This window comes from Thalassophryne amazonica, chromosome 12 (assembly GCF_902500255.1).
Source record: "Thalassophryne amazonica chromosome 12, fThaAma1.1, whole genome shotgun sequence".
NCBI lineage: Eukaryota > Metazoa > Chordata > Actinopteri > Batrachoidiformes > Batrachoididae > Thalassophryne > Thalassophryne amazonica.
In genome coordinates this window covers 92,520,686-92,809,043 of record NC_047114.1, presented here as the reverse complement: position 1 = coordinate 92,809,043, position 288,358 = coordinate 92,520,686, and the positions used below count along the sequence as shown (strand labels likewise).

The following is a 288,358-nucleotide window of genomic DNA, read 5'->3' as shown; positions in this document are numbered from 1 at the left end:
AAGTTTTTCCAATTCACTTTGTCAGTTCTTATAGAAACGTGCTGACAGCCAAAGCCTACGGTATTCTTCAAATTAACCAAAATTCATAACAAGTGGCATGCTTCTATCCCATGCTTATGTGAAGCCTTAGTAATACATAAAAGTATGAAAGCATATACATGTAATTAAAATGTCTCAATTTAAGCAGGTGTGACTTACTAGTTTTGACCGACCTAGTTTTATGCTGGCTTGGTGGTTAGCACTGGTGCCTCACATATGGTACCCATAATGAACATTTAAATGTTGAAGTTCTTTGAACTCTCACAGGATGGTGGAGCAGAAATCTGAACAGTAAAGGGCCTAAAGTGCAGAGTTGATATTTGTGTGCATTTTCTAAATCCTGTCACGGTTATCAGCTGTTCCTCCACCAGAGGGCAGTGGTGCTCCAGCATCCACTTTACTGTATACAGTCAAATACATTTCATCAATAAGATGATGAAATTATACCGACTACTAGAAAATAAAGACATACTTTATGGAATCGGTGATAGGATATAATGTATATTGGTTGTATTAACATAGTTTCCTGTGATGGTTATCCTTTCATCTTTTTGATTACTAATTTAATCTTAAAATTTTCACGTTTTATCATTGTTGCCAGATGCATTGATTATAAGTGAGTCCTTAAAAAAAATAATAATTGTGCATGTTGTGATTCAAATACATCTCCAGAATGCAAATGCTTACTGTACACCCTGGAGAAATACATATTTTATTTAACCAGGTTAGTCCCATTGAGATCAAGACCTCTTTTGCAAGGGAGACCTGGACAATTATAAAGTTTTCTATTTGCCTAACCTGCATGTCTTTAAATGTGGGAGGAAACCCAAACACGGGGAGAACATGCAAACTCCACACAGAAAGGTCACAGGTGGGAATTGAACCCATGATCTTCTTGCTCCGAGGCAACAGTGCTAACCACTAAGCTAACTCCTAGTTGGCCAATTTTAATGAAACTTCAAGCAGTGGTAACAAACTGTATGAAGATGTGAAAGAAGGAAGATAACTGTGTGTGTGTGTGTGTGTGTGTGTGTGTGTGTGTGTGTGTGTGTGTGTTAGTTAACTGATGCTTCAGATGATAATGACCTCAAAAGTGCAAATTCTAAACCGCTTCCTGGATGTCAGTGAAATGTAACGTAATGCCTAAAGGAAAAATAATTCTGGCCCGATGCCTTCAAGGGGAAGCAATTGGACTATTTTAATTTTTAAATTTTGGTTTTGTTTGTCTATTATTTTAAACAGATTGTTTTTGTAATTGGGCCACTTTGTCTTGATTTGTGTACATCCTTGTCCCACCCCCACCCTTCTCTCTGCACACAGCTAACAGAGGAATTAATTGTGATTAATGATGCAATAATGTGAAAAAGAAAACTTAAAGTGACATCCATCCATCTTCTCCAGAAGCAAGCTACAGATGAGAAGTGGTGTGAAAGTGGCACTAACTGGTCAGTTTTCATTCAGTCAAACCTATGCTGGGGGAACAAAACACATATTCTGTACAGGACATATTGCTGCATTGTCTTTATTTGATTGTTGGTTCTTTGTTGTTTTGATGATCCGGCACAATACAGATTGTAATCCACAGTGCTCAAGAATCACCAATTAAACCCCTGGAGGATAAACACAGGAATCACCCTGTCTGTACGCGCAACTCCAAAACTGGTTGATGGACTTCAAAGAAATTTCGCACATGAAGATATACAGGAAGGAAGTGAATTCCAGTCTGACATCTTTAAGGGGAGATATCGGACTTTTGTTAAAATATATATACAATATCTGTCAATTACATGCATAAAGAGACTTGTTGGCCTCTTCAGTACAGCTGTTGACTAGTTTGTTGAACCAGATATTTCATAATGATTTAGAATACAATAACCAACTAGTTGTGCCAAGCAAGAGGAGCTTACTCACAGATCTCTACCTTCTATTGGTTTCAGGGTTGGCATAGTGGATCCACTATGGATTTGCAAATTCATTTGGCACAGCCATTTCTGGCTGTAGATGGGTGGAAAATGGGCAGGATGTGTTTTAAGCCCTGTACCTTCTTTTGGGAACAATCAAGAGTGCTAACTGCTACATACACAGCTGAGCAGCCCTTTGACTGACAGGATAATTGTGGGTTATTTTTAAAAGGTAAATACTTTTTTTTTTTATGCCACAGAGGCAAACTACATGCTTTACATTTAAATATCTTTTTTTTCATGGAATATGAAACAAATGTAACGATCAAAAGCCCCACTTGATGGCTGCCATCTACTTCAGATTACAGGACATGTCGCATGTTACTTAATGTGCCATTCAACAACACAACAAAATGTGATTGTGTACGTCTGTTTGTGCACGTGGTCACAATCAGTGGTCGCTGATGTATTTTAATGATAATTAAACCTTAGCAGGTGCATTTCCCAAAAACAAAGTATCTTGCCTTCACAAATCTGGTCATCGGTGTATTTCAGGCTCTGATGGAATGAGCAGACAAACGGAGTCCTGGTGTGCACGCGCCTCACGTCACGTCCTGCAGTCTGCCACTGCAGACAGCATTCTGCTGTGACAGTTTTTCGTTTGCCAGTGTTGCCGACCAAATGGCCCCCCCTCTAAAAATCGGTCTGCCCCACCTTCACTGCGCATGCGTCGTTTCTTAGCGTCAGCAGCAATTCACCGATTATCACCTCATTTCTGCTTCAAACTGCACTCCATCTATCTGCTGTATGAGCATGTAATCCATGAAAGAGTACAAAAAGAACGTGACTTTTTGACCCCTTAGAATAGGTCAAGGTTACCCATCTTTGAACTTGTCCAAGGTCTGTGTCCCAAGATAGATAACTTTATTAATCCCTGAAGGGAAATTTCAGTCTCTCATGGCAGCCAGGTACCTCAGAAAGATAAAAAATACAATCAATCAGAATAAAAATACAAACAACTAATACGAAAAACAGGTAGAAACACATATGTGCAACAGGTAAATAGTATAGGCATGCTCCCTGTGAATTTGAAGACCCTGGCAGTAACAGGACTGGACTTGGCTGAGCACAGACGGACGGACGTAAAGTCTTCGCGGTACCCGGTGGCCGTATTTTGGCCTCTGGGTAATAACTAAATCATAAGCTCTGATGACCAGGTTGTGATAAATATTGGAGCGCTGTGATGCACTGAACAGTCTGAACATCCATCACGTTATAGCTACTTCTGTTGTGTTGTGGAGCTTCGCTAATCATTTTTGTGTTTGTGTGGATTTGAAGCAGATGCTGCATAGGGGATTGAATTTGGGATTTTAAGTTTCATATGGAAAAAACAAAAAGAAAGTGAAAGTCCAAGTGCATGATGTGACATAGGTTATATTTGTTGGTGTTCTGTGTGTGTCAGTGCCCCCCACCATATGCAAGACAACAAATTGTTGTTGATTTGATGTAGAAGTTTTTCTGCTTTTGCTCGTGGTGTCTTAATTTGGAAGCACTGTGGGCCCCTGTCAGCTTTTACAGAGACAGAAATGAATCTCACTCTTAGCAATTCCAGAACTAAAGTGCTCTTAAGCAAGGTACTTAATGCCCAAATTGCTCCTAACATGTAGCTGAATGCTCCCAACACTGGTTTCTGAATGTGAAGCACAATAAAACACTTTGGATGATTAAAACCTTGTGGATGCACACGCAGTTTAGTCACTTCTGCTTAGTTAACCTATTCCACATTCCTCGATAGCCAGAGACGGTCAACAGAGTAAAGCATACAGTTGCAATGACAGTCCACTGGGGAGGCTCAGAGACCGTGAATCTGCTACAAATCATGAATTATTCGCAAACCATTAATGATAATTATGCAAACCATGAATATCCGCAAACCGTTAATAATTTTGCTGCAAATCGTGAATAAAATATCCCACAAAACGTGAACACAGGTCTTGCAAAGCGTAAGTCACAAAACGTGAATATCATTCATGATATTTTCTTTCTGTTTAAGTAGTTGATGGATTTCAGTTTACGGATCAGTTACTTCAGGAAATCTTGATTGCAAAACCTATCTCGGCAAATAAACAAAATAAATGTTTTTTTTTGGGGGGGGGGGGGGGTCACTACACCTGGTGAGGTGGGCAGGCAAGCCCCAAGCGAGCTCTCACTTCTGGTGTCAAGTGCCTGGCCCCATTGGGCATAACCCTCCGGGGACAGGGGCGGTCCCCCTGTCAAACAGTAACACAAGTATCCTAAGGCAAACTCAGGGAGGACAGAAATCTCCCGTGCAGCAGAAGAGCAAACGTTCGCTTGAGCTTGATTTTCAGTATGAATAGAGACCAAGAATGCGCAGCCTCATGATCCTTCTGACTTTTTGGGTTTTAAGCAGAAGGTGTCAGAAAAGTTACCACAGGGAGAACTGGCTTGTGGCGGTCAAGTGTTCATAGCGATGTCACTTTTTGATCCTTTGAAGCAGAATTCAGCAAGCGTTAGATTGTTCACCCACTCACCACATGCGCGAGACGAGGGGTTGCATGAAGCCCCATGGTGGAATGAAAGTGAGAGGTGAGTAGTCCTAATCCCACAGATGGTAGCTTCGCATATATACCAAATCGTGAAGAAATTCACATTTTGTGAGTTCTGTGTTGATGTTTCTGGAGATATTTTTTCAGTATTCATGTTTTGCATTCATGTTTAGGAGTTTAACACAGCAGTACACTTAAGATTACAAACAGAATATTTGCACTTTTGACAGTGATTGTCATTTTTGGAAGGCCGTTGCATGCTTCCAGTTTCAGAATGAGGCTCTAAAGCAGTGTTTCTCAAACACGTTAAGACCAAGGATCAATTCTGTGTATATGTCCCTCTCATGTCCAAATGGCACCTCGGAATTGAGCCAAATATGGCATGCATACTCTGACATATGGGGAGTGACATGGGCTACCAAAGTCCCAATGCGACTCGTTGTATTGTCCAACAGCTGGACCAGAATGTCACTGAAGCAGCCATTTCCTGCAGCCCATACAAAGGTGAAGTCCTCCTCCTCCTGTGAACACTGATGATTCCATCAGATCTAGGCTAAGGGACAGACTCTCAAAGCCATTGACCTTATTCCAAAATGGATGAAATGATTTTTTTCCCCCAAAAATTCTCAGAACTCAGAAGAAGTTTATTGCCATTGCCAATGAACAGGATTCAAAGACTAGGAATTTGCTTTGGTATAATGGTGCAACATTCTACATTCAACATTCTACTCACAATACCCCATAATGATGACATGAAAAAGGTTTGCTTGTTTTTTAATTTTTGCAAATTTATTAAAAATAATTTAAAAAGCTAAGAAATCACATCTATGTAAGTATTCACAGCCTTTGGTCAATAGATATATACTTTATTGATCTCACAGTGGAGAAATTACGTTTACACTCCAGTTACCTCAGACAGCAATTAGTCCACAATTATTACTTGTTTACCGTAATAATGGCACACATCAGAATTAAAGGCAGCACATACACATTTGACATTGTTTATGTGCACTAAGTTTGAAGAAGTCCGTTATCCGAATTGAGGCAAGTGGGTGAACGCCACGCAGCAACCCTGAGATGTGCCGCCATCAGCTTGGGGGGGGGAGAACGTGGGCTACAGCTAAAACTGCACCGCCCCCACCCAAGGGGGAAGGAGTGACGATAAGCAGGCGCCGGAAAGGGGAGTGTTGCATGCTTCAGTCCTGTGAAAAGCAGTTTATTGTCTTTGTGAGTCGAGATAAGAAACAGCCAATGTTCCCCAGGCCGAAAACAATTCCTCTGGAGGAAAACAGTCGGGCAGTTTGACCTTCAGGCTTGATAAGTCTGTAATGTTATGGTTTGAGCAGTGAAAAATACTTTTTAACAGTTCCACTTGCACAACCAAATCCCAATTATGAATTAAGAATATTCCCAATAATGAATTAAGAATATTCACCGGCCTCTGAAATCATCAACTTCAACTGTAAGGCACGCATCTGCTCCAAGATGTCATCCCATTTGTGTCTGAGTTCAAGAGTCATCGCAGTCTGAGAATGCACTGCCTTGCCAACTTCGTTAATCATGACGGACAAGCGAGGGGCCGTGGTTCTTGATGCCGCCGTCTTGCCAATTTTCCGGTAGATCAGGGCAGCACATAAGCCAAAAAGTACCAGCCCTGCTACCATAAGACCAAAAATGAATAAATCCTCGACGTCCTCAACAGAGAAAGGCACCAAGCATGGCACATGCCAGGAACTCCAGGAGTCGAGAACATAGCCCGCAGGATATGTTCCATCTGGGCAGGTAGGATCCCCCGGTCCTGACCTTCTTGTAGAAAAAATGGTGTCAATAGCATTCAGAGACCAGCTGATCAATTCCATGGTTAATCCAATAGTAGTCCAATAGATCCAGAATCCAATATAATCTGAGGAATTCACAGTCTGGTGAAGTAGGGACTTGAAGGTTAAAAGCAGAGAACAGAGATAAGGGAGAGTGGAGGAGATGCAACCGCCCTCGTCGGAGCTCTGGCTGGGCCATTCAAGGACATTGCCAGAGTTGCCCTGAAGCCACTCCTTTGATATCTTGGCTGTGTGCTTAGGGTCATTGTCCTGCTGAAAGATGAACCGTCGCCCCAGTGGATCTGAACTTCTTCCATTTATGGATGATGGAGGCCACTGTGCTCATTGGGACCTTCAAACCAGCAGAAATGTTTCTGTGTCCTTCCCCAGATTTGTGCCACGAGACAATTCCTTTGACTTCATGCTTGGTTTGTGCTCTGATGTGCACTGTCAACTGTGGGACCTTATATGTAACAGGTGTGTGCCTTTCTAAATCATTTCCAATCAACTGAATTTACCCCAGGTGGACTCCAGTTAAGCTGTAGAAACATCTCAAGGATGATCAGTGGAAACAGGATGCACCTGAGTTCAATTTTGAGCTTCATGGCAAAGGCTGTGAATTCTTACGCATGTGATTTCTTCGGTTTGCTTTTATTTATAATCAATTTGGAAAAATCTCAAAAATTTTTTTCACATTATCATTATGGGCTATTGTGTGTAGAATTTGAGGAAGAAAATGACTATCAACCATTCTGGAATAAAGCTGCAACATAAAATGTGGAAAAAGTGCTGCGCTGTGAATACTTTCTGGATGCACCATAGTAGATGTGTGCTCAGGCATGGTGATGTGTGCTCAGGCATAAGCAGATCGTGCAGCAGGATAAAGTTTGATGTCAGTATCGGCATTCTGTTTAGCTCAGATTGTTTGTGTTGTTGCCTTGAAGGAAGAATGACAGTTTAATACAGTAGCAGATAGGCTACATCTGCACCCCCGCCCCCATGACCCATCATTGGGAAAAAACAAAAAATAGTTACAAAATCAATAATATAGTAGCATGAAAGAGGAATTTGTGTAATTTATGATCATTCATGAAGAAACCTGTTCTTTGTTTTTTTTCTTTACTATTCTTCAGTAAATATTTCCAAAAGTGTTTGGCCCCAAATATACCTCAGCCCTGCAGGCTCTAATAAAAAAATAAATAAAATGAATAACAGAGGTTTCTACCAGTTCCAACCCTTGAACCAATCACTTTTAAAGCCATTTTTATTTAAGTTCTGATTCTCTTAGATTCCCTTGTCAGATATTAATTTAAAAAAACCCCATGTGCGTGAGGATGACTGTATCCTTTCCAGCTTTGCCTGTCGCCTACCAAAGGTGGATGACGGCTAAGACGTCTACAGTGAATCTGACGGTAATTCACCAAGTGAGTCCAGCAAAGACAAAGAAGGAAACCTGAAGGAAAAACATTCAGAATTGACAGCGGATGTGGAAGTAAAGGGACAGCACCATGTTACTGGTGTGACCGATGGTGAACTCTGTTGAAGTTGTACTTCCTCCTGATGAAAGTGGCTCTAATAACACAGACCCTTCAGAAGATGTCCTCCGAATGCTTCAAGTGTCTTGCTTGCAGCCAACATTTTGATTCCTCTTTCAAGCTAAAGTGGCACCAGCTGTCTGAAAAGAGCTGCTTTGTAAACGGGCTGAAGCAGCCAAATTCTATCAACCAAATGGACTTAAATGAGAAGACGAATCTGCTGCCTAAACTTAAAATGAAAGAAGAGATGAACTGAGAGACAGGTACGGCACCATGTAGTCCTTCAAATTCAAATCCTCATCAAAGCTCGGACCAGAATAATCATGAACACCAAAAGAATTTTGACAAACACAAGATTTGTGTGGTTATCCAGAAAATAATAAGGTGGAAAAATGCCCAGTGTTCCAGTAACAACTTAAACTCACTCCACTTCATGATGTCATCACGAAAAGTAAATTACTCTATGGTTCGTGCTCCCGTCACAAAAACTACCGCATTTTCTTGACAGGAGAACAGAATGCAGGGCGACACAAGGGGGTCTGTGAGGGTTATGGTTAGAGGAAGGGGTAGGGTTATAAATAATAATAATAATAATAATAATAAAAAATGCATTACGAAAATGTGACTCATTTTGTGACAGGAGCATGAGAAAAAGTGTGACACCCCAACAATCCGATTCATGACCTCTTGAAGAGCCTAAGCTTTTGCAATGGAAATGAAAACTGATCTGAATGTTGCACCCCAAGAACCAACCAACCAGCCAACACTTTGTGACTCAAAAGAAAAGTGTAGAAAAAGCAACCATTTGAAAACCTGCCACAACTTTACTTGTTCTAACAACGTGACAGAATACTTGAGCAAATGTATTGGACAAAATCGCTATGTCTGTTGTCACTGCAGGAACAAGTTTGAGCTTTATGAAGACTGCAAGAAACACCAGGAAAGAGAAAGCAAGGCTACAGAGCAGCATCTCGCAAAGTAGGAGTTGGCAGAGAATACGCCAAACAATGTAAACAAAGAGAATCAAGAGAACACAACCCCTTCACATGCTCCAGAACACACCCAAACACAGCCAGATACACTTTTAAACCCTCAACATGTGCAGGATTGTGAGTTCCTTCTGATGTATCAACAATGTGGGCAGGAATCTTTTACGGAGAGTGATGTTCAATTTCAAGACGCTCTGACCCTAACTCTAACCCTTATCCAGAGAACATGAATCGGTGCATTTTCATAAATGGGTGATTCTTTAACTACGGGCACTATTGGCCTTGTAAATGTAATTTCCACCACACCATTGCCTTACAATATAAAGCACCTTGAGGCAACTGTTTGTTGTGGTTTGGCGCTATATACATGTGCTCTGATGTCACTGTTTATCTCCATAGAAACTACCTAAACAATCTTTCATACAAACTGTTTAAAGGGACATTACAGTGTTGTGGTGGAAATTACGGCAATAGTGTGGGACAACTACATTTTGTTTAAAAAAATCACAACAGTTGTATGACAGTGAATACCCCAATTATGTTTTGATTATTTTACTGATATTTTATTCAGAGATATTTTAAAACATTAGAAAAAATGTTTCTTTACCATTCATTTTTATCATTGAAGATCAAAAGTCTGGGTGTGGGATAAGCACAAAACGGCAATATTTGCATATAATGATGGTGAAAAAAGGTGAAAAAGTCATCATAGACTACTAGAACAAATTTCTTAACACACTTTCATTGTAAAGATAGCTATAAAAGTGTGAAATTTCCCCTTTTTTCTGTTTTTCATACAATATGATCAAAGGACATAAGTGCCCGTAGTCTAAGAATCACCCAAATTTAGAATGACCCCCCTGTGTCTACATGGGAGCGGGTCCCCTCATGGAGGCTGCCATGTTGCACCGCCATGTTGGTAGGGACATATTTGCATATTTTGTAGCGCAGCTGGAAGACTGAACAAAAAAAAAGGAACGAGTGATTGCTAACCTATACATAATCTACTAGTTGCTCGTACAGGCTAGCAAGTTGGAGAACCCTCTATTTTTGTGAAATGGAGGATCATACATAGTGCTTATCATAAGAGAAGGCGAGAGAGCATGAATCGCTGTTGCCAGTGAAGTGCAAAAGTGAAAGGAAACAAAGACCGTTGACATCATAATGTAATCTGCAATCTCACTACTAGGTGATACTAGATCCTGCAGACTGTAGCTTTAAGGGATGCAAAACAAAGAATGGACTCCATCCAAGCCCATAAGCTCAGTCAATATAATGCTTACAGTCTATTAACGGACTCCCTTTCTAAAATCAAAATATCATATTGTGGTATCTTTTTATATTTTTACACACTCCAACATTACATTTTAAGTTTTGCTCAGCATACATACGCGTCAATACTGAATAATGCTCTTTTTGCAAAATAGAGCATTTCTGATTAGTAAGAATTTGCTGCCGATTCTACAATAAATCATTTGGGAATCACATTTGACCGTCAACATTAAATGTGTCAGATGGATTATCCTAACCAAATATTGCACCCACCACCACCACCACCTGACTTGTAGAAGATGAAAGCCGACCACCTGGTTTTCTTTTATCCTTGGAGATGGGTAGATTTGTATCCTTGGAGATGGGATAACAATAGTGAAGGACTGCTGAGTGGTGCAGTGCAGCTTTGATTGAATTCAGACCGTTTGCAGCATTGTTGAATGCACTCTGCAAAGTCTCTTACTCAGCAGGAATATCCTCCTGCACTATGGGAGATGCATCAGCGAAGCAAGCAACAAATGCCGTTCTATATAATCTCCCTCCACTAAATTCTACACTGTCAACGACCTTCTGATGAGTAATAGTCACAGTAATAATAAGAAAAACCCAACAAGCATCTTCAAAAACAAGTGTAACTATGTGAGACTTCCTGTACCCATTGATTTTTTGTTGTTGTTCTGCAATAGACTATAATAGCATTAATAAATACAACAAATATGACTCAACATTGACTTGTTGCACAAAAACCTTCAAACTGTTATTCTCAGCTAGCAGTACACTCAGAGTGTATTTACTGTGTCTGTGACATTTTCATTTAGTCTCTTTCTGTGAGAGGGTTATTCCATGGGTGATTCTTAGACTACGGGCACTTATTATGTCCTTTGATCATATTGTATGAAAAACAGAAAAAAGGGGAAATTTCACACTTTTATAGTTATCTTTACAATAAAAGTGTGTTAAGAAATTTGTTCTAGTAGTCTATGATGACTTTTTCACCTTTTTTCAGCATCATTATATGCAAATATTGCCGTTTTGTGCTTGTTCCACACCCAGACTTTTGATCTTCAATGATAAAAATGAATGGTAAAGAAACGTTTTTTTCTAATGTTTTAAAATATCTCTAAATAAAATATCAGTAAAATAATCAAAACATAATTGGGGTATTCAATGTCATACAACTGTTGTGATTTTTTAAACAAAATGTAGTTGTCCCACACTATTGCCGTAATTTCCACCACAACACTGTAATCCCTTTAAACAGTTTGTATGAAAGATTGTTTGGGTAGTTTCTATGGAGATAAACAGTGACATCAGAGCACATGTATATAGCGCCAAATCACAACAAACAGTTGCCCCAAGGCACTTTATATTGTAAGGCAATGGTGTGGTGGAAATTACATTTACAAGGACAATAGTGCCCGTAGTTAAAGAATCACCCTGATATCATCTCTAACATTCTTAGACACTGATTGTGTAAATTTGATCATTGATCTTTGATCCAATGGCCAGCACATCGGGTTAGTGGTTAGCATTGTGGAGTTTGCATGTTCTCCCCGTGTTTGCATGGGTTCTCTCTGGGTGCTCCGGCTTCCTTCCATTTCCTAAGACATGCAGGTTAGGTGAACTGGTGGCCGTAAGTGAGAGTGTGATTGTGTTTCTTTGTGGTCTATATGTATCGGCCCTATGAAAGAGTGGCAACCTGTCCAGGTTGCATCCTGCCTCTCATCCAATAATGGCTCGGATAGGCTTCAGCCCCACTAGGTCCCCCCCCCTGAGTAAGATCCAAGGTCCTTATTGCTAACCTTGGATCTTGATCTTTATTCCTTAACTGCGAGACTGAGCTTTGATTCTAACTGCTGAACTCTGATTCTGATCACTCAGTTTTGTACCTAATCATAGATTGTGGAACCTTGATCTTGATTAATCAACTTTGATGGTGACCTCAGATCTTGATTCTTTAACTTTGAGTATGAACTTTGATCCTCATTACTAAAACTTGTTCCTGACCTTAGATCCAGATTGAGGAATGTTGATCCTTACCTTATATCCCAACTGCGGACCTTTGTTCAAAGTTGATCCAGACCTTACATCCTGATCAATCAGCTTTGACCCTGACTGCTTTAACGTTGTCTTGGCTTTGACACCAGTTGCTGACCTTTGATCCGGATCACTCAAACTTGATTATATCCTGAGTACAAAACTTTGATCCTGATCACTCAAGTCTGACCCAGACCTTAGATCACACTTGCTTAACTGTCATTTTGATGAGTGATTATTTTCCAAAGAGATAATTTTTTTATTGCCATTTGTCTTCATCTCTGTGTTGTATTGATCTGGTAATCGAGATGAAAAGAATCAGAATAAAGGGTTGGATCCTGATTCCTGAAGTATTTGGCAATAGTGATTACACCATGAAGGCATTCAGGATCAAAGATCAAAGGTGGGATGAGGATAAGAGGAATCAGGTTTAAAGATCAAAGTTTAAAGATCACAATTAAGAGCCACGCTTTGATCCAGACTTGAACCAAATTTTAATCAACTCTTCCTTTATCTAAAGCCTCCTCTCCACCAAAATGTGTTAAACTCACAACCTCCTTAGTGAAGCTAACCTGCACAAAACCAGTGGTGGGCACAGTTCCGATAATCCGATAACAGATAATTATCGAAAATAACGTTTTCATTATCGGATTATCTTTTAAGATAACTTTAAAGATCATCGGACTAATTATCTTCCGATGAATTTTGTCCGATAACTTTTAAACCGATAAACAAATAAACAAAGCTGAACAGCGATAAGCATTTTTAAAATTAGTTCAGCACCCACCTGTTAAAAATTTTTTACCAGACACACAATTATAACCTTTGCAAACAGAAGAGAACTGCTTGTATAAAAAGCATCTCAATCCTCTGCAGATAAAGGAAAAACAGCCTCTAAAAGGAAAAAAAAAAAAAAAACCAAACATTTCCTTTAATACCATATGGATATGCTGGCAATATGACCCAAGTCATCCAGAGGCATACATCTTTAACATGGTTCAAATTTTAACCAAACTAATTTTGGACAATTTATTTAAAATTACTGTCATGTCTGAAGTTGTATAAAGTAAAAATATCAGATATATGTTTTAGTTTTAAAGTAATGTGTTAATTTTTTAAGGTTTTGTGAGCACATGCTCTGCCCCGCAGTGCATTATGGGTAGGATGATGTAATCTCAGTACGTCACGACAGGACAAATGCATTTCAGACACTCTGTTCAGGTTCCACGGACAACAGCATTAAACTCTAGTGCCTAAAACTCTCTTGTATATATTCTCTGCGTTTATAGACGTTGATTTTTTAATTGCGTTTGTTAAATTCCATGCATTTTAAATGTGAACAGACAGGGATTATCTAGAATTTGTTTTGAAAGCCTCTACTGCCATCTAGCATCTACTGGCCAGTAGATGAGGTGGGCTTCATAGATAATTGGCAAAGCTTCTGGGGAAAACCTGGTCTTGTTAGGAGAGACGGCATCCATCCCACTTTGGATGGAGCAGCTCTCATTTCTAGAAATCTGGCCAATTTTCTTAAATCCTCCAAACCGTGACTATCCAGGGTTGGGACCAGGAAGCAGAGTTGTAGTCTTACACACCTCTCTGCAGCTTCTCTCCCCCTGCCATCCCCTCATTACCCCATCCCCGTAGAGACGGTGCCTGCTCCCAGACCACCAACAACCAGCAAAAATCTATTTAAGCATAAAAATTCAAAAAGAAAAAATAATATAGCACCTTCAACTGCACCACAGACTAAAACAGTTAAATGTGGTCTATTAAACATTAGGTCTCTCTCTTCTAAGTCCCTGTTGGTAAATGATATAATAATTGATCAACATATTGATTTATTCTGCCTAACAGAAACCTGGTTACAGCAGGATGAATATGTTAGTTTAAATGAGTCAACACCCCCGAGTCACACTAACTGTCAGAATGCTCGTAGCACGGGCCGAGGAGGAGGATTAGCAGCAATCTTCCATTCCAGCTTATTAATTAATCAAAAACCCAGACAGAGCTTTAATTCATTTATGGCGTCTCACTAATTTAGAAGATCTTCACTTAGCCTGGAAAAAGAGTCTGTTGCTCTATAAAAAAGCCCTCCGTAAAGCTAGGACATCTTTCTACTCATCACTAATTGAAGAAAATAAGAACAACCCCAGGTTTCTTTTCAGCACTGTAGCCAGGCTGACAAAGAGTCAGAGCTCTATTGAGCTGAGTATTCCATTAACTTTAACTAGTAATGACTTCATGACTTTCTTTGCTAACAAAATTTTAACTATTAGAGAAAAAATTACTCATAACCATCCCAAAGACGTATCGTTATCTTTGGCTGCTTTCAGTGATGCCGGTATTTGGTTAGACTCTTTCTCTCCGATTGTTCTGAGTTATTTTCATTAGTTACTTCATCCAAACCATCAACATGTTTATTAGACCCCATTGCTACCAGGCTGCTCAAGGAAGCCCTACCATTATTTAATGCTTCGATCTTAAATATGATCAATCTATCTTTGTTAGTTGGCTATGTACCACAGGCTTTTAAGGTGGCAGTAATTAAACCATTACTTAAAAAGCCATCACTTGACCCAGCTATCTTAGCTAATTATAGGCCAATCTCCAACCTTCCTTTTCTCTCAAAAATTCTTGAAAGGGTAGTTGTAAAACAGCTAACTGATCATCTGCAGAGGAATGGTCTATTTGAAGAGTTTCAGTCAGGTTTTAGAATTCATCATAGTACAGAAACAGCATTAGTGAAGGTTACAAATGATCTTCTTATGGCCTCGGACAGTGGACTCGTCTCTGTGCTTGTTCTGTTGGACCTCAGTGCTGCTTTTGATACTGTTGACCATAAAATTTTATTACAGAGATTAGAGCATGCCATAGGTATTAAAGGCACTGCGCTGCGATGGTTTGAATCATATTTGTCTAATAGATTACAATTTGTTCATGTAAATGGGGAATCTTCTTCACAGACTAAAGTTAATTATGGAGTTCCACAAGGTTCTGTGCTAGGACCAATTTTATTCACTTTATACATGCTTCCCTTAGGCAGTATTATTAGACGGTATTGCTTAAATTTTCATTGTTACGCAGATGATACCCAGCTTTATCTATCCATGAAGCCAGAGGACACACACCAATTAGCTAAACTGCAGGATTGTCTTACAGACATAAAGACATGGATGACCTCTAACTTCCTGCTTTTAAACTCAGATAAAACTGAAGTTATTGTACTTGGCCCCACAAATCTTAGAAACATGGTGTCTAACCAGATCCTTACTCTGGATGGCATTACCCTGACCTCTAGTAATACTGTGAGAAATCTTGGAGTCATTTTTGATCAGGATATGTCATATATTAAACAAATATGTAGGACTGCTTTTTTGCATTTACGCAATATCTCTAAAATCAGAAAGGTCTTGTCTCAGAGTGATGCTGAAAAACTAATTCATGCATTTATTTCCTCTAGGCTGGACTATTGTAATTCATTATTATCAGGTTGTCCTAAAAGTTCCCTAAAAAGCCTTCAGTTAATTCAAAATGCTGCAGCTAGAGTACTGACGGGGACTAGAAGGAGAGAGCATATCTCACCCATATTGGCCTCTCTTCATTGGCTTCCTGTTAATTCTAGAATAGAATTTAAAATTCTTCTTCTTACTTATAAGGTTTTGAATAATCAGGTCCCATCTTATCTTAGGGACCTCGTAGTACCATATCATCCCAATAGAGCGCTTCGCTCTCAGACTGCAGGCTTACTTGTAGTTCCTAGGGTTTGTAAGAGTAGAATGGGAGGCAGAGCCTTCAGCTTTCAGGCTCCTCTCCTGTGGAACCAGCTCCCAATTCAGATCAGGGAGACAGACACCCTCTCTACTTTTAAGATTAGGCTTAAAACTTTCCTTTTTGCTAAAGCTTATAGTTAGGGCTGGATCAGGTGACCCTGAACCATCCCTTAGTTATGCTGCTATAGACGTAAACTGCTGGGGGGTTCCCATGATGCACTGTTTCTTTCTCTTTTTGCTCTGTATGCACCACTCTGCATTTAATCATTAGTGATCGATCTCTGCTCCCCTCCACAGCATGTCTTTTTCCTGGTTCTCTCCCTCAGCCCCAACCAGTCCCAGCAGAAGACTGCCCCTCCCTGAGCCTGGTTCTGCTGGAGGTTTCTTCCTGTTAAAAGGGAGTTTTTCCTTCCCACTGTAGCCAAGTGCTTGCTCACAGGGGGTCGTTTTGACCATTGGGGTTTTACATAATTATTGTATGGCCTTGCCTTACAATATAAAGAGCCTTGGGGCAACTGTTTGTTGTGATTTGGCGCTATATAAAAAAATTGATTGATTGATTGATAGTGTTCATGGCAGTGTCTGGGGACCAGCAGATGACAGTGTTCTATTTATTTTGACCCCAGTTATGTCAGCTATAAGACTTGTTCTTCTCTCTGCTCCTTTTCATTCTGGTGAATGTGATGCTTTATTTCTGTTTTTTCTGTTTTTTTCTTTTAAATGAATGAAATAAATATTAAAGAAAGATGATCATCAAATCAAATTTTTGCTTTGCAAATGGCTTTTTTTTCACAAATTAAGTTTAAAAACAAAACAACTGCATAATAATAATAATATTATTACAAGACAGTTCTGCAGTATTTGCACAGGTACAGTGCGAACGGTTGGATGCTGCTTGTAGCTTTCAGCAGCAGGATAACCTCACGACGGCCGACCACAATAATATATCAAACAGGTTTGATTCTCATTCGACCATACGATCAGCGATCAGGAGGTGGTCGTCAGATGTTGACCGCAGCTTGATACTCCATGAACACTACACGATGCAGGACGCACGATTAACCTGAAACTTGGTCCAAAAATTCCTGTATGAAAAATCATCTCGCACAGTGTAAAGTATGTTTTACAACATCAAATGAATGTTGTAAAGAGAGAATGCAAAAAAAATGGAAAAAATGCAAAAAAAAAAAAAAACATGCAAAAAAATTTGCGATGACACTTCCAGAGCTCCGTAAAAATGCCTGTTTTTACAAATAAAAAAATGGAATATTTTACAAAAGCACATTTAAACACCAACACGCAACAGACGTCACATTAACGTGTTGGTTTACATAATGAATGACTGAACCAATCAGTGTTTAGCAGGCACCTTTACCCAGAATCCTTTGCGATCTGTCTCTTTGTTACAAAACCCCAGAATTAGTGCATTATTCAACATTAAAAGATATATGCTATATTTTAACTTTGTACAAATGACAGAATTGACATTAATGGAGTTATTCTATCAGTATTAATGTTATTTATAAATCAAAACCATAAGTCAATATGACTTTATTTTTCAAGACCTCCGCATGACCGGACCTTTATAATTGCTACAGGACTGGCTTTATGTCTGCTCTTAGAGTGCCTCTGTGCTGAGAGGGCTGTAATAAACAAGAGCTTCTAGCAGTGACCGAATGTTGAAAGAAAAAAGTGTGGTCTCATTGTTTGGGTCTCGGGGTGCTTCTGTCTGTACTTGGAGCGCTGTAGAGCTTCCAGCAGGGGCAGACTGTTGAAAGAAAAAAGTATGGTCTTATTGTTTGGGTCTGTTGTTATTTTTAATATTATTAGAAGCTATTAAATTTGTTTTACTAGTAGCTGTAAATGTGCCAGAGATAGAATTTATCCGTTACCGGTTATCTGTAACTTCTGATAACTTTTTGGGTGGTTTATTGTTTTATCTTTATCAAAGATAACTTTTCAGTTATCTGATTATCTGTTATCAAAGTTCATTTTTTGGTTATCTGTGCCCACCACTGCACAAAACCATGTCAAGACATGGGACACGCCCTTTCCAGACTGCCATGATGAAAATCCAAGAAATAGAGATATTTCAGGAATATGCAGCTTCCTGCCAGCTGTCAGATGACACCTGACTTTTTCTGTGAACTTTCATAACGCAGATGTTGTCAGGTTTTCTGGGCAGGTGACAATGAGGGTTGAAACTCAGCCATGAGTGCTGGATACAAGCAGCTATTTTTGCTCTGATTATTCCCACTCATGTTTTATTCAGACCAGGGATGCTTCAACAGAAGGACTTTGTGCACTCATGCAAGATAGAGGGATGATTTTATAGTCCCCCCCAGACCTTTTCTATATACTAAGGCTGAAAATGTCTGTAATATGAAAATTAGAAACTGAAGTCATATTAATCTCATTAATGTGATTAATCTCATATAGTAAAAGTAAAAAAAATTCCTTAATCCTCTTATTTCTGCATCTTCTTTGTAGTCTTGGATTAACCATTTATTTGTATATGGAAGCAAATTACTGCCAAAATAGGGGAAGCCGGGGCACAGTGGATCATAAATGTTGTTTTGTGGCAGCATAAACACATTATGCATAGGTTTAGGTCACTCTATTGTGGGTTTAATACAGCAAGTTATTGTTTATAAGCCCCCCTCAGTGTAATTTGCAGGTGTTTAAAACTGATTTTAAAATTTTTGATTCACTGTGCCCCGGACACTAATTCACAGGGCACAGTGAATCAACTTAGAATATAATGAAAAAATATGATTTCTTCAAAATGATTAAATATATGCTGAGGCATATACATACTATAATCCAGCAAACCAGCTATGTGTGAGTGTCTTATATAGTGATATAAGTCCTTTAGAAACTATTATAAATACAACTGTCATAATTTCTGTTCAAACGTGAAAACAGTTATTTATATACATAAATTATAGAAATAATTCATGGACAAATAAATGTTTAAGCTTCAACAAGTAATATTTGTCATCCACTTGATACTGGGGCTTAGTAAATCACTTTCTAGACTGATTCACAGTGCCCCGGGTGCATGTGACACACATGAGTCTTGTTATCAAATAGCTGATAGTCTGGAGAAGACATAACACATGCTCATCAGTTGGATGGGGTAGTCTTCTAACTAATAACCATTTTTTTGGGCCACCTTTCCTCTGTTGTGAGAAATAAATACAAATACAATGACATCCACAAAAATTTACTTTTGATAAACCTGACTTCACTTGCCATAGTTTTACCCTTAATAGATCCAAAAACAAAACACAAATTTATAAGGGGATGTCTTCATGCATAAAAATATGGCATAACTGCTGCAAATATATATGTAGTACTGAGTCACTGTGCCCTGTGATTCACCGTGCCCCGGTTTCCTCTATATGGAAATGCATCAGCAACTGAATATCAAATTTTTATGTTCAATCACTGCTGAATGCTTGATTTTGAAATTTCAAATATATTTCACTGAAATGTTTCACTATAAAACCACCTTTCTTAATTTATGTCGTCTGAATTTCAGTTTGTGTAATTCCTAAAACTTTGTTTCAAGTTTATATTTAATTTAGGATTCTCAAATTTAGGGGGACAATTTCCATCCCAGCCATCCGTTCAGAATTTTACCATCTGTATTTGATCAACCTAATCTTAATTTTCAGTCTGAAATGAACTTCTCAGGTTCATTTTCTTCTTATCTACTGACATAAGCAGCAGGCAGGTCAACACTGGTGGTGTCCCACAGCAGCATATACTGAAGGTTTTTCAAATAGAGCAATACTTCCACCTGTTGGACATTTACCATTAATGCAGGTTCCAAAGAGAGCTCTAGGACAGCAAATTGAAAATACGCCCAATGGACATGAATTTTGAAAAAAAAGACAGAAAAAAAAAAACCCTCGAACATTGCAACAAGACTTTTACACTCATATGAAGTTGTTTTTCAGCTGATTCGAAAACGCCTTATTTCACCAAACTGCAATGGAAACACTTTTTCCTCAATTGTAGGCCATATGACATACAGAAAGAGTCCCATTGCATTCTAATATACACACTGTGGTGCGTGTTGATGGAGGAAGAGACATACGAGATCGTAGATCTTCTTAAACCGCAAAGTTACTGAATTCCAATGTTGTTTTCTATTTGGCTGCTCCTGTTTTTGTTCGGGGACGCCACAGGGGATACAGCCAGATCCGAATTAGTATTTGGCACAGGTTTTACGCCGGATGCCCTTCCTGATGCAACTCCAATTTTACCTGTTGAAACACACACATCCGCTGGTGTTCAAAGAGGTCTCCCATCCAAGTACTAACTAGATCCCACAATGCTTAACTTCTGAGATCTGACGGCTGACACAGAACAGACCGGCTGGGAAACGTTACTAAATTCCAATACTGGAATAAAAAAAACAAAAGCCAATCACCATGAATACTGGAATGACAGGTACCATGAAAGCCTTCTGGAATGGCAGTTATCATGAGAGAACAAAACCCAGTAGTCCCACAGCATCACTCAATAGAATCACTGTCATTTTGCAATTGTGTTTTGATGACATTCTCAAAATATCGCTTCAATTTTGTGCAATTCCATAATGGAAATCCGTCTATGAACACATGGGTCCAGAAACAATCCCCCCGTGTACTGTGTGCTGAAAAGATATCTGATCACTTTGACAGGAGGTTGAAGTGGCCTCGGAGCAATTCTTGTGTGTGAGTTTGCATTCAGCAAACAAATGGAGCTGTAGTTCGGCTGATGAATGACAGGCAAATGAAAGCAAGCTGACAACCTCTTCCTGTTAGATGGATGCTGTGTCAGCAGGCAACATGACACAGTGCGTGCTAATAAAGGACTGATTTCCATGCTCACAAACATACACAAGGGCACGGGCCTGCATTTCTCCTTTCCGTAAGAATTTACACATAAGAACATTAAATGGAGGAATAAAACATTTACACGACGACAAAGCCGACTTGGTATCTTCTTGTGTGACTCTCAGCTCATTTTTAAATTATTCCTCTGATCACAGTGTGGTTTATAGAATGACAATCTGGGATACTTACCTATTTGGGGTTCTTACCAAATATTAGTTAGCTAATGTTAGGTAAAATGAGTCAGCAAATGTTACAAAACATTAGTTAGCCAATGTTAGGTAAAATGAGTCAGCAAATGTTACAAAACATTAGTTAGCCAATGTTAGGTAAAATGAGTCAGCAAATGTTACAAAACATTAGTTAGCCAATGTTAGATAAAATGAGTCAGCAAATGTTACAAAACAATAGTTAGCCAATGTTAGATAAAATGAGTCTGCAAATATTACAAAACATTAGTTAGCTAATATTAGATAAAATGAGTCAGCAAATATTACAAAACATTAGTTAGCTAATGTTAGATAATATGAGTCAGCAAAAGTTACAAACATTAGATGTTACAAAACATTAGTTAGCCAATGTTAGGTAAAATGAGTCAGCAAATATTCCAAAACATTAGTTAGCTAATGTTAGGTAAAATGAGTCAGCAAATGTTACAAAACATTAGTTAGCCGTTAGGTAAAATGAGTCAACAAATGTTACAAAACATTAGTTAGTCAATGTTAGATAGAGTCAGCAAATGTTACAAAACATTAGTTAGTCAATGTTAGATAAAATGAATCAGCAAATATTACAAAACATTAGTCAATGTTAGATAAAATGAGTCAGCAAAAGTTACATAACATCAAAAGTGATATCAGTGTATCCCTACTTAATATATTCAAATGTTAAATTGGTATTGCCAAAATTGATGATTAATGATTGTACCCTAGAGGATTTGAAAATCGTTGCATTCTTTATTTACATTTTACACAACGTCCCAACTTCATTGGAATTGGGGTTGTAACATTGACTAACTAATGTTTTGTAAATTTGCTAACTCATTTTACTTAGCATTGGCTAAATAATGTGTGTAACATTTGCTGACTCATTTTACCTAACATTGGCTAACTAATGTTTTGTAACATCTAATGTTATGTAACTTTTGCTGACTCATTTTATCTAACATTGACTAACTAATGTTTTATAATATTTGCTGACTCATTTTACCTAACATTGGCTAACTAATGTTTTATAATATTTGCTGACTCATTTTACCGAACATTGGCTAACTAATGTTTTGTAACATTACCACACTTTAGTTGGCTAATGCCACTTAAATTCAGTAACATTAGCTAACTAATATTAAGTCATATTAGTTGGCTGATGTTAAACTTAAGGCAAACATTAAAAGCTAGCTAATAGCATTCAATTGTTGACTACTGACACAGTAATTCACAACATTAATTAGCTAATGTTACATAACATTAGTCTTGATATTAGCTACCTAACAGTTAAATGATAGGTAGCATCATTTAATGTTCAGTAACATGTTAGCTAATGTTATCTAACATTAGTTAAATGATGTTACCTTAGTTAGGTAATGTTTCCTAATTAGTTAGATGATGTTACATCAAATGATAGTGAAGATCATCTAATTAATGTTAGTTCAGGTTATGTAGCATTAGTTTAAAGATGCTACCCAACATGAGGCAGCTAATGTTACCGAACATTAGGTAGATAATGTTAGATCAGGCAAATTTTAAGTTTAACTAGCCAACAGTAGCTAGTTAAAGTGAAACTTAAGGCAAAAGTTACAAACTAGCCAATGTTACCATTCATCTGTGGACAGTAAATGTAATTCACAACTTGGTAGGGTAAGAAGGTAAGATGTATTACACAAGCTAAATAGCTACTTACTTCGATAAGCCTTCTATAGTATCCTTCGGCTTGCACCAAGCGTTGGACCAGAGTTAACTGAAGTATTCTCGAGGTCGGCGTCACTTCACTTCGTTGAAGTGACCAATCCAAAGGTGAGAATTCATACTTCCGTGACTGGCTGCTCAGTGAAAACACGCTCGGGTTGTATGCTGTTCTGTTGAAATCAGCTGGTTTGCTTTTGTCTCTAACTTTTTTCTAACAGCCACCTGACCGGTATCATTCCCTGGAACAATGAGATTTATACACCAAGCCGACCTGAAATGAACCATTGTACATTAAATTAACTTTATTGATGAGTCTGACCCCTTTGATAAGTGACCAAACTATATGTATTTTGCTTTGAGTTCACCAATGTTTTCACAGACAAAACCCGCCACTACAGGTTAAATGCCCGGATGACCAACCTCGAGAATTAGTGAGCTTAAGCAGTGACATTTTGACTTCTACTATGGTGACCAGAAGCTCTCTGTTCTTTGTGCATATTTGTTAGCTTGGCTACTTGCTGTTGTGTATAGCTCTACAATAGTCTTTCAGGGTCCCATCATCCCCTGTGTGCTTGGAGTGGTTACAATTCGAGTTGCTAGTTGTAAACTACGAAAATGGCATCGCCACTTGTCACAGACAAAGAAAAAACATGCAAACCAGCATGAAATACAGTCACCAAAGGGATTTAAATGCAAGTTAAAGTTTATATAGATTTTTCTTTAAACCAAATCCCGTGCCATTGATATTCCCATTCCAGAAGGTCCGTATTTTCCGATAACTGCGAGGAAACAACGAACCTCCCTGCAACGCCATCTTAGCACCGTGCATAAAGGATCATGGGACCCTGAAGGTGAAAATGGCAGAGACCCTGCCAGTACCCCCTATAATTCAAACCATGTCTGTGATATGTTGTAAACCAAACAGCCAATAAAAACCAAAGCCCCTAAGAAAGATGGACCAGACTCTCATTGCCTTGTTCTAAGCAGCAGCGGGATAATTGCTTGATTCTTCTTTCCTGGTCATATACTGTTATTTAGCACCTGGGCACTCAGCCACAAGACTTTTGGTTTCCTTGGTAATAAGCAAGCTAAAATCTGCTGCACTCAGGTGGAAGTGAGTCAACAGCACTGTTGTACAAATCGCCCCCATACCGTCCTCATGCTTTGTGCGATCTTGTGGTAGAGAAGTGAAGGAGGATCATAGAAATGGTATCATGACATTTACAACAAGCTCTTGTCCACAGACGATACAGTCAGGCGCATAAATATGTGGATGTGGTTGTTGTTATGTTGGCTGTTCACCGTAGCATGGCAGAGAAAAACGCAAATCTTAACAGCACTGCTCTCACAGTCATGTTTCTTGGAACTTATTTCATAAGTAACAAAAGAAGAGAAAACATTTTTCTCATTACAGACAGAGCGACATTGAGGTACCATCCTTCAATGCAAAGAATTCAGATAAGGTGTTACAGTAGTGTTCAGAATAATAGTAGTGCTATGTGACTAAAAAGATTAATCCAGGTTTTGAGTATACGAATTTATACGTATTTCTTATTGTTACATGGGAAACAAGGTACCAGTAGATTCTCACAAATCCAACAAGACCAAGCACTCATGATATGCACACTCTTAAGGCTATGAAATTGGGCTATTAGTAAAAAAAAAAGTAGAAAAGGGGGTGTTCACAATAATAGTAGTGTGGCATTCAGTCAGAGAGTTCGTCAATTTTTTGGAACAAGCAGGTGTGAATCAGGTGTCCCCTATTTAAGGATGAAGCCAGCACCTGTTGATCATGCTTTTCTCTTTGAAAGCCTGAGGAAAATGGGACATTCAAGACATTGTTCAGAAGAACAGCGTACTTTGATTAAAAAGTTGATCGGAGAGGGGAAAACATACGCAGCTGCAAAAAATTATAGTCTGTTCATCTACAATGATCTCCAATGCTTTAAAAACCAGAGACGCATGGAAGAAAACGGAAAACAACCATCAAAATGGATAGAAGAATAACCAGAACGGCAAAGCCTCACCCATTGATCAGCTCCAGGATGATCAAATCAAATCAAATCAATTTCATTTATATAGCGCCAAATCACAACAAACAGTTGCCCCAAGGCACTTCATATTGCAAGGCAAAGCCATAAAATAATTACAGAAAAACCCCAACTGTCAAAACGACCCCCTGTGAGCAAGCACTTGGCGACAGTGGGAAGGAAAAACTCCCTTTTAACAGGAAGAAACCTCCAGCAGAACCAGGCTCAGGGAGGGGCAGTCTTCTGCTGGGACTGGTTGGGGCTGAGGGAGAGAACCAGGAGAAAGACATGCTGTGGAGGGGAGCAGAGATCAATCACTAATGATTAAATGCAGAGTGGTGCATACAGAGCAAGACGAGAAAGAAACAGTGCATCATGGGAACCCCCCAGCAGTCTAAGTCTATAGCAGCATAACTAAGGGATGGTTCAGGGTCACCTGATCCAGCCCTAACTATAAGCTTTAGCAAAAAGGAAAGTTTTAAGCCTAATCTTAAAAGTAGAGAGGGTGTCTGTCTCCCTGATCCGAATTGGGAGCTGGTTCCAGAGGAGAGGCGCCTGAAAGCTGAAGGCTCTGCCTCCCATTCTACTCTTACAAACAGCGCTCTATTGGGGTGATATGGTACTATGAGGTCCCTAAGATAAGATGGGACCTGATTATTCAGAACCTTATAAGTAAGAAGAAGAATTTTAAATTCTATTCTAGAATTAACAGGAAGCCAATGAAGAGAGGCCAATATGGGTGAGATATGCTCTCTCCTTCTAGTCCCCGTTAGTACTCTAGCTGCAGCATTTTGAATTAACTGAAGGCTTTTCAGGGAACTTTTAGGACAACCTGATAATAATGAATTACAATAGTCCAGCCTAGAGGAAATAAATGCATGAATTAGTTTTTCAGCATCACTCTGAGACAAGACCTTTCTAATTTTAGAGATATTGCGCAAATGCAAAAAAGCAGTCCTACATATTTGTTTAATATGCGCACTGAATGACATATCCTGATCAAAAATGACTCCAAGATTTCTCACAGTATTACTAGAGGTCAGGGTAATGCCATCCAGAGTAAGGATCTGGTTAGACACCATGTTTCTAAGATTTGTGGGGCCAAGTACAATAACTTCAGTTTTATCTGAGTTTAAAAGCAGGAAATTAGAGGTCATCCATGTCTTTATGTCTGTAAGACAATCCTGCAGTTTAGCTAATTGGTGTGTGTCCTCTGGCTTCATGGATAGATAAAGCTGGGTATCATCTGCGTAACAATGAAAATTTAAGCAATGCTGTCTAATAATACTGCCTAAGGGAAGCATGTATAAAGTGAATAAAATTGGTCCTAGCACAGAACCTTGTGGAACTCCATAATTAACTTTAGTCTGTGAAGAAGATTCCCCATTTACATGAACAAATTGTAATCTATTAGATAAATATGATTCAAACCACCGCAGCGCAGTGCCTTTAATACCTATGGCATGCTCTAATCTCTGTAATAAAATTTTATGGTCAACAGTATCAAAAGCAGCACTGAGGTCTAACAGAACAAGCACAGAGATGAGTCCACTGTCCGAGGCCATAAGAAGATCATTTGTAACCTTCACTAATGCTGTTTCTGTACTATGATGAATTCTAAACCCTGACTGAAACTCTTCAAATAGACCATTCCTCTGCAGATGATCAGTTAGCTGTTTCAAAGACAGTCTGGAGTTACCTGTAAGTGCTGTGACAGTTAGAAGATGCCTGTGTGAAGCTAATTTATTTGCAAGAATCCCCTGCAAAGTCCCTCTGTTAAATAAAAGACGTGCAGAAGAGGTTACAATTTGCCAAAGAACACTCAACTGGCCTAAAGAGAAATGGAGGAATATTTTGTGGACTGATGAGAGTAAAATTGTTCTTTTTGGGTCCAAGGGCTGCAGACAGTTTGTGAGATGACCCCCAAACTCTGAATTCAGGCCACAGTTCACAGTGAAGACAGTGAAGCATGGTGGGACAACCATCATGATATGGGCATGTTTATCCTACTATGGTGTTGGGCCTATATATTGCATACCAGGTAGCATGGATCAGTTTGGATATGTCAAAATCGAAATTGGATTTGTGAGACTCTACTGAATCTACTGGTACCTTGTTTCCCATGTAACAATAAGAAATATACTCAAAACCTGGATTAATCTTTTTAGTCACATAGCACTACTATTATTCTGAACACTACTGTATATTAAAGACATAGCAATCGCCATTCCAACAATCCAGTGTACCCTAACAGAGATGTAAAAACACTTTTCAGTTTCCTCCAAAACATGGCAATCACCTGTGCCAAAAGTTGCACTTAAATCCAGTAACAGAACCACAAACATGAAATTTTAAAGTCAGCAACAAATCGCTCACCACTTGACTGAGTGAAGTGCCCAAAATACTGATCATTCAGCAACAAATAGTTAAGGTGGTGATTTGGAGAGCATATCCACAACTTTAACAAAAAGGCAACTCACAAACAGGCCAGTATTTTTTCAGTTCTAGCAGGAACAATTCCAGTGGTGAGCAGAATTTAAGAATATTCAACATAAAGGGCCCTGGTATTAACCAGTGTTTTTTTTTTAAACACACCTAGTTTTAACAGAACAAGAAAACAAAGTCATATTTACCAACCATCACAAATGTAGGCAGATTCTTAGAAGTCATTCAAAGGCCAGTTAGAGATCCTATTTAATACTGACGTATTTCCTATCATGGCTGAGGAAGGCTGAAGTATTTTATTTCCAATGCACTCTATTTCTAATTAAAAAAAATTACAAAATCATCAGCTGAAAACATTTGAACTGGTGGCTCCAGGTATGTCAAATACAAATCTAGGATTGTGCTAATTTTTATAAATTAAAACTACAGCATGTTGGATTTAGGGGTGTTTATCAGAACAAATGGAATATAGAACTCATAACCATCCGTTTATTATAGTATAGTTACATGCAATGCATGAATTGATGTTTTTCAAAGTTTAGAATGAGCCTTTCCTATCTACATGGGATATTATTGATTCTGATCAATCATCATTGATCACATTCCTGAACTTTGATCCTAACTGCTGATCTTTGACCTGCTGACTTTTAAACCTGATTACTGATCCTTGTTCCTGATCACTCTTATTTGATCCTGACCTGTGTGTGATTGTTGAATTTGGATTTGATCACTTTTCTCTGATCCAAACCTGTGTTTATGATTGCTAAACCTGGATCCAGATCACACTTCTTTGATCCTGACCTTTGATGCCAGTTGATCCTGATCACTCTTCTTCAATCATGATCTGTGTTCTTGATTGCTGCACTTATCACTCACCTTTGGGCACATTCTTGAACACTGATCCTGATCGCTTACATTTTACTCATCACTTTTTTGTTCACATTCCTGAACTTTGATCTGCATTGCTGATCTTTGACCCAATTGCTGACCTTTAAACCTGACTGCTGACCATTTATGCTGATCACACTTCTTTCATGATCTTGTATGCAGGATCAAAGGGATCAGTTTCAAACATAATCAAACCCAGGATGTGCCTTTTGATCCAGATCCACACCAGAAAAGTAATGAACTTTGTCCTTTGTCTTTGCCCTGTCTGTGCAGCAGGTTTCATTTAAATTGTTTGCACAGTCTTACTAGAATTAGTCACTAGTAGTCACAAAATGCCTTTGGTGGAGGTAAAAAAAAAAAAAAAATTGCACAAGGAATTTATGAATTTTGTTGTTATAAAATAACTTTATGTAAAAGCCAAGGTGGATTATCTCAGAGCAGTGCTCATTATTTGTTCCAGACTGTATTTCATAACATTTAGAATCAAGGGAGGCAACAGTGTCGGACTAATGATGTCATTATGTGGTCATCATGTACTCAAATAAATAAAACCACATTACAAACACATGGGAGCCGCTGGCTGAAATGTTTTGCTGCAGGCTGCAGCTTGTGTCTAATGCCATCATAACGCCAAAGATCTTGACTCAGTCAGCATAAAATGCCAGGTCACCATGGTAACAAGGGATGCAACACGCTTTGCCAAAACTGACGACGGAGAGAGAACAGCGTTTAAAATGGGATTAAACACATGCAGCTTCGGTACACGCCACGTTCGAGCCCGGACTCCCACTCCCACTCCAGGTCACGGTGAAGCGCGTCTTCACATTATGTAACTGAATCATGTGGTTAGCAGTTAGCAAGCGTCGACCAAACACAATCTAAAGCGGTTTTTACTCCCCCAACAAACTCAACGCGCTGAAGAACCGGTCACATCTCACAGCCACACGGTCCACACGCGTGGGATCTGACGGTTATTCCTCGCGGTATGCGGGTGGAGGGGACAAAAATAAACACGTAAAATGTGTTTTCAGTCCACCCACAAAGGTGGAAAAGGAGCTTGGATCCGGGCGGCGTGGACGCGCCTACCTGTGCGCAGGTTGAAGGAGAGCCGAGCTTCAAGCAGATACGGGGTCTCGCTCTTGGACCGGTGTCTCCGTACGGGTCCGCGGTCTGTGCTCGGATCCGGAGTGGTCGCCATCAATTTATTAACCAGAGTCCAGTGATGACTGCTGGACGAGTGGGACGGAACCGAGACTACTGCTGAGAGAGAGAGAGAGAGAATGGGGAGGGAGGGAGAGAAAGAGAGAGAGAGAGCAGGGGGAGAGAGAAAGCGAGAGAGAGAGAGGATGGGGAGGGAGGGAGAGAAAGAGGAGGGGGAGAGAGGATGGGGAGGGAGAGAAAGAGAGAGCAGGGGAGAGAAAGGATGGGAGAGAGCGAGAGAAAGAGAGGGAGAGCGAGGAGGGGGGAGAGAGAGAGCAGGGGGAGGGAGGGAGAGAAAGAGAGAGGAGGGGGGAGAGAGCGAGAGAGGGGGAGGGAGGGAGAGAAAGAGAGGGAGAGAGAGCGCAGGGGGAGGGAGGGAGAGAAAGAGGGAGAGAGAGCACAGGGGGAGGGAGAGAGGATGGGGAGGGAGAGAGGATGGGAAGAGAACGAGAGAGGGGGGAGAGAAAGAGAGAGAGAGGGGAGGGAGAGAGCGAAAGAGGGGGAGGGAGAGAGATGGAGAGGGAGCAGGGGGAGTGAGTGAGAGAGGGGGGAGGAAGAAAGAGCAGGGGGAGAGAGAGAGGAAAACAGCGTGATAAGGGAGAGAGAGAGATGCAGAAGGAGAAATAGAGAGGTAAGGGAGAGGGAAAGAGAGAGGGAGGGACAGAGAGAGATGGGGGAAGTGGAAGGCCATGAGAGAAGGCACGAAGGAGAGAGAAAAAGAGAGGGAGACAAAGAATGAGGAGAAGAGAGGAAGGGTAGAGAGACACTGGAGAGAGGAGAAAGTGGGAGAGAGGGAAAGGTGTGTGTGTGGAAGGTAGGGGGGAGTGTGATAGGGAGTGAGGAGACGGGAAGAGAGCGAGATGGGAGCAGGGGAGGAGTGTAGTGTAGACTTTCACAAAGAATGACTGGGATGGAGGGTTAGAGAAAGAGAGAATGATAAGAGAGGGGAGATAGAGACAGATGAAAGCGGGAGGGAGGAGGAGTGTAGACTTTCAGCTTTAATTCCGTTTTACAAGAAACTGCATGAACAATTTAGGAATTAAAGACTGTTATACACAGTCCCCTCATTATCAGAGGGCGCAAGTAATTGTAAAAATTAAATATAGGGATTATCATTTGTACAAATCATCACTTTTGCAGCAATTAAAAAAAGACAAATGAGACCAAACCGCCAACAGCTTCCAACTCCACAAATTTTTACCTTTGGAAAAAAATAAGTCCTGTTTGAAGTGTCTTTTCATAAGCTAAATTAGATGTGATCAAATGTCAGGAGGATGTATTGAGCTCATGCACTTGAATTCAAGTTTCTTTTGTGGTGTCAGCTCCCCCCCCCCCCCTTTTTTTTTTCAGTTTCTGAAATATTTTTCAGATAATGTTCACAGAACATTGGTTATCTCTGCTATGTACAGTTTGTCATTGCTTTTTGGCACTTGGTTTCCGAATGATAACTGGAAGCTCAACAGACATAAACTTAGATGGAAACTCCATCCAATTTTGGTGGTGTAGTTAAATCCATAACAGAAAATTGAGAGTGATTGAGGCTCTTTTGATTGAGATATAATGCAAAATGTACACCAAATGGGCTTTTCAATATTAAAATCAAATGTCCACAAAATTCACACTCGGGATCAGATCCGGATCAAATTTTGCCAGGTGATAGTGAGTGCCACTCTGCACCTCCCTTTCAAATGTGGTTGTGATTGGAGCACGTTTGATTAAGATACAACGTAAAATATACAATAAATGGGGTTTTCAATGTTATACTTAAATGGCTGCAAAATCAGTAATCTGGATCAGATCCAGATCACACTTTGGCAGTTGATAAAGGATACCATCCTACATAACACTCTCAAATATGAAATATTTTTTCTTTTTTGACAGTTAGGAATTTTTGAAAATTCATTCAATGGATAGGGATTTTTTCCTGGAGGAGCCAGCTGAGGTGGCTCCGGCATTTTTTCCGGATGCCCCTGGACGCCTCGCTGGACAGGTGTTCCGAGCATGTCCCATCGGGAGGAGGCCCCGGGGAAGACCCAGGACACCCTGGAGGGACTACAGTAATGTTCAGAATAATAGTAGTGCTATGTGACTAAAAAGATTAATCCAGGTTTTGAGTATATTTCTTATAGTTACATGGGAAACAAGGTACCAGTAGATTCAGTAGATTATCATAAATCCAACAAGACCAAGCATTCATGATATGCACACTATTAAGGCTATGAAATTGGGCTATTAGTAAAAAAAAAAAAAAAAAAAAGTAGAAAGCTCCAGGATGATCAAAGACAGTCTGGAGTTACCTGTAAGTGCTGTGACAGAAGATGCCTGTGTGAAGCTAATTTATTTGCAAGAATCCCCTGCAAAGTCCCTCTGTTAAATAAAAGACGTGTAGAAGAGGTTACAATTTGCCAAAGAACACATCAACTGGCCGAAAGAGAAATGGAGGAATATTTTGTGGACTGATGAGAGTAAAATTGTTCTTTTTGGGTCCAAGGGCAGCAGACAGTTTGTGAGACGACCCCCAAACTCTGAATTCAAGCCAGAGTTCACAGTGAAGACAGTGAAGCATGGTGGTGCAAGCATCATGATATGGGCATGTTTCTCCTACTATGGTGTTGGGCCTATATATCACATACCAGGTATTATGGATCAGTTTGGATATGTCAAAATACTTGAAGCGGTCATGTTGCCTTATGCTGAAGAGGACATGCCCTTGAAATGGGTGTTTCAACAAGACAATGAGCCCAAGCACACTAGTAAACAAGCAAAATCTTGGTTCCAAACCAACAAAATTAATGTTTTGGAGTGGCCTGCCCAATGCCCGGACCTAAATCCAATTGAGAACTTGTGGGGTGACATCAAAAAAGCTGTTTCTGAAGCAAAACCAAGAAATGTGAATGAATTGTGGAATGTTGTTAAAGAATCTTGGAGTGGAATAACAGCTGAAAGGTGCCACAAGTTGGTTGACTCCATGCCTTGCAGATGTGAAGAAATCATGAAAAACTGTGGTTATACAACTAAATACTAGTTTAGTGATTCACAGGATTGCTAAAAAAAGCAGTTTGAACATAATAGTTTTGAGTTTGTAGCGTCAACAGCAGATGCTATTATTATTGTGAACACCCCCTTTCTTTTTCTTTTACTAATAGCCCAATTTCATAGCCTTAAGAGTGTGCATATCATGAATGCTTGGTCTTGTTGGATTTGTGAGAATCTACTGAATCTACTGGTACCTTGTTTCCCATGTAACAATAAGAAATATACTCAAAACCTGGATTAATCTTTTTAGTCACATAGCACTACTATTATTCTGAATACTACTATACATCTTGCAGCTGGCTTGGGAACACCTCTGTGTTCCCCCGGAGGAGCTGGGGAGGTGTGTGTGGATCTGGAGGTCTGGACGGCTTTGCTTGAGCTGCTGCCCCCGCGACCCGACCTCGGATGAACCTCGAATGAGCAAATTACTGAATACGTCTTAGGAGTCAGTTAAGAAATACAGTGTGGTAAATCTGGAGTAAGCAGTTCTCAATAATAGTTCAGTGTGTAAGACTAAGACAAGTGAGGGAAGCCACCAAAACACCCAAGGGAGTTCGACACTTGTGACTGTAGGTGTGCATACTACAGCATTTATCCATTACATCACCAGTTATTTGCTTCATGGTCCAGAAAGCAATGCATGGAATACGGAAGACGTGCAAAGGTTCAGAGTTAAATAAATAAAATTTTAAAAGTGGCTAAGCTATACTGCTGATCAAGAAATCATAATTATGTACAATTATAACAAAATTTACAATTTTAGCCATCTTTATTTTAAAAGGTCAGAACATTAAACATCTTCTAAAATGATCAAATAATACACGAATGCAACTTATTTTTGTACCAATTTTTCATGCAATGAAGCAAATCATCTAAAATTTCTTCTACGTACACCAAAGATTTATTTCTCTCAAATTCTGTTTAAAAAATTGTCAAAAAATCCGTTAGTGAGCAGGTTTTATGTACATAATATGCACTTTGAGTGAAGAATTGGAACATATTTTCTGACGCACATTTATGATCGTTGCCAGACATCTGAAAATTTTGCCAAATGTTACACTAACTTATTTTAAATAATAAAATACGTAACAGTTTACTGTGTAACTTTAACACATTTACAAAGTGTAGGTATGGTTGCAGGATGCTCTCAGATGGGGTGCTGTAGGTGTCACTCTGAAGGTTGCATTTTATTAATTAAAAAGGCACAACTGACTCACATATATTACAAAGCCCGCAGGCTACTCGAACGATTTTATCAAGCGTCGTTAATCCTGACTGATCAGTTTGCAAAAAATCAATAGGCACAGTACTCTGTAAAATTGGGTAGTTTTGTCTCACGTTACCAATCATTCTTTCAATGTGTTTTCTCACAGAAGCTTTGTGTCTCGTCTCCAGAATTTCTCTGTACGAGAGTCCTTTGGTTTCTGTAAAATCTGGGATTTGTAATTCCGCACCATGTATCGCAACAACATCCTCTATGGATAAGTCTCGATGTGCGAGCACGGTATCTCCAGGCTCAAGGTTCCTCAGGTATCCACAATGCTCTGTCAGAAGTCTATCGCTTGTATAACCGGCCCATCCCTGAGACACGAAGTTCACGAAGCCTTGAGGCGTCACAGAAATTAAATAGTTTATCGTATTGTAATGTGACTGATGAAGAGTTCCTGCATCAATATTTGAAGATCTATCGATGAACACTTCAAAGCAATCAATTATTGAAACACATTTTGGAAATGTAGCTTTAAACACATACGGCATTGTGCTTCTAATCTGCCCCCTTTCTGGCCAAAATAAAGTTAAAGATACATACTTAGCATTTAAAATATTAATTACATCAGAAAACGTTCTTTGGACTGTGGTGTACTGAACTCTGAAAACGCACGACAGGTAGTGCAGAGGAACACTGAGTCTCAGCTTCATAAGTGTCAGTAGAAGCTGCTGAAAAGGTGTCAAAGCTTCATTTGACTTTTCTTCTAGAGTGGGACGAATCAAGTCAAACACCGCCATTAATAAAGTGAAAGTAGTTAAGCCTGTGTACACTTTAGTTTTCTCATTGTTGTCTCTGAATGAGTCTTCGGAAAGATCCACCGCTGCTATCATGTCTTTCAGCTGTTGGTTCTCGGACAGCAGCATCTGGACTGTGGTGGACGCGGAGTTTCCATCGTGCTCACATGTCCTCTCTTTTATGTCAGTCCATTCTTTTTCCTTTTTGTTCATCTTTCTGCTCTTCTCTGAGGACATTCTTCTTTTAAAAACAGATGGCACATAGTCTGGGGACGATGGATTGTCGACTTTTTTGCCTGTAAGTGAAGATACAACATGTTATTTACAGGTTCTGGCAAAGTGTGCAATAAAGGGGTGATTCTTAGACTACGGGCACTTATTATGTCCTTTGATCATATTGTATGAAAAACAGAAAAAAGGGGAAATTTCACACTTTTATAGTTATCTTTACAATGAAAGTGTGTTAAGAAATTTGTTCTAGTAGTCTATGATGACTTTTTCACCTTTTTTCAGCATCATTATATGCAAATATTGCCATTTTGTGCTTGTCCCACACCCAGACTTTTGATCTTCAATGATAAAAATGAATGGTAAAGAAATGTTTTTTTTTTCTAATGTTTTAAAATATCTCTGAATAAAATATCAGTAAAATAATCAAAACATAATTGGGGTATTCAATGTCATACAACTGTTGTGATGTCCCTTTAAACAGTTTGTATGAAAGATTGTTTGGGTAGTTTCTATGGAGATAAACAGTGACATCAGAGCACATGTATATAGCGCCAAATCACAACAAACAGTTGCCCCAAGGCGCTTTATATTGTAAGGCAATGGTGTGGTGGAAATTACGTTTACAAGGTCAATAGTGCCCGTAGTTAAAGAATCACCCAAAGAGGTACAGCAGACATGAATGTTCTGCTCAAGTCTTTACACCCCAGACGCAAGTCATTTAATACTGCCAATACTTTTACTTTTCTTAATACTACACCTGCACAGAGCCCACTGCAACCATATTATGGTCAATCCAATGTATATGGTTGACAACTGAATGGTTCTTCAATACATGAAGGGAAAAATGACCTTCAATCCAAGCTGCTCCATGTTTTTATTTATTTTTGTATAAATTAATAATGCAAGCAAATAAATGTTTTGCAACTGCAAGTTCCGTCTGCAGGAGAAATTCCATCCTTCTGGAAAACTTCTGGATGTTAAAACGCAAGCGTAGCAAGGTCGGCTCTTCTTAGTCGGCCTGTTGCAGAGTCTGATGGGTCTGGTCCTTGTCTTGTGTGAGACTTGAAACAAATCCCTACTGGTCTTTTAACCAGGCCAACACTAATGACTTTCCCTACTAAACACCTGATCTTTGATCAGATCCAATGAGGGTGGGAGGCTCATCTGTGCTATACATAAATTCCTGCATAAGACCATTTTAAACACATTGACATTCGGAGCTTCCACTACTGGTGCTTGCAGTTTCTTCCACCTGTCCACTACACATTATGAACCATGAAACTCAAGAACCATAAAACTCTCAAAATCCTTATCCTGAGAGGTCAAAGCTCTCTGAATGCCCCCCCCCCACAAAAAACAAACAAAAAATAATCAAAAATCATGCATTTCTGACATTTCTAAAAGCTTTTTTTGAATTTTTGGTCTCAAGGAGGAATGTACGAGAAACCCTTAAATTCTCAAGTCGCCTGCTATATCATATCAACTATTTATTCATTTGAGAAGTTAACTTTTGGCACACACACAAAAAAAGAGACCATGTGCACTGATGTCACACACGGTTTTATGTATGCAGCCATACTGGACGGCAAGCTCTGCGTACACTACAGCATGGCCGATGCTGGATATTCGGTGTATGGCAAAGCTAATTTCTGCCAAATGTATTTGATCCATGATCGAATGTAATCAGCATGCGCATTGCAAAAACTTTTAAAATATGATGGGAAAAGAAGTAGTGAAAACGTAAAAGTGACAAATCACAGCTTTTTGCAGTGTCCGATTTAGCAGGTACACAACAGACTGCAGGTCTGAGCATGGTTTGAAATAAAAGAAACGGATGGCCTTTTTAATCACAGAAATACGGTATCCACTTTCCTCGAATTGGCGACTGTCAGTGCTGAACTTTAATTTTGTACCTCTGTTACTAGCCACATCCAGACCGCTGTGTCGAGTACACTTGAGGGTTTTTTTTTTTTTTTTTAAATCAATCAATTTTTTTATATAGCGCCAAATCACAACAAACAGTTGCCCCAAGGCACTTTATATTGTAGGGCTAAATGGAAATGGAAACAATGCGTCGGGCAGGACGTTTTTTCCAATGTGAGCAAAAATCCGTTACACAAAATCCGTTATATATGGTATTTATTACATGGAAAACCATACAAAAGCATTGGGACTTTTGTTATTGTCTGGTGAGTGCGAGTATCCAGTTTATACAATGACAGTTTAGGTGAATTTGACTGTACAACTTTACGGTAATATTCAAATCATGCCAATGGCCCTTTGTAATCCAAATACACCCTGCAGACTCCAAGGCTGAAATTCTATCTACTCACCCGATATGAAGTGTTTGCTGGATAGTCTGACATTCTGGGTCGTGTGCCAAGCCTCTCTTCTCATGGCAGCCACCCGCTTTTCACATCGAGCTTTATCAGCAGGAAAACAATAAAAATGTACCCCAGAGCCCTTCTTTTGACGACTCTTGCAATCATATGCAACCACCACTTTGATATAATTTGCTTAGACAGTCGCAAATGAAGCGAAAGAGCACACCTGCTAAACATAGGGTTCAATCAGTTGCTGTTTGTGCAATGCGGAAGTTACCGTCCAATATGGCTGCGAAAGCACATATCACGTGATCGGTGGCGTTGGCTGCACAAAAAAAAAGGGGGGGGGGGGGCCCTTGCATTTGAGTCCCTTGCCCTTACGTATCAACTTGTGCCCACAATAATTATATGACTTTCCGATGATGTCACACATTTACCACAATTCCACAGTCTGCCATATTGTGTGGCAACTTTCTTTGTGTGCATCGCCACGATAATGCTGCCGTCGAAGCTGGATAAAAATAGCGTGAAGGAAAAACAGAGATATCGTGACACATTGGATCCAATTTGCAAAGCGAGGTATTTGCAGAAAATCGCTGAAACTGACAACAAGGACCCGTACACGATCGCAAAAGAAGAATGGTCCTCGGACGAGTAAGCGCTCCCAGCTATCACCTTCCCAGATGTCGTCAACTATTTGGCGTACACGTTGGAGGAAATGAAAGCTTCACTTGATGTACATACATATTTTGCTTGCGGCTGGGTACAGGATACTTGTGTAACAACCGTCAACAACAAGTCCGTTCTAATCGCCGTGTCCACTACATCAATGACCATTTAGTAAAAACCTGTCAAAACATTAGGGCCTTACTGTTTATACTTCATTTAAAACTTCAAGATCAGTGAAGTATTGTGTTTCTAACAACCAGGTCCTGTACAGACGGTTGCCCAGTTGCGGATCACCTTTTTTAAAGTCCCGCTATATGAAGCCATAATGCAACTAAATGTCCTTTAATTGTGTATTGTTGTATTGGGTATTTGGATGTTATTTAGCTGAAAAAGTCTGGGTGGAGTAGCGCTTCTACTTAACGTGTGAAGCCGCATTATGTGTGACGCAAACATTTGCCAGAAACGGATCACTTTTGCCAGTTCTGGATCGCGACACACTGCATCACTTTGGAGGCATTCCTGGCATCTGGCTAGAGCCCTTCTAATGCACATGCCCGAGAATGTGTTTTGAACATGATATAAATTATACTTATTAAATGAAAGGCGCCGTTGTACGTTTTCACGAGCAAAAAAATTAAGTGTGGAGGTGAGATTTCTCCCGAATTAAAAAATAAAAGCCCCCACATTCATGCCCATTCGTGATTTTGAGATGATCCCCAAAGTCCACATGGGTCACAACTAGACACGAGGCTGCTGCTGCTTCAGTGATCCGCAACAGGCAAATTTTCGCGTCGGAGATAAATGCGCGCAGCAATTAAACAGCAAGATATAACACACTGACATTTTATACCCAAGTAAGTATTTTCCCACTCTAGAACCAAAAACACCGAATGGCTAACTCACCTTTGCTACGTTTTAGAGATCGTTACTTTCAAACTTGCAGGAATGAGTGAGTGAGAAAAAGCGCGCACACCGCAGACACCGGGATGTTTTGATTCCTCTGCTGATCACAAGGATGGCTGGATCCGGTCGAGCTTGTGGTCGTTTGTAGACAAAACAATCTTTCCATTGGTACCAAGTATTAGCTTATTCGTGCTGATTACGAGAAACAGCGGCGCCAAAATTACAGCAGTGATCCGGAACTGGGCAAGTGATTGAACCTAGTGTTAGCTTGCAAATAACCCACCTTTACTCGCGCTCCGCCGTTTAAAACGTTATTAAACACACTTCATGTTACTTGCCTGTGATGAAATGGTCGCTACAGACTTTATAATGACGCTTTTGGGGATCGGGATTGAAGCCTTCTCGGTTGATCCTGGCCAGCCATTGATTCCGCCGTTCGGTCGACAAGCGTTCAGTTTCAGCTCCTTGGTTCTTAATTACCTTTGGAATGTCAAAAAAAAAACTGTCGCTTATCTCCAGGAACAGCACGATTCGTACAGCCCCACACAACGCATGTGTGCACCATTGCTCGCGGCGGAAAAAAAAAAAACCGGCAAACAAACAAAAAACAAAACAAAAAACGTCTGTCGTTGAGGAACTACTTCATCAGTGTCCGGTAACATTCGATCGTCACACAACATGGCGCTAGCGCAAAGGATCATGGGAAATACGCCGGAGCGGAAAGTCTTTTTTTTTTTAACTTTATTTTTATAAAATGTTTCAGTTTTGCATAGAAGGAAACGGCAAATAAACCAACTAAACATCTGGCAAACCAACAAATTATAGAAAGAGCCATCTAGTAAAAGTAGTAATAAGTCAGTGAAAAATTTAAAGTCATTGTTCCCACAAGGTTAAAAGGGGGCTCCATACAACTAAACAATTTTAGTTGTGTGCAAATACGCATTAAACATAATTAGCTCCTTTTCTTAAATATTTTGTAAATTGTGTTGTTAAGTAACGTGATACACGTGACACGCTGTGCGATTAATGCCTTGCCGACAATTTTTCTTTTTTTTTCATTTGTTTTTTTTTACCTGATACAAAATGTTGACTGCAGATCCTCGAGTGGTCAGAAGGAGCCCAATTTTTACGACTGACGGCTAAAATCCATTTGTTCCGCTTCTCGGGATCCCGTGGAAAGCGATAAAACGAAATGTCCTTTCTGTTTGCACGATTTGAGCAACCGACAGCAACGCAACACGCCATGCCAAATAAATAAACAAAAACATTGCAACCTGTCACACTACGACATGGTTTAATTGATTATACAGAGGTTAAAAAAAAAAAAAAAAAAAAAACATAAAAGCGACACGAGACATCTTCTTCTTGGTTGTATTTTTTGGTGCATTGAAGCACCAACTTAATGCGCATACCGCCACCTACCGTACAATACCCAACAAAAACAAAATTTAGCATACCTGACCATATTGGAGTTTGCTTCATATTACTAACTTATAGGTAAAAATTTCTTTGGTGTTACATTTTTAAGGCAGCTGCAGCCAGGTAGTGGTCAATGAAGGGTTACACTGAGGTCAAGTCATATTGGAAACTATACATTATCTGATCATAATTCCAAAAAGGTGTAGTTTGGATTACCTATTACTGAATGTTATGGGGTAAAAACAGCAAAAATTGTGATAGGTTAGTTTCAGTTTGTACAGGTGTCAAAAGTTAAAGTTGCTCCAATTTTGGTAAGAAGTGATGCAAGTTACTGTTTGGGTTAATATGGTTCTAAAAAGAAATAGTTTGCACCATCTGTCATGCTTAGTTGTGACATTACAGGGTAACGTGTCATAGAATCCTATGGACGTCGACCTTGTTTGACCTTTACTTTGGAGACCAATCATTCAACACAGTCAAAACTATTTCATTTATTAATCCTTTTATTTCAACCAATAATTTGCACCTTTTTTTTTTATTTCGGTTGATTGGCCATGACTTGGAAAGACACAAACCTGCCCACATACCATGGCTTGCAAAAGTATTCAGCCCCTTGGTATTTCACGCATTTTAATTTATGGCATTTCACATACAAAAAGTAAATCAGGCTTCTCAATATAAAAATTTCTAAAATTATCTTCCTTAGACTCAAACTGAAATCAAACCTCTACAACTTGATATAAATTAATTAAAAATATAAAATCCAAGATGATGGGTTGCATAAGTATTCAGGCCCTTTGGTATAATACCTGTAAATAATCAGTTTAATTCTTCGGACAAGTCAGGGGATGGATACATGAACATTTCCAAGTCACTGAATATGACTTGAACTTCATTTACATCAGTTATGAAGAAACACAAACAGTATGGCACTCTATGGTAAATCTGTGTGGAGTAGGCAGTTCTCAAAAACTGAGTGACCAAGACACCAAGACAACCCAGAAGAAGTTACGGGCTTCTGTGGCTGTGACTGGAGAAATTGTTCATAGTGCAAGTTTTGCATTTTGTATCACCAGTTATACAGCTTCATGATGGTGGTATAGAGGAGGATTTTATTAAAAAGAAGACCTGAAAGTTCAGCTACAATTTCCCAAAAGGTACAGCTGAGATGCAAGCCTACATATAATGTTTTGGTGAAAGAAAACTAATAATGTTAATAAATAAATTGTGCTCTACATAGGACATTTTCAGTTTTGCAAATGCTTTTGTTTGTTTTTTACAAATGGAAAATTTACGAAATACACATCCATTTGTAAAAACCAACGCACAAGTTACAAGCTGGAAATTTGTGTTTGTGGATCACAAAACACGTGTGCAAATCAAGGACTATTTGTAGATCACCCTCTGTGCATTGGCAAGTATTAATGAGACAAATTTAACTGCATAAATAAGTGTCTTTTCATTAAAAAATAAAAAAGTAAAAGTTTGCATGTACACGCTGCCTTTTAAAGCAGACACTGTCGATCATAATGCATTGCAGCAATGCATTATGGGAGTTCTGGGTTTGTTTGTTTTTTATTATTATTGTAGTACATGTTAGTTTAGGAGTGTTGTTAGTGTTATAAATTTTGTTATTTCACCCTGGTTCTTTCTGTAAGACTGCCCCTCACAAAGTACAAACTCGAACTACTCAGCACTTTTAAATTTATTCAAAGTCACGATGAAAAATCTCAGGCCTGGATTCTGCAGGAACTTCTCTCACAAATGAGATCTGCCCCTACAGAACCCTGAAAAATGGACACAAACAGTTTTTATACAGAATTAAATATGTGTGACATAGATGGGCCTTATTTCGCAAAATCCTTCTCTTATTGGCCACCGTGAGCATTCGAGGTCCAACCCCCTGCCCAAGACCTGCGCAATAACGGGAGACATATGATTTATAATTGTAACCTAACTCTCTTTGTCCTAAATGGTAGAAACCGGTTAACTCCGGTTCTACCTGCACATACCAACAGAGAACAAAGAAAAGTAAGAATAAGAGTGAAAACTAAGAGTACAATCCTAGGTAAAATAACTACTTTAATACCAGTACAGGTACAGAAAACAACAAAAGAAAAACAATTGTACACACAAATGTTTTTTTTTTCCCCAGCCGCACCGGTGTCGTACCAAAGTACTTATCCCCATCAGAATTTGTATCCCCTGGCGCAGGAGCGCGCATTCACTCAGTGCAGCGCTTCCAGACGTTCTGCAGCTCTTTTAACGATCTCCTGCTGCTCCCAGGCAAAAATAACAGCATGATGGTTGTTCAATAGATGACATTAAAAAAATAAGTTTCATAATCTTTTGACAACGTTCAATGCATGCGTGTCTTCATGTCGATTACACGCACAGACACAGAAACAGTGTCCAACATAAAAAATGCTGAAGACGTTTATTTAAAAAAGGAAAACGCTGTAACCCATTTATATATGTAAAAAACACACTGTAAGACGCTTATATATGTAAAAAAAAAAAAAAAAAAAACCACACGCTGTAAGACGTTTATGATCGCACCATCGTCAAGATAATTCAATGATTTTCACTCTTTGCATCCCCTATCTTTATAGCTGGAATTGCAACCTACCATCAGGTGTTTTATCTTCATTCATACTTTAGCTCATCCACAAAAATTTCAGGAAGTTTTGTCTTTACTTAGTGGAGTTGCATAGGGGATCCCTTTTCTGGCAGCCACCATCTGTTGACCTGCCAGAATTTGTATCCCCTATCTTTATCGCTGATATTGCACCCTACGATCAGGTGTTTTATCTTCATTTATACTTTAGCTCATACCCAATCCCTACAGTAAATTTCAGGAAGTTTTGTCTTTATTTAGTGGAGTTGCATAGGGGATACATTTTCTGGCAGCCACCATCTGTCAGCCTGCCAGAATTTGTATCCCCTATCTTTATAGCTGGAAATGCACCCTACCATCAGGTGTTTGATAGTGATATATACTTTAGCTCATCCACAATTACTACAGTAAATTTGAGGAAGTTTTGTCTTTATTTAGTAGAGTTGCATAGGGGATACATTTTCTAGCAGCCACCATCTGTCGGCCTGCCAGAATTTGTATCCCCTGTCTTTATAGCTGGAATTGCACCCTACCATCAGGTGTTTCATAGTGATATATACTTTAGCTCATCCACAATTACTACAGTAAATATGAGGAAGTTTTGTCGTTATTTAGTAGAGCTGCATAGGGGATACATTTTCTAGCAGCCACCATCTATCAGCCTGCCAGAATTTGTATCCCCTATCTTTATAGCTGGTATCAGATATTCCAGTAAATGTTATTCCTTCGGAAAAAAAAACAACAAAACAACAACAACAAAAAAAACAGCCTGTTTTCATGCTGCTGTCATGAACCCATAGATTACTGTACTTTTCAAAATGTCACCACAAGCTGGCATGAGACTGTGATAAATAAAGTTAAGGGAGGGGCTCACATTGCCCACCTCCATTCTATCCTGTACTCTGAAAATACTTTTATGCTCTGTGTTTTTGTCAATAAGAATGGCACCCTCTCTTAAAGCAATATGTTATGTTGCTGCAATTCCTGCTATAAAGATAGGGGATACAAATTCTGGCAAGCTGACAGATGGTGGCTGCCAGAAAATGTATCCCCTATGCAACTCTACCAAATGAAGACAAAACTTCCTCAAATTTACTGTAGGAATTGGGTATGAGCTAAAGTATAAATGAAGATAAAACACATCAGCAACTCGGTGGATTTCTGGTAGCGGCGGATCTCTCTCAGTGCCACAGGGAGGCGCCTGTAACAGTGAGGCTTCTTCACACCGACGGTAGCTGGAGCGCTCTCCCGGGTGGCTTTGGATTTACGGGCGGTCTGCTTGGTTCTGGCCATATTAAAGCTTCCTTCAGATCTGCTCTGCCTCTTCTGCTGAGCCAGGTCTCTGTGTGTCGCTTAGAAAACTCGTTACACTCCAGTGCCTGCTGCACAATAACTGCTGGGAGCCTGTAAAATGAGCAACCTGCCTCATTTTCATCACCTCTGAACAACCGACGACAGCAAAAAAGTTGACCATTGTTGAAGCTTCTACAATTGTTCGCCAAATGCACGTAGCGTATCACAGCGGCCACCTCGTTGTAATCCACAATAGACGCGGGGCGCAAAATCACATGACCGATACATCACATGAAAACACTAACGTAATGTGTGTGAAATACCAAGTGTTCTAATACTTTTAGAGGGCACTATATACTAAGCTTATGATGAGTGCAATTTGGCCATATTGTAGGCCAAAAAAATGCTTAAAAAGGGCAGTGGATCTCCCCCAGAAGCTGAAAGGCAAAAAAAGTTTTAAAAGGTGGGAGGTCTGAGGGAGCTCTGCCCCCCCAGACGCTGAAAGGTTTTAGCCATACTCATGCTTCACCGAAGCATTTACTCAAAAAAGTCTAAAGGACCTAAATGACATGGTGAGATGCTGAAGAGCTTCGTGATATATACATATTACAATCTCATATCATACATTAAAATTATTCATTTGGTATATATAAGCAATTACATATGTTTCCAGAGGGGGAAATATTTTCACGCGGGGAGATACAGATACATTTGCATGCACAAAATGTGTGTCGAGGAAAAAAAAATATGGGTAAAAGAAAGGCAAAGGCTATTCACCCAACCATTGGGCAGATGAATATAATGTCTTACCTTATACACCCAACCGTGATCGTGTATTTGACACATTTTGTGCATCTAAACGTAGATGCATGCTTTAGATCACAGCTCCTCCGCAGGCTCCGAACCCTCCTGCAGCCGAGGAGAAAATATCCGCCTTTTTTACCCCGCGTTTAAAACCAGAAGGGAAATTACAAGCGCGCTTATTGGTTGGTTATAACGTATATGCTCGCATATTTACTTTATTGATCCAAAGGTTGGGTGTATTCTCGCAGTTGGCGTGACATCACACGTGACGTGATTTCTAGATGCCATCTTTGTTTGGGGGAAATGTGAGCACATCTGGCCTTGCCTTACAATATGGAGCGCCTTGGGGCAACTGTTTGTTGTGATTTGGCGCTATATAAGAAAAAAGTTGATTGATTGATTGATTGATCTTCAAGTTTGTTGTCTCTGTACTTCCAAGTTTGTTTTTTTGATAATGTCGTATCAGTACAAAGAGAATTTGCCACCTGGGCACTCAATCAATACAGAAAGTAGCTGGATTTGGCAGCGCGGCTCTGTTTACCAATACTGCAGACACGGACAGCGAAGGCATAGTTCGCGATTATAGTGAAGATTTAAGTGACATATCGATTGTTTTTGAAGAAGATGAGGAATTTTCAGATGCTTGCAAGCTGCTTGCCTGTTGTCCTGTAGTCCATCCCAGCCTTGTGCAGGTCTACAGTTTTGTCCCTGGTGTCCTTAGACAGCTCTTTGGTCTTGGCTATGGTGGACAGGTTGGACAGGTGTGATTGATTGAGTGTGTGAACAGGTGTCTTTTATACAGGTAACAAGTTCAAACAGGTGCAATTAATACAGGTAAAGAGTGCAGAATAAGAGGGCTTCCATCTATCCATTTTCTTCCGCTTTATCCGGAGTCAGGTCGCGGGGGCAGCAGCTCAAGCAAAGCCGCCCAGACCTCCCGATCCACACACACCTCCCCCAACTCCTCCGGGGGAACCCCAAGGCGTTCCCAAGCCAGCCGAGAGATGTAGTCCCTCCAGCGTGTCCTGGGTCTTCCCCGGGGCCTCCTCCCAATGGGACGTGCGCGGAACACCTCTCCAGCGAGGTGTCCAGGGGGCATCCGGAAAAGATGCCGGAGCCACCTCAACTGACTCCTTTCGACGTGGAGGAGCAGCGGCTCGACTCCGAGCTCCTCCCGAGTGACCTCTTCTTAAAGTAATCTTTATGCAAACTGACCAAATTTTTTTTGGTCAGTTTGCATAACTCTCTACATTTCATGAAACTACAGTTCACAGTGTCTGAAAAGAATGGCACTTTTTTTGCTTGTTTGTTTTTTATTTTCAAAATTCATAAAATAGGCAGTGTTTTCATTAACTTCACACACCATAAGAGATCATTTAAAATAGATGAAAAATATGAACTCTTGTCAAATGTTACGATTTTCCAAAAGGACGTCCTGAAAAAATTGGAGAGATTCAAAAAGTCGCTCGTGCACTTCGGTTTGCATATGTTATGTCTTTCATTATGCTCACAACTGATTTCTCTCTGATTTCCCTTGTGTTTGCAGTGCTGTACTCACAAGAAGCAATGGAAAATTACAGAGCACTGCAAGCGCATACATTCTTTGTTGCAGGTTGGGTACAGACGGTGTATCATGTTGTCTTATGGAACAGCAATGTTTTGTTCAAGGCCAGTGTCCCACAGTGACACATCTGTGAAGCATCTTCAATCATAAATTCGAAATATATCCATAGAATTAACAATAAAAATACCTTCAGCAGTTGCTCTAGTGGCAGCTCTCTTATAGCGGTCCAACTTTCCACTTGAATCCCTTAATTTTCTCTCTGAGGTTTTGGGAAATACAAAGGGTACATAGTCTGGATGAAAAGGCTCACTAACTTTAGCACCTATATAAAGAAAATTAATAGTGAACATGAAAACATGTTTACATCTATAACATGCCTTGCAACAATTTGTAAAAAAAAAAAAAAAAAAAAAAAAAAAAGATAGTAAACTGCACAATCTTATTTTTAGAAATATATTTATTGTACATTTATGTCCCCTTTTGTCTCTCGGATTGAGACTTGTGGGGAAAATATTCGATTCTATAGATGATATGAGTCCTCTATTTCAACAGTTCTTTTAGTCAGACAGGAAAGATTGTTTTACCTGCTTTACATGTTTCGGCTACTTCCTGTAGCCTTCCTCAGAAGCGTCACAAGATGGGGAAGTGACGTGTCTTATAGGCTGCTACTTCTTGATTTGGCCAGACAGCAGGGGGAACTTACGCCCCCTACTGTCTGACATCTTCTCCAGGACATCATCCCATGTATGTGATAGGGTGTAGGCCCCCTCATCCCGATTCATGCTTCTTGGACCTCGCTTGCGGATCTCGATGGCCTCTCTGATCCAGCGGTGGTATTTGTTGTTTTCAGCACGTATGATCCTGGCACTGGTCCAGTCCATGATGTGATTTTTCCTCTTGCAATGGTCGGATATGGCTGATTTGAGATTTTCCTGCTCAGCTTGTTCTTTTATTGCTCTTTTATGCTCTTTAACAAGCTGAGCATTCACCCTTGTGTTGTGTTGCAAGTGAGGCAGTGTGCGAGAGTTTTTCTGTTTGTTTATATATGTTATCAATAAAATGACAAACTAACAATCGATTAAATGTTTTCAAAACATGCCATGCTACTTCTGAACACAAGAGATATCACTTGCACCCAGAGCATAGGTACTCCTGATCCAAAGGAGGCTTCTGTACACAGGTATGGTGGTACCACCTCTGACACATGTCACAGCCAATCTGTGTAAACAAGGACATGGATTGTTACTTTATTCATGACCCCTGTGGACAGCCTGGCAGCCCAGAACCAACACAGAATAAGGATCATATTGATTTGTGTACGTTTTTGTCTGCGCAAACTGTGTATCTGTGCTGTTAAATGTGAGTTTAAAGGCGACGAGGTTCAAATGACTTAGGTAAAGTTAGAAAGAAATTCACAGATTCGAAGTTCACGGCTCAACAGATCTGAAGAGAAACGCTGTAGAAAGACAAACACCACTAGTTTCTAACCTCAGGAAGGTAGACAACGAGCTACAACCTTATTTTTATCCATATGAGCCGTCCTCTGAGCTGTTTCAGTTAGGTTTCAGAATTCATCATAGTACAGAAACAGCATTAGTGAAGGTTACAAATGATCGTCTGTCTCCCTGATCCCAATTCGGATCAGGGAGACAGACATCCTCTCTACTTTTAAGATTAGGCTTAAAACTTTCCTTTTTGCTAAAGCTTATAGTTAGGGCTGGATCAGGTGACCCTGAACCATCCCTTAGTTATGCTGCTATAGACTTAGACTGCTGGGGGGTTTCCATGATGCACTGTTTCTTTCTCTTTTTGCTCTGTATGCACCACTCTGCATTTAATCATTAGTGATTGATCTCTGCTCCCCTCCACAGCATGTCTTTTTCTTGGTTCTCTCCCTCAGCCCCAACCAGTCCCAGCAGACTGCCCCTCCCTGAGCCTGGTTCTGCTGGAGGTTTCTTCCTGTTAAAAGGGAGTTTTTCCTTCCCACTGTCGCCAAGTGCTTGCTCACAGGGGGTCGTTTTGACCGTTGGGGTTTTTACGTAATTATTGTATGGCCTTGCCTTACAATATAAAGCGCCTTGGGGCAACTGTTTGTTGTGATTTGGCGCTATATAAATAAAATTGATGATGATGATGATGATGTCCTAAAAGTTCCCTGAAAAGCCTTCAGTTAATTCAAAATGCTGCAGCTAGAGTGCTAACTGGGACTAGAAGGAGAGAGCATATTTCACCCATATTGGCTTCTCTTCATTGGCTCCCTGTTAATTCCAGAATAGAATTTAAAATTCTTCTTCTTACTTGTAAGGTTTTGAATAATCAGGTCCCATCTTATCTTAGGGACCTCATAGTACCATATCACCCCAATAGAGCGCTTCGCTCTCAGACTGCTGGCTTACTTGTAGTTCCTAGGGTTTGTAAGAGTAGAATGGGAGGCAGAGCCTTCAGCTTTCAGGCTCCTCTCCTGTGGAACCAGCTCCCAATTCAGATCAGGGAGACAGACACCCTCTCTACTTTTAAGATTAAGCTTAAAACTTTCCTTTTTGCTAAAGCTTATAGTTAGGTTTGGATCGGGTGACCCTGAACCATCCCTTAGTTATGCTGCTATAGACTTAGACTGCTGGGGGGTTTCCCATGATGCACTGAGTGTTTCTTTCTCTTTTTGCTCTGTATGCACCACTCTGCATTTAATCATTAGTGATTGATCTCTGCTCCCCTCCACAGCATGTCTTTTTCCTGGTTCTCTCCCTCAGCCCCAACCAGTCCCAGCAGAAGACTGCCCCTCCCTGAGCCTGGTTCTGCTGGAGGTTTCTTCCTGTTAAAAGGGAGTTTTTCCTTCCCACTGTCGCCAAGTGCTTGCTCATAGGGGGTTGTTTTGACCGTTGGGGTTTTTCATAATTATTGTATGGCCTTGCCTTACAATATAAAGCGCCTTGGGGCAACTGTTTGTTGTGATTTGGAGCTATATAAATAAAATTGATTTGATCTACTTTTTATGTAGCATTATGATATGATGAAGAAGGCAACACACCATTCTACCACGAATATTACGCGAGGAGGAATTTCTTACCTGCGCGCGGCGTTGGCGGTGTCGTATAATTGTTTTCCAGTTTCACAGCTTTTTCTGCTGTTTCATTTATTTTGATAGACATTAACATCTGCCGTTTTTTACACCGCTCATAAACAGAGTCCCTTTTTCTTATAAGGGTGAAGGTATTCCAAGGAAAAAGGCTCGGGACAGTCCCTGTTTTCAGGCGGCGAACAGTGGTCCCGAACACATAATCATCCGATTTGAAGTGTCTACTGCAGACGAAAGTGCTCCCCGTCCTGATTGAAAAGTTTGGTCCTTCATCCCGCCGGATAGCTTGAATCCATTTCCGACAGACTTCACAGTCAACAGGGAAGGAATGAAATGACAGGTATGGCTGCTTTTGAGCACTACAAGAACAGCCCGGTATTTGTTTAAATGCTAATGTTGCTAACCTCTTACTGTTGCTACGTAACTATTTGTTTACTCATTGGCGGAAAAAGACTTCCACAATGATTGCGGATTTCCGGTCAAATATGCGTTACGCAAGTGTTGTGTGTGTGAGTGTTGTGTGCTGAAGGTGTTAGCATTTTAGATTACTGAAGAAATACACGGCTCATAACTTTCATTGTCCACACCAAAGTAAACCGTCAGGGTTACCGCCGTACAGTCCCCAAACATATCCGGACCGAGGTTAGCCTGTTAGCTGGGGGTGAGAGTAACGCACGGGTTAAGTGTGCAGTGTCGGCACAAACCATTCGGAGGGGGGGTCAGCGGCAGGTGGCGAGTATGCTGTGGCCAGTAATAATAATAATGAAAAATTACCACACATTGGGAAATTGTCCTTGTAATATGAATTAAGTTTATGGCACTTAGTTCATGTCATTCTCGAGGATTCACACCCCTTGTTATTCTTTCCTGAAACTTGTCATCAGCAAGACAAGCTTTTTTTTAATTGAACACAATAAAACAGACTATAGAAAAACCATACGTCTTCTCGTCGAGATAAAGTAAGAATTACAAAGCAAAAAGAAGAAAGCGGCACGTCTGACGTGCTGGTTGGAAATGGCTTCCGCTGACACCCCCGTCCTCCGAATGGTTTGTGCTGACACTACACACTCAACCCGTGTGTTAGTCTCGCCCAACTTTTTAGCGTCTGTCTTCGGCGATTAAGATATAAATCCAAAATCCAACATTTCTAAAGCGGTAAAATGTTCTCATCTTATTTTTTCCGCACGAATCGCATCAGACAATTTGGATTTATGTGGAGTTTTTGTTTGTTTTTTCCTGCTGTACGCGTCTTGGCCACTGAACTCTACACTACGTGGAATGGGCCCGATCGATCGCTGCACGTTGATTGGCCGTTGAGGCGTGAAGCCCGCGGAGGTACAGAAAACGCCATCTTGCTTCCCCCAAAACATCGAACGCCGATTGCAAAAGACGCTTGCAGCACACGCAGAATTTCGTTGCTGATAATATTTACGTTAATATTCACCGATTTAGCTTTGTTTTACATCTACGTGTGGGAAATGAGCTGATAGAAGTTCAAGATGCCGTCTTGCACTGCAGTTAATTGCACGAATCGTGATACTCGTAAAAATCGTCGGAGTGGACTTACATTTCACAGGTAGGTAAAGTTGGTCCCAGCCATACGCTTTCATGTTTGTTAATCAAACTGGGCCATGACGCTGACGACTATGTCATGACTTGTCCCATCACTAATTCATCCCATTTCGTTGAGACATTGGATCGAGACAGTAGATACAATGTAGATCTATATGTCAATATTGTTATCTAACGTTAATATTTAAATGTAAGAAGCAGGTGGTGGCATAAATAGTCTAGATCTAGTTTAATTTGTTCACTGACTCTCTCTGAGTGACTTGTAAAGTCAAAGATAAACTAGTCTAACGGTACAGACCTGTATGTTTGTTCTTGTATTAAAAAAGGCTGTGGCTACAGGTACGGACCTGTATCTACAGAGAGCATTCTAAAGATACAGAGGGTGTCTTACCGACCAATCAGAATGTGCAAATATGTCCGTACCCGTACCATATGCTGCAAAAGGTCCGGCAAGGCTTCAAAACTCATCCGTACATTGACCGTATCTTCAGTGAACACTGTTCTAAAGATATGGAGGGTGTCTTACCGACCAATCAGAATGAGCAAATATGTCCGTACCCGTACCATATGCGGCTAAAGGTCCGGCAAGGCTTCAAAACTCATCCGTACATTGTATCTTCAGTGAACCTCGGTCCGTACCTTTAGCAGTCCCAGAGAAGATACAGATGTACGTAGCTGTAGCCACTTCGATTTAAAAAATAAATAAATAAATAAAATGTTGAATGTAAATATGAAACATCCCAATAATTTAAAGGCAACCATGTTCTCTGATTGCTCAATGTGTCGGATTGGACTACATGTAATCTAATGCATGATGGAGTGAGTTGGAATGGAGAGGATAATATTGTGATTGTGAACTGCGTAGATCCAAGTATCTTTTAAACTTCCAGATAGCAAATTGTTGCGAGACAGCAAAGTACTAGTTGAGCTTCAATACATGACACACATTGCAATTTGTATCTCATCGTACCCCGGTAACTTGATCAAAACTAACTCCAGGATTACATTATTTGTAGGCATGTGCAAGAACGAGGCTGGTGCGGTACTTTACAATTATGAGCCTATGGTAGCTGTTTCCAGAATTTGAATGAGTTTCTTCAGTTTTGAGATGGCAAACTCAGACTTCAGAATATCATTTTCTCTAAATGATTATGCACCATATGTAGCCACTTCAATCACAAATACAGTCCGCATGTTTACCATGAAAATTCAGTAAGGTATACGAGGTCTATTAGAAAAGTATCCGACCTTATTATTTTTTTCAAAAACCATATGGATTTGAATCACGTGTGATTACATCAGACATGCTTGAACCCTCGTGGGCATGTGAAAGTTTTTTCACGCCTGTCGGTTACGTCATTCGCCTGTGGGCAGTCTTTGAGTGAGGAGTGGCCCACCCTCTCGTCGATTTTTTTTTTTTTTTTTTTTTTTTTTTTTTTTTTTTTCTTCATTGTTTAGGAATGGCTGAGAGACTGCTGCTTTGTTTGATCAAAATTTTTTCAAAACTAAGGCACAACTGAGTGGACACCATTCGATAAATTCAGCTGGTTTTCGGTAAAAATTTTAACGGCTGATGAGAGATTTTGGTCTGGTAGTGTCGCCGTAAGGACGGCCCACGTTGCCTGACGGCGATCTGCGCTTCGAGGCGGCAGCGTCTCACCGTTTCAAGTTGAAAACTTCCACATTTCAGGCTCTGTTGACCCAGTAAGTCGTCAGAGAACAGAGAACTTTCAGAAGAAGTCGGCATGAGGAGCTTATTCGGACATTCCATTGTTAACGGACATTTTGTAATAAAAGAACGTGCGGGCAGAGTCGCATGTCGGGCCGGACCCGACTGTGGGGGGTCACGACAGGAAAAACACCTCCGTTGGAAACCTTAACGGGCAAGTTGGAACATGCCCAAGCTGTTAAACAATTTCTCAGTTACTCACTTGTTGAAAGCCATCAAAGGCCGCCTGAATTTTACAAATGGTTTTCAACACGGAGGTGTTTTTCCTGTCGCGGCGCACACAGATTCGCCGAGTCGTCACGGAAACGACTCGGCGAATTTGCGCGCACGTCTTTCATTAAAAAATGTCCTTAAACAGTGGAATGTCCGCATAAAGTCCTCATGCCGGCCTCTTCTGAATCTTCTCTGTTCTCTCACGATGTCCTGGGTGAATTAAGCCTTAAATTAGGATGTTTTCAGGTCGACAACGGCGCCTGGAAGCCCTGCGCGACGTCCCGCTCCGTGGGAAGTCCTTACACCGACAGAAACACCCCATAATCTCTCATCAGCCGTTAAACTTTTCACCGTAAACCAGCTTAATTTCTCGAATAGTGTCCACTCGGATATTCCTCACAGGTCCAGAAAAAATTTTGATAAAGCAACACGCGCCGTCTCGAGCAGCGTGTGAAACAAAGGAATTCAGCCGAGAGGGCTGGACCACATCTCACTCAAGGCCTGCCCAGAGGGAAATGACGTCACCGACACGCATGAAAAAACTCGCGCATGAGGGTTCAAGCATGATTGGTGTAATCGCACGTCATTCAAATCCATATAGTTAAAAAAAATAAATAAATAAAAGTGTCAGTTTCTTATCTAATAGACCTCGTATCTTATATATTATATTCCAACATGACACACTTTGAATCTGAAAGTAAATTTTCATCTAATGTAAATAGTTGGGATTTGTCCCTTATTCTCCTTCAGATTTCCACACTGCAATGCACATCTTCTCAAGCAATGGGTCCTCAACATGCGGCGAGATAGGTGGATTCCCACAGCTAGATCCCATCTCTGTTCAAATCATTTCACCAACGAGAGCTTTGACAGGACTGGCCAGACTGTTAGATTACGACAGAATGCAGTTCCAACAATATTCAACTTTCCTGGTCATCTTCAGAAGGTATGTTGATTTGCATGTAACTTTGATTCTATAACAAATACCTTGCGACCACTGAAGGTAATTTGTTACACTATGATATTGAGGCAGGCAAAACAATAAACTGGAGGGAATGTTAAAATTTGGGACAAATTAAATTTTTTTTAAATGGGAATTTGTTAAATGGGTGCTATTAAATCAAAATAAATGTATGAAGTGGATGAAGATAATTCAACATGTGCTGAGCCTTGATGTTTATTTAAAGGGTATTTTCTCTTCTTGTAATGACTGCAATGATAACCTGTAGCTTTTAACACATGGGAGAGTACTACTGTAAGTTCATCCAGATAAGATAGAATCAAGACCATGTTACAGGTTTGTGGCACATACATTGAAATGTATATTTTCAACCATGATATGTGATGTTGATGATGGAAAAAAATAATTTAGGACAGAAAATATTCCTTGACTAATACAATTACTTTGTTTTAATCATTAATGGGATTTTGTTAAATCGGTGTTATTTTTTTTTTTACTTAACTAAAACAAAGGCATGAAATTCAACATGAACTAAGCTTTGATGTTTATTATGCCCCCACAGGCAAAGTCAGGAGGAGACATTAGCATTGCGCCTGTCCATCTGTCTTTCTGTCCCCCATCCCCCAAATTGGTTTCCATGTAATAAGTTAAAAATTTTGGACAGATTAAAAAAAAAATGTTGTGTTGTAGATGACACTGAAATCAGGGTTGGCTATTCCCAAGGAAATTCAAGTATTTCCCGCCCAGGTGGGAAATGCTTGGAAGTACTCGGGATGTATACAGAGGTACAGAGAAATACCTGAAAATATTGTGTATATAAGTGTATTTCCATGTATTTACAACTATTTCCCCTTCTTCTTCTTTGTCTTTCGGCTGTTCCCGTTAGGGGTCGCCACAGCAGGTCAATCGTTTCCATCTCACCCTGTCCTCTGTATCTTCCTCTGTCTCACCAGCCACCTGTATTTCCTCCCTCAGCACATCCATAAACTTCCTCTTTGGCCTCCGTCTTCTCCTGCCTGGTGGCTCCATCCTCAGCATCCTTCTCCCTATATACCCTGGGTCCCTCCTCTGCACATGTCCAAACCATCTCAATCTCGCCTCTGTGACTTTGTCTCCAAACCGTCCCACCTGAGCTGTCCCTCTGATATGTTCATTCCTAATCTTGTCTATTCTTGTCACTCCGAAAGAGAATCTCAACATCTTCAGCTCTGCCACCTCCAGCTCTGCCTCCTGTCTTTTTGTTAGTGCCACCGTCTCTAAGCCATACAACATAGCTGGTCTCACTACTGTTTTGTAAACTTTCCCCTTCACTCTTGCTGATATTCTTCGGTCACAAATCACCCCTGCCACCTTTCTCCACCCACTCCACCCTGCCTGCACTCTCTTCTTCACCTTTCTACCACACTCTCCATTACTTTGAACAGTTGACCCCAAATATTTAAACTCATCTACTTTCACCACTTCTACTCCTTGTAACTGCACTATTCCACTGGGCTCCCTCGCACATGTACTCAGTCTTGCTTCTACTGACTGTCATTCCCCTTTTCTCCAAAGCATATCTCCACCTCTCCAGACTTGACTCAACTTGCTCTCTACTCTCACTACAGATCACAGTGTCATCTGCAAACATCATAGTCCATGGGGACTCCTGTCTGATCTCATCCGTCAACCTGTCCATCACCACTGCGAACAACAAATGACTCAGAGCTGATCCTTGGTGTAATCCCACCTCCACCTTGAATGAGTCTGTCATTCCAACTGTGCATCTCACCGCTGTCACACTATTCTTGTACATGTCCTGCACTACCCTAACATACTTCTCTGCCACTCCAGACTTCCTCATACAATACCACAACTCTTCTCTTGGCACCCTATCATAAGCTTTTTCTAAGTCCACAAACACACAATGTAACTCTTTCTGTCTTTCTCTGTACTTCTCCAACAGTATTCTCAGAGCAAACATTGCATCTGTAGTGCTCTTTCTCAGCATGAAACCATATTGCTGCTCACAGATCTTCACCTGTTTTCTAAGCCTAGCTTCTACTACTCTTTCCCATAACTTCATGCTGTGGCTGATCAACTTTATGCCTCTGTAGTTACTGCAGCTCTGCACATCACCCTTGTTCTTGAAAGTAGGAACCAGCACACATCGTCTCCACTCCTCAGGCATCCTCTCACTTTCCAAGATTTTATTAAACAGTCTGGTTAGAAACTCCACTGCCATCTCTCCTAGACACTTCCATGCCTCCACTGGAATGTCATCTGGACCAACTGCCTTTCCACTCTTCATCCTCTTCATAGCAGCTCTCACTTCTTCCTTACTAATCTCTGGTACTTCCTGACTTACTCTCACCACATCATCCAGCCTTTTCTCTCACTCATTTTCTTCATTCCTCAGCTCTTCAAAATATTCCGTCCACCTTCTCAGCACACACTCCTCACTTGTCAGCACATTACCATGTGCATCTTTTGCCACCCTAACCTGCTGCACATCCTTTCCAGCTCTGTCCCTTTGTCTGGCCAGTCGGTCGGTACAAGTCCTTTTCTCCTTCCTTACTATTCAACTTCTTGTACAGCTCGCAATATGCCTTTTCCTTCGCTTTTGCCACTTCTCTTTTCGCCTTACACCGCATCTCCTTCTTCTCCTGTCTACTTTCTTCATCTCTCCAACTATCCCAAAACTTTTTCGCCAACTTCTTTCTCCTTATGCTTTCCTGGACCGCTTCATTCCACCACCAAGTCTCCTTGTCTTCCTTCCACATCTGCAGTACTTCTCCAGTTATCCAAAATTGCTTCCCCTCCAACCAGTGCTTCTCTCACCTGCTTGCTAAATTTCACACAACAGTCTTCCTCCTTCATCTTCCACCATCTGATCCTTTGTTGAGCTCTCACTCTTCTTTTTCTTTACCTCTAAAGTCATCCTACAAACAACCATCCTATGCTGTCTAACGACACTCTCTCCTGCCACCACCTTACAGTCTCTGATTTCTTTAGCTTGCATCTCCTATAAAGAATGTAGTCCACCTGTGTGCACCTTCCTCCACTCTTATGTTACCCTGTGCGCCTCCCTTTTCTTAAAGTAGGTATTCACCACAGCCATTTCCATCCTTTTTGCAAAATCAACTACCGTCTGTCCTTCCCCATTCCTATCCTTGATACCATATCTATCCATTACTTCCTCATCACCTCTGTTCCCTTCACCAACATGCCCATTGAAGTCTGCTCCTATCACCACTCTTTCATGCTTGGGTTCACTCTCCACCATCTCATCTAACACACTCCAGAAATCTTCTTTCTCCATCTCACAACCCACCTGTGGGGCATATGCACTGATGATATTCATCATCACTCCTTCAATTTCCAACTTCACACTCATCACCGTCAGACACTCACTTAACCTCCAACACACTTTTAACGTACTCTTCCTTTAAAATGACCCCAACACCATTTCTCCTCCTGTCCTCACCATGGTACAACAACTTATACTCACTGCCGATGCTCCTGCTCTTACTTCCCTTCCACTTGGTCTCTTGCACACACAATATGTCTACCTTTCTCCTCTCCTTTTACCAGTCATACTACCAACATTCAAAGTCCCCACTCTCATTTCCACCCTTGTAGTTTTCTTCTCCCGCTGTTTGTGGAAACATTCTCCTCCTCCTCTTCGTCGTCTTCGCCCAGCAGTAGCCCATTTTCCACCGACACCCTGTTGGGCAACAGCACTGGTGGCGGACGTTGTTAACCCGGGCCTCGACTGATCTGGTATGGAAATTCGATTCTTAGTCTGCATAGTTGGGTTGGCTTGTTTTACGCCGGATGCCCTTCCTGACGCAACCCTCCTCATTTATCCGGGCTTGGGACCGGCACTCAGAATGTACTGGCTGCACACCCCATGTGGTGCATGGGGTGTGCATTTCCCATTTTCCTAAAAAAAAAAATTATTGAGGCAGTATTTCCCACTCCGGCCAACCCTGACTAAAATACAGGTCAAATTTGAATTTGGACTCTGCATGTCTAAGGTAACATGCAAATTGGTTCTGCATGATAACATATGGACAGATTTTAAAATTATTTGGCATGTGGGTAGATGACACTAAAATATAGTTCAAGTTTGAATTGAGAACCCACAGGTCAAAGATTACGTGTTGCTTTAAGTTGTTGTGCTACATTTTCATTATGAAACCAAAATGCGCAGGATAATTATTGTACATGTATGTAGCTACGTAAAAACAAAATAATTTGACAAGAATGTTTGAGGTGATTTCATTCAATTTACTAATAACCTTCCTGCAAAAATATTCTGTTTGAAATCTAATGTACATGTAGATAATTATATCAAAAATACATTTAACTAGACTATGGGCCCTTTTACACACGTACAGTGTATGTGTGTTATGTGAAAGCATTTTTAGTGCGTCTGGGCTCAATTCTATTATGAGGCTCAAGACTTTTTTCTCTTAAACATAATTTTATTTCTATCTAATTTTATATTTCAGACCTCCAAGTGCCGGAAACCCCCAAAAGTCAGGACACCAGTCAGCCAAGAGCCAGATGTTTCACCCTCAAGCTCCACGGACCCTAACCCACTGACGCCTGACCACCCTGATACCTTCATAGATCACAGCTATGCCATCACAGACCCTCCACGAAAGTTGAAGCGGAGACTGGATGAAGCAGTAGGCAAGTTGGCAGGATGTAAGAAAAAACTGAAAGTACAGCAGCAAAAAGCACAGCGTTTGAAGCGCAAAGTTGAGAGTCTGCAAGGAATAGTTGAAACCTTACGAGATGAACACAGAATATCCACAAATTGTGCTGACATACTGGAGGGTACATTCAGTGGAGTTTCTAAGGAAGTGCTGAAAAGAATTCTCACAAAGAAAGAAGGAAAGGGCGCAACTGCATTCCCAGAAGAACTAAAAGCATTTGCCATGACTCTGCAATTTTATTCAGGGAAGGCATACAACTATGCGCACAAAACATTTGATCTTGCTTTGCCTCATCCTCACCAATTGAGAAGGTGGTACAGCAAGATAGATGGAGATCCTGGCTTTACCAGGCAAGCATTCATTGCACTTAAGGCATGGGCAGACAACAATCGTGCACAAGGGAAAGCTACAATAGTCGCTGTGATGCTGGATGAGATGGCCATACGTCGGCACATTGAATATGTGAACGGAAAGTTTCAGGGCTATGTTGATGTCGGCAGTGGAACGTGCACTCATTCTACTCCTGTAGCAAAAGATGCCTTGGTATTGATGGCGGTGTCTGTCAATGAAGGCTGGAAAATTCCGCTGGGTTACTTCCTGATCGATGGCATGATGGGAGTTGAGAGCACTGAACTCTAGGTGTCGCTTTTATTTTGAAACTTCATGAAAGTGAATAAACACAAAGCATTCTGGGAGCTTAGCTTGCAGAGGTGATGTCATAGTTGGCTATAGGTTTTTTTTTTTTCAAGATTTTTGTCCCAGGAAGAAGCTGCTGCTCCAAGAAATGCTGCAGCAAATCAAACAACTATTTCAACAGCACTGTGAAGTTAGTCTCAGGCCAACTTCACAATACATTTAGCAAGAAATTTAAACTTTTTTTTTTTTTTCCATTTCCAGGGTCATTTGTCATGTGACCTGCATAAGGTGGAAGCGCGGTGAAGTTCTCTCTCTGTGTTGGAGCAGTTTGAGTGAAATCATCTCAGTCCTGATGAGACGATTTCACTCAAACTGCCAAAAGGGTGTTGTGTAGTTGGCTGTACAGCCAGTTCAATCACAAATGTGGACCTGATACCGTTTTTCGGGATAAAGAGAGAGCAATGGCTGAGGGCTATAAAGCGGTGTGAAGTGAGAGCTGATGGATCCGTGAACCACGGAAAGTTATGGGAACCAAATTCCAAATATACATATGTATGTGGTTGTCATTTCATCACTGGTAAGTATAGCATTTCATAGAATTTTAGACATAAACATCTTGAAAGAGCACTAACAGGCAGCTGCTCTTTGTATCATGTTCGATTACCATGTCTGCATGCAGGCTAAAATGAACATATTTTATACATCTTGTGCATATGCAGACTATATTTGTGGGTCAGCAGTCGTTAATATACAAGCAATGAATGTTTGAGTTCTATTGAATGAATGAAAAAACATTATTTGTTTTATATAACAACTAAAATAGATCCTTGCCATTTCATATAAACAACAGAAAAGGGACTTTTATTTTGGTGTGCGTCACTGGTGCTTTGATGTCAACAGTCCAATATGAACTTTAAATAGGAGTCCAAAATTGTTCTCAGTCAACTTGCAAAAACAGTCAAATAGTTCAAAAACAATTCTGACGATGTAGTCCGTGAGACCGTGGACTGATTTTGTGTACAGACTGCCATCTGCTTTCCTCATTCCAGTGGAAAAATCACGTCAGAAATTTGTCCAGCTTTTCATCCTAACAGCTCTTCATGCCTCCAGATGGCTTACTGTTTTTTTTTTTTTGTCTTGTTTTTCTTTTTGAGGTTGGGCAGACTTCTGGGATTTTGATAAGTGTTGCTGTACCAGAAAGAAACCGCTGCATCAAGAAATGCTACAGCAGGTCAAATGACCATTTTGGTTGGAAATGAAATAGAACATGATTTTTATGCCTTTCCAAAGTGGAGAAGCTATGAAGTACCACAGATTGACAAGATGATGACAAGACCCCCAATAGACCATTGTCACATTGTTTGGCACATGTGCGCTGAGTACTCCACAAGTTCCTCATATGGAATGCCATGGGGTGCAAAGCATTAATGTGGACATTCATGTACCGTGTAACTACACTGAACAAAAATATAATTGGAACACTTAGAGGAAACTGTCTATACTATACTCTGTGTTCTGTGCTTGAAATTCAAATGTTTTTTTGTGTGTGTGGTGTTGTGTTTTTGTTGTTAATATTGTATGGCGCTTTGGAAGAAACACAAATTCAAGACTACAACCCCTGGCAAAAATTATGGAATCACCGGCCTCGGAGGATGTTCATTCAGTTGTTTAATTTTGTAGAAAAAAAGCAGATCACAGACATGACACAAAACTAAAGTCACTTCAAATGGCAACTTTCTGGCTTTAAGAAACACTATAAGAAATCAGGAAAAAAAATTGTGCCAGTCAGTAACGGTTACTTTTTTAGACCAAGCAGAGGGAAAGAAAATATGGAATCACTCAATTCTGAGGAAAAAATTATGGAATCATGAAAAACAAAAGAACGCTCCAACACATCACTAGTATTTTGTTGCACCACCTCTGGCTTTTATAACAGCTTGCAGTCTCTGAGGCATGGACTTAATGAGTGACAAACATTACTCTTCATCAATCTGGCTCCAACTTTCTCTGATTGCTGTTGCCAGATCAGCTTTGCAGGTTGGAGCCTTGTCATGGACCATTTTCTTCAACTTCCACCAAAGATTTTCAATTGGATTAAGATCCGGACTGTTTGCAGGCCATGACATTGACCCTATGTGTCTTTTTGCAAGTAATGTTTTCACAGTTTTTGCTCTATGGCAAGATGCATTATCATCTTGAAAAATGATTTCATCATCCCCATACATCCTTTCAATTGATGGGATAAGAAAAGTGTCCAAAATATCAACGTAAACTTGTGCATTTATTGATGATGTAATGACAGCCATCTCCCCAGTGCCTTTACCTGACATGCAGCCCCATATCATCAATGACTGGAAATTTACATGTTCTCTTCAGGCAGTCACCTTTATAAATCTCATTGGAACGGCACCAAACAAAAGTTCCAGCATCATCACCTTGCCCAATGCAGATTCGAGATTCATCACTGAATATGACTTTCATCCAGTCATCCACAGTCCACGATTGCTTTTCCTTAGCCCATTGTAACCTTGTTTTTTTCTGTTTAGGTGTTAATGATGGCTTTCATTTAGCTTTTCTGTATGTAAATCCCATTTCCTTTAGGCGGTTTCTTACAGTTCGGTCACAGACATTGACTCCAGTTTCCTCCCATTCGTTCCTCATTTGTTTTGTTGTGCATTTTAGATTTTTGAGACATATTGCTTTAAGTTTTCTGTCTTGACGCTTTGATGTCTTCCTTGGTCTACCAGTATGTTTGCCTTTAACAACCTTCCCATGTTGTTTGTATTTGGTCCAGAGTTTACACAGCTGACTGTGAACAACCAACATCTTTTGCAACATTGCGTGATGATTTACCCTCTTTTGAGAATTTGATAATCCTCTCCTTTGTTTCAATTGACATCTCTCGTGTTGGAGCCATGATTCATGTCAGTCCACTTGGTGCAACAGCTCTCCAAGGTGTGATCACTCCTTTTTAGATGCAGACTAACGAGCAGATCTGATTTGATGCAGGTGTTAGTTTTGGGGATGAAAATTTACAGGGTGATTCCATAATTTATTCCTCAGAATTGAGTGAGTCCATATTTTTTTCCTTCTGCTTGGTCTAAAAAAGTAACCCTTACTGACTGCCTCAATTTTTTTTCCTGATTTCTTAGTGTTTCTTAAAGCCAGAAAGTTGCCATTTGAAATGACTTTAGTTTTGTGTCATGTCTGTGATCTGCTTTTTTTTTCTACAAAATTAAACAACTGAATGAACATCCTCCGAGGCCGGTGATTCCATCATTTTTGCCAGGGGTTGTATAAATAATTATGAAGAACTGTTGTGTGGCTCTGTTTTTGTGATCATGCTAAGAGGGGCAGGGGTTCTACATTTAGCAACAGTGAAATTTGCTGTTCAAATGGGTCACAGCTGTTAAATATATAGAGTCATGGTGCAATGCAGACAGATTACGTGTGGAATAGAGTTCCTTTGTTAATGCATGAACTACAGTGAGCAGTCCTGTGTTTGTGTCTCTGTGCATTCTTTGGTTTCCTTCTGCCTTTCTGTTTATGTGCTCATAGAACAGCAACACATGGATTGGATGCATGAAACTGTGTAATGTTTAATTTTGTTACTTGCAGGTACAAAGTGCAATGACCCATCACCCTCAGACTACCTTCCCCCTGATTCCAAAGGCAAAAGACGTACAGGGAGGCTAAAGGGGACAAATGAAGGTGTCACTGCTACATTGACGTCAGAAGTCAAGCTCGGTGGAAACTCGTCTGCTACTCCGTCTGTACTGTATGTCTCTGTGCTACATGCACAGAGAACTGAAGGCAACCAAGGTAAGTCTTCAGCTCACCCTGACATTGTTGACAGTAGTTCTTTATGAAGATGATTGTGGTGCTAAAGCACAAACGTAAGATGTGCACAGATAAGGACTCCATGTCCGCCACAGTCCAGATGCTGCTGTCCGAGAACCGACAGCTGAAAGACATAATGTCAGCGGTGGATCTTTCTGAAGACTTAGTCAGAGACAACGATGAGAAAACTAAAGTGTACACAGGCTTAACTAGGGATGGGTATCGAGAACCGGTTCCTTTTGGGTATCGTTAAGAAATGATTCGATCCACCGACATCGATAACCTTTTTACTTAACGATTCTGTTATCGGTCCTTCAGAGTGGCCGTTGTTTTTGGGGGTGTTTGTCAGGAAAATTATAATTTCTCTACATTGATTACAGGTCCTGCAGCAGGTCTGTAATCAACTTTTCTGCAGTGCGGCTTTGCTTTGAACCTTGAACCAATCGAAGCAGTGCTTCGATCATTGCTTGGTTGATTGATTTTTTTTTTCTTTTGCTTTCCCCCACTAAAACCCTAAAGAGCATATGGCTGTGAGTATTATTTACCTTTTTTATGTTAAACCGACCTGTTATGGTCTCCTGAAACAGTTAATAGATGTATTTTATAACTTAAAAATGGGGCAGATGCTAACACGTTAGCATGTCTATGGCATTTTCAATGTTAAAGTTAGCATTAAGCAGTTGCAGCTGTCAAGCGTTGGCTGTCATAGAAGAGTCAAATGTATTACAAATTGTAACATTTTTTTAAATGTTATTTTTGTTTATATATTAATAATAATAGTAAGCACAACAATAATAGTAATAATAACTAATCTAATGATTATATACAATTTTAGAGAAAGAGACAAAAAGAACCTGAATAAAAACACAACAGAAAATATAAAACCAACTAACAATGAACATACATAAATAAATACATACATACAGAAATAAATAAGTGTTAAGTGTTTCCTGTGAACACCGAGTGACTCTTACACCTCCATTTCATCCCTGTCTTATTTAAGTTTAATGACAATTTGTTTCAGTCAAACCATATTTTCAATTTGTTAATTTCTTCAGTGATTTCCTCCAGAACTATCTGCCAGCCAGAAAACTGCTGCATCCTAGTAAGAGCAGAATACTACTGGAATGAATTTGAATAAGGAAAGTTTTTTTGTTTTTGTTTCCCCCCCCTCACCAAAATGGATGCTGCACTCATTCCAGTTTATTGTCTGGAATAGTCCCAGATTGCATTTCAGAGCTTCTATAATTCAAACATTTTTGTGCGGGTTGTGTTTGGGGGTAATTTTGGGTTTCAGCTTTTTTTGTTTTTCACCACTTTCATCCCTGAATATGTGAAATCGTGAGTCACTTTAGTGCGGATTAAAGTTACTAATTGGGACTCCTGTCATGTTGCAAGAAAAAAACGAGAATCGTCCTCCGTTCTGTTCATACAGCTCCAAACGCTGCGCGGCTCTCTGCCGAGTCAAGTTAGAATGATAGAATCCAGTCGGAATTAATAACTTCAAAGTGAAACACCATTTTGTTTATTTTTATTTATGTCCAGAGATCAAGGATACAGTGACCAATTTCATATTTATTTACTTTAAAACTCAATGAAATACATAGAAAACCTGTAAAGGCTACTTTTAGTATAAAATTTACAAGAGGTATCGCTAAGGGAATCGATAAGGAATCGGATCGATAAGCAGAATCGATAATGGCATCAATACCCATCCCTAGGTTTAACTACGAGTACATTAATTTTATTAATGGCAGTGTTTGACTTAATCCATCTCAATCTAGAAGAAAAGCCAAATGAAGCTTTGTCACCGTTTCAGCAGCTTCTACTGACACTTATGAAGCTGAGACTCTGCAGTACCTGTTATGTGTTTTCATAGTTCAGTACGCCACAGTCCAAAGAACAATTTCTGATGTCATTCATATTTTAAATGCCAAATATGTGCCTTTAATCTTATTAAGGACATAAAGGGAGCAGATTAGAAGCACAATTCCGTATGTGTTCAAAGCTGTGTTTCCAAAATGTGCTTCAGTAATCGATTTCTTTGAAGTTCTCATTGGAAAAACTAGAGTACACTGCAAGTGCTGCCATCCTGTGCACCATCCAAGACTTAACCCAGAAGGTTGACGAACAGGCTGTGCTGCTAAAAGACATTGAGAAGCGCATTGAAGACAACAAACGGGATAGACAACAAGAAGGAAATGGATACCCTGCTACCTGAAAAAGATGAACAACCAATGGAAGAAGTCATCGGGATTCTCACAAGAGTGCTGCTGATGTCGGTGGAGCGTCTGCGAGACAAAGTGGACACCGGCCATCGTCTGGGGAAAAAAGCGACCCTGCTTCCTCAGACAAGACTTCCCAGGGTTACAATCATTCAATTCGGGGCAAGAACCCTTCGAGATGAGGTTTGGAGTAGGTTGAAGGAGGCGAGAGTCTGCAGTGAGATACATATCGGATTCAAGGAAGACTGTTTACAGTAGAGACAGCGGTTTCTTAAGATGGGTGATGTTTGTTCTGAATGTTTGAACATTGTGGTGTACTTCAGGGGTCGGTGTTAGGGACCAAACTATTTATATTTTATATTCGTGATATTTGTAAGGTGTCACAGACACAGGAACTGGTGTTGTTTGCTAATGACACAAATATTTTCTGTTCTGGGGAGAATTTAAAAGAAATGGTGAAGGAAATCACTGAAGAAATGAAGAAATTGAAAATATGGTTTGACTAAAACAAATTGTCATTAAACTTAAAAAACAAAACTGTTATTTGGAAACTGTAGAACCAACGAGCAAGTACAAATACAGATAGATGGGGTGCAGATTGAAAGGGTTCATGAATATAAATTCCTGGAGTAATAATAGATGAGAAAATTAGTTGGAAACGACACATAAAATATATACAAACCAAATTATCAAGAAGCATTTTGTTAAAGCAAAACGTAATGGATCATAAAATTATTCCATCCTATACTGTTCCATTGTCTTGCCGTATTTCGATTACTGTATAGCGATTTTGGGCAATAACTATACGAGTTCAATAAAATCACTGTTTTTCAAAAAAGGGCAATATGGGTCATTCATACTGTCAGCTATCGGGCCCGTACTCACTCTCTTCTTAAAGTAGTAAAATTCCAAACAGTACAGATCTTGTACAAAGCAATAAAATGACCTTTTACCAAAAAACATACTGAAATTGTTCAGGGATTGAGAGGCAGTATATCAATTAAGTGGGAAAACAACTTTAAAATAAACAAAATTCATGCAAACAAGAAAAGATTTTGCATTTCATTATTTGGGGTGAGACTGTGGAACAGTGTGGGTGAAAGTGTACCTGTAGTGAACTTTAAAAAAATAACTACTTAAATAATCACTAGTAATACTAGTGATCCGATCCCATTAGCTAACACTGGTAATGAGTCCTCGTCAAGTAAGCTCGAGTTCTAAGTCGTTGCATTGTCAGTGACATGTTGCCTCCTGCGTGGGCTGTTCGAGCCCTGGTAGTCGGGTGATTCTTTAACTACGGGCACTATTGGCCTTGTAAATGTAATTTCCACCACACCATTGCCTTACAATATAAAGCGCCTTGGGGCAACTGTTTGTTGTGATTTGGCGCTATATACATGTGCTCTGATGTCACTGTTTATCTCCATAGAAACTACCCAAACAATCTTTCATACAAACTGTTTTTAAAGGGACATTACAGTGTTGTGGTGGAAATTACGGCAATAGTGTGGGACAACTACATTTTGTTTAAAAAAAATCACAACAGTTGTATGACATTGAATACCCCAATTATGTTTTGATTATTTTACTGATATTTTATTCAGAGATATTTTAAAACATTAGAAAAAAAGTTTCTTTACCATTCATTTTTATAATTGAAGATCAAAAGTCTGGGTGTGGGACAAGCACAAAATGGCAATATTTGCATATAATGATGCTGAAAAAAGGTGAAAAAGTCATCATAGACAACTAGAACAAATTTCTTAACACACTTTCATTGTAAAGATAACTATAAAAGTGTGAAATTTCCCCTTTTTTCTGTTTTTCATACAGTATGATCAAAGGACATAATAAGTGCCCGTAGTCTAAGAATCACCCAGTCGATTCTTTTTTTTTGGGGGGGGGGGGAGATTGGCTGGGCTGCAGTGGACTTGTTGACAGTTGATCTATTTCTTTTTGTCTCTTTCTCTAAAATTGTATATAATAATCATTAGATTATTAATATATAAACAAAAATAAATTTAAGAAATATTACAATTTGAAAACAAATGCACCCGAATGTGATGACAGCTGCAACTGCTTAATACTAACTTTTAACATTGAAAATGCCATAGACATGCTAACGTGTTAGCATCGGGATCCGGATCGTGATCCGACTCACCACTAAAATTTAATCACTTGTTCCTCTTGTCATTTCCAACCACTCCACAAAATTTCAACAAAAATAAATTTAAGAAATATTACAATTTGAAAACAAATGCACCCGAACGTGAAGACAGCTGCAACTGCTTAATGCTAACTTTTAACATTGAAAATGCCATAGACATGCTGACACGTTAGCATCGGGATCCGGATCACCACTAAAATTTAATCACTTGTTCCTCTTGTCATTTCCAACCACTCCACAAAATTTCATCAAAATCCATTCAAAACTTTTTGAGTTATCCTGCTTACAGACAGACAAACAAGCAAACGCGACCGAAAACATAACCTCCTTGGCGGAGGTAATAATGGAGACATGCTGCATAACAGAAAAAGTTTCTTTCTACAAAATTGGTTTGACAAAAATATCTTCAGTTTCACAACTAATCACCAGGGGCGTCGGACTGGGGGGGTAAAGGGTACTATGTACCCAGGGCCCAGAGCATGGGGGGGCACAAAAAACTGTCATTAAATACATTTTTGTGTTGCATGTTATTAATGTCCATACAATTCATGTTGTAAAAGAATATAATTAGAATAAATGTATAAATGCTGCAAAACATAATTCTGCTCTAACAATAATATTGAAAGATCTCTGAGGGCCCTTCCACCCCTGCACAGTTGTACAATGGTTTAGTCCAGGCGCACAGGCGACCCCCCCCACACACACACACACACACACACACCCCAAACGGGATCTCACAGAAAGAGGTGTTTAGTAGTGCTGAAACAATGAATCGATTTAATCGATTATTAAAATAGTTGTCAACTAATTTAGTCATCAATTAGTTGTTAAATAACTTTATTTATTATTTATTTGTAATAAAATGTTTCGTTTCTTCCATATAAATCAACCGTTTCTGCAGCATGGCTTTGCTTTGAACCTTGAACCAATCGAAGCAGTGATTCGCAGATTGAAGCAGTACTTCGATCTGCGAATCACTGCTTCGATCTGGTGTTTTGTTGATTCAGTGTTTAATTTCACTTAATCTTAATTTTTCCCCACTAAAACCCCAGTGAGTAACATTTACCTTTTTATGTTAATCTGACCTGTTATGGTCTTCTGAAACAGTTGATAGATGTATTTTATAACTTAAAAACGGGACCGATGCAAACGCGTTAGCATGTTTATGGCGTTTTCAATGTTGAAGTTAGCATTAAGCTGTTGCAGCTGTCAGCACATTTGTTTTCTGTATAATAATTCATGGCTCAGTGTTTGTTGTCGTAAAAGAGTCAAATGTATTACAAATTGTAATTTTATTAATTTATTTGTATTTATATATCAATAATAATAATAATAATAATAATAGAAACAACTACAATAATAGTAATAAGTAATAATGCCACAATATAGTTTTATAGAAACGGACAAAAAGAATCTGATAAACCAAAACAGAAAATTTAAACCAACTAACAATGAACATAAATAAATACAGAAATAAGTGTTTCCTGTGAACACCTAGTGACTCTTAAACCTCCACTTCATCCCTGTTTTATTAAGTTTAATGACAATTTATTTCGGTCAAACCACATCTAAGCTGTGTTTTTACACAAGAAAAAAATTAAATGCAGTAAACTGCACATTTGTGTCTTTTTTTCATGAAAATATCTTATTAAATATAACACATTACACTTTCGTCAGGCCTTTAAAATACTTTCGTGGACTCTTGCTGTAATATGTTGTCAGTGGTTGAGATAGTTGCTGTAGGCATCTAAACCTGATGGAAGTCTGTTTGTGGTGTGTTGGTGATGTATGTATGTGCAAAATAAAACAAAACACTACTCCAGGTATGTTTTTGACGAGAATATAACATCATAACTTTGTTACAAGGTCAAATGTTGATGTTGTGTGACAAATGCCTTTTAATAATAACTCAAAGAAATAATGGCAAAACTCACATGTAGGTAAAAAACCAAAACAATTAATTGAAAAAATAATCGACCTATGAACTGATTAGTAAAATAATCGTTAGTTGCAACCCTAATGTTTAGGCTGAAATAAATTTTTTATTGCTGCATCTTGGCCAGGGCTCCCTTGAAAAAGAGGTTTTTAATCTCAATGGGACTTCCCTGGTAAAATAAAGGTTAAATGAAAAAAAAAAATGTCTTGCCTAAAAAATCAAAGTCCGGATTTCAAAAAAGAAGAGCAAAAATGACAGGGAAAGAATACTAAATGAGGGAAAGCAGCTGCTAACTAAATTCTTTGAAAAGAGAGGTGAGCTTGAAAGCTAGCTATATTGAGTTGGGGGGTCTGGGGGACCAAATTGCACCATTTTTCTAGAAAATGGTGCAATTTGGTCCCCCAGACCCCCAACTCAATATTGCTCCCCCAACTTTAAAAAGGGTTCTGACTCCCAGGTGTGATCTAAGGTATACATGATTTAGGCCTGGTTTGACTACGCATTAGAAATTTGGTGTTTGCGTTAATAAAAAAAGAACATAACAGTGGGGTGGGGGGGGTCTTCAATATGGCTAGTACCCAGGGTCGGACTGGGAACAAATTTCGGCCCTGGCATTTTTCCTCTGGACCAGCCCACTATTGGCCCAACGAATCCACCCCCAAACACGCACACCCACCCGTCCATACCGAACCCCCAATGAACAAATACTATACACCTAAACACCATGAACACACACCTAAACACACACTTTCACTGTCATTTCACCTTGATCATAGTACAAAACACGGACCCGGCGCCACGAGGGGACGTCCTGATAACATTAAAGGCAATTACATATTTTGACGAAATTACAAGTTTAAATGACTATATATATATAAAACATCATGAGGTTTATGTCACAGAAATCCTACTTTACAATCACACTGCAGTCATTGTTAAATTATTTCCTTTTGCATTTATAATAAACATTTGTATTTATTTAGTGTTTGTTTTTCTGGTTGAAATAAGATATAAATAATCTACCAGACTTAAAAAAATATACAAGTTTCCATGTTATTTTGTCTAAAAATAAATGTCTGAGGTTAGAAATTATCTAATCTGAAATAACAGGTGGTTTTAATACAGATGAAAGGTTTCTAAAGAACCATTTATTGATTTATTTAGCTATTTTAATTACAAGTGTTCTAAACTTTTTTTTTAACAGTAATCAGAAATTTTGACACAATTTTAACAACAAAAAAACATTTCCAATGATTTTTCTTCAGAAAACTGCTCTATAAATGAGCAGTCCTGTCACACGTTAATGTTTTGTACAGATCAGTGGTTTCTGCACCAATCGGATTGGTCCAATCCATTTTGTACAGATCAGTGGTTTCTGCCACGAGTATTCCGTGTTTTGGCCCGACACGTCGTTCCTATTGGACAATGTCAAGATACATCACAGCTCAGAGTGTCGAAAGTTGGCGCACCTCATCTCGACAGAACACCGGCTCTGTGTGGTATGCAAGAGATCACTTGACCGACCGTCTATACGTTCAAATAATAATTTAAAAAAATACTGTCATCACTCTTCATTCTTAGTCAGTCTCTTACAACGGTGCAGCATAAATACACGAGCTTTCCAGGAGCGCACGTCTCCTCCGGTGCGCACTATTTTTTTGGGGGGGGGGGGGCGCCCCCTGTGATAAACTCATCGCCCCCTTAATATATATATATATATATATATTTTTTTTTTTTCTGGCGCCAGGTCTGACAAAACGGAAGCAAATGCACACAAGCAGAAAAAAGTTTTTGTGTGTGTGTGTGTGAGAGAGAGGGGTAATGTGTAACCACTGCTAGGATTCACACAGCAGCAAATTAAGGAGCTGAAGTCCGTAGCTGTTGCATTTAAAGATTAACAAAACTAAAGCACAGTTAATTAAGATAAAAGAAACGATTCCAACCTTGTATCAGTAGAAGAGCAGAGAGAAGTCCAGGCGCCGAGGACTCAATCCATTCACAGGGGCAGGAGCGACCGCCTGCTCTTCCTGCAATCTGATTGGCCACCCTGTATGCTTCTCCATTGTCATTGGCTGTTGGTCATGTCAATCATTGTGCTCGATGTAAGTCTCCGTTGTGTGATCAAACGGAAACAAAACTGAAACGTAGAATAAGACTGTGCCGTGTATGAAACACTACAGAACTTTTATTTTGACACAAATTCAGGAAGTGGCTCTGTAGCTGCGCCGATTAAATGCTGTAGCTTCACTGATCACGGACTTTCCTCGCGTTGACAGCAGCGCGCGGTTCGAGAACACTGTATATTTCCATAATCTCTATAAATATGGGAGGGCCGGCCCACACACGTCTAAACGTGCAGCGGCCCACCGGACAAATGGCCAAAATCACAGATTATCAGTCCGAGCCTGCTAGTACCTAGGGCCCAGCATTTGGTGCTATGCCCTTGCTAATCACTACCAATGGACACTTATTGAGTCATCAAGAATTCAGCTGGAGTGATGATGTTATGCAGAAATGTCTCTCCTGCAGCCAATGTTCTGTTGTCAATCCATGCGAAACTTACTGTGGGGAAATATGCTTTGCATCTCGCAGCAGTGGCAACAGAGCAATACGTGCATTATTTCAGATAGATACGGCAACAAAGCCTTATGTAATTTCATACTGGAATACATTTGTTGTTGAAGTTCCATGGGAAAAGATCTGGTTACTCCCCCAAAAATATTTGGTTACAAATGAAATCAAAGAGATCTCCTTTTAAAATTCTCCATAAAATTTATCCCGAGAAACATTTTATGCTTAAATTCAAAATGGATATTTAACTGTTCTTTTGTTCTGATCAGCCTGAAACGGTTCCCCACTTATTTTGGTCCTGCACCTACACAAAAAAGTTTTGGCAAGATTGTACTAGATTTTTTTTTTGTGCAATAAAATATATGGGGATTTCTGTTTGAAATACAAACATATTATATTTGGTGTGTTTAAATGTAATGTTGTTGTCCCTTCGGCTGCTCCCGTTTATTGTCGTGGTTGCCACAGGGGATCATGAAAAAGCATTTGTCATTAACTTAATTTTTATTCTTGGAAAATTCAGTAAATGTAAATTCTCCAATCAAAAGCAAATCTTCCAGTTATTCAACAAAGTATTTGAATTATATCTGCTTTCAGTTGTCTCTTCCAAAAATCAAAAGGCCTTAAAACTATTAATACCTGCAATGCTTTTTCACTGATTGACAGTGAGTGACAGGCTGATATGGAATATCTGTGCATGAAAGACTCAACTTAAGATGATGTACTGGTGTTGCAGTTTTTTTTTTTTTTTTTTTTTTTTTTTTTTTTTTAATAGCCCAGTTGCTTTTGAGTTGATGTGCCTTTACTTAAGTGTGTGACAACATTTGAAGGGCGTCATGGCCAATCATTCATCCTGTTCTCTGGCCCTGTGACTTGCAGGTCTTTTATGGTGCCCAGCATTTACTTTGTGTAAGTTTGATAGTTTTCCCCTGTTGTATATTGGATATAGAAACGTTGTACACTTGGAATTCAAGCAATTTCTGTTGCTGTGAGAAATGTGTAGAGGTACCCTTGAATTGTATTGATAAAGTGTAAAATTGTTCAATTAAAAAGAAAAAAGAAAAACTAAACAATTGGGCCGGATACTGGCCTCCATTTTGGAGTGAGATTTCCCACTCAATGACCAATAGGAGAGCAGCGCTCACGCCCCATCAAAGTGGGGCTGACGTCAGTGTCTCGACCGTCAACCAATCACAGACTAGGAGAGATCAGTATCTGGCCCAATTCAGTCCGCCTTTTATATTTGCGCATGCGTCATTTCGGACCACAGCAGCTCGTCTGAGACGGAGTCTCTTCACCCAAAGCAAACAAATGGATTAAAGGGATTATTAACCATCAGCTGATAAAGGTAAACCCTCTTAAATCATTCTAAAATCAGTTTTAAGCAGAAACGAGGCGAAATTCCGTGATGCTTTGAAATGTCCGACGCGCGGTGAACGCATCAGCTAGCAGCTCGTCCAGCGCTCTGATCGCTTCGGCCGCTCTCTGATGAAATAATGCTAAATTTATGTGGAAATAATTGTTGTACTAAAGCTTCAGATATCTGTTGCTGAGATAGATGATGAGTGGTGAGCAGTTTGAAGCAGAAACGAGGTGTTAATCCGTGAACCGCGTCATCGGGGGGGGACCGATTTTTAGGGGGACCGTTCGGTCGGCGACCCCCCCCCCCCCCCCCCCCGTTTAATTATTTTATTTTATTTTTTTCGGGCTGTTGCCGGGCTATGGGAACCATAGACACTATAAAGGGTAGACGCCGCATTGTTGTAATTCTATCACAGGGTTACAGTGAAGATTTGTTTCTATATTGTTTATTTTTAATTTTTATCCTATAATAAAGTTGCTTTTTTATTTTCTCTGTTGTGTAAAGTGCTATATAAATAGAATGTATTATAATAAGGTGTAGATAGCTCTGTATACAGTTAGTTCTATTTTAGGGCTTTTAGCTGGAAAACTTTTACAAGCAAATTTGTACATGTGTAAATATGGTTTGGGGTACGTCGTGTTCTTTTGTTAATTTGACAATTTACATTTTATTCTCTCTGCTTTGTACGGCCTTTCTCTCTCTGTCCTGATAGGAAGTATGTTGATGCGATATGTGATTTATGTTATCATTTTCTGATAAACTTTAATATTTATGTATGAATGATAATGATACTCTGTATATGATTCGTGTATATATTATGCTTTTCTCTGATGTATAATGTTTATTATATACATATGTGTGTGTGTGTTCTGATTTATATATATTTTCATTTTCTCTGATGTATAACATAACTATTATGTTTTATATGGAATTATAATGTAGTCAGTATTTGGTTTATAGATAAATATTTATACATAGCCTAATCATATATTGTCTCTTCAAATTCCTACAATAGTTGATTTTACTGCCACTATCTGCTTCTCTATCATATATTAGTGTGTATTTATGTATAATGTATGTGTTTACAGTGTTTGCAAAATACCTGTCTGCAGTCTAGGCTATATCATAGTATTGGTACTGTTCATCCCGCAGTGAATATTAAAATACAACAAACCATTTGTCCTGTATCTTAGCTACATGTGTGACATTTACAGAAAAAAACTGCTTGAAAATTAGTTTAGTATTCAGAGAGTTTGAATGGATTGAATGCGCTGTGCCTGTCAAACAGCACTGAGTGGAGCGGGTTGGACGACCGGTCTAAGATGGCAACCCCACGGCTCGTCAGCGCCAATAGGCAGCAGCGGCTGATGCGGCGTCTACCCATTATAATGTCTATGATGGTGACTGGTCAGGTGTCGTCCGCCAGTGAATCAAAACCTTCCTATCTCCTAGACTATTATTTTTGTTCTTTGGATAATGTAAGATTGATCCCTCCTAATCTATGCCATGATTAGCCATTTTATTTATTTTCTTTCTTTTATTACTTTGATACTTTATTTCCTTCTATTCTCACTTACTCATATCTCACTGGAACAAATACTCAATTCTAAAAATTGTCATTCTTTAATCAAAGTTTATACAAGTTTTGTGGAATCATCAGCAAGCTATATATATATATATATATATATATATATTTTAATAGTTGCACTAAAAGAATAAAACACCACTTAACTAGCTATAGGAGAGTTAGTTTTCCCTGCATTGACATTTATTACACACAGCTTTATGAGCTTCAGCATAATATAAGTAATAAAGGTTGTAGCAACAACACCTAAAGCTCCAAAACTATGCACAAGTAGACCTAATAAATGTCTTAAAATAGTTCGTCCAACACAAAACACGTTGCTACACATGTTGAGTTAATAAGCTGCTTCTTCTCCTCATCTTTGCCTATATGCTGGACTAGAGAGAACTCATCAAATTCTTAATTACTTCCAGTTTCAGTCGCACTCACAGGTGGAATGTTCGTTCGTAGCTGCATATGACGGTGTTTTTTTAACAAAATTACAAAGAATAAAGTTGCGTGCGCCTCATTAAAGATCAATAGAAAAGAGCGTTCAGGAGCAGTTTGTGCGGAGGTAATTTTATAACATTTTTTTTGGGGGGGGGGGGGGTTGTTCTGTGGTTGGCAATAAGCCTCCCGCTACAAGAGTTTTTACAGGTGGTGCATGGTTGCCTTATGCTTTCTATAATAATGCCAGTCATTTGCTGCGTTTTTAACCGTACCAGTCGTTTCCTGAAGGGTTCAGGGATACATTTCCTTAGGATTCCTAATTGGGAACTGAAAAGATCTTCATGGATTAATGCAATTCGACTTAAGAAATGGGTGCCTTCGGCTCACTCACGTGTTTGTGGTATCCACTTCCTGTTGGGTAAGACGCGAGTAAATTTAAATAATTTCTTTTGTTCTATAGTTCCTTATTTTACTGCTCAGAAAAGTCAGGAATAATTTTCTTTTTTTTTTTTTTGGCATGGTGCTACGTTGCATCTGATTAGGAACATGACCGCAACCAAGGGAATTTGTTTTCAGCGGCTCTCCCATTGCTAGCCAATGAGGGGGACACTTCGGGCTGCATGCGCAGTAAATGCCCAGTTGTCCGTGGGAGTCCACAAAGTTCCTTACTTTCTGATACAGGCACTGAAACTAAATATCTGCGTACAGTTCAGACTTATCGTCTATCAACTCAGTAAACAAATCCAATTTTTTTTTTCTCAATCCATGTAGGGGTATCGAGTGATAATCCAACCAACCCAGCCTATGTTCCTCACCTGAGGATGGGTTACGACGAGGAACAGGCTCTGGAAAATTCATTGAAGAAGAAAGCAAGAAGCGTACTTCAAAAAGTTAGAAGCAGAAGGCGAGAAGTGGTGGAAAAACCTGAGGGGAGCAGCACTGCATTATTGGAGGAGGAAGATTGTTCTCAGGTGGAAACTTTTGGATTTGGACCACTGGAAACTGAAAAACTGGAGACCGAAAGCCCTGAAACTGCTGAAAGTAGCGGTATGCTAAATAATGCTGTTTACCAGGTTTTTTGGTGTTGCGTTTTTACACTCTTTGGCCATGTCAGGCACTGACAGTAGGGATGTCCCGATCTTTTTTTTTTTTGGGCCCCGATCCAATTCCGAGTCATCTGATTTTGAGTATCTGCCGATACCGAGTCCCGATCTGATACTTTAAAAAACTGAATGAACAATGAACAAATGCTAAATATATAATATTTTCATTTTAATCACCTTATTTTATTATTTATCACTTAAACAGTGCACTTCTCCTTGAGGTAGCTTGAACAGTCAAGTAATAATCTACCAGACTTAAAAAAATGTACAAATTTCCATGTTATTTTATTTGTCTAAAAATAAATGTCCAAGGTTCCTTATGTTAAACAAGAAATTATCTAATCTGAAATAACAGGTGGTTTTAATTTACAGATAAAGGGTTTCTAAAGAACCATTTATTGATTTAGCTACAGTGAGGAAAATAAGTATTTGAACACCCTGCGATTTTGCAAGTTCTCCCACTTAGGAATCATGGAGGGGTCTGAAATTTTCATCTTAGGTGCATGTCCATTGTGAGAGACATAATCCCCCCCCCCCCCCCCCCCCCCCAAAAAAAAAATCCGGAAATCACAATGTATGATTTTTTTTTTATAATTTATTTGTATGTTACTGCTGCAAATAAGTATTTGAACACCTGCCAATCAGCAGAAATTCTGGCCCTCAAAGACCTGTTAGTCCGCCTCTAAAAGTCCACCTCCACTCCACTTATTATTTCAAATTAGAAGCACCTATTTGAGGCCTTTCGCTGCATAAAGACACCTGTCCACCCCACACAATCAGTAAGACTCCAACTACTAACATGGCTAAGACAAAAGAGCTGTCCAAAGACACCAGAGACAAAATTGTAGACCTTCACAAGGCTGGAAAGGGCTACAGGGCAACTGCCAAGCAGCTTGGTGAAAAAAGATCAACTGCTGGAGCAATTATTAGAAAATGGAAGAAGCTAAACATGACTGTCAATCTCCCTCGGACTGGGGCTCCATGCAAGATCCCACCTCGTGGCGTATCAGTGATCCTAAGAAAGGTGAGGAATCAGCCCAGAACTGCACGGGAGGAGCTGGTCAATGACCTGAAGAGAGCTGGCACCAACCACTGTTTCCAAGGTTACTGTGGGTAATACACTAAGACGTCATGGGTTAAAATCATGCATGGCACGGAAGGTTCCCCTGCTTAAATCAGCACACATCCAGAGGAGTCATGGGAGAAAGTTATATGGTCAGATGAGACCAAAATACAACTTTTTTTTTTTCTTAATTCCACTCACCGTGTTTGGAGGAAGAAGAATGCTGAGTACCATCTCAAAAACACTGTCCCTACTGTGAAGCATGGGGGTGGAAGGATCATGCTTTGGGACAGGACGACTGCAGTGTATTAAGGAGAGGATGACCGGGGCCCATGTATTGTGAGATTTTGGGGAACAACCTCCTTCCCTCAGTTACAGCATTGAAGATGGGTCGTGGATGGGTCTTCCAACATGACAATGACTCGAAGCACACAGCCCGGATAACCAAGGAGTGGCTCCGTAAGAAGCATATTAAGGTTCTGGAGTGGCCTAGCCAGTCTCCAGCTCAGTAACCTGGCTGATCTAGAGAAGATCTGTATGGAGGAGTGGACCAAAATCCCTGCTGCAGTGTGTGCAAACCTGGTGAAAAAACTACAGGAAACATTTGACATCTGTAATTGCAAACAAAGGCTACTGTACAAAATATTAACATTGATTTTTCACAGGTGTTCAAATACTTATTTGCAGCAGTAACATACAAATAAATTATTAAAAAAAATCATATATTGTGATTTCTGGATTTTTTTTTTTTTTTTTTTTTTTTAGATTATGTCTTTCACAGTGGACATGCACCTAAGATGAAAATTTCAGACCCCTCCATGATTTCTAAGTGGGAGAACTTGCAAAATTGCAGGGTGTTCAAATACTTATTTTCCTCACTGTATTTTAATTACAAGTGTTCTAAACTTTTTTTAAACAGTAATCAGAAATTTTGAGGTAACAAACAACAGAAAACACTTCCAAGGATTTTTCTTCAGAAAACTGCTCTATAAATGAGCAGTCCTGTGACACGTTTCTGTTTTGTACAGATCAGTGGTTTCTGCACTGATCTGTTTTGTAGATCTGCAATAATGAGCTTGAAATAGCGCTGATCAAAATAATGAGGATAAAATCGATATCGGATTCCTGATCAGGATGCAACATCTGATTTCGATCAAGTCTGAAACCATGTGATCGGGCCCGATTTCCGATCACGTGATCGGATCGGGACATCCCTAACTGACAGTACAACAAGTCTACAAAGACCTTCATTGTAGGTTAGCTTAGAGAAATACCTTGCTTTTGTGGTACTATCTAGGTTTCACACATATTCAGAGACTGCCGAATCGCTTCCTGAACTGGAAGACGCCATACTTTCTCTCTTTCGTGGTATCAAATTACACTGGTTCTTGCCAACCACGTCAATGTGCATTCTTGGATGTCATCTTGCATGACATCAATGTTTCTAAACAGGAAGTATCGCTATGCAGTCTATGGGTCTGACTGGGCGGTTCTCTAAAAATGGAGATCATCTTATTCTGGTTTGCACAACTGCCCAGAATCCCTAAATGGTTAACACAATATTATTTTCTTAAAGTCTATTATTAAAACTAACAGTCTGCATTCCAGGCACTTTTTACCCCTATTTTATATACATACCGAGTCATAAATGATTACTATCCAAATCCTCTCTAACTGATCCCGGATAAGCAGTTGAAGACGTATGTATTACTATCCAAATACTTGTGATTGTAACTGCAGACTCATACAGCTGAACACCATCTATCACAAGGCAACATGCTTTAAATTTCTGAAACACACACTGGGCGAAGCAGAAATGATAATTTCTTGTTCAGCGTTTGGCTTCACCATTCGCCACAGATTTCCTTCAAACCAGGAAAGATGAGCTAAATGTGTAGCCGCTGTGAACTGGGAAAACTCGCAGTTGTACTGTAACCACTGCTGACCTACAAATATAGTTGCAGTATTTTGTTTTCTTAAGTTTATTTTTGTAACATTTTCTCTTTGCAGGAGAGGAAATTAATCCTGATTATGTTCCATCTATGTTACCTACAACGTCCAAGTCTACAGCCACGTTAGAAACCAAGATCAGCAGATTCAACAGCCAAAGCAGATGGGTGAACAGAAAAGGTAAATTGATGTACTTGTAAATAAATTATTACTAGCGTGTTGCCTGTGGGGATGCACGGCTCTAGATTGGGTAGTGTTTATAAAATAGGTAGCTGATATTTTTCAAGGGTGTTAATAAATTGTGTAAATTTTCTATAATGAGTTAGAATGGTGTGTGAGTCCAGAATGTTTTTAGAATCTTAGACCTTAACAGTTTTTAGATGAAGAACTCAACCCTTTCATTTCCTGTTAATTACATCCATCCATCCATTTTCTTCTGCTTTATCTGGAGTCGGGTCGCAGGGGCAGCAGTTCAAGCAAAGCCGCCCAGACCTCCCGATCCACACACACCTCCCCCACCTCCTCCGGGGGAACCCCAAGGCGTTCCCAAGCCAGCCGAGAGATATAGTCCCTCCAGTGTGTCCTGGGTCTTCCCCGGGGCCTCCTCCCGATGGGACGTGCCCGCAACACCTCTCCAGCGAGGCATCCAGGGGGCATCTGGAAAAGATGCCCGAGCCACCTCAACTGACTCCTTTCGACGTGGAGGAGCAGCGGCTCGACTCCGAGCTCCTCACCCTATCTCTAAGGGAGCGCCCAGCCACCCTGCGGAGGAAACTCATCTCGGCCGCTTGTACTCGCGATCTCGTTCTTTCGGTCATGAGCCAAATCTCATGACCATAGGTGAGGATCGGAACGTAGATCGATCGGTAAATCGAGAGCTTTGCCCCCTACTCAGATCTCTCTTCACCACGACGGTCCTACTCAGATCTCTCTTCACCGCGACGGTCCGATACAGCGACTGCATCACTGCAGATGCTGCACCGATCCATCTATCGAGCTCACGCTCCATCTGTCCCAAGGACACTCCACCGACCTGAAGAGGGCAAAGCACCTTTTTCCAGTCGAAAACCATGGCCTCGGATTTGGAGGTGTTAATTTTCATCCTGGACGCCTCACACTTGGCTGCAAATCGCCCCAGTGCACGCTGAAGGTCCTGATTTGACGAAGCCAACAGAACCACATAGTCCGCAAACAGCAGAGACGAGATTCTGTGGTTCCCAAACCAGACCCCCTCTACACCCTGGCTGCACCTAAAAATTCTGTCCATAAAAATAATGAACAGAACCGGTGACAAAGGGCAGCCCTGGCAGAGGCCAGTGTGCACTGGAAACAGGTTTGAGTTATGTAATTAACCTGTTTCCTGTTAATTACATTTTTTTTTTTTTTTATGTCAATTTGCTGCCTGGCACCTTGCTGTCAGAACAGGTGCACAGAGGGCTGAGCAAGAATGACAGCGGCATCAGAGGGATTTTTTTCCTTACCAGTGTCACCTGTGTACTTGCGCTAGGGGTTGGTAAGGTTAGACCATACTTGTGGCAGCGTTGTTGTGATTTGGTGAAATACAGTAGTGTTCAGAATTATAGTAGTGCTATGTGATTAAAAAGATTAATCCAGGTTTTTATATTTCTTATTGTTACATGGGAAACAAGGTACCAGTAGATTCTGACAAATCCAACAAGACCAAGCATTCATGATATGCACACTCATAAGGCTATGAAATTGGGCTATTAGTAAAAAAAAAAAAAAAAAGTAGAAAAGGGGGTGTTCACAATAATAGTAGTGTGGCATTCAGTCAGTGAGTTCGTCAATTTTGTGGAACAAACACTTTTCTCTTTGAAAGCCTGAGGAAAATAAGACGTTCAAGTAGTTTGATTAAAAAGTTGATTGGAGAGGGGAAAACCTATACGCAGGTGCAAAAAATTATAGGCTGTTCATCTACAATGATCTCCAATGCTTTAAAATGGACAAAAAAAAAACAGAGATGCGTGGAAGAAAACAGAAAACAACCATCAAAATGGATAGAAGAATAACCAGAATGGCAAAGGCTCACCCATTGATCAGCTCCAGGATGATCAAAGACAGTCTGGAGTTACCTGTAAGTGCTGTGACAGTTAGAAGACGCTTGTGTGAAGCTAATTTATTTGCAAGAATCCCCTGCAAAGTCCCCCTGTTAAATAAAAGACGTGCAGAAGAGGTTACAATTTACCAAAGAACACATCAACTGGCCTAAAGAGAAATGGAGGAATATTTTGTGGACTGATGAGCGCTCTCCCCCCTTCTCTCTCTCTCTCTCTGTGTGTGTCTAATCAGAGCTGTGACTCTTTAAAATAAATGCACATGCACCAACATGCACTCTCTGCATGTTGGTGCGCCCATCAAACGCCCTGATCGATCAGTCTGATCAAAGCTGAAAAGAGCTGTGACTAAAATAAACGCGCACTCTCTGCATTAAAAAAAAATAATAATAATAATAATGTTAAATGACTCTGTTTTTGAGCCGCACCACACCCTGCAGTAGAGAACAGAACGCACTTCCACAGAGGCAGAAAGTAGCACTGAAACTGGTGCAGCATGGCACACGCGACTGTTTGCACACATTAAAACGCGAACACACGCAGCTGCAAGTATGAACGAACACTGTTAAAGGCTGAGTACGCGCGTATTTTGGGCATATTTAAATGAAACACAACGCCGCAGAGAGCAGCTCTACGAATACGCCACTGTGACAGGCCCTTAATAGCCCAATTTCATAGCCTTAAGAGTGTGCATATCATGAATGCTTGGTCTTGTTGGATTTGTGAGAATCTACTGAATCTACTGGTACCTTGTTTCCCATGTAACAATAAGAAATATACTCAAAACCTGGATTAATCTTGTTAGACACATAGCACTACTATTATTCTGAACACTACTGTATAAATTAAAATTGAACTGAAAAAGTGTAAAAAACAAACTGAACGCTACACCATCATCTCCCACAAACGGACGGATGCCAGGAGGATTTCCTCAGTAATCGTACATTAAGTGGACCTACTGACAGCTACTAAAAGTGCTAACACTGTTAGCATCCATACAACTTTAAATAAGACAAGAGTGTCACTTAGCACAGCTCAATATTACAGCACAGATGTCTTACATGATCTGTTAGGACGTTTCACAGCGCAACAAGCCATATTATTCCAAGTGTTTGTAATAAAATACTCCAATCAGACACATCAGCAGCGAGTGGCTCAGGTACAGTCAAAGGAGTGGCCGTCACTGGACCCAGCTGCTGTCACTCAGAGCAACCAGTAAGATGATTGGAAAAAATTCACCCCGGTGCAGTTGTCATGGAGGAGGAAACTTATCTATAGAGACTAAACAGATTTTTGTACCAGGCTGAAAAAATGTATTTGTACACAAAGGCTGTACATTTTAAAATTGGTTTCTGTGGGAGTGTGCTCTGTTTTGGAGCAAAGCCTGAAATGGCCAGTCAAGGAACTGCACTTCCTGGTTGCAGTGATGCAGCTGAACTTGACCTCTCAGGCTTTTGGAAATTTGCAATGAGGTCACAGCTGTTAATTATATAGCGTTGTGGTGCAATGCAAACAGATTACATTTGGAATAGAGTTCCTTTGTCAATGCATGAAGTACAGTGAGAAGTCCTGTGTTTGTTTCTCTGTGCATTCTTTGGTTTCCTTCAGCCTTTCTGTTTATGTGCCCATAGAACAGTGACACATGGATTGGATGCATGAAACTGTAACATGTTTAATTTTGTTACTTGCAGGTAAAAAGAACAACAATCCATCATCTCCAGACTACTTTTCCTCTGTTTCCAAAGGCAAAAGACATATGAAGAGGTTAAAGGGGACAAATGAAGGTGTCACTGCCACAAAGAAGTCAAAAGTCGAGCTCTGTGGAAACTTGTCTGCTACTCCGTCTGTGCTGTACGTCTCTGTGCCACGTACACAGGGAAGTGAAGGCAACCAAGTTACGTCTTCAGTTCACGCGGACATTGTTGAAGTAGTTATTTATGAAGACGATTGTGGTGCTGAAGCACAGACGTGCACAGATAAGAACTCCGTGTCCACCACAGTCCAGATGCTGCTGTCCGAGAACCAACAGCTGAGAGACATGATGTCAGCGGTGGATCTTTCTGAAGTCTCGTTCAGAGACAACGATGAGAAAACTAAAGTGTACACAGGCTTAACTACGTTCACTTTATTAATGGCGGTGTTTGACTTGATCCGTCCCAATCTAGAAGAAAAACCAAATGAAGCTTTGACACCGTTTCAGCAGCTTCTACTGACACTTATGAAGCTGAGACTTGGCATTCCTCTGCAGTACCTGTCGTATGCTTTCAAAGTTCAGGACGCCACAGTCCAAAGAACGTTCTCTGATGTCATTCATATTTTAAATGTCAAATTTGTGCCTTTAATCTTATTCTGGCCAGAAAGGGAGCAGATTAGAAGGACAATGCCGTATGTGTTCAAAGCTGCGTTTCCAAAATGTGCTTCAATAATCGATTGCTTTGAAGTTCTCATTGAAAAACCTGCAGCTTCACATGCAAAGTCCCTTCAGCATCCACATGACAAAAGTCACAACAGCATGAAGTATTTAATTTCTGTGACGCCTCAAGGCTTCGTGAGCTTTGTGTCTCAGGGCTGGGCCGGTTGTACAAGCAATAGACTTCTGACAGAGCGTTGTGGATACCTGAGGAACCTTGAGGCTGGAGATACTGTGCTCGCACATCGAGACTTCTCCATAGAGGATGTTGTTGCGATACATGGTGCGGAATTACAAATCCCAGATTTTACAGAAACCAAAGGACTCTCGTACAGAGAAATTCTGGAGACGAGACACAAAGCTTCTGTGAGAAAACACATTGAAAGAATGATTGGTAACGTGAGACAAAACTACCCAATTTTACAAAGTACTGTTCCTATTGATTTTTTGCAAACCAATCAGTCAGGACTAACGATGGTTGATAAAATCGTTCGAGTAGCCTGCGGGCTTTGTAATATATGTGAGTCAGTTGTGCCTTTTGATTAAGTGTAATACAAAAAAAACAGACTGAGAATCCCCCTGCTGGTGACTTGTACTGTGGAATTGATTGGTTTTGTGTTGGCTTCATCACTTTGGCAGATAAATTAGAAGATATTCATTGAAGCATGCCTGATCCCCCCCCCCCTTCTGGTACTGTATTTGGAAGTTTAAAACCCAAGTATGTTCCCGAGCTAACCGTGGGATTTTAGTAAATGAAGAGAATGCAGTTAATGTATAAAACTCATATCTTAAGTGGTCATGTGTACAGTATGACACATTTCTGCACACACCCAGTGGTCGTACCGTGTATGTGGCCCTTCAGCACTGACAGAACCCAGTAGTATCAGCAGTAGTGTTGGGAATCTGTCCTGTCATCCTCGCTCAGCACTCGCACGTTTTATCGAGCTGGCTCGAGCTTTTCTTGAGATAACATGAATTGTTAGGTGTTGTCATATTGTGGCGGATGCAATGTCTAAAACTATTAAATATAAGTTAGGGGAGGTGATGGTCTAGTGGTTAAGGTGTTGAGCTTGAGACCAGAAGATCCTCAGTTTAAATCCCCCCGACTGAAAAATCACTAAGGGTCCTTGGGCAAGGTCTTTAATCCCCTATTGCTCCCGGTGTGTAGTGAGGGCCTTGTATGGCAGCACCCTGACATCGGGGTAAATGTGAGGCATTATTGTAAAGCGCTTTGAGTGTCTGATGCAGATGGAAAAGCGCTATATAAATGCAGTCCATTTACCATAATCCTATAATAAACCACATTTCTTACCTCCAGACAAAGAGTAGGACAATAGTACCACCTGGAGGATACCCCAACCCATGCAGGTGACCTGTGCATCAGACAGCAGCTATGACTGTCATTTTATGTCACACTTATTTTTCTCCTTTGACAAAAATTTGATCAGATTTATTCATTTATTACAGCGCACATTTAATTTGGGCTTCTTCGTGTCTGTGTGCACGCGATGAGCACCTTTTTTATTTGACTCACTCGCACCTGTTGAATGTTTTATAATACAACCCCAATTCCAATGAAGTTTGGACATTGTGTAAAATGTAAATTATATATATTATATTATAATGATTTTCAAATCCTCTTCAACCTATATTCAATTGAATACACCGCAAAGACAAGATATGTAATGATCAAACTGATAAACTTTGTTTTTGTGCAAATATTTGCTCATTTTGAAATGGATTGGAATTGGGGTTGTATATGCACTTAAGACGTTATCCTCAAATATTCCTTTAGTATAATCCAGATCACAGAGCTCCATTTGGTCGAGGAGCGCTTGGTTAAAAGCAGAAAGGAGCCTAAGAGCAGTTGTGACTTCAATTGTTGAAATGGTTTATAAAAAATGTTTCTGGCTTTTATTTTTTTTATGTCTGTGACATTGTTCTCAGTCACAAAGTCCAGTAAAAGTTCATGTTAATTATATAATGTTATCAGTATGATGTCAAAATGTCAACAGATCATTTCTCTGTATGGCCGTGTTGTGCGGGCAGGTCACGCGAATAAACCAGAATTGCACATTTGGCTCCTGAGATATTTTGATGTCGGCAAACTAACCTAAAATTAAAATGAAATGCAAAGTTTTACCTCGGCCAACACAGTTTGTTTGTGAACAGCCTGGAGCCCACATTTTCAGATATTATGAAGTTTTTACTGAAGATTCATATCCTGATAGGCAAGAACTGATTGAGTTTTCAAGGTCATAGGTCAAAGTCAGGAAAAATCTTGGAAAAAACCCTATCTTTAACATTGAACGAATATTCAAAAATATATAACTGTCAAAAAATTTCAAATTTCTTTCATATGTGACAGTGTTATGTAGGATGGTCTCCATTATCGACTGACAAAGTTTGATATAGATCTGATCCAGATTACAGATTTTGGGGCCGTTCAATTTAACATTGAAAACCCCATTTAATGTACATTTTACTTTAGAGCTTTGCGGAATTAAACATGCCCCAATCACACTCATTTGAAAGTGAGGTGCAGACTGGCACTATCACCTCACAAAGTTTGATATGGATCTGATCTGGATTGTGGATTTTGTGGACATTTGAATTTCATATTGAAAAGCCGATTTGATGTACATTTTGCATTATATCTCAATCAAAAGTGCCTCAATCACTCTAATTTTTTCTGTTATGGATTTAACTACACCACCAAAACTGGATGGAGGTTCCAATTTTATGCCTGTTTGTGTTCCAGTTATCAGTCGGAAACCAAGTGCTAAAAAGCAATGACTAATTGTGCACAGCAGAGATAACCAATGTTCTGTGAAAATTATCTGAAAAAGAATTCAGAAACCAAAAGTTGAAAAAACAAAACCTGACACCACCACAAAAAAAAAGTGCATGAACTAAATGCATCCTCTGACATTTGATCGCATCTAATTTAACTTATGAAAAGCTGCTTCTAACAGGACTTTGCCCTTGAATTTTTTTTACAAGGTAAATATTTCTGAAATTGGAAACTAGTGTTGGCAGAGGTTTGCACTCTGAGCACGGTGCTTTAGTTTTTTTTTTTTTATTATTGACTAGAGCACTGGATATTATAATCAGCACAGCCCTCTGCTGTGAATGTGGGTGGGGCACCAGAATTTCTCCACTTAATTTAATAATTGCACCACTCGAGTGTATCTACACATGGCTGAGATCGATAAACTGCTCCAGCTTCAGTGAGATTGACCCACCCTTAATATATCACATTATCTTCATTCCCAGAGATGCAGCAGAGCTGTAAACAAGGTTTGGAATGATAGAATATTATTCCAAACCTTCTCCCCCCTCGCCCAATTAATGGGAGGGGATAAATCATGCCGAAGTATCCTACTGGGATACAGAACTTTGTAGATTTAATGTTAAATTTCCACAATAAACTGACAGTCCTTTATCCTGTTAAAGGTTTATTTGAAAGAAATCAGTATCATTTGTCAAAACTCTCAGATATCCAACATGTTTGTTTAAAACAATGTTACAATTCTGTAATTGCAAAGTTTGCATTTTAACCCAAGTCTGACCTTAAAATAAAATGCATACAAACGCCATCTATTTCTGTCCAACCACATGTATGTAAGACCTCAGGGATGGCAGTGCTTGTTACGCTGAACTTTCTGACACTCCAGACACTGCCAGTTTGGTCTCGGTTTTTTCATTCCGAGACAGTTGAGGTGAAACATCTTTATTTGACAGCTATCGTTATGACATTTGAGGAGACCACCTACAGCTAATTTACGACAGTAGCAAATTGTGTCTGCATCTTGTCTGGCGCGAGAAAACCACTTGGAGAGCAGCTCGGGAAGAACACAGTGGATGTAGAACTTTGAGCTCTCTTCCACGCAGTTGGTCCAAAAGTCATTGTTGGGTGTGATTCTCTCCATGTACACAGATCCTTGACGCCACACAACGAGGTCGCAGAAGTTCTTTTCAGTGATGTGCAGCTGAGCCTGTATTTGGTAATAATACGCGTGGTCCGTCTTCAGTATGAGTGCACCGGTGTGATCTTGAGTGTAGCAGGAAACGTTGGTGTCACTCGGATCTTCCATTGATATTGTTGCACAGACCTCACATTTGATCTCAACCAGTCCGTCACCGCAGCACGCACAGGATACGCACCCATCCGGAGCCGCCCCCATGTAGGGATACCGAGGATTGATGATTAGGCCCATATCATTACGTATGACCGCCTGCCGATGGTTGCACATGTGTAATTGCTCGTACACCACTTTGGCTGTCGACTGGTGTGCGCAGCCCCATTCTGTTGCTTTGGTGTAAACCGGGAGCATTTCTGGATAACACACAGCCATGATCAAAGTCTGCGTGGGGTTCGTGTAGTCTGATCGGCAGACGCATTTAAATGCGGATGCTAGAATTCTCCCTGCACATAGTCTAACCCAGTGTTTCCGCTCCATTTTTCCTTTCGTCTTAGCTTTCACGAGCCTCACCTGATCAGGTGTTAGAATCATATCCTGGAAAGCATATGTGCAGCTTTCCAACAGTTCAGGGAAGGACAGTTTGGAGTTATCATCTGAGTATAGATCGGTCAGGGGCGCCGGCAGTCCCAGAGAGGCTGATCGTTTGAACTGCTCGCAGTATTCCGGTATCACAGACAGAATGACATTTTTGGCACCCGATTGTGCCAGACTTCGGTAGAACGAGTTCGATTCCTCTGCGGAAGCAGCTGTTAGCGGTGTTGATCCTTCATCTTTGACCAAAACAGTCTGACAGTTTAACGGCAACGCGCAGGTTTCCTGCCGTACTCGTACCCAGGCATCAACTGCAAAAAGAGTGGCTCCAACATGTGAACAGGCTTGAACCCGGTCCGTCATACAGGTGCAGTGACCTGAAAGAACGACTCCATTGGACTGACAGATCACCCAAACGTCCAGCGGCCTCTCTTCATGGGTCATCGTGCTGGTAACGACAAACTTGTCATCCTTTGTGTACACCATGACAGATCTGACCCATCCAGCAGAAAAGTACTTGTAAGCCTTGAGGCTCTGGTACGGCTTCAGGACTTTCCCGCTGTAACCTAAAATAAACGGACAGTTGGAACAAGTCGAATCTACAATATAGTCAAAGGATTTAAGAAGATGAATGCTAAAATGTGTTAATCACATCAAGGTAACTTAACTTTTTTGCCCCCTACAGGTGTTTATGCACTCTTAAGGTGGAATGGATGATCTCAGTTAGATGTGACAGTGTCACGTGTTACGATTACCCCGTACCAGATTTCTATATTCACCATCTGTGCAAGCGAGAAAAACGAAGTTTGTTCTGTACTGAGTTTACTCTTTCTGTGCGCAGGCCAAAATCTGGTTTACAGGCAAGTTATTTTTCTCCATAAATTGAAGCCAGCTCTGTCCTTTCCACACACAGAAAATGTAAACTCAGTACAGAACAAACTTCCGTTTTTTATTTCTTTTTTGGGGGCATGCACAGATAGAGAGTATACAAATCTGGTACAGGGGTAATCTCAGTATTCAGGGTTTTCATGTATCCCATAATCCCTTGCGCGCCAGAGAGTCGCTGCAGTCAAACAACATATAGAGAATCCACACGATGACAACTTTAAATGAATATTATACGACAAAAATGTTAATTTTTTTTTTTTGCTTTTTGTCACGTTAACAAGAGACTGCTGCATGATACCCTGAAAACTTGCTAAAACAATTATAACAAATAATCCGTGTCTGCTACGTTTAATCTGCATGCAATTTAATAAACGCAAACCGAATTTCAGACATATTATATATATTAGTCTGGAACAAAGAGGACAAACAGTGTTGTAAAGAACAATAATCAAGACGTTAAAGAGCAAACTTCACTTTCCTCCAGAACGACATGATCAGGAAGCGATTGTAGCTCACAGCAGCTCCCATTGAAAATTACGAAGAGACAGACTGTGATTCTCCCATGTTTACATAAAACAAACGCAATAACATCTATGAACGCAGAGAATATATTCACAAGAGTTTTAGGCACAATATAAAAATAGTTTTATGTTGTGATGTTAATGCTGTTGTCCGTGTGCAGCGGTTAAAGTGCAGCGTGATCAGAGCATCTCAATGCAGTTCTCAGTGTTACTGAGATCTCGCAGCGCGACGAACTCTCCAAGGTTTTGCGGGATTTGAAACCTGAAAAGCCTCAATGGGACAACGGAAATCAGCATTAGTCTCTGTAACAATTTAAAAACTTTTCATTGCATCATACTGTTAGTCATGTAACACTTGAAGAGCGTGTAGTTTACCAGGTACGTTGAGGAGATAGTGGTAAATATCGGGATAGCTGAGATCAGGTAATTCTTGCATTTGGCAGTCCTTTATCGGTTTGAGCTCAGACAGACAAAGACAATAAGGATCTTGCCCCAAAACAGCAATCTTTGCATCGTAGCAAGCCTTAGCTTCATCTTCTAAACTTTGATGGTATTCTGACAGCGCAGACATTATTACATTAAAAGCATGAAGCACAAAAAAATCAACACCACACAAACTCCTGCACTGATCACCAAAAATGGCGCCGCCGTAAAAAAAAAAAAAGCCACTGAAATCCTAAAACCATAGAGACCATCTAAACACTAGAGAGGACACGGTAGAGACCGGTCAGGCCGCCATCTTGTGTAGGTATTGTGTAGCGTTCCAGTTTATCTCAAACAGGCCGTTTTGGTTTCTGCTTTTTACATACAAAGAAAATCAGTAATGGAGTACAGCTTGAAGTTCTTATTCACTTCCACATAGTGTAGAAAGGAGCAAAATGTTGTTTCTCACAGCCCAAGGAGCTAGCACAGAATATATATAAATGTTTTTTTTAAAAAAGAAAACACATCTGACACATAAACAAACACACAATTTAGCAGGTATGAAAACCTCCAAGACATTTTAAACATTTTAAGCCAGAAAAACAGCAATAACTTTGATAATTTTCTGACATAGACATCTGCAAGCAAATTTTTGACTATAATTTTCTAGATTAGATACTATAAACATGCTTTCTTAGTGCACAAAATGTGAGCCCATAACATATTTATATAGTTATGATGCCAGTCGTGCCGTGACATCAGCCTGTCACATCAGAGGCTTATTTGATTTGATATAATTCATTATTATTTGTCTTTGTATAAAAAAGATACAGTAGCATAATAAAAGGATAAATGCACAAAAGTGAAAGTACTTATTTCCATTGTAGTCCTTGAGAACGGGGATACAAGATCAAAACATAGAACACAAAATAGATTAGACAGTGACATACTAATACAAACTATAATAAGAGTAGACGTTTTATGCACTTATTTAAAATAGTTTAGGGGTTTCATTTATTGTTGTGTATGTTGTTTTGTGGAATAATTATTAAGGAATATGAAAAAACAACAGATGTTGCACTATTATTTAATTATATGCAAAATCATAGCAGTGTGATCAGTCTAAAAGCAATCCTAAAACAGACGGAAATGAAGATGTTTATTATTATTATTATTATTATCACAGCCTGTCAGCCTGAAATACCGCAGGTTTAAACGATAGTGTCGTTCTATTTTATATGTCTATGATGGAACGCCACTGACACCTCCCTCTTAACACGCATGCGCGGTAATCTGAAAGCCGCCATATATTATGATGCAAATTTAGTTTCTTCATCATCGAAATAGGGTTGACGAGGAGAGTTACAGCAAAAGTTCGTTCGAGTTTCCCTGAGACGAAAGTTGGGTGGAGTGAACTTTCTTGCCTTCGCATGCGTGCTCTTTTGTTTTGTTGTCTTTGCTGCAGAGATTTACGACAGTGTTGCGGTTTACGGTCTTTCCGCAGGACGACAGATAGATAAACAAAAAAATTGCGAGTCTTTCTGCGAGAAAGTGGAAACCAAAAAAAAAGGTAAATGAGAACTCTTCACCGAGGGAAAAGTTTAAAAATCGACCTGTCGCTTTTTTTTTTTTTTTTTTTAGCCGTCGCTGTTAATTCGTATTTATGTAGTCAAAATTAGCCACTTAGTGGCTAAAATTAGTCACTGTTCTTTGTTTTGTCGGTTGTTAATCTTTCATTTAAAGTGTTATTTTATTATATTCAGGATATTTTCTGTGTATGCCTCTTTAAGAAAACGCACGAGATGCTAGTCGCACGAGTGAGCGAACTTTAGCAGTAAATTTTAGCATTGTATACTTTGAGCAATAGTCGGCCTAGTAAAACTTGTTAGGACACATTTTGGATTTCACTTTGTCCTGACGTCAGCTTAATCCTGCCGCACATGATAAATGTGAGATTTCAGAGGAGTGAAACCTTAGAAAGACCAGTTTTTACTCTGTCTGGTGTCGTCCACAATGGATATTCTTCCATGACCGGAAGAGGACTTATTGTGGTTGTTTTTCCGGAACACGCTGTGATTGGTCGAGCGCGATGACGTCATCACGTGATCCACACTTTAGGGGGTCACTGGGATTTTAATGTTATTTTTATTTTTATTTTTGCTACTCCCTACCTTTCCCCTAACCCCCCCAGACGACCCCTGCGTCACTCTCCCATTCCCTAACCGTAACTCACCCAGATCCCCCACAGCACCCCAGACCCCTTCATATGCCTCCCGTGCTCCTGTCACAGTGTGTTTCAGTGATTCTCGCACAAATGGTTCAAAACAAGTCCAAAACCAACCCTCGCCTCTTTATACAAAGTTTGAAGTGCATTGGCAGAAGTGTTGCTGAGTTAATGTCCAGAAACCATTTTCTGATAGTGTCATCAGGCGCTACAAGGTGGTCTACACCTGTCCTGCCCAAAACTAAGTTATGTACCAAGTTTGAAGTCAATCAATTGAGGCATTATAGACTTCTCATGAGGGAACCATTTTCAGATGGTGTCCATTATTAAACCACATGTTGCATGTTCAACATGCTGGTCAACAACACAGCATCAAAGTATTTGTGATTATAAGTCTATTCGTGCACATGTGGTGACAGTTAGTGGTCGCTGACATAGTTTATTGCTAATTAACCCTCTGGTTTGGCGAGGCAGCAGGTGCATTTCCAGAAAACCTTTTACTCTGCATTTCTTGCTGAGTGACATCACTCCAAGCAAAGAGAGTCTGTCAGATTTAGGATCCAGATGTGTGCTGCATCTGCTGTCTGTGGAGCAGGACACTGTTTTAATCTGATTGTAACTGCTGCCATGAACGCGTACATGTTTTAACCTGGCTGGTGTATACGTGTATCTGAAACTCTGCCACAACGCTGTTTTTTACAAGCTGCCTGAAAATGCAGCTTACATTGGAAAAGTAAAGAATACATTATTTTCCGGAGATGGGGAATTGGACTAGGTTGCAGATGTGCATGAGCGTTGCACGTGCCTCCTGGTTCAGTGCTCTGTACACACTTCACCCCCAACTCTTTTAAATGTTTTTTTTTTTATACCTCAACTGCATCAAAAATAACACAGTTATCACTTTAAAAAACGAGTCATCATGACACAACATCACACTTATTTAAACTTTGCACTTAATCCGCGGTTGCCTTCTTAACGTTAGCGGCAGTTTGTCCGCATGCTATTCAACAGCGCACTGGGACGTTTGCTCAGAGTGACATAAACACTGTTGGAATCATTTGGAAAAAATGAGCAGTTTGTTTTCGTCAGTCTCCACAGCTGATTGTTTTGATTGGCACATGCTTACAGACTGTTTAAAGAACTGCACAAGTTAATGTCTGTATATCATCACATGACCTCTAATCACCAAAATTGGTGTTATTAGGAGTTCTGTGTAACATGTCCTTTAATACCATCCTTCCCCTCCCCCATATCAATATACATACCAAGTTTGAAGTTGATTGGTTAAAGCATTGTTGAGTTATCATGCACAAACCATTTTTGGTTGCCACGCTTGTCCCAAATCCAGGCTGTTTTTATTTTGGTTGTTGTCAATCTTTTGGATCTCTCTTAGAATTTTAAGATAAACGTTTGTGGTTGCGTGATTTTGGTCCATGGTTAGATGTGCATTCAGTTTAAATAACAGACATGTCTTTGTAGACTTGACAGATTAAAGACTGATTTGTTTGGATTTGGTGCCACCATCGTGGGATGTAATCACAGAAAACACCACATAATCTGACTGGGACTAGATATTTTTGTTATTCTCTTCTGTTTTTTTCTTCTTCTTCATGTGTTCTTGCCACCTGAAGCAGAAGTCAACATGCTTCTCCAAAATCGAGCTGTCATTGCATTTGGATTTCGCATGTTTTCGACTCATGTGATGAGACGAAATTTGACGGATGCAGCGAAGCCCAGCTTAGGTAAAAATAACACAAACTTTCATCTGTATCTTATGTAATTTTCAACAATCTGTAATTTAAGTTTTTGTATCTCTTCACAATGATAGTTCAGGAGTTTGTCTACACTGCACTACACGATGAGCAGTTTTGATCGAGTTGCTGTTGTGATATCAGCACTAAGATCCAGGCATTCGGTGCCTTGCTCGACACAGACATCAGAAGTGTATCTATGTGCAGTGAAAATATAAAACTTGTAGAGAGAGATTCACTTTTCACAGCAGTCACATTCATGTTTCTGGGACCTTGATCTTTGAGATTACTAGGAAGAGCTTTAGAAGTTGCAGTGTCCCAGGACAAAGGCGTTTGGTGACGCTGATGTCTTTATACATATGCTGCCTTGTGCGAGTAAGTTAGAACTCGTACATTCAATCCGCTTAATACATAAAACATATAAAACATACCTACTGTTTTACAAATAAAAAATCACATTGTTATATGTGACAGTGAGTTATAATTATTCCAGAGGGACTATGTTGTTGTTAAATAGATAAGCCAACTTAGATTTAACATAAAATCATACATTTCATATTCCAGTCTTCTATCTATTTCTTAGGGCCTCCATAGCTCAAAAACCAATAAAGGTAGAAGCCTAAAATTTTCCACGTGTGTTATTGGGCCCAGTAGCAATATTTCCAGAAAGTATGAAGCAAGTCTGAGATGGTCAGACAGTAGCACATTATCAAACCACAACTGCCACTGCAACAAAATCAGCCACACCTGCTTTGGTTGACGGTGTTAATATCAGCTTGTTAGTCATTTGCAGTCATTAAAGCTCCTACAAATGTGTATTTTCTGTGTTTTTTTTTTTTTTTTGTAGATATGTCTGAATTTCGAAAAGCCTTTGCAAAAGCCAAACACATAGCGATCATCACAGGGGCGGGTGTGAGCGCTGAAAGTGGAGTACCAACCTTCAGGGGGGACAATGAGAAGTGGAGGACGTGGACGTCTCAGGTAATTCATCAGACACACACATCGCCGCAATAGTTACTTAGTCCTAGCGTCTTATTCAGGGAGAAGTTTTGTCTTTGTTTTCCAGCTGAGGGGTGTAATCCATCTTCACAGCTCAGTAGATTTATCTTGGCAGCAACATCCAGTTGGAGAAATGGTGTTTCTTGTCTAATTTTGATTTGTATGTATTGTGGGCTGAGGTACAGATTAGAGATTATTCTTCATTGTGTATTTCGTTGCGGGTGGTAATTTGTCTAATTCTTGATAACTGCATCTTCCAATTGTTCCCATTTCTGAATATGTCCCTCCTGCTGATGCTTCCCCAGGACTTGGCTACCTCAGAGGCCTTCTCTCGCTACCCATCTCGTGTGTGGGAGTTTTACCATTACAGGCGGGAGCTGGCTCTGGGTAAAATACCCAACGCCGCCCATGTGGCTATAGCTGAGTGCGAGGCCCGGCTGAGGAAGCAGGGACGCTCCGTAGCTGTCATCACTCTATGCCTGGATGACCTGCACCGAAAGGCTGGGTCCAAACATGTGCTCAGGGTTCACGGTGAGTTGCAGAGTTAGGCCATGCCTACAAATGACCATGACTTGGACTTACTAATATTGCAACAGTGTGTTGGATTTAGGGGAGTTCATTAGCATAAACCTGTTCATTAGTGTATAATTACCTGCAACAACAAATCGATCTGTTAGCCTTTCATATATACGTGGGAGCAGCCCTGCTCACAGAGGCAGCCATGTTGGTACAGTAGCCCAAAAGGCACATACTTTCTCTCTTTCACATTTTGCAGTGCAGCTGGAAGACTAAAAGAAAAGAAGTGGTTATTCTCCTCCTTGTTCCTTTCTACTGTCTACTGGTTGGTAGCACAGGCTGACAAGTTTGAGAAGCATAATTTTTGTGAAATAGAGGCCCAACGTTTTGCTTATCACAGGGGAAGGCAAGGGAGCATGAAACCCCCCATCGCCCCATCAAAAATGTGAAAGGAAACAATAGTGTAAGTGGGGAAGACATAATGCAGTCTGCAACCTCACCACTAGATGACATTAAATCCTGCATACTGTGGCTTTAAAGGCAGATGTCAGAACTTCTCAGTAATTTTGGCACCTGGTTTCAAAATAGAGCTTTATTAGTCTTTTGATGAAAATATTTTAGTTTAGCCATATGTTAGTCTTTTCATTATCATTAGTTTTAGTCTTGTTTAAGCGGTTGAATATTAATTAATTCATTCTAGTTTTCCACCTTGAAGCTTGGTTAGTTTTTTTTTTTTTTACACGTCTCCTTGATTTGTGTTTATTTAATCTTCACTGTGTATGATACTCAAGCGGTGAGCTTCAATGGAAGAAGAAAAAGTTGCAGTTAGTTAACTGACCACTTGAGTCTAGCTCCAAAAGTGATCAGATTCCCATTCAATTCCATGTTAAAATGTCCACCTTTAGAGCAGAAATAAACATGTTTACGGCCAGGTATAAAATCATTTTTTGGTCTTTATAGAGTTTCCTCCCCCGTGACAAGTGTACAGATGGTGAATTTTTTTTTGTTTCGATCTTAAATGCTTCGATCTTAAATATGATCAGTCTATCTTTATTAGTTGGCTATGTACCACAGGCTTTTAAGGTGGCAGTAATTAAACCATTACTTAAAAGCCGTCACTTGACCCAGCTATCTTAGCTAATTATAGGCCAATCTCCAACCTTCCTTTTCTCTCAGAAATTCTTGAAAGGGTAGTTGTAAAACAGCTAACTGATCATCTGTAGAGGAATGGTCTATTTGAAGAGTTTCAGTCAGGTTTCAGAATTCATCATAGTACAGAAACAGCATTAGTGAAGGTTACAAATGATCTTCTTATGGCCTCAGACAGTGGACTCATCTCTGTGCTCGTCCTGTTAGACCTCAGTGCAGCTTTTGATACTGCTGACCATAAAATTTTATTACAGAGATTAGAGCATGCCATAGGTATTAAAGGCACTGCGCTGCAGTGGTTTGAATCATATTTATCTAATAGATTACAATTTGTTCATGTAAATGGGGAATCTTCTTCACAGACTAAGGTTAATTATGGAGTTCCACAAGGTTCTGTGCCAGGACCGATTTTATTCATTTTATACATGCTTCCCTTAGGCAGTATTATTAGACAGCATTGCTTAAATTTTCATTGTTACGCAGATGATACCCAGCTTTATCTATCCATGAAGCCAGAGGACACACACCAATTAGCTAAACTGCAGGAATGTCTTTCAGACATAAAGACATGGATGACCTCTAATTTCCTGCTTTTAAATTCAGGTAAAACTGAACTTGTACTTGGCCCCACAAATCTTAGAAACATGGTGTCTAACCAGATCCTTACTCTGGATGGCATTACCCTGACCTCCAGTAATACTGTGAGAAATCTTGGAGTCATTTTTGATCAGGATATGTCCTTCAATGCGCATATTAAGCAAATATGTAGGACTGCTTTTTTGCATTTGCGCAATATCTCTAAAATTAGAAAGCTCTTGTCTCAGAGTGATGCTGAAAAGCTAATTCATGCATTTATTTCCTCTAGGCTGGACTATTGTAATTCATTATTATCAGGTTGTCCTAAAAGTTCCCTGAAAAGCCTTCAGTTAATTCAAAATCCTGATTCTCTCCCCTCAGCCCCAACCAGTCCCAGCAGAAGACTGCCCCTCCCTGAGCCTGGTTCTGCTGGAGGTTTCTTCCTGTTAAAAGGGAGTTTTTCCTTCCTACTGTCGCCAAGTGCTTGCTCACAGGGGGTCATTTTGACCATTGGGGTTTTTCTGTAATTATTGTATGGCTTTTACCTTACAATATAAAGCACCTTGGGGCAACTGTTTGATTTGGCGCTATATAAATAAAATTGATTTGATTTGATTTTGTTTAACTTCTCAGTTCAAGACGTTTTAAGCCATAATGTTATGTATAATTGTGGGCGTGGTCGCTTTGAGTGACAACGGCTGAACCAAGTTCCGCTGAGTTGTGGAGTTGCTGTGTCTTGTCATTTAGAGTTTTTTATTACAAACACCTGGGATAATATGAGTTGTGTGATGACGCGTCCTAGCATCATCATCTAAGATGTCTCTGCTCTCAGTTGTATGCTAATGGAGTTAGCACTTTTAGCAGCTATAGGTAGCCTGATCCATTAGGTGCCTTTAATGCACGATTGGCAAAGCTTCTGGGGAAAACCTGGTCTTGTTAGGAGAGACGGCATCCATCCCACTTTGGATGGAGCAGCTCTCATTTCTAGAAATCTGGCCAATTTTCTTAAATCCTCCAAACCGTGACTATCCAGGGTTGGGACCAGGAAGCAGAGCTGTAGTCTTACACACCTCTCTGCAGCTTCTCTCCCCCTGCCATCCCCTCATTACCCCATCCCCGTAGAGACGGTGCCTGCTCCCAGACCACCAATAACCAGCAAAAATCTATTTAAGCATAAAAATTCAAAAAGAAAAAATAATATAGCACCTTCAACTGCACCACAGACTAAAACAGTTAAATGTGGTCTATTAAACATTAGGTCTCTCTCTTCTAAGTCCCTGTTGGTAAATGATATAATAATTGATCAACATATTGATTTATTCTGCCTTACAGAAACCTGGTTACAGCAAGATGAATATGTTAGTTTAAATGAGTCAACACCCCCGAGTCACACTAACTGCCAGAATGCTCGTAGCACGGGCCGGGGCGGAGGATTAGCAGCAATCTTCCATTCCAGCTTATTAATTAATCAAAAACGCAGACAGAGCTTTAATTCATTTGAAAGCTTGACTCTTAGTCTTGTCCATCCAAATTGGAAGTCCCAAAAACCAGTTTTATTTGTTATTATCTATCGTCCACCTGGTCGTTACTGTGAGTTTCTCTGTGAATTTTCAGACCTTCTGTCTGACTTAGTGCTTAGCTCAGATAAGATAATTATAGTGGGCGATTTTAACATCCACACAGATGCTGAGAATGACAGCCTCAACACTGCATTTAATCTATTATTAGACTCTATTGGCTTTGCTCAAAAAGTAAATGAGTCCACCCACCACTTTAATCATATCTTAGATCTTGTTCTGACTTATGGTATGGAAATAGAAGACTTAACAGTATTCCCTGAAAACTCCCTTCTGTCTGATCATTTCTTAATAACATTTACATTTACTCTGATGGACTACCCAGCAGTGGGGAATAAGTTTCATTACACTAGAAGTCTTTCAGAAAGCGCTGTAACTAGGTTTAAGGATATGATTCCTTCTTTATGTTCTCTAATGCCATATACCAACACAGTGCAGAGTAGCTACCTAAACTCTGTAAGTGAGATAGAGTATCTCGTCAATAGTTTTACATCCTCATTGAAGATAACTTTGGATGCTGTAGCTCCTCTGAAAAAGAGAGCTTTAAATCAGAAGTGCCTGACTCCGTGGTATAACTCACAAACTCGTAGCTTAAAGCAGATAACCCGTAAGTTGGAGAGGAAATGGCGTCTCACTAATTTAGAAGATCTTCACTTAGCCTGGAAAAAGAGTCTGTTGCTCTATAAAAAAGCCCTCCGTAAAGCTAGGACATCTTTCTACTGATCACTAATTGAAGAAAATAAGAACAACCCCAGGTTTCTTTTCAGCACTGTAGCCAGGCTGACAAAGAGTCAGAGCTCTATTGAGCTGAGTATTCCATTAACTTTAACTAGTAATGACTTCATGACTTTCTTTGCTAACAAAATTTTAACTATTAGAGAAAAAATTACTCATAACCATCCCAAAGACGTATCGTTATCTTTGGCTGCTTTCAGTGATGCCGGTATTTGGTTAGACTCTTTCTCTCCGATTGTTCTGTCTGAGTTATTTTCATTAGTTACTTCATCCAAACCATCAACATGTTTATTAGACCCCATTCCTACCAGGCTGCTCAAGGAAGCCCTACCATTATTTAATGCTTTGATCTTAAATATGATCAATCTATCTTTGTTAGTTGGCTATGTACCACAGGCTTTTAAGGTGGCAGTAATTAAACCATTACTTAAAAAGCCATCACTTGACCCAGCTATCTTAGCTAATTATAGGCCAATCTCCAGCCTTCCTTTTCTCTCAAAAATTCTTGAAAGGGTAGTTGTAAAACAGCTAACTGATCATCTGCAGAGGAATGGTCTATTTGAAGAGTTTCAGTCAGGTTTTAGAATTCATCATAGTACAGAAACAGCATTAGTGAAGGTTACAAATGATCTTCTTATGGCCTCGGACAGTGGACTCATCTCTGTGCTTGTTCTGTTAGACCTCAGTGCTGCTTTTGATACTGTTGACCATAAAATTTTATTACAGAGATTAGAGCATGCCATAGGCATTAAAGGCACTGCGCTGCGGTGGTTTGAATCATATTTGTCTAATAGATTACAATTTGTTCATGTAAATGGGGAATCTTCTTCACAGACTAAAGTTAATTATGGAGTTCCACAAGGTTCTGTGCTAGGACCAATTTTATTCACTTTATACATGCTTCCCTTAGGTAGTATTATTAGACGGTATTGCTTAAATTTTCATCGTTACGCAGATGATACCCAGCTTTATCTATCCATGAAGCCAGAGGACACACACCAATTAGCTAAACTGCAGGATTGTCTTGCAGACATAAAGACATGGATGACCTCTAATTTCCTGCTTTTAAACTCAGATAAAACTGAAGTTATTGTACTTGGCCCCACAAATCTTAGGAACATGGTGTCTAACCAGATCCTTACTCTGGATGGCATTACCCTGACCTCTAGTAATACTGTGAGAAATCTTGGAGTCATTTTTGATCAGGATATGTCATTCAAAGCGCATATTAAACAAATATGTAGGACTGCTTTTTTGCATTTACGCAATATCTCTAAAATCAGAAAGGTCTTGTCTCAGAGTGATGCTGAAAAACTAATTCATGCATTTATTTCCTCTAGGCTGGACTATTGTAATTCATTATTATCAGGTTGTCCTAAAAGTTCCCTAAAAAGCCTTCAGTTAATTCAAAATGCTGCAGCTAGAGTACTGACAGGGACTAGAAGGAGAGAGCATATCTCACCCATATTGGCCTCTCTTCATTGGCTTCCTGTTAATTCTAGAATAGAATTTAAAATTCTTCTTCTTACTTATAAGGTTTTGAATAATCAGGTCCCATCTTATTTTAGGGACCTCGTAGTACCATATCACCCCAATAGAGCGCTTCGCTCTCAGACTGCAGGCTTACTTGTAGTTCCTAGGGTTTGTAAGAGTAGAATGGGAGGCAGAGCCTTCAGCTTTCAGGCTCCTCTCCTGTGGAACCAGCTCCCAATTCAGATCAGGGAGACAGACACCCTCTCTACTTTTAAGATTAGGCTTAAAACTTTCCTTTTTGCTAAAGCTTATAGTTAGGGCTGGATCAGGTGACCCTGAACCATCCCTTAGTTATGCTGCTATAGACGTAGACTGCTGGGGGGTTCCCATGATGCACTGTTTCTTTCTCTTTTTGCTCTGTATGCACCACTCTGCATTTAATCATTAGTGATCGATCTCTGCTCCCCTCCACAGCATGTCTTTTTCCTGGTTCTCTCCCTCAGCCCCAACCAGTCCCAGCAGAGGACTGCCCCTCCCTGAGCCTGGTTCTGCTGGAGGTTTCTTCCTGTTAAAAGGGAGTTTTTCCTTCCCACTGTAGCCAAGTGCTTGCTCACAGGGGGTCATTTTGACCGTTGGGGTTTTACATAATTATTGTATGGCCTTGCCTTACAATATAAAGCGCCTTGGGGCAACTGTTTGTTGTGATTTGGCGCTATATAAAAAAATTGATTGATTGATTGATTGATTACTGAGAAAATATGCAGCTCATAATTTTTAATGTCCGCACCGAAGTAAATCCTTAGGAGAACCACCATGCAGTCCCCAAAAATATGATTTAATAAACACCTAAACTTAGGTTAGTCTGTCAGCTTAGCTGATTCACATTCAAAGAGAGGGGCGTGTTCAGGCTTCTTTCGTCACACACTTTGAGCCACCCAAGCTTCATCTCTTCATCCATTAATGAGCTCATTGTGATGTAGCCAAAGTCAGTGCTGCCACTACTGCCAACCTGGCGACGCCCAGATATGGGCTTCATATGGGCTGTTCTGGATCTCCATATGAAACCTACAGGTGACATCATGCAAACGTTGTCCAGTATATAAACAGTCGATGAAAATACTGTATTTCCTTGAGCCCCATGTTTGTTCAGTTTAAACTTGCCCGTAGTTCACAGGAGGAACACGGACATGGACAACATGTAATAGAATATTAATCCCCAGAAAGGCTGGTAAGGAGCAGATAATGTAATGCAGTCATAATGTTCCATACTGAAATGTGAAAACTTTATATATTCAGAATGGGGAAAAAAAAAACCTTTGTCTGTTTGTCCATAATTACTGTTTTAGTGGAGTTTTTTATTGTTGTTTGAGGATTTGTGTTTTTTTTGTGTGTGTCATTATACTGAAAATGGTCATCAAACAGTAGTTTTTTCATTTTAGGTTTCATTAATAAAATTTACACATCTTTAAAGCAGCCGAAAGCTAACAGGCTATCTGGTAAAATGTGTGAATAATGTTTCTGAAATTATTTTCCACTGCACTCAGATGCCACTCTGTTACGGACAAACGTGTATTTGAGAAAATGCCCACCTTTTGTGTATATGCTGTACAGCTAATATTGGTGCTGTTCTGTATATTAAATCTGTTTCTGTTGTACTTGGAACACTTTTTATTTCGATGTTGTACTCGAGGCGTGACTATGTGACTAATTAGCATCGACGGAGCCGCGGCTTCTCGGGAACGTCTGCTCTCACACACAGATTTTGCACGGAGGGATTCGTTCATGTTATTGCAGGATGTCTGTATATATGAGGATGTACTTTGTGCACCTGCAGGCAGTCTGTTGGAGACGCGGTGTGTGAGTTGTGGCGAGGTGACCGCAAACCATCAAAGCCCCATATGTGCTGCCCTGAAGGACAAAGGGTGAGTAGATAAATGTGCAGCATATGAAAGTCTGATCTTTTCACTCTTATGGAGGTAAAATGCTGTTGGAATCTGCTTTTTTAACCCCTCTCCTGATACACAGCTCGCCTCACCCAGATGCCTCCGATGCTCAGATCCCCGTGGATAAACTGCCGAGGTCAGATCCTAAAACATTGTAAAACTACCTGCTGAGCTGTTGGCAGTGAGGAAAACCTGCGCTGTCTTACTCACCCCTGGTCTAGACCTTGCTGATGTCTATCGACTTGTGTTGTAATCTGGCGCTGTATGAATAAACGGAATTAGTTGAAATTTGATTTGAGAGTGGCAGTAATTATAGCACTTTTCATTCTGTGCTGCTGCCTTGTCAAGGTGCGGTGAGAGCGACTGCAGGGGTCTGCTGAGGCCCAACGTGGTTTTCTTTGGGGAGACTCTGGACTCTCATGTCCTGACCAAGGTGGAAAAAGAGCTTGATAGCTGTGACCTTTGTCTGGTGGTGAGTTAAGCTCTTTGCTCATGTGACTGATGTTTTGTTAGGAACAGGAACCTGAGACCGTAGCGTGAGACACATAGCAACACAGGCTTCATTATTATGTTTGTGGTACAGCATGTTCAGTTTGCTCATGTTCATGCACACCCCACATGGGTCGCCAGTCTGTCTCAAGGTCACATATTACAGTCACTCCCAGACGCACAACTATGGACAATATAAAGTTTCCAGTCCACCAAAACCGCATGTCTTTGGATGTGCGAGGAAGCCGGAGCAACTGGAGGGAACGCATGCAGACACAGGGAGAACACGAAAACTCCACACAGAAAGGCCACATGCTGTGAGGCAACAGTACTAACCACTAAGCCCCCGTACTGCAACATTAGTGGTAATGAAACTGATTGTAACTGTCTTCTAACACTGAATATTTGATATAAACCGGTATTTTAGTGTATACAAGTAAGTTGGCCATGAAGGTCAGGGACTCATCTTTAAGTTGATATTTGACTGTCAGCCCATCTTATTTTTGAGAAAAGTTAACTTTTCAAAGGAATAAACAGTTCAGACCTTGCCGCACATTTGAACCTCTTTTGCTGCCATCTAGTGGCTGATGTGAGCATTTCAGGATTTCTGGTGCATTTCCTACTTGAAACCCAAAATTAAGTTAAAGGCATTTACTGTATAAATGTCAGAAGTGCACATTTTTTTTCACAGTATTAATGCATAAAAATTTCGATTTTTAGAGTTGTACGATTCTTGAGTTTTAAGACATGAAAGTTTTCCGGAAAGAGAATTTTTCCCGGCAAGACATACAGTTGTGATTAAGAGGCAGCTGTATGTATCTGTGTATGTTTGAGAAATCACCACCAGGGGCATTCATGTCATGCAGAAGTACACACCATTATGTATACTGTACTGTGACCAGCTAACAAGCTAGTAATTGCGGGAGCAAAATGTTGCCTACAGTGTCAAACAGGGGCTGATATTTATATTAAACACAACAGGAAAGTAAAACCGTAGTTGCAGAATGGATAGAACATACGGCTCGGGATGATTAAAAACGTTTAGTCATTACTGCAGATTTGTGATGGCTGACTCGAAACAGTGCTCCAGAACCTTTTTATAACTTCTGCAACATCTGTATTTCAAAACATTGTTCAGGAGCCTGTAACAGAGGGAAGACATCAGGTGACATCACATTGAAACATACATTTTGAAGTGTTCCTGTTCAGTAGCCCCTTCTGGTGTTGGAATATAATAAAACGTGAACGTATGGCTGCACTTGGTGCATATCCTGTACATGCATGAGCACAAATTGTGCTTGTGCTGGATGTAGACGTATAACTTACAGAACGTATAACTTACAGTCGTGTGAACTGAGCGCTCTTATTTTCTTGTGCACACAGTGGACATGGAGTAGTTACATGACACGTGATTTATTTAGAATGTGCCAACTCGCAAATGGAATATAGTGCTGTTACATAGATGTAAAAATAATACTAGTGCACTTACAGGGGTTTTTTTGTTTTTTTTTTTTTTTTTCTTGATTGTTTTTTTGCTCTCATAGGTGGGTACATCCTCAATTGTTTATCCTTCAGCCATGTTTGGACCACAAGTTGCATCCAGGGGGATCCCAGTGGCGGAGTTCAATACTCAAACAACACCGAAAACAGAATACTTCACGTAAGTTATACATCAGAAGTAAATACTGAAAAATATGAGGATACCACCTGCTGGGTTCAAATTGTGACGCTGATGTCCGCCGAGTGTCTCCACTGCACGATACCGACATTCAGCACAGATCATACAAAAAGACACTTACAGGTGCACTGTTAAAGAAGAGTTTATGGAAACAGCCATGTGTGTGTGTGTGTGTGTTTTTTTTTTTTTTTTTTTAATAGAATGTGCATACGGCTGCAGCTGGAGAATTCTTTAGTCCTCAGCAATGAAGGACATTTTTAAAAATTCAGTGTTGGAAATTTTTCATGGGAATTACTGGATTTCCAGGTGTGGGTCCCTCCGCTATTTATAACGGGCATTATCACTTTGACATAGCTTGTTTGATTACACCTGGTAAATTGCTAAACTATATGTGACACGCCCTCTCGTGTTCAATGCAAAGAAATGCATTTCATTGCAGAGCCAACAGCGGCCATCAGAGCCAACAGCGCCATCTAGTTGTATGGAATATGTGCACGAAGTGCTAGAAAACCAAAAAACAAGAAGCAACAAATTAGTGATATTGTTGCCAAACATAACTTGTATTCACAGTGGGTTAAACTCGCTGCGCTAGTTTCTTTTTCTTCTGCAATTACGCAGTTTGACTGTCGACAGAACTGAATTGAATTGAAGGAACTAGCTTCTTAGCTTTCCAAAGCTAGATTCCTGGCACACTGCACAAAAAGTCTTTTGGAAATCCACTGCAAAATTTAAATTTATTTTTAAGCATACTCATGACAAATTCTGGGCTGGGGCGGGGGTTCGGGGGGTGGGACAAAGAAACAAAAACATAAGGAGGAGCTTCGCGATCACAGAAGCTTCCATAGAAATGAACACAAAAATGGCTGTCACAGAGGTTTATGGAAAGGAGTTATCCGTCCTTTTAAGAGTTAAAGTTTTGCAAACCAGGAATGTCTCCTTGTTTGTGTGTGATGTCATACAGGTACCATTTCCAGGGTCCATGTGGAACCACTATGCCTCCAGCTTTGGCTCAGCATGAGTCAGAGATGATTTAAGAGCCGAGGGCCCGACGTTACAGAAACGGAGCAGCGTCACCTTCTTCTACAGCAGAAAGCATTCCAAAGCTCCAGTCATTCATAAAACTTTCTTCAAATAATGTTGCCTTTTTACAGACACTTTAGCTCCTGGTGCTAGTTAGACAGAGGGGTGAACTATTGGGCCCACATATATTTAGACATCAACACATTGTCTGTGAGTTTATACGTCTGTCACAACGTATTAGAGTTGATAAGTAACACATCTGTGGTTGCCCGTTTTTAAGTGGAGCTGAAGTGTTTGGACATTTGTTTTACAGTTGAATGTGTGTTATTACAAAAAGCCACAAATAATACACAGTAGACACTTGATTCTTACACCACTGGTACCACCTAATATAGGGGTCACCAACCGTGTTCTGGAGGTCACTTGCCTTGCATGTGTTCCAGCTCTTTCTGCTCCACCAATGCCAATATCTTTGTAGGAGAATGAAGGTCCAAGGTCGTAGGGTCGTGTGCTTCCTGTGTTACTCTGTGGTTGTGAGACTTGGACACTAACCAGTGACCTAAGGTGACGAATAGATGGTTTTGGGACGAGGTCTCTTAGGAGGATTCTTGGGTACTGCCGGAGGGACTTAAAGGAACGATGACTTTGGGAGACTCAAATGAGGAGTATCACTTGCATGGTTGGGTTAGGGCTTCGACATGTTGACCATGTGGTGCCTTTCTCTGGGCATGATTCAGCAGACAGGACAGGTGTAGGAGACCAAGTGGGCATCCTAGTTTTGCCTGGTTGCAGCAAATTGATGGCTACTTTCAAGAGGTTGAGTTGAACCAATTTTTTTTTTTTTTTGCTTTGTTGGCCAAAATCAAGGATCCAGTGTGGTTGTGGTGATATGTGACACTAGCGCGTCCTCCCAGGCTTGACTTGCCCCTTGATACTGACACCATTGGTACACCCTATGAGTAGATGGAGTACCCCATCTACTCATAGGGGGTAATCTACTCATAAAGGCTTTCTGCTTGTTAATGAGGATGGTGTGGGTTTAAAATTTGTTGCTAAAAGTCATTTATCTGCAGATTTGTCCATAATTTGACAGATTAACACACACAGCTCTGAAACAGTGTAGCAGCGACGTGTATTTGGTCATTTGAAAAGGTGGCACGTGGTGCTGAAAATGCTGTTTGCCTCAACGTCGGGTAACTTGAGGATACAGCTGTCACTCAGTCAGCACAACACGCTAATATTCACGGTTTGCTTTCAACTCTAACATGTTGTGACAAGCAGCTAATATAACGAGCTTTGTCCGTGTCTAAATATATGGAATTTACTGCGTAATTTAACTTTTGATGAATTTGAGATGCTAATCTCACAATTTGCAAAGTGAACTAAACTGGAAGCCTGATTGTTTTTTTTTTTTGTTTGTTTGTTTTGGTTTTTTTTTTTACATCTGTGCTGCTGATTTATGAACTGAGTCTCAAATATGATGCAGGAAACACAAATGATATGTTAGTCCTGTTTCTTCAGGCATCACAGAGTATTGTTCCTGATTGTTTTTGTTTTTTGTTAAGGCAGCGGATATTCTTCTGTGACCGGAAAAGAACTTGCTTTGGCTATTTGCCAAGGAACACGTGATTGGTCGAGCGCGAATGAGTTTTTAATATTTTTGTGGCGCAAAGTAATTCCTCTTCTGGTCACAGAAGAATATCTGCTTCATTTTGTTCAAGGTGATGCTGGCAATATGTTGGATCTTTGTGTACTGCCAAAATAATCCTACTGGTGCCATTAGCAAATATTTTCTCTCTGTCTCTGGGGTTCAGAATAATAATCTTGTGCCTTTTGTACTGTTTACACAACCTTGAACAAATATTTGCTTTAAAGCTTTTAGGAGTGGATTTCAACAAAAGTTACAAAAATTTACTTTGCCAAGTTTGCAGTTGACCAAGAACAGAATGGAGAAAGGAATTTAAAAATCCTACATATGTATAATTTTCTTCTCATGCTGTTTTTTTCTATTATGATTATTATTACGCTATCGTGGATACGTCAAGCTCACATTACATATTTGATACAGCCGATGTCAATTTCAGAATATATATATATTTTAATTGTTGATACAAATGGTTTAAAGTCATGATTCATTGGCTAAAATGTTTGTAATCATGTTACATGATGCCTGAAAATGTGCAAAAACTGCCAAGAATGAAAAGACTGAAGCATTAGATGAGTGTTAGCTGGTTTTTATCTTCTTTTGTGTGGTGTGTCTCCAACATGAACAGCAGATGGCAGCATTTGTCTTGTACCTCACTTATAAATTATGGGGAAAAATGTTAACTTTAAGGGACAGAGAAAGCAAAATCAGGTCCGTTTAGAATCTCCTCTTAGTATGCATTAATGAGGTGTGTGTGTGTGTGTGTTAAATCTTTCCTTTTGCCTTTAACATTTCTGCCTTATGATGTCACAAAGATCGCATGGCCTTCTGTGTTGGTAAACAGGTGGTGTTTGTGCAGTTAACCGTTTATCCAAGTATCAGCTATTAGGGGGTGCTAGAAACAGTTTGGCTTCAGTTCGTCTTGGCTGTTGAGTCAACAGTTTAGGTTATGACTTGTGGAATTATTTAAATCCAGATTGAAAACTCAAATGTTCTCCCTGTTTTGTACATGGACTAGTTTGTCTTAAATCAGTGTCTTTCGCTCTAAAGACTCATTCTTACCACCATTAGGGGAGTGCGAAGTTGAGGACTCCTGCAGGTGAACACATTAGCATTATGTCAGTTAATTTGCTGTTACGTTACAGTAAACATTTCACTATTACAGCCCAGAGCTCAAAACGTTGCAGCCTGAGAAAACCCCTTCATCAGCTTGACAACACACACTGAAAATTCTCATAAGACAATCAAATAATAATAATAAATAAATAAATAAAAACTGCAAATTCTCACAAGACAATCAAATAATAAAAGAAGTTCTCACAATACAACCAAATAAAATATTGGCAAATTCTCACCATGCGATTAAATTACAATAGCTGCAAATTCTCATAATGTGACCAAAAAAAAAAAAACCTGCAAATTTTCCACCACGAGATTAAATGAAAAAGCTGCAAATTCTCAGAATGTAACATAAAAGAATACTGCAAATTTTCACCACGCAATCAAATAAAAAAGCTCTGCTAAATCTCAAAATGTGACCAATGTTTTTTAAAAAGCTCTGCAAATTCCCACAACCAATTAAAAAAATAAATAAATAAACCTCTGCCCTCTGCAAATTCTCATGACAACCTAATTGAAAAATGTTGCAAATCCTTTCAAATTTGCAATTTTTAAATTTGCATGTGCTGTGAAAACATGCTAATGGTTATTCAGTTTGGTTGTGTTTTGAGAATTTTCAGTGCATTTGTTGTCAAACTTGATGTCTTTATTTGCATATGTTGTGTCTATTTGCATGTTTTCTGAAGTTGCAGTGTGAAGAGTCCTCTGGACCAGTGAATGTCCCGGCTGATTGATTAAGGAGAAGTTACTGATGAAGACCCAGACCATCAGCGTGATCGGGATTCCTCTGCTGATTGGGACGCTGGGATGAATGTTCCCATCTGTGACTGATCCAGCATTAATGACTGATTCATCAAACCACAGTCTGTTTACTGCTTCACTGATTGGGTCGTTGTGACCACTGAACTCTTGTGTGGTTGATTAACTGCAACATTTCCACCTTTTACTTGCTTACTTGTGCTTTAATTTATGTTATTTTGTCATTGATAGTATGGCCACGGCAGATGGTCACCCCACTGATTCTGGTCTGCTCAAGGCTTCTTCCTACCATCAAAAACACCTGAGTTTTTTTTTCTAAACACTGTTGCAAGCGTGTTTTCTCAGGGGTTCGATGTGTAGTCTTTGGGCTCTGTGTAAATAACTTGAATGATTTAAATTTTGTGACAGAGCTGACTAGTGTAGTTGTAAGCATCCAATTCAAATCCACCAGCGACTGGACCTCCATGTGTTGATGATCACCGTCATCTCCATGACTATATTTTCATATTTCCTCATCTCGTACCTTCAGACTGCGTTAAGGCCACCTGCTGTTGATCATCAGGAGAACAAGTACGTTAAGAAAAATCAGCTCGGTGATACAAACAAGATGACTCATGAAGTCAGGTGAAGGGATGTGAAAGTGGGGAAGCTTCTCACTGGATCCTGAAGCCTCCAAGTTACCTCACAAACACCTTAGGTAAGTTTTGACATCAGGCATAAGTTAATTCTAATTGTGGCCACCAGAGGGCTGGTTTTCTGAAACACTAAGCAAATGACAATGACTTTGCATGTCATGGTGAAACTACACAAAGTCACCTGTGAAGACCTTCCGATGTTAGGTACAAGTCCTTTCTTGCTGTGGCCTCCAGGGGTCAGATGCTCTGAAACACTGTCAAGTCTGGGAGACTACCACACCAAGGAACCACCTTGGGTCTTGATTGGCAACTGTCCAGGCAACATTGTGTACATACTTTGTTAAAAACATGCTGACTCAAGGTCAGACTTGATATGCAAGGGTACCTCACTCAAGAAGACTTCGAAATAGTTCAGTGTTGGGTTTCTAATTGTGGCCACCAGCAGGCAGAGTTTCTGAAATGTCTCTTTTTAAAATTTGTTGAAAGGACTCGGGCACATCATGCACTTCGATGCATGTGATCCAGCGTGCAGGTACCAGAGTGCCGAGGACCCTGGCAACTGGAAAAAACCAAGGGGTCACCAAGTTCTCACCTCACTACCGTAAGTGGAGATGGACTGGCATTCTGCTTTGGTGGTTGCCATCCAGGATCCAGGACAGCATCATATGTAGTGGATGCGGTGTTGCACGGCACCAGCACATGCTCTCTGACCTGACCTGACCTTTGCAGGTCATATATATTCCCCTGACCTGTTTTCTGTGGACCAGCTGTTTGTATTGGAGAGCAGACCCAAAGATTTCATCAGGTTAGTTGTTGGGTTCATATCCCATACACTCACTTTAATAATCACACACACGGTGCTGACAACACACACTAATCCCAATCGGCAACCTTTCACTGAACTCTGCTTTTAACTGACTTGGCAGCAATGACAAAGGTTTACAGCTAATCCTTCTGTTGCCACGAGAACCACCAGGATTTAAATGTCACCAGCCGCTGTGCTCTCGTATCTTCTATGCAGGACCGCCGGGAACTTCGTCACTTTTATGGCTTAACGTTGCCTGCACCACGGCGTGACAAAGTATTGGTGCATCTTGTCGATGTTGTGGTCGTTTTGTACAGAGTCGTGTGCATCACAAATGTAACACCAACCAAAACCACTGTCCACGTCACATGATGAAAATATGGAGTCATCTTATGCTTCTAGGAGATTTCGGTTTTCTTTCTTTTGTCTGCGGAATGTCTTTTTGGTGTCTTTAGGTATTGGTGTTGTTTCTTTTTGTCACTGGGACATTATATGTCGTGTTTTCTGTGGTCTAGCTCAGTTTGCGGCGGTGTCTTGTAGCGTTGCTACAATAATGACGGCAAAGAGGCAAGTGTGTCTACTACAATGTTGACTGGATTTGTCTAAATCTTGACAATTTATGAAAATGGAAACCACCCCCACCCTCCCCCCTTTAATGTAGACCTGCAATAATTAATCAACTATGTATCCTATTTTGATAATCTATTAATTCTTTTGAAGTTTGTCCAAAGCAGACTAGATAACTTTAGTTGTACCGTCCTCATTGTCACCAACCTTCGTATACGTATGCACGATGCATCGTGACCCCATGAAGTCCAGTGGTTTGGCAGGTCATAAGGTCAAACATCAAGGTCACTGGAGTAAATTTTTCAATAATCTTCTGAGTCCAATCACTTCTTTTTGAACTGCCCCAGGTCACCAAACTTGGTGTGCATGTGTGAGGTACATTGACTTCAAGAAGCCTTTTGGATTTGGGATCAAAGGTCAAACTCATTGAACTGTACCTTGTAAAAGTCTTTCAGAAAAGTGTCACTTGTCAACTGACATTTTTCACCTTATTCTGAAATTTTATGTATTAAACAATTAAGATTTATCCAAAGTGAAGTAATCATGAGAACATTTTACAATAAGGTACATTAATTTTAGTTAGTCATAATAAACATGAACTAACACAATTAAGGGTTAACTGTTTTACTCATCATTTATTAATAGTTTCCATGTTAACAATATATAAATTTGGGCAGCACGGTGGATTAGTGGTTAGCACTGTTGCCTCACAGCGAGAAGGTTGTGAGTTAAATTCCCGTGGCCTTTCTGTGTGGAGTTTGCATGTTCTCCCTGTGTTTGCATGGGTTTCATCCGGGTGCTCCGGTTTCCTCCCACATCCAAAGACATGCGGGTTAGGTGGATTGGAATCTTTAAAAATTGTCTGTAGGTGTGTGTGTGGGTGTGTCTGTGTTTGTTTGTCTGTTTGTGGCCATGCGACAGACTGGTGTCCTGTCCTGGGTGTACCCCGCCTCGCGATCTATGGCTGCTGGGATGGGCTCCAGCCCCCCGCGACCCTTAATTGGACTAGGCTAGATGAGTGACAATATATACATTTATATATTAATTAATAAATTATGAAGATACTGAACAGCATTAACACAACATTACTAAACACAGTCATCTTGTTATTCGCTGTTAATGCTTGTTAATGCACCCTAGTTGCACAGTAGTTCAGGCTTAATTAACTGTTAATGATTAGTAATGTACCTTATTTACATCTTGGTAATGCTTAATTAACTGTTAGTTAATACTTATTAATGCATCTTAGTTACATAATATTTCAGGCTTAATTAGCTGTTAGTTAATGATTACTAATGTGCCTTAGTTACACCTTAGTTAATACTTAATTAACTGTTAATGCTTATTAATGCACATTTAGTTACACAATAGTTTAGGCTTAATTAACTGTTTGTTAATGATTACTAATGTGCCTTAGTTACACCTTAGTTAATGCTTATTAATGCTTAATTAACTGTTAGCTAATGCTTATTAATGCACCTTTACTTACACAATAGTTCAGGCTCAATTAACTGTTAGTTAATGCTTATTATTGCACCTTATTGTAAATTGTTACCATAATTGTTAGTTGCCTTACTGCACTGTATTCAATTAATGGCACTGAGTGTAAAAGAATAACTAAATACGGAAAATCTGCATTTGAAACAACTAAAGTGTAGTTTATATAAAGCATGTACTTTATAGAAATATCACCAAATGTACTATAAATAACAACAGCTATAATTGTAAATGCCTTACATCAGGTTAATGATTAAATCTAATCTGTAAAAAAGGTTAGATCACCTTTCTGGGCTGGTTTACTGCCTGATTTACCGAGTGGTTATGCTGATGCTTCTGTGTGGTGGTTGTTGTTGTTGCAAAAGGCCAAGATCGAGAATCAGGTGCACACTAATCTTCTCTGACCCAGCACTAATTAGGATCAAAGCAAGCAGCCACTTTCTCCTGGTTATTGATCAGTGCCCGCCTCCCCGAGAGAAGCATTTAGCTCCTATAAGAACAGCACAGAACATACAAGGGCGGGAACGCTCCCCCGTGACTACTAAATCTGACTTCTCTTTGCAATGTGAGATCCATTTCCTGTTCCGCATCAGGCTTTTACGTCATCAGTCTTTTTAGCGGTACATTTTAAGTGTCCTGGCCTGACCTGTCCTTCAGCTGCTCTTTTGTTTTCACTCGGGTCGCCACAGCAAATCTGGGGTGGATCTGCATGTTGATTTGGCACAGTTTTTACACCGGATGCCCTTCCTGCTGCAACTCTACATTGCATGAAGAATTGGCAGGGGTGGGGTTTGAACCAGGAGCCTTCCGCACTGAAACCAAGCACACCCACCACTTGGTCAGTTGTGTGATTAATCTGCAGTGTGGGTATCTATATTTTTGTGGTGTTAGGATTCAGATTTTGTCTGTCTGTTCAATTCTAAAAGCATCAGGAACAAACGCTCACCTGAAGCCCATCATATCAAAATTCAGAGATAGTTTTTCTGGAACCATCCGGTGAACTTCCTTCATATTGTTATGTATCACTGCTGTGATGTAACAGCATGACATAAAAGTATTTGGAAACTGGGCACACATTGAACAAAAATATACATATATCACAGTATCAAGTATTCATTCCTTCTTTTTCTGTACCTGCTTATTCCAGCTGGGTCACAGGGGAGCTGGACTGCCCCCTACTGGTTGTATATCAGTAATAGGTCTCAACACATTTATAGCTAAACTGCCCTTGAACCATCAAATGTGACCTTCTGCAGGCCCTGATGCATTATGTAGGAATATGGTGGTTTTACTTGATAGCGCCATCATGTGGCAATTTGGTTGAATTACACAGGCTACATCAGTCACTAACTTTTACTACATCTAAGATCAAATCATTGTTCCAGCATCTACCTGTTTGTTTGAGACGTCTACTTCATGTCCTCGCTTCACCGTATTATCTGGTTTCACACCAATAAGCAAGGTTGTTGGTTCAAGTCTGGGAAACCCTGCTTGAAACAATAAATGAAACCACTGTTTTTAAAGATAATTTATTATTCTGAAGCTCTTCAAAATAACTGAACTAAACACAGTGATTCAAACAGAAAATAAAATGATTTGTTCAGAAAATGATTCATTGTTTCAAAACAATCCAAGCACAACATTAAATGATTTAGAATGTTATGTTTTTAAATAACTGAAACAACAGAACAGCTCAAGTGTTTCATAATTACAAAATCACATAAGTTGCTTCAGAAAACCGGTCACTGTTTCACAACATGAAGCACAAAGTGAAGTGCTTCAGAAATTGACATTTTGAAATGTCTGAAACAATGGAGCGTATCAAAATTCTTTAAAGTTGCTTCAGAAAATCATTCACTGTTTCAAAATAGTTGAAGCACGGCATAAAATGCTTCAGAAAATTCTCTCTTGAAATGTCTAAATCAATAATAAAAATAATTCAGTATTTCACAATTACAAAGAGCAGTTGCTTCACAAAATGATTCACTGTTTCAAAGCACTTGAAGCACAAAAAAGCTTCCAAATGTTGCATTTTGAAATGAAACAGTAAATCAATTCAGTGTTTCACATTTCCAAAAACACAGAACAATTGCTTCAAAAAATAATTCAGTACTTTGAAATGCCTAAAACCCAAAACAAACAATTTCAGGAATTGAATAGTAAAACATTGATTAACACAAGTATTGCCAAACTACGTTAAGTATTATGACTGTGTCATTTAGGATGGTGGGTGTCGCCTCAGACACCCACAAAATAAATTCCTGTTGACATTACTGGTTGACACCATGATACATCACTCGCCCACCCCTTCCACCCCAGTCTGGAGCTGCTCCTGATTAGAAGCACTTCAGCGAACAGGTACTACAGTTTGAGTTTGTACACTGTTTTTGTGTTTTTATGCCGCCATTTCTCACGTCCCGCGCAGAGGGATGCGGGGTCACGTGATGTATTCTGGGTGAAAATCCATGACAGTGGGAGGAGACAAGGCACATGGACTCGCACGTCGCTTCTCCCAGATTACTTGAAGTATCAGAGGCTGTAAGAGGATTTAATGCACTTCAATCACATGCACCTCCTGGCTATTGATCCATCTTAAGCTTGCACACAGACGTGAAACAAACACAGTGACGCTTCTCCTCATTACAAAAAACAAACAAAAAAAATGCTTTGACCTTATTTTTGTCGTCTTTCTTGTTGTTTCCAGAATTCAACACACAAAAGTTAAAAATAACACTGTTCCTAAATTCATAGAATTCTCAGTGGGGAAAAAAGCGCTGTAAATACTTTCTGGGTCCACTCTATTTGGCTCTGACATTTTAACACTCCAGTTTTGGTTTCTGTGTAGGCTCTCAGTTGTCCAGGTGGTTTCCATAGTAGGGAAGATTGAATCTTCGACTGGACTGGGTTGCTTGACGCGAGGACGTTTCGCTTCAAATCGCAGAAGCTTCCTGTAACGAACACTACATAGGTGAGACTAAGCAACCTTTACACAAAAGGCTATACCAGCACCGCAGAGAGGGCGCCAGTGGACCTCAGTTTGCAGTTCATCTCCACCTTAAAGACACTAACCACACATTTGAGGACAAGGAAGTTAAAATCTTAGCCAGAGAAAAGAAATGGTTTGAGACAGGGGTGAAAGAGGCATTCTATGTGAAACAGTTGAAACCCAGCCTTAACTGGGGAGGGGGTCTGAGACATGCTTTGTCCCCTGTTTACAATGGGGTACTCAGGTCTAATCAGTTTCAGTCTTTCGTTCATGGTAATGAGTCATTCACGCCATCAGGAGAGGTGTCAGTCCCATCGTTAGGAGGGACAGCCACCCTGTCATTAGGAGGGTGCTAACTAGAGTGCTAATAGGTGCTAATTAAAGCAATTGTTTAGTCACTAGCCTATAGCAGTCTGCCTCTCGGTAGGAAGGGTCTGGTTAGGTTTAAAACTCCAGCTTTTGTGGCTTCTGTTTGTTCTCTACACGGGTCAGACAGAAGTCAGACTTCCAGAGCAAGAATTTTAGATGAGGAAGCTTCTGCGATTTGAAGCGAAACGTCCTCACGTCAAGCAACCCAGTCCAGTCGAAGATTCAAGCTTCTCTACTACTCCAGTTTTTGCTTTGTAGTCAGCAGCAGCCTTTTGAATGAAGCCACTTTAAAATAACACTATAAGAGTTCAAATCAACAGTGAAATATCTGACTGACATTTTAACACTCCAGTTTTTGCTTTGTAGTACATAAAATTTTACATTAAATTAGTATTGTTGTTTACGCAGTCTGGTTTTGTCTGTGTTTTGAAATGCAGCTTTCTGTAAATATAACCTGCCAGCTGTTGGGCTGATTAGCAATGCTAATGTGAGTGGAAGACGGGGACAACAGCAAAGGTTGCAATCAGCGAGCTGTCATGTGATCAAAGAAAATGTCACGCACATTGTTTTGTAAAAGTGAGACGGTTTCTTTCACGTTTGGTGATTATAGGTGCCATTCGTTCTGTGCTGTCAGGATTTGGTTCCTGCTGCTGTCTTGTTGGGGAATGAAATGTGTCCATTAAAAGGGGACAGGTTGGACGCTTTGTGCTACAGCTGTTGTACCATCACTGTGGAACCGATCATCAGTGTTAGGGGGCCCCATGATAAGGATCAAGGATCAAGGAAATTTTATTGTCATATGCACAGAACAGAAGAACTTTCCTGCACAATGAAATGTGGCTACTGCATTTAACCCATCCTATTTGCCAGTAGGAGCAGAGGTCGCCATTAGGCACCCGGGGACCAGCTCCAGATGTACATCCCTGCCTTGGTCAACAGCAGGGCTGAGCAAACCAACACCGACCCATAACAAACAACACACATAACACACAACACATAGGCCGGCCCGGTACATAAAACATATATATGAAGCAAAACACGACGGAAAAGGAGAAGAAAAAAAACCCTCATAGCCGCTGCATTACACAGCGGCAATGAGGAAAAAAAAAAAATCCCATCAGCACAAAAAACAATAATCACAGAGACAAAACAAGGACACAGGACGACAACCGAGATTTGAAAGGACCAGTTTATCAGAACACTCCGGAAGGGAGCCAGTTTCGGCGCCGTCGACGGCCTTGTTCGACAGTCTGGGGGGGAAGGAAACAGCCCTGCGCAGGCTGAGAAAGTCCTGGACAGTCCACAGTTCACGTCAGAGCTGGAGAAGCTGAGGGGAGGGGGGAAGACCAGGGAGCGAGGCATAAGAGTGTTGTTCTTCTGAGGAGGTATCTTATCACAGCGACCTTGAAGTGCAGCTGTATTTGGGGAAGCCAAATGAATAGCCAGATTAACAGACGCCTGAAAGATTCCACAGTTCTGAGAACAGAGTGGCTCCCAATGCATCTGAAATGTAGAATGTGGTCTTCACAGACGGTCATAGCGGATTTCCAGGACTGCAATCTTCCTAGAGATGTCATCCAATGCACGGTTAACCCCCGCCAACTGCGCAGCCACTGCCTTCCCAATCGAATCAATCGTATAGGGCAGCTTGGAACGACCAATCAAAGCTGCTTCCACTTTCTTGATTTTCCTGTAAACCAGCAAGTGCCCCGCTCCACACATCAGAAAGCCGGTCACCACCAAGCCGAATATGTACACATCTTCAACGTCCTCCACAGAAAGCATGTAAAGGCACATGACCTGCCATCTCCTCCACGAGTCCATCACGTAACCCATCACATGCGTCCCAGCAGGACAGGTCGGGTCCTCCGCTCCCGAAGATCTTGTAGAAAAAATAGTGTCAATTGCGTTCAGAGACCACTTTAACAGATCCATTTTTGTCGTTTCCAGAAGAGCAAAGCTGCAGCCTCACAGACAACACGCCACAAAAGCAGGAAAGATGAGGAGGGAGGGAGAAGAGAAAAGTGCGTCCGTCTCGGTCGAGTGCAAGCTGGCAAAAAAAAAAAAAAGAATAAGAAATCCTACTGCCACTCCCCCATAGCTGACCACTAGGCCTACAGAAAATTTTGATACTTTTTAATGTAAAACTATGCAGAAAGAAAATTTTGATACTGTTTTACATAAAACATTACATTTTATTGATATTTTTGACTATCATTCCCGTATTTGTGAAAAGAAAAAAAAAATGACAGTTACTTGGTAGGGGACGCACTGAAAATACAATGAAATTCATTTAGATTCAATTATTTGCTGCAAGACTGATATTTTATATTCCAAAAACCCATCTCTTTCTTTAAATACTTTAACATAAAATTATCTTAAAATGAAATCCAATTATGATCTGTGGAGAAACAAATGAAATTTCAGCAAAAAATACCATCTATTTATTGTAACTTGAACATTATCATCTACAGAAGATGCAACAAGCAAACAATAAAAATAAATATTATTATTATTATTATTATTATGATATATAAAATCAGCAGCAGATGTTAAACTAAGTAAAGTAGGCTCACACATAAACAAAACAGCAGGACTTCACATGGCATATTGTATTGTATGAATGATGTGAAATGTTCTCTGTTCCTACTGCAAAACGGGGTGAGACTCCCAAACTACTGACCAAACATATTTCAGTGATAGCTAATGCTTTTTAAACCATTAAAATCGTTCTGAAATAAATATAGACTATAGGCTTTTTTTAAATTCTTTAATGTTTTATTTTTCTCCGTAATATGGTTGACAGATGGCTGCTGCTTTTGATGTGTCTGTTCGGATCATGAGTCATTTTTTGAGCAGAGCAGTTTGCCTGAGTAATTTGCCTAAATGTTTGCCTACATTGCTTATTTAATTAAAACAACCATGTAGAAATCCAGAGTTTTCTTCAGAAATATGAGCTAATATGGGGAGAAAAGTGAGCTAGCTTTTAAACTATGGACAAAGTTAGGAACAAGCAACAGGCTAACATTCCAGAACTTTACATCACATAAACCACTAATAGACCCACCTTCCCTATGACAGAACTGGGTGATATACTGCTGACCCTTCACTTTGTTCTCCTGTATGAGCTTTTTTCTTTTCCTTTATTGCTCTGACTTCTGAGGTACATCCTGCAGCCTCTGCCTCCACTCACTGTCTGTGAAAAGTTAGCTTCCTCTGCAGCTATTTGAAGGAGCAGGTGGACTGAACCATTTTACGCAAATACAGGGGAGGGGGAGCATTGAGAAATGTTTCCAAAACAAATAAACTTAGTGTTACCAATACATTGTGAATAAAAAAAATATATGTGATTATAAGTCTATCACTGAGTGTCATATTATTTTGTCAGCATTATAATTGTATTAGAGGCGTCTCTGGGTCCCTGTCAATCATGGGCCCCTAGAATCCTTCTCCTTATTCTCCCCTTTTCAGCGTCCCTGATGATCATACATAAATATGAGCATTATAACTGCAAGAGTATAATAAAATTACTAACTGGTTAGCAGCATGACTTACCCAGTGAACGCATATTAACAAAATGCTGGATGTTATTTGCTTGCAAGCAAGCATAGCTGGCTCATTTTCAAGCTAGCTACATGCTAACTGGCTAAGCTTGCTAGCTAGTGAAGATGCTAGTCAGTTTGATGATTGAATTTATTTAATAAAATTCAATGCACATACTATGCATGAAATATACATATGTATACACATTGGAAATCAAAATTAGAGATCAATTCATGAACACTTTTTTTTTTTCAGAAATCTTCATTGCTCAACATTTGATGGAATTTTTGTTGTGGCTATACTGTGTTACTACAACAGTGTTTTACAAAATAACCAAAAAAAAAAAAAAAAAGCTTTTATTTTGCAGAAAACAATGATCAAACTTAGAGAACAGCAATGATTAAAGCACAGAGAAAGATTACAAATAAATTTCCTAAAGCTTACAACAGTCAGTGATTATTAGGAAGTGCAGAGGCCGTCGCTTTGAATGACTTCAGCACATTTGTGGCTGCAGGACAATGCTGGTCCCTCACACTGCTCGGAAATTAAACTTGCTTTCTTCACAAAAGTAACCTTTGGACTAGTTCACCTCTGCCCACCCAACGTGCTCCTCATGCAGCAAAGGTTGGTCCATCCTTTAGATTCTTTCTGCTAATGAAAGGCTTGGTCACTGCACTGTGGGCTTTCAGTCCAAGTGCTCCTAAACGTCGCGATACCGTATGACGAGACAAATCATTACCCCGTTCAGCGTTGAACTCGCGAGCAATTCCAGCTGTGGCGTTGAATCCGTTGCCCATTGAGATTCTTCGCATTATCCTGTCCTCTGTGGCATTTGTCTTTGGTGAATGACCAGCCTTCTCAGGTGTCTTGAATGAGTTTGTGATGTTGTAAAGATGCATTCTAGAAATTGCACATTTGGATTGATCAGCTTCTCTTGCTATGGCTGATAGGGTCATCCCTTCGACCTTTATCTGGACAACCTTCTGCCAGAGGGTTTCACTCGTAGAACATTTCACTATCTTAAAAACTCAGTGAAAACTGGAAAGTTAGGCTGCCAGTTAAATTGGGTTTGTCAGATGATTAAGGAAAGTAGCACCAGGTGCAAGACTAACTGGGAGGTATCTGAACGTGTTCTTTAATTTTGATCAGTGTTCTTTTTCAGATATCTAATTTAAATTTTTACCCAAGGCTAAAACATGGCCATCGGGTATTGTGAAGACTGCATTCGTCCTTCCACCCGTGTTCTGTCTGTCCGTCTGTCTTTGCTCAGCATAACTCCAGTCCTATTGCTGCCAGCGTCTTCAAATTCACAGGGAACATTCTTGGGACACAGACCTTGGATAAGTTCAAAGATGGCTAACCTTGACCTATTTTAAGAGGTCACATTCTGTTTCCTACTTTTATGCTCATATGGCCGAGGGTATTTTAGAATTCCATTATGTTTTCATACTGTGCTTCAGAACATATGTAACTCATTAAATTTGCTTAAAATACTGCTCTTTTACTCCTGTTTGGATAATTTCAAATATGACTAAGCAATGACCTTCAGATTGAGGAAATTGTAGGTTGTTCTCTAATTTGTGTGTGTGTGTGTGTATATATATATATATATATATATATATATATATATATATATATATATATATATATATATATATATATATATATATATATATATATATATATATATATATATATATATATATATATATATATATATAAAATGTATGTATGTATGTGGTCCACACATAAAGGAAGTGAGTGTATTTATCCAGTAGAAGAGATGATTTTTTTTTATAAATTGTTGGTTGCACTGAGGTTTTACATTTTCTCAACTTTCTTTTAAGGATATACGTAATAACATAAAAACTGATTTGTTTTGCGTTTATTTGTCAATGACATCATCCTTGGAATGATGAGTGCACATTGCATGTATTATTTCCAAATCACAGATTCGGGGATCCCGCTGTGGAATCAATAAATGTTATCTTATCTTATCAACATCTACAATAACATGCTGAATGTGTTTCCTGAGAGCAGCGGAATCATTCTTTACGGTGTTGGTTGTTTTTCTTTTTCTTTTTGCCTGAGTCCACTTTAGATTTGGTAATTATGTATGAATTATATTTTCAGCCCTGATGAATGAAGTTCTGTAGGTTCTTCCTCCAGGCTGGATTTGAATCCATTTATTTATTTTTGTGTGTGTGAAATATTGCTGACTTGCAGGCAGATTTGATTTATATTTCACAAGTGAAGGAAAAAGAAACTGATGCATCGCCAGGTATTATGCATCAAATGCACATGTTTGCACAGAGATGTTAATCTTTTGTGTATATTTTTTGTGCACTTCTACACTGAAGTGAAACTTGAAGGGAAAAAGTGTTTTTGCTCAGCAGGTTTTAATTAAGGCTGATATCGGCTGAATGGCAGCATGCATTATGCATCCCTCTTGCATCTGTTTTGTTTACTTCATTTTCTGGTGTTGAGCAGATGCATCTGTGAGAATAAAATCACACCAGGTCACCAGTGGGGTTTGCAAACTGCTGGCATATCATTACTGATGATCACCTGAAGACAGCACGTGAAAAGTGCCATTTATATAAACTAGGTAATGGTACCAGAGGGCCTGAAGATGGGAAGGGATACAGTAGGCTGAGATTGGACCTCAATGACCTTGACCTTCACTCAAATGATTGGTGTCTGGTTGACCTCGCCAAGGTGATTCTGGAAGTCACCCGTATGCACCACTTTTGGTCCAGATCAGGTTGAAAATGGAAGCCCATGACACTTGTCAAAGTAAATTCTTCAACGCCATTTCAGGGTCAACCATTATTGACATACCAAGTTTGGGAGGAGTTGGTCAACAAACAGGCAAAGATGGTTGACATTTGGCAAATTTAACCAGGGAAATTCCAGGACGTGTGCGTCACATTTGGAGCAAATCTGACTCAAAATGTCAACATCACTCCCATTTATCTCATACAACAACTTGTATGAACAGTTCAAGTCTGGTTCCCGCCCCCTTCATAGCACAGAAACTGCACTCGCAAAGGTCTTTACTGACCTCCTCATGGTAGCTAATTCTGGTTTACTCATCCTTCTTGACCTGGGTGCGGCTTTTGACGCCATTTGTCACATCACCGTCCTCAATATACTCATATTATCCTCCTTTGGCATTACCCACACATCATTAGACTGGTTTAAATCCTATCTCTCAGGTTGCACTCAGTTGATTCAGCTGAAAACCTTCGCATCACAGCCCTCCACTGTCACTTCAGGTGTGCCCCAGGGCTCTGTCCTCTTCTCTTCATCATTTGTCTCCTTCCCCTCTGCAAAACTTTCCACAAATACATCAATTTCCACTGCTACGTTGATAACACTCAGCTCTACTTTCTAGGTTGTCTTGAAATTTTCTCACATTTAACAGTGATAAAACAGAGGTTCACCTCATTGGTACAAAATTAACACTATCCAAAACAGACAGTTTTTCCTCCAGTTATTGACAGCTTCTCTGTCTCCCCCTCCCCACAGGTTAAGAGTCTGGGTGACATCTTCGATGGTACTCTGTCTTTCCAGTCTTACGTCAATAGCATCACCCGGTCTTCATATTCCCACCTACGAAACATTAACCCCCACATACACACACACACACACCACTGCTATCCTTGTTCACAGCTTTGTTAGTTCTCGCCTGGACTATGGCAATTCCTTCCTCTTTGATCTCTCTCACAAATACCTCCATGAGCTTCATTTGGTTCAGAATTCATCTGAATTCATCACCAGAACCACCTCCATCCACCACATAACCCCGGTCCTGCTGCAGCTCCACTGGCTCCCAGTTAAGTCCAGTATTTATTTCAAAATCCTCTTGTTAACATTCAAGCCATCCAGCATTCAGCTGCTCTGCCCCCCACCTCTGGAACTCATTACCACCTGTGCTCAGAAATGTAAATTCTCCCACTCTTCAAGTCCAAACTCAAAATTTGACTTTTTTCTCTCTCTGATCAATTGCACTGCCTAATTTTAACCTGTTTTTACTTCTCCTGTAGTTTTATATCTGTTTTTACTGTTGTTTTATTTGTCTTTATTCATTGCGTGGTGTCCGTGAGTGCTTAGAAAGGCACATATAAGTAAAATGCATTATTATGATTAGTATTGCTACTATTATTATTATTATTATTGGGCTCAAATGTCAAAACATAGGTTTTGACATTTGAGCCCAATAACCTTGATCCCAATGTTTGATATTTGGCAAAATCTACCTTGCTCTGCAATTTAGAACTCATTTCTCAAACTCATTTCCATATGCATGACAATTTTCAATTCAGTTTATCCATCCATTTTCTTCCGCTTTATCCGGAGTCGGGTCGCGGGGGCAGCAGCTCAAGCAAAGCCGCCCTGACCTCCCGATCCACACCCAGCTCCTCCGGAGGAACCCCAAGGCGTTCCCAAGCAAACCGAGAGATGTAGTCCCTCCAGCATGTCCTGGGTCATCCCCGGGGCCTCCTCCCAGTGGGACGCGCCCGGAACACCTCTCCAGCGGGGCGTCCAGGGGGCATCCGGAAAAGATGCCCGAGCCACCTCAACTGACTCCTTTCGACGTGGAGGAGCAGCAGCTCGACTCCGAGCTCCTCTCGAGTGACCGAGCTCCTCACCCTATCTCTAAGGGGAGCACCCAGCCACCCTGCGGAGGAAACTCATCTCGGCCGCTTGTACTCGCGATCTCGTTCTTTCGGTCATGAGCCAAATCTCATGACCATAGGTGAGGATTGGAACGTAGATCGATCGGTAAATCAAGAGTTTTGCCCCCCTACTCAGATCTCTCTTCACCACGACGGTCCGATACAGCGACCGCATCACTGCACATGCTGCACCGATCCGTCTATCGATCTCACTCTCCATCCGTCCCTCACTCTTGAACAAGACCACGAGATACTTAAACTCCTCCACTTGAGGCAAGGACACTCCACCGACCTGAAGAGGGCAAAACACCTTTTTCCGGTCGAGAACCATGGCCTCGGATTTGGAGGTGCTGATTTTCATCCCGGACGCTTCACACTCGGCTGCAAACCGCCCCAGTGCACGCTGAAGGTCCTGATTTGACGAAGCCAACAGAACCACATTGTCCACAAACAGCAGAGATGAGATTCTGTGGTTCCCAAACCAGACCCCCTCTACATCCTGGCTGCGCCTAGAAATTCTGTCCATAAAAATAATGAACAGAACCGGTGACAAAGGGCAGCCCTGGCGGAGGCCAACGTGCACTGGAAACAGGTTTGACTTACTACCGGCAATGCGAACCAAGCTCCTGCTGCGGTCGTACAGGGACCGGATAGCCCTTAGCAAAGGACCCCGGACCCCGTACTCCCGGAGCACTCCCCACAGGGTGCCCCGAGGGACACGGTCCAATGCCTTCTCCAGATCCACAAAACACATGTGGACTGGTTGGGCGAACTCCCATGAGCCCTCGAGCACCTGCTGGAGCGTGTAGAGCTGGTCCAGTGTGCCGCGACCAGGACGAAAACCACACTGCTCCTCCTGAATCCGAGGTTCGACCATCGGTCGAATTCTCCTCTCCAGTACTCTGGAATAGACCTTACCGGGGAGGCTGAGGAGTGTGATCCCCTATAGTTGGAACACACCCTCCGGTCCCCCTTCTTAAACAGAGGGACCACCACAACGGTCTGCCAATCCAGAGGCACTGTCCCCGATCGCCACGCGATGTTGCAGAGGCATGTCAGCCAAGACAGCCCCACAACATCCAGAGACTTAAGGTACTCGGGACGGATTTCATCCACCCCAGGAGCCTTGCCACCGAGGAGCTTTCCAACCACCTCGGTGACTTCGGCCTGGGTAATGGATGAGTCTGCCTCCGAGTCCCCAGTCTCTGCTTCCTCTTCGGAAGACGTGACGATGGGATTGAGGAGATCCTCGAAGTACTCCTTCCACCGCCCGACAACATCCCCAGTCAGGGTCAACAGCACCCCACCCGCAACGTAAACAGTGCTGGTGGAGAGCTGGTTCCGCCTCCTGAGGCGTCGGACGGTTTGCCAGAATCTCTTCGAGGCCGACCGATAGTCCTCCTCCATAGCCTCCCCGAACTCCTCCCAGACCCGAGTTTTTGCCTCTGCGACCGCACGGGCTGTGGCATGCTTGGCCTGCCGGTACCTGTCAGCTACCTCTGGGGTCCCACCCACCAACAAAGATAAGTAGGACTCCTTCTTCAGCTTGATGGCATCCCTTCCGGTGTCCACCACCGGGTTCGGGGATTGCCGCCGCGACAGGCACCAGAGACCTTGCGACTACAGCTACGAGCAGCCGCATCGACAATGGAGGTGGAGAACATGGTCCACTCGGACTCCATGTCTCCAACCTCCCCCGGGATCTGGGAGAAGCTCTCCTGGAGGTGGGAGTTGAAGACCTCGCTGACAGGGGGTTCCACCAGTCGTTCCCAGCAGACCCTCACGATACGTTTGGGCCTGCCAGGTCTTACCGGCTTCCTACCCTCCCAGCGGATCCATCTCACCACCAGGTGGTGATCAGTCGACAGCTCTGCCCCTCTCTTCACTCGAGTGTCCGAGACACGTGGCCGAAGGTCAGATGATACGACTACAAAGTCGATCATCGACCTCCGGCTCAGGGTGTCCTGGTGCCACGTGCACTTATGGACTCCCTTGTGCTCGAACATTGTGTTCGTGATGGACAAACTGTGACTAGCACAGAAGTCCAACAACTGAACACCACTCGGGTTCAGATCGGGGAGGCCGTGCTTCCCGATCACCCCCCTCCAGGTCTCACTGTTGCCGCCCACGTGGGCGTCGAAATCCCCCAGGAGAACAATGGAGTCCCCAGTCGGAGCGCTATCTAGTACCCCTCCCAGGGACTCCAGGAAGGTCGGGTACTCTGCACTGCTGCTCGGCCCGTAGGCCGAGACAACGGTGAGAGACCTGTCCCCGACCCGAAGGCGTAGGGACGCGACCCTCTCGTTCACCGGAGTGAACTCCAACACTTGGCGACTGAGCTGTGGAGCAATAAGCAATGCGACCCCAGCTCTCCGCCTCTCCCCGTGGGCGACACCAGAAAAATGAAGCGTCCAGCCCCTCTCCAGGAGTTGGGTACCAGAGCCCAAGCTGTGCGTAGAGGTGAGCCCGACTATCTTTAGTCGGTATCTCTCAACCTCCCGCACAAGCTCAGGCTCCTTCCCCCCCTAGCAAGGTGACATTCCACGTCCCAACAGTCAGGGGCTTTGAGCATGGACCGGGTCGCCAGGCCACCCGCCCTCGACCGCCACCCAATCCTCTCTGCACCCGACCCCCATGGCTTCCTCTGCAGGTGGTGAACCCACAGGAGGGCGGGCCCACGTCACTCTTTCGGGCTGAGCCCGGCCGGGCCCCATGGACTAAGGCCCAACTACCAGGCGCTCGCGTGCGAGCCCCAACCCCAGGCCTGGCTCCATGGTGGGACCCCGGCTCCGCCATACCGGGCGACGTCACGGTCCTTGATCTTTTACTGGTCATGGAGGTTCTGAACTGCCCTTAGTCTGACCCGTCACCTAGGACCTGTTTGCCTTGGGAGACCCTACAGGGAGCACAAAGCCCCCGACAACATAGCTCCTAGGATCATCCGGGTACGCAAACTCCCCCACCACGATAAGGTGGCAGCTAGAGGGGGAGTTCAATTTAATTCAATTTATTTATATAGTGACAAATCACAACAAAGCTTTCCCAAGGTGCTTCACACGGGTAAGAGCTAACCTTACCAGCCCCCTTGAGCAAGCACAAAGGCGACAGTGGTATGGAAAAACTCCCTCTGGCATTTTTGAGGAAGAAACCTCAAGCAGACCAGACTCAGAGGGGCGACCCACTGTTTGGGCTTGTCCAACAGTTACAAAGTTACAAGCGGTTACAAACAAAGATTATAATTGTGCAAAGTCCATCTTAAAGCCAAACCCACAGGCTTCAAGGTCTAGAGTTGGATGGGATGATTCAGAATCCTCGGCAGGGTAACAGGCTATTCTTGACCAGAGTTTTAGTATGTGCCATCAGCTGCGCCAGTCCCGTATCCCCGCCTCCAGCAGTGGCACTTCTGGCCGTCATTGTGATTCTGTGGCACTCCAGTTTATATCCCATCATGTGGCACAGGTCACACACTGTCCATTCGTTCAGCATGGGGCTCTCACACTGCTCAGCAGCAATACCTCAGACAGAGAGAAAAAGAGCAGAATCAGTCGGAGAGAACTAATGGCACCTAGGGCCTGAGTTTCAATAGCAATAAATCAACCAAGAAGAAGAGAGGGTATGAATGTGGGCGCTAACAGCTAATCCTATGCTTCACTAACAAACCCAAAGTATTGATATAATGAGACTGAGACCTGCTCCATTTTTAATAACACAAAGAGGAGAGGAAAAAAAGGGTTAGACGCTACACACACATGTTAGCTATATGAAAGGGAAAATAAATGAGTCTTTAATCTGGACTTGAATATCTCCACAGAATCTGACTGTTTTATCTCAGCAAGCACGCTGGTTTCATAGAAGAGGTGCACAATAAGAGAATATTCTGTGGCCTGCTGAGGACACATAGTAATCTTGCATCCTGAGAACACAGAGCTCAGGCTGGTACATAAGGTTTAATTAGGTCGGTTAGGTAGGGAGACCTGTAGTCCGTGAATGATTTTATAAGTTCTCAATAAAACCTTAAAATCAGACCTCACAGATACAGAACCCAATGAAGCGAGGCCAAGGTCGGGGTAATGTGGTCAAACGTTCTACTTCTAGTCTGGATTCTAGCAGTGTGGTGCAAATCACAGTGGAAAAAACTTAAATTTTGAGGTTTATGTAAAGAAGCGGCAGAGCTAACAGGTAACTCTGAGATTTAAAATAGCTGCAGAGGGCTCATGATGCTGAGTCATCACGCTCAAATAATAAATGTGTCAAATATTTAATCAGCTGATTTCTATCAGGGATGTGAAAGACCCTCACATGAATATGTTCTCCCTCTTGCATGCAAGTGTTTTTACTCTCACATTCACATATTATCACTTTTGCATACATTTTCATTTTCATATATTAATTTTTACTTTTGTATATTCAGGCACATTTAATATAAAGAATATATATGTATACATGAAAAGAATGTATGTGAGAGATAATGAACCTATGTACACTCAACAAAAATATAAACGCAACACTTTTGGTTTTGCTCCCATTTTGTATGAGATGAACTCAAAGATCTAAAATTTTTTCCACATACACAATATCACCATTTCCCTCAAATATTGTTCACAAACCAGTCTAAATCTGTGATAGTGAACACTTCTCCTTTGCTGAGATAATCCATCCCACCTCACAGGTGTGCCATATCAAGATGCTGATTAGACACCATGATTAGTGCACAGGTGTGCCTTAGACTGCCCACAATAAAAGGCCACTCTGAAAGGTGCAGTTTTATCACACAGCACAATGCCACAGATGTCGCAAGATTTGAGGGAGCGTGCAATTGGCATGCTGACAGCAGGAATGTCAACCAGAGCTGTTGCTCGTGTATTGAATGTTCATTTCTCTACCTTAAGCCGTCTCCAAAGGCGTTTCAGAGAATTTGGCAGTACATCCAACCAGCCTCACAACCGCAGACCACGTGTAACCACACCAGCCCAGGACCTCCACATCCAGCATGTTCACCTCCAAGATCGTCTGAGACCAGCCACTCAGACAGCTGCTGAAACAATCGGTTTGCATAACCAAAGAATTTCTGCACAAACTGTCAGAAACTGTCTCAGGGAAGCTCATCTGCATGCTCGTCGTCCTCATCGGGGTCTCGACCTGACTCCAGTTCGTCGTCGTAACCGACTTGAGTGGGCAAATGCTCACATTCGCTGGCGTTTGGCACGTTGGAGAGGTGTTCTCTTCACGGATGAATCCTGGTTCACACTGTTCAGGACAGATGGCAGACAGCGTGTGTGGCGTCGTGTGGGTGAGTGGTTTTCTGATGTCAGTGTTGTGGATCGAGTGGCCCATGGTGGCGGTGGGGTTATGGTATGGGCAGGCGTCTGTTATGGACGAAGAACACAGGTGCATTTTATTGATGGCATTTTGAATGCACAGAGATACCGTGATGAGATCCTGAGGCCCACTGTTGTGCCATACATCCAAGAACATCACCTCATGTTGCAGCAGGATAATGCACGGCCCCATGTTGCAAGCATCTGTACACAGTTCTTGGAAGCTGAAAATGTCCCAGTTCTTGCATGGCCGGCATACTCACCTGACATGTCACCCATTGAGCATGTTTGGGATGCTCTGGACCAGCGTATACGACAGCGTGTACCAGTTCCTGCCAATATCCAGCAACTTCGCACAGCCATTGAAGATGAGTGGACCAACATTCCACAGGCCACAATTGACAACCTGATCAACTCTATGCGAAGGAGATGTGTTGCACTGCATGAGGCAAATGGTGGTCACACCAGATACTGACTGGTATCCCCCCCCCAATAAAACAAAACTGCACCTTTCAGAGTGGCCTTTTATTGTGGACAGTCTAAGGCACACCTGTGCACTAATCATGGTGTCTAATCAGCATCTTGATATGGCACACCTGTGAGGTGGGATGGATTATCTCAGCAAAGGAGAAGTGCTCACTATCACAGATTTAGACTGGTTTGTGAACAATATTTGAGGGAAATGGTGATATTGTGTATGTGGAAAAAGTTTTAGATCTTTGAGTTCATCTCATACAAAATGGGAGCAAAACCAAAAGTGTTGCGTTTATATTTTTGTTGAGTGTATATAAATGTATGTATGAGGTCTGTTAGAAAAGTATCCGACCTTTTTATTTTTTTCAAAAACCATATGGATTTAAATCACGTGTGATTGCATCAGCCAAGCTTGAACCTTCGTGCGCATGCGTGAGTTTTTTCACGTCTGTCGGTTGCGTCATTCGCCTGTGAGCAGGCCTTGTGTGAGCAGTGGTCCACCCCTTCTCATTGGATTTTTATTGCGAATAAATGTCTGAACGATTTGGAGCTTTGCTGCATCAATTTTTTCCAGAAACTGTGAGAGACCTCCAGGTGGAGACCATTCTGAAAATTCAGATGGCTTTCAGGGCCGATTTTATAGGGATTACACAGATTAAGGAGTGCGGTGCCACATGGCGGTGCCGCATGGCGCAAAGCCACACCGTGATGAAGCCTCACAGGACATGTTCTGGCATGTCCAGCTCATCCACAGTTTCTCGGATAGTCACACGACTGAAAAGCCACCAAAAGCCGTCTGAAAACCACCTCAAAGCCGTCCTGCGAGACCAACACGGAGGTGGTTTTGTGCCGTGCCATGAACGGCTCCGTGGCGCATCCCTCCACTTCTCTTTCCATGAAAAAAAACTCCTGTAACAGTGGAATGTGCCGAAAAAGTGCTGATGTCCACGTCTCCTGCCATTTTTGTGTAAGTCAGACGACGTCCCGGATCAACAAAGCCTTCACGTTGGAAATTATCTGGTTGTTTCAGCCTGTCGATCGGCACTCGGAGTGCGCCGCGCTCTCAGCAGCTCTCTTTAAACCGGCTGGAGCACTCCTTAATCTGTGTAATCCCATAAAATCGGCCCTGAAAGCCATCTGAATTTTCCGAATGGTGTCCACCTGGTGGTCTCTCACAGTTTTTGGAAAAAATTGATGCAGCAAAGCTCCAAATCATTCAGACATTTATTCGCAATAAAAATCAGACGAGAGGGGTGGACCACTCCTCACTCAAAGCCTGCTCACAGGCGAATGATGCAACCGACAGGCGTGAAAAAACTCACGCATGCGCAGGAAGGTTCAAACTTGGCTGATGCAATCACACGTGATTCAAATCCATATGGTTTTTGAAAAAATAAAAAGGTTGGATACTTTTCTAACAGACCTCGTATGTGTGACATATCTGTATATGTGAGAATTAAAGTGTGTGTGAGAAAAGAGAGTGTGTATTTGTATGTGAGGAAGCAAATGCATGTTTATGTCAATGTAAATACTCCATGTACTGTATGTGAGAGGAGTATTATTTACATATCTGAAAGAATGTATGTAAGTTAAGCATACAAGAGTGACAATATATGAAAAGGATATACAGTATACGTGAGAGAAAGTGCACACAAATATGAGTGTGATATTAGACAGTATGTATAGCGGGATCATAAGTATTTGGACAGTGAGAAGTTTGTAATTTTGCATCTGTACAATGGCTGTAATTCCTAAATTGTTAATGTGACATTTTCATTAAACCCTTTAATTTGAAGCAGAACATCTGCACGACAAGCACATCTTAATTTTTTCATTGCAGGTCCATTGTGGTGGTGTACAAAGGTGAAATTACAGAAACTTATTTTTGTGTTGTTAGTACTGCCGTTGCGTTGTGGAGCTTTGCAAAGCATTTCTGTGATAATTTACTGCAGGAACAGTATCACTCATTTGTGTTTTTTTTTTAAATTTGCAAGACATTTTGATGCAACAATCTGTTGTTGAATCGATGCAGGTGTTTTGTACAGTATTTGTAAGTGTTGCTAGTGTTTTATTAATTTGGAAGTGATGTGGAGCCTAGTGGCTGACATAAGAAATTATATATGAATGTAAGCAAGGTTAATATTCACAGCATGTATTAATGAGAAAATATGCATATGTGAGAAAATGCTTACAGTAGTGTTCAGAATAATAGTAGTGCTATGTGACTAAAAAGATTAATCCAGGTTTTGAGTATATTTCTTATTGTTACATGGGAAACAAGGTACCAGTAGATTCAGTAGATTCTCACAAATCCAACAAGACCAAGGAGTCATGATATGCACACTCTTAAGGCTATGAAATTGGGCTATTAGTAAAAAAAAAAAAAGTAGAAAGCTCCAGGATGATCAAAGACAGTCTGGAGTTACCTGTAAGTGCTGTGACAGTTAGAAGACGCCTGTGTGAAGCTAATTTATTTGCAAGAATCCCCTGCTAAGTCCCTCTGTTAAATAATAGACGTGCAGAAGAGGTTACAATTTGCCAAAAACACATCAACTGGCTGAAAGAGAAATGGAGGAATATTTTGTGGACTGATGAGAGTAAAATTGTTCTTTTTGGGTCCAAGGGCAGCAGACAGTTTGTGAGACGACCCCCAAACTCTGAATTCAAGCCACAGTTCACAGTGAAGACAGTGAAGCATGGTGGCGCAAGCATCATGATATGGGCATGTTTCTCCTACTATGGTGTTGGGCCTATATATCACATACCAGGTATCATGGATCAGTTTGGATATGTCAGAATACTTGAAGAGGTCATGTTGCCTTATGCTGAAGAGGACATGCCCTTGAAATGGGTGTTTCAACAAGACAATGACCCCAAGCACACTAGTAAACAAGCAAAATCTTGGTTCCAAACCAACAAAATTAATGTTTTGGAGTGGCCTGCCCAATCCCTGGGCCTAATTCCAATTGAGAACTTGTGGGGTGACATCAAAAAAGCTGTTTCTGAAGCAATACCAAGAAATGTGAATGAATTGTGGAATGTTTTTAAAGAATCTTGGAGTGGAATAACAGCTTAAAGGTGCCACAAGTTGGTTGACTCCATGCCTCGCAGATGTGAAGAAATCATGAAAAACTGTGGTTATACAACTAAATACTAGTTTAGTGATTCACAGGATTGCTAAAAAAGCAGTTTGAACATAATAGTTTTGAGTTTGTAGCGTCAACAGCAGATGCTACTATTATTGTGAACACCCTCTTTTCTACTTTTTTTTTTTTTTACTAATAGTCCAATTTCATAGCCTTAAGAGTGTGCATATCATGAATGCTTGGTCTTGTTGGATTTGTGAGAATCTACTGAATTTACTGGTACCTTGTTTCCCATGTAACAATAAGAAATATACTCAAAACCTGGATTAATCTTTTTAGTCACATAGCACTACTATTATTCTGAACACTACTGTATGTGTGTGATATTGAAAGTTTGTGTGCAAAAGAGAGGGAACACATCTATTGAATCCATGTATGTGAGAGGGAGAACAGATGGATATGTGAGAGAACACACACACTGTTCTGTATGTGGGAGTGACAGAAAGTAGAGAAGAACTAGAGCAGTGCAAACCTCTGCCAACACTAGTTTCCAATTCCACAAATTTTTACCTAGGAAAAAATTTCAAGGTCAAAGTCCTGTTAGAAGTGACTTTTCATAAGCTAAAATATACTACAAAATATAAATCACAAGGGCTTTTCAGTGTTAAAATTAAATATCAGCTAAAACTGCCATTCGGATCAGATGCAGATTGGAGTTAGTCTATTCATTAGGAGGGCCAGTTTGCACCTCATAATCACAAATGAGAGTGATTGAGGGACTTTTGATTGAAATATAATGCAAAATGTGCATCAAATGGGCTTTTCAATATTAAATTCAAATGCCTCCAAAATCCACAATCCGGGTCAAACTTTGTCAGTTGATAGTGAGTGCAAGTCTGCACCTCACTTTCAAATATGAGAGTGAATGGAGCACGTTTGATTAAGATATAATGTAAAAATATACATTAAATCGGGTTTTCAATGATAAATTAAAATGGCCACAAAATGTGTAATCTGGATCAGATCCATAATCAAACTTTGTCAGTCAATAAAGGATACTATCCTACATAACGCTCTCAAATATTAAAGAAATCTGATCTTTTGTGACAGAGTTATGAAGTTTTGTCAATTCATTCAATGTTAAATATAGGGATTTTTCCAAAATTATTCTTGACTTTACCCTTTGACATATGACCTTGAAAATTCAATCAGTTCTTGCCTATTAGAATATGAATCTTCAGTAAAAATTTCAAAACAGTATATGAAAAATTGTGGGGTCCAGGATGTTCACAAACAAATAGGGGTGAAAACATAATGTCCTCCAACTTCGTTGTCAGAGGTACTAACAACACACAGCATGTGTATGTGTACGCATACTCCCAGAACATTTCTGACGCTCACGGGTTTCATGTCTTGCAGTATGAGTGGCTTTGGTGCAATAAAAGAGCAAAAGACAGAAATAGAAAGGCCAGTGGAGGAGGTGAAGACAGTTTTTAAGTAAAGAGGTGGTGCACAGCAGAAAGCAGCCTGCTGTCTCCTTGTCTGATGCCCTTGCAGTGCAGCTTTGTGGTGTGAACTCCCATAAGACCTCTCTTTGTTCTCAGACGCGGAGGACTGGCGGAGTGTGACCGTGCGCTTACACCTGAAACCAACACGAAAAAAGAAAAACACGACCCTGCTCTCAAACGCAGTCCTCTGGCTCACCAGCAGGCCGAAGCATCCTGCACAATCCTGAACGTTTCCACACAAATGGAAGGAAGCCAACTGCCTATCATGCTGCGAGTAATCAAAAGGTAGGGGCGGGTGGGGGCAGATCCAGCATGGCCATTTAAATAATCACTTTGCCACAAGCATCAAAAGAATGTGAAACATTTCCCAAAACTGAATCGGCAGCATTCTTTGAGATGAATTCGGGGGCTGTTACATATTGATGAATGCGATGACACCAAATTACTGTGGATTGATCGCACTTCAGTGTAAGTAAGTCCCTTTGGCTGCTCACTTGTTTGCACTCAGGGTTGTCACAGAATATCAGAGGTGGATCTGCATGTTGATTTGGCACAAGTTTGACAATGGATGCTCTTCCTGATCAACTCTGCATTTCATGGAGAAATATGGCGGGGGGTGGGGTTTGAACCGGGAACCTTTCCACACTGAAACCAAGCGCACAAACCCCTTGGCTGCCACCCCTGCCTTAATAATCGCACTTCAGTGAACAGATGCTAATGCTTTGTTGTTTCTGAACATCACCTCTGAGAACCATTCAAACTCACTGCAACACTGTTCTGCTCCACTACTGCAGGAAAACACTCAAATGCTCCTCTTGTGCAAAACCTTTTCTTATAGGAACATACAATCGGCGTTTCAAGGTAAACATCCTCCAATATGTGACATTTCTGATCATGTGCATGCGGCTGTAAGCAAAATGCATCACTCAAACAGCTCAGTGTAGATTTCTGTGACATATGTCACGGAATAGATGGAATTGACAGATCCCAGATAACGAGTGCATAATTGCCCGGGCATTCCAAACTTTAAAATATTGGAGTGGAGACAGTTTTGTGAGTGATTTACTAAAACTAATTGGGCAAGATAGCAGGTGGTCATGTGACATAGACAGCAGTATGTAAATGAGGATTTTGTATGTATTAATGGTTGTAAGGGCAAAATTAAATTCAATCAGCTCTGCCATATAACTGAGAATGTTCACGTGCTGGTCAAAAAAACGCCCCTCCGAGTTCAAACATTTATTTCCATCCACCACATTTAAGCAAACAGGTGAATAATTATGCTGCGTTCTGCTGGTGGAATGCACATAGGTGACTGTGCACATAGACAGTGGTGCGCTCCACTGCTGCACACACACACAGGCTCCAATGTGTGTGTTTATTTGTGTGACACTTCAATGTCAGTAATGATCTTGAGTCACACCAAAATGCACTATGGTCCACTTGTTACACGTGAAGACAGTTACATTCTTAAATTAACAAGCACAATGTAAACTGCTAAATCTTTAAATAGGCTCAGCCTTTACAATGATTTTTTTTTTTAAATGGTCTGCATTCATATATCACTTTTCTATGTATATCAGAAGCTCAAAGCACTTTACAATGATGCCTCACATTCACCCATTCACACTGATGTCAGGGTGCTGCCATGCAAGGCGCTTCCTACACACCAGGAGCAACGTGGGGATTAAGGACCTTGCCCAAGGGACCGTAGTGATTGTCCGGCCAGATTGGGGTTTGAACCGAGGATCCTCTGGTTTGAAGCCCACTGCTTAGCCACTAGACCATCACCTCTCCGTAAAAGTCTGTGTATGAGGAGGTGGCGGCAAGGTCTCAAATATGCAAAATACAGATGCTATCTACACCTGCTAAATGTCCTTTTGGGCTTAGTGAATCGTGCTGCGTGTGTAAACTTTACCTATTTACCTACCAAAGCATGTTATTTTGCACATTTAAAAGAGACTGTCCTCAGTTCACTCTGTAAGTAAATGAGCATACACTTTTTTTGTGTGTGTGCGATTGTGTTTGTGCACATTTTTACACATACAAATCTTTAGTAAATCAGGCCCAATGCATCCTTGCGCTGATTGATTTTGATTGTCACGCCTTCACAGGTTTTGAGTAATAGATGGAAAGAGGACATGGAAAGTTTAATCTTCTTTCCATTGAAAGCAACATCTATAAACAAATCATGTCCCTTTGATCTGATTTTCTGTTGCATCATCTCATTGGCTACATGTTTATTTTTTGCTGCAATCTTTAGTAACCATTTTTGGACAGAAAAGTGATTCATATTTGCATATTAAACAGTGCCCAACACGATCCCTTTCATATCAGTCGATGCAGCTTCTTCCATATTTTGCCCTCAGATGAATCAGACTGACAGCCAGACAAAAAGTAACAGATAAAGACTAACTGCTAAAAGATGCAGCAGACGCATGCAAGAACAAAGTTGTGCATTCTGCAAGTGAATCTGGTTAAAAATAAGCATGCAGCATGTTTAATTTTTCACCTCCTCCAAATCCTGGGACGCTGTGATGATTCTCCATGGTTGGTCTTGCCTTTTGTAAAGCTGCTTTATTTTTGTCTCAGCATTTGTTCGTCTGCCAGATACTTTCCTGTTTCTATTTTTACACCCTGCATATTTTTTTTTCTTCTCTTTGTTTACCTGTCACAGTGTGCACACTCAGTAGCTGAGTCAGATCAGTGAAACCTGCAGCACTAACAGCTGAGCGTGTGTGCTGCTAACACAGAGTGCTGGACTTTGGCACAGGCCGTCCATCTGTCACCTTCTTACCCTCTCTGGCACTGACAGGTCATGGCGATGGCAGCATGTGACCGATGACTAATCTCCTGGTAATGAATGAGACGCCACCATCTGAATGCCAAGAGGGTGCTGCTGGTGAGGCCGGCTGCCTCGTGGCAACACAAAAATCATTTGATAAATGGTGCAAAAGCATGTCTGTGCTAACTGTAGATGTATGATATTTTAGTTCATCTGTGTCTGTCTCAGTCTTTTTTTCTGTATGCACATGGCAGCAAACACAATATTGACTGAAGTGACTTAAACAAGATTTTTATGTTATTTTATTTTAGCCTGCATGTACTGAGAATGTGATCTTTGTTGTTTAGTGTGAACACTCCAAATCAGAATTTTTCGTATTAGACTTGGCCCGCTTGCATATCACTGTGTTCACATTACTGGCTGAAGTGACTTGAAACATGTTGTGTCATGTGAACATACCAATGCAATGCCATTTAAAAAAAAAAAATGTCAGATTTGAGATTTGAGTAAGCGGTTGAAGTTGAGTGGGTGAGATTTGAGGTACGTGCATGAAGCTGCATTCAGGTTAACTGATAAAATGTCCTGAATTTATTTTTCCTAGATGTTTTTTTAAAATGTTGTGCACACTTGACATTCATGTGCAAGAGAATGTTCACATTATGAGCTGAAGTGTTTTAAATCAGGTTTTTATTTTATTTTGTTTTTATTTACATTTTTTGCATGTCAACTTCCTTGTTTAGTGTGAATATTACAAATCAGAATTCTTAATACCAGATTTTGCCCACTTGCTCATCCTTGCATTCACAGATGAAGTGACCTGAATCACCCTTTTCAACTATGTAACAAAACAGATGCATTTGTGCCATGTGAAGATGCCAATTTATTTATTTATACACAATGATATAATCTAATTATATACAATTTATATATTCATTTATTATGACAGATTTGAGGCAGTTGCACAAAGCTGCTTTTACCTTAAAGATTCACGAAAACATTATTTTTCTCCAAGGAATAATTCAAGTCTCACGGAGTAGTACAAAAGCAATACACAGTCAATGCAGCTCAGATTAGCACATTATCACAGTTGTGGAGGTGATGGTCTAGTGGTTAAGTGTTGGACTTGAGACCAGAGGATCCTTGGTTGAAATCCCACCACAAAATCACTAAGGACCTTTGGGCAAGGTCCTTTATCCCCTAGTTGCTCCTGGTGTGTAGTGAGTACCTTGTGTGGCAGCACCGTGACTAGGGATGGGTATTAAGATTTTATCTATATCGATGCCATTATCGAGTCTGCTTATCGATCCGATTCCTTATCGATTCCCTTATCGATACCTCGTGAATTTTATACTAAAAGTAGGCTTTACAGGTTTTCTATGTATTTCATTGAGTTTTAAAGTAAATAAATATGGAATTGGTCACTGTATCCTTGATCTCTGGACATAAATAAAAATAAACAAAACGATGTTTCGCTTTGAAGTTATTCATTCAGACTGAATTCTATCGTTCTAACTTGACTCGTCAGAGAGCCGCGCAGCGTTTGGAGCTGTGTGAACAGAACGGAGGACGATTCTTGTTTCTTTCTCGCAACAAGACAGGAGTCCCAGTTACTAACTTTAATCCACACAAAAGTGACTCACAATTTCACATATTCAGGGATGAAAGTGGTGAAAAACAAAAAAAAAAAAAGCTGAAACCCAAAATTACCCCCCAACACCACCTGCATGGAAATGTTTCAATTCTAGAAGCTCTGAAATGCAATCTGGGACTATTCCAGAAGATAAACTGCACTGAGTGCGGCATCCATTTAGAGAGAGAGAGAGAGAAAAAAACAGCTTTCCTTATTCAAATTCACTCCAGTAGTATTCTGTTCTTACTAGGATGCAGCAGTTTTCTAGCTGGCAGATAGTTCTGGAGGAAATCACTGAAGAAATTAACACATTGAAAATATAGTTTGACCGAAGCAAACTGTCATTAAACTTAAATAAGACAGGGATGAAATGGAGGTATGAGAGTCACCAGGTGTTCACAGGAAACACTTATTTATTTCTGTATGTATGTATGTATTTATGTTGCTTTTATATTTTTTTCTGTTGTGTTTCTATTCAGGTTATTTTTGTCTCTTTCTCTAAAATTGTATATAATAAGTATATATTGTATATAATAATCATTAGATTAATATATAAACAAAAATAAATTTAAAAAATATTACAATTTGAAAACAAATGCATCCGAACGTGATGACAGCTGCAACTGCTTAATGCTAACTTTAACATTGACAATGCCATAGACATGCTAACGCGTTAGCATCGCTCCCGTTTTTAAGTTATAAAATACATCTGTCAACTGTTTCAGAAGACCATAACAGGTCGGTTTAACATAGAAAAGGTAAATAATACTCACAGTCGTATGCTCTTAGAGTTTTAGCGGGGGAAAATTAAGTGAAAGAAAGAAAGAATAAACAAAGCAATAGATCAAAGCACTGCTTCAATCTGCGAACCACTGCTTCGATTGGTTCAAGGTTCAAAGCAAAGCCGCGCTGCAGAAAAGTTGATTACGGACCCGCTGCAGGGTCTGTAATCAATGTAGAGAAATGATCATTTTCCTGACAAACACCCCCCAAAACAACGCCCACTCTGAAGGACCGATAACAGAATCGTTAAGCAAAAAGCTTATTGATGTCGGTGGATCGAATCATTTCTTAACGATACCTGAAAGGAACTGGTTCTCGATACCCATCCCTAACCGTGACATTGGGGTGAATGTGAGGCATTATTGTAAAGCGCTTTGAGCATCTGATCCAGATGGAAAGCTGTTGTGTGGGCCGCCAGAAGAGGAGGTACTGCTGGCCCACCACCACCAGAGGGCACCCTGCCTGGAGTGCGGGCTCCAGGCACCAGAGGGCGCTGCCGCCTAACAGGAGTAGCCGGGGTGACAGCTGACGCTCATCACCTATGACAGCTGTCACCACTCATCTGATCAGCATCAGTATATCAGCAAGACGTCATCTCCACCTCTTTGCCGAGATATCGCTCTACCAAGGAGGTAACGTACTCAGCCAATTGTGTTATCGTCTTGACAATAATACTTTGTTGCTTGTGTGTAGGACAGCTGGAGACTGTATTGGACTTTATTGGATAAGTACTCACATTCCTACACTACAGTATTTTTCTGACGAGAGGTGGAGGTGGTGTTTCCACCCTACGTGCTGCTGGGTGCAGACGCACCCACATCTGGCTGTTTCTGTTCCTCGCCAGCAGTACCGGATCCGACGAGCGGAGGCAGTGGCCACCTGGGAGTTCGGGACTTGGCGGCTCCAGTATTCCCGGGGTTCGGTGGCGGAGGAAATCGGGTGGTTCCGGTTTGACTTGGACAGACGTCTCCTATCTTCGAGCCTGCCCACACGACACCGTTGGAATTCGGCTTATTCTTTGACATTGTAATCGGTTGTGTTTGTTGTGCGTGTTTCACAACAGTAAAGCATTGTTATTTGACTTCCTCCATTGTCCGTTCATTTGCGCCCCCTGTTGTGGGTCCGTGTTCCTACACTTTCCCAACAAAAGCACTATATAAAATGCAGTCCATTCACAGTTTAACACATTTTTTTCTTTATTTAATTTTCTCTTTACCCCTTCAGTAGGCAATTAGACAAATAATAATAATAAAAAAGTTACAACAGCTAGTGAGCATCAAATGAGTCAGGTAATAAATGTGAGTTAAAAACATTGAAAATAAAGTAAAAATGATTTATTTTATTATAAGCCTCCAATAGGAGATAATTAAAAGTCAATTGCATTACAAAATCACAACATATTCACATAGATCAAATACAAAAAACATAGATGAGACAAAACTGGGACGTTGATTAAAACGGTAACAGTAACATATTACGAACTTTACGATCAGGATTAAAACAGTAAAAGTTGGAGCACAGAGTCTATCGATCCATCACTGACCAGGAAACAATTCTTAACTATACGTTACACAATTATACAGTCACAGTTTCTCTCTGAACAAGTGACATTCATGAACCTGAGCTGGAGTGGCCCAAATGTCTCATTGTTTTTGTTTTTTGCCTGTATGTGACATAGACATGAGCTTTTGTCCATTTTGTGTAGCAAAAACATCCATCAGGCCACTTGCATAATGTGGATTCTGTTTCTAGTCTGATTTTCTGGCTTCTCCTGGTTTGTGTGGATTTGACACAATCTGGTATTTGGCACAAGTTTTACATCCAATATGCAACTCCAAAATCCAAAATGCAACTCCACATGTACATGGACATTTGGAGAAGTGTGAATCCCAGATGAATCCAGACTTGAGTCTCCCATGTGGCTTCTGACAATTTCTTGATAAAATTTCATGTCTTCCTTTAAAAAAAATCCTTCTGCTTTCCACTCCATCATGAAGCTGTGTGTCTAAGGGATGCAACAGACAAAAGTTGCCCTATAAACAGTGTGTTCAGTCACAGTGTTATACTTTCAGAGTTATTTAATTTGTGTCATGGTGTAGAGTTTTTTATTGTGAGATTACAGGAAATCATTTTAGAAATTTCGTTATAGAAGAGCCTGTTTTTTTTTTTTAATTTGATGTCATAAAAATATTAAAATGTGTTAAAATCCAAAGACTGACAAAGTTTTGCATGCTGCTGTACATATCAAATTGGCATGATTGCATACATGATTCATTCATTCATTCATTTTCAGTCACTTATCTGGGTCTGGGTCACAGTGGCTGCAGAGCCAGCAGCTCTAGATGGTGCCCAATCTAATTCAGATTTGCTTCTGAGGGGAGGTGATGGTCTAGTGGTTAAGCAGTGGGCTTGAGACCAGAGGATCCTTGGTTCAAATCCCAGCCTGACCGGAAAATCATTAAGGGCCCTTGGGCAAAGTCCTTAATCCCATAGTTGCTCCCCGCATGTAGTGAGCACCTTGTATGGCAGCAACCTGACATCAGGGTGAATGTGAGGCATTACTGTAAAGTGCTTTGAGCATCTGATGCAGATGGAAAAGCGCTATACAAATGCAATCCAATTACCATTCTGATCTTTCCTGATCTGAATGGTCAGATCAGATACAAACAGGTAGGTAAAAAAAGATCAGGTCCAGCAAAATAAATCAAATGAAAGGCATCAGATGGCTGATTCAAACCCTGCACATTCTGAACAAACATGACCTCCTTGATGACTTCATCATAACACCAATAAATCACAAATATTTTGCTGAACAATATAACATTTAGAACGTCTCTCTACACAGTAGATTTTACAGAATAAAATTTACTCTGCTGGGATCATATTTGGTCCCAGTCCAAATAGAGTTAAATATACTCTATCACATTGCTAAATCAACTCTATCACAGTGTAAAATCAACTCTTATTGGAGTAGAAAAACTTGATTTGACAAAACAGTAGAGCTGATTTCACTCTATAATAGAGTGTATTTAACTTTATTTAGACTGGGACCAAATGTTATCCCGGCAGAGTAAATTTTACTCTGCAAAATCTACTGTGTAGCTTTATTGGTTGTGGAGATATAGCAGAAAATAAGTTTTTTATCAGCCCAGTCTCATGTTTTTTTTTTGTGCTCCCGGCACAAAATGACTTTTTTTTTTTTTTAATCTATATTATTAACCCTACTCCCTACTCCTTCCCCCACCCTAACCATAACCACCCGACCCCCCCGCTTCACTTTTTATTTCGTGCAGCCATCACAGAATGATTTAGAATGAATTTGTGCTGCAGTGATGAAAATGAGGCGCTTTTCGTCACAATATCACGATCAATAGATTAGTGTATATTTTGTGCTCCTGAAACACGACTTGCCGTGAGACTGGGTTGTTTTTTTACGCCATATTTTTTTGTTGACCTTGACCTTTAATCCAATCCTCTCCAAAAGTTAATCATCTCAAGATAACTGCCCAAGTTATGTTCCCACCAAGTTTGGTGAAAATCTGTTCAGTCCTTTTTGAGTTATCTAGTTCACAGACAGAATCACACACATAGGTCAGATTACCTTCCCCTGCTTTGCTGCTTCATTGGCACGCAGGACAATAAATCAGTTTCAGATCACTTCAGCCAGTAATGTGAATGTAGCCTGTGTGTGAGTGCATGCACGCTTTTGAGCGAAATATGATGCAAAATTCAAAGTATCAGTACAAATGAGTTTGCACAGTGTTTTGGCACGAACAGCATGCCTTATTTGTGGACGATGCGTGCGCAGTCAAATCGTCTTCGCTGTGCTTTGAGTCGCTGAGAATAATCTTAGAATAGTCTTCACCTCATAATGCGCAGGCGTGATCCCATCTGAGCTCTCTGGAAAAAAAAGCTGGAAGCATCTGAACTAGAAGCTGCGCGCTGCTCTTCTCATGCTGCTCAACCATGCATGCATTTTGGAGATTACGCACGAAGGGAGCCGCTAACCTGCGGGGTTTCTTTCTATCTTTTCTCTCCGAAGAAGAAAATCCAACCTGTGGATAGTGTGGAGCGCGTCCACGTCCCACCGGCCGGTCTCCTCTGGTTCTGGGACACTCCGTCTCCAGGCTGGCGTGCGCGTCTTCTCGCCGTTGGATCAATTAAACTCAGTTTATGAATGGCACTGACATGGAGGAAATACCGTTTCAGAAAGTCAAAACCAGGCGGAAGAGAAGTCACTGTCCACCGGGTGTCCCTTTGACCACCATCGTGTGCGAGGACGAGTTCGACTGCAAAGAGCTGGAGTCTCTCTTCCAGAACTACAACCTGAAGTTGGAGCAGACGTCCACTCTCAAAGCTCTCGCCGTCCTCATCTTCATGTCCTCCACACTGGCCGTGGTGGAGTTACTGTCCGGACCCAGTCTCACCATCTCCAAGGGGTCCCACCCGGTCCACTGTGTCATCTTCGTGTCCCTGTTTATAGTGACTAACGTCAAGTACCTGCAGGTGACTCAGCTTCAGCAGGTCGTCAACCTGACTCTGCTCTTCGGCTTCACTTTCTCCTTCCTCTGCTGCCCGTTCCCCCTGGGTTCGATGGGAATGGAACCCCTCACGTCCCCGGAGCAAGGCATGTGGCAGCTGATCCTGGTCACCTTCGTGGCCTACGCGCTGCTGCCCGTCAGGACGCTCTTAGCTGTGGTCTTCGGGATCCTGGTGTCCATCTCTCATTTGATTGTGAGCGCCACTTCTGTCACGGCCAAAACGCACAAGCTGTGGAGGACGGTGAGTGCGCGCCGTGCGCGGCTTCACTTTCAAACTGCTTTTTCTTATTTGTATTTTCTCCCCGCACACACTGCTTTGACTTCTACTGATCCGTCTGTAATCGTCATGCTTTTATCGAAGAACATGTTTCCATGCGGACAAACACTTAAGTTCAGCACCTCGGACAGCGCTCATGTTGCAGACAGACGACATCATCCGGTGTCCTAAAAACACGTCACAGTGCATCACTGAAGTGTTTGACACTCAGGCAGCATCACTGAAAAAGTGCTCATTTTGAGGTGTCCAAGAAACAGCCTGGTTATGTTGCTTTAAATAGAAAGGAGCACGGACTTGCCACGCCCCCTTTCTCCCTTCAGAGGCCATTGTCAGTTCCAGATCCCCATCAACCAGATCCGGTCTACACGGACATCAGTTCTGCACATGTATATAGATCTGCTCATTCACAGGCAGACAGTTTTGAATAGGCAATAACTAGTTGGCTGTTGTCTGCCAACTCCACAAACACACAAAACCTCAGTTGTTGTGGCTGGCCTTTTAATATTTTGCACATGTAACTGCCGCTGGCACAGAGCTGATCTAGCAGGCATGACAGATCCCGTACTCACAGGCATTTCAGGCTTATATATATTAAAAGCCAAGTGGCCTCTATCTGCAAGCATGTATGCGTGCGTGCGTATAACTTTATTCATGGACAAACTGGGGAGAGCTGACATTTGTCGTTTGGTATGCTTTTTAAATTTGGGTCAAGGATGAATGCTGCTAAACCAGAATGTTAACAGGACTAATATTTTTGGGGAAATTATGGATATTACAACAACAGTGAACAATGGACGTTGATAATTACATTCTGGACTCACACATGATTCCAAATCATTGTAGAAACTTTGCATAATTTACTACCACCCTTGAAAAATGCCAGCTACTTATTTTATAAACACTACCAAATCTAGAGCCTGTGGATCCCCATGGGCAACACACTAGTTGCCATGTATGTCTCTCACACAGAGTACATTGGCTTACATGGGTATGGTGGTTGTGAGAGACAGTAAGAATTCCAAACTATGTGGCCATTCAAATTTCACTAAACTGATAATATTTAGTTTTTTACTGAAATTCAAGCGCCATAATGTCGGCTTATTTTTTAAACATGTTTCAAAATTACATCTCATTTTAATGAAGAGAACATATTGTTCTCTTCTGTTGAATTGGTCCTTAATCCCCTAGTTGCTCCCAGGGTGTAGTGAGCACCTTGTATGGCAGCATTATTTGTAAAGTGCTTTGAGCATCTGATGCAGATAGAAAAGCACTATATAAATGCAGTCCATTTTTTAATTTGGAGGTTGTGGTCTCTCTTGGCCACCATACGTACAGAGTAGCTAGATGTGGACATCTGTTAAATATGTCACAGAAATCTTAAATGAACCAAAAAATAACCTCAAATGTCACTTACTGCAGGAGAATTTTTGCATGCACAACCATACACCAGTGAGATTTTGACACCAGCCACATCAAACTGTGAAAGACTGGTGGCATATTTTACACAATGTAATGTCAAGTATGTTGCCATACCAAAAAATGGTTCATCAGACTGCATTATATATGTCTTCATAATTATCATACTTTTGTCTATAAATGTGTTTCTATGCAGAGAAACATGATTTCAGCACCTTGGTCAGCTCTCATGTTAACGTTGCTGTGATTTAAAGGAAACATCCACTTTTTTGTTTAAGGGAAACTAACACAGGGTGTCATCCTAAAATATATTAGTTTGTAGCTGAAATTACCCTACAGAGACAGAGGTAATTAAACTTTTTTTTTTTTAAATTATGCGTTTTACGTTTTTAAGAAAAATTGTGCTTCCTCTCTTTGTCGCTTTAAATGAAAGAAGTTATTTCCTGCCACACCCCCCTCTCTTTCTCACATAGGTCACATGTGTTTTTGCACAGAACAGACTAGGTTATTGGACATTGCAGCTGTCCACATCTAGACACACAGGTCTAAAACGATCATTTTTAGGCTTAAATTTATCTTATGGCAGGAAAATGTTTAGGTGCAAAACCACAGAAAAGTGTGGGACTTGAATCACAACCACATCAAACTGTGAGAGTCTGATCACACATTTTGCACAATGTTAATTGTATTGCAATACCAAAAGTGGTTTATCAGACTGCTTTCACTTATTTTACCATATCTGAAATAATTGTCATCATCATCATCCATTTATCTAAAAACAGTCAAATGTAGTGAAATACTTAAGCTCAGCACACTGGGAAACTCCCCGTGCACATTAATATGATAGTACTCTGCAAATTTTAGGAAAGCTAATATGGGTGTCTTAAAATCAGATTTGCTGGCAAATAGATTACAGAGGCACTGACATAAAGCATCTTTAAAAATACTCAGAGAGGAGACATTCTGTCTTCATCCAATAGACAGATGCGTGAATCTGACTAAAGCAAGATATGTGCAGAGACATCTGTTACATATATGACAGAAGTGTAAACTGAGTCATTTCAGGGCTACATTTTGCTACTAATGGAAAATTTTTACATGCACAGAAATAGAATTGCGAGATTTTGACGATGTTTAACATGAAACACCAACTATGTCTGACAAATATGTTAATGTAAAGGTTGATCACATATTTCTCACAGTAGGACTCCTTTAATTTTGTTGCCAAATGGAAGGATTTTTACTGCCTTTTGAAATCCATTCATTTATCGGACTACTTCTTAAAATTACCATGACATTTACAATTATCATCATCACCTTTGTCAAGCTTTTACAAAAAGATGGTGTATACAGTAAAACCAATATGTCAGATTTTTGTTCAGCACAAAACAATAAAACAGAAATATTTAAAATGCAGTCGTTTATATTGTGTTCCCTGTGATTACTGGTGTATGCATCCTATAAATAAAGAGCTAATGTTTATTTGGGTGTTTATTAAATCTTATTTTGGGGGCTGAGCAGTGGGTCTCAAAACAGTTTAGCTTTGGTTTGGGCATTAAAAATTATGACTCCCATATTTCCTCAGTAACCACAGATTAACAAGCTAACATCATGAAGCTACCGATAGCTGCTAAAAATACTAATACTGTTAGATTAAATACATCACACGATCATTTCACTTGATGCAAATACAGGCGCGCGCGCGCCCGCACACACACACACACACACACACACACACACACACACACACACACACACCACACACACACACACACACACACACACACACACACACACACACACATCTTAGATCTTAGATGATCTGTTTGGAGAATTAACTACACAAGTCACATTATTATAGACATTGTAATGAAATAAAAAATGACAGGCCTTCAGAGTAGGTGCAGCATCAAAACACAAGCTGTAACTCAAAGCAGCCACACCCCTAATGTGTTAGCAAAACTGGGCTTTGTTGCAGAGTGAATGTGCTAATGAACATAATGATGATGATGTTTGAAAGGCAATAAACACATATTTAAATTATATCACTGCCTTTGATCTTATATGTATTTTGATTTGTTTTAATTTCTCCAACTCATTTATGTTTTCCCACAAAAAAAATGACAGCACCCGTGGCCAATATTTACTTTGCCAAACAGTTCATTCTCTTACTAATGTAATATGGACACTGCATTTATTTTATTTTTTTAATCTTTTGCATTATGCATTCTTACCAGTGGGTATTTCTGCTACTAGGATTAATAGAGTCAGTGAGTCAGTGAGAGAGTGGATCTACAAAATTTCCATAAGTAACTATAAAAACTAGTGCTAATTCGGCTCTAAAATTTTGGGTTGTGATAGATACAGCTGAGGACTAGTAAAGGACCAGTAAACCTCTTATTTTAGGTGATGTTGCACAGTGATCATAAATTATTGCTAATGACAGGATCATTGGTGACAACTTTAGCCATTGATGCTTTATGTCCACTGCCACTGGTTCATGCATTTCTGTCAATTGCTGATAGCAAATGACAAATTTGCTGTCTAAAATATGTCTGCTGGATTTCTAGGTTCAGTATCAGATCAAAGCAACAGTGACCACCATGACCTTCTAATTACCAACAATACTTCATAAATCACAAACAAACAAAAGACCTACTTTACATCTGCCTGTATGCACAAGCCGAGACATGTCTTATTGTGCCAACATTAAGCTAATGTAAGAAAGAACAACTGCAAATTATGTTAAATACAGCAACATGACCCAAAAGAGGAGTTTCACTGGTCATCAGCTGTAGCAACCAGAATGCAAACTTTCACAGCTGATTACGCAGCAGTTTTTATGGATTCACTGATGAAAATCTTGTGGATCTTCTCAGTCACTGACTCACTGACTCCAATATGCTTGTGCTGGCCCTACTAATTTCAGAGACTATACCATCAACATTTTGTCCTTTTGGGTGTTGCATTTATTAATAAAAGTGTATGTCTGGAGTTCTTATAGCTTTTTGGTGGTGGTGTGCCTGTCTATTTTGTCCTATCAGTTTAAGGCATTTCAGTTTGACAGAGCAAAGAAGCATCCAAGCAAACTGATAAATCTACTGTAATTAGGTGGCCACAACCCCAGCCGTTAGAAGATAGATTTTATTGCCATTTGTACAGGTACAAGGCAGTACATGTACATTGGAATTATTATGCATTGCTCACAGAGTTAGCGTTTAGACATCAAAGTGAGAGTTAATGGGAGCAGCACAAATTAATAAATACATATAATGTAAAAGCAAACTATGTATATAAAGAAACAGGGTTAAGGTTCCGTGCTGCTGTACTACAGGTACTTCTAGGTGTTCTGTAACCAGCACAGGGGCTACACTAACATTGCACATTAACTTTCTCTGTGCTAACCATGGATAATTTTCTCAGTAAGGTTTGCTGAGGATATAAAGAGACGTGAGACTCCAGAGTTGACTCACGGAGCAGCGAGAATGATAACGTGCTGTCTGTGGAGACGGGTAAAAAGAAATGCCGTTTTAACCTGACTTAAAAAGAAAAAGAAAGCTTCTTCTATGAAACACTTTAAAGTTGTCTTTTGCAAAGCAGTCAGCTCTATGTGCTCTGGTTACTGTTGTTGGCTATTGGTAAATGGACAGCATTTATATAGAGCTTTCCCATCTGAATCAGAAGCTTAAAGCCCTTTGGAATGATGCCTCACATTCACACACACTGATGTCAGGGTGCTGCCATGCAAAGCGCTCACTACACACTGAGAGCAATTTAGGGATTAAGGACCTTATCCAAGAACTCTTAATGATTTTCCAGCCTGATGGGGGTTTAAACCAAAGATTTTCTGGTCTCAAGCTCACCACTTAATTACCAGACCATCATATCTTCCAGTCATCATCATCATCATCATCACAACTACCATCATTATCAATATCAAATTCATTATCATAATCAATATCAACTTAATCATTATCATCATCATCATGGTATTGTTGTCATCATAACCATCACCACTGCCACCACCATCATCATCAACAGCAACAATAATAGCAACTTCATTATCATCATCACCATAATCACAACAATCATTATCATTATCATTATCACAACTATCATCAACATCAACTTCATTATCATCATAATCTTCAATGTCAGCTTCATTATCATCATCATCATCATCATCATCATCATCATTGCCATAATCACAACAATCATCATTATCATTATCACAACCATTATCATCAACATCAACTTCATTATCATCATATCATCAACATCATCAATGTCAACGTCATTATCATTATCAACACAGTCATCATTATTATCATTATCACAACTATCATCATCATCAACATCAACTTCATTATCGTCACCAACATTAACTTATCAACATCATCAATGTCAACTTCATTATCATCATCAATATTATCACAACAATCACCATTATTATCATTATCACAACTATCATCATCATCATTATTATCATCAACATCATCAATGTCAACTTCATTATCATCATCACCATTATCACAACAATCATCATTATTATCATTATTACAACTATCAATTTATTATCAACAACTTCATTATCACCACCATCATCACAACCATCATAATCAACATCATCATTGTCATTATCACCACTATCATCACAGCCATCAGAATCAGCATCATCAGTGTCATAACTATGATCAACATCATCATCATCATCATCCCCAGTGGCTGGAGAAGGCCAAGGGTAAGCTGGCAGATAGATGGTTACATTTGAGATGTGGGGATGGACCGGTTTTCTGCCTGGGTGGTTCTGTAGTATGGTGGCTGTGGTAACATGTGGAACCAGTGCATCCTCCCAGACCTGACCTGGGTGATGCGTCAACGCCATTATAATTGTTGTCATCATGAAATTCCTTTAAAGAGAAACAAGCGAATGCTCTAAAATACTTAAGATTTCAGATCAGCTCCAAAATTACTATGATCTGGACTTCAAATGATTATTTCATGAGTCACTAACCAGACAATTATTCAGCAACTCTTTTAAATAATTACTTTGTTGTTTTAAATCATGTATCAAGAAAAAATATCAAACGTACTCTGGTTGCACCTTGATAAGTGTGAGAATTTGTACAGTAGTTTTTCTCAGATTTTTTTGGCATTGTAACCAGCTTTGGGTTTTGGACTGATGATAACAAAAAAACAAGACATTTGCCAGGGTCAACTGGGGCTCAGATTTGTCTGAGGAAGTTTCTTTTCAGATTTTTTTTTTATTTTATTTTACATTTTATAGAGTAGGTGATTAATCAAATAACTGTGAAAAAATCAGCAGATAATTTGATAACAGCAATGTTATTTACTGTACTGCTTTGATTAAACCAAACATTTCTGTCAAGAAATAATGTGATTGTGAGTAGACATAGCTGAATTCATGGAAGCCCGGCAACCGAACCAAAGAAATCACTGTGTTCTTGTGAAGCCATAAAAATTGTTAAGAAGCTCAGTTTGGATTTATGGTGGGATATGAGTGAGTGACACTCTTCAAAAATGTTCAGAAACACCTTTTGTTCTTGTTAAATGCGTCTTTTTAACGTGTGCCATGCACAGATATGATACATTACATGACATTAAATGTAGTTTGTGGCATTGCTGTTTGAAAAAGAAAAAACTAAAATGTTAAATAATTTTTAAAAATGTTATAATTTGTTGGTTTAATTAATAACAAATTTGAATAAAGAAAAATGAACAAAGTGATCTGTTACTAAAAAAATTTTTTTCATAATTTTCAGTACTCTATTTAATTAAATAATAAATTTTTTTTTTAGATGAAGAAAAATTGATTAAAATAAAAATGAGCAAAATCGTTTTTGTCCACATATGCATCTGTGCCCTTTGGGAAGTGTTTGAAGCCCAGCAGAGCGAGCTGGAGTTGAAGAACAAGTGTGATATCCTGCTAGCACCAGAAGTAGGACAAATCCGAGAAGGAGACTCACCGCATGGTGTCACAAAGCAAAGCTTCAGTTATGATAAAGAGGGCAAAGTTATTCATGTCATTTCAGAGCTAAAATAGAATTTGGTGCAAGTCTGTATGTGGATATCTTTATACCATTTTCTCTCACAATGACAAATGCACCCTGTTGCCTCCCACATGCATTTCTGACTGTCATCAGGTGTGGAAAAAAAGAAGAAAAAGAAAAAAAGAAGATATGACACATCCATCAAACCCTCCTGAGATAATGGGACATTTCTGACTCTTTCTAACACATGGAAATTCTCCAGATTGTGTATTTCCAGCAGAGGAAGCTGAGATTTTGATCACTTTCTTGCCCCCACTGGATGATGACAGTATATTTTCTAAGGTGACTGCATTCCTACGTAGGCGGTGAGCTACCTGCACAGCCGTGTGAAGGACCGTGTTAGCTGGACTGCCAGAGATAGCTAATCCATTAAGCTCAGAGATGAGCTGTGTTACTTTACCCTGCACAACCCAAGCTCACACCAACCACCCACACGGCCAGCATGATTCATGGCTCAAGCTTCCTGAAATGTCTCACTGCTGAAGGAAGACATGGACTTCGCTTTGAAAACTGGCTGCCAGAATGTGGACTGGGAAAAAAACGAATATGTTTTTAAACAACTCAAAAACAGAATTGTTGATCTTGCAGAATATTTTCGTGCAAAATCAAAGAGACTGGAGTCATAAAGTATTTGGTGTACGTTCATGTTCCCTTGACAAAGCTTGGATCAGACAAAAACTGCAAGAACTCTCAAAAATGTCAAAAGTTTCCTGTATTTTCAATATTATTATTGTTATTTTCAATTTAAAGCACATTTCCAAATTCTAAAACAGCAGGAGGGCACTCAGTAGAGTGCATACCTCCATAAATCCATCCATCCATCCCATCTTCTACAAGTATACCCACATACTCCAGTTACGGGGTCATGGGAGGCTGCAGGGCGTGAGGCGAGGTTCACCCTTGAGAGGATGCCAGTCTGTCACAGGGCCACATAAAAACAAACACATTCACATCTACAGACAAGTTTAAAGTTTTCAATCCACCTAACCTGCATGTCTGTAAATGTGGGAGGAAGCCTGAGCACCCGGAAAACCCACACAGACACGGGGAGAACATGCAAACTCCACACAGAAAGGCCACAGGTGGGAATCAATCCTATGACCTTCTCAGACATCAGTGGGAATATGCAAAACTAAATAAAATTAAATAAATATTCCAAGATTTGCAGTGTTTTTAATCTATATTTCAGGTGCATGGGTGTTAACAACTGTTCTTATTTATTTTATTGCCTTTAATTGTTTTATGTTTCTATGTACAGCACTTTGTTTTCAACTACGGTGGTTTTGAGGTGCTACATAAATAAAGCTGAGTTGAGTTGAGTTAACTGTGGTTGTTTAATGAGATGCTATTTAATTATCTGAGGTAAAATTAAAGCATTTGGGGATATTTTTTGTTACATATGTCACAGAAGTATTAAATAAGTTATGTTGAACTTAAATGATGTTTACAGCTGAAATAACTCATAGAACTGTCCATAAATGACCCCTTTAATACTTACGACCAGAACTAAATCTGGACTGTTTTAATTTTCAAATCTGCTCCCTGCTGGTTAAAGTCTAAATGAAAAAAAACAACAAAACTTTTTAATAAATAAAAAAATAAAAAGACAGGTTTACATATTTTAACAAATATGTAACAATTGTTCGGTATCAGTGAGCTTCAGAGAGGTTTAGTTCATGAGGATCCATCCATTTACAATTTATTTAAATCACACTTAACTCTTGTGCCCACATAACACAACAATGACTTTAATGTGTGTCCTTAAAAAACTCAAACAGCAGCTCTGAGCGTTCGTCACTCATGTGTTTTAAAGAAAGACAAACTCTGCAGTGATATGTTCATCATCCTGAACTAAACACGTATAAGGGCCCCTTCACACATCGTGCGAATTTGGTCCATTTGCGCATAAAGTGCGCATGAAGCAGGACTCGTATGCAAAAGATAAAATCATAGTTGCTTCCAGTGCCTCATACACCTGTTGCTACAACGATTTGCGCACACCAGCAGGCAGTGGCTGAAAGTGTGCGCTGTGCGAACCCATCGAACCCTTTCGCGGCAGGTGTCGACCAAATTCCAGCGGACACACATGAACATCGAACACCACTCGTTTGGCACTTATAAAATATGTGGCCATTTACACTATTAACACAAAAACAGTCTGCAGACAATCACTGTCAAGCTGGATGTGAAATTTGTCTAAGTGCCCCACAACTGTGAAGTTGCCAAGTGCACATGTGGCGTGTCAGAGTGTCGGCTCCCCCCCAACACATCTGTGCAGGTGGTTTGCACTCCTCCCCCCCCAACAGCATCTGATCACAGAGTGACATCTTGGTTTGTGCACTGACAGGACGGGGGCATGGCTGGCTGCCCTCAGCTGTTGAGACATCTCCAGTTCTGGACATCACAGCTGCAGCACACGTCCCGTGTTTTGATGGACATGCACGTGTGTGTGCTTGTGTGGTGGAAATACATAATAACATATATCTCTTTTGTGATGGGCTGGAGAAATGGACCGTCAGTTCATGTGGGCACTCAGCAGGTGATCTGAATGTCATGTTTGACAGGACACGCATGTCTGGCCGTGAGGGCTGTGAGCGGCATGCTACAGCACCAGGACAAGCCAACAGTGCGACAAATACGGCACTTTCAGTCACGTATCAGCAGAAATACGCCATACCAAACTCTGGCCAGTTATCACAGCACTTTTTCTTTTTTTAGAAAATACGTTTATCTGCTTGTTGATTTTAGCCATTTCACGCTCCTGTTACAAGACGGTAATTGTAGTGCAGTGGTAAAGATTCCATCTGGTAATCAGGGCGTGTGGGTTTGAATCCTGTGGCATTTTTTTCTTTTTATTTAACCAAGGTTATTTAACGCAGGCTTCTGTATTGTGTCCCCTTTTATGTATTATTTATATCAACCCAGTGATATTCATTAATTATACAGCTGGTTTTTTATTGTATTTTCCTGCACATCTGCAGCGTGATGTGGTGCACCTCGTCCCATGGAACACAATGCAAACAGCTGCTCCTGCTTGAAATACATTGTCGCATGCATGAACCATTGCACCGGGATCGTGCACACCTGCCCGTCGTCGCGATATTTCGTGGTTCGCGCATGCGAGCTGTTTCACCATGAGTCCCCATGAGTTGTACATATTCGCACTATGTGTGAAGGAGCCCAAAAACTCTACATCATTCTGAGGGAGGAGGAGGAAAAAAGTCTGTATTTTAATGGTTGTGCAAACACACAGGGCACATGCCAGGCCATCTTCAATATTTTGTCAACATTAAGTCTATTTGATTTTGCGTGATGAACATTTGTAATTAGCTTGATGTCCTCTGCTGGTGACAGGCAGGTGGACCATCTCTTACAGAACAGTGCTTTAAAACAAGTGTGATCTGGTTCACTTTTAGGTTAATATTTCAGAAGACAAAGATACATTGTTGTGATGATGGGCTGGGAAATCTATTGCATTTAAGGACACATTTGGGAGCTTTTCAATGTGTTCTTTTAAAAATTAATGTGTCAGGCTGCATTGAAATATGAATCAACCCTGGCTGTGTGTGTTTCTTTCGCTTTCTTTGTGCTTCAATTTTACATCATTTTTTTTGGCACTTTTAGTGACAACTAATAGTCGACTATGTTGTTTTTTTTCTTCATCTCCATGGTGCTGATGATGACTGAGTTTGCTCTTTGAATATTGGGAAAACCCTGGGCCCGTATCCACGAAGCAACTCAATGTACCCTCAAAGAGCTCCTAACTGACCCTAAAATTTCCTGGTAAGGAATCTTAGTCTAAGAGTGAGCCAGCAGGCTTCTAAGAGCAAGTCTGAGCAAGGAGGAGACAGAAACTCCTATCTTTATGAGGAGGCGGGGTTGACCCCGTTGCTAGGTATGACGCAGTCTTCTAACAGCTGTGATTGGTTGTCATGGAAAGGGGAGGAGAAATAAAAAACTAATGTGGTCCGTGCTCCTAGTCATGAATGGACAGAAAAATGAACCAATCATATAAGCTGAATTGCATTAAGACGTGTAGTCATGAGGACAACTTTGTTATGATGATTAAACCCAGCAAAATTAAGTGAATGAATTAAATGATTTAAATGAATTAGCATAAATGAATTGTTACACAGCTTGAAAATATTTGAATGTACATCATTCACATTTTCATTCTTCATTCGCCTTTATTTAACCAGGTTAGTCTCATTGAGATTTAAAATCTCTTTTGCAAGAGAGACCTGGCCAAGAGGGCAGCAGCATATAAGTTACAACAGATAAAACAAAACTAAAACAGATAAAACAAATTCAAAACATTATACTCTCACATAAAACATTTACACACAGACATGATTAATTGCAGTGATTTCACAAGGTTTTTGAACTCATTCAGCGTCACAAGGGCTTGAAGCTGAAGTTCAGATTGTAATTTGTTCCAGGATCCCGCATATCTACATATTAAAAGCCTGTGAGTTTATTTACTACGGTCACTGTGAGTAAAGTAAGTCCCTTCGGCTGCTCCCTTGTTTGCACTCGGGGTCGCCACAGCAAATCCAAGGTGGATCTGCATGTTTATTTGGCACAGGTTTTACGCCGGATGCCCTTCCTGACGCAACTCCACATTACATGGAGAAATGTGGCAGGGGTGGGATTTGAACCCAGAACCTTCCGAACTGAAACCAAGCGCATTAACCACTTGGCCACCACCCCTGCTGTGAGTACATAATATAATTGTAAATACATTAAAAACACATGCATGACACAAGAAAGTGAAAACACTTATTTCCATTGTGGTCCATTTAAAATCAAATGACAAAATAGATGTAATAATAAAAGAAAACAATATTAATTATACAGATACTACTACTACTACTGATAATAATAATAATAATAATAATAATAATAATAATAATAATAATAATAATAAAATAATGATGATATTAACAGTGTGTATATGATAACATGAACTAAACAATTTATATATACATTGGGACAGTAAATTAGCATAAAATTATTACGCAGATCAAGCAGGTGGCATGTTACTGACTCACTGTCATCCTACATATGGAGAATATCTCTGCTTCCTCTCTGTCTTTTCTGCCATTTTCTCTGCTTAAGACACTCTTAGGCTTCTTAAAAGTCCTCTTGCCTACTCTTACCAGTTTGGCACCTTAGGAGCTCTCTTAAGGCCTAAGGTGCTTTGTGGACAACTTTCATCTTACCAAGATTCCAAGAAATGTCTAAGAATTTGAGGAATTCTGAGATTTTTCTTAGAAAAATGTCACTAGGAGGTATTTTTAGCCTTAGGCTGCTTCATGGATACAGGCCCTGCATGTCATCTACGATGTCACAACATAAGGCGTGTCATGGTTTGTTGTTGCGGTATTTTAACCCACATGGGTGAAAATTCGTAATTGTTTCCAGAGAAGACAAAATTTTATCGTATTGCCGATATGAGATTGTGAATCCATTATTTGAAAACTAAGAAACAAATTTATAGCAGTGCTAAAGAAAGACCTTGTTATGACTTAAATCATAAAATATAATGCAATGCTAAAATGCTCTTGGCCGTATGAGTATAGTGTTCTTTATAATTGCAGTTGTTTAACTGGTATCCCAGTTGTTTAATCTTTATATATATATATATATATATATATATATATATATATGTATACGAGGTCTGTTAGAAAAGTATCGGACCTTTTTATTTTTTTCAAAAACGTGATGGATTTGAATCACATGTGCTTGCATGAGCCAACCTTGAACCTTCGTGCGCATGCGTGAACTTTTTCACGCTTGTCGATTGTGTCATTTCCTGGTAAGCAGCCTTTGTGTGGGACGTGTGCAGCGCGCTCGGCGGATTTTCATTTCAAGGAAAAAGACGGAAGAACTGGAGCAGCGCCGCATCAAATTTTGCCAGAAACTGGGCGACAGCGAGGTGGAAACCATTCGGATGATTCAGACGGCTTTTGGTGACGATCCTGTGGGCATCACACAGATTAAGGAGCAGTACAACCGGTATAAAGACATCCGCACAACGGTGGAGAGCGAGCCGTGCTCCGGTCGGCTATCAACATGCTGAAATGACCAGATCATTTCCAAAGTGAATGCTGTGGTGATGCGGGACCGTCGTGTGACTATCCGAGAAATTGGGGAAGAGGTGGACATCAGCACTTTTTCGGCACATTCCACTGTGACAGAAGATTTGGCCATGGAAAGAGTGGCTGTGAAATTCATGCTGCTGCTAATGGCGGAGCAAAAGCACCTCCGTGTTGAAGTCTCACAGGACATGCTGTGACATGCTCACCTCTTCCACAATTTCTTGGATAGTCACACAACTGAAAAGTCACAGAAAGCCGTCTGAATCATCCGAATGGTTTCCACCTGGCTGTCGCCCAGTTTCTGGCCAAATTTGATGTGGTACTGCTCCAGTCGTTCTGTCTTTTTCCTCAAAATGAAAATCCCCCGAGCAAACAGCACACGTCCCACACAAAGGCTGCTTACCAGAAATTGATGCAATTGACAGGTGTGAAAAAGTTCATGCATGCGCATGAAGGTTCAAGGTTTGCTCATGCAAGCACATGTGATTCAAATCCATCAGGTTTTTGCAAAAAATAAAAAGGTCCGATACTTTTCTAACAGACCTCGTATATATATATATATATATATATATATATATATATATATATATATATATATATATATATATATATATATATATATATATATACACACACACACACACACACACACACACATTTGTTGTTATTTACATTCATTATTAAGATCCTATTGTCTTACGTAAATTTGTACATGTTCAATAAAGCCCCTCAATCAATCAATCATTTAATCAATCATAAACAATATTTACATTTTAATGGTGTCTGCAGGAGGGCATGTGTGTGCACATACATGAGCTTTTGACAAGAGCAGCAATTAGCTTTGTGTTAGTGGAAGTTCGCGTGCATGCTGACGTCCACAAAATGTCTTGTAAATGACTCCAGAGGTGTTATCAGGTTACAAAAACAGCGTTTTCAGTTTTAGAAGTGTTTATTTCTCGCTAGCTTTTACATTATATCTGACAAAAAGGTTATATTTACACACAAACAAAACAGAGTTTGCAGCTAGCTCCCACCTTGTGATGTCACCATGCTAACATCTGTGAAATATCTTGTAAATGACTCCAGAGGTGTTATCACATTCCAAAAGGAGAGTTTTCAGTTTTAGAAGTGTTTATTTCTCGCTAGCTTTTACATTATATCTGGCAAAAAGGTTATATTTACACACAAACAAAACAGAGTTTGCAGCTAGCTCCCAGCTTGTGACGTCACCACACTAACATCTGTGAAATGTCTTGTAAATGACTCCAGAGGTGTTATCAGGTTACAAAAACAACGTTTTCAGTTTTAGAAGTGTTTATTTCTTGCTAGCTTTTACATAATCTTTTACTTATCTTATCTTTGTTAGTTGGCTATGTACCACAGGCTTTTAAGGTGGCAGTAATTAAACCATTACTTAAAAAGCCATCACTTGACCCAGCTATTTTAGCTAATTATAGGCCAATCTCCAACCTTCCTTTTCTCTCAAAGATTCTTGAGAGGGTAGTTGTAAAACAGCTAACTGATCACCTGCAGAGGAATGGTCTATTTGAAGAGGTTCAGTCAGGTTTTAGAATTCATCATAGTACAGAAACAGCATTAGTGAAGGTTACAAATGATCTTCTTATGGCTTCGGACAGTGGACTTATCTCTGTGCTTGTTCTGTTGGACCTCAGTGCTGCTTTTGATACTGTTGACCATAAAATTTTATTACAGAGATTAGAGCATGTCATAGGTATTAAAGGCACTGCGCTGCGGTGGTTTGAATCATATTTGTCTAATAGATTACAGTTTGTTCATGTAAATGGGGAATCTTCTTCACAGACTAAAGTTAATTATGGAGTTCCACAAGGTTCTGTGCTAGGACCAATTTTATTCACTTTATACATGCTTCCCTTAGGCAGTATTATTAGACGGTATTGCTTAAATTTTCATTGTTACGCAGATGATACCCAGCTTTATCTATCCATGAAGCCAGAGGACACACACCAATTAGCTAAACTGCAGGATTGTCTTACAGACATAAAGACATGGATGACCTCTAATTTCCTGCTTTTAAACTCAGATAAAACTGAAGTTATTGTACTTGGCCCCACAAATCTTAGAAGCATGGTGTCTAACCAGATCTTTACACTGGATGGCATTTCCCTGACCTCTAGTAATACTGTGAGAAATCTTGGAGTCATTTTTGATCAGGATATGTCATTCAAAGCGCATATTAAACAAATATGTAGGACTGCCTTTTTGCATTTACGCAATATCTCTAAAATCAGAAAGGTCTTGTCTCAGAGTGATGCTGAAAAATCTGATTCATGCATTTATTTCCTGTAGGCTGGACTATTGTAATTCTTTATTATCAGGTTGTCCTAAAAGTTCCCTAAAAAGCCTTCAGTTAATTCAAAATGCTGCAGCTAGAGTACTGACGGGGACTAGCAGGAGAGAGCATATCTCACCCGTGTTGGCCTCTCTTCATTGGCTTCCTGTTAATTCTAGAATAGAATTTAAAATTCTTCTTCTTACTTATAAGGTTTTGAATAATCAGGTCCCATCTTATCTTAGGGACCTCGTAGTACCATATCACCCTAATAGAGCGCTTCGCTCTCAGACTGCAGGCTTACTTGTAGTTCCTAGGGTTTGTAAGAGTAGAATGGGAGGCAGAGCCTTCAGCTTTCAGGCTCCTCTCCTGTGGAACCAGCTCCCAATTCAGATCAGGGAGACAGATACCCTCTCTACCTTTAAGATTAGGCTTAAAACTTTCCTTTTCGCTAAGGCTTATAGTTAGGGCTGGATCGGGTGACCCTGGACTATCCCTTGGTTATGCTGCTTTAGACGTAGACTGTGGGGGGGTTCCCATGATGCACTGTTTCTTTCTCTTTTTGCTCTGTATGCACCACTCTGCATTTAATCATTAGTGATCGATCTCTGCCCCCCTCCACAGCATGTCTTTTTCCTGGTTCTTTCCCTCAGCCCCAACCAGTCTCAGCAGAAGACTGCCCCTCCCTGAGCCTGGTTCTGCTGGAGGTTTCTTCCTGTTAAGAGGGAGTTTTTCCTTCCCACTGTTGCCAAGTGCTTGCTCACAGGGGGTCGTTTTGACCGTTGGGGTTTTTCATAATTATTGTATGGCCTTGCCTTACAATATAAAGCGCCTTGGGGCAACTGTTTGTTGTGATTTGGCGCTATATAAAAAAAAAGTTGATTGATTGATAATATATGAGAAACATGTTATATAAACACATAAATGAAGCAGCTTTGAAGCGCCAGAGAAAGGCCCACCACTGATGTCCCGGTGCCGCTCTACTCTGATTGGCTGTCACACCTGCCACTCAAAAAAAAAAAAAAAAAACAACAAACAAACAAACAAACAAAAAAACCCCACAGAACTGAATAAAACAGTATGTGACCAGTGGACCTCTTAAAATAAGTCAAGGTTAGCCATCTTTGAACTTGTCCAAGGTCTATGCCCCAAGAATGTTCCCTGTGAATTTGAAGACTGTGGCAGTAATAGAACTGGACTTATGCTGAGCAAAGACAGACAGATGGACGGATGCAAGGCCTTCGCAATACCTGATGCCCATATTTTGGCCATCGGGTAAAAATCAAAAGGGACTTCACCTTTAATTAAAATCAAATTGTTAGAATCAGACAGGAACAGAGAGTCTTTATGTTCAGCAGCTCCACTGAATAATTATAAATTTGTTTGTATTGTTTTTGATGTGTTTGTAGTTGGTTGCCAACACGATGCTGTTTGCCAGCGTCAACCTGTCAGGGCTGTTTGTGCGCATCCTGACAGAACGGGCTCAGAGGAAGGCCTTCCTTCAGGCTCGCAACTGCATCGAAGAGAGATTCCGGATGGAGGATGAGAATGAAAAACAGGTACCGGCACCTCCACACTGCCAAGAGTAAAATTACATCTGTGTCTGCTTCTTACCTCCCTCATGTGACCCGACTCATTTCCGCACAGTAGTTAAGTCTGTTAGTTTTTAACCTTTTTGTGTGTGTGTATCATCTTGTTGTGTATCTTCTTGTCAGTTTTTTTTTTTTGCTGTGACAGCTGCTGCAGAAATATTCATACAAACTCTGTTTTCTTTATTTATCGTTTTTGTCACTTAAACGCTCAGGAGCGCCTGCTAATGAGTTTACTGCCCAGAAATGTGGCCATGGAGATGAAGGAAGATTTCCTCAAACCCCCAGAAAGGATTTTTCACAAAATCTACATCCAGCGCCATGACAACGTCAGGTAGGATCTTCACATGATCTCGGTAGCAACCTAACGTCCCCTGTTAAAAAAAAAAATTGTCTTTGAAAGTGAGAAAAAAAATTCCTACACAAATTTAGTTTAATTTCATCTGTTCATCTCATCTTCCCACCAAAAAACATTTGCACAATCAGATGAAATAGACAAATAAATGTTACATCACTGGATTACACAACAAGGCAAAAATGAGCCAATTTCCACAAATACAGAAAGAATATTGAAGGCTACACAATGCAGTGTGACCCGTCTAATAATGTCTTAAAATATTGCCAGGCAGATGGTTGGAAACTGATATTCCAATAAATCCTGTACAAGTCTCTGGAACGGAAGGTTTGTCTGGTTGGATTTGATGACTATTTATGTGATCTTGGTAGCAGATGCTGAAGGCAGCAATTAAATAAGTCAAATAATATGAAGGTCCAAATGTGGTCCTCATTAGTCCATGGGCCAAGCAGGCTTTCATTACCACTTAAGGGGACTAAACAACACTTACAATCCAGCCCCAGTGTACCATGGCCTACACAATAAGGTATGATGGCCATTCGAGGGGGTCAGCTATAGTCAAGTCGCAGTCAATGAAGAGTTACACAGGGCTCAAAATTTAAAAATGTTCAAATCATATTGAAATGTATACCACATTATTTGTCTGATCATAAAGATTCCAAAAAGATATAGTTTGGACTATCTATGACTGCATGTTATCAAGTTATGGGGTAGAAACAGCAAAACCTATAATGAAGGCCAACTTTAGTTTGTACAGGGGTCAAAAATTAAAGCTGCTCCAACAATGTCAGACTCTGTAGTTTTCTCTGGGCCCCTCCCCAATCGGACCGGGAGTGACATGTTTAGCCGCATGTTCTCCTTGAATTGCTGGCTGTCTGAGTGGTGTCCAAAAAATGAGGTGGGCTTCATAGATAATTGGCAAAGCTTCTGGGGAAAACCTGGTCTTGTTAGGAGAGACGGCATCCATCCCACTTTGGATGGAGCAGCTCTCATTTCTAGAAATCTGGCCAATTTTCTTAAATCCTCCAAACCGTGACTATCCAGGGTTGGGACCAGGAAGCAGAGTTGTAGTCTTACACACCTCTCTGCAGCTTCTCTCCCCCTGCCATCCCCTCATTACCCCATCCCCGTAGAGACGGTGCCTGCTCCCAGACTACCAATAACCAGCAAAAATCTATTTAAGCATAAAAATTCAAAAAGAAAAAATAATATAGCACCTTCAACTGCACCACAGACTAAAACAGTTAAATGTGGTCTATTAAACATTAGGTCTCTCTCTTCTAAGTCCCTGTTGGTAAATGATATAATAATTGATCAACATATTGATTTATTCTGCCTAACAGAAACCTGGTTACAGCAGGATGAATATGTTAGTTTAAATGAGTCAACACCCCCGAGTCACACTAACTGTCAGAATGCTCGTAGCACGGGCCGGGGCGGAGGATTAGCAGCAATCTTCCATTCCAGCTTATTAATTAATCAAAAACCCAGACAGAGCTTTAATTCATTTGAAAGCTTGTCTCTTAGTCTTGTCCATCCAAATTGGAAGTCCCAAAAACCAGTTTTATTTGTTATTATCTATCGTCCACCTGGTCGTTACTGTGAGTTTCTCTGTGAATTTTCAGACCTTTTGTCTGACTTAGTGCTTAGCTCAGATAAGATAATTATAGTGGGCGATTTTAACATCCACACAGATGCTGAGAATGACAGCCTCAACACTGCATTTAATCTATTATTAGACTCTATTGGCTTTGCTCAAAAAGTAAATGAGTCCACCCACCAGTTTAATCATATCTTAGATCTTGTTCTGACTTATGGTATGGAAATAGAAGACTTAACAGTATTCCCTGAAAACTCCCTTCTGTCTGATCATTTCTTAATAACATTTACATTTACTCTGATGGACTACCCAGCAGTAGGGAATAAGTTTCATTACACTAGAAGTCTTTCAGAAAGCGCTGTAACTAGGTTTAAGGATATGATTCCTTCTTTATGTTCTCTAATGCCATATAACAACACAGTGCAGAGTAGCTACCTAAACTCTGTAAGGGAGATAGAGTATCTCGTCAATAGTTTTACATCCTCATTGAAGACAACTTTGGATGCTGTACCTCCTCTGAAAAAGAGAGCTTTAAATCAGAAGTGTCTGACTCCGTGGTATAACTCACAAACTCGTAGCTTAAAGCAGATAACCCGTAAGTTGGAGAGGAAATGGCGACTCACTAATTTAGAAGATCTTCACTTAGCCTGGAAAAAGAGTCTGTTGCTCTATAAAAAAAGCCCTCCGTAAAGCTAGGACATCTTTCTACTCATCACTAATTGAAGAAAATAAGAACAACCCCAGGTTTCTTTTCAGCACTGTAGCCAGGCTGACAAAGAGTCAGAGCTCTATTGAGCTGAGTATTCCATTAACTTTAACTAGTAATGACTTCATGACTTTCTTTGCTAACAAAATTTTAACTATTAGAGAAAAAATTACTCATAACCATCCCAAAGACGTATCGTTATCTTTGGCTGCTTTCAGTGATGCCGGTATTTGGTTAGACTCTTTCTCTCCGATTGTTCTGTCTGAGTTATTTTCATTAGTTACTTCATCCAAACCATCAACATGTTTATTAGACCCCATTCCTACCAGGCTGCTCAAGGAAGCCCTACCATTATTTAATGCTTCGATCTTAAATATGATCAATCTATCTTTGTTAGTTGGCTATGTACCACAGGCTTTTAAGGTGGCAGTAATTAAACCATTACTTAAAAAGCCATCACTTGACCCAGCTATCTTAGCTAATTATAGGCCAATCTCCAACCTTCCTTTTCTCTCAAAAATTCTTGAAAGGGTAGTTGTAAAACAGCTAACTGATCATCTGCAGAGGAATGGTCTATTTGAAGAGTTTCAGTCAGGTTTTAGAATTCATCATAGTACAGAAACAGCATTAGTGAAGGTTACAAATGATCTTCTTATGGCCTCGGACAGTGGACTCATCTCTGTGCTTGTTCTGTTAGACCTCAGTGCTGCTTTTGATACTGTTGACCATAAAATTTTATTACAGAGATTAGAGCATGCCATAGGTATTAAAGGCACTGCGCTGCGGTGGTTTGAATCATATTTGTCTAATAGATTACAATTTGTTCATGTAAATGGGGAATCTTCTTCACAGACTAAAGTTAATTATGGAGTTCCACAAGGTTCTGTGCTAGGACCAATTTTATTCACTTTATATATGCTTCCCTTAGGCAGTATTATTAGACGGTATTGCTTAAATTTTCATTGTTACGCAGATGATACCCAGCTTTATCTATCCATGAAGCCAGAGGACACACACCAATTAGCTAAACTGCAGGATTGTCTTACAGACATAAAGACATGGATGACCTCTAATTTCCTGCTTTTAAACTCAGATAAAACTGAAGTTATTGTACTTGGCCCCACAAATCTTAGAAACATGGTGTCTAACCAGATCCTTACTCTGGATGGCATTACCCTGACCTCTAGTAATACTGTGAGAAATGTTGGAGTCATTTTTGATCAGGATATGTCATTCAAAGCGCATATTAAACAAATATGTAGGACTGCTTTTTTGCATTTACGCAATATCTCTAAAATCAGAAAGGTCTTGTCTCAGAGTGATGCTGAAAAACTAATTCATGCATTTATTTCCTCTAGGCTGGACTATTGTAATTCATTATTATCAGGTTGTCCTAAAAGTTCCCTAAAAAGCCTTCAGTTAATTCAAAATGCTGCAGCTAGAGTACTGACGGGGACTAGAAGGAGAGAGCATATCTCACCCATATTGGCCTCTCTTCATTGGCTTCCTGTTAATTCTAGAATAGAATTTAAAATTCTTCTTCTTACTTATAAGGTTTTGAATAATCAGGTCCCATCTTATCTTAGGGACCTCGTAGTACCATATCACCCCAATAGAGCGCTTCGCTCTCAGACTGCAGGCTTACTTGTAGTTCCTAGGGTTTGTAAGAGTAGAATGGGAGGCAGAGCCTTCAGCTTTCAGGCTCCTCTCCTGTGGAACCAGCTCCCAATTCAGATCAGGGAGACAGACACCCTCTCTACTTTTAAGATTAGGCTTAAAACTTTCCTTTTTGCTAAAGCTTATAGTTAGGGCTGGATCAGGTGACCCTGAACCATCCCTTAGTTATGCTGCTATAGACGTAGACTGCTGGGGGGTTCCCATGATGCACTGTTTCTTTCTCTTTTTGCTCTGTATGCACCACTCTGCATTTAATCATTAGTGATCGATCTCTGCTCCCCTCCACAGCACGTCTTTTTCCTGGTTCTCTCCCTCAGCCCCAACCAGTCCCAGCAGAAGACTGCCCCTCCCTGAGCCTGGTTCTGCTGGAGGTTTCTTCCTGTTAAAAGGGAGTTTTTCCTTCCCACTGTAGCCAAGTGCTTGCTCACAGGGGGTCGTTTTGACCGTTGGGGTTTTACATAATTATTGTATGGCCTTGCCTTACAATATAAAGCGCCTTGGGGCAACTGTTTGTTGTGATTTGGCGCTATATAAAAAAATTGATTGATTGATTGATTGATTTTGGTAAAAGGAGATGTAAATTATTGGTTGAGTTGACATGACAGGGTTATAAAAAGTTTGCGCCATCTTTTAGGTGTGAGAAGTCAAAGGTCAGCCACGCCCAGCCCAAGACTCACAAGACAAAATGGAAAAAGGTCAAATAGAAAAAGGTCAAATCAGAAAAGAAGATAAAATCCACACGAGACAAACAGAAAAAGGTGAAATTCTCACAGGCAGAACAACATTAAACAAAGATATCCATATCAGAGCAAAAGCAATTAAAACCACATAACAGTTTTGTACAAGCAAAATAATTAAAACTAGGACTGCAAGCAGTCATATACGGGCCCTCATTCCCCGCAACCGCCTACCCAGGCCAGTGGGTGCCCTTGTGACCACATGTGGGCATGTGCATGCAGGGGCAACCACTCATCACACAGTTAAAATTTTAAACAAATCACACAATGCATCAAGGAATTATGACATGTTGATTGTTCATCCACTAGGGGGCGCTCAGTGTACAAACAGAGGGGCTGGGTGTGTTCAGGGGCCAACCGTCATCATACATGTGAAGTTTCAAGTCAATCAGGCAAAGCATGAAGGAGTTATCATGACTTGATGTTCCATGGCAAAGGGTCAAAATGGCGGCACCATAGCGGCCACACCCTTCAACATAGAGAAAAGCTTTCGATAACTTTTGGTCAGTATCATCTTCGGATGCTGTCAAGGAAATTTGAAGTGCATTGGACAAAATCCCTAGGAGGAGTTCGTTCAAATACAACATGTGGAAATCATTTCAAAAAGAGAAGAAAATGCAAAATGGCCGACTTCCTGTTTGGCATAGACTGATGGTGCAAGAGACTTTTTTGTACGTCTATGCAAGTCACACGTGTGTACCAATTTTCATCTCCCTACTCCAAAAAAACCCCTATGGGGAAGGTTTTGGAAAGTTTCAAGGGGGCGCTATTGAGGCACTTTGCCCCGCCCATGGGCGATGCCCCTATGAATTGTAAGAGGTTGTCGTGCTTGACCTGTGTTTCAATTTTCATGATGATATGACAAAATTAAAGCCATCAAAAGGAAGAACGTAATTTCATGGCGAATGGGCAACATTCTGCACGCCGCCACACGGATGCCGTTACTCGTAACTTCACGGCGATCATTGCCTACGTTCACCAAGTTGTTCTGCATGTTTTAGAAGTGGAAGGAAGTTGATGGTGTTAAATATGTGACTTCAGTACCTGTTTAAGTATAATGTTCATATGGCGAAGGGTCAAAATGGCGGCACCATAGCGGCCACACCCTTTGACATACAGAAAAGCTTTCGATAACTTTTGGTCAGTATCATCTCTGGGTGATCTGTAAGAAATTTGAAGTGCATTGGACAAAATCCCTGGGAGGAGTTCGTTCAAATACAACATGTGGAAATCACGCCAAAATGAGAAGAAAATTCAAAATGGCCGGCTTCCTGTTTGGAGTAGACCCATGGTGCAAGAGACTTTTTTGTACGTCTATGCACGTCATACATGTGTACCAATTTTCATCTCCCTACTCCAAAAAAACCCCTATGGGGAGGGGGTTTTGAAAGTTTCAAGGGGGCGCTATTGAGGCATTTTGCCCCGCCCATGGGCAATGCCCCTATGAATTGTAAGAGGTTGTCGTGCTTGACCTGTGTATCAATTTTCATGATGATGTGACAAAATTAAAGCCGTCAAAAGGAAGAACGTAATTTCATGGCGAATGGGCAATATTTGGTACGCCGCCACACGGACACCGTTACTCGTAACTTCACGGTGTTTATTGGCTATGTTCACCAATTTGTTCTGCATGTTTTAAAAGTGGAATGAAGTTGATTGGGTTAAGTATGTGACATCAGGACCTCTTAAAGTAAAAATAGGACATTTCCCGCCACCACCGGGGGGAGCTATGGCGCAGGTGGGAACTTAAGATATGCAGACATTCAGGGCGGAGCCCTCATCATGTCCAGCAAGTTTGAAGGATCTACGATGAAGTATGTGGGCGTGACAGCCGTTCGAAGTGAAATGGCGTGCTCTGAAAAGCTCGCCAAAGTTTGACGACCCCTAGCAGCCACGTCTTTTGACTTAATTAGAATCTTTTGATAACTTTTGATCACCATTGTGTTGTGATGATTTTGGCCAAATTTGAAGTCGATCGGATGAAATCCCTAGGACGAGTTCGTTCAAATGTAAGTAGTGGAAATGGCCAAAAATGGCAAAAATTTGCTCAAAATCGAAACTTAAAATCAAAATGGCTGACTTCCTGTCGATATTTCACCATGACAGTAAGAGACGTTTTCCTGCATCCTGGCATGGTAAATATGTGTACCGAATTTTGTGAGGCTACGACGAAAAAAGCCCAATGCGGAGGGGTTTTTGAAAATTTCTAGGTGGCGATATTGCGCGATTTTTCTGCGACCATGTGCGAGGCCCCCAAAATATCGAATTTTGGATCCGGCCGGACGACTTTGGAAAGTTTGGTGAGTTTTTGAGCATGGGAAGAGGCCGAAATTTCGATTTCAAGAGTGAGAATAATAATAATAATAATAATAAATAATAATAATAATAATAATAAACAGCGCAATTACAATAGGGTCCTCGTAGGACGTTGCCTACTCGGGCCCTAATAAATAATAATAATAATAATAATAATAATAATAATAAACAGCGCAATTACAATAGGGTCCTCGTAGGACGTTGCCTACTCGGGCCCTAATAAATAATAATAATAATAATAATAATAATAAACAGCGCAATTACAATAGGGTCCTCGTAGGACGTTGCCTACTCGGCCCCTAATAATAATAAATAATAATAATAATAATAATAATAATAATAAACAGCCCAATTACAATAGGGTCCTCGTAGGACGTTGCCTACTCGGGCCCTAATAATAATAATAATAATAATAATAAACAGTGCAATTACAATAGGGTCCTCGTAGGATGTTGCCTACTCGGGCCCTAAATATAATAATAATAATAATAATAATAATAATAATAAACAGTGCAATTACAATAGGGTCCTCGTAGGACGTTGCCTACTCGGGCCCTAATAATAATAAACAGCGCAATTACAATAGGGTCCTCGTAGGACGTTGCCTACTCGGGCCCTAACAAGCGATAAACGATAAAACTAATGATATGCATTAGAAAATAAATAGCTTTCAAGACTAGTCTTCAAAGAGTCGATGGAAGCTGTGTTTTGAATCCCAACATGGAGGCTGTTCCACAAAGTTGGGGCACAGCATTAAAACTCTAAAAGCCTTCTGTCTTCTTTTTAACACTTGGGACACAGAGCAAGTCCACATCCAGCGACCACGGGCCGCAAGTAGGCACATAAGGATTAACAAGTTCAAGATAATTGGATGCATCACCATTTAGAGTCTTATTTGTCAACAACAAAACCTTGAAAACTGTTCTTAGAGTTGCAAGGAGCCAGTGAAGGAAAACCAGAATGAGTGTGACGTTGTTGGACCTCCTGGTTTTCGTCAAAACTCTGGCAGGAGTGTTTTGTACCATCTGTACGTAGCAGTTAGTACTCTCTCTGCTTCTGCATTGTGATTGATTCCCCCCACTCGCCCCCCTTCTGGATGCAAACTCATGCTCTCCGGCATGGGAGGCGAATGCTCTGACCAGTCAGCCAAACCCCAAGTGGCCAGAGTATCCTTTGGCTGTCGGGGGAGTGGGACCTATTGACTACCACATGCACAGCAACTCCTGCTGGCCTCCCTCACATGTAGACCTCTTGTACTCTTATGTAGAAATCCAGAAAATTAAACAGTACAATAGTCCGTTCTGGAAGACACAAAACCATGAATCAAAATTTCTGCATCTGCCATAAAGAGGATAGGTCTGATCATTGCAGTATTATGCAGTTGACAATGGGCCATCTCAATGACCTGCCTAATGTGTAAATCAAGAGACAATGACAGATCAAAAGTCACACCAAGGTTTTAAACTTTTTGAGTTTGATGAATCACAGATTAGTTAAAGTTGTGTCCTTCTGGTAGGGCCTACAACAGTCACCTCAGTCTTCTCTGCATTCATACACAGGAAATTCGCAGACATCCAGTTTTTTTTACTGCAACCATGCAAGCCTCCAAGTTTGCATTCTGAGACACATTGCTTACAGACACCGGCACATACATCTGGAGGTCATCAGCATAACAGTGGAATTCGATTCCATGAGTCTGAATAAGCTGGTCAAGCGGTGCAACATACAGGGAGAACAACAGTGGACCCAAATCAGAACCCTGATGTACTACAAATTTTATACCTGAGAAATCAGATGTATTGCCATTATAATGAACAGATTGTATTCTACCTGACAAATAAGATCTCAGCCATGCAAGCACCTTGATAGAAATACTGAAATAATTCTCATTTCTCTCCAACAATACACCATGGTCAACCGAAATGAACACAGGCCTGAAGTCCAGCAACAGCAACAATGATGCAGAATCTGCATCTACGGCTATCAAGAGCTCGTTCACCACTTTTGACCACTTTTTGCTTTTAAACTATGGGTCTCACACCAGTGATGCAGAGATCCTCGCAGCCTTTACACATGACAGCATCTATTTATAGCAGCTAGATAGATGATCATTAATTCAACATCCCCACATAGCAAAAGCCACCTGTCCCAGATACGGCCCACAGTGCCCATATGATCTGACCCAGATTCCTGGAACAGACCAAAACTGGGGTTTTTGGCCCAACAGGCTAAGTTTTTGAATCAGTTCTGGATGGTATAAGGAATTTATTTTGTTTACACAACGTTCTGAAAACATTTATAAATTAGAAGAGAACTTGGACAGTACAGACCTCCACAAATATCATAGACTCCCCCAAAACAAAGATTTCAACATGAAGTAGATATGGTCAGTTTTGCGAAAAATATCTAAAGTTGCTACTTTTTTAATGAAATCCGACATTTAACTTTTGTTGTAATCAAAATGTTTGGGCCATTTCAAATGGGATTTTCTGACACACTGATGAAAAAAACACAGTATATTTTGTCAAAATTGAAAGGTGCCTAAACTGCATGCACAGCACTGTATTATAAGAATGTATAAATTAAAAGTGAAGTGTCCTCTGTGTACATGTGTATGTGTATGCGCGTGCATGTGTGTGTAACCTTGGTCACGGACAAACTGGGGAGAGCTGACATTTGCCATTTGTAATGTTTAAGTATTTTGGGTCAATGATGAACACTGCAAAAACGGAAAGTTGGTAGTAATATTTTTGGAGAAATCAGGGGTATTAGGTAGTAACCGTGAGCACATATGTAAGGATTAAACAATTCGAAGCTGTGCATTGTACGGTTTGAATGCACGACGCAGAGTCTAAAACACAATGCAAAGTGGAGCGGTGTTACTCTGCGAAGTGCATTCAAACCGTATAATGCACAGCTTCGAATTGTTTAATCCGCTTATACCATGGTCCCACACAGTGAGCTAACACACAAATATTTAAGTTAACAGAACTTGATAAAAATGCGTAAGTATCTGGGACTATTTTATGCCAGTCTCAAGATATTTTCATCTTTGGCAACTGTTCTCTTCTTCTTTCCCGTCTTCAATCTTGTCCAGTTCGTCCGATGTTAAATCTTTATGCCGTTGCTTTTGTTGTTCTTCTCGTTTGCTCTCCTCCTCTTCCCATTCTTCAAACATTTTATTTTGGCCAAAAATATTAAAATTCACTTGGAAATCTGTGTTTTATCGCGTTTCTGTCATTCACCTGTCAAAACACAGCTGATCTGTGCCAACTGATTTGTGCGTTGCTATGGTGACGACCAGAGCGGAGTGATATTACAGTGACTTAACTCGCTGAAATATGTGTGCATATACACAAAAATAATGCACACCAGTTAGACATGGAATTCTCACCAACCATGGTATAAATCAGCATTAATCAGTCCCTGGTAACCAGACAAGCTCTGAACAAAGGAAATATCTCAACTTTGCCAGTTGTAAAACATGACATCAACTAAATGTCCCAAATAATAAATACAGTTATTCACAAAACTTTCTCATTTTAATTTCCTGCACTTTAATTTAAAAATCACTATAGAAACTTTGCATAATTTATTACCACCCATGAAAAATGTCAGCTGCCTATTTTATAAACACTACCCAATCTAGAACCCATGGATCCCCACGTGCAACATAGGTGCTATTCACTCTATCTATCTATCTATCTATCTATCTATCTATCTATCTATCTATCTATCTATCTATCTATCTATCTATCTATCTATCTATCTATCTATCTATCTATCTATCTATCTATCTATCTATCTATCTATCTATCTATCTATCTATCTATCTATCTATCTATCTATCTATCTATCTATCTATCTATCTATCTATCTATCTATCTATCTATCTATCTATCTATCTATCTATCTATCTATCTATCTATCTATCTATCTATCTATCTATCTATCTATCTATCTATCTATCTATCTATCTATCTATCTATCTATCTATCTATCTATCTATCTATCTATCTATCTATCTATCTATCTATCTATCTATCTATCTATCTATCTATCTATCTATCTATCTATCTATCTATCTATCTATCTATCTATCTATCTATCTATCTATCTATCTATCTATCTATCTATCTATCTATCTATCTATCTATCTATATCTATCTATCTATCTATCTATCTATCTATCTATCTATCTATCTATCTATATCTATCTATCTATCTATCTATCTATCTATCTATCTATCTATCTATCTATCTATCTATCTATCTATCTATCTATCTATCTATCTATCTATCTATCTATCTATCTATCTATCTGGCCTCTGCAGCTGCAGTTTAACCTTTCAGCCCTTTGTAGATGTTACCCTTTTTTTAAATTCTTCTTCCATCAGCCACTTTAATCTGCTCCTTTTGCGCTTCCACTCTCAGTTTTCGCTCTCCAGCATCTCCTTTTCTGATTTTCATCCTCTTTTCAGCTGTGTTCTCACAGCATCAGTGAGGTTTGAAGAGAAGAGTTCGCTTAGCTGTGGGATTAAGTTGCTACAGGGGATTAAATGCAATGGAGACTCAATTCTGGTTGCATAACGGCGTGTGTGCCGTGGCTAAATGTGGACGTGCTGCAGACTGCTTTTATGTCCACCCCGTGAGTGTGATCCTAAGTGGATGCGGACAGTGATTTATGTGATTCAATTAGACTGTAATTAGAGAATAAACAGTGTGCAGCACAGTTTATTCAATATTTGCTTTATTTTGATCCGACTCTGCGAGCAGGGTTGGGTTTGATTCCCGTCCAAAATGTTATACAAATACATGCCTTTTCTTTCTGCAAGAAAAAGGTTCTTAAAAAAAAAAAAATCACAAGGAATGAAATCTGAAATTAAAAAAGATGCTCATTCTGCCGCTGCATTCATTTGCACTAAATTGTATTTGTAGTATTTTTAGGATAAATGACAAAAATGAAAGTGCGGATGGATGTTGTTTGATATATTTGGATCACCTCTTTTAATCAAGGAGCTTTCAGATTCATCATCTCGCATTTCATTTTCTCTCCTTTTAACCTGACTGGCACATTTTTTTATTTTTTTTTTTACCTCTGCCAGTTTGCACCTCTGCAGTGTTTTCTTCATGTCTATTTATATCATTTCATTCCACCCACACACACATAGAGTAAATACACACAAAATGGCAGTTTAAAAACAACAAAACCTCACCAATCAAGGCACCCTCAAGGAAAAGAGCATCATATTTTGCTCTGCAGTTGCATAAAGTTGGAATCTTTTAACATTTTCACATATTATTTGAACCAGTTTCTGTGAAATAACCCACAAGTAGAAGAAGCACAGAAAGAACATAACAGTGAAGATGACATTAACATCAGGACCACAGGCGGAGTTAAAGGTTGGATTGTGTGCCCCCCACCCGCCCTGTAAATAAAACATTCACACAGAATGATCACACAAAATAGGCTTTTTGTTATTTTCACTCAAACAAGCTTAATAGTAAACTGCTGACATGATTCAGTGTCTGGAAAAGCTCAAAACACTAAATGAAACAAATGCTTCTGAAAATGATTTACTGTTATGAAATTCTTAAAAGATGCTATGAAGCAATTACTATAGAAAACAATTCAGTGTTTTGAAACGCTAAAAACATAACCAAATAACTGCTTCATAAAATGTATCACTGTTTCAAACGGCTCAAAAATTAATTGTTCGCTAAATTAAACAATTGCTTTGTAAAACAGTTTCAGCTTTTGAAATACTCAAAATACCAATTACAATAATTGCTTCAGAAAATGGTAACTAGACTGTCATGATGAGATCTAGTCAATGGTGGGAATTCAATGAGTAAGAAAACAAATCACTGTTGTGAGATGCATTAAAAAAAACAAACTACAATATTGCTTCAGAAAATTGCATTTTATTTTTTTAACCAAAGGCTCAATGAATGAATAAACTGTCCATAAATTGAAACAATTGCTTTAGAAAATGATTTGGTCTTTGAAAATGCTTTAAATACTAAATTAAACAATTGTTTCAGAAAATATCTCACTGTGGTAAAGCACTCATAACAACTAAAGGATATAACTGCTAACTCTTAAAACACTGAATGAAACAATTACTTTAGAAATTGTTTCAGCATTTCATAACACTCAGACATTAAGTAAAGTGATTGCTTTAGAAAATGATTCCATCTTTTGAAATGCTCAAAATACTAATATTTACCTCAAAAGACTGTTTTGAAATGCTTAATGGCAACTGTGATGGTGACAAGTGAGCAGTGAGGGTTCCTGAAACCCGAATATGATTCACCATTTTGAAGCAAAAGAAGAAATTTAGTTCAGATAAAGATTCACTGGTTTAAAGTGGTCAAAAATAAATGAAACAACTGCTCTAGAAAACGATTTTCTGTTTTGAAAACAGCTTTAAAACACTGAATGTATCAACTGTTTCAAAAACAGTTTCATGTTTAGAAATGCTTGAAAAGCAAAATTAATTTGTTTTAGAAAATGAGTCACAATTTGAAACATACAAACCAACAAACTTAACCCCTTAACGCCTGAATTTATATAGCTGTATATAAAAAAATGTTTTGTGTGTGTTTTTGCCTTTAAGTAGATGGTAAATAATGTTGAGATTATTAATTTCACTTTTGCACAAAAAATAAATAGTAATTTTGGTATTTTGGTAATGACTTTATGTTATAATGTTATAATAATAATAATGGTATGTTGCAAATTTGCGACAACAGGCATACTGGTCAATTTGGTATGTTGCATATTTGAGTCAAATATTGTAGCATATATGCGACAATAGACATTAAGGGGTTAAATGAAATCATTGTTACAGAGAGAGATACACAGTACTGTTTAAAATTGCCCAAAACACTAAATAAGCCAGAAGTTCTGGAAAGCAAATCAGTGTTTCAAATTCCTGAAAGCATTTTTGAAACAATTGATTCACTTAGTTTTCTAAATGTTTTAAAATAATAAATCACTGCATGAAACATTTTTGACATTTTGGTTTTAGCATGTTTCATAACAGGGAATCATTTTGTGAAATATTCAAAAATGTTTTCAACATTTTGAAACAAACAAACAAACAAACAAACACTGACCACGCCTTCAGTCCAGAAACAGATCTGCTCACGGACAAAAACCACGGCAAATAAATAAATAAATAAAAATAAAATAAAAAATCTCATTCATGCGAGTAGATTCAGTCATCCTGTTTCCACAGTGACTTACTGGAGACATCAAGCGTTCTCATTTTTTTCTCACTTACACAGCGACACACACACAAAGAATTTAGACTTTATTCGGTTAATATTTGCAGTGAGCAGATGAAAGTCAACATTTGGCCAGATGTCAGCTCATGTTCTGCCCACATTCTGTGTTCGAGCTTCAGAGGGTCTGTCCACACCTGACCCTTGTGTTGGCAGAAGCTTTGTCCTCCACCTCATTATTGCGTTGAAATCTCACGTGCTTAAATAATGTGGATTGGCCCATAGTGAGTGAGGGAACGATTTGGTTTAAACGAAGGCGGTTTCTATGGGCCATTTGTCAATGTTAACTACCACAACAATAATCTTTTTGTATTTTATTGCTGGTGTGTTTCCAGCTGAGTTACAAGAGTTTGAAAGATAAGAGCTGGAGATAGTCTTGATCTTGAGTGTAGTCAGGTGGAAGATCTTTGGCCCAAAGAGCAGCAGTTTGGCTTAAACATGCTGACGGACTGGATTTCAGATGTCAGAAGTTAAAGTACACGTTTGTCACAGACACCCGGTTTGTCCCCAACACTAACTAGGTTAGGTCAGGAGCCGCACTGTCCCTTTCACTCGCAGCATCACATCAATATCTAATTACCAGCGCCGTGATAACCGGCACATCAGCTGAACATGACTGTAGACAGACCGAGCAACAAACTCCAAGTCACTGTAACCTGAGTCATGCTGGGAACTGCACACACTGCCACCTGGGAGATGACAACAATAAGATGATTATTGTGTATTAATTTCTAAGTGGAGTTAAATTGTCACCGGTGGGAATTTAATGCAGTCTGCAAGCTCAGCAGTAGATGGCACTAAATTCTGCATGCAGTACCTTTAAGTGTAGTGATTTGTCTACAGTTTTTTTTTACAGAAAACATAAAGGTAAAAATGCTTTCTTTTTCCTGAGTGGAACACTTATACACACACACACACACACACACACACACACACACACACACACACACACACACACACACACACACACACACACACACACACACACACACACACACACACACACACACACACACACACACACACAGACATTGCATTCAGAAAGTATTCACAGCACTTCACTTTTTACACATTTTGTTATGCTACAGCCTTATTCCAAAATGGATTAATACATTTTTATTCCTCAAAATTCTACACACAATATCCCATAAAGATAAAGTGAATTTTTTTTTGTTGTTAAGATTTTTGCAAATTTATTAAAAAAAAGAAAATAAATCACATGTACACAACTATTCACAGCCTTTGTCATGAAGCTCAAAATTGAGTTCAGGTGCCTCCTGTTTCCACTGATTATCCTTGAGATGTTTCTACAGTTTAATTGGAGTCCACCTGGGTTAAATTCAGTTGATTGGACATGATTTGGAAAGACACACACCTGTCTACATATAAGGTCCCACAGTTGACAATCAGAGCACAAACCAAGCATGAAGTCAAAGGAATTGTCTGTAGACCTCTGAGACAGGATTGTCTCAAGGCACAAATCTGGGGAAGGGTACAGAAACATTTCTGCTGCTTTGAAGGTCATCTGTAAATGGAAAAAGCCAAACTGTTGCTCTTTGGGCCAAAGATCCACCAGGACTCTAGAGCTGGATGCCCGTCTAAACTGAGTGATCAGGGGAGAAGGGCCTTAATCAGTGAGGTGACCAAGAACCCGATGGTCACTCTGTCAGACCTCCAGCATTCCAATCAATCAGCAATCCACCAATCAGCCCACCTGGAGTTTGACAAAAGACTTGAAGAAGAAGAAGAAGAAGAAGAAGGACTTGATGCTCTCTCTCTCTCTCTCTCTCTCTCTCTCTCTCTCTCTCTCTCTCTCTCTCTCTCTCTCTCTCTCTCTATATATATATATACGTGGTCTGTGAGAAAACTATCCGACCTTTTTATTTTTTTCAAAAACTATATGGATTTGAATCATGTGCGCTTGCATCAGACAAGCTTGAACCTTCGTGCGCATGCGTGAGTTTTTTCACGCCTGTCGGTTACGTCATTCGCTTGTGGGCAGGCTTTGAGTGAGCACCGGTCCACCCCCCTTGTCGGATTTTTATTGTTTAGGAATGACGGAGCGACTGCCGTAAGATTCAGATGGCTTTCGGTGGCTTTTCAGTCGAGTGAGTATCCGAGAAATTGTTTAACAGCTGGGCATGTTCCAACTTGGACACGGAGGTGTTGTTTGTCCCGCGCCATGAGCGGCTGCGTTGCGACGCGCGAATCCATCCGCAAGTCTTTCATTACAAAATCTCCTTTAACAGTGGAATGTGCTGATCCCGACCTCTTCTGAAACTTCTCTGCTAGTCACACGACGTCCTGCATCAACAGAGCCTTAAATTTGGAAGTGATCTGCTCGTTCCAGCCTGTCGATGGCCGCTCGGTGCCCCTCCGCCGCCGTGGGCTGTTTTTAATCCAGTTTTAATGGTCCTTAATCTGTGTGATACCGACAGAATCTTCACAGAAATCCATCTGAATCTTTCGAATGGTTTCCATCTGGCTGTCTGGCAGAGTTTCTGAAAAGATTTTCATGGAACAAAGCGGCAGTCGCTCTGCCATTCCTAAACAATAAAATCCGACGAGGGGGGTGGACCAGTGCTCACTCAAAGCCTGCCCACAGGCGAATGACGCAACCGACAGGCGTGAAAAAACTCACGATGCGCACGAAGGTTCAAACTACAGACCTTGGACAAGTTCAAAGATGGCTAAACTTGGCATATTTTAAGAGGTTAAAAAGTCACACTCTGTTTGAACCCGTTTTGCTTTGTTTTTGAGTGGCATGGGTTGACAGCCAATCAGAGTAGAGCTGCACGGTGATGTCAGCAGCTGGTGTCTTCAAAACTGCTTTGTTTTTTGTATTTATATACATGAAAGTTCAGTAAGATATATCTTATACATGTCTCTCATATAGTATGTAAAAGCTAGCAAGAAATAAACACTTATAAAACCAAAACACCGTTTTTGGAACCTAATAACATCTCTGAACTTATTTCGCAGATGTTAGCATGGTGACGTCACAGGCTAGTAGCTAGCTACAAAGCCGTGTTTTGTTTGTGTGTAAATATATCCTCTTTGCCACTGTATTATGTAAAAGGTAGCGAGAAATAAACACTTCTAAAACTGAAAAACACTCTTTTTGTAACCTGATAACACATTTTGTGGCATTAGCGTGCACGCTAACCTCTGCTAACTCAAAGGTAAATTCCTATGGGGTTAAATTTGTCTTAATAACAGCAAATGCACAGAGGGTGATGTACAAATATTCCTTGATTTGCATTACTTCTGCTTTTGTCAAAAGCTCATGTACAGGCAAACGCAAAGCCTCCTGCAGACGCTGTTAAAATGTAAATATTGTGTTTGATTGATTGATTAATAGAGGGGCTTTATTGAACATGTACAAATTGTATGTAAGACAACAGGATCTTAATAATTAATTAAACAACTGCAAATTATAAAGAACACAAGTCTGATACGGCCGAGGGTATCTTAGCATTGCGTTATATTTATACTTCTTAATACTTTTGTGATGCATTAAATGTGCCAAAAACCTTTGCACAGTACTGTACATAAATAAATGTGTGCGTTTTTGTGTTTTCACTGAAAAAAAACACAAAAACACTGCACTTAAATCTACAGCATGCAGTACGTAATGCCATCTATTGGTGAGGTTGCAGATTGCATTATACCATTGTCAATCCTTCCACCCATCTGTTTCCTATACCTGCTTACTCCAATTAAGGGTGTGAGGCGGTCACAAACACATTCACACCTACGGACAATTTCAAGTTTTCACTCCACCTAACCTTCATGCTCCCTTGCCTTCTCTTGCAATAAACATTATGTTTGATGCTCAATTTGACAAAATTGCATGTTCTATAAGGTGTTAAACTGCACGAGCAACCAACAGACAGGGTACATGGGAGCAACCACTGATTCCTCTTCTTTTGTCTTCAGCCTTACAGCTACTGAAGGCAGATTAAGAATGTACCTTTTGGGCTACTGTATTAGCATGGTACTGCAATATAAGGGGGCGCACTCCATGAAGACATGGATGACTCAACCTCAACTTATAAAAACATACAGTTTCATTCATGAAGGTAATTATACACTAATGAACAGATGGTTCAGAATGCTATATTCAATTTCTGCTAATAAACAACCCTAAATTCTGCACACTGTAGCTTTAAAGTTCAGGCACATAACCATTGTCCATGTGGATGATAATGAACGTTTAAATTCACATCATACTAAGAATGGCACAGATATTAAAGGTGTTGCTGTGCAATTAAAAATATGCAGCAGATGTAGCTGTGTGCACAGCACGCTCCACACACTCATATTTATTTTTGTCTGCTTGATTTACTTTCCTGTCCAGGCTCACGTGGCTACCGTTAATACCGTCCACTCACTGAGCCAAAGTGCTCTCTTATTATTACGGTTACACTTTAGCACATCATACCTCACCATGCGGCCCATGCACAGTCTGCCGCATCATTCAGCTCCAGACTTCTTTTAATTGACATGGAAATATTTAAGAATATGTCACAATAATTTGTGCAGTATATTCTTACATATGATTTTAATTTTTGTTCAAAATGCAGCAGTCATCTCCAGAAAAGCACAAAGCGAGCGCGACAGTGACACGTGGAGGTCTGTTAGCAGGTTTGGCTCATCTTACAAAGTCAGAGCACGGATGCCGTCTTGCCTGTTTTAATATCAGATTCAGTGAGCACAGATGCAGATGCTGTGCAGAGAGGCTGCAAATTGAATGCTAAATAATTAACGATGTTCTTCACCAGAAAAAACAAAAACAAAAAAACAGCTATCTGCTTTTAGTTCCCTGGAACAGATTAGAAGAGAGTGAATGCATCTCAGCTGAAATTCGGATGGAGCACGAAAAGTTCATCCGCGTTTAAACTGCATGCCATGTGGCTTTGGCATGCATTAGTACTGAGAGTGGATCTGATCGTATTTGAAGACTGTGCACACAAATACTATATTTAAGACAATTCATTGGCAAAAAATTGAAACGCGTTCAACTTGGACTCCCAAAGCGGCGTATTTGATGTGTTAGCTTGAGGATTAAATTAGTGGACATGTGCTGTGTAGGCGGGTCACTCAAAATCAATTTGATTTTTATCCAGTTTTGTGCCTTTATTTTTACAGCACGTTTTAGGGCCTCTTCACACATTCACACATAACACGATTGAAGCGGACTAGCCCACGAAGGATGAATTGCATGCCATTTGTGAAAAATCGGAGCTGCCTCCAACGCCTCGCACAGCTGTCACTACAATTATTTGCGCACACCAGCGGCTGAAAGACAGAGTGCCGTCTGACAGCCCATTCAGTCCCATTTACGACAGGTGTCGGCCAAATTCCAGGTGACACTCACGAACATCTAACACCGCTCACTTGACACTTGCAAAATGTGCAGCCATTCCTGCAGGCAGCACGAAAACAGTCAGCAGATGATCACTGTGCACTGTAAAACCTAATGAGTTAGTTGAACTCAAACCATTTGAGGAAACTGATTGCCTGCAACCATTTGAGTTTGCCAACGTAAATGAAATAATTTACAAAAATTAAATTGTTAAAGTTTTAGTACCTTAACAATTAAACTTACGTAAATTTAGTTTATATTTTTCAATTAAAAAGTGACAAATACATTTCTGCCTAAAAAATTTGCGTTGTATTTTGGATTAAATTTTTGGATGCCTTCTTTGGTTTACTTGTTGACAGTAATCTGCTTTCTAATATATATATATATATATATATATATATATATATATATATATATATATATATATATATATAAGGATTACAACAGAATGAAAAATGCTAAATGTCAGCACATGAACAGAACTTGCAGTTTTTCATAATGGTATGAGCTCAATTAAAATGAGTAATGGAAATACATCACCAACACTTAAATGCCCCAAAATCTTAAATGCACTGAGTTGTTATGACAACAATTCATTTTTGAGTTAGTTTAATTAATGGAGATCAGTGACTATAACTTTTCTCAAAGTTTGAGTTACATTAACTTAATTATTGTATTAAAATGAAGTGTTCAGTTTAACAGTGTGGAGCTGGATGTGAAAATTGTCTAAATGCCCCCACAAGTGTAGCGTTGCAAAAAAGCAACACGAATGTGGCGTGCCAGAGTCTCTGCTCCCCCCGTAACACATGTGCCATGTGTGTGAATTGCGCATGTGTTGCGCTGCCCCCCCTTCCGTAACACATGTCATGTGTTGGGGTGGGATGAGTGGGGGGGGGGGGGGGGGGGGGAGGAGCGCACTTGCATGAACTGCTGATACAGGTGTACAGATGGGGAGCGCCGAGCCATGGTTGAGCACACACAGCACAACAAGCTGCCCCTCAGCTGCTGACCAGAGACTGACTGACTGCTACAAATGACAGCTCAGTGCACACAAGGTGTCACATTAAAAACACAGAGACCACAGCCAGGACAAGTATATTAATAAGTACTACACTACCTACATACACAATTACATAACAAATAACTGAACAAAAATGATCTCATAACATAAAAGAGAGTGATACGTTGGTGTGTGCACTGAACTGACAGGAGATGTGCCCACCGACAGCAGTGGTTGTGGAGCTCTGTAGTTCTGGACGTCCCAGCTGGGGAACACGTACCGTGTTTGGACGGAGATGGCCTAACAACTGTCCACTGTGATACGCGTGTGTCTGCTTGCTGTCCTCATGTGGACATACATAAAAACATATATCTCTGTTGCGACGGGCTGCAGTGAGTGAGCGCATGGCGCGCACATTGACAGGCTGCCCTAGGTGAAACAAACCATCAGATTATAACACGCAGCAGGCGATCTGAATGTCACGTCACCCACATGAGCTCTGAGATGACACTCCATATGACATGGTGTCTGTCCTGCGGCACGCCGTCCACAGGACACACGTGTCGGGCCAGACATGCGTGTGAGGCCGGCTGGACACGCTGGGCCAGCAGAGGTGCGATGTGGTGCAACATGTTCCAGCTGTTTTTTTCCCTCCACAACAAGGGCAATTATGGCACTTTTTTTTGCCTTAATTAAAGACTTCCTCTTCATCTACATTGTCTGATTTCTCTCTCTCTTTTCTTTTAAAATATGTTTATCTCCTTGTTGATTTCAGGCATTTTATGCACCTTTTGTAGGACAACGATGGTAGTGCAGTGGTAAAATTTCTGTCTGCTAATCAGAGCATTTGTAAATTGCAGGTTTGAATCCCGCAAGTGGCATGTATTTTTTATTTTTATTTTTTTCCACAGCAGCTGCACGATGTGATTCCACACGCTCCAGCTGCTTGCACTGTGTTCACACTGCGATGGAAGTGTGCACGAAATCATTGCAGCGGGATCGTTCACACCTGCCTGACCATGTGTCCCTCCCGATATCGGCTCGATGTTTTTGTGGTTTGCTCATTCGGGCTGTTTTGCTGTGATTCGCTGTGATTCCTACTTATTCATGCTATGTGTGAAGGGGCCCTTAAAGACGTGCTTCAATGCAGTCTAAAATAAACTGCAGACTTAAAGGTCTAAATCAGTCAAACTTAAGTGTCCACTTTGAACAGTACAAATCTTCTGTGGCCCACCCAAACTTTTAGTCAGGGGTGCAGAAAAGGGGAGAATAAGGAGAAGGATTCTAGGGGCCTATGATTGACAGGAACCCAGAGAGGCTCTTAATACAATTGTAATATGAGCAAAGCAGCACACAGCAGTGCGAAGCTTGCTCTGTGGTACAGGGAGTCCCAAACAGGAACTGCCAAATTTTGAGTCCTCAATGAAACAGGAAATGCCAAATGTCAAACACTTCCTGGATTGACAGACGAGGTCCCATGGAATCTTGCAGGAAGTCAGTGGCAAGTTCACACTGAAACAGGAAGTGACAAATTTTGAGTCCTCAGTGAAACAGGAAATGTTAAACACTTCCTGGCATGGGTGGAGCTAGAGCAGAGGCCAGGGTTGCCCTGGACTCCCCTGAAATCTGATTGGAGACAGATGATTGACATGTCACGGCACCACACGTCTGGCTGAAATGAGCTGCATTTTAAAATCAGTATCACACTGACTGCTAGGTTATTCCTGTCCAGTAGTTGGTGCCGTGTTCCACAAAAAGGTCTAATCCACCTTAGTAGAATAAGAAAAATGTTTGCCTCCGATTTGACCTGAACACGTCATTTGAACCATGACACCAAAGTTATATTGGTGAGTAAACAACCTTATTTTATGCCAGAAATGAGGTCCAGGTTGTTAAAAGGGGCATTTCTCCTTTAATTCTCGTTGCTTTATATATGTGTTTGTCTCCAGTGATTTTTAAATGAGCAGGCAGCTCTTGATTAAATAACCTCTTAATTTTGCTGTTTGAAGGTTTTAAATAACCTCTTAATTTTGCTCTCTGAGTGACACCAGGATGATGCATTTCACTTAAAAATACACATGCCATGGAGTGTTTCTCAAATGTACTCAAAAGTATTGGAACACTTGACATTTGACACATTTTCATTTATTTATGCCATTTCCAATACAAATAAACTCAATCTAAAGTTTTCTTCCTTAAACTCAAACTGAAAGCAAATGTCTACAACTTGATATAAATTGTTGTGTGGGCCGCTGAAGAGGAGGTACTGCTGGCCCACCACCACCAGAGGGCGTCCTGCCTGGAGTGCGGGCTCCAGGCACCAGAGGGCGCTGCCGCCTCACAGGAGCAGCCGGGGTGACAGCTGTCGCTTATCACCGACGACAGCTGTCATCAATCATCAGATCTACAATGGTATATCAGCAAGACGGCATCTCCACCTCATTGCCGAGATATCGTTCTACCTGAAAGGTAATATCCTCAGCCTGACAGCTCGATAGAAAGCCCTTTTTTGTGATTTTGTGAGTGATAACAGACTTTTTCTCCAACGAGAGGTGGAGGTAGCTTCCCTGCCATGCAGATTGCTGGGTGCAGATGCACCCACGTTTAACTGTGTTTTTGTTCCTCGCCAGCAGTACCAGGTCTGACACGCGGAGGCAGTGGCCACCTGGGAGTTCGGGACTTGGCGGCTCCAGTATTCCCGGGGTCTGGTGGCGGAGGAAATCGTGTGGTTCCGGTTCTGCTTTGGACAGGCGTCTCCTATCCTCGAGCCTGCCCACACGACACCATGTAATTTGACCTTCGATCTATTGTGTGATCTGTTGTGTTTGTTGTGCACGTTCGCAACAGTAAAGTGTTGTTATTTGACCTATTCCATTGTCCGTTCATTTGCGCCCCCTGTTGTGGGTCCGTGTACTTACACTTTCCCAACAGGATATCTCGGCCAGCGTCATGGATCCCGAGGGGCGTCAACCGGCTGTTGAACGGCCAATGGAAGAACAGGGCGCACAGGCGTCCGCAGGAGGGGTGATCGGTGAGTTGCAGCGGATCCTCACCGCTTTCACGACTCGGTTGGATTTGATGACCGAGCAGAACGTCCTCCTGAACCGCAGGGTGGAGGCTCTCGCCGCGCAGGTGGAAGCGCGCCCTCCGGGCGCCGCTGCGGCTCTCCCTCCCGTCGTCCCTGTGCGTAACAGTGACGTTCCACTGGTCGTTCAACGACCCCTCCCACCTTCCCCGGAAGCATACATAAGCCCCCCAGAGCCGTACGGAGGCTGTGTGGAGACGTGCGCGGATTTCCTTATGCAGTGTTCGCTCGTCTTCGCACAGCGTCCCGTCATGTACGCGACTGATGCTAGCAAAGTAGCTTATGTGATAAATCTGCTTCGTGGTGAGGCACGCGCTTGGGCTACAGTGCTCTGGGAGCAAAATTCACGGCTGTATGACATATGATGGGTTTGTGAGGGAGTTCAGAACAGTGTTTGATCACCCAAATAGAGGAGAGACCGCTTCAGCTGTGCTGCTGTCAATGAGACAGGGGCGCCGGAGCGCAGCTGCCTATGCAGTCGACTTCCGCATCGCGGCTGCGAGGTCAGGCTGGAATAGCACTACCCTCCGTGTCGCCTTTGTAAACGGACTGTCACTGGTTCTAAAGGAGCACCTGGTGGCTAAGGATGAACCGCGGGATTTAGATGGGCTTATCAATCTCGTCATACGATTAGACAATCGGTTGGAGGAACGCCGTCGGGAACGAGACGAAGGGCGTGGCCGGGCACGCGCCGTCCCTCTCCCTTCCGGTTCCGATCGCGTTCCGCCCTCCCCACGCTCCACGGCCCCTGCGCCTCGTGTGGTTACAGCTCCCCCTGCTGACGAAGCTATGGACACGAGCAGGGACACATTTAGAGCACCAAGTAGACAGAGGAGGCTGGACCGCGGGGCGTGTTTTGTTTGTGGCTCGATAGAGCATCAATTGAGAGACTGCTCCGAGCGGTTAAACACCAACGCCCGCCCTTAGAGACTGGGCTAGGGGTGGGCCGAGACATTCACGTGGGACACACCCACATTGCTACACGACTCCCAGTTACAATCCTGTATGAGGATTTAACCCTGAAGGCCCCAGCACTGGTGGACACGGGCTCTGAAGGGAATCTGTTAGACAGCAGATGGGCCAGGGAGATAGGGCTCCCTCTGGTGGCTCTTACCTCGCCTGTGCAGGTATGAGCACTAGATGGCTCCCTCCTCCCTCCAATCACGCATAGGACACCACCTGTAACTCTGGTGGTGTCAGGGAATCACCGGGAGGAGATCGAGTTTTTTGTGACTCCAACTACCTCCTGTGTGATCTTGGGGTTTCCCTGGATGTTGAAACACAATCCCCGGATCGACTGGCCGTCCGGGGTAGTGGTTCAGTGGAGCGAGACCTGCCATCGGGTATGTTTAGGTTCCTCGGTACCCCCCGGTTCCCAGGCTAAGGAGGAGGTCAGAGTCCCACCCAATCTAGGGACGGTGCCGGTGGAGTACCACGACCTGGTTGACGTGTTCAGCAAGGATCTGGCGCTCACCCTTCCCCCCCACCGTCCGTACGATTGTGCCATTGATTTGGTTCCAGGCGGTGAGTTCCCGTCCAGCAGGCTGTACAACCTCTCACGGCCTGAGCGCGAATCAGTGGAGACCTACATCCGGGACTCTTTAGCCGCCGGGTTGATCCGGAATTCCACCTCCCCGATGGGTGCAGGTTTCTTTTTTGTGGGTAAAAAAGACGGCAGACTTCGTCCATGCATTGATTACAGGGGACTGAACGAAATCACGGTTCGTAATCGATACCCGTTGCCCCTGTTGGATTCGGTGTTCACGCCCCTGCATGGAGCCCGAATATTCACCAAGCTAGATCTTAGAAATGCGTATCACCTGGTTTGGATCCGGAAGGGAGACGAGTGGAAGACGGCATTTAACACCCCTTTAGGCCACTTTGAGTACCTGGTCATGCCGTTCGGTCTTACAAACGCCCCTGCGACGTTCCAAGCTTTGGTTAATGATGTCTTGCGGGATTTCCTGCACCGATTCGTCTTTGTATATCTAGACATATACTCATCTTTCTCCGGATCCTGAGACCCATGTCCGACATGTACGCTCAGGTCCTGCAAGCGGTTGTTGGAGAACCGGCTGTTTGTGAAGGGCGAGAAGTGTGAGTTCCACCGCACATCTTTGTCCTTCCTGGGGTTTATCATCTCCTCCAACTCCGTCGCTCCTGATCCGGCCAAGGTTGCGGCGGTGAGAGACTGGCCCCAACCCACAAGCTGTAGGAAGCTGCAACAGTTCCTCGGCTTTGCTAATTTCTACAGGAGGTTCATTAAGGGCTACAGTCAGGTAGTTAGCCCCCTGACAGCCCTGACCTCACCAAAAGTCCCCTTCACCTGGTCTGATCGTTGCGATGCCGCGTTCAAGGAGTTGAAACGGCGCTTCTCGTCTGCACCAGTTCTGGTGCAGCCCGATCCTAGCCGCCAGTTAGTGGTTGAAGTGGACGCCTCGGACTCAGGGATAGGAGCTGTGCTGTCCCAGAGCGGGAAGACTGATAAGGTCCTTCACCCGTGTGCCTATTTTTCCCGCAGGTTGACCCTGGCCGAACGGAACTATGACACTATGTCACCCGCCACCGGCCTCTCCCCTTTTGAGGTGTGTCTGGGGTATCAGCCCCCGTTGTTCCCGGTGGTTGAGGGAGAGGTCGGTGTGCCCTCGGTCCAGGCCCACCTGCGGAAATGCCGTCGGGTGTGGCGTGCCGCCCGTTCTGCTTTGCTGAGGGCCCGTGCAGGACAAAGGCCCATGCAGACCGGCGGCGGACCCCGGCTCCTACGTATCATCCTTGGCAGGAAGTGTGGTTGTCAACCAAGGACATTCCACTGCAAGTGGCCTCTCCAAAAGTACAAGAACGGTACATAGGTCCATTTAAAATTCTCAAGGTCATCAGTCCCGCCGCAGTGAGGCTTCGGCTTCCGGCCTCACTGCGGATCCATCCCGTGTTCCACGTGTCCAGGATTAAACCACATCACACCTCACCCCTCTGCACTCCGGGTCCGACACCACCTCCTGCCCGGATCATCGATGGCGAGCCGGCTTGGACAGTGCGCCGGCTTTTGGATGTCCGACGGATGGGCCGGGGCTTCCAGTATCTGGTGGACTGGGAGGGGTACGGCCCCGAAGAACGCTCCTGGGTGAAGAAGAGCTTCATCCTGGACCCGGCCCTCCTGGCCGACTTTCTACCGCCGCCACCCGGACAAGCCCGGTCGGGCGCCAGGAGGCGCCCGTTGAGGGGGGGGTCCTGTGGTGTGGGCCGCTGAAGAGGAGGTACTGCTGGCCCACCACCACCAGAGGGCGTCCTGCCTGGAGTGCGGGCTCCAGGCACCAGAGGGCGCTGCCGCCTCACAGGAGCAGCCGGGGTGACAGCTGTCGCTTATCACCGACGACAGCTGTCATCAATCATCAGATCTACAATGGTATATCAGCAAGACGGCATCTCCACCTCATTGCCGAGATATCGTTCTACCTGAAAGGTAATATCCTCAGCCTGACAGCTCGATAGAAAGCCTTTTTTTGTGATTTTGTGAGTGATAACAGACTTTTTCTCCAACGAGAGGTGGAGGTAGCTTCCCTGCCGTGCAGATTGCTGGGTGCAGACGCACCCACGTTTAACTGTGTTTTGTTCCTCGCCAGCAGTACCAGGTCCGACACGCGGAGGCAGTGGCCACCTGGGAGTTCGGGACTTGGCGGCTCCAGTATTCCCGGGCTCTGGTGGCGGAGGAAATCGTGTGGTTCCGGTTCTGCTTTGGACAGGCGTCTCCTATCCTCGAGCCTGCCCACATGACACCTTGTAATTTGACCTTCGATCTATTGTGTGATCTGTTGTGTTTGTTCTGCACGTTCGCAACAGTAAAGTGTTGTTATTTGACCTATTCCATTGTCCGTTCATTTGCGCCCCCTGTTGTGGGTCCGTGTACTTACACTTTCCCAACAATAAATGAATTAAAAATACAAAACCCAGCTTCCTGATGAAGTGGAGTAGAGATGGATTTTCTTAAAAAGAAGACCTGAAAGTTCAGCTACAATTTGCCAGAAAGTACATTTGAGGTGAAAGCCTAGATTTGATGTTTTGGTGAAAAAAACTTTTGTATTTCTTCATAATTGATGTAAATAAAGTCAAAGACATATTCAGTGACTTGGAAATGTTCATGTATCCATCCCCTGACTTGTCTGAAGAAAACTGGCAATAAAACTGATTATTATTTACAGGTTTTATCAAGTTTTAGAGATTTGCTTTCAGTTTGAGTTTGAGGAAGATAATTTTATAAATTTTTATTATATATATATATATTTGTATTTGTTGTATTTGAAATGGCATATACTAATTAAAATGTGTGAAACACCAAGTGTTTCAACACTTTTTGAGGGCACAGTACCTAACCTTATGATGAGTGCAAAATGACTGTGGTATTAATACTGTTTTGTTTTAAAATTAATTTTCACTTTAATTTCTGCACTTTGTGTGAAATCATAGTCATATTGTATATCATATTGATATGACAGTATTGTGATACGATAATTTGGCCATACTGTACAGCCCTACTGTCAACTAGCTGCGCTGCACTGCGCTGCGGTGGTTTGAATCATATTTGTCTAATAGATTACAATTTGTTCATGTAAATGGGGAATCTTCTTCACAGACTAAAGTTAATTATGGAGTTCCACAAGGTTCTGTGCTAGGACCAATTTTATTCACTTTATACATGCTTCCCTTAGGCAGTATTATTAGACGGTATTGCTTAAATTTTCATTGTTACGCAGATGATACCCAGCTTTATCTATCCATGAAGCCAGAGGACACACACCAATTAGCTAAACTGCAGGATTGTCTTACAGACATAAAGACATGGATGACCTCTAATTTCCTGCTTTTAAACTCAGATAAACTGAAGTTATTGTACTTGGCCCCCACAAATCTTAGAAACATGGTGTCTAACCAGATCCTTACTCTGGATGGCATTAACCCTGACCTCTAGTAATACTGTGAGAAATCTTGGAGTCATTTTTGATCAGGATATGTCATTCAAAGCGCATATTAAACAAATATGTAGGACTGCTTTTTTGCATTTACGCAATATCTCTAAAATCAGAAAGGTCTTGTCTCAGAGTGATGCTGAAAAACTAATTCATGCATTTATTTCCTCTAGGCTGGACTATTGTAATTCATTATTATCAGGTTGTCCTAAAAGTTCCCTAAAAGCCTTCAGTTAATTCAAAATGCTGCAGCTAGAGTACTGACGGGGACTAGAAGGAGAGAGCATATCTCACCCATATTGGCCTCTCTTCATTGGCTTCCTGTTAATTCTAGAATAGAATTTAAAATTCTTCTTCTTACTTATAAGGTTTTGAATAATCAGGTCCCATCTTATCTTAGGGACCTCGTAGTACCATATCACCCCAATAGAGCGCTTCGCTCTCAGACTGCAGGCTTACTTGTAGTTCTAGGGTTTGTAAGAGTAGAATGGGAGGCAGAGCCTTCAGCTTTCAGGCTCCTCTCCTGTGGAACCAGCTCCCAATTCAGATCAGGGAGACAGACACCCTCTCTACTTTTAAGATTAGGCTTAAAACTTTCCTTTTTGCTAAAGCTTATAGTTAGGGCTGGATCAGTGACCCTGAACCATCCCTTAGTTATGCTGCTATAGACGTAGACTGCTGGGGGGTCCCATATGCACTGTTTCTTTCTCTTTTGCTCTGTATGCACCACTCTGCATTTAATCATTAGTGATCGCATCTCTGCTCCCCTCCACAGCATGTCTTTTTCCTGGTTCTCTCCCTCAGCCCCAACCAGTCCCAGCAGAAGACTGCCCCTCCCTGAGCCTGGTTCTGCTGGAGGTTTTCTTCCTGTTAAAAGGGAGTTTTTCCTTCCCACTGTAGCCAAGTGCTTGCTCACAGGGGGTCGTTTTGACCGTTTGGGGTTTTACATAATTATTGTATGGCCTTGCCTTACAATATAAAGCGCCTTGGGGCAACTGTTTGTTGTGATTTGGCGCTATATAAAAAAATTGATTGATTGATTGATTGATAGCTGAAAACTTTGAATATTAATTTGCATCTACTTAAAAAAAAATGCTTAAAGTGTCAGGGGTTAAGAGGGCTGTAAACAGGGGGTCTGTGGGGTGGAGCTCCCCCCCCCAGAAGCTGAAAGGCAAAAAAAAAAAAAGCTTAAAAAGGCAGGGAGGTCTGGGGCAGATGCAGCCCCCCCAGAAGCTGAAAGGTTTTAGCCATGCTAATGCTTCCCGAAACATTTACTAAAAAAAAAAAAAAAAAAAAAAAAAAATTCAGAAAGACCGAAATGACATGGTTAGATCGTGACTTAAAAACTTAAAAACAAACTCAACAGGTAGGTGACAGAATCAAAGGGTGGTAAGTTTAGCAAGGACATAAACATAGGTGTCGAGGGGGCATCCGGAAAAGATGCCCGAGCCACCTCAACTGACTCCTTTCGACATGGAGGAGCAGCGGCTCGACTCCGAGCTCCTCCCGAGTGACCGAGCTCCTCACCCTATCTCTAAGGGAGCGCCCAGCCACCCTACGGAGGAAACTCATCTCGGCCGCTTGTACCCGCGATCTCGTTCTTTCGGTCATGAGCCAAATCTCATGACCATAGGTGAGGATCGGAACGTAGATCGATCGGTAAATCGAGAGCTTTGCCCCCCTACTCAGCTCTCTCTTCACCACGACGGTCCGATGCAGCGACCGCATCACTGCAGATGCTACACCAATCCGTCTATTGACCTCACGCTCCATCCGTCCCTCACTCGTGAGCAAGACCCCGAGATACTTAAACTCCTCCACTTGAGGCAAGGACACTCCACCGACCTGAAGAGGGCAAAGCACCTTTTTCTGGTCGAGAACCATGGCCTCGGATTTGGAGGTGCTGATTTTCATCCCGGACGCTTCACACTCAGCTGCAAACTGCCCCAGTGCATGCTGAAGGTCCTGATTTGACGAAGCCAACAGAACCACATCGTCCACAAACAGCAGAGACGAGATTCTGTGGTTCCCAAACCAGACCCCCTCTACACCCTGGCTGCGCCTAGAAATTCTGTCCATAAGAATAATGAACAGAACCGGTGACAAAGGGCAGCCCTGGCGGAGGCCAATGTGCACTGGAAACAGGTTTGACTTACTACCGGCAATGCGAACCAAGCTCCTGCTGCGGTCGTACAGGGACCGGATAGCCCTTAGCAAAGGACCCCGGACCCCTACTCCCAGAGCACCCCCCACAGGGTGCCCCTAGGGACACGGTCGAACGCCTTCTCCAGATCCACAAAACACATGTGGACTGGTTGGGTGAACTCCCATGAACCCTCGAGCACCCAATGGAGCGTGTAGAGCTGGTCCAGTGTGCCGCGACCAGGACGAAAACCAAACTGCTCCTCCTGAATCCGAGGCTCGACATCGGTCAAATTCTCCTCTCCAGTACTCTGGAATAGACCTTACCGGGGAGGCTGAGGAGTGTGATTCCCCTATAGTTGGAACACACCCTCCGGTCCCCCTTCTTAAACAGAGGGACCACCACCCTGGTCTGCCAATCCAGAGGCACTGTCCCCGATCACCACGTGATGTTGCAGAGGCGTGTCAACCAAGACAGTCCCACATCATCCAGAGACTTAAGGTACTCAGGACGGATTTCATCCACCCCAGGAGCCTTGCCACCGAGGCGGAAGCAGCTCTCCACCAGCACTGTTTACGGTGCAGGTGGGGAGCTGCTTCCTCCTCCTGAGGCGTTGGATGGTTTGCCAGAATGTCTTCAAGGCCGACCAATAGTCCTCCTCCATGGCCTCCCCGACCCGAGTTTTTGCCTCTGCGACCACATGGGCTGCGACACGCTTGGCCTGCCGGTACCTGTCAGCTGCCTCCGGGGTCCCACCTACCAACAAAGATAAGTAGGACTCCTTCTTCAGCTTGACGGCATCCCTTACTTCCGGCGTACACCATTGGGTTCAGGGATTGCCGCCACGACAGGCACCAGAGACCTGGATGGATGGGAAACATCCATTTAATAAAAGGGGAGTGGCCTCTGTGTGTTTGTGTATTCGGAGCATCAATTGAAATCCAGAACAAGCTGAAACACGTGTGAAACGTGTGCCGTTTTTTGCAACTGCACAGTCATGGGGTACCGAGGCAAATTTCACATCCAGCTTGACAGTGATTGCTGACTGTTTTTGTGATGACAGTGCAAATTGGCCACACATTTTCTAAGTGCCATGGGAGCGGTGTTAGATGTTCATGCGTGTCAGCTGGAATTTGACCGATACCTGCCGCAAGAGCTATCGATGGGCTCTCACAGCGCACACTCTGTCTTTCAGCAGCTGGTGTGCGCAAATAGTTGTAGCAACAGGTGTACGGGCATTGGAAGCAGCTACGATTTTACACATTTTGCATATGATTCCTGCTTCATGTGTACTTCATGCGCAATTCGACCAAATTCGCACTATGTGTGAAGGGGCCCTTAAACTTCAGTTATTCATAATTTCTTTACATGAGATATTGTCTTGGTTAAGCAGTTTCAGAAAAGCTTATTGACTACAAAAATTCATTTTTGAAAACTGAACACAACTGAAAACAGATTAAACATTCAATAAAAAGTTTTGTAAAAGCCAAGAAATTTTTCTATGCCAAATCTTAAAAAATGTGGCATAACTGTACACAGATTTTCCCCAACAGTCATCTGCCCTCTATATATAGTATAAATAACCACATCTAGGACCTGTGGTTCCTCACGGGTCAGTGTTCTAGTATTACATTTATCCAGAAATAAGCTTTTTCAGAGCTTTTTCAGAGAATTTTCCAGAATCTTGGTGAACTTTGTTCAAGCGAGCAGCCAGCTGACATCACACTGACTTTCTTTACTCTGACTGGCTGTCGCTGTGTGCTTCCCAGCATCCTCACGATGCTTGGGGGAAGCCCCCACGTGATCTGTGACGTCACTACCAATTGTAGGTCATGGTGTCTAATTGCTTGAATTTCTACCCATCAGGGGTCAAAAATCTAAATTATTTCCAGACAACACGAATTTTGATCATATTGGTAATGGTTATGAATCCCTTATTTAAATGCTAAGCAGTAAAATTATAGTGGTGCCAAAGAAAATTCTTTTAATGACTGAAATATTAAAAACAACCCAAAAGCCGTACAGCTTTAAGCTTTTTATTTTTTGACATATTTTGCTTTTTAGCACCTTAGGACATTAACATGGACATTCTATTATGCATTATGCTGATTTTGATGCGCATTTTAATACTTCTTTCTGTTGTAAATACTCAAATTCAGGTGGACCACTGTATTATTATTATTTTTTTAATTTTAAAACCTTGAGATCTAAAAATAAATCTGTTTTATACGTCTCCTTTTCGGTAATCTGGCAGGTCTTATCCGATTACTTGATTAAGCTCACTTAGGGTGCATCAGGTGTGGAGATGACCTCAATAACCCACAGAACGCATCAAGCACTTTCAGTCTTATACAACAGCTGTCAAAGGGGAATACAGGTTCACCTGGCGATGTTGAAAGTGCTTTGATGGTTGCATTATATCCTCTGTAGCTCCCCACAGGACGTGTCTCCACCTTGATCCCCGTGAGAATCCTCTTGCTTCTATTTTCAGTCGCTCTGCTTGACTGTGCTGCCAGTCAGTTAGAGAACGGAATGCGCTCTTTCTTTTTTTTTTTTTTGCTGCTACAGGTCATTAATTTGAATGTTTGATTAGTTGGCAGTAAACACATTTTAATCAGGGAGAATGCTGAAATGAACTTTGGCTACATTTTCCTAAATGTCACTTGAAACACACTTCGGAAAGTTGATTTGATCAGATGTCAGATAACCTGTTTGTTTTATACAGTGGATCACTGCTATAAATAATTTGCATTGCTCTTTCCCTCCCTCCCTCCATCTCTCTCGCTCTCTTTCCTCATCACAGCATCCTATTTGCAGACATTGTAGGTTTCACCAGTCTGGCCTCTCAGTGCACAGCCCAGGAGCTGGTTAAACTGCTAAATGAGCTGTTTGGAAAGTTTGATGAGCTCGCCACGGTGAGTTTGTTTCCCTTCCTTGAATACGTATCCGTCAATTACACTCACGTCTGGCATATAAAGTTACACTTTTCATCCAGACTTTGGCTCGGGCCTTTGGCACATGACACTGTTGCACCAGTGTGGCTTGATATCATGGTGAAAACAGGAAGATCACACAATTCAAACCCCACCCCTGCTTATTTCTCCACATAATGTGAAGTTGCGTCAGGAAGGGCATATGATGGAAAAAGTGTGCCAAATCAACATGCAGATCCAGCTCAGATCTGCTGTGGTGACCCCGAGTGGGGAAAAGAACAACAGTGGAGCAGCTGAAGGGTCTTACTTTTACAGGGAGGTCATGTGATGCTTAGCAAGGATTATGCTGTGCTTCTTCTGAGGTGGAGCTTCTAGATCTCAGCAGATCCTTGCCTGCACTGTCAGGAGTTATGAGAATGAACTGCAGTTAGGAGAAAGTTATCAATATTTTCCATCATGATTTCAAGGCTGAGAAGCTGCAGCTTTTGCAATGATTTTTATGGTAGAGGTGGTTTCTCCAAGTACTCTGTTTTTATTGTTTGGCTCTTTGGAAGGTCCTTCACAAACACAATGCCCTTTGCATCCCAGAAATCTGAGGACCTAACCTCTGAGGCCCTGACCTTTCCCAGAAATAGAATAGGATTGGCCTTCTTTGGAGGTGGCGTGACATTAGCTAGCTGATGAATACTCACTGACCATATGATGAAAATGACAACTATTTTCCTCATTGGTGGCCACCCAGATCTAGAGAGTTGTCTTCTTTTGCCCTACTGACACAGCTGGAGCATCATCCCCTGATGTAGCAACTGTATCAGTATGAACAGTCAAAAGCTTCATCAGAGGATGTACTTCTTGCACCAGCAGAGGATGTTAAACCTGATCCACATATTTTGATGTGGCTCCAAAGTTAATTCGTTAAGTCTAATGCAATAAAGGCGTGGGGGCTACACATCCCACCAGTCCCCTCCAGGCACCACAGTCCTCAACAAGTGTGATCACTGAGCTGGGCAAAGATATTTTTAGTGATGTCAAGCCAACGGGTCCTTGGTACCCCGCTAGGTCTTCCAACTTGCAGCAGTTGGGCCACAGCTAAGCTTGCTGATGGTGGGATGACTGAGTGGGAGGCAGAAAAGGTGCCCAAACCACCCGAGCCTGCACTGGGTGAGGGCTCTAAGTATAGGTGGTTGATGTGTGCATCGTCTATACTTGTTCTTGGAGATATGCTCAGTCCATTTTCAATGGTACAAAGAAGCTTAGACTCAGACAAGAGGCATTGTAGATTATAAGCTTCACTTGGTAGGTGATGTTGCTGTGACACTGCTTCCAGAAAGATCAAGATTTCACTGGTTGAGATCAATGTTGAACCAAGAAAGACAAAAGAGCCAACAAACCCAACCTTCTGGCCCTTGACATAGATGTACTGGGATGTGGGGCCTTCACCAACTCAAAGAAGCTTCATTTTTGGCCAACTGACTTGAAGCCCAAGCTTCCTGGGTTCAGAGAAAGTGGTGAGGGAGCTGATGTTATCCTGCTCTGATGTCGCAAACAGGATTGTGCCATCCGTGTATTCCAGATTGGACATCAAGTAGCCACCAAGGATGAACCCAGGGATTTTAGAAACCACAATGTTCATAAAGTAGTCTATGAAAACAAATGGGACAAGTAAAGATTAAAATGGACCTCATTATAGATATACCCATACAGTACAAATGAGGATACAGCTTAACTCAGACATTATTGCTTTGCACCTGATGCCATTGTGGTTTTCAAACCCAGTGCTCACATCAGCTAAATACTGAGTAGAATTGCCTGCATTTGTGTACCCAACGGTGTCTAGGGACGGTGCTGGCAGACCTTGGTTGTACCACCTACCAATAAAATATTTGTTTAAAGTCCAGTACAATGTGTTTTTGGTTTTGCAAGGACATACCTTATATAAGCAAGTTCACGATGCACTTGCACCCTATCTTATATAGGGTGCAAGAGGGTTCAGAAACTGAACTGAAAACCATTAAAAGAAATAAAAGTCAACACTCATGGAAAAAATACAAAACTTCACCTTACTGTTTCACCTCAGGGAGCTTTGGTGGCCGGTTTTTGCTGTTGCACTCTGACAGGTTGCTGCTGATCAGAAAACCTCTGATTTAGATCTGATTGGTTTATCTACTGTTATGCTCACATCACACCCCTAATTAATTAGGTCCAACTCCTTTGTGCCCATTGCTCTAGTTTACTCTCAAATTTCATGCTGCATAGGCAACAATCTGTGGTTGGACACACCTCAAATGTACTTGCACTTCGCACTTCAGAACCAGTGGCATAGACTGTCAATGAGAAAATTATCACACTTCTCCACCCTGCCCACTGCGTAGGATCCCTACCTCCATAGTCAGGAAAAATATCAACTGAGCATTACATGACTTATTTGCACATCTCCCCTCTGACAGGCACTAAAGAGCACTGTGAGCCAAAAGAAACAAACACAAAAACACTTTCTTTCTACAGAGTGTCACAATCATGAATAGTTAATACCTCACACCCAGTAATTTGCAACAAACACTTTGTACTGTCTCATATCTACCAGGATGGCAAACTAACAATTAATTTCATTGTCGTCACTTGTTTTTTGTGTCAGTTTATGACATATCGAAAAACAGTGGAAAATGCCTGTCATGATTTTCTAGAGATGACAACGACAACATTAAATGTCTTATTGTGCCTGAATAGATGTCCAAATCCAAAAATAGCTAATTCATTGCGAGATAAAACAGTATAACAGTTGCTAAAATTGATCAATCAAGTCTAGTTTCAGCTGCAACGTGCACCATATTAGTGGGTAAAAAATGTTGCCATTTTACTCAGTAAATATATTTCTGAAGGTGCTGTGGACATGAAGTTTTCATGAAATGTCAGTAACAACCCAGGTAATACACACATATAAAGGAACCAAAACAAATAAGTACAGAAATTAAGTTATGTGTAATAATGTGAAATGACACAGGAAAAAGTACTGAACACATGAAGAAAGGGAGGTGCTAAAAGACATGGAAAACCAAGACACCAGCTGAAATTGATCAATTATTAGAAAGCGATCCTGCCCCTTGTCAGTGCAAATTAATATCAGCTGGTTCAGTCCCAACTGATGGTCTATAAAAAGGTGTCTCATTACCAAAATGCCACACAAGAAACATCAATCAATCAATCAATCAATTTTTTTATATAGCGCCAAATCACAACAAACAGTTGCCCCAAGGCGCTTTATATTGTAAGGCAAGGCCATACAATAATTATGTAAAACCCCAACGGTCAAAACGACCCCCTGTGAGCAAGCACTTGGCTACAGTGGGAAGGAAAAACTCCCTTTTAACAGGAAGAAACCTCCAGCAGAACCAGGCTCAGGGAGGGGCAGTCTTCTGCTGGGACTGGTTGGGGCTGAGGGATGAGAACCAGGAAAAAGACATGCTGTGGAGGGGAGCAGAGATCGATCACTAATGATTAAATGCAGAGTGGTGCATACAGAGCAAAAGAGAAGAAACAGTGCATCATGGGAACCCCCCAGCAGTCTACGTCTATAGCTCCCTTCTATCTCATTATGGATAGAAGCAAAGAGCTCTCTTAAGATTTTTGCAACCTTATTGTTGTAAAACATACTGATGGCATTGGTTAAGAAGGATTTTGAAACTTCTGAATGTTCCACTGAGCATTGTGGGGTCATAAACTGGATGTGGACAGAACATCATTTTACCATACACCGACCATGACCAGGTGCTCCTCATAAGATTCTGACAGAGGACTGAAAATAATTGCCAGAAGAGTTGTCCAAGACCCAAGGACCACTTGTGGAGAGCAACTTAACAATTGTTTCAAAGAAAACAATAATAGCCTGTTTGCACACTCACCACGCAAGACTCCAATGCTGAAGAAAAAGCATGATGAAGCTCATTTAAAGTTTGCTGCACTGCCTTTAGACAAGCTTGTGAAATACTGGGAGAATATACGAGTAGTCTGGTCAGATGACACCAAAACTGAACTCTTTGGATGCTATAAACACACCATAAATAGTACTGCACATCACCCCAAAAACAACATCAGGGAAGTTTGAAGGTGGGAACTTGGTGGGGGGGGGTTGTTTTTCAGTATACGGCACTGGCAAATTGAATGTAACTGAAGGACAGATGAAAGGAAAAATGTACCGAGACATTATTGACAAAAATCTGTCAGGATGATGAAGATGAAATGAGGACGGACATTTCAGTACATTTTCAGACACTGATCCCAAACACACAGCCAAGGAAACTCTCATTTGGTTTCAGAGAATGAAAATAACGGAGTGACTATACGCCCAACCATTGGTTCAATAAAATAAATACGCGAGCATATACGCCCAACCACAACCGACCAATAAGCGCGCTTGTAAGTTCACTTCCGGTTTCAACGCGAGGGGGAAAAAAGAGGATATTTTTTCACCGGCTGTGGGAGGGTTCGCAGCCCGCGGAGGGACTGCGATCTAAAGCGGTTCTGTTTGGCTCATCACACCCAGGGAACTGTGTCAAACTAACACCATCTTACAGGCAAAAAGCAGCATTTTGTTCATAAAAACAGTTTTGTTGTTGTTAACAGGCTTCCGTTCAAAATGCTTATGAAGTTTGTCTGCTTGCATCCATTGCGGTGTTTTTTTTTTCACAGTAATTAAAGACGGCACCGTTAAATGTGTCAAAAATACGCTGCTTTTCACGCCGCAATATAGCCTTCAAAAAGTGGCGTAACAAACGTAGTTTAGATGCACAAAATGTGTCAAATACACGATCGCTTTTGGGCGAATAAGGTAAGACATATTTATCTGCCCAGCGGTTGGGTGTGTAATGTTCAGTGTATGACTTATCTGCCCAGCGGTTGGGCGAATAGCCTTTGCCTGAAAATACAATTCTCGTAAAGCTGCTAGAATGGCCCAGTTGACTTGAATACAACAGAAATTATTTGGAAAGAACTAAAGATCAGAGTTCATAGAAGAGGTCCACAGAACATTCAAGATTTGAGGACTGTTTGTGTGGAAGAATGGACCAAAATCACACCTGAGCAATGCATGAGACTAGTTTCTCCAGATAGAAGGCATCTTGAAGCTTCATTTCCAACAAAGGCTTTTGTACAAACCATTAAAAAAAAAAATCAGTAACTCTGTTCAATACTTTTTCCTTGTGTCATTCCATTTTACTTCACATAACTTAATTTCTGTACTTATTTGTTTTGATTTCTTTGTATGTGTGGATTACTTGACTTGTTACTGACATTTGGTGAAAATTTCATGTCAAAAGCATCTTAGAAATATATTTACTGTCAAAAACTGTGCCTGTTCAATATTTATTTTACTCACTGTACATTTCTTAATCCGAGTTTTAGCATTAAAAAAGAATAATTTTCAGGATGTGTCCAGAAATGTGTACAGTCACACAAAAACTCCTTGAAAAGCTCCCTAATGTTTTTTTTTTTCCTTCAAAATAAAAAATTGCATCAAAATCACCATCATTTCACTTACAGCCTCCACCAATGAAGTTGGGCAGAGGTTATTTTTTTGCACCTGTTTGTTTGTTTATTTTTGAATAGGCTGTAACCCATAATTTTTTCATGTATCTTTATGAAATTTTCACAGAGGATTCATATCTTGACAGGCAATAACTGATTCAGTTTTAAAGGTCATAGGTCAAAGGTCAAAGTCAGGAAAACTCTTGGAAAATTGTAAAAATGCCTATGTTTAACATTAAACAATTTTCAAAAATTCACAACTCTGTCAGAAAAGATCAAATTTCATTCATATTTGAAAGCATTGTGTAGGGTGGTATCCCTTATCGACTGAGGTCTGATTACAGATTTTGTGGCCACTTAAATTTAGCATTGAAAACCCCATTTAATGTATATTTTACATTATATTTTAATCAAACGTGCCCCAATCACTCTCATATTTGAACGTGAGTTGCAGACTTGCACTCACTATCACCTGACAAAGTTTGGTCCGGATCTGATCCGGACCAAACTTTGTGGATTTTGTGGACATTTGATTTTAATATTGAAAAGCCCATTTGATGTACATTTTGCATTATATCTCCATCAAAAGTCATTTTTCTGTTATGGGTTTACTTACACCACCCAAACTGCATGTAGGTTCCAATTTTATGCCTGTTTGTCTTCCAGTTATCAGTTGGAAACCAAGTGCCAAAAAGCAATGACAAATTGTGCAAAGCAGAGATAACCAAAGTTCTATGAAAATTATCTGAAAAAGAATTCAGCAACTGAAAAAGTTGAAACCCCCCCCCCCCCCCCGACACTACCACAAACAAACCTTTGATTCAAGTGCATGAACTAAATACATCCTCCTGACATTTGATCACATGAAATTTAGCTTATGAAAAGACACTTGTAACAGGACTCTGACCCTGAAAATTTTTCCAAAGTAAAAAATTGCAAATTTGGAAAGTAGTGTTGGTGGAGGTTTGCGTTCTGTGAGCAAGGGGCTCTAGTTTTTACATATCTTTGCTTCTGGAAAAGTTTAACCTCATTTTAGTATCTAAATGTATGTATGTCACGTGATATGTCAAATATGTTTGACCTGCAATTAAGTTTTACTGTCCATCACATGAAAATACACCTCTATATAATTTCATTTAGGAGGACAAAACAACAAGTCCCACAAGAGCCATTAACTCTTTGAGCAGTTATGGTTAAAGTCTTACATATAATTTCCCCTTTAGATTCTTTCTTCTTTCAGTCATATTTCAACTTATTGACATAAAAATCACTTGCCACAAAGGCTCATACATTTGAGGAGAATAGCTGAGAAGGTTTGTGGGAGGCCCTTTGGGACTTTCCTTATTGTTATGCATAAGGCCACATACGTAAGTATGAGAGTTCACAACACTGTCCAAGGCATCTCAAACTAAAGTGCTAAAGGCCTGGTCACACGGCATACGGCGATTCCTGAACCACAAAGTCACAAATTGTCAAGAAAATGTGGACGAATGAGCTTTCACTTTTCCCATAACCGAATAGTCTGCAAATCAAGAGCGCAAAAGAAACGAAAGAGGAATGAAACGAAACCTAAGCTAATGTTGACCGCGATGCTTTAAGGGAAACATTCACGATAACATGACCGACAGCAGCTATAAAAGCCGCACACACCGTCCATGGCACTGGTCATGGGGAAACTGTCCATGTCAGATGAAGGCCACACCCACATGCAGGCGAGCCACAAACGTTTGAAACGTCCGTACATACGAGGTCTATTCGAAAAGAAACCAACCTTTTTATTTTTTCAAAAACTACACAACAAAAATATAAACGCAACACTTCTGGTTTTGCTCCCATTTTGTATGAGATGAACTCAAAGATCTAAAACTTTTTCCACATACACAATATCACCATTTCCCTCAAATATTGTTCACAAACCAGTCTAAATCTGTGATAGTGAGCACTTCTCCTTTGCTGAGATAATCCATCCCACCTCACAGGTGTGCCATATCAAGATGCTGATTAGACACCATGATTAGTGCACAGGTGTGCCTTAGACTGCCCACAATAAAAGGCCACTCTGAAAGGTGCAGTTTTGTTTTATTGGGGGGGGAGGGGATACCAGTCAGTATCTGGTGTGACCACCATTTGCCTCATGTAGTGCAACACATCTCCTTCGCATAGAGTTGATCAGGTTGTCAATTGTGGCCTGTGGAATGTTGGTCCACTCCTCTTCAATGGCTGTGCGAAGTTGCTGGATATTGGCAGGAACTAGTACACGCTGTCATATACGCCGGTCCAGAGCATCCCAAACATGCTCAATGGGTGACATGTCCGGTGAGTATGCCGGCCATGCAAGAACTGGGACATTTTCAGCTTCCAAGAATTGTGTACAGATCCTTGCAACATGGGGCCGTGCATTATCCTGCTGCAACATGAGGTGATGTTCTTGGATGTATGGCACAACAATGGGCCTCAGGATCTCATCACGGTATCTCTGTGCATTCAAAATGCCATCAATAAAATGCACCTGTGTTCTTCGTCCATAACAGATGCCTGCCCATACCATAACCCCACCGCCACCATGGGCCACTCGATCCACAACATTGACATCAGAAAACCACTCACCCACACGACGCCACACATGCTGTCTGCCATCTGCCCTGAACAGTGTGAACCGGGATTCATCCGTGAAGAGAACACCTCTCCAACGTGGCAAACGCCAGCAAATATGAGCATTTGCCCACTCAAGTCGGTTACGACGATGAACTGGAGTCAGGTCGAGACCCCGATGAGGACAATGAGCATGCAGATGAGCTTCCCTGAGACGGTTTCTGACAGTTTGTGCAGAAATTCTTTGGTTATGCAAACCGATTGTTTCAGCAGCTGTCCGAGTGGCTGGTCTCAGACGATCTTGGAGGTGAACATGCTGGATGTGGAGGTCCTGGGCTGGTGTGGTTACATGTGGTCTGCAGTTGTGAGGCTGGTTGGATGTACTGCCAAATTCTCTGAAACGCCTTTGGAGACGGCTTATGGTAGAGAAATGAACATTCAATACACGAGCAACAGCTCTGGTTGACATTCCTGCTGTCAGCATGCCAATTGCACGCTCCCTCAAATCTTGCAACATCTGTGGCATTGTGCTGTGTGATAAAACTGCACCTTTCAGAGTAGCCTTTTATTGTGGGCAGTCTAAGGCACACCTGTGCACTAATCATGGTGTCTAATCAGCATCTTGATATGGCACACCTGTGAGGTGGGATGGATTATCTCAGCAAAGGAGAAGTGCTCACTATCACAGATTTAGACTGGTTTGTGAACAATATTTGAGGGAAATGGTGATATTGTGTATGTGGAAAAAGTTTTAGATCTTTGAGTTCATCTCATACAAAATGGGAGCAAAACCAAAAGTGTTGCATTTATATTTTTGTTGAGTCTATATGGATTTGAATCATGTGTGATTGCGTCAGACAAGCTTGAACCCTCGTGCGCATGCGTGAGTTTTTCCACGCCTGTCGGTTGCGTCATTCGTCTGTGAGCAGGCTTTGAGTGAGGAGTGGTCCAGCACCTCGGCGGATTTTCATTGTCAGGAAATGGCGGAATGATTTGGGCTTTTTTTCCATCAGAATTTTTTCAGAAACTGTTAGAGACTGGCAGCTGGAAACCATTAGAAAAATGTATCTGGCTTTCGGTGAAAATGTTACGGGCTTCACAGAGAATAAGGACTGTTATTACAGATTTAAGGACGGCTTTAAGGACACTCGACGCGCCGCGCTCCGTGCCGCCATCGAGAGCCACAAACCACCGGATCATTTCTAAACGGATAGCTCTGTGGAGCCGGACCATCGTGTGCACTTTCTCTGGTTATCACAAGAGCTGGACATCAACCATTTTCCGGCAGATTTTACTTTTAACAAGAGATTTTGTCATGGAAAGTCGAGCGGAGGCTTTGAGCGTCACGACCGATTTGCTGATGGAACGAGACAAAACCACCTCCGTTATGGTCTCACAGGACGGCTTTGAGATGGCGTTCAGACAGCTGTCGGTGGTTTTTCCATCGAGTGATCATCCGAGAAATTGTGGATGTGCCTGGACATGCCAGAACATATCCCGTGAGGCTTCATCACGGCGTTGCTGTGCGCCACGCGGCACCGCCGCGACGTGCGAAGCCTCCGCTCCTCTTTCCATGACAAAAACTCCTGTAACAGTGGAATGTGCCGTTCATTTCCAAACTGGACGCTGTGTTTTATTCGGGACGTCGTCTGACTAGCACAGGAATTGTGAAAAGATGTGGACATCAGCACTTTTTCAGCACATTGAGACAGACGTGCGGAGGAATTCCGCGCGTCACGGCGGTGCCGCATGGCGCAAAGCAATGCCGTGATGAAGCCTCACGGGACATGTTCTGGCATGTCCAGGCACATCCACAATTTCTCGGATAATCACTCGATGGAAAAACCACCGACAGCTGTCTGAAAGCCATCTCAAAGCCATCCTGTGCGACCAAAACGGAGGTGGTTTTGTCTCGCTCCATCAGCAAATCGATCGTGATGCGCGAAGCCTCCGCTCGGCTTTCCATGACAAAATCTCTTGTTAAAAGTGAAATCTGCCGGAAAATGGTTGATGTCCAGCTCTTGTGATAACCAGAGAAAGTGCACACGGCGGTCTCGGATCCACAGAGCCATCCGTTTAGAAATGATCCGGTGGTTTGTGGCTCTCGATGGCGGCACGGAGCGCGGCGCGCCGAGCGTCCTTAAAGCCATCCTTAAAGCTGTAGTAACACTCCTTATTCTCTGTGAAGCCCGTAAAATTTTCACCGGAAGCCAGATACATTTTTCTAATGGTTTCCAGCTGCCAGTCTAACAGTTTCTGAAAAAAATTCTGATGGAAAAAAAGCCCAAATCATTCCGTCATTTCCTGGCAATGAAAATCCGACAAGGGGGCTGGACCACTCCTCACTCAAAGCCTGCTCACAGGCGAATGACGCAACCGACAGGCGTGGAAAAACTCACGCATGCGCACGAGGGTTCAAGCTTGTCTGACGCAATCACGCGTGATTCAAATCCATATGGTTTTTGAAAAAAATAATAAGGTTGGATACTTTTCTAATAGACCTCGTAGTTGATAAAATGTTCTTAACGCTATTGTTACTGTATGAATACACTCAGCTGGTCGAGGCTTTAGTTATTGATTCGTTCAGATGTTGTTGCGTTCGTTCAATACGTCGAACTTGTGAGGCTGAACGAAGTGTAAACGAAGTCGAACAAAACACTAACTTTACAAAAACTAAGCAAACGATAAGAAACCGCCAAGAACGACAGCAAAACGAAATACGGACGAATTGAGGTTTTCAGTGGCATTCGTTCAAATTTTTCGACAGTTTAAAAATCCTGACGAAGTGCCAGCTGCAGGAATGAAGCTGAACGAAGGTTAAATGATGCCAGTGAAAGTCAACGAAAGTTCAGATTTTTTTGTTTCGTTTGGGCTTCGTTGCCCTTTGTTAGTGCTGTGTGACTGGGCCTTAATCTGTAAATTATCAAAAGGAGTTCACATCAAAAACCTCTAGATAATCATAGTAAAGAGTTTCTCATGTCCTAAAACATATATTTATATATGTTTATATATATATATATATATTTTTTTTTTTTTTTTTTTTTTTTTTGATTTTGATTTTCATGTTCATTTTTCACAACAGTGAAAAATTAACATGAAAATCACTTATAGCTGGTTGGTTGTAGTGATTTTCATGTTACTTTTTCACTGTTTTAAAGGTTATTTTACTGTTGGTTGTATTTATCTCGTGGTCTTTATGTTTTAAACAGCATATAATCACTTGGTAATTTGGTTGGGTTTAAAAAGCTCTACAAAAATTATTTGATTACTTATTATAGCATGATGGATTAGGTTTATTGATTTTGTTTTGTGTTTGTGTTTTTAAAATTTTAGTTCCTGGATTAATTTATACATTGTATTAGTGATCATGGGTATATGTATAATTTTATATACATATGTATAATTTTTATTTTTTGGTTAAAGGGGTGGGTGCATAGATGCATTGTTGGACTATTTTCTTTCTTTGTAAGTTTCTTGTTGTTTTGGATCTGTGTGTGCCGAATAATTGTTATTCATTCATTCATTCATTCAAATGTTGGCCTTTTTTATTGTTTGTGCAGTAGAAACCCCCTCATGCACCAAGCCAAATTTCTCCTAAGGGAGACAAGTAATAAAGAACTTTGAATTTTGCATATTTAGACACTTAAATTAGGTTCCTAACCTTTCCAGCAGCAAAGGCATGTAAGCAACGTGAATTGGAGGCCATTTTGGACGCCATCTTGGATTAAAGAAAATCCACAAGGGGGGATTTTTAGGGAGCTTTAGTATGTGAATCTACACATTTTCTTGGACCTATCCTGAAACGTTTACCTTGCTCTGTAAAATTTCCATGGTTTGGCCACTGTTGAGTTAATGCTCTTGGACTATATGTCATATCCTCCATCTGTTTGTCTGTCTGATGGTGGACTATCTAAAAAAGTGGTGCATTGATTTCAAAGGATCCAGTCGGGTTCAGAATGTTTCCATTTACCTTTTTGTTCATTTAAAAAAAAAAAAATTGTAACATAGCATTTTATTGTGTCTCATTCTGAAGCATTTGTACCTTATGAGTCATGACATCATAAAGATGTGATGGGGATCAAAGCCAGAAATATGAGTGCTCCACCTTGGTTACTGGTTGTGGTAATAACTGCTCCATTTTTACTCCAGTGTAGACACTTATTGTGTGTTTGTGTATATGTGTGTGTGAGTTTGTGTGTGTGTGTGTGTGTGTGTGTGTGCCTGCACTTGGCAATAAATCTTGATTGTGAGCTTATATTTCAGTGCTGCTTTAAATAATATTGAGTAATTTTCTTTTAAAAAGTGTAAAATGACTGTCTGCACAGCTTTTCGGTGGTGGCTCTGATGGTCTGTGCGTAGTAACACTAACAGGGTCGACATCCTGCACATCATCCTTCAAAGGCTTTATGTGTTTAGAATCCTGTCTCTATTTTCACTCGACACATGACCAATCCACTAATCCACAGGATTACAGCAGACTTTTTTCCCCTTCCTTGCTTGCTTTTCTTTAAGAGTTTGTTGCCCTTTATCGGCAGCTCCATTGTGTGCGTGGTTGTTTACATGCACAGATAGAAGTGGCTAAATGCAGAGCGCCTGTCTTGTGAGTTGTTACTATGAAATTGTCATTTGAAATTGACCCTTTTTTGCGCTCTTTTTTTTTTTTTACATCATTTGCAGTCTTCATTGTCAACACGTCAGTGCACTTTAAGGTTTCACTTCAAAAGGTGCCACATTTAAGTTTTAATTTAATTTAACCAGGTTTGTCCCATTGAGATCGAGACTTCTTTTGCAAGGGAGACCTGGACAATTATAAAGTTTCCATGTGGGATGAAACTGGAGCACACAAACACAGGGAGAACATTCAAACTCCACACAGAAAGGCCAGAGGTGGGAATCGAACCTATGACCTTCTTGCTGGGAGGTAACAGTGCTAACCACTAAGTCACTGTGCTGCCAAGTTGCTTCAGGTGATCCTGTATCTCTCCACTTTTATCTCCCGAGGTCATTTGGAGAGAACAAGGGCTGTTTTGAGCCACATCGGTTTAATTGCTGTTCTGATTTGAACTGTTTCGTTTGGGTTTTTTTTTTTAGTTGCAAACAAATAGTTTGGTTTTGACCTCCACTTGGCTGCTGCCCTCGGCCATGAAACGTGTCATCAAATGCTCTAGCCTTGCCCTGACCCAAAACCCCACTCATTCCCATCCACTTTGGCAGGAAGTGGTAATGCCAGTGACTCATAGCCGTGGCCACTGTGGGCAGGCAGACTCTTCTCGTTCCATATGAAGAGCGGGCGATGCCACATGGCCACTGGGCATCATCTCATAATACCATTCCAGCACCATCCCCACACCACCTGTCCACTCTTTGGACTTGTCAAGCTGCACGGGAAGCACGCCAGGAACACAGTGTTCTCCTAAAGTGGTGCTCAAGTCCCATCTCTCTCTCTCGCTCTTTCTCTCTTCTCCTTTTCCGAAGTCATCCTGCTCAGTTTTAAATATAAATGAAGATGAAGCCGTGAATATGAGCTAAGTCTAATCAGAAATTCCACTCAGGCAGTCTGAGTTCCTTCTCCCAACCTCCCAACCTCAGGTGATTATCAACCTCGTGCCAGTTTCTAAAATCCACACACGCTCACGGAACATAATCTTCATTCACATTTTAGTGTTTGGGCTTCATGAAACATTATGTTTCTTTTGAACCTCATTTTATGTAAATCCTCACAGCTGCTCACAAGAAGAAGGTTTACACTCAACCTGAGCGTCAGAGAAGGAAGAAGAAGAAATAAATCCTGTACAGGCCCTGAGGCCCAATAGTGCCAGTAAATGCACTGCATTTATATCACGCTTTTCCATCTGCATCAGACACTCAAAGCGCTTTACAATAATATGCCTCACATTCACCCCAGTGTGGGGGTGCTGCCATACAAGGTACTCAGTACATACCATGAACAACTAGGGGATTAAGAACCTTGCCCAAGGGTCCTTAGTGATTTTCTGATCAGGAAGGGACTTGAACCAAGGATCCTGTGGTCTCAAGCCCAACGCTTAACCACTAGATCATCACCTCTCCAGTCCCTGTATTGTGTACCGTGAAGTGGATGTGAGTCTGCAGCTCTTCCTGGACAGGACACCAGTCCATTGCAGCTCCCCTCACCAGACAGGATGGGTACCTATTCATAGCTAAGGCAGTCTGAGGTAATAGAGATGAAATCCAAGGTCACAGACAGGCAGCGTAACTGGGAATCGAACCCACACCGCAAATTGCACAGATAGTCCAAGAGTATTATCTAAAAATGGCCCAATAATGGACATTTTGTGGAACAACCTATAATTTTCAGGATAGGTCCAGTAAGGTATGTATAATCACAAAGGAACAGACCCCAAAAAATCCTCCTCGTGGTTTTTCCAAAATCCAATATGGCGTCTGAAATGGCTACCATTTCAGTTTTTTTTTTTTTTAAATAAATCTCTGCTTCTGGAAAAGTTAGGAACCTAAGTAATGTAAGTGTCTAAATCAGAGCCGTCTCTTGGTATTGGACATATAGGTGGTCGCCTTGGGTGCCACCTGCTAGAGGGGACGCTATTGCAAGCCCTAAAAAAAACAAACAAAAAAACACAATTAAAACAATACAGCCTTCAACATTAAGGCTTCTGTAATTGTCCACGACAAGTAAAAAATGTGATCAGACAGATCAGCTTACCTTTATAGGTAAGTCCCTTTGCTCCTGTTTTCACTCGGGGTCACCACAGCAGATCCACGGTGGATCTGCATGTTGATTTGTCACAAGTTTTACACCAGATTTCCTTCCCATCCTGATGTAACTCCACATTACATGGCGAAATGTGGCAGAGGTGGGGTTTGAACTGGGAACCTCCCACACTGAAACCAAGTGCACTGACCACTCGCCCATCACTCCTGCTAGAGCTTCTTTGCCGTGATTATTTTGAGGTTTCACACATGAGCTCCTTATTAAAATAGTGGTGTATTTTCATGAGATGTACATTAACACTTAAATTCTAGTTCAAACATATTTGACGTACACGCCTATATCATTTCATTTTGGCGGACAAAACAAGTCACACAAGAGCCATTAAATCTTGGAGCAGTTTTGCTTGAATTGTCACTTGCATATAATTTCTCCTTTGTATTATTTCTTCTTTCAATCAGATTTCTCATTTTTTTGACATACAGAAATGAAAAACTTCAATGTTTGTGCAAGATTCTTTTGGACTTTCTTTATCCCATCCATTTGGTGTTTTGTAGTTTCCCACAATCCCCCTGGCGGCTGCCTACACTTCCCAAAATGGACCGCGGTGCCAGCAGAGTTCCACTGTCTCACAGCCGATGTACACAATGGCAAAGCGAGGATGTGAATGGCGCTGATTCAGAGAGTTCACGAGTGATTATGATGATGACACGTTCTCTCACGTTGAGAGGGTTATCTAGAGGAAGTGTAGCACCTGTGATAAATTTCTGCTGTGCCCCGATGTTGTCTTGTTGTCCACGCTTCACGAGGTGTGTTTACATTGTGCCCTAAACCGGAACTCTCGCGTGAGTCATGGACCGGTAGACAGCCCGGGATTTCACAACTGCGAAACACCGAATAGAAAAATTCTTTGGTGTGTGATAATAATGATCCATAAGGCCACATAAGTATGAGAATTCACAGCACTTTCCATTGTATCAAAATGTAAAATGTTAAAATCTCACTATTATCTTAGAAACAGCAGCCATTTTGGATTTTTTTTTGGTGGGGGGAGGGGGGAGAGAACCACAAGTAGGATTTGTGAGGACTTTTAGTATATGATTCTAAACATTTTCCTGGATTTATCCTGAAAATTTCACCGTTTTGCAAAATTTCCTTTTTATGATAAAACTCTTGGAGTAAGAGTCAACAATGCCGTATAAGAGTTAACCTTTTCACTTTTAAAGTGTAAACACGCTGACTATTGACAGCCAGTCAGAAAGGTCCAGATCATCAAATCAACACTGACAGTTGATTTGATCATCTGGACAACTCTGGAGTCCAAGGGCATTTTTCGGACAGTTCACTTGCCTGGCATAAATGTTTTATTCTTGCTGTTAACAGCTCTCCCTGCATCCCACAATCAAGTTTTATGTCTCTTTTTTCAGGACAACCTGTACTTTCAAAATATATATGCTATAGTTGTGTTTTATAAGTGTAATAAAGGTTTACAATCAGAAGTAAGAAAGGAAAAAGTAAAGCGGAAATAATTTTCCACACACATTTATTCAAAACACACAGCAAACTATAATAAACAACTGTTTTGACACTTTATAAAGGTAATTTGGGCTCTTGTGTGGAAGACTGTACAACAAAAAGGTTCAAACAATAAACACAAATGCACATTTTGAACAATATATACAAAATAGTCTATGCGTTTTGTTTGTCTTCATCTCAAAGCAATTTCTGTCTGCTATTACACAAAGGTCACATCACAAACTTCTACTATGAAGTTGACTGTGTGTTTGTTCTCTCCTACTCTGAAAGCAACATTCACACTTCGAGGCTCATTCAGTTTGCGGAGCGGCTCCTCCCCCCTTGCTCCATTGATAAGGTAAACAGTGCTTTACGCCGCAGCGAGAGAGCTTGCCACAGGCTTATCCAGTAGCATTCACAGGATAACTAGTCGAGCAATCCTGATACTCAGACACTGTTTGAGCACGCAAGATTGTATGAGAGACTCTCCGTCTGCTCACTTTCACTTTCGCTGTGCGTAATGGCGCAGGGTGCATTGGAGCAGCCAGGGGGCTATTCAGATGGGCCAACTAGTAACACATCACTCCTAAAAACAATCTTTGGTGTGTCAAATGAGGTGAATCTGCCCTATGATTGGATTTTGGAAAACCATGTGACGGTGTACTAATTCCGATTGGACACTCATTGCACACGTCATCACACAGCTTCTATGAGGAGTACAAAGATGGTGGACGGTTGCTCGAAAGTCCGGGGAGTTAACTTTTCAGCAAAAAAAAAAAAAAGTAAGTTTCTATCTCATATCATTAAAAAGTTATTTATAATTTAGCAAAGCTTGGTCTCAGCCGTCATATATGATGGCGTCAGCCCCAGAGGGTTAACAAAAATGGCTTGAACATCCAGTTTTGATAGCAACTATGCTGAAAAAAGGAGATAAATTAAGAAAAATCAATCATGTGATTAGCTCCAGATGGAGGTATTATATAATAATACTCTGCTGTTACATTTTTCACCAACACCCGAACTTTAATGCTCCTGAAGTTGCAGGTTTACGTATTGGTAACCCAACTCCTGTCCCACCAAGCTACCCACTCTCCATGTTCAGAAGATCAAAAGAAAAATATACAGGCAGATCCAAACCACCACCATCAAAATTTAACATACATCTTCCTCTTGACATTATGTGTAAGTTTGTCTCATAGATGGGATGAAGATTGAAGATTATTTTCAAAATTTGCCTGGTGAAGATTTGAAGTCAGTGAAAGCTGCAGGTCCTTTTTCCTGCTTTTGTATTCCCACTGGAGCACTGCTGGGAATCCTAATGTTCACTATCCCTGGGGGTGCACCTTCCGGGGAGCTGGTCTGATCAAACATCTCCGGTTACAGTAGATGAATAATTCCTACTGACAGAAACATGCATTTGGTCTCCCACTGGATGTGGACAACACCTGGGTCAAGATTAAAGTTCAGGAATTGTGTTCCGTTGAATCTGTATGCTTAAAATCCATATACACTGGAATGCTTTCTGAGCTGGACATATTGTGAAGGTAGAAGGTGAAGGGAGAAAGTAATGAACTCATATCTCAAACCTACTCATGCTGATCTCTGTTCACTTTAGAATGCCTACTATGCCCACTACGTACAAGAACGCAAGCTGTGGGAATTAGAACTCTTCACAACGGACCCAAAAATCTGGCAACTGAGACCAAAGACAACGAGGAGCGCAAACATCTTAGGAAAGTGTTGAAAGATTGTGGTTACACAGAGTAGGTGTTTGTCTAAACAGCCACAAAAAACCCACCAGGCTGACCTTCAATGGAGTGGATCAGAACAAATGCACTCATCTTTCCGAGAAAATCCTTTGAGAAAGTTTTGGTGGTTATTGTAGAACACATTACGCTTGTTTTTCAAAAACCAACACGCTACAACAGCTACACAGACAAATTGCTGGACTTTCACAATTCACTTGATTGTGAAGTGGTTACAACATCATCTTGGTCAAACTCTGATCACCAAGTGGGTGCTGATTGGCTAACAGCTCCTACTATGTAATCATCGCGGCCGATTTGTCGCATGCATTGAGACAATTAAAGAGGCAATTTTGGTAGTTGATAAAACAAGACTTCATTACCAAGAATTACATGAGTAAAAACAAATTGAATGCTTACAGCTTTTGTAGAAGCGTTTGTCTTGCAGCAACTGTTTCCACATCGCCGTCTAGTGGTCACAATAGAAAAGGCATATGTGTTACTCATTTGCTGTGTTGAACGGCTGTAAAGGAGGTTGGACATACTGGAAGCGAGCGTACATAGTCAAGGTGGGAGCTTGAGCTGGTGAGGCATATCACTGCAGACACCGCACTACCAAGTCTTGGATGGTAACCATCCAAGTAGACAACCAGTCTCTCGTCACCTTGCAGAAGTAAACATCTATCTACCACAGCCAGGTGAAATGTGGGCATCACCTTGGCTTCTCCAGCTGCTGGGCTGGTCAACCCTCAGGCACTTGCATGCTGGATCATGCGCAAAGACGCACTCCACATAGTTAAAATGTTGGAGTTGATGCACCTTCCCTGAGTAAAGTGGGGGTAGGGGACAATAGATAAAGGACAGAGAAAGGATCAGACCCTAAATAAGCATGTTTTTGACTTTGGGAGGAAACCCATGCAGACACGACGAGAACATGCAAACTCCACACAGACAGGGTGGGAAGCGATCTCAAGACCTTCTTGCTGTGAGGCATTAGTCCTGACCGCCAAGCCACTTTTTGCTGATTTCCCCTAAACCAGATGTGTCTTTCAAGGCTAATCCCAAAATGGCTAACTCTGGCAAAGAGTTGCCCTGGCAAGGTCAGCTAGAGCTCAGCCATTTGCATGAATGTCAAGCTCCCTGGGGTCTAATGTCAGATTTACATAGCCTTTACTGTCATCTGCCGACAGGTACTTTTATCAAATATTTTCTAAATATATAAAAACATTTGAGAAAGGTGATTAACATATCTATAGCAAATTCAAAATAATAAATCTGTAAACTTGTACCCAGCTGGAAAACATGACTGTGACATGTGTTTTACTCTATTTCAGTATAATAAATTTGATAGTTAAATAATGACGTATTCCACAGACCAAAAACATATATAAGTTTTAGAATATTTTGCCACATCTTACGACGCTGAAGATAAATGCATCGTTAAATGTTTACCTCGAGTATTCATAATTATAATGTCAAGATGTTTGTCATTATTAAGCAAACATATTCATTTCAAATGGAATCTCGATGTATGTTGAAGTGTTCTTCTTCATGCCCTCCCACTCCGTGTTAATCATTGAGAGAGACTTTGCATTTATATTAATAGCCGTGGAGTGAATCTGCTTTATATATGTATGCATGTATGCATGCGTCCAACTCTGCTGTTTCCATGGCAGAGTCTCATGAATCTTTTCATTCTCGTCTGTCGTTTCTCTCCTCTCCTCTCCCGTGCATCACAGCTGCTTTCAGACTCCTCCGCTCCTTGTTTCTGGGTGTTGTGATTGACATGCAGCATCCTACTTCCCTAAACGGTGTCTTTTATGCCCTGAGGTTCTCCACGCTCTCTTCCTCTCTTGTGTTTTCGTTTTTAGGGTGCGGGCTCAATAATGTATCCATCTCAGGCTTTTTCAAACAGTCAGAGTTCCCTTTTCATTCAGACTTGTGCTGTGTTACTGCCAGTGTTGCCAGTTACTTTGAAAAGTTACTTTAATACTTTATACAATTACTTTATGCAGTTACTTTATTCGCAGCTGCTGGCAACTTGTAACTAATAAGCAGTGATGTCGGTAACGCGTTGTCAGATTAGAGTAACGCGTTCCTAAGTAACTACTAAGTTGGTGTTGGTGACGGGATGAGTGCCGTTCTTTTTCTGAAGACCACACAGTCTTTTTCCTGGAAGACCCACACACACTTTTCTGTTAAACACAGCAGCCAGGCTCTTGTGAAACAGAACAGTCATTTATAGCTACAGAGTTGTGCCAAATTTAACAAAAAAAAAAATGCAAGCGTCATCACCACCAACCACTGCAAAGCAACCAAAGGTGGTGATCCTTGCACTCTCGAATCCAACACGTGGTGCTGCTTTTACGCACCGCATCTTCCAGGAAATGTGAAATAAAATAATTGAAATGAAATAGCCACGCTGGGCAGTTTTGTACTGATACCAAGCAGTGAAGCACTTCAGGTGTTTTTTGTACCATTCTTCCTGCAAAACATCTTAAGGTGTGAAACAGTACAAGGTCATTGTTGTTGCAGTTTTCGTTTCAAAATTCTCCACACATTCTCTTTTGGAAACAGGCCAGTCCACTATCTGTATCCTCTTCTTCGGCAGCCATGTCTTTATAAAGTGTGCAGAATGTGGTTTTTTCATTGTCTTGTTGAAAAATGCATGGATGTCCCTGGAGAAGATATTGTCTTGAAGGCAGCATGTGTTGCTCTGAAATCTCAATGTACTTTCTGGATTAAAGTTGCCACCACATAGATGTAAATTACCTTTGCCAAGAGCACTGACACAACCCCGTGCCATGACAGACCCTGGCTTTTGGACTTGTTGCTGCTAACAGTCTGTAAGGTCCTTGTCATCTTTGTTCTGGAGCATTTGTTCCCAAAAAATATGGAATACTGATTCGTCTGACCACAATACACATTTTCACTGAATGATAGTCCAACCCAGATGTCTCCGAGCCCAGAACAGCCAATTGCACTTCTGGACATGATGAACATAAGGCTTCTTCTTTGCACAGTAAACTTTTATGTGGCATTTGTGAATGTTTTATTGTCTTGCTTGACAAAGTTTTCCCAAAGTAATCCCTTGTCCATGTGGTTATATCAGCTATTGATGAATGATGGTTCTTGATGCAATACCATTAGAGGGATCGGAGATCACAGATATACAGGTTAGGCTTGTGCCCTTGCCCATTATGCACTGAAATTGCTCCGGATTCCTCAAATCATATAATGATATTATGTACTGTAGAGGAAGAAATAAGTCCTGTATAGACACTGAAGCCCGTTTGTGCCGATGCATATCTCCGGATTCCATAGTCTCAAGTGCATGAGAGTCTAACTCCAGCTGGACAAGACACCAGTCCAACACAGGTTACTTCCCCGGCTGAGACCAGGATTCATTTACAGCTGGGCAGACTGGCACAATGTGGATTAAATGACTTGTCCAAGGACACAGACAGGCAGCACAGCATTCAAATCCAGGCCAGACTTTTGTACCAAATTATATTACAGTCACCTGCTGACATCATCTACTTGAAATAACATCATTTCATTGTGATTCTTATCACTTGTCCTAAACTGACCCCATTCCAACTTCTTGGGGATGTGATGCATGCCTCAAATGTTTGGTATATTAACAAACATAAAGAAGCTGACCACACAAAACATGAAATATCTTGGGTTCATACAGTCTGCAATGAAATAGAAATTCAAAGTAAATGTAAGAATCATTACAGCAGTTTTTTTATGTCCACCAAGGACATAATAAAATTGTTGGCTTTTATTTGTCTGTCTGTCTGTCTGTTAGCAGGATTACATCAAAACTATTGCACGGATTTTGATGAAATTTGCATCACAGATAGATATTAGGCCATGAAAGACTCCATTAGATTTTGGAGGTGATCCAGATCTGGATCCGGATTCTGGCTCAGAATTTCACTTTATATCGGCATTGAAGGATTACATAAAAAAAGAGGACTTCACGGATTCTCACCAAATTTGCACCACAGATAGATTTTAGAGCATGGAAGACTCCATTAAATTTGGGATGTGATCTGGATCCGGATCTGGATTCTGGCTCAGGATTTCACTTTATAGGCCTTTAAGGATTACGTCAAAACTACTAAATGGATTTTCACCACCTTTTCGCCACACGTTGGTGTTAGGCCATGGAGGACTCCATAAAATTTTGGAGGTGATCTGGATCCGGATTCTGGATCAGGATTTGACTTTGTAGACTTTTAAGGATTAAACTACTTCATGGATATGACATCATAATGTAAAACCAAGATCAGACACTATTTAGTTTGAGCTTGTGAATTAAATATCAGATTGCAACATCTTGCTCAGTCGGACCGTTCTGGATCAGTATGAGATTATTGCATTGTGTTGTGGAATCCAGATCCAGGTGAACTCCGTATCATGATGTGAATCACATCTTTTATTCTGATTCCTCATCAACCCTTGGCGGACATCAGAAATGTCAGATTTCTCTTGTTTGAATTTGCATTTTCGATATCTTCCCAACTTTTTCTGATTCTGGTTGTACTTTGGCAGATTTATGTAATATAAAATTCACATAACACACCAGGAACAAAATCAACGAATTCAGCTGATCTGGGTGTGAAACATGATATTATCTGGAGTAAATTATACAGGAGGACAATATGACAGCTTCCTGCCAGAAACTAAAGTCGGCTGTATAAGCACAACTCAAAACACGCTTGTTTGTCTCATGAACAGGTGCACGGATCACTATCAATCTCACAGTTTCCCTGTGTGGCTGTCTGCTCCAAACTGTGGACTTAAGCAAAAAACCAAGCAAACAAAGCAGGCTGGGTTATTGAAAGAAGACTCGGGGGGGAAAAAGGCATTTCTTGCAAAAAGAAAGAAAGAGGATTTAGGAAACATTGTCAAGCTGCTGCAATAGACCCATTAAACAAGTGTCATTTATACATCTGTGCTGTCTCTCATCATGTTGGAGGATAATATCAGTGTTATTTCAAATAGCCAACAGTTTGTTTGTTTTAGTGAGAAAAGGATTTATAATAATCTGATAAAGAAATCCTAATGAAAATATTTCTCATGTTATTGTATTTTAAAGCATATTTCCAATTCTTAAGATATACGAGGTCTGTTAGAAAAGTATCCGACCTTTTTATTTTTTTCAAAAACCATATGGATTTGAATCACGTGTGATTGCATCAGCCAAGCTTGAACCTTCGTGCGCATGCGTGAGTTTTTTCATGCCTGTCGGTTGCGTCATTCGCCTGTGAGCAGGCTTTGTGTGAGCACTGGTCCACCCCTCTCGTCGTTTTTTTATTGCGAATAAATGTCTGAACGATTTGGAGCTTTGCTGCATCAATTTTTTTCCAGAAACTGTGAGAGACCTCCAGGTGGACACCATTCGGAAAATTAATATGGCTTTCAGGGACGATTTTATGGGGATTACACAGATTAAGGAGTGATCCAGACGGTTTAAGGACGGCCCACAGCATTTGAGAGCGCACCGCACTCCAAGCGCTGATCGACAGGCTCAAACCCCGCTGGAACAACCATTTCCAACGTAAAGGCTTTGTTGATCCGGGACATCGTCTGACTTTCACAAAAAGGCAGAAGGCGTGGATATCAGCACCTTTCGGCACATTCTACTGTTACAGGAGTTTTTTTCATGAAAAGAAAAGCGGAGGGACGCGCCACGGAGCCGTTCATTACGCGGCACAAAACTACCTCCGTGTTGGTCTCACAGGACGGCTTTCAGATGGATTTCAGACGGCTTCCGGTTGCTTTTCAGTCGTGTGATTATCCGAGAAATTGAGCATGAGCTGGACATACCCCAACATGTCCTGTGAGGCTTCATCACGTCATTGGTTTGCGCCATGCGGCTCCACCGCGACACGCAGAACTCCTCCACACGTTTGTCTCAATGTGCCGAAAAAGTGCTGATGTCCACGTCTTTTCACAATCCCTGTACTAGTCAGACGACATACCGGATCAAGACAGCGTCCAGTTTAGAAATGAACGGCACATTCCACTGTTACAGGAGTTTTTGTCATGGAAAGAGGAGCGGAATTCCGCGCGTCGCAGTGGAGCCGCATGGCGCAAAGCAACGCTGTGATGAAGCCTCACAGGACATGTTGGGGCATGTCCAGCTCAGTTTCTGGAAAAAAATTGATGCAGCAAAGCTCCAAATCGTTCAGACATTTATTCGCAATAAAAAAATGACGAGAGGGGTGGACCAGTGCTCACACAAAGCCTGCTCACAGGCGAATGACACAACCGACAGGCATGAAAAAACTCACGCATGCGCATGAACGTTCAAGCTTCAATCGCGCAATCAGCGTGCAATCACACGTGATTCAAATCCATATGGTTTTTGAAAAAAATAAAAAGGTCGGATACTTTTCTAACAGACCTCATACATACTTTATAGGGACAGGATGTGGAAAAAGGTCAATGTGTCAAAAACTATTTAAAAATATGGAGTGCTGCTAAATATGCAATGTGTGACCAATTTTCTACTTTAAAATACACTTCTTTTCAGTGATAAAGCTGAAATTATGGTGGCATAATGGGGGAGGCTCGAAGGTTCCTTTCAACATCTGCTGTTGTCTGTTATCCAATATGGCCACTATGGACGCCATCTTGATTTATGTTTCCTCACAAGAGTGAAGGACACCTTGTCTGATTGAAACCACTTGTTGGTGGTGTATTGGGGAAGGCTAGAAGAAGGTTCCTTTCAAATATGGCTGTTGTCTGTTATCCAGTATGGACACCATATTGATTTTTGTTTCCTTCCAACACGTGAAGAACATCTCATCTGATTGAAACCATTTCTTGATGGCGTAATGGCGGAAGCTACAGGAAGTATCCTTTTGAAAATGGGGGTCAGTAGACCACATACCAACTGTAAAATGGCAATCTTGCTCTACAAACAGAATGTATTCTGTTTTTAAAGCACCAGCCTTTGACTATAGAAATAATTTCAAGGCTTCATTATCACGTCTACTGTAAAGCCTTTCCACCAACTCAACACATGGGCAGGGGGCATATGCCACTCTTGTTAGACTGTGAATATGAACTCATCTCATATGTATTGTCTTGTTAACATGTTCTTTTGCTCTTCGGGAAAACAAGATATTGTCTGCATTGTTTCTGATTACCAGCTGTGTACATTTCAGTCTATGACAGACTATTATTCCTAGAAAACAACACTATTTATTCATCCGTCCCAAGAAAACAATGCGCCTTGTTTTCAGTTCCAATCAAATATTCACACAAACACTGCCGTCTTTGTAAATAAACACTCACGGAACACTGAACATTTGTTATTTGTCATATCCGGCATATCTGTTAAATATATCTAAAAGGTTTTCTTCACAGATTTGCAGCAGCGGCTCACTCCAACCCACCAGGCTGGAGTGAGAGGAGGATGTGTTAATCCATTATTCATTCCATCTAGCACATAACTGATTTTTTTTTTACATTAAATGAAATCAATTAAAACTCTAGTTTCAAAAAGGAAAATAAACCTCAAAAATATCCAGGCTTTGTTTGCGTGCATGCAGAGATTCAGTCAAGCCTGTTCTTGTGTTCTTGCATTAAAAGGTAAAACTGCTGCAGCGCCTTCAGAGTTTACCTAAAACAAGTCATTAGTAGCAATTCATTGTTCCGATTTTGACACAAAAACTTTCAGCAGAAAATAAAGCATGAATAAATAATGTTGTTTTATCAATAGTATGTGCGGCCAGATTTGTTTTTAATGCAGTAATTTGCTTATTAGTCGCATTTCCAAATTGTAAAACTTTTCCTGAACTGTGTAACAGCAACTGTGGAACGAGACGAGTACATATTTCATAGACAGACAGCAGTAACCACATTTATTATCTTCTGGCCTTTCAACCCTCTAAGTTACATGACTAGAAAAACGTCAGCTCCATCAATAATATGTCGTATTTGTACTCACTCTGTGTGCACCCGATCCCATCAGATCTCAAAGGTGAAACAGAGGTGTGTATATGTTTCCTCATGTAGAAGCAGACTTGCTTCATGAAAGGCATCCAGCCTAAACTTACTGTGGTGACCCTGAGCACCAGGAGCAGCCAACAGACAAACAACAAATGATCATTGTCTTTGTATTTAATACAGCATCCTGTGTGGACATGTTCCTCTCTCCTTCATAGTGATGGAATATTCTACCAAAATAACCCAGGAGACAAGACAAAGTTAAAGATTTTATTCTATAGTGATAATGTACAGAATGTGAGAATAGCTTTTGGCAGAGGTCCCCATTATGACAGAGTGTGCTGTCAGAAGTAGGCAGGGGCAAAGTCTACCTCCAGCTGACAGTCAGTGACTGACTGGTGGCTGTGAGGTGGAGGAGGGAGCGTCTAGGTGAGCAACTGCAAGCAACAGAAAGGTGAGTTAGAACCAGTGGTGGATGCTGGTCTTTCAAGGAGGGGAAGCTCAATTTCGGCCTACATCATAAAATGTGTCAGTTTATTTATATGTAAATTCTACCCTCCGTTCCTTCTCAAGAAAATGATCTGTGACCCTGTTGTACCAACAAGGCGTCTTTTCCAGGGACTTGACTAGTGTCCTCTCAATGGCCAGCAGAGCTAGGCTGCTTAAACGGCCTTGGCCCATGGTGTTGCGGGTGTAAGACTTGAGCTGCTTTAAACAGGAGAAGCTCCTCTCTACACCTGCAGATGTAGTTCCAATCATTGCCACTAATGACAATAGTTTGTGCACCTGAGGCATAGCACTGTCCAACTCCATGTCTTGCAGAAACAGCAAGAAATCACATAGCTTTCCCCTGTTGCCCTGCAAGTCCTGGTTTGAATATAGGACTTGAAGTTCAGACCTCAGTCTCCCTGAATCAAAGAACTGGCCAAAACTTTTCAGGACACTCTGAAATGCCTCCTCTGGAAACACTTGTCTCATCTCATCAAATTTCCCTGGATTGACCAATTCCAAGAAGCGCAGACTTTCCAAATTTGCAAAATGCCTAGGTAGCTGCTCTGTGAGATTGTCTAGGATGGCCATGTACAGATTTCTTGTAGCGCTCCTTGGGATCCTGTAGTTGTGACAGATGGCATTTTCTCATGGGCTCAGTTTGTGGGTCTGATGTGAGATCTGCTGCTTTGGCATAAACAGCTTGGCAAGCCCCCTCTGACCTCTTCTCTTTGACAAAAGCAAGAAGAGACTCAATTCTTTTCTTGCAGTACAGAACATCCATAGCTCTCTGCTGGACAATGTCAAACACCACATCAGTCTCAGAGAAGATTTGTTCATATGTGTACAACATGAACACAAACTCAAAATCCTCCAGTTTCATCAGAAGGCCTTTGGCACAGTCTAATGTGTCATCATCCATGGACTTATCTGCAATGATCATTTTTTACGTAATTATTGTATGGCCTTGCCTTACAATATAAAGCGCCTTGGGGCAACTGTTTGTTGTGATTTGGCGCTATATAAATAAAATTGATTGATTGATTGATTGATCATCTCATCTGTACACACAACAGTATATATTTGATCACTTATTTTTTGACATTTTAGGGGAAGCAGAGCTTCCCTTGCAGTCTTAGAGCAATCGCCTCTGGTTAGAACTGACATTTTTTTTAATAAAGTGCATATTTCCGATTGTTCAGGAGTTGATGACTGTAAAGGAGATCAACCACTTCCTATTAGAAACTCCAGCTGTTATTGATTAGGTGAATCTGAATGAAAACTTTGAAATCTCCCTGGCTGAACTTTCCCTACGCTACATTTCTCATTGGTTGTAGTATTTTTGCATCTTTTCTGTCTGTTTGTCTGTGTGCATTGAATTGTTTCCTGATTTGCATGTACTTGGTAAAGTACCCATTTGCACGAAGACAGTAATGGCTATGGCAACCTGACCTTTGGCTCCCAATTACCTTCACCTTCTCCCAAATAACTGACCTCTGTCTGACCTTGTCAGGGCAATTCTGGAATCTTCCGAAGTGGCCCTAATCAGGTTGAAATTAAAATTCTTTGATTTTGACCTTTGTCAAAATTATTTGTTTAAGGATAGACAGACTTGCAGACATGACCTTGACCCAGTGATTGACCTTTGACAAATTTGACCTTGACAGGAAGTTGTGCAACCCAACTCTATATGTGTGACCTCGACCTGGTAGGAATAGGAGTCTCTGCATTGTCACAAATAAATTTACTTTTTCACCTTCTGCCTTTAACCCCATTTCCACTGAGAGCCTCCTTATGTACGATATATGGCACATTAGGGCTTTTTCTTAGTGTATTTCATGTGGTCTACATGGTGCAAACAGGGTTATAGTAGAAAAGCTTGAATCTTCAACTGGACTGGGTTGCTTGACGCGAGGACGTTTCGCTTCAAATTGCAGAAGCTTCCTCAGCTGAAATTCTTGCTCTGGTAGTCTAACTTCTGTCTTGACTCTTGTAGAGAAGAATATGCAGAAGCCACAAAAGCTGGAGTTTTAAACCTAACCAGACCCCTCCTACCGAGAGGCAGACTGCTATAGGCCAGTGACTAAACAATTGCTCTAATTAGCACCTATTGTGCTCTAGTTAGCACCCTCCTAATGACAGGGCAGCTGTCCCTCCTAATGATGGAACGGACGCTTCTCCTGATGGCTGTGAATGACTCATTATCATGAAAAAAAGACTGAAGCTGCTTTGACCTGAGTACCCCATTGTAAACAGGGGACAAAGCATGTCTCAGTCCCCTCCCTGGTTAAGGCTGGGTTTCAACTGTTTCACATAGAATGCCTCCTTGACCCCTATCTCAAACATTTCTTCTCTCTGGCTAAGATTTTAACTTCCTTGTCCTCAAACGTGTGGTTAGTGTCTTTAAGGTGGAGATGAACTGCAGACTGAGGTCCACTGGCGCCCTCTCTGCGGTCCTGGTATAGCCTTTTGTGTAAAGGTTGCTTAGTCTCACCTATGTAGTGTTCCTTACAGTTTTCCTGACATCTTATAGAATACACTACATTGCTCTGTTTGTAACTAGGGATCCTTAGGGTGAACTAATTTCTGTCTCAAGGTGTTAACCGGTTTAAAGTAAACTGGGATTTTGTGCTGTCTGAAGATCCTCTGTAGTTTTTCCCCTACTCCTGCTAAATAAGGGAGAGACGCTTTGTCCCACGCGTTGTCCCCTGCTATGGAACCCACCTGGACAACTGAGAGCCTACACATAAACAGAGTTATAGTGTGGCGTGCCACAAGGATCTGTTCTTGGTTCTTCGCTGTTCTTCATTTACATGCTCCTTCTTGGTTAGTTTCAGTCACTGTAATGACACAAAATTGCTTTAGTGTGGAAAAAAGAACAGATTCTCATATGAAAAAATAGAATGTTTTTTCTGGTTTGGATATTATTATTCACAGGTATTCTGGATGTTGCCATTAATTTGTGCATAATTGGACCAGTTGCTCAAAATGTCAAACCACATGTACTACAATAAATCCTGTAATTACGTTTGATTACAATCCAAATTTTATATATTGCTTGTTCATTCCTGGTTAAAAATGAATCTAAAAGTCAGAACTCTTTCTCAGCCCTCTGGAGTCCAGGAACTCCAGAGGGCCCCCACATGTGTTTTTCCACAACAACGTATTTGTCTATTAGACTAAATAAGAATAAAAAGTGTTAATGGTAAAGTTCTTTTACCTTTTATGATCAATTATTGGTGTGTTTCTGTGAGAATCCCACACCAATGGACACTGCAGCCACTCGCAGGAACCTAGACACAGGCTGACTCACCTGACCATGTGATCTTCTCTGGCTTCTATGATTGGCTGTGAATGAAGGATCATCTTGAGGAAAGATGGAAACTACAGCTGAGAATTTGCAGATTCAGGAACTCATGGAACAAAATCTCTGTGATATTCCCTCACTGATTTATTAATAGATAAATGACAAAAAGTAGAGTTGGATGCGTCGACATGTCTGTGGACCCTAGAGGAAGGTTGGACAGTGTCTTGACTAGTTGCTCCTTGGTGTTGCAGACCAAATGTCACCCTCCCCCCCTAAAAATTGGTCCCCGCTGTCTTCATTGGCATGCATCATTTGGGACCACAGTAGCTTGTCTGAGACTGAGTCTCTACACCCAAACTGATCAAAGAGAATAATGGGATTATTAACCATAAGACAACAAAGTAAAACCTCTTAAATCATTCTAAAGTCAGTTTTAAACAGAAACAAGGTTGTTTTAAGCAGAAACTAGGCGATAATTGGTGAGTTGCTACCAGTGATGCCGGTATCATCTGACCACTTTTTTTAGTAACGAGTAATCTAACGCGTTAATCTTTCCAAATCAGTAATCAGATTAAAGTTACTTCTCCATGTCACTGTGCGTTACTATTATTTTTGCATTGTGGGTCGATAGCAGCATTAAATGTGGTCCGTGGGCAGGAAGACTGAACTGCCCACTTTAAGTGAGCTGCGAGCTTTTCATCCACGGTTTTTTGCAGCAGCTTCCGGGCAGCAGCTACGACTTGTCCTCACCTCTTAAAGCAGTGACAACAGCACAAATGCACTGAGCTTTACAAAGACATTTTTATGCTTTTTTTTGCTCTCTCTGAGCCGCTCCGTATCTGCTGCTAAAAACAGCTGGTCCTCCGCCACGCGTCAGGCACGTCAACGACTAACACTATTTTCCACTCAAATGCACCTAAACTCTCTTTCTGAGGACCACATGATGTGAAAACACAATAAAACTTTCTTACCTGTAAATCTGGTCATGTTTCCTGCGTAAGTAAATGTTATCCATTCTTTGTGCCCAAACGCCAAGGCAGGGATGAATCCAGATGGAATGGGGGCGTGGGGCAGGGATGTGCCCCCCCACAACACCCCTAGATTAAAGGTCCAGTTTTGAAGTCGTTTTTTTACTACAACTACTAATACTACTTATAATAATAATTTCGACAAGTAAAATGTTTACAGAGAATTTAAATGTTAGAAAAAATTTAATAGTTACATTTATAAACAATGTTGGTTAGAAATTTCAAGTTTTACTGTTACAGTGCTGTCAACAGTTAAATATGAGGTCAAGAAAGAGGTCTTTATTTTACTTTTTATAAAACAAGTATTTATTTTCATTGAAGTCAAGAAAGGGTGACTATAAAGTGAGTTTTGGCAAAACAAGTATCATTGTCATGTTGAGGTGGCAGAGGGTTGTTGTCGGCAGCTGGGGAAAGTAACTAAAAAAGTAACTAGTAATCTAACTTAGTTACTTTTCCAACTGAGTAATCAGTAAAGTAACTAAGTTACTTTTTCAAGGAGTAATCAGTAATCAGTAATTGGATTACTTTTTCAAAGTAACTGTGGCAACACTGGTTGCTACTGACGCTATGAAATGACGGAGGCGCAGTGAACGCAGCAGCAGCAGCTCGTGTGGCTGCGGTGCTCTGATCACTTCCTCCATCTTTTATGATGAAATAATGCTGTATTTATGTGGAAATGATTGTTGTACAAAAGCTTCTATCTGTTGCTGAGATAGATGATGACTGGAGTGCAGTTTTAAGCAGAACAGAGGTGTTAATCGGTGAACTGCAGGTGACGCACAGAAATGACGCATGCGCAGTGAAGGCAGGGCGGACTGATTTTTAGGGGGGACCGTCCGGTCGGCAACACCGGCATTCAACCTTTATTTAACAAGATAAAAACCCATTGAGATCATGACCTCTATTACCAGGGTGACTTGTATTTAGTCAGTCACTTTGATAGCATATAGATTATGCTTTTTTATTTTCCTATAGTATGCTAGTATGCTAGCTACTTTAGATAGATTGTTATGTGGGCCGCCAGAAGAGGAGGTACTGCTGGCCCAACACCAGAGGGCACCCTGCCTGGAAGCGGGCTTCAGGCACCAGAGGGCACAGCCGCCTCCCTGGAACACCTTCAGACAGCTGTCAGTCATCACCCCTCATCAGCCCACCATAAAGCCTGGCAGAGACGTCACATCCCTGCCAAGAAATCGTCTTACCCGACAGGTAAACTCTCAGCCGTTCAGTCCCGTATGCACACCTTTGTACAGCTAAACTTGCCAGTTGTAACGTCTTTACATCTGAGCCGTAGTTGTAACATTCTTTGCATCTGAGTCTTTGCAGCTGTAACCTTTTTGTAAACACATAGCTGGTTGCTGAGTTTATGGACGTTTGGAGGAGTTGGCATTCCCGCTCCTCAATCCAAAACTTGAGTGTTTCATAAGGATCTGCACGTACTCTGAGTAACTGTGTTCAGGAGGTGGAGGTTTTCCACCAGAAGGGACTTTGACTGTCTGTGCTGAACTGTTTGCTGGGTGTGCACACACCCATTTGATCTATTTGTGCTTCCTGCCAGCAGTACCCGATCCAACAGCTGGAGGCGGTGGCCACCTGGGGACTCAGGACTTGGTGGCTCCGGTGTTTTTCAGGTCTCCGCTGACAGTGGAAATCGTGTGGGGCCCGGCTCTTCTCTGGACAGGCGTCTCCTATCCTCGAGCCTGCCCACATGTCACCGACTGTTTAATTGACTGTTGTCTAAGATCGCATCTGTATACCATCGTGCACATTTCACAACATTAAATTGTTATCTTTTTGTATTTTCATTGTCCGTTCATTTACGCCCCCTGTTGTGGGTCCATGTCACTATACTTTCCCAACATAGATAACAATATACATTCCATCATAGCTTCTGTTTCTATAATAAAATACCATGACCATGACCAAATCTTCTCCTGTATTAATATTTAGGTTTTAATGCCTACTCCTGTATATTATATAGTACCATATTTATTGTATAGGACGTCTGTCAATAAAGTATAGGTCCTTTTTATTTTTTTCAAAAACTATATGGATTTCATTCATATGTTTTTACGTCAGACATGCTTGAACCCTCGTGCGCATGCGTGAGTTTTTCCACGCCTGTCGGTGACGTCATTCACCTGTGAGCACTCCTTGTGGGAGGAGTCGTCTAGCCCCTCGTCGGAATTCCTTTGTCTGAGAAGTTGCTGAGAGACTGGCACTTTGTTTGATCAAAATTTTTTCTAAACCTGTGAGGCACATCGAAGTGGACACGGTTCGAAAAATTAAGCTGGTTTTCGGTGAAAATTTTAATGGCTGATGAGAGATTTTGAGGTGATACTGTCGCTTTAAGGACTTCCCACGGTGCGAGACGTCGTGCAGCGCTCCCAGGTGCCGTCGTCAGCCTGTTTCAAGCTGAAAACCTCCACATTTCAGGCTCTATTAATCCAGGATGTCGTGAGAGAACAGAGAAGTTTCAGAAGAAGTCGGTTTCAGCATTTTATCTGGATATTCCACTGTTAAAGGAGATTTTTTTAATGAAAGACGTGCGGGCAGATTGCAGCGTCGGCTCGCAGCCGCCGCGACGCTCCGCCACAGGAAAAACACCTCCGTTGGAAGCCTTAAGGACAAGTTGGAACATGCCCAACTGTTAAACAATTTCTCATATACTCACTCCACTGAAAGCCATCAAAAGCCGCCTGGATTTTACAAATGGTTATCAACACGGATGTGTTTTTCCTGTGCCGCCGCACCGCGCCGGCTGCGTCCCGACTCATTAAAAAAATCTCCTTTAACAGTGGAATATCCGGATAAAATGCTGAAACCGACTTCTTCTGAAACTTCTCTGTTCTCTCACGACGTTGTGGATCAATAGAGCCTGAAATGTGGAGGTTTTCAGCTTGAAACAGGCTGACGACGGCACCTGAGAGCGCTGCATGACGTCTCGCACCGTGGGAAGTCCTTAAAGCAACAGTATCACCTCAAAATCTCTCATCAGCCGTTAAAATTTTCACCGAAAACCAGCTTAATTTTTTGAACCGTGTCCACTTCGATGTGCCTCACAGGTTTAGAAAAAATTTTGATCAAACAAAGCGCCAGTCTCTCAGCAACTTCTCAGACAAAGGAATTCCGACGAGGGGCTGGACGACTCCTCCCACAAGGAGTGCTCACAGGCGAATGACGTCACCGACAGGTGTGGAAAAACTCACGCATGCGCACAAGGGTTCAAGCATGTCTGACGTAAAAACATATGAATGAAATCCATATAGTTTTAGAAAAAAATAAAAAGGACCTATACTTTATTGACAGCCCTCGTATGTTGTTTATTGCCCTTAATATTTAAATATAGTTATATATATATGATGTCTTATTTTTCTTATGTCTTATTATTTATTTTTATATATACTTTTTTCTTGAGCCGCTTGGGTGGGTAGGGAGAGTTCCCATTGGATAAAAAAGCTTTTCAACCTACCATCCCTGTTCTCAAGACCAGGCACCTAAGTGGCTCTACTCTACTCTACTGCTCTTCTCCTTCCCGCCCCCTGTCTTCCTGTTACTCCTCCTCCCCCCCAAGTGAGGACTTGTACAGTCTGATGGCCTGAGGGACAAAGGAGTTTTCAGTCTGTTGGTCCTGCACATGACCATTAATTGGAGTAAGCCGTGATAGAAAATTAATGGACGGAAACAAAAGAAATACTATAATACACCCATGTGCTTGAGCAGGTAACTTTGGTCCTGCTGTCTTAATTTTAGCACCAAGTAATTTTGCAAGATATTTCTACACCATAAACTTTGCAAAGAGCTTATTGTTGTGTTGTATAGTTGCTGTTTTTATAAAAGTGCAACACACACACACACACACACACACACACACACACACACACACACACACACACACACACACACACACACACACACACACACACACACACACACACACAATATAATATTATTCTATACATTTTAAAATATACCAAATTTCACTTCTGCTGAAATTCAGAATTTTATCTTTTTCATCAGCTCACCTCCTGCTGAGTGCTCAGACATGCATGGCCACAGTAAATCAAATTACACAGAATAAATAATTGCTGGACTAACCAGCTCTTCTCACTTTTCTGAACCTGAACATGAGTTAAAAATAGAGAATTCGTCTTATCTTATGCCCATCGAGGTGCATAATTATGAGCCTCGGCACTCTCCACATGCATGGCCACAGCGTTCCTGTTACCTCCATGGAAACAATGAAAGGTTGTGAGACGGCATCCACGGTAACCGGGCATCCCAGCTGAAAATGAGCTTCTGCTGCTCATATCCTCTACAAATGGATCACATTTGTAACCCTCCTTTTTATTCTCCTGTTCATTGTCCTTGAAGAGTGAAAGCTGTGATGTGCCGAATTCATCAAAGCGAGCCAGAGCCTTTGATTTAGTGTCGCTTTGTGAGAGCCTTTTCAGCTCCGGTCTAATAGTCAGCCTCAATATTTTGTCTGGGATTATGAAGGTGTGACACCGCTCCATGCTGAGATCCACATTGTGATTCTAACTGTACACATCGCACTATAAATGGTGGGCCACGGTTCTTGATCTGTTTTTTTTTGTCATGATTTTGTTGCTCAAGCTTCAAGTCTTTCTTGCATTGATCAATCAATCAATCAAGTTTTATTTCTATAGCACTTTACAACAGTTTTCACTGAATGAAAGTGCTTTCCAATAGCACCAGCTAGAGATAAAATAAAAAGAACAGTACAAAAAACACAATAAAACACAATAAGAGCATCCAAAATAGAATAAAAATAGACAAAAAAGTGTCAAAGCAATTATGTGCAAAAAGCTGCCCTGAACAAGTATGTTTTTAACTTAGCTTTAAATAGAGGCAAACTTAGGACCTGCTACTGCAAAAAAACGGTCACCCCATTGTTTGGACCTGGACCTGGGAACCTCCAGACAGTTTTGGTCAGCAGACCGAAGTGCTCTGACAGGGTTGTGTGTTTTTAACAGGTCACGTAAATAAAAAGGTGCAATGCCATTTACAGCTTTAAAAACAAATATTAACAGTTTGATATTGATTGGCATTGATATTTAAAAAAAACAACAAAAAAAAACCATGGGTTTTTCCATCATGCAACCAGTTCAGTCATTTTATTATTTGAGTGATGAAAGATGAAGGTGAACCAGAGATTTGATCTTGCTGTTGTTAGCGCCTTTTAAATAGCCTATTCAAGGTGTGAATGTTGTGCCGCTATTCTGCCTCGCCGTTCCGTATAAATGTCAGAACACGGAATGTGGGCATTGTTGTTCAGCTGTTAAGTCACAAACTGAATCAATGTATGTAACAGAGTAATGTTTTATATTCCTAGTCCTTGTAAGAAGCATTAGTAATAAGGCTGTTATAACACCTTACAGTACTGTGAAAAGGTTTTAGGCACATTTAATGCATCATAAAAGCATTAAAGAGTATGAAAACCTGATAAATATTCATAAATAAATGAAATGTGTGATGAATTTTAACATTGATGATAATCGATATGACAACTGAGTATATACGTTGCACCAGATGAAAAGTACAACTTTAACAATGATTGTAATATTTAATGATCATTTGCAGCTGTGTTTGTGTGGCATTCTACTGGCCAGTACACTTACAAAGAAAGTATTGTTCTTCTTCTTCTTCTTCTTATTATTATTATTATTACTGACTAAAAATATAGCTCACATATTCACTTTTGTTTGAACTGATTTTGTGTTGACATGCCAATAAAAAAGAGGGTCGGGCATGAAATGTTACTTTTATTATAACTGTGGGATGCCTAAAACATTTGCACAGTGCTGTATATACTGCTTATTTACACTGTTATATGTAAACAAGACTATATATGTTAATAATAAACATGTTCAGACATTCATAACCACCTAAAAGAAATATGTTAATAATAAACTGCTTACGAATGTTAATAAAATGCTTATAAGTTTCTTATAGTTGTTTATCATAGCATTAAAAAGACATGTATTGAGTGTGTCGATGAAAGTTCTAAATCATCCAGGTAAGAGATTTAGAAACGGTAACTTGACAGTAACCAAGTTTCTTGTTGTTGTTGTTGGAATTGCCCTGTCTATCGTTTAGTGAATCGTGTAAGGTAAGTCCTTTGGTGGATTTCAGTGAAATTTCACACAGTGGTAGCACACCATGGGAAGATGTGCATGAACGAAACTAATTCAGGTCACATGTCTTCAAGGGAACATAACTGGACTTCTGTTGTTGTTGTTGTTTATTTTTTAATATAGACATGTTAATTACAGTTGGTCCATATGGGCTGAGCAAGGGGCAAATACTACTTGTGGGTAAAGCGTGGGGCTTGTGACCAGAGGGTCCTTGGTTCAAATCCCCACTATGCAGGAAAATCACTCATGGCCCTTGGGCAAGGTTCTTAATCCCCAAATTACTCCTGGTGTGTAGTGAGGACCTTGCATGGCAGCATCCCCTGACATTGGTGTCTGGGTGTGTGTGTGTGTGAATGGGTGAATGTGAGACATCACTGTACAGCACTTTGACCATAAAATATAAATGTCATCCGTTTACCATTCACCATTCACCAAGGACGTACTGGAGGGATTATATCTCCCCGGCTGGATTAGAAATGCCTCGGGATCCTCCAGGAAGAGTTAGAGAACTTGGCTGAGGATAGGGAAGTGTGGCATGAGCTGCTTGGTCTGCTGCCACCACTACCCGGACCCAGACAAGTGGTAGAAAACAAATGAAAGAACAATTCCAATTTGACTGGATTTGAACACCAAGACATTTATTATGACCACTATCTATCTATCTATCTATCTATCTATCTATCTATCTATCTATCTATCTATCTATCTATCTATCTATCTATCTATCTATCTATCTATCTATCTATCTATCTATCTATCTATCTATCTATCTATCTATCTATCTATGTCTGTCTGTCTGTCTGTCTGTCTGTCTGTCTGTCTGTCTGTCTGTCTGTCTGTCTGTCTATCTATCTATCTATCTATCTATCTATCTATCTATCTATCTATCTATCTATCTATCTATCTATCTATCTATCTATCTATCTATCATATTGGTTGGAGTATAAGTCATACTTGTTTTAAAAAAAATGCCTCTTGAAGAGGAAAACCCCATGAGCTCTTTTCAAAGCTCATGTATGCACACACGTATGCTCCCCTGCAGACGCTGTTAAAACATAAATAAAATATTGTTTATGATTGATTGATTGCGTTTATTCTGCAACATCAATATAAACATACAGAGGTGACTGTATCAATGACACAATAAACAATAACACAATAAAGCATAAACGTTTATTTCCATTGTGGTCTTTGTGAAATTATCACATGACCAAATAGAGGCGCTTGATGAGCATGTACAAATTGTAAATAAGACAATAGGATCTTAATACTTAATGTAATTAACAATAAATGTATAATTTTATGTATATATATATATATATATAATCGGCGCAGCGGTATTGCATTCATGACGAAAAGGGAGCTGACCCAAAAGGCGAAGCTGTCGATCTACTGGTCAATCTTCGTTCCTACTATCACCTATGGTCATGAGATTTGGGTTATGACCGAAAGAACTAGATCGCGGGTGCAAGCAGCCAAAATGGGCTTCCTCGGGAGGGTGGCTGGTGTCTCCCTTAAAGATAGCATGAGAAGTTCGGTCATCTGTGGGGAGCTCAGAGTAGAGTCACTGCTACTTTGCGTTGAAAGGAGCCAGCTGAGGTGGTTCAGGCATCTGGTAAGGATGCCTCCTGGGCGCCTCCTAGGGAGGTGTTCCAGACACGTCCATCTGTGAGGAGACCCCGGGGAAGACCCAGGACTAGCTGGCGAGATTATATCTCCATACTGCCTAGGAACGCCTTGGAATCCCCCAGTCAGAGGGGGTCAATGTGGCACAGGAAAGGGAAGTCTGGGGTCCCCTGCTGGAGCTGTTGCCCCTGCGACCCAAACCTGGAAAAGCGGTTGAAGATGAGTGATGAGTGATATATATATATATCATTGTCCCTGAGCGTAACTCATGGGCGTACAGAACATAAAGTTGCTCTGTATGCACATGATTTACTTTTATATGTCACAAATCCAACTAAACATTTAACTTCTATTGTGGCAGTACTCCAAAGTTTTGGCTTTTTTCTGGATATAGCCTTAACATACAAAAAAGTGAATGCTTGCCTATGAATGTAGCTGCATGGCAACACAGACATATTGATCTTCCTTTCCATCTGACTCATTCTGGTTTTATTTGGGAGTGAATGTAATGGGTTCACCTCATGCTCTGTGGGCTGCAAATTTGACTCTTTTATTGTCCAATATAAGGTTGGCTTTTCAAAGATGGGCTTATTTACCAGCATCTCTTTTAGGTAGAATTAATATAGTGAAAATGAATGTTTTACCTAAGTTTATATATTTATTTCAGTGTATTCCTTTGTTCTTATCCAAAACCTTTTTTAAAATATCTATCAAATGATTTCCTCATTTATATGGGGAGGTAAGACTCCAAGAGTGTGCAAATCATTACTACAAAAATGTCGGCTCAGTGGTGGTTTGTCTTTACCTAATTTGATTTTTTATTACTGGACAGCTAACATTCAAAATACATTTATTGGCTAAAAGACCGTCATACAACTTGGTGTCAATTAGAAGCTCAGTCGGATTTATCTACCACTCTCCCTGCCTTATTGTTTTCATCTTTCCCTGCGTCCCTATCTCGGTACACATAATCCTGTTGTACTTACCTGTCTTAAAATATGGTATCAATTTCAACTTCACTTCAAATGTGTTTCTGTTTCTGCTCTTGGCCCATTATGTAAGAATCACCTCTTTCCTCCCTCCTTCTTAGACAATGCATTTCATCTATTGGTTAAGAAGGGCATTAAAAGTTTCTGTGATTTTTTAAGGATAATACCTTTCTTAATTTTACCAATATGTCTTCCTTATATGGCTTACCCTCATCTCATTTCTCATTTATTTAATCCCTCCCCCCAAATTAGACATTGTGCATCTGTTATTTTTACAGAGTTCCCCTCTCATCCCCCTAAACATCCTTGGGATCTTTGAGCTCACCCCCCATAAGAACGCTCCTATATCACGGATATATAATTTTTTTTTCTTTCAGTGGATCATCCAGTCAATTAAACTATCTGTAACTGGGACCAAGAGCTGGGTCCGGAATTCGGGGAAGATTTCTGTGATAAACCAGTTGACAGAATTCATACGTCATCATCTTATGTGAGACTTTCCCTAATTCAATTTAGAGTAGTGCACAGGCTGCATTTGTCAATGCCTAAATTATCCAAAATTTATCCCAATGTTTTTCATCTGTGTGATAGATGTAACTCCTCTTCCTGTGATTTAAGTCATATGTTTTTCTTTGCCCCAAAATTCAGCCATACTGGATTTCATATTTTGATGTTATCTCTCACGTTCTTGGTGTCAGGCTGGAGCCTTGTCCGCTAATCGCTAGTTTTGGCGTTCCTGGATGTTTTTGGAATTTTTTATTATAGGATGTTTTTTTTTTGTTTGTTTGTTTTTTTTTTTTTTTGGAGAAAGGAAATATAAATAAGTGTTTAAAAACATTTTTTGAACAATGACTAATCACAGTGTGGTGGGCGGGGCTTGAGATTCCTGCTGTTTTCAGACTTCACATGCCTGAAGGTGTTTCTTTAGACCTTTTTAAAAAGTAGTTTAGACTAGATGGTTTTATTTATAGAGGCACATTTGAGTGTCAATAAGCAAACTGAAACAAAATGTAATGAAAATTAAACTTCATAATTTGTTGTTTGTTTGCTGTCTCTTTGATTGACAGGAGAATCACTGCCGGAGGATTAAGATCCTGGGTGACTGTTACTACTGTGTGTCTGGACTGACCCAACCCAAGACTGACCACGCCCACTGCTGCGTGGAGATGGGTCTGGACATGATTGACACCATAACGTGAGTCTTAACATTCGGGACCTGATTTCTTTATTTGGCCACTTTGTTAGAAATTAATTCTTTTGAAGCCTGAACCGAATGCTGTCATTTATTATCCATGCTCGACATCTCCAGCATGAGTTCACTTACGCAGGATGCAGCCGGATTATATGTGTTTATTTCAGCCGAGACATTCTGTTTACAAGAGTCAATGATGAGAGCTTGCTCACGAGTGGAGAAAAATGCATCCTGATTACCCGTGTGCGCTGTGAGTGCTTTCCATCACTGAATAATTTCAAGAGCAGGACTACAGTTGACTGAAAGGAAAAAAAAAAGCTGCAGCAGAGAACAAAACCTGTTTTACACTCAGCTACAAAGTGGCAAAGGACAAGCAAGATGAAATTAGAATGTAATTGAAATTGAACATATGGTAATGTTCCTGATGAATATAGTAATACTGTTTATTAAACTTCCTGGATTGGCTCTGTGATCCCGATCCATTGCACCATTTAAGGGATTCTTCCTCGGCCCGTGCTCCATGCATGAGCAAAATTTCATGAAAATCTGAGTTGTAGTTTTTTAGTTTTAATTCTTCTTGACAAACAAACAAACAAACCAACAAATTACAGTGTAAAGAAGAGCTCCATATCGAACGTAAAGCATCAACAAAACCAACAACAAATGCTGGTAACCACTTTATTTACTTTAACACAAACAAACAAATTTTAAAAAACAATCCCACATGCATTATTTCAACATACAAATGTAAATACAAACAGAATACAAATAATAGTTACAATATTTGTTACAATCACACACAAAACCACATGAATGCTTTGCAAAGCTCAACAACACAACAGAAGTAATAACAACTAACAAATCATCATCTGTCCTCGTCAGCAGAGAACACTAAGTTTGGTTATTTAATTTACTGATGATTTTACTCATAGGCTAGCTGCATTTTTGCATTTTTTTTTAATTTTTTTTTTAGCTACAGGCAGAAGCCTCTTTTGTGTTGCTAGTACTTCTGTTGTGTTGTCGGTATTTGCCGGGTGTCTGTTTTTACATACGTTATGTTACCAAATTAAATCATTACATGTGCTGTAGATTATATTTCTTTGTAATCTCTGTGTTTCTCAATTTGCAAGGCAATTTTTGATGCAACTGCGGGTTGTAGAATTGATGCAGGTGTTTTTGTTTTTTTTTGGTGTGTTTTCTGCTTTTGCTGCTGTTTTCTTCATTTGGAAGTGTTGTGGCCTCTCTGGGCCACCGTACTTGCTTTATTCCGACAGACATCACTCTGACTCTTGCTGTTCGATGCTCCTGCAGGTCAGTAGCGGAGGCTACCGAAGTCAACCTCAACATGCGCGTGGGCTTACACACAGGTCGGGTCCTGTGTGGCGTGCTGGGCCTCAGGAAGTGGCAGTATGACGTGTGGTCCAATGATGTGACTCTGGCCAATGTGATGGAGGCAGGAGGACTTCCTGGGTAAGTACAGAATGTTTTTTCTTTATGCTGTGTGAGCTTCAACTATAATGTAATTTCAAGAAAATAATGGGAATTGTTTGTCGTTTTGATTATTTGTTGTTGTTGCACACAACTAAATGAATGGTGATAATACAGGTTGTGTCTAATGAGCTTCCTGTATCAATAGAACCAGAAGAGCACTCACTGGGGTACATACTGCACGTCCTTGCAATTACCGGTTTAAAAAACAATTTTAATGGATATTTTATAGAATGCTGTCTGGTTGCATCATCTCAGTGATGCCAGTTTTGTCAGGTCAGGTGTGGGAGCATCAGTACATCCACCACACTTCTAAACTGCTTTGGGTCCCAGATGGAAAACACCCAGGCAGACAACCGGTGCATCCCCACCTCTTGAAAATAGCATCCATCTGCTGCAGTTAAGTGCATCCCCTTGGTCTTCTCCAGCCGGTGTAGTCCTCAACCATGAGGCACCTGCATGGTGGATCATGCCCACAGAAATGTGCCACATGGTTCTAATGTTGTAGCTCATGTTGTCTCTTGATGGAAGTGGTGTGCCTCATCCAAGTCTCCTTACGTAACCTGCTCTTTTACAAAGTCATCCCAGTAGTATCATCCAAGGCTCTTCTGAAGAGACCTAGTACCAAAGACATGTAGGCGTCACCTTAAGTCACTGGTTAGTGCCAAAGTTTCACAACCATACAGAAAGAAAGGACTTGGATCTTAATTCTCCTGCAAAGATATTGGCATCACCAAACACATCTGTCCAGCAGATTCCATGAGCTCCTTCCTGGCATCTCTTGATTTCAAAGGGCAAGAACCCAAAGATATAAATGACACTGATGAGTTGATAAGTTAAGTGAATGTCTCGTCAGCTTCAACACTTTCACCACATTCACTCATTCAGGACAAACTCCTCACTCAGCTCTCCAAGTGCTGAATCAAGGCATCCACTGATTCTGCAAAGATCACAATATGGTCCTAGAAAGTCAGCATCAGTGAACCTTTCTTCACCAAGTAAAGCAGCTAAACCACCTTCACAACCCTAACCAACACCTACTCCATACAAGCAATGAACAGTTCAGGAACCAGAACACATTCCTGAGGAATGCCAGTATTCACTAGAAAAAAAAGTCAGAGATTCTTTTCCCACTCTGCACAACACTCATAGTAGCTGTGTTAAGGCCAGCTATGATACCCAGCAACTTGTTAAAGATCACGCTAAATTGAATTAAACACTTAATGAAAATAAAAACAGGCTGCAAAGAAGCGTTGTCCATATTCATGCTCGCATTCATTGAGTACCAGTTTTGTGACATTAGGAATTTACAGCAGGAGTGGGGTACTCAGACCTTATGGTGCGTTTACACATAACCAAGACGCATTACGAATGTCATTTTTCTGTCATTCGTGACACATTCCTGACATTCTTAACATGACTTGACACATCTGAATAGGTTTCTTAATAGTGCGTGTTGGTGTGTGATATTCTTGATATTCATGGAACATGTTTTTGCCTGTCAAAAAAATCTTCCACGAATGTCACACACCACCCTCATTTTGTCTCATGTCATGGAGGTCGCAACTGAGCAAACTGATCTGTCTTGATGAGTAGTGATCCTCAATAGAGCGTGACAACGTTCGTAGTTGTTCCTGTGATGGTTCTTGGAGCCCAGACTGTCACGAGTTATTACGAAGTGACACGAAAACTGTCAAGTTTTGACACGACTTGTAACGTGGCGTCACATTTCACTGCGCGCCACGACGAATCAGTTTTCTGTCACGTGCGCACAATTAAACTCAGCTCCACAGCATTCAGTTTGATGCAGGATGCCGAAGAGGAACAGTGACGCAAAGTCTGCCAAATGTCGTTCCACAGTTCCTGCTGAAGCTCCTCAGGATGCTCCTCCAGGTGTTCCACCTGCTGTTATTGAGCGGGAGAACGAGTCTGAGCCAGAGGAAGCGAGAGGAGACTCACGTGCAGCCAGACATCTCTGCACCTCCCCCAGTCCGGCGGAGGAAGAAGTGTGCGCACAATTAAACCCTGCTGCACCGCATTCAGTTTGATTGCTGACACCAAGTCGGCTAAAAGTCTCATTTCAGTGCTCCTCAGCACGCTCCTGCAGGTGTTCCACCTGCTGCATGTGCCTGATGTTTGGGAAAACTCACGAGATGCGAGTCGCATGAAGCCACACATCTGGCTCTGTCCGTCTCCTCCTCCTCCTCTCTGCACCACTCCATGGCACAGAGCACAAGTACGCATGCAGTCACAAAGTTCTTCTGAAAAACTGGAGCGATCTGGAAGAATATGGGTGTGTGTGTGGAGACAATTCACCTCATTCACAACGTGACAGAACTAAGAATACGCTGTTACGCGCAACAACGCGGAACACTATTCTTGACCGTGTGTAATGGTTCCTGATAATTCTCCAGCAACATGTGCCATTAATCGTAACGTGTGGTAACAGGTTGCAGCAGTTCCTGAGGACACCTGACGCCTCTGCCCCGAATCATCACATTCGTGATCAATGGCCAAGAATGTGTACTTCGTGGCATTTGTGACTTGTCATCGTTATGTGTAAACGCAGCTTAATTTGTAGCATAGTTAAAGGAGACCAACTTCAAACTTACTAAACATGTGACAAAGAGTAAAATGTTGATAATGCATCAGAAATTCTGATTTCTGGTTTGTCTCAGAGCTTATGGTGCCATGTGTGCCGTAAATATTCCAGACTTAACTGTGCTGATGTTCTACAGGAAAGTCCACATTACCCGATCCACGCTGGAGTGCCTGAACGGAGACTATGAGGTGGAGCCTGGATATGGATATGAAAGAAATGCCTTCCTCCAAAAACATGAAATTGAAACCTTCTTTATCGTGCCATCTCACCGACGGAAGGTATCACATTGTGTGGACTTAATAGAGGAAAGTGATTCATAATATATGTGTCAGGTGTCAAGGTGGCGTGCCACAAAAATGGTCGGACACCGAATGCAGACTTACAGACATGATGTGGGAATAAAAGGATGACTTTATCATAGAAGCAGGCAAGGGTATGGTACACAGGTAGTCAGGTAGCGATGCAAAAGTACAGACAAGGGGCAGGCAAAAAAAGCAGTCAAAAACAAGCAGGTTTCAGAAATGCGGAGAGACTAGTAACTAGGGCTGAGGCAGTTACGAAATCCGAGGCACAAAAGAGGTCGAAGCACGGCAAAGCAAAAACAGGACTTGGACTAGAAGGCTGGAATGAGATACAAGATCTAACAAACTGGCAGGGAAGTGAAGGACTGTGAGGGCTTAAATAACAGGTGGTGTAATTAGTGGAACAAGACGCAGGTGTTGGTGAAGGTTCTGTAAGGAGGTGTGGTCTGGTGAAGCAAAGAAGAGAGTCAAGAGAGTGCGGTGAGACAAAAGCAAAGCGAACTGAGGCAAGATAACTAAACCCAATGGTGCAAAACGTGACGTGCTCGACAAACAATAATTAATGTGATAGGGGACCACTACAAAAACACGGCCCAGGTTTTTGTTTGGATGACTTTGGCAAGCTGCAAACTAGCAGTGTTTCTTCAGGTTATGTGCAAAAACACATTTACATGTCCAGTCAGCAGGATAATATTTGTGACAAGAACTATCGTGCAATCTTCTTTCAAATCGGTGGTCTCAATCTCATGGCCCACAGGCTTTATATGGCCCAGGAGGGAGGAGTTTACAGTCCCAGGTAGGCCTTATTATGTATCATCAAACAAAACTGGTGTGATAATTGTCCGTCTGAATATTATACATGTAGATGTGTGGAATTACATATATACAGGATATTAAGATGAATTATCATTTCTCCCTCCTCAGATTTTTGCAAACATTAGGATGAACCTTGTTGGTCTTTACCTGAGCCAAAGGATGTAGTGTACATTGAATTCATAAATTAGTAGTAAGTTTGCATTTTATAAACAAATTCTAACATTGCAGCAAAAATGCAAAAATTACAGTCTATTTATTATAATCTTGCGTTCCAACTGTAGTGACAGGTATTATAATCTTGTTATATCTCTCCATTTTCACCAAACTCTGTAGTAGGGGGGGCACAGACTGACAGAACATAGAACATGAGAAGGAGATGATCTGACCAAGTGGTGGACAATTTGGAACTAAAATACTTTGAGGGAACTCAAACTGAAGACAGGTGGGTGAATTAACTGGACATGCAGGTGTGCCAAAACAGAACGAAGTCAAAGAGACGGTGCCATGCCCACAGATCTACAAGAAGAGTACAGGAGAGAAAACTCACACCGGAGTGTCACAAAACACCAAACACAGTACAAACAGGGACCATTAAGGAGGTAAACTAAGGCCCAACTGAGGTCCAACTGAGGCGGTTGCTGAAGTATCATATAAAAACAAACAAAGCATCCAACACCCGCCCCCCCCCCCCCCCCCCACACCACCCACCCACCCAAAACAACCAAACTGAAAGATCCTGTTATGTTACTGAGATTGAGACCACTGTTTTAAATACAGGGTTGAAAACAGCGTGCAGCATCATATGGTGGCGCTCTCACACATTTGTTGTTGGAATGATGTCACGTCCAACTGGAAACGTATTTGACTGAGGCTATGAGGAGAGAACAAAACAGCTCGGGGCATTCCAAATCTCCACAGTCTGACAAACATGCAGACAGTTTGCCAGTGTGTGCACCTACAAACACAAACGCACACATCTTCACCAGATGTGCCACAAGCAGCCGGAGAGGGAATTTCAGTCTTGTTTTTTGCAGGATCCTCCTCCTCCTCCTCCTCCTCCTCTTCTCCTTATTAATATTTGTGGCAGGTATCAGGTTTTTTTTTGATAGACTTTCGTAGAGGTTACGCAGGTCATTTTGTGAACCTGTAACATCCCAGTTGCATGTATTTTCCTTTGATATGCAGAAATACGTTGCTAATCCTCTTAATAGAGCTGATAGGTAGACTTCATCAAAGACACAGCTCAGAGAAAGATGTGCCCAGACTAAGCCACCTTGGATAGACTGCTGCTCACGCTGCTGCTGTAGTACCTTTGATTGCTTTTGCTTAGAAAATAATGTCAAACACATTGTTTCCTCAAACCCTCACCATGCACTTTTCTTTGCTTCTTCTAGAATAGCTCTAGGAAACAAAATCAAGGGCAGCAAAGTCCAAAAATGATCAATCACCAAGTGGGATTGACCTGTTTTACCTTCTGTTAACCATTCCTGACAGAGCTGACTGCATGCGTGTGTGTACTTGTGCATATGTGCACAACGTGCATGTGAATGAGTTATAGGCCCTTACATCATATCTGTTGCTGTGTGGGGTATCATGACTTAATTCTTGTTCCCATGTCTTATGTGGTGACAGATATTCCCAGGATTGATTCTTTCGGATATAAAGCCCGCCAAAAAGATGAAGTTCAAAACTGTCTGCTACTTACTAGTGCAGCTTATGCACTGCAGGAAGATGTTCAAGGCTGAGATTCCCTTCTCCAATGTCATGAACTGCGAGGACGGTGATAAGGTATAAACTCTGTGTGTGTGTTGTGGTTTCTGTTTGCCCGTGCTATTCCGTACACACTTTAACACAGACAAGAGCACAGACAGAATGTGTTTGAATGACCTGGGTTCCATCACTGGATGCTCCAAAACTGTAGCGTGAACTTTTTGGGTCCTATTTTGCACCCAGCACTAGCACCATTTCTAGTTTTTTTTTTTTTGTTTGTTTGTTTGTTCTTAAGTTCAGGTGTGGTCAGCACGGTGTTGCTGGTGCATTGCTATCATGAGGAGGCAGAAAGCAAATGTGCAATATATCTCCAAAAACCCAATCTAAAGGTAAGGGAAGAATTGTTCGGGCACATTATTGAGATACGCCTTACATAGGCAAGGGCATCACCCACAAGCAGTCTGCTTGCATACACTATGAAGCTGAACTGAAACAAAACATATGAAATAAATGTAACAAAAACATAAATCAAAAAATACAAAACTTCATCTCACTGCTTCACCTCAGGGAGCTTTGGTGGCTGTTCTCCGCTTGCACACTTTGACACATTGGCATAGATTTGTTAAATTTCCCTAAAAGCCTCTGATTTGAGTCTGACGTAGTGCATCACCTGTTAAGGGTAAGATAGATGACAAGCTGAATGTTTTAATTCATATTACATCCAAAACACGCCCACGATTAATTGAGTATATACAACCCCTTTGTGCTCTGCAGCTCACATTGCAATAACATTATGTGCCATGTAAATGTCAAAGTCCATTTGGACCCAAATGCATCTGCATTGTGCACTTCAAAAAATTTAAATCAATCAGATTTTTTAATCAAAGTTTTTGATTTTAAAAAACCTCATAAAGCTGCAACTGTTTATAGAAAACCACACCCAAAATGATTGACATCTGTTTCAAGCTAGGCCAGCCTCAAAGAGTGATCCACAGACCATTCATGGTCCATGAGTGACCACTAGTGGGCCATAAATATGTTGCTAAAATATTTCATTCTAACTGTAATGTGTTCCTGAGATTGTTTTAAAACAAATTTAAAGTTTAATGGATCGTGGCATATGCGTATTATTTACATTATTAACTCAACTCATGCATACAGTACATCCGGAAAGCATTCACAGCACTTCAGTTTTTCTGCATCGTGTTATGTTGCAGCCTTATTCCAGAATGGAGTCAGTTCATTTTCCCCCTCAAAATTTTACTCACAACACTCCATAATAACAACATGAAAAAAGTTTTTTGAATTTTTTTCCAAATTTATAGAAAATAAAAAACTAAGAAATCACATAAGTATTCACACCATTTGCTCACTACTTTGTTGATGCACCTTTGACAGCCATTTTCAGATCTCTCTCTTGAGATGTTCAATCAGATTCAGGTCTGGGCTCTGGCTGGGTCACTCAAGGACATTCACAGAGTTGTCCTGAAGCCACTGCTCTGATATCTTGGCTGTGTGCTTAGGGTCATTGTCTCGCTGAAAAATGAACAGTTGCCCCAATCTGAGATCAAGAGCGCTCTGGAGCAGGTTTTCATCCAGGATGTCTCTGTACATTGTTGCATTCATCTTTCCCTCAATCCTGACTCGTCTCCCAGTTCCTGCTGCTGAAAAACATCCCCACAGCATGATTTTGCCACCACCATGCTTCACTGTAGGGATGGTGCCTATGTTTTCTCCAAACATGACGCCTGACATTCACACCAAAGCGTTCAATCTTTGTTTCATCAGACCAGAGAATTTTGTTTCTCCTGGTCTGAGAGTCCTTCAGGTGCCTTTTGTCAAACTCCAGGTGGGCTGCCAGGTGCCTTTTACTAAGGAGTGGCTTCCATCTGGCCACTCTTCCATACAGGCCTGATTAATGATTGCTGCAGAGATGGTTGTCCTTCTGGAAGGTTCTCCTGTCTCCACAGAGGAATGCTGGAGCTCTGAGAGAGTGACCATCGGGTTCTTGGTCACCTCCCTGACTAAGGCCCTTGTCCTCCATTGCTCAGTTTAGACGGGCAACCAGCTCTCGGAAGGGTCCTGGTGGATCCGAACTTCTTCCATGTATGGATGATGGAGGCCACTGTGCTCATTGGGACCTTCAAAGCAGCAGTTTCTGTACCCTTCCCCAGATTTGTGCCTTGAGACAATCCTGTCTCAGAGGGCTATAGACAATTCCTTTGACTTCATGCTTGGTTTGTGCTCTGACATGCACTGTCAGCTGTGGGACCTTATATGTAGACAGGTGTATGTCTTTCCAAATCATGTCCAATCAACTGAATTTATGCCAGGTGGACTCCAGTTAAGCTGTAGAAATATCTCAAGGATGATCACTGGAAACAGGATGCACCTGAGCTCAATCTTGAGTTTTATGGCAAACACTGTGAATACTTATGTACGTGTGAGTTCTTGTGTTTTCATTTTTAATGAATTTGCAAAACTGTAAAAAAAAAACCTTATTCATGTTGTCATTATGGGGTGTTGTGAGTAGAATTTTGAGAGGAAAAATAGATTCACTCCATTTTGGAATAAGGTTGTAACATAACAAAATGTGGAAATAGTGAAGCGCTGTGAATACATTCTGGATGTGCTATAAATTATTATTATTATTGGATATTTGGGGAGTTAGGTGATTCGCGTGAATTTTTTTGTTAAGTGCTGCTTGGTTTGTAAAACTGAAAAAACACTGGGCTCGACCAACATTTTCAACAGACTTAATAAAACTATGCATCCTCTTTACATAACAAATAAAATAATAATAAATGTCCTGGTCCCATCAGTTTATGGGTATCCACATCAAATTGAAGTCAGTAAGAAAGATGAGCAGGAACTCAAAATGGAGCAATGAACATGACGAATCAAATGTTCCTGCAGTATGTAGCAGTCGTCAGGCAGCAGTGCTACATATAAAAGGAAAAATGGCAAAAGAGATGACCAAATATCATCGCCTACTTAATCTTTTTTATCCCCAAAATGTAATGGTTTGGATTGTTTTGTGAAATCAGTTGATTAGCTGGAAAAGGCTGTTTGCACTCCTCCGTCCTCTGCAGCCCTTATCAGCATAACCAGGTATCATAGGTTTTTAATAAACCTACTTAAAAAACAACCAAAGAAGATATAAATGAAGCCTAAAATTCTTGGCATATTAAAAAAGAAATACTGAATGCTCTACTGCACATTTTCACTCTGTGCAGCACAAGATGATTTAAAGTGGAAACACCAAAAACAACAGTATCCTGCAACTAAAGGCACCTTCTCTCCGCTGATCACAAATGTACGCTAAATAATACAGTAGTGTTCAGAATAATAGTAGTGCTATGTGACTAAAAAGATTAATCCAGGTTTTGAGTATATTTCTTATTGTTACATGGGAAACAAGGTACCAGTAGATTCAGTAGATTCTCACAAATCCAACAAGACCAAGGAGTCATGATATGCACACTCTTAAGGCTATGAAATTGGACTATTAGTAAAAAAAAGGTAGAAAAGGGGGTGTTCACAATAATAGTAGTGTGGCATTCAGTCAGTGAGTTCGTCAGTTTTGTGGAACAAACAGGTGTGAATCAGGTGTCCCCTATTTAAGGATGAAGTCAGCACCTGTTGAACATGCTTTTCTCTTTGAAAGCCTGAGGAAAATGGGACGTTCAAGACATTGTTCAGAAGAACAGCGTAGTTTGATTAAAAAGTTGATTGGAGAGGACAAAACTTATACGCAGGTGCAAAAAAATATAGTCTGTTCATCTACAATGATCTCCAGTGCTTTAAAATGGACAAAAAAAAAACAAAAAAAAACAGAGACGCATGGAAGAAAACGGAAAACAACCATCAAAATGGATAGAAGAATAACCAGAATGGCAAAGGCTCACCCATTGATCAGCTCCAGTCTGGAGTTACCTGTAAGTGCTGTGACAGTTAGAAGAAGCCTGTGTGAAGCTAATTTATTTGCAAGAATCCCCCACATTGTCCCTCTGTTAAATAAAAGACATGTGCAGAAGAGGTTACAATTTGCCAAAGAACACATCAACTGGCCTAAAGAGAAATGGAGGAATATTTTGTGGACTGATGAGAGTAAAATTGTTATTTTTGGGTCCAAGGGCCGCAGACAGTTTGTGAGATGACCCCCAAACTCTGAATTCAAGCCACAGTTCACAGTGAAGATAGTGAAGCATGGTGGTGCAAGCATCACGATATGGGCATGTTTCTCCTACTATGGTGTTGGGCCTATATATCGCTGAAGAGGACATTGAAATGGGTGTTTCAACAAGACAATGACCCCAAGCACACTAGTAAACGAGCAAAACCTTGGTTCCAAACCAACAAAATGAATTTCTCGCAGATGTGAAGAAATCATGAAAAGCTGTGGTTATACTACTAAATACTAGTTTAGTGATTCACAGGATTGCTAAAAAAGCAGTTTGAACATAATAGTTTTGAGTTTGTAGCATCAACAGCAGATGCTACTATTATTGTGAACACCCCCTTTTCTACTTTTTTTTACTAATAGCCCAATTTCATAGCCTTAAGAGTGTGCATATCATGAGTGCTTGGTCTTGTTGGATTTGTGAGAATCTACTGAATCTACTGGTACCTTGTTTCCCATGTAACAATAAGAAACATACTCAAAACCTGGATTAATCTTTTTAGTCACATAGCACTATTATTCTGAACACTACTGTAAGTATGCAATCATCTTCTTTTTTTCACTACTTTTATTCCATCTACATGCTCAAGATGTTTTAGAAGGTTGTGAAAACGAGTGCACAATATTCCATTTTGTAGATTTCACTACATAGCAATTTCCACTATTTATATAAAAATGCTTAAGGTGCTATTACGCCACATTCTCAGGGGACTAAATCTGAATTTAAGGTCATTCAAGCTGGTCACCAAAGTTGTTTCATCTATTTTCCATTTTTCAGTGAGTTATTTCTCAGAATTCTTTTAACAGGATTGTTGCGAGACTCCTGCAGAGAGTGATGGTGAAATCTTATCCCATACACAATCACATCAGCCAGGAACCAGCTGATCATGTGTCAATATAAACTATTTGTGTCAATACCACTCTGGCAAAGTGATATTCTACACCTGATTGTCGACAACCAGCAACAACAACAAAAACAAAAACAAAACCTGAATATAGCTGTAGTTTTTGGTAAAAGTAGTGTTGTGACCAGTCGGATAGTTTCAAACATGTTTAAAAAAATTTGTGATATCCGGACGCATAATAATCCACATAAGATGACTCACTGGGTGTAATTTGTGCAGATAGGAGTAATACTGTATGAGCCTTTTACTTGAGTTGTACAGACGGCTCTGCTTTTTATTTTGTTAGTGCGTTTTGAAATAAATCATTTCTGCTTGAAAGTGGATTTGACTACGCAGTTATTTTGATGCCAGGATACAATTAAAATACAGCGCAGATTGTTTTCTGTAATGTTCAGAGCATTAGAATTAGCTTCTCGTGGTCGTTTATAATGTACACTTTAACACTGTAGCGCCACCTACAAAGGTCAGCATGGTGTGAGGTCAACAAATCTGAGAGATGTGGTGACCTCCTGTATGCATTTTCCTCTGTGTGTTCTTTTCATATTCAGGCTGCAAACTCTTGTATTGTACTGCAAGTGAAAGTACATAAGTATTCAAGGCACGAGGTAAAGGGATATGTGGGGCAGGAGATGAATGAAAAGGATTTTTTTTTTCTTCGCTGCAGCATGATGGGTCCTGAGTTACAACAAGCACAATGTGGAGGATACGGAGAAGTCGGCATCTGCACGGTGCTGTGCTACTGCTGGCATAAATAACATACACACAAAAAAAATACAAAGTCACACACAACACAAAGGAAAAGGATGTGAGGGAGATGGAAGGAAATGAAGGAAGAGATGGAAAGGAAGAAGGAAGGAAGGAAGGAAGGAAGAGGGATGGAAGGAAAGAAGGAGGAAAGAAGGAAGGAAGGAAGAAGAAGGAAGGACTTAAGGAAGGAAGGAAATGAAGAAGGATGGAAGGAAGGAAGGAAGAAGGAATGAAGACGGGATGAAGATGGATATGGAAAGATGAGGAGGAAGAATGGAAGGAGGAAGGAGCGAAGAAAGGGATGGAAGGATGAGGGAAGGAAAGAACAGAAGGAAGAAAGGAAGGATGAAGGGAAAAGGAAGGAAGGAGGAAGGAAGGAAGGAAGGAAGGAAGGAAGGAAATGAAGGAAGGGATGCAAGGATGAGGAGAAGAAAAAAGGAAAATGAAGGAAGGAAATGAAGGAGAAAAGAAGGGATGGAAGGAAGACGGAGGTGAAGGAAAAGAAAGAAGGAAGGATGGAAGGAAAGAAGGAAGGAAAGGAAGGAAGGAAGGAAGGAAGGGAAGGAGGGGAAGGAAGGAAGAAGGAAGGGAAGGGAGGGAAAGGAAAAGGAAGGAAGGAAGGAAGGAAAGGAACAAAGGAAAGGAGGAGGGAGGAAGGAAGGGGGAAGGAAGGAAGGAAGAAGAGGAAGGAAATAAAGGAAGGAGGAAGGAGAAAGGAAAAAAATAAAAGGACTGAGGGAAAAGGAAGGAAGGAAGGAAAAGGAAGGACGGAAAGGAACGGAAAAAGGAAGGAAAGGAAGGAAGGAAGGAAGGAAAAAAATGGAAAAGGATGAAAGGAAGGAAGGAAGGAAGGGAAGGGAAGGAAAGGAAGGAAGGAGAAGGAAGGAAGGAAGGAAGGAAAGGGGAAGGAAGGAAAGGAAGAGGAGAAGGAAAATGAAGGGATGGAAGGCGGAGGGGAAACGGAGGAAGGAAGGGGAAGGAAGGGAAGGAAGGAAGGGAAGGAAGGAAGGAAGGAAGGAAGGAAGGAAGGAAGGAAGGAGGAAGGAAGGAAAGAAGGAAGGAAGGAAGAAGTTTAAGAATGGAGGGATGTGGGAGGGAAGAAGGGAAGAATGGAAGAAGATGTGGGATGGAAGAATGTGGAAGGGCAGTAATGGAAGGAAGAGGGCAGATAGGAATAGAGGAAAGGGAAGATGGCGAGAAGGGGAAAATGAAAAGGGCAAGAAAGTCACTGAATGATGGAAGGAAAAAATGAAGTGTATTGAAACACAGGGGGGACAGGACAACTGAAGGAAATAAAGAATGAAAGGAAACTGAAAGAAACAAGGAAATTACAGGTAAAGAGGGGCAGCAAGAAGGAAAGAAAATAAATGATGAACTAAAGAAGGGGGAAAGTAAATTTGGGAAGATTTAAAGAAAGCAAAAATGGGCAAAAATGGAAGTGGAAAGAAGCAAGGACAGCAGAAAAGGAAAAAGGATGGAAAAGAGACTATCAAAGAGAAGCAGCAAAGAAGGGTGAGGATACACATGGAAAAGGGGAGTAAACAAAGAAAAAGGCAGGAGAGCTGAGAAAGAAAGACAAGAAAGAAAGAGAGACGGAAGGGAAAAAAGGAAAGTAGTGTTGTAGGAATCAAAAATACAGTAAAATGACAGAAATGATAAAGCAAGAGAAAGAAAGAAAAACAAGTGACGTAACAAAGGGAATGAGAGTGAAAGCCGCCAAAGGACATAGAAATGTACAATGAAAGTAAAGAAGGTAAAGAAGGGGAGCATGAGAAAGAAATAGGGTGAGGCAAAGGAAGAAGGAAAGAAGGGAGAGAATGGAAGGAGGGCACACAAAAAGAAAGAAAGAAAATAGAAAGGGGAAATATGGTAATAAACCAAAGAAAAGAGAGAATAATAGAAGGAAATTAAAGGGGAAAATAGAAAGCAAAGAGGAGTAAAGAAGGCATAAAAGAACAAAGAACAAAGCAACTTAGAATAGACAAATAAACAAGAAGAACTAAAATAAAAGTCTGTGTGTGAACGTTTGTGTCATATTAATTTTTTTTTATTTTCAGTTCCATTCGTGTACGCAATGTGTCATAGTAACATCTGTAAGCTGCCCCAGTACAACCAGTAAAACCAGTAAAGACCCATAACACCAATTAAAACCAATGCTACAGTAAATCAGTGCTACTAGTAACCAGTACTACCAGTACAACCAATACAACCAATAAACCAATGCTACAGTACAATCAGTGATACTAGTAGCTAACCAGTAATACCAGTAAAACCAACAAACCAATAAAACCAATGCTACCAGTACAATCAGTGCTACTAGAACCAGTATACCAGTACAACCAATCAGCCAATAAAACCAGTGTCTACAGTACATCAGTGTTACTAGTAACCAGTAATACCCAGTAAAACCAACACAACCAATAAACCAATGCTACCAGTACAACTCAGTGCTACTAGTAACCAGTAATACCAGTTAAACCAACACAACCAATAAAACCAATGCTACCCAGTACAATCAGTGTACTAGTAACCAATAATACCAGTACAACCAATACAACCAATAAACCAGTGCTACAGTTACAATCAGGTGTATAGTAACCGGTAAACCAGTAAAACCAACACAACCAATAAAACCAATGCTACCAGTACAATCAGTGCTACTAGTAACCAGTAATACCAGTAAAACCAACACAACCAATAAAACCAATGCTACCAGTACAATCAGTGCTACTAGTAACCAATAATACCAGTACAACCTAATACAGCCAATAAAACCAGTGCTACAGTACAATCAGTGCTACTAGTAACCAGTAATACCAGTAAAACCAACACAACCAATAAAACCAATGCTACCAGTACAATCAGTGCTACTAGTAACTGGTAATACCAGTAAAGCCAACACAACCAATAAACCAATGCTACCAGTACAATCAGTGCTACTAGTAACCAATAATACCAGTACAACCAATACAACCAATAAAACCAGTGCTACAGTACAATCAGTGCTACTAGTAACTGGTAATACCAGTAAAGCCAACACAACCAATAAAACCAATGCTACCAGTACCAATCAGTGCTACTAGTAACCAGTAATGCCAGTACAACCAGTAAAACCGTACAACCAATACAACCAATAAAACCAATGCTACCTGTACAATCAGTGCTACTAGTAACCAGTAATACCAGTACAACCAATACAACCAATAAAACCAATGCTACCAGTACAATCAGTGCTACTAGTAACCAGTAATGCCAGTACAACCAGTAAAACAGTAAAACCAATACAACCAATAAAACCAATGCTACCTGTACAATCAGTGCTACTAGTAACCAGTAATACCAGTACAACCAGTAAAACCAGTAAAACCAATACAACAATAAAACCAATGCTACCAGTACAATCAGTGCTACTAGTAACCAGTAATACCAGTACAACCAGTAAAACCAATACAACCAATAACACCAATGCTACCAGTACAATAGTGCTACTAGTAACCAGTAATACCAGTACAACCAATAAAACCAATAAAACCAATGCTACCAGTCCAATCAGTGCTACTAGTAACCAGTAATGCCAGTACAACCAGTTAAAACCAATACAACCAATAAAACCAATGCTACCTGTACAATCAGTGCTACTAGTAACAGTGATACCAGTACAACCAGTAAAACCAGTTAAAGCCAATACAACCAATAACACCAATGCTACCAGTACAATAGTGCTACCAGTAACCAGTAATACCAGTACAACCAGTAAAAGCAATGCAAGCAATAAAACCAGTGCAACCACTCCATCCAGTACAATCATTGCACCTAGAATAACAATACAACAATGCAACCAATTAAAACCAGTGCCACCAGTACAACCAGTGCTACCAGTTACCAGTAATATCAGTGCAACCGGTAAAAACCAGTACAATCACTCCAATCAGTACAGTCAGTGCAACCCAGTGTACAACCAGTAAAACCCAGTACAACAATGAAACCAGTGCTACCAGTATAACCAGTGAAAGCAGGATAACCAGTAAAACCAGTGTAACCCAGTACAGCCTGTGCTACCAGTACAACCTGTAAAACCAGTGCTACCAGTACATCCTGCAAACCCAGTGCAACCAGCAAACCCAGTGCAACCAGCACAAACAGTAAAACTAATGATACCAGAACAACCAACACAACCAGTGCAACCAAACAGCACCTCCACTGGAGCAGTTTTTCAAGTCACCTGTTCCTTTTTTGTTCCACCAGCGGAGGGCCATGCGGACGGCTCCACAGAAGCTGAGGAATCGCACCAACACTAACCAGGCAAATGTGATCCAGAGCAGCCCCAGAACCCGGGTCAACCGCTACATCGGTCGTCTGATTGAGGCTCGGCAGACCCAATCAGACACGACGGACCTCAACTTCCTCACGCTCATGTATAAATGCTCTGAGCGTGAGCAGAGGGTGAGAGACGTAACATGCTTTAATAGGCATCATAAACATGTACTTTTTCTCAAATTCATATATGTGCTCTGGGTTTATGCAGTATCACCAGCTTCCTGATGAGTACTTCACCAGTGCAGTGGTTCTCTCACTTATCCTTGCTGCCTTGTTTGGCCTTGTCTATCTTCTCATCATACCACAGTATGTATGACTTCTCTTGTCTCTGCCTGTTGCTCTCTGGGCCCTATCTTCTTTGTGGCATAAAAGCAGTGTACAGTGTGACGTTAAGTATCATTTTTGATCGTTTCCAGACAATTCAGACTTTTATGTCCTTTAAATCCACTTGCACTCAATTGTGCATGCATACAGGGCTGCTGACAGGAATTTTGGCCCCATGAAAAGAAACCTTACTGCCCCCCCCCCTCATATTATTTTTTTTAGTATTAGAATTATATTAGGGGCTTCTCTGGGCCCCTGTCAATCATGGGTCCCTAGAATCCTTCTGCTTACCAGGGTGCATGCATGCAGGGGTTTCATGCATGCAGGGGTGCCTTTTGCCTTTAAACCTTTGGGGTTAAAAGAAATTAGTTTTTTTTTTTTTGGTGACCTGTTCTCTTTTGACTGCAGAGGATAGAGCAGTTTCTTCCAGAAGCAGCTCTCCTCTGTTTGCAGAGTGTAGAACTACACATGTGCTACAAAACATTTAACAGGTTGGTGCTCAACTGATTTTAAATGTTATAAATGTTTGTAGCTGTTCAGCTTTGTTTACCACGTTAACAGTCTAAAAGTTATTGGACCAAAAATTATTGGAAGATAATTAGTCCGATAATGGTTTTTAAAGTTATCTGAAAAGATAATCCGATAGTGAAAACATTATCTTAGATAATTATTGGTTATCGGATTATTGGAACTGTGCCCACCACTGCCACTAAGCCACTGTACTGTCACTGATATGTAGGGAATAAAAAAGTATGATTAAAATTAGTGTAAGCAACAGGTTGGCTGTCATCATGTCCCAAGGTTCTTGAAATGGAGCAATATCTCCACCTGGTGGACATCTGCCATTAATGTAGGTAGTATGGAATTTTACCAAGAGCTCTGGCAAATAAATAAATGATTCCTAACATTTCATTACCAAACCTACAAATAAATGTAATTGAGGCTTGATGCTTTACAGTTTAAACACAAACTTTATAATAAATAAATATAAATATAACCAACAACTAACCAATGCATGTCATGCTGCTGTCATGCTGCCTTCACTTGGATTGGCAGTTGCTGTGTAATGTTACTTAGCATTTGTGTAAAAAAAAGGCTTGTCATCTATTTTGGTCCCACCAAGCTAGTGGCATAGCAACCGCTTCTATTGGAAATGAATGGCAGGTGGTCACTTTGCCTCTGTCACTTGCCACTAATGAAACCAAGGGGTGATGGGGTCCCAGACATGCTTGACTATATTTTAAACAATGCCGTTCGAGTGACCTCTGCTGGGCACACTACATAATAACACCATTTCCAACACTCAGTGTTTTTCTGCATTGTCTAATCAGTAAAATAACATTTTTCATATAGACAAAAATAACACAAATATTTATATATTCATATATCACTGCTGACTTTTGTTCTTGCTACAATATTAGTAGTTTGCATGAGCAAGATACAAGTTTGTATTAAATGCAGACAGCAATGTTTAGACACCATTGAGCCTTTTTGCAACACTTCATGATCTTGGCGCCACTGTGACACCTTTTTGTCAAATGGCATTCAATAGAATGTTAAAATAATGTGTTTTTGCTGTTGTTTTCCCTCCATCACTTGCAGAAATGATGTTAGAAGCCCAGTCCTGCATCACTGCTCCTAATTTAAATCAACTTTAGGATGTTTTCTGCCTAACTTTTGAAAGAACCTGAAGGAGCAGCATGTTTAACATTGAATGCTCTCTTCTGTCTCTCTTTCTTTTCTGTTCTGTTTGTCTCCCCCCCATTTCAGTGTCACTCACTGAGCATGCATTTTTCTAATGAAGCCTCCTCTGTGTCTCATGTCTTTTCACTCAGGGGCACAGTGGTGCTAGTTCTTCTCGTCTTCTGCATCTGTTTCCTCGTAGCTTGCATCATGTATCTGCATATCACTAGACTACAGGTACCTACGGCTGCTTTTCTTCGTTCACTTTCCATTCACACAACATTGTATTACAATTGAATTAACAAGTCAATTTTTTTTTCCATTTAAATCAGAATGCTTTTTTTTTTTTTTTTTTTTTTTTCTGAATAAAGTGAAACGATCATTTTTTTCCTGGTGTTTTTCCTTGTATTAGTGATCAGTAGCTTTAAAATTACTCCTCAGCACTGAGTTTGACCTCAGATTTTCCCACTGCATCAGTTTTAAAGTTTTATGCTTCTCCAATGCCACTTTTCCTCTGCACTTATTAAATGACCTTTTCTTTCTCTTGTCTACATGTTGCGTCTCTTCTTCCCTGTTTGTGTCTCAGTGTTTTCCGGGTTGCTTGACCATTCAGATTCGCACTATTCTGTGTGTCCTCATAGTGCTCTTAATCTACGCTGTGGCTCAGGCCTGTGTGGTAAGTTGACAAACGAGTGCACCCCCTCTGAACACCAACACGTGTTACCTATGTGGATGATGAATGTGTTTTTTTTTTTTCAGGCCAGTCTCATGTTTTTTTGTCCTCCCATCACGAAATGATTCAAATTTTCGTGGTGGGATTTCTTTTAACTCACTATTACTAACCCTAACCTTAACTATACCTTAACATCTTAACAAATTCATAAACAAATGGTCATTGGAATTTCTAATTTTGCACAATATTGAACTGTAATTTGAAGTTGAACTGATTTGAATATGTTGTCTCTGCTCATACTCAGTTTTTAGATATTGATACATTATTGATTGGCATTGAGTAAAAAATAAAGTATAACAGTTGGTAAGGAAATTTTAAGGTTCTGCTACTAACTTATAAAATTATTCATGGACTGGCACCTCCCTACCTAGCTGACCGAATTAAACCTTACGTACCGGCCCGGGCTTTACGCTCTCAGGGTACAAGACTACTTTGTGTCCCTAAGGGGAATAAGAAGTCTGCGGGTCACAGAGCTTTCTCTTATCGTGCCCCTGTTCTGTGGAATGATCTCCCTGCGTCAATAAAACAGTCAGATTCTGTGGAGACTTTCAAGTCAAGACTTAAGACGCACTTATTTTCCCTTTCATATGGCTAGCATACTGGTACAGTTTTGTTTTACGCTTTTTACTCTTTTAATTCATTTATTAGTAATTGGAGCGGGCCGCGGCCTCAACTTTACCTAAATTCTGGGTCTTTTAGTGAAGTTTAGGGCTAGTGGCCGGCGATCACCTAAGTATTTCTTCTGTTTTTCTTGTTGTTTAATGCTGGCAAATTATACAGTATTTTTTGTCTTTCTGATGCCTGATTCTGTTTTTTCTCTCTGTTTAAGGTGCAGCTCAATCCAGAGATGGGAGTTGTATTCGTGTTGGCGATCCTCCTGTCCTGTGCGCCAATAGCATTTCTTGTATATTCATCCGTGAATTGTTCTGTAATTTATGTCTGTAGCATGGCCCAAGCAGAGGATCACCCCTTTGAGTCTGGTCTGCTTGAGGTTTCTTCCTCAGAGGGAGTTTTTCCTTACCACTGTTGCTCTGGGGGTTGGTAAGGTTGGACCTTACCTGTGTGAAGCGCTTTGAGGCAACTCTGTTGTGATTTGGCGCTATATAAATGAAAATAAATTGAAATTGAAATTGAGTTGGGCTATCAGTGTGTAGACCTGGGTCCGATTCCAGGTCATCTTACCTGCCTTTGACAAGACACTTCATCTGCAATGTCTCAGTCCACCAAGCTGTAAATGGGTATCAGCTGTGGTTGGGTAGGTAACCTGCAGCAGACTGGCACCCCATCTCTTCATGCTACATAATCTCGAGATGAGTACCAGTGCCAACAGGCCTTAAGATCTATATGGGACTTCCTTCTCCCATCCTCCCGTCAGTGGATGACTGCATAAATCAGGGGTCACCATCATCATCATCAATTTTATTTATATAGCGCCAAATCACAACAAACAGTTGCCCCAAGGCGCTTTATATTGTAAAGCAAGGCCATACAATAATTACGTAAAAACCCCAACGGTCAAAACGACCCCCTGTGAGCAAGCACTTGGCGACAGTGGGAAGGAAAAACTCCCTTTTAACAGGAAGAAACCTCCAGCAGAACCAGGCTCAGGGAGGGGCAGTCTTCTGCTGGGACTGGTTGGGGCTGAGGGAGAGAACCAAGAAAAAGACATGCTGTGGAGGGGAGCAGAGATCAATCACTAATGATTAAATGCAGAGTGGTGCATACACAGCAAAAAGAGAAAGAAACACTCAGTGCATCATGGGAACCCCCCAGCAGTCTATAGCAGCATAACTAAGGGATGGTTCAGGGTCACCTGATCCAGCCCTAACTATAAGCTTTAGCAAAAAGGAAAGTTTTAAGCCTAATCTTAAAAGTAGAGAGGGTGTCTGTCTCCCTGATCTGAATTAGGAGCTGGTTCCACAGGAGAGCAGCCTGAAAGCTGAAGGCTCTGCCTCCCATTCTACTCTTACAAACCCTAGGAACTACAAGTAAGCCTGCAGTCTGAGAGCGAAGCGCTCTATTGGGGTGATATGGTACTGTGAGGTCCCTAAGATAAGATGGGACCTGATTATTCAAAACCTTATAAGTAACAAGAAGAATTTTAAATTCTATTCTAGAATTAACAGGAAGCCAATGAAGAGAGGCCAATATGGGTGAGATATGCTCTCTCCTTCTAGTCCCCGTTAGTACTCTAGCTGCAGCATTTTGAATTAACTGAAGGCTTTTCAGGGAACTTTTAGGACAACCTGATAATAATGAATTACAATAGTCCAGCCTAGAGGAAATAAATGCATGAATTAGTTTTTCAGCATCACTCCGAGACAAGACCTTTCTAATTTTAGAGATATTGCGCAAATGCAAAAAAGCAGTCCTACATATTTGTTTAATATGCGCTTTGAATGACATATCCTGATCAAAAATGATTCCAAGATTTCTCACAGTATTACTAGAGGTCAGGGTAATGCCATCCAGAGTAAGGATCTGGTTAGACACCATGTTTCTAAGATTTGTGGGGCCAAGTACAATAACTTCAGTTTTATCTGAGTTTAAAAGCAGGAAATTAGAGGTCATCCATGTCTTTATGTCTGTAAGATAATCCTGCAGTTTAGCTAATTGGTGTGTGTCCTCTGGCTTCATGGATAGATATAGCTGGGTATCATCTGCGTAACAATGAAAATTTAAGCAATGCCGTCTAATAATACTGCCTAAGGGAAGGATGTATAAAGTAAATAAAATTGGTCCTAGCACAGAACCTTGTGGAACTCCATAATTAACCTTAGTCTGTGAAGAAGATTCCCCATTTACATGAACAAATTGTAATCTATTAGATAAATATGATTCAAACCACCGCAGCGCAGTGCCTTTAATACCTATGGCATGCTCTAATCTCTGTAATAAAATTTTATGGTCAACAGTATCAAAAGCAGCACTGAGGTCTAACAGAACAAGCACAGAGATGAGTCCACTGTCTGAGGCCATAAGAAGATCATTTGTAACCTTCACTAATGCTGTTTCTGTACTATGATGAATTCTAAAACCTGACTGAAACTCTTCAAATAGACCATTCCTTTGCAGATGATCAGTTAGCTGTTTTACAACTACCCTTTCAAGAATTTTTGAGACAAAAGGAAGGTTGGAGATTGGCCTATAATTAGCTAAGATAGCTGGGTCAAGTGATGGCTTTTTAAGTAATGGTTTAATTACTGCCACCTTAAAAGCCTGTGGTACATAGCCAACTAATAAAGATAGATTGATCAGATTTAAGATCGAAGCATTAAATAATGGTAGGGCTTCCTTGAGCAGCCTGGTAGGAATGGGGTCTAATAGACATGTTGATGGTTTGGATGAAGTAACTAATGAAAATAACTCAGACAGAACAATCTGAGAGAAAGAGTCTAACCAAATACCGGCATCACTGAAAGCAGCCAAAGATAACGATACGTCATTGGGATGGTTATGAGTAATTTTTTCTCTAATAGTTAAAATTTTATTAGCAAAGAAAGTCATGAAGTCATTACTAGTTAAATTTAAAGGAATACTCGGCTCAATAGAGCTCTGACTCTTTGTCAGCCTGGCTACAGTGCTGAAAAGAAACCTGGGGTTGTTCTTATTTTCTTCAATTAGTGATGAGTAGTAAGATGTCCTAGCTTTACGGAGGGCTTTTTTTATAGAGCAACAGACTCTTTTTCCAGGCTAAGTGAAGATCTTCTAAATTAGTGAGACGCCATTTCCTCTCCAACTTACAGGTTATCTGCTTTAAGCTGCGAGTTTGTGAGTTATACCACGGAGTCAGGCACTTCTGATTTAAAGCTCTCTTTTTCAGAGGAGCTACAGCATCCAAAGTTGTCTTCAATGAGGATGTAAAACTATTGACGAGATACTCTATCTCATTTACAGAGTTTAGGTAGCTACTCTGCACTGTGTTGGTATATGGCATTAGAGAACATAAAGAAGGAATCATATCCTTAAACCTAGTTACAGCGCTTTCTGAAAGACTTCTAGTGTAATAAAACTTATTCCCCACTGCTGGGTAGTCCATCAGAGTAAATGTAAATGTTATTAAGAAATGATCAGACAGAAGGGAGTTTTCAGGGAATACTGTTAAGTCTTCAATTTCCATACCATAAGTCAGAACAAGATCTAAGATATGATTAAAGTGGTGGGTGGACTCATTTACATTTTGAGCAAAGCCAGTTGAGTCTAATAATAGATTAAATGCAGTGTTGAGGCTGTCATTCTCAGCATCTGTGTGGATGTTAAAATCGCCCACTATAATTATCTTATCTGAGCTAAGCACTAAGTCAGACAAAAGGTCTGAAAATTCACAGAGAAACTCACAGTAACGACCAGGTGGACGATAGATAACAACAAATAAACTGGTTTTTGGGACTTCCAATTTGGATGGACAAGACTAAGAGTCAAGCTTTCAAATGAATTAAAGCTCTGTCTGGGTTTTTGATTAATTAATAAACTGGAATGGAAGATTGCTGCTAATCCTCCGCCTCGGCCCGTGCTACGAGCATTCTGACAGTTAGTGTGACTTGGGGGTGTTGACTCATTTAAACTAACATATTCATCCTGCTGTAACCAGGTTTCTGTAAGGCAGAATAAATCAATATGTTGATCAATTATTATATCATTTACTAACAGGGACTTAGAAGAGAGAGACCTAATGTTTAATAGACCACATTTAACTGTTTTAGTCTGTGGTGCAGTTGAAGGTGCTATATTATTTTTTCTTTTTGAGTTTTTATGCTTAAATAGATTTTTGCTGGTTATTGGTGGTCTGGGAGCAGGCACCGTCTCTACGGGGATGGGGTAATGAGGGGATGGCAGGGGGAGAGAAGCTGCAGAGAGGTGTGTAAGACTACAACTCTGCTTCCTGGTCCCAACCCTGGATAGTCACGGTTTGGAGGATTTAAGAAAATTGGCCAGATTTCTAGAAATGAGAGCTGCTCCATCCAAAGTGGGATGGATGCCGTCTCTCCTAACAAGAGCAGGTTTTCCCCAGAAGCTTTGCCAATTATCTATGAAGCCTACCTTCACCAGTCACCAGCACTGCTCCTGGAGATCACCTGCCCTGCATGTTTTCCAACAGTCTTTGCTCCACCCACTTCTAATTAACTAAGTCAGGAGTGCTCAGTCAAACATAGCACTACGAAACACCAGGTTTAACTAACCAGCTGTGTCTGCAACAAACAGACATGGAGAACAAGCGGTGGAGGTGATCTCGAGGAACACGGTTGATGACCACTGGTGTGAATACTTACATATAGCACTGTAAAGGGTGGAAATCCTCATAACTCTTCATGATTTGATGATGGGGTCATAATGTGGAACAGACAAGTCAGTTTAACATGCTTGTAACAGTGAATCTAATCTCAGCACATTGCAGTTACGTAGCACAGGTTCCTGTCTGGATGCCAGTACATAACTTTCCTGAAAACTACAAGTAATGATCAGCACGTAGTGACAGTAGTCTGACGTCTGCAAGCATTAGGTACACGGAAAAAGTAATGCATGACTTACATTTCCATGTGATCAGAATGTCCAAATAACATCATTTTCTTAGGTTGTCTCAATGACAAACATGAGGAAACTGTGTTATTTAGACACATTATGGTCATGTGGAATTTCTTTTATTTAACCAGGTTAGTCCCATTGAGATTGAGACCTCTTTTGGCCACAGGTGGGAATCGATCACATGACCTTCTTACTGTGAGGCAGCAGTGCTAACCACTAATCCACCATGCTGCCAATATTTGTGAGCAATGCACGTATTTAAATCATGTAAATCCAACAGACGTTTCTCAGTGTATGTTTGCAATTGCAAAACAGAAGAAAATTATGTTATTTGGACACATTCTGGTCACATAAGTCATAGCAAAAGCACCTCCGTGTTGAATTCTCACGGGACATGTTGTGACATGCCCACCTCTTCCACAATTTCTCGGATAGTCACACGACTGAAAAGCCACTGAAAGCTGTCTGAATCTTCCGAATGGTTTCCACCTGGCTGTCACCCAGTTTCTGGCAAAATGTGATGCAGTCGCGCTGCTCCAGTTGTTCCACCATTTTCCTTGCAATGAAAAACCACCGAGAGCACGACACACAACCTCACACAAAGGCTGATTGTCAGCAAATGACGCAATCAACAGGCGTGAAAAAATTCACACATGCGCACAAAGGTTCAAGGTTGGCTCAAGTAATGATCAGCACGTAGTGACAGTAGTCTGACGTCTGCAAGCATTAGGTACACGGAAAAAGTAATGCATGACTTACATTTCCATGTTATCAGAATGTCCAAATAACATCATTTTCTTAAGTTGTCTCAATGACAAACATGAGGAAACTGTGTTAATTAGACACATTATGGTCATGTGTAATTTCTTTTATTTAACCAGGTTAGTCCCATTGAGATCGAGACCTCTTTTGCAAGGGAGACCTGGACAATTATAAAGTTTCCAATTCACCTAAGCTGCATGTCTTTAAATATGCTCACATGTGCACAAAGGTTCAAGGTTGGCTCATGCAAGCACATGTGATTCAAATCCATCAGGTTTTTGCAAAAAATAAAAGGTCGGATACTTTTCTAACAGACCTTGTATACTTCATGATTTGTTATGTTTAAAATTCAAACGTATGAACCAAGCAACCCGGTAATCAGTTCATCCTATCCTCCAGGGATACCTGTAGTGTAAGTATCAAGTGCCTTGAGGTCGAATGTTCACTAATGTCATTTTGTTGAAAACTGAAGATGCTGTCAGTAAAATAATTAGATCATTATAAGCTGTTAATGGGAACCAGAATCACACATTCTCATCCACTTCATGCTACAGAATCTGTGAATGAGCACTGGTATACCAGCGGAGTCAGGACCCACTTACACAAATACCCAAGATGATAAACCACCATCTACATTCCTCATTTCAACATCACTCTACACCATCCCAGAAACTATATTACTTTTGTAAGAAGTGTCTTTCCATTTGCTGGTCCACTTTTCTCATGCTCCGCGATGAGTAACACAACAGTTTATGGGAACGTGGCACTGATTTATATTCTAATTTATCCTGCACATTAGCGCATATCTGCAAACGCTGAACTGCTGCAACACAGTGTGTATCTCTCTGTTTGCCCTCTGCAGGTGGGCTGCATGCCCTGGCTGTGGGGTAGTGCCAACACCAACAGCTCCATTGTCATCATCGATGTGGATGGTATCAACCGCACCATGACGGAGCTGCCTTGCGATGGAGCTCGCTATACCTTCTTGTCCTGTGTAGTGGGCACCCTCACTCTGGCACTTTTCTTACGTGTCTCCTGGCTTCCAAAGATGATGCTAATGCTCCTTTTGGGAGTGCTTTATATCACCGTGTTGGAGCTCAGCGGCTTTCGGAAAACTGCAGGGTGAGGTTCACAGCACACCGTTTGTATGATTGAGTCCAGATGTAGCATTAACTCTCTGGAGTCCAGCGTATAATTGGCTGTTTTTGACTACTTTTGGTTTTACCGTCATAATTTACCTTTAAAAAACTGTCATGTTTTTCAGCACAACCTTACCTGTGTGACTTTATGGTTTTCATTTTGACATACTGTATTAACACACTGAACTTAAATTCACACAAAACATAAAACCCAAATAGAAAAAAGTTTTGTTTTTTTGTACCGTGAAAACCACTATCATGTTTAGCAAACTATTTTTATAACTTAGAATGCAAATATACATTGTAAATTTCAAAAACATATGTACAAAAGTAGCAAACAACACAGTTATATACAGCTATTTATATTACAATGCAGGAAATGCTTTGGGCATTTTTGTACAGCTATTTACAAAACAATAAGATGCCACACAAATTATTTGTGCCACTAAAAAAAACCAATTGTCCAAAACAAGACCTCTCTGCCCTGTAATGGACATGTCACAGGCCTGACACTTTGTCATTCCTCTTGTTGTCCACCTGGAGGCAGCGTCTGCACCTTAGTCTGTCTTTGGTGGCTTTTTGTTCATAGGGTTTATGCGTTTTTCCACCAATGATAAAGGGGATGCCTTTTTTTCACCTGTCTCTCGTTTCCTGCAGACTGATGGAGCTTGCTCAACAAAGAAATTAGACCACTTTGGTGCATTTTTCAGCAAAAATGACCATAATACTCAGGAAAAAGATGCGTGTTTTAATTATTCATCAAGTTATACTAAGCCTATCAACAGAATTTAAAAACTGGTAAATAGTTTGGGGTCCGCTCTTTCAACACACTTTCAAAAAGAGACACAGAGTGTGGTGGATTTGATGGGACGACCACTTAATTGGATCGTGTGACTTTTACGCGGAGACGCGTCAGACGACTCCAGAGGGTTAAAGCTACAGTGTGTAGGATTTACGGGCATTTATTAGCAGAAGTGGAATGTAGCATTCAAAAAGATCTGTGCATTTGTATATAATTAACTGCAACAATGAACTGATGTCTTTTCAAAAACTTTGAATGAGCCCTTGATGTCTGCTTGAGAGCAGGCCCCCTCAAGGAGGCCACCATGTTGCAATGCAAGTTGCTGTGTCCCAAATCATGGGCTGCATCCTTCGAAGGTTGCATTTGTTAACTGCATTTATCATAGTGCTGTGCTTAGGCTGTCCCATTTTGAAGGCATCTTTGAATGTGGTTCATGAATGCAGCCTTCTTTCCCCTGAAAATACAGTACACAATAGATGTATCCTATGTCGTTCAAGTAAACCCAAGAATCATTGTACAATTTTCCCCCTAAGATACAATGGTTAGTAACTTAGGAGTAAAAAGGACAATTTGGGGCTTCATATGAACAATTATGTATAAGTAATGTTTATAAGTAAAGTATAAATAACTGCTGAAAATGACACCCACTTTACTAGCTTGTTGCGTGCGGCTATCGAGGTTGCTCAGCGACAGGGGGTAGTGGTGGGAAAGCTAATGTAGCAATCACAAAAGCTCTGAAGGTGGATCATTTCATTTGGTTTGGCCTCCACGGTCTTGGAAGGTCAGATCTTCATGGAACTCAACCTTTGCAGGATGCGGCCCTTGAATTCAGACCCAGCTGCTTAATCTGTCTTTCACATTTTGCAGCATGGCTAAAAGAAGAAGAGGAATCAGTGGTTGCTCCGTTATAAACCTTCTACTTTTTTATTTTTGTTTTTGTGAAATGGAGGCTCATACATATTGCTGATCCCAAGAGAAAGCAAGGAAGTGTTTACATCTGCCATCAAAGAAAAAACACGAAGAGAAACAAAATCATGATCAGTGACGGCATCATGCAATCTGCATCCTCACCACTAGATGGCATTACATCATACAAACTAGCTTTATGCTATAGCATGCAAAACTGTCATAAAAATAGTAGAGAAGCTTGAATCTTCGACTGGACTGGGTTGCTTGACGTGAGGACGTTTCGCTTCAAATCGCAGAAGCTTCCTCAGCTAAAATTCTTGCTCTGGAAGTCTGACTTCTGTCTGACTCTTGTAGAGATGAATAAACAGAAGTCACAAAAGCTGGAGTTTTAAACCTAACCAGACCCCTCCTACTGAGAGGCAGACTGCTATAGGCTAGTGACTAAACAATAGCTCTAATTAGCAACTATTGTGCTCTAGTTAGCACTCTCCTAATGACAGGGCAGCTGTCCCTCCTCATGATGGGATGGATGCCTTTCCTGATGGCTCCCTTGATGACTCTCCTGATGACGTGAATGACTCATTACCATGAACAAAAGACTGAAACTCCTTTGATCCGAGTACCCCATTGTAAACAGGGGATAAAGTGTGTCTCAGACCCCCTCCCCGGTTAAGGCTGGATTTCAAACGTTTCACAAAGAATGCCTCCTTGACCCCTCTCTCAAACCATTTCTTCTCTCTGGCTAATATTTTAACTTCCTTGTCCTCAAACGTGTGGTTAATGTCTTTAAGGTGGAGATGCCATAAAAATCTTACTTTTGCTTCATAAACCAAAGCTTACAGACCAGTTTAGCCACAATGCCAGTGCCACATGAGCGCCCCCTAGAACGTCTTGTGGAAACTTGTGGATCAAAACAAACAAGGTGGAGAAACACATTCAGCACTTTTCTGGAGGAGAAAAAATCTGAATAAAGGGTGTTAAAAATACACTGAAATTCAATCCCTTTTGCACACAACCAAGACTGGATGCATCAGTGCCAAAGTTTGAGTCCTTATGAGAGATAAAGCCCACAATGTTCATGTGAGTTCAAGCTCTCCTAATACATACGTCCATCAGTTTCTGTGGCGCCAACATAACTTGGAAACTTATGCTGAGATGTTATTGTTATTGTTGTTATGTTATTCGCTGATTAACATTAAAGTTTGGATCCAGAAGCCAGAAAGAAATGATGTCACACTAAACTGGTGTATGAAGCATGAGATCCCAGGTGGAGGTCTTCAGGGTTTCCACTTCTTTCTGCAGAACAGAGACCAAACCCTGGGTCCTCCTGTGTCTAAGTGTTTGCTTGATCTAGTTCTAATGCAGGGTGTTTTTGGTCACAGTACTTCTATTCATTTTGGTTGAGGTAGAATTTTCCTCAGTTCTATTTCGGGTGAGCTCAAATAAACCTGGACTCCCTTTGGAATTGCACACTGACGTGTAGGAGTTGGACTACCAATATACAGACCCGGGTTTAATTCCAGGAGCGTGTTTCAGGCTACCTGTATTTGTCTTTGGACAAGACACTTCATCTACATGGTCCCAGTCCACCCAGCTGTAAATGGTTACCTGTCTTGACTGGGGTAGTAACCCGCGATGGACTAACTAGTATGGTGTTCGTGGATAAACTCCAGCTCAGTGGGCCTCAGGACTTAGCTACTTTCCACAGGATCTGTACTAAGGCAGGTCATAGAATATCAGACCCTTGAAGACCTGGACACAAATATCCACTATGCCTGGTCGTCTCACAAATATCAGTCAACTTTTTTTTTTTGGTCTAGACAAAGCACCAATATCCAGGAATTTGGATAATGCACACAGGCCGTGTACTGAGCTGTGCATGTGGAGGAGTCTTTGCTTGTCTTCAGCCCACACGCTCTTTCATGTTCCACCGTTTGAAGCCACACGTGCTCATTAGTTCCAAATCTGAAACCTGAAAGGACGATGTGGGCAGGATGATGGGAGCATGTTGGCTGTTTCACTTAAGCACTGTGGGACGTGGCCGCCGGCCAATTCTGTTGGTACTCAAATCATAAACGTGCACCCTCAAAAATGACGCTGTTAGGATCCATTTAAAATTTAGTTTAGATGCATTTATGCAAAAGTAACTTATATAACGTTATATGGTTGCAATGTCAAATGTGTTGAAATTTTTTCCTTCATGGTTTTTTCAGTGTTTTGCTCCTGATTGGGACTTCGTGGAGTCTGTTCAAATCTCAGGGTTGCTTACTGTGAGGTCTGATCAAGTGCTGACTTGTGTGTTGGTCTTTTCAACAGAGGGGGCTCTTTCCACATCCGGGGCTATGAACCCATCCTGTCTCTGCTGCTCTTTGTCAGTGCTCTGGCCCTCCACTCTAGGCAGCTTGACCTCAAACTGCGCTTGGACTTCCTGTGGGCAGTGCAGGTCAGATCATGTCTTTGTGTATGTGTGTGTGTGTGTGTGTGTGTCCATGAGGGCTTCATGCCAGATGTATGTCTCATTATGATGCATTGGCAGATCTAGCAGGGTGGGGGTGCTGAAGGGGGTTGCAACCCCCCCAATGAACCACTGACTAAAGGTGTGATAAAATATAGGAAAGGTCTTGCATAAACATAAACTTAAGATGATTGGTGAATGCTGCTGCATGCACAATTAGAAGATTTCAAGAAAAACTAAACTAAACTAATTTAAAGTAAAAAATTGTATTGAAATGAGTCTGTATTTCGCTTCACAGAGTGTCTTAGAACGCAAGAAAATGTTCATAGATTTGTATTTATTTATTTTTATTTTGCCATTTTTTAAATTTTTAAATATTTCGGACTTGTTTCCGGTGGGGGTTGGCCTCCACCTGGGCTGCGCCTTGTCAACAATCTTGTTTGTGATATTGATGAACAGTATATCAAGGCGTAGTCGGGGGAGGAGGGTCTTCAGTTTGGTGGGCTCAGGGTCTCATCACTGCTTTTTGCAGATGATGTGGTCCTGTTGGCTTCATCGGCTGTTGACCTCCAACACTCGCTGGATCAGTTCATAGCCAAGTGTGAAGCGGCTGGGATGAGGATCAGCACCTCTAAATCCGAGGCCATGGTTCTCAGCAGGAAACCAATGGATTGCCTACTCCGGGTAGGGAATGCAGTCTTGCCCCAAGTGAAGGAGTTCAGGTACCTCGGTGTCTTGTTCACGAATGAGGGGACAATGGAGCGTGAGATTTGCTGGAGAATCAGCGCAACAGGGATGGTGATGCATTTGCTCTACTGTACTGTTGTGAGGAAAAGGGAGCTGAGCCAAAAGGTGAAACTCTCGGTCTACTGGTCAATCTTTGCTCCTACTCTCACCTGTGGTCATGAGTGTTGGGTCATGACCGAAAGAACTAGATCGCAGGTACAAGCGGCTGAAATGGGCTTCCTTAGGAGGGTGGCTGGTGTCTCCCTTAGAGATAGGGTGAGAAGCTCGGTCATCTGTGAAGAGCTTGGAGTAGAGTCGCTGCCCCCTTCATGTTGAAAGGGGCCAGCTGAAGTGACCCCGGGGGAAGACCGAGGACTAGGTGGAGAGATTAAATCTCTACACTGGCCTGGAATCGCCTCGGGATCCCCAGTCAGAGGTGGACAATGTGGAACAGGAAAGGGAAGTCTGGGGTCCCCTGCTGGAATTGTTACCCCAGCGACCCAATCCCAGATAAGTGGTTGAAGATGTAAAACCCCAATTCCATTGCGCCTTGAGGCAACTTTGCTGTGATTTGGCACTATATAAATGAAAATAAATTAAAATTGAAAATTGAAATTGAGGCACCTACAGTATGTGCTCCATCGTGCATAGAATCAAGCTCTACGTGACCAAAATTTGCACAATGCAAGTGATAGTCATCAAAGTAGATTCTGAAGTAACCATTCATTTTTACAAAATCTCATTCCAGCAGTACCCAAGGATCCTCCAAAAGAGATCTAAGACATCTAGTTGTGGCCTCAGGTCACTGTTTACTATCCAAGTCTCACAACCATGCAGTAAGGCAGAAGGCACCAAGGAGTCCAGGACCGTAAAGACTTGGACTTTCATTCTTCAACAATGATATTGACATCGTCCATTCACCTCACAAATCCAGAAACTCTTCCATGACATCTCTCAACATCAAAGTCCAAGCACCCAGAAACATGAAAGTTACTGCTGAGATAAGTGAACGATTCTACAAGTTCAGTGTTTTAACCTTTATTTAACCAGGTTAGTCCCATTGAGATTGAGATCTCTTTTGCAAGGGAGACCTGGACAATTATAAAGTTTCCAATTCACCTAACCTGCATGTCTTTAAATGTGGGAGGAAACCCACGCAAACACAGGGACAACATACGAACTTGAAGCCCCGGTCACATGGCACTAACAACGGACACCGAAGCCAAAACGAAACAAGAAATCTGGACTTACACTGTCTTTCAGAGACATAGTTTAACTGCTGTCCAGCTTCGTTCCTGTAGCTGGTGCTTCATCAGAATGTTCAAACTTTTGAAAAATGTGAACGAATTCCAATGACAACTTCAATTTGTCCGTATTCCGCTTTGCTTTCTGTCTTGATGGTTCCTCCTCATTTGCATAGTTCCCGTACCGTCAGCATTCCATTTGATTGTTGTCCAACTTTGTCCAACCTCCCAAGTCCGACGTATTGCACGAACATTGACGATATCTGACCAGATCAATAACTAAAGATCCGACGAGCTGAACATGACTCGACCATGCATGGGATGAAAAGCAACGTTGTCATACAGAAACAATAGAGACAACAATGTTTTATCAACTAGTGTAACTATTTACGCACGTTCCAGCCATTTGTGGCTGCAACATGCGTATGCGCACACACGTTGTTGTAGTGAAGACAAACCTGTTGTCAAAACAACCAGATCTCACACCTGCAGGTGCTGTGGAGAGCACAGGCTGGCTGCAGAAATGATCACAGACTGGCTGCAGAAATGATCACAGACTGGGTGCAGAAATGCTCACAGACTGGCTGTAGAAATGATCACAGACTGGCTGCAGAAATGATCACAGGCTGGCTGCAGAAATGATCATAGGCTGGCTGCAGAAATGATCACAGGCTGGCTGCAGAAATGATCACAGACTGGCTGTAGAAATGATCACAGGCTGGCTGCAGAAATTATCACAGGCTGGCTGTAGAAATGATCATAGGCTGGCTGCAGAGCACAGGCTGGCTGCGCTCGGTCTGATACCCGCTGTTAACATCATCATGAATGTTTTGTTTTGATTTAAAGTTTCAAGGTCGCCATTCACTTCATTTTTCTTTTGTTAGTTTCAGGTTTGTTTTGTTTTTTTATGTGCTCTGGACTCGCAGGCTTTTCTGTGATGGAAGAAGTGCCAGTTGGCTCATTCGTCCACTTTTTCTCGATGATTTATGACTTTGTGACTTTTTTCCTCCGTTCAGCTATCGTCGTGTGTCGTGTGACCGAGCCCTTACAGAGAACAGCATGATTATAAAGTGACAGTGCTAACCACTGCACCAACACATCTCTGCTTTCAAAGTCTCAAAGTCAAGTTTCTTACTGACCCCATGTGGTGAGAATGTGGAACAAACCACTATTCCTCTTTGAATCTGCTCCCTGTGTGTCCTCCACCCCCATCAGGCGGAAGAGGACAGGGACGGCATGGAGAAAGTGAAGCTGGACAACAGGAGGATTCTCTTCAATCTTCTGCCGGCTCACGTGGCTCAACACTTTCTGTTGTCCAACCCCAGGAACATGGTGAGCCTCGCCACTAAACACAGGGACAGACAGATGCAGAAAGACAAACAGGTAGAGAGAAAGAGGAGGAGCAGAACCTCAATTAAAAAAAGGACATATTCTGCACTGTTCCTCAAACCACCGATGGAGGCTGAGTTTCTGTCTGTGCCTTTTCTTGTCCCTCCAGGATTTGTACTATCAGTCCTACGCTCAGGTTGGCGTCCTGTTTGCCTCCATCCCAAACTTTAATGACTTTTATATTGAACTCGATGGCAACAACATGGGAGTGGAGTGTCTGAGACTGCTGAATGAGATCATTGCTGACTTTGATGAGGTAAGATGCTGACTTCTTTTTTTTTAACAGTCCCACATCAGAAAAACCTGGGACAGTGTAGAAAATAAAAAAAAAGAAAATTACAGTATTCTTATATTTCGCTTGCCTTCTATTTCATTCCAGACATTCCACTCAAAAAAAATGACTCATTGGATGAACTCATTTCAATTATGTGCAGGATTTCCATTTAATTAATATATATAGCCCCAACTCAAATAAAGCACATCCATGCAAGATCATTTAATTTAATTTAATTGAGACTACATATGTTTATTAGATGGAAATCCAATCCAATGAGTTAGTTTTTTGAGTGTATAAACCAAAGATATTTCATGTTTTGTTACGTCCACCAAGGATGTAATAAAATCATTGGCGTTTATTTATTTATTTGTCTGTCTGTTAGCAGGATTATGTCAAAATTACTGCACGGATTTGGATGAAATGTGCACCATAGATACATATTAGAGCATGGAAGACTCCACTGCAATTTTGGAGGTGATTCGGTTCTGGATTGGCAGACGTCAGCAATCTCTGATTACTCTTGTTTGTTAACGCAGGACTTTCATTCCTGCGTTTGAGGGCTGCAACACATTCCAAAAAATGTTGGGACCTGAAAGGCACCTGAAATGTTTCATTCCATGGTGTCGTCAAAATCAAAATGTCTTTTTATGGTTGTACAAAAGAATGCCAACATTGCAAAGTGGCAAAGGTTTTCGCATCTCAACTGTTTTTTGAATGTGTTTTGAAAGGCTTGAACATTTGAACGGCTTGAAATGTGGGAATAATGGATGAATATTAACAAATGAAATTAAGCTGACCACACAAAACATGAAATATTGCCTGTTCAAACTGTCTGCAATGAAATAAAAGCCGGTGTAAATGTAAGAATCAAAAATCCTCTAACTCCTCGGCGTTTCTTTTCCAGCTGATGGATAAGGAGTGCTACAAAGACATCGAGAAAATCAAAACCATTGGGAGTACATACATGGCTGCTGTGGGTCTCGTCCCAACAATTGGTACTAAGGTCACGTATCAGTTTGTGCTTCTGCTTGCACGTGCACATATATAACAGAATGAGAAGTACGAGGTCTGTCCGTAAAGTATAGGTCCTTTTTATTTTTTTCTAAAACTATATGGATTTCATTCATATGTTTTTACGTCAGACATGCTTAAACCCTCGTGCGCATGCGTGAGTTTTTCCACGCCTGTCGGTGACGTCATTCGCCTGTGAGCACTCCTTGTGGGAGGAGTCGTCCAGCCCCTCGTCGGAATTCCTTTGTCTGAGAAGTTGCTGAGAGACTGGCGCTTTGTTTGATCAAAATTTTTTCTAAACCTGTGAGACACATCGAAGTGGACATGGTTCGAAAAATTAAGCTGGTCTTCAGTGAAAATTTTAACAGCTGATGAGAGATTTTGAGGTGATTCTGTCGCTTTAAGGACTTTTCACGGTGCGAGACGTCGCGCTGCGCTCTCAGGCGGCGTCATCAGCCTGTTTCAAGTTTAAAACCTCCACATTTCAGGCTTTATTGATCCAGGACGTCGTGAGAGAACAGAGAAGTTTCAGAAGAAGTCGGTTTCAGCATTTTATCCGGATATTCCACTGTTAAAGGAAATTTTTTTAATGAAAGACGTGCAGGCGGATTGCAGCGTCGGCTCGCAGCCGCCGCGACGCTCCGCCACAGGAAAAACACCTCTGTTGGAAGCCTTGAGGACAAGTTGGAACATCTCCAGCTGATAAACAATTTCTCATATACTCACTCCACTGAAAGCCATCAAAAGCCGCCTGGATTTTACAAATGGTTATCAACACGGAGGTGTTTTTCCTGTGCCGCCGCGCCGCGTCGGCTGCGTCCCGACGCGCGGACCCGTCCGCACGTCTTTCATTAAAAAAAATCTCCTTTAACAGTGGAATATCCGGATAAAATGCTGAAACCGACTTCTTCTGAAACTTCTCTGTTCTCTCACGACGTCCTGGATCAATAGAGCCTGAAATGTGGAGGTTTTAAGCTTGAAACAGGCTGATGACGCCGCCTGAGAGCGCAGCGCGACGTCTCGCACCGTGAAAAGTCCTTAAAGCGACAGAATCACCTCAAAATCTCTCATCAGCTGTTAAAATTTTCACTGAAAACCAGCTTAATTTTTCGAACCATGTCCACTTCGATGTGTCTCACAGGTTTAGAAAAAATTTTGATCAAACAAAGCGCCAGTCTCTCAGCAACTTCTCAGACAAAGGAATTCCGACGAGGGGCTGGACGACTCCTCCCACAAGGAGTGCTCACAGGCGAATGACGTCACCGACAGGCGTGGAAAAACTCACGCATGCGCACGAGGGTTCAAGCATGTCTGACGTAAAAACATATGAATGAAATCCATATAGTTTTTGAAAAAAATAAAAAGGACCTATACTTTACGGACAGCCCTCGTATAGTTTCATGCATCAATACTAATTTGTTCATCTTCATCCATTTTTTTAGGCCAAAAAGTCCATTTATGATCATCTGAGCACGATAGCCGACTACGCCATTGAGATGTTTGACGTTTTAGATGAAATCAACTATCAGTCGTACAATGAGTTCGTCTTGAGAGTGGGTGCGTCTATAGCCACACTAAATTGTTGCTCCAGTTAAAACTCCCAGTAGAAGTATACTAAAAATGGGAAGATATGTATATTTTAATATGTAATTTATACGTGTGCAGGCATCAATGTGGGCCCGTGCGTTGCCGGGGTGATTGGTGCACGGCGGCCTCAGTATGACATCTGGGGGAACACAGTCAATGTGGCGAGCCGTATGGACAGCACCGGGGTTCCTGGAAAGATACAGGTACCCAAAGCACTGACAAACACTCAAAAAGAGCAGAGGTGCAAACCCAGGGGCAGCACAACTGGGTGGCCAAACTATGTTAATGATTAGGGCCCCAAGCTAGAAGTGGACCCCCCCAAGAATGGTTGGTTACATTTTTAGAGAAGCCCTATGTTTGAACAGCCCAGGAGACTGCAAAGACATCTGCAGTCTGAAAGTTCAGACTCTTGATTACAGTATCAAACACAGCCAGAAAAGCAAATGGAAAGAAAAATAACCTCTGTCAAGGAATCAAAGTAATCAGGATGAAAGCTCAGTGATCACAGTGATCTCAAAGTTTAGGATTAAAGATGCGTTATCACAGGATCAAGGATGAGCCCTCGGGCTCTAATGTCAGCATTAAAGTTGACTGATCAGGCTCAAATGTTACTAATCAAGATTAAAGCTCAGAATCAAAGATATGGATAAAAATGAGTGACCAGCATCAAAGATTCAGATCACAGTTCAGATGTCAGGATCGGAGGTCAGCATTAAAGGTGAGTCGTGAGGATCTAAAGTCAGCAATCAGCATCAAAGCTCAGAATCAAAGATTTGAATCATAGATGTATCATAGATGAGTGGTTCATAAGTCAGTGATCATGATCAAAGATCTGGTCACAGTACAGGAACAGGAATTTAAGGACAGTACTAAAGATGAGTGATCAGGATCAAAACAGCATCAGCATCAAATCTCAGAATCGAAGGTTTGGATAAAAAAAAAATCAAGACCAAAAGTCACCAATCAGTATCAAAGCTCAGAATCAAAGATTTGAATCATAGATGTATCTGTTGTGTGGGCCGCCAGAAGAGGAGGTACTGCTGGCCCACCACCAGAGGGCGCCCTGCCTGAAGTGCGGGCTTCAGGCACGAGAGGGCGCTGCCGCCACGGCCACAGCCGGGGGTGACAGCTGTCACTCATTATCTCATGACAGCTGTCACCCATCTACACTTCATCATACCACTCCATAAAAACTGGACGTCATCTCCACCTCGTTGCCGAGATATCATCGACCTGTGAAGGTAATATTCTCAGCCTTAAAACTAACTGTGTCTTAGTCTGAACTCGTTTTACAGCTGTTTTCCTGTGGAGTGCCTTATCTGGGAGATTGGCGTAATCAGCGACGGCTTCGCTTCACACCCCAGCCAGATAAGTGTTTGAGACAGGAGCTGCACGAGTGTGTGTGAGAGGTGGAGGTGGACTCTCCACCATTGTTGCTACTGGGTGTGCACACACCCACATCTTATTGTTTCTACTCCTCGCCAGCAGTACCAGATCCGACATTCGGAGACGGTGGCCACCTGGGGACTCGGGACTTGGCGGCTCCAGTATTCTCCAGGTTCGGTGGCGGAGGAAATCGTGTGGTTCCGGTTCTTCTCAGGACAGACGTCTTCTATCCTCGAGCCTGCCCACACGTCACCTTTGTGGATTGACTGTTTGCAAAATTCTGTATTCCTCTGTATTGTGGTTGTGCTCATTCACAACAGTAAAGTGTTCATATTCGACTCTTTCATTGTCCGTTCATTTATGCCCCCTGTTGTGGGTCCGTGTCACTACACTCTCCCAAACAGGATATCTCGGCCAATGTCATGGATCCCGAGGGGCGTCACCCATCTGTTGAACAGCCAATGGAAGAGCAGGGTGCACAGGCGTCTGCAGGAGGCGTGATTGGTGAGTTGCAGCAAATCCTCACCGCCTTTACCGCTCGGTTGGATCTGATGACCGAGCAAAACGTCATCCTTAATCGCAGGATGGAGGCTCTCACCGCACAGGTGGAAGCACGCGCTCAGGGCGCTGCTGCAGCTCCTCCTCCTGCCGACCCAGTGCAGAATAAAGACGTTCCACTGGTCGTTCAACGACCCCCCCCCCCCACCATCCCCTGAAGCATACATAAGTCCCCCAGAGCCGTACGGAGGTTGTGTGGAGACGTGCGCGGACTTCCTTATGCAGTGTTCGCTCGTCTTTGCACAACGACCCGTAATGTACGCGTCTGACGCCAGTAAGGTGGCTTATGTAATTAACTTGCTTCGTGGTGAGGCACGCGCTTGGGCTACGGCGCTTTGGGAGCAAAAGTCACGGCTCCTTACCACTTATACTGGGTTTGTGAGGGAGTTCAGAACAGTTTTTGATCACCCTAACAGAGGAGAGACTGCTTCAACAGTGCTGCTGTCAATGAGACAGGGGCGCCGGAGCGCAGCCGAATATGCAGTCGACTTCCGCATCGCGGCTGCAAGGTCCGGCTGGAATAACGTTGCGCTCCGCGCCGCCTTCATAAACGGACTGTCGTCGGTCCTGAAGGAGCACCTGGTAGCGAAGGAAGAACCGCGGGATTTAGATGGGCTTATTGATCTCGTTATACGGTTAGACAATCGGTTGGAGGAACGCCGTTGGGAGCGAGACGAAGGACGTGGCCGGGCACGCACCGTCCCTCTCCCTTCCGGGTCTGAAAAGGTTCCGCCCTCCCCACGCTCCACAGCCTCAGCGCTCCGTGTGGCAACAGCTCCCCCTGCTGACAAAGCTATGGACACGAGCAGGGCCACATTTAACAGACAGAGGAGGCTGGCCAGCGGGGAGTGCTTTGTCTGCGGCTCGAGTGAGCACCAGCAGAGAGACTGCTCCAAGCGGTTTAAACACCAACGCCCGCCCCTAGAAACTGGGCTTAGGGTGGGCCAAGGCATTCACGTGGGACACACACATATTTCCACACGACTCCCAGTTACAATCCTGAGCGGGGATTTAACCCTTCAAGCCCCAGCACTGGTGGACACGCGGTCAGAAGGGAATCTGCTAGACAGCAGATGGGCTAGGGAGGTAGGGCTCCCTCTGGTGGCGTTCCCTTCACCATTGCAGGTGCGGGCACTAGATGGCACCCTTCTCCCTTTAATCATGCACAAGAAACAACCTGTAACTCTGGTGGTGTCTGGAAATCATCGGGAGGAGATTGAGTTTTTTGTGACTCCTTCTACCTCCCGAGTGATTTTGGGCTTCCCGTGGATGTTGAAACACAATCCCCGGATTGATTGGCCGTCTGGGGTGGTGGTTCAGTGGAGCGAAACCTGCCATCGGATGTGTTTAGGTTCCTCGGTTCCTCCCGGTTTACAGGCTAAAGAGGAGGTCAAAGTCCCTCCCAATCTGACGGCGGTGCCGGTTGAGTACCACGATCTTGCTGACATCTTCAGCAAGGATCTGGCACTCACCCTTCCCCCGCACCATCCGTACGATTGTGCCATTGATTTGATTCCAGGCGTGGAGTTCCCGTCCAGCAGGCTGTACAACCTCTCACGACCTGAGCGCGAATCAATGGAGACCTACATCCGGGACTCATTAGCTGCCGGGCTGATCCGGAATTCCACCTCCCCGATGGGTGCAGGTTTCTTTTTTGTGGGCAAGAAAGATGGCGGACTCCGTCCATGCATTAATTACAGGGGGCTGAATGAGATTACGGTTCGCAATCGATACCCGTTGCCCTTGTTAGATTCCGTGTTCACCCCCCTGCATGGAGCCAAAATCTTTACAAAGTTGGATCTTAGGAATGCGTATCACCTGGTCCGGGTCCGGAAGGGAGACGAGTGGAAGACGGCATTTAATACCCCATTAGGTCATTTTGAGTACCTGGTCATGCCGTTCGGCCTCACTAACGCCCCCGCGACATTCCAAGCTTTGGTTAATGACGTCTTGTGGGACTTCCTGCACCGATTCGTCTTCGTATATCTGGACGATATACTCATCTTTTCTCCGGACCCTCATGTCCAGCATGTACGTCAGGTCCTGCAGCGGTTGTTGGAGAACCGGCTGTTTGTGAAGGGCGAGAAGTGCGAGTTCCACCGCACTTCTTTGTCCTTCCTGAGGTTTATCATCTCCTCCAACTCCGTCGCCCCTGATCCGGCCAAGGTTGCGGCGGTGAGAGATTGGCCCCAACCAACAAGCCGTAGGAAGCTGCAACAGTTCCTCGGCTTTACAAATTTCTACAGGAGGTTCATTAAGGGCTACAGTCAGGTAGTTAGCCCCCTGACAGCCCTGACCTCTCCAAAAGTCCCCTTCACCTGGTCGGATCGGTGCGAAGCCGCGTTCAAGGAGTTGAAACAACGGTTCTCGACTGCACCAGTTATGGTGCAGCCCGACCCTAGCCGCCAGTTTGTGGTTGAAGTGGACGCCTCTGACTCAGGGATAGGAGCCGTGCTATCCCAGAGCGGAGAGACCGATAAGGTTCTTCACCCGTGTGCCTACTTTTCTCGCAGGTTGACCCTGGCTGAACGGAACTATGACGTCGGTAACCGAGAACTCCTTGCGGTGAAAGAGGCTCTTGAGGAGTGGAGACACCTGTTGGAGGGAGCGTCTGTGCCGTTCACGGTTTTCACTGACCATCGGAACCTGGAGTATATCAGGACCGCCAAGCGGCTGAACCCCAGGCAAGCCCGCTGGTCACTGTTCTTCGGACGTTTTGACTTCCGGATCACCTATCGCCCCGGGACCAAGAACCAGAGATCGGATGCCTTGTCCCAGGTACACGAAGACGAAGTCAAAATTGAGCTGTCGGATCCACCGAAGCCCATCATTCCGGAGTCCATTATCGTGGCCACCCTCACCTGGGACGTGGAGAAGACTGTCCGAGAGGCCCTGGCACGGAGCCTGGATCCCAGAACTGGGCCGAAGAACTGACTTTACATCCCACCAGAGGCCAGAGCTGCACAGTTCCAAGCTCTCATGTCATCCAGGGGTGCGAAGGACCGTGGCAGTTGTCCGGCAGCGCTTCTGGTGGGCGTCTATGGAGGCCGACGTCCGGGAGTATATCCAGGCCTGCACCATCTGTGCCAGGGGCAAGGCAGACCACAAAAGGTCCCAAGGACTTCTTCAGCCGCTTCCTGTGCCTCATCGCCCCTGGTCCCATATCGGCCTGGATTTCGTCACGGGCCTCCCGCCGTCCCAGGGCAACACCACCATCCTCACAATAGTGGACCGATTCTCCAAGGCAGCCCACTTCGTGGCCCTCCTGAAGCTCCCAACGGCCCAGGAGACAGCAGACCTCCTGGTCCACCACGTCATCCGTCTGCATGGGATACCAACTGATGTAGTCTCGGATCGTGGTCCCCAGTTTTCCTCTCAAGTCTGGAGGAGTTTCTGCAGAGAACTGGGGGCCGCCATGAGCCTCTCGTCCGGGTACCACCCACAGATGAACGGACAGGCAGAACGGGCCAACCAAGAGTTGGAACAGACCCTCCGCTGTGTGACATCCGCGCACCCGACGGCCTGGAGTAACCATCTGGCCTGGATCGAGTATGCACATAACAGCCAGGTGTCTTCTGCCACTGGCCTCTCCCCATTTGAGGTGTGTCTAGGGTACCAGCCCCCATTGTTTCCCGTGGTGGAGGGAGAGGTCAGTGTGCCCTCGGTCCAGGCCCACCTGCGGAGGTGCCGTCGGGTGTGGCGCACCGCCCGTTCTGCCTTGTTGAAGGCCCGGACAAGGGCTAAGACCCATGCAGACCGCCGGCGGTCCCCGGCCCCTGCATACCAGCCCGGGCAGGAGGTGTGGTTATCAACGAAGGACATCCCCCTCCAAGTGGACTCCCCTAAGTTGAAGGACAGGTACATCGGACCATTTAAAATCCTCAAGATCCTCAGCCCTGCCGCAGTGAAGCTCCAACTCCCAGCTTCACTGCGGATCCACCCTGTTTTCCATGTGTCCAGACTGAAACCACACCACACCTCACCTCTCTGTGCTCCCGCCCAGCGCCGCCTCCTGCCCGGATCATTGACGGGGAGCCGGCTTGGACAGTGCGCCGGCTCCTGGACGTCCGTCGAATGGGCCGGGGGTTCCAGTATTTGGTGGACTGGGAGGGGTATGGACCCGAAGAACGCTCCTGGGTAAAGAGGAGCTTCATCCTGGATCCGGCCCTCCTGGCCGATTTCTACCGCCGTCACCCGGATAAACCTGGTCGTTGAGGGGGGGGTCCTGTTGTGTGGGCCGCCAGAAGAGGAGGTACTGCTGGCCCACCACCAGAGGGCGCCCTGCCTGAAGTGCGGGCTTCAGGCACGAGAGGGCGCTGCCGCCACGGACACAGCCGGGGGTGACAGCTGTCACTCATTATCTCATGACAGCTGTCACCCATCTACACTTCATCATACCACTCCATAAAAACCGGACGTCATCTCCACCTCGTTGCCGAGATATCATCGCCTGTGAAGGTAATATTCTCATCCTTAAAACTAAATGTGTCTTAGTCTGAACTCGTTTTACAGCTGTTTTCCTGTGGAGTGCCTTATCTGGGAGATTGGCGTAATCAGCGACGGCTTCGCTTCACACCCCAGCCAGATAAGTGTTTGAGACAGGAGCTGCACGAGGTGTGTGAGAGGTGGAGGTGGACTCTCCACCATTGTTGCTACGGGGTGTGCACACACCCACATCTTATTGTTTCTGCTCCTCGCCAGCAGTACCAGATCCGACATTCGGAGACGGTGGCCACCTGGGGACTCGGGACTTGGCGGCTCCAGTATTCTCCAGGTTCGGTGGCGGAGGAAATCGTGTGGTTCCGGTTCTTCTCAGGACAGACGTCTTCTATCCTCGAGCCTGCCCACACGTCACCTTTGTGGATTGACTGTTTGCAAAATTCTGTATTCCTCTGTATTGTGGTTGTGCTCATTCACAACAGTAAAGTGTTCATATTCGACTCTTTCATTGTCCGTTCATTTATGCCCCCTGTTGTGGGTCCGTGTCACTACACTCTCCCAACATGTATCATAGATGAGTGGTTCATAAGTCAGTGATCATGATCAAAGATCTGGTCACAGTACAGGAACAGGAATTTAAGGACAGTACTGAAGATGAGTGATCAGGTTCAAAACAGCATCAGCATCAAATCTCAGAATCGAAGGTTTGGATAAAAAAAAAAAATCAAGACCAAAAGTCACCAATCAGTATCAAAGCTCAGAATCAAAGATTTTGGTGAGTGATGACTGATTAAGATCAAAGATCTGATCATGATTCAGCAACCAGAATCTAAGGTCAGCACTGAAAATGAGAGATGAGTCATAAGGATTTCAAAGCTCAGAATCAACAAATTGGATCAAAGATGAGTGATCAGGATTATGATGCAGCAGTCAGGATCTGATATCAGCATTAAAGATGAGTGACCAGGATCAAAAGCAAACAGCATCAAATATTTGGATTGAAGATGAAGGATCAGGATATAGATACTATATAGCTCAGGTGGTGGCCAAGTGGTCAGTGCACTTGGTTTCAGTGCGAAAGTTCTTGGTTCAGACCACACCCCTGCCACATTCCTCCATTAAGGTCATCTGGTGTAAAACTTGTGCCAATTCAACATGCAGGTCCACCTCGGATTTGCTGTGGTGACCCTGAGTACAAACAAGGGAGCAGCCAAAAGGACTTACTTACTTACTATGAAGGATCAGGATGTCAAAGATCCAAGGACCATAACGATCAAAGCACAGCATTCAAAGATTAGTGATTAGGAACCAGGATCAGGATCACAGATCAGCAATCAGAAACAAAGATGAGAAATCAGAATCTAAGAATGTTAGAGAAGATATCAAAGAAATGACCCTTTCACAATAAAACGTCAGCTGTGTTGATCCCCAGAAGAGAACTACATGTTGGGCCACAGTCTTTTTTACGTACCATACATTTGCATGTATCTCCTTGTCTTCATAATACAGGTGACTGAAGAGGTCTACCGCCTGCTGAACACTAACTATGACCTAGTTTGCCGTGGCAAGGTCAGTGTCAAGGGAAAGGGTGAGATGCTGACTTATTTCCTGGAAGGAAAGGTTCAGGGTGTGGGTACTGCAACCACTTTCTCAGTGATGCGTTCTGCCAGCCTGGCACGGAGGATACACTCCTGCGGCAAGACAAGCGTCCCGACCAATCTTTGCAGCGTCTCCTCTGTGGCCAGCCCGATTGTCCACGCCAGCACGGCCAGCGCCATTCAGACCAATGCTGCCAACAGCAGCAACAGCCAAGCAACGCGCCTGGCGTCGCCATGTGTGCCGGCCGTGGGTGAGGAAGATGAAGACGAGGAAGTCGAGCTGACACAGATTCAGGTTAAGACTGTGGCGGATGTAGCTGTGTAGCAGTCTGGAGGAAAGACTAAAAGGAAAAAAAGTTGTAAATGAAGTTGTTAAAAAGAAGGAAACCACTGGTTGAAGGCCTGGAGAAGTCAGGGCTGTCCAGATATCGTCTCATGTAACTTGAGTTACTGGTGCAACCCAGAATTTGCTCAGTCAGGACATACATAATCCTCCAGAGGTATCACATGGTGATACCCAGAGGTATTCCTTGAGGGAATCTTACTCGGTCTTTGGAGACAATACCACATGAAGGCAGGTATCTACCAGGAATCTCAAATCCTCTTTTGACATCTGTATCCACGACAGTTTGGTTCATGGTGTTCCTGGGTTGCCTCAGTGCCAGGTATAATGCTATGTATGTCCGGCACATATTCCACAATATATGCCAGAAACAAAGACTGAAAGTGCTTTTGCACTGTCTTCTGATTATGCCAAGGATACATTGCATTATACACAGTGTAAAATAGTGGTGGTTTTTATTTTTGAATATTTGTGTGTGTGTGTGTGTGTGTGTGTGTGTGTGTGTGTGTGTGTGTGTGTGTGTGTGTGTGTGTGTGTGTGTGTGTGTGTGTGTGTGTGTGTGTGTGTGTGTGTGTGTGTGTGTATGCATGCATGTCCATGTGTATGCATGTGTAATTATTTCTGGATTGTATTGAAGCAGCACAAAATACTTTTTTTAATACTCACTAAAAAGCTGACTAAAGCAAATAGACATTTTGAGGCGTAGTAACAATTTAACACTGCATGACTTTATAAGACTTGACAGCCATATATCAACAGAAACCAAAGTAAAGAGCCTTCTGTAGAGGTTTGATTTCACTGCTTGCATTGTTTAAGGTGGAAGAAGGTGTTCGGGAAGGCCAATTTTGTAATGTTCCATTATATACAACCTCGATGCGCTTTACAGTCAAATCTATCCAACAGTCGCCCTCCAAGAAGCATTTGTTTGGAAGCCTAGGTGTACATGATCATCAGTCACCTTCATAGGCCCAGCAGAGGACAGCGTGGTCAACTGGTTCCCATCATTTCTAATCTTAAAAAGGAGGTTCTACATTTTTCAACTTGGGCTCTATATTTTCATTTGGAGCAAAAACTAATTGAACTGGTGCAATATTGATTTAGAATGCAAACATCAGCTACACAATGTAATGGCTCAAGGCCAAGCTACAAACACTTTCAGTACTCCTTGTCACCACTGAACATGTAAAAACATCAATGGAGTTGTCTGGTAGCATGGAGAGAATTCCGAAAAAGGTAAACGTGCCCTTGTTTATCCCACTAAATGTCAGTAAAATTTTAAAGAATACAGAATATACAGTTAGCCGCTTAGGTGCTTATGTAGAGTTTATGTATAGTTTGAAAAAGTCAACAAGTTACAATTCCAACTTCAGGGGGCATTCTGTTGGGGGGTGGGGTTGGGGGGTAGAAATAGTACAAATAGAATGCACAACAAACCCCTCATCAACAATCAATGTGTAGTGACTGAGTGGACGTCAGTGATGGGGATGACAGTGTTGCTAAGGTAAGCAGCAAACTGCATTAGCTGTCATTTTGTGAGTTAAACATGCCCACATTTACCTCCCTAGGGATTCTTTCCATGCTACAGACACTTCTAAAGGCATTTTATGTTGTTCTGTACCATTATACAAGCTTGTGATAGTTTTTGTGTTCTATATCAGTATTACAGTGATGAAATCAGTTTTCATCCCAAGTGAAAAGATGTATACCAAAATATCTAAAAGTAGAGCCCAGGCTGAAAAATATCAAACTTCCCCATTAAGCTCCACAAAACTCAGCATATGGCTGAACTAAGATAAGTGAAAGTCTACTTTCTTGTATATCAGCTGTACAGGTCAGTGGTTTGGACAGCAAGTCCAAAGTCATTCACAAGTCCCTCAGCTGACGAGGCTCTCGTTACAGGTACAGTTACAAAACCGGTGCTGAACGGACGGAGGAGTCTGATTGGACTTTGGTCTGTGAGCTGATCACTGAGGAGCCAAACCCTAAAGTGCTTTAAAGACAATCAGTAGGATTTTTAACTTAACTGTGGATTATACTTAGTCTCAAGCATCTGGCCCCTCTTTTCAAGTCCACCCACAGATGGTCTGGTTCCAAGCATATTGGTTGATTGTGAAGTGACTAAGGCAACATCAAGCTCTTAATCAGACCACGAGGCACTGATTGGTTGCTGAAATGAAGAAGTCAGACTTGCTTTGGATTTGAGATTTAAAAGGTATCTATTCTCAATCATTTACTGTGTCAATAACAGAATGTGGGTTTCGACGAGTGCTTGGGGCACTGGTGAGTGGGGGCGGGGTGGAAGATCATGGGCAAGTAGGGGGTCTGGATCCAAAAGTGTATATCGATTGTGAAGCTGTTGGGGTGTTGTCTTGGTCAAAATCTGAGCAACAGTTGGGTGTTTCCTGGTTAAGAGCACAATTTGGGCAACACTGGATGAGGAAAATCATTTTGGACATTGACAAATCAAGACTCCATTACAAAGTTTCATACAATTTAAACAAAAAAATGACGCTTACAGCTTTTGTTCATGCTTTTGTCTGGCAGCAACTGTTTTGGCAGCACCCTCTGATGGTCACAATTGAAAAGGCGTGTGTTGTGTCTGACTCCCATAATCCACCAAGACAAAAATGAAATTAAATAAATGTTAAATTACTCTGTTTGGCCTCCATGTGGAGGGGAGATGCCGCATGACAGAGTATGTGTGCTCAATGACTTGCTCGTCAATATTTACATGTTCTGCCAGCCAAGCAAAAGAGTTCTGACCACAGTGGAAATGAAAACCAAGCTAGAATTAATCGTTCCGGCCCACGAGACTCTCAGTTTATGAGTTGATTTACAGTCCTATAGTCAACTAAAGAACAAGGTTGTGGATACGACCAGCAGAAATGAGACTCCTCTGTCGGATATCTGGGCTTACACTTGGGGACAGGGTGAGAAGCTCGACTATCCAAGAGGGACTACAGAGGGTAGAGCCACTGCTTCTTCACATTGAAATGAGCCAGCTGATGTGGTTCAGGCATCTGGTGAAGATGCCCCCTGGTCGTCTCCTGAGGGAGGTCTTCCAGGCACATTCAACTGGGACAAACTCCAGGGAAGACCCAGGACACACTGGAGGGATTATATCTCTCAGAAGTCTTGGGAATGCCTCAGTATTCCCCAGAAAGAGTTAGAGAAGTTGGCTGAGGATAAGGAAGTGTGGGATCAGCTTCTGGGTCTATTGCCGCCACAACCCGGATTTGAATAAGCATCAGAAAACACTGGTCAACAAAAAAATATATTGATATATTTTTTTCTTGCAAGGACTATGAGAATTGATTTAGAGTAATTTTTGGGTGCTGATTCCGAATCTGAGCTCAGATTTCCTCTGTCACATCACATTTTTATTTTTTTTTGCAATCTGCACGTTCCCTATTGATGGATTACGCAAAAGGTGTTCATTCACTCACAAGTTTGACACCACTAATCCTGCACAAAAGCAGCTCCAAAACCATAGTTTTTAAACCAGGTTTGAATAATGTGAACACGAGCCGTAATATCGTTTATGGCCCCAAAGAGGTGTGCAAGACTGCAGCTTTTGCTTCAATGCTTGATACGAAAAATATGCTTTCATATTTCAAAAACGTGATGTGACTGGCAACAACAAACACCATATTTGGATTCAGCAACCTCAAATTTGCCAAAATCCATTGAAAACCCCATGCAAAAAAAAAAATCATGTTGACCAGTAAATGGACTGCATTTATATAGCACTTTTCCATCTGCATCAGACGCTCAAAGCGCTTTACAATAATGCCTCACATTCACCCCAATGTTAGGGTGCTGCCATAAAAGGTACTCACTGCAACTAGGGGAGCCGGTTAGGCTGGGATTTGAACCAAGGATCCTCTGGTCTCAAGCCCAACGCTTTAACCACTAGACCATCACCAGTGAAATGAGTGAATGAATTTTGCTAAATAACATTAACGACAAACTTTTTGACATAACAAAAAATTCAAAGTCAGTGTTGGAGAACCCACAGTTTATTTGTTTTTTCACAGTTCAGAACATGTAAAATTTTAACAGTATTTCAGTTTCATAGTTTATTGTTGCACCCCTTGTTATTACATTGTTGTGATTTACAATGGCACTGTAGTGCATGTTCCCGTCACAATCAATGGGACTGATTGATTATAGGGGTGTAGAGACACAGAACAGTGCAGTCAAATGAGTTTGCTTTTGCCTCTAAGGGAACTCATTAATGCCACAACTGGGCTTGTCTTGATGTATAGTGAGCAAATGCATCCTGTGGAATACAAATAATGAATGTTTATGTGTTCCATGGTACGAATACTTAATTCGGTGAATGATGAAACATTCCATCTTTCACCGAATTAAATACTTGTTCCATTGAAAGAATGTAAAATCATTCATTACTTGTTTTATATTACAGCTAAAATAGATGCTTGTCATTTGATATTTTATTAATTTATAAAGAACAGAAGTCCAATGAAAAATCACAATTTCAATTCAATTTATTTTCATTTATATAGCGCCAAATCACAACAGAGTTGCCTCAAAGTGCTTCACACAGGTAAGGTCTAACCTTACCAACCCCCAGAGCAACAGTGGTAAGGAAAAACTCCCTCTGAGGAAGAAACCTCAAGCAGACCAGACTCGAAGG

At 41.3% G+C, this 288,358-nt stretch overlaps 6 protein-coding genes and 1 long non-coding RNA gene across 11 annotated transcripts in view; 3 read left to right on the top strand and 4 right to left on the bottom strand.

The window, feature by feature from the left end:
• The window catches only part of LOC117521800 (phosphatase and actin regulator 1-like), a 142,484-nt gene extending 113,149 nt beyond the window's left edge, over nucleotides 1-29,335 (bottom strand). Inside the window, exon 1 of the mRNA XM_034183148.1 lies at nucleotides 29,170-29,335. Within this exon, the coding sequence (XP_034039039.1) occupies nucleotides 29,170-29,281 (112 nt within the window). The 5' untranslated portion in view covers nucleotides 29,282-29,335. The remainder of the gene's footprint in view (nucleotides 1-29,169) is intronic.
• Nucleotides 29,336-33,073: 3,738 nt separating this feature from the next.
• LOC117522576 lies at nucleotides 33,074-39,746 on the bottom strand. 2 transcript variants are annotated; one of them, XM_034184009.1, is made up of 3 exons: nucleotides 39,524-39,742; nucleotides 38,789-38,930; nucleotides 33,074-34,619 (listed from the first exon to the last, which is right to left on the bottom strand). In XM_034184009.1, exon 3 carries the CDS (start codon nucleotides 34,558-34,560, stop codon nucleotides 33,514-33,516), a length of 1,047 nt encoding a protein of 348 aa, XP_034039900.1. In that variant the 5' UTR covers nucleotides 34,561-34,619; nucleotides 38,789-38,930; nucleotides 39,524-39,742; the 3' UTR covers nucleotides 33,074-33,513. The 2 variants fall into 2 exon arrangements, with proteins under 2 accessions (XP_034039900.1, XP_034039899.1); XM_034184008.1 differs by lacking the exon at nucleotides 38,789-38,930 and having other exon boundaries at nucleotides 39,524-39,746.
• Nucleotides 39,747-62,644: 22,898 nt separating this feature from the next.
• LOC117522125 lies at nucleotides 62,645-84,860 on the top strand. Its single transcript, XM_034183507.1, has 4 exons — nucleotides 62,645-62,862; nucleotides 75,925-76,200; nucleotides 79,330-79,449; nucleotides 83,036-84,860. Exons 2-4 carry the CDS (start codon nucleotides 75,975-75,977, stop codon nucleotides 84,298-84,300), a joined length of 1,611 nt encoding a protein of 536 aa, XP_034039398.1. The 5' UTR covers nucleotides 62,645-62,862; nucleotides 75,925-75,974; the 3' UTR covers nucleotides 84,301-84,860.
• Nucleotides 84,861-87,199: 2,339 nt separating this feature from the next.
• LOC117522039 lies at nucleotides 87,200-90,313 on the bottom strand. The gene is made up of 2 exons (XM_034183405.1): nucleotides 90,056-90,313; nucleotides 87,200-88,837 (listed from the first exon to the last, which is right to left on the bottom strand). Exons 1-2 carry the CDS (start codon nucleotides 90,249-90,251, stop codon nucleotides 87,387-87,389), a joined length of 1,647 nt encoding a protein of 548 aa, XP_034039296.1. The 5' UTR covers nucleotides 90,252-90,313; the 3' UTR covers nucleotides 87,200-87,386.
• Nucleotides 90,314-91,439: 1,126 nt separating this feature from the next.
• LOC117522040 (NAD-dependent protein deacylase sirtuin-5, mitochondrial-like) lies at nucleotides 91,440-108,449 on the top strand. Of its 3 annotated transcripts, none has more exons than XM_034183407.1 (9): nucleotides 91,440-91,673; nucleotides 93,962-94,069; nucleotides 94,926-95,059; nucleotides 95,383-95,608; nucleotides 102,938-103,025; nucleotides 103,129-103,182; nucleotides 103,395-103,518; nucleotides 105,080-105,195; nucleotides 106,175-108,449. In XM_034183407.1, the coding sequence occupies exons 2-9, from the start codon at nucleotides 93,970-93,972 to the stop codon at nucleotides 106,245-106,247; spliced, it is 915 nt and encodes a 304-aa protein (XP_034039298.1). In that variant the 5' UTR covers nucleotides 91,440-91,673; nucleotides 93,962-93,969; the 3' UTR covers nucleotides 106,248-108,449. The 3 variants fall into 3 exon arrangements, with proteins under 3 accessions (XP_034039298.1, XP_034039297.1, XP_034039299.1); XM_034183406.1 differs by having other exon boundaries at nucleotides 93,959-94,069; XM_034183408.1 differs by having other exon boundaries at nucleotides 91,613-91,667; nucleotides 93,959-94,069.
• Nucleotides 108,450-144,334: 35,885 nt separating this feature from the next.
• LOC117521910 (adenylate cyclase type 1-like) lies at nucleotides 144,335-284,146 on the top strand. Of its 2 annotated transcripts, none has more exons than XM_034183277.1 (20): nucleotides 144,335-145,206; nucleotides 162,551-162,700; nucleotides 162,946-163,064; nucleotides 196,772-196,883; nucleotides 237,615-237,742; nucleotides 239,051-239,209; nucleotides 241,966-242,107; nucleotides 244,580-244,735; nucleotides 254,738-254,935; nucleotides 255,018-255,115; nucleotides 256,969-257,053; nucleotides 257,403-257,492; nucleotides 264,697-264,956; nucleotides 269,001-269,127; nucleotides 272,325-272,441; nucleotides 272,608-272,754; nucleotides 273,680-273,778; nucleotides 275,229-275,343; nucleotides 275,452-275,576; nucleotides 283,267-284,146. In XM_034183277.1, exons 1-20 carry the CDS (start codon nucleotides 144,598-144,600, stop codon nucleotides 283,678-283,680), a joined length of 3,450 nt encoding a protein of 1,149 aa, XP_034039168.1. In that variant the 5' UTR covers nucleotides 144,335-144,597; the 3' UTR covers nucleotides 283,681-284,146. The 2 variants fall into 2 exon arrangements, with proteins under 2 accessions (XP_034039168.1, XP_034039167.1); XM_034183276.1 differs by having other exon boundaries at nucleotides 272,325-272,492.
• LOC117521919 lies at nucleotides 200,780-204,200 on the bottom strand. Its single transcript, XR_004564090.1, has 3 exons — nucleotides 204,189-204,200; nucleotides 203,043-203,047; nucleotides 200,780-200,854 (listed from the first exon to the last, which is right to left on the bottom strand). It is a non-coding gene; the product is annotated as an uncharacterized LOC117521919 (long non-coding RNA).
• Nucleotides 284,147-288,358: the final 4,212 nt, after the last annotated feature.

Coding starts and splice junctions, on each gene's coding strand:
- LOC117522040 (XM_034183407.1), top strand. CDS start 93,970: ATGCTTCTCCAAAATCGAGCTGTCATTGCATTTGGATTTCGCATGTTT. Junction 95,060..95,382: donor GGAGGACGTGGACGTCTCAG/GTAATTCATCAG, acceptor ATGCTTCCCCAG/GACTTGGCTACCTCAGAGGC. Junction 103,519..105,079: donor GCTGTGACCTTTGTCTGGTG/GTGAGTTAAGCT, acceptor TTGCTCTCATAG/GTGGGTACATCCTCAATTGT.
- LOC117522125 (XM_034183507.1), top strand. CDS start 75,975: ATGGGTTACGACGAGGAACAGGCTCTGGAAAATTCATTGAAGAAGAAA. Junction 76,201..79,329: donor TGAAACTGCTGAAAGTAGCG/GTATGCTAAATA, acceptor TTCTCTTTGCAG/GAGAGGAAATTAATCCTGAT. Junction 79,450..83,035: donor CAGATGGGTGAACAGAAAAG/GTAAATTGATGT, acceptor TGTTACTTGCAG/GTAAAAAGAACAACAATCCA.
- LOC117522576 (XM_034184008.1), bottom strand. CDS start 39,695: ATGGCGTGTTGCGTTGCTGTCGGTTGCTCAAATCGTGCAAACAGAAAG. Junction 34,620..39,523: donor CAGTCAACATTTTGTATCAG/GTAAAAAAAAAC, acceptor CTTCACTTACAG/GCAAAAAAGTCGACAATCCA.
- LOC117521910 (XM_034183276.1), top strand. CDS start 144,598: ATGAATGGCACTGACATGGAGGAAATACCGTTTCAGAAAGTCAAAACC. Junction 163,065..196,771: donor CAGCGCCATGACAACGTCAG/GTAGGATCTTCA, acceptor TCCTCATCACAG/CATCCTATTTGCAGACATTG. Junction 237,743..239,050: donor GACATGATTGACACCATAAC/GTGAGTCTTAAC, acceptor ATGCTCCTGCAG/GTCAGTAGCGGAGGCTACCG.
- LOC117522039 (XM_034183405.1), bottom strand. CDS start 90,251: ATGTCTGCGCTGTCAGAATACCATCAAAGTTTAGAAGATGAAGCTAAG. Junction 88,838..90,055: donor CTATCTCCTCAACGTACCTG/GTAAACTACACG, acceptor CGTTTATTTTAG/GTTACAGCGGGAAAGTCCTG.